This window comes from Trichomycterus rosablanca, chromosome 12 (genome assembly GCF_030014385.1).
Source record: "Trichomycterus rosablanca isolate fTriRos1 chromosome 12, fTriRos1.hap1, whole genome shotgun sequence".
In the NCBI taxonomy this organism is placed as follows: Eukaryota; Metazoa; Chordata; class Actinopteri; order Siluriformes; family Trichomycteridae; genus Trichomycterus; species Trichomycterus rosablanca.
The window spans coordinates 5,377,984-5,622,630 of record NC_085999.1 but is presented as its reverse complement, the minus strand read 5'-3'; the positions used below and the strand labels follow the sequence as shown (position 1 = coordinate 5,622,630).

Here is a 244,647-nt window from a genome sequence, read left to right as displayed (position 1 = left end):
CTTTGAGGTGACAATGCCGTGGTGGCACGGTGGCTAAGGTCTTGTGTGTGTGCTGATGTATTCTGATATAAACTATATTATGCCCCTGTCCCACCTTTTTACAACTCCTCCCCTGCATTTCCCCTCACACTGTAACTTGCGTTCTCATTGGCTGTTCGACATAGCACTCATTGCCAGTTGGGCAACTCGGATCCAGATATTTGACAAGCTAGAAATCTCGCTTTGGTTGCCACCCCTCAGATCAAGTTGTTGAGTAGTTCACACATAGCGATTGAGAGCCGAGTTTCGATTGCCGAGCAAATGCCAAGTGGCACTGTCGCCTCACAGCAAGAAGATCCTGGGTTCGATCCCCAGATGGGGCGGTCCGGGTCCTTTCTGTGTGGAGTTTGCATGTTCTCTCCGTGTCTGTGTGGGTTTCCTCCGACAGTCCAAAGACATGCAAGTGAGATGAATTGGAGACACTAAATTGTCCAAGACTGTGTTCAATATAACCTTGTGAACTGATGAACCTTGTGTAATGAGTAACTACCGTTTCCTGTCATGAATGTAACCAAAGTGTAAAACATTACATTAAAATCCTAATAAACAAACAAACAGGTGACAGTGCCAACCGTGACACCCTACAGGTTTATAGAGTTATATAAAGTAGATGTGAATTGCTGGGTGTTACCCTAAAAGACCACTGCTGTACAATTTTATGCCAATCATTTCCTTTTTAGTTTTCTTCATACAGTTTTCAGTTTTTGATCTTGTGTAGCTGCAGACACATAACAAATGTGACTAACCATATGTTGCTTGTGAAAAGTAGGCAAATAAATGTTTTTTTTTTTCAGTCCCTACTTATGCACTGTGATTGATGCAGTGTAGTTTATTTCATGGCTGCAACGGAAGGGTAGGAGATCGGGGGGGTGAAATTGAGGGGTAATTAGTGGGTACACCTGGGAAGCTTAATTAAGCTGTCTATTTAACTGCCACTAGGCTTACAGGCTGGTGAAGAAGCTGAGAATGCTGATTTGTTAAGAGGGGCTAAAAAGTTAGTCTAAAAACCGTTGTCTCCATTTGTTAATGAGATGCCAGAAAAGACAAATAGCATTCCTGAGTTCTCCTTGCTGGACCAAATAAATTTGCTACATGCTGCATAATTTATAAAAAGAAATTAATATATAAACACAAAATGTAAGTCTTTTTCAAAAGTTGGATGTAAAAAACTTAAACCTTTCATAAATAATACAATCTTTGAGCATAAAGAAAGTGGGGTTCCTTTACTCAAAGTTACCACAAGCTTATTGCCACCACTGCAGAATACACAAAATACTGTAGTACACTGTATGGGGTTGCACAGGATAAACATCATTTACTAATTTCTTATGTCTTACAGAATTCTGTCCTAGAGAAATGGTGAAAGTTCGCTAACTAACTAGACAGAAATATTACACGTAACTTACTGTTGTGTTTCAAAAACAGAAACAAGGTGTACATTACTCATTCTGATGGAGATTGGTATTTACTGTTTGCGCCTGTACAGAGACGTAACAGATTGTGAAAATGTTAGACGTGTCTGTAAAGGAAATGGGAAAGTGAAACATGAGGCACACAATAAAAGCCCTGGGTCATTTTCAGAGTTAATGTGGTGTTATGTGTTGATGAGATGTGGGGGTCAGTCACACTCCCAGAACTACAGATCTCGGCTCTTAGACAGGCTGCTCTCAATAAAACGACCCACACAGTGAGTTTTATATATTGCCGTTAAGCTGTCGTCTTGTTTGATGTTGGTTAACGGTCTGGAATGCTTTTAGTACTAGTCACAACTCAAAATAAAATGAGAACTGTATTACACATGCATGTTTAATCAACCTGTGCCAGACTGAGAATTTATTATTGGGTCATTTTCACAATACAGTGCCATTTTAACCCATGTATAAGTTCCTCTCTGTTTAAACATGATGGCATGTACCCCATGATCCATCTATCCATTTATTAACCCAACCATTGCCATAGTACATTACAACATTAATATTCTAAAAATAGCAAAACACTACTGCAAATCTAGATCTAGATAAACATACAAACATCACTTTGGTTAAAAGAGCCATGCTGAATGTCTTTTAGAAAATCTGGCATTGTGAGCTGAGTGGTGTTGTAGTCTCAAAGGCTCGAGGTGGAGTGCAGAAATTGTGTAGGCCACCTCATTTTTTAAAGAAAATGCTGCCAGCTACTCCACAGAGCCATGGGAGAACTTGGAAATGCTTGAGATAAATTGGACTGCTGCATTGTGGGTAGTAGAGAATTGAGGTCAGTTGTTAGCATTAGCCTCTATTTATTTCAATGGCACACTGAAACCATTGATAGTATATAAACGCTGGACCCATTTACCCAGTTAGTTTTATTTGGCAAGAGGTAAAACCAATGTATCTCTCTTGTGTTGGACTCCTTTATAAGCTTGTGGTTTTAATACATCTGCACATTGTTTATATCTGGCATACAATGAACATGAAATATACATGAAATGTATATTTGTATATTAAATCTAAGAAATAATTTTAAAGTCTGTCGGTTGAATGATAGCTAGTGTAAAAATGATGGATACCGTATTATCATGTATTATAACTCAAAGGAACTGCATCCTCATGAATGAAAATAAATTGAGAAGCTTGCTTCTGGTGGCACATGCTGGAGGGCAAATGTTCAGAGACTGGATGAAGCACATAAAGTATGAGGCTGTATTTCTTGATTCCTACCTTGAGGAAGGGTAGTAAAGTAAGGAAATAAGAACACAGGAATCAAAGCTACAAATATTTTGTGTATTAAGAGTAAAGCAGCCGTTTAAACTGATGTCATCTATTGATGAGGTGTTACTAGCTGGGTACCAGGTACCACAAAAAAGCAGACACTTCAGCAAGGGAGGCCTTTAACATTAAGAAAAAACACTTTAATTCCTCCAACAGACCCTAAAAATGCAATACACATCTATATAAATAGATGTGTATTGATCTATACTTTACTGATGCACGTGTGGAGCGAAGGCTGGCCCGTGTGGTCCGATCCAACAGACAAACTACTGTAGCTTAAATTGCTGAAGAAGTTAATGCTGGTTCTGATAAAAAAAGGTGTCAGAATACACAGTGCATCACAGTTGCAGGGCTGTTTTAGCAACAAAAGGGGGACAAACAAAATACAGTATTAGATAGGTGGACATAATGTTATGCCTGATCGGTGTATGTTGTTTAATCTTTGTATCTCTGTCAGTATTCAGGGACTAGCGATGTATGTTTGCATGTCTACAGGGTCTAATTATCATTTGTCAGTTATACATGCCTGTTTGATTCTAAGTCGTTGCATTTTTCATTAGCCTTCCACTGGAAATCTCACCGGGTTTCTACATACCTCTGCATGGTTATTCCTGTATATTTTAGACTTAATTATGTTTGGCACAACAATTCATCTACTTGTTCACGTCTCATTCTGGTCTGTGCTGAACTGTGAATCATTATAAGTTTTTCTTCGGCTACAGTATATACAGCAAGCGACTCTGCATAAACAGTCTCCATAATTAAGCTCAGAAAGCTTTGATCACAGAGGAACATTTCCCAAATCAGCAATGAGAGTTTGTGGGGAGAGGAACCTTTTCAGCTGACCTAAATCAGCTCTACATGTTACTGGTTACTGATTTTTATTTTTTCTATATTAATAATTAGCTGCCGTCTTTCCATATATAAAAATGAATAACTAAATCATAAATAAATATGTATATTATATGAACATAATACATTATTATATATTTCACATCTATTAATCCTTTGAAATCCTTTGTCTTTAGAGACATGTATTCGGGGTGGCTCAGTGGGGTAGCATTGTCGTCTCACAGCAAGAAGGTCCTGGGTTTGATTCCCAGGTGGAGCGGTCCAGGTGTGGAGTTTGCATGTTCTCCCCGTGTCTGTTTGGGTTTCCTTAGGGAGCTCTAGTTTCCTTCCACAGTCCAAAGACGTGCAAGTGAGGTGAATTGGAGATACAAAATTGTCCAGACTGTGTTTGACTTTAAAGACTTGAACTGATACATTTTGTGTAACGAATAACTACCTGTCTTGTCATGATAAAGTGTGTAAAAAATGAAATTAAATCCTAATAAATAAATTAATTATAATAATACATTAAATAAAACATTTATTCAGAATATTAAAGTATAAAAATACTTTGAAATTATGTGGAAAGCATTCCCAAAAAGAGTGAAGCTGTTATAGCCACAAAGGTTGTTCTAACTCCACATGAGTGTCCAGGGTTTTGGAACAAGATGTCAACCAGCTCATGCTCAGGTGTTAACATACATTTGGCCAGATAGTAAATTTAGAAACGATCACACTGCTGCTTTGCATTCATTACACGGGGTTTAAACCAGATTCTTTTTCAAAGAGAGTTTGACAGCTAATTGTACTGATGAGCCCCAGCAGAACAGAGCTCTCTCTCTCTCTCTCTCTCTCTCTCTCTCACGATGCTTTCTCTCATTTAACAAGCTTCAACTTCCCATGATATGAAAAAAGCCCATCTCTGAGCAATAAATGTAATAAATATCATATGTTTGTGAGTTATTTTGTACTAAAGATTTAATCAATGACCATTTTAAATGATCTGTAACAATGCTGGCTTATTTGCTATGCTTATTTTTCAGTATACACATACTTGCACAAAATCTATGAAGTAATATGTGTCTCACAGACAGATTTCTTTTGTTCTGCATCTCTTACAATAAGTTTATAGGTTCCCCACAATATTTAGATTTTTAGCTTTTACATCTGTGAACAGTGCTAAAGGTCCAGGTTGACAGAACCACCACCTTTTGGACATCCTTACCATAGTTTTTTTTAAATACAGATTTAAATAAGAATAAACACCTAATATTTTGGGTGTCTATATTTTTGAACATTAAATAACTAAAAATGTGTTGGCAACCATGTTTACCATTCATTCATTCATCCATCCATTCATTCTTTGTCTATTTTACCACCTCTTTATCCTGGTTAGGGTCACGATGGGTCTGATTCATTGGATGAATGACAGGGAACACCTCCTAAATATCCAGCCCTTGGTTGTTTGACAAACATGGCAAACTCTATTCCAATTTACAAAGGTTTGGACAGCCCTTGTTGTAAAGCATCTAATAGAAGATAACTGTTAGCTATTTGTTGAGGGATAAAGCTTTATTTTAGTAAAAGTTAGAACAATGCTAAGAATTTACTCCATGGGTCTATACCTACTATACTTTAAACTGATTGCATGCAATTACTGACTGCATTTACTCAAAATTTGCCCTCTTTCATCAACAGTTAATGAACACATCTTCATTAGCCAGCTCTAAATTTTTGCACTCCATTAGTACTGCACTTTAGCCTCAATGTTTTAAAATCTTTATCTTAAAATCTGTATTTTTATGTTTCACGAACTCTTATTGCACTTTTACTATATTTTCTTTTAGTTTTTCATGTTATAAATTTTTTAAAGCACTTTATCTCTCGTTTTAATGTCATTTAATTGTAAGTTAATGTTTGCAAAAAGCCTCTCTGAGGTTCTAGATCTCAGAAATGCTTAAATGCATTTATTTTTTTCCTTATGTAATCCTTATGTAAAGCACTTTGAATTGCCACTGTGTGTGAAAGGTGCTATACAAATAAACTTGCCTTGCCTTAAAATTTGAATTCTGTATTATGCATAATTTGCAAATTAAATCATACTACTGGATTAATAACTTCCTGTGTCTCTTGGTAAGAGTTTTTATCAGTAAAACTGGTTGCTGCATCAAACGTTTTGAAAAATTATTTACATTCCTTAAGCTATGTGATGTAACCAACATGCATCAACAGTTAATAAACACATTTCCCGTTAGCCATATTAAAAACTGAATGCTGTATAATGCATAATATGCAAATAATAGGGTTTCATGTTTAGTAGTATGATTTAACAAAAAAATCATCTTGTTTAAAGATGCAGTTTGTGATGCAGAATTTAAAGGCATTAATAAAATGTGATTTAAAATAAATGAAAGATGGTGACAATGTAAACAACACAGCCACCTTTACGAGTGCATTTGCAGTTATGCAGCCCTGATCGTAGGAAGGCTGCAACCTTCTCTGTATCCCATTGTGACAGTTCTTTTTATGAGGTGTCAAAACGTCATTTTATATAAGCCTTTCATGTGTAGTACTGTAGGAAGACAAATACTGTATCTGACATGTGACACTGGGACCTCGGTTCAGTGTTGGATCATAATTTATGAACATTCATTCATCTCAATTCTGACGGCCTTTAAGCAATAAATCAGAATCAAGCCGTAAATAAGCACAAGTGAGCACTCGACTTCCCATGACAATGCTGCCTATGTGCTGCGTACTGTCTACTTTAACCCAAGAACCCTTCCTTCCTTCTCTTCCCCTGAGCTAATACTGTGCCCTGTCCTTTAAGATCAGTCCACCCTCTGAACAGTCTATGGGTTTAACCCTTTTTATTCATTTTTTATGAGAATGGAGTTAGAAAATCTTCAAAGAACTCACAAATACAGTTCCAGAAGCTCAAACCCACCCTGCAGAGTTCAGCATCAGAAGCTTCAATCGAATAAAACTCACCATGAAAAATCCAACATGGGGAGGTGATGCACCAGTTCTTAAAAGAAAAAAGAATTAAAATGTACTAGAGTGTTTTACTAATAGATCCTAAAGCAGTACTTCTATAACCATTGTGTGTCTTTGCTCTGAAATGTTTACTTTCATTTACTAATGGAATGTCCTAATAAAAATGTAAAACCTTAAAACCCTCTCCAATCACTGAAGTGCGACAATCAATGCCAGAAATCAATCATTTTTAGTGAGTGTTGACTAAACAAGAAGTGAGTAGACATTGGGATTACTAACTGGAGAGGAGAACATAAGAAACAGGAACATTTCCGAAAAAACCCCTCACCTCTTCATCAGTACCTCTGGGAAACACTAGTCTGGAGGTATGAATTCACCCTGAACATTGCACCAATACATCACTGTCAAACGCAGACTCACCTATTCACACCTTGGTATGATTTTGATTAGCCAGTCCACTTTCAGTGGACTTCAATGGACCACCTGCAATTTTTGTGGAAGATCTGCCCAGTCACTGAGCAGCAGCTTATATTAAGCCTATCAGAATTATGTCTGCTGTAGTATAGGAGACTCAGACAGTGGGTGGGAGGTGGAACTGATTAAAAATTGGGAAGAAAATGGATAAAACAACAGCCCACTACTGCTGAGATTTGTGGATGCATGGTTCGAATCTTGGCTGTGATCTCGGTCATGGAGGTGCACTTGTCAGTGCACACTTAGTGACAACCCCAAGCCCAGATAGAAATAGAATGGTTGCGTGTAGAAGGGCATCTTGCAAGAAAACTGTACCAAGTCTGTTATTTACTGTGATGACTCCTAAATTATGAGAGAAGCTGAAAATATTCTGACATTTATAAAATGTTTATACATGGTTTAAAACATTGTTTATGATACATATTTATTATTTATTATAATACCAAGCTTGGCAAAATAATTGCAACTATTAGTATTTGTCATTTAGTCATATTGATTAAAGGCAATAATAGTCTCAGGCACATCAACCTAAGCTCCAGGAGCACTAAGAGGCTTAATTCATGACATGGTCTTACAGTTTAAATGAACAGTACACTAATAGTTTTATTTGCTTAAATGTGGCCAAATTGTACAGATCAGTGTACATGCAGTTGAACATCATCAAAGTTGACTTACTGTTTCTTAAGTGCAGTTATGCTCTGCTGAATCATAGGATAGTGTAGATATTTATCTATGTCTATTGTCACTGTTTTGCCCTTCCTGTCACAACCCTCCCTATTTATCCGGGCTTGGGACCGGCACTACAATGCACTGGTTTATGCATCCTGGCTAGATACCTATAGGACAATTCCCGGAGGAAACCCACGCAGACATGGGGAGAATATGCAAACTCCGCGCAGAAAGGACCCGGACCGCCCCACCTGGAGATCAAACCCGGGACCTTCTTGCTGTGAGGCGACAGTGCTACCCACTTCGTCACCATGCCGTACAGGATGTTGTAAATATACGACTGCTTTAATCAGATGTTTAATTAATGTACAGATTAAGCCTGTCAATTAATTTTGATTCTTTATAAACAGGAAACAGCAGAGCAGTCACAATCTTGTCCTCCAACTTGTCTTGATCTCGGGGGGTAGGGGCTTTGGTTTTAACATATATGATCTTAAATAAAACCTGCTGAACATAACACAAATCCAAAGATCTCACAGTAGGACGAAATGCTTTTGTTCTTCAGAATAACTATAATTAGATTACAATGATCGACCTGAAAGTCGTGCTCATGCTAATAGGACATGTGAATTATGGTTTCATTATGAATTTAATTACAGTCTAAATCATGGCTGTGCCCTCCAGTGGGTTCAATCCACAATATTCAAACCACAGAAAATATAATTACAACACCAGGCTTTATGAATACTCAATCACTTCTTGCATTGTTCAGTGTTATCTTAGCAGGAGGCGAACATGACCCGTTGATAGTCCTTCATTTTAGTCAGGCTAACCATTGATTGTCATAATATTTTTCATTACAGGAAGAAGAAATCTAATAACACAGATTATCTTCTTCCGATTTGTCTCTCAGATCAATGTTCCACAAACCATCTGATCGAAACCCTAAATATCTGTCTTCAACATCTGTCTTGCTCACTTTTCTTCTTCTGCCCTTTCCTGTCCTTACCTGAGAAATGCAGCAGAGCTCTCTCACTTTTTCTTTCCTGATGATCTGATCTTTAAATCTTTAAATAGTTCCATCCTGCATTTGATACAGTGCATATATACTACAAACCCTCTCTGGGTAATTTGACTATAGACATTGTCAAGATGAAAGAGTGTTTTGAGACTGCACTTCAGATCTGTTCATCTGCTGCAGAGAAAATGCATGTCATACAACCCCAAATCAGAAGAAGTTGGGACAGTATGGAAAATGCAAATAAAATAAAAATGCAGTGTTCCTTACATTTACTTTGACTTTTATTTGATGTCAGACAGGATGAACCTGAGATATTTCATATTTTATGTGCTCAACTTCATTTCATTTGTTAATAAACATCCATTCCTGCATTTCAGGTCTGCAACACATTCCAAAAAAAGTTGGGACAGGGCAATTTAGGGCTAGTAATGAGGTAATTGTAATCATGGTTTGGTACAAAAGTAGCATCCAGGAAAGGCTGAGTCTATAATTGGCAAAGATGGCCAGACATCCAGTTTGTCCACAAATGTGTGAGAAAATGATTAAAATGTTTAAAAACAATATTCTCCCTCTACAGTGTATAATATCATTAAACAATTCAAGGAATCGGGAGGAATTTCAGTGTGTAAAGGCCAAGAGCGCAAGCTTAAGCTAAACGCCCGTGATCTTCGATCCCTCAGACGGCGCCGCATCGAGAACCGCCACTCAACAATAGCTGATATTACCATCCTGTCTGCAATCAAATAAAAGTCAAAGTAAATGTAAGAAACTCTGTGTTTTTTTATTATTTGCATTTTCCATGCCATCTTTTTCTGATTTGGGATTGTACATAAAAGAGCTCCAATATTCATCAGCCATGGCAGTCTTATTTAAATACAGTAACCTTTTTTTCTGTTCACTTACCACTTCATCCTGATAAGATTTTTGAATAATTTGATTTAAATATACAGTATACAATAAGGGCGGCACGGTGGCTCAGTGGGTAGCACTGTCGCCTCACAGCAAGAAGGTCCTGGGTTCGATCCCCAGACGGGGCTGTCCAGGTCCTTTCTGTGTGGAGTTTGCATGTATCCTCCGTGTCTGCGTGGGTTTCCTCCAGGAGCTCCGGTTTCCTCCCACAGTCCAAAAACATGCAGTCAAGTTAATTGGAGACACTGAATTGTCCTATAGGTGAATGAGTGTGTGTGTGTCTGCCCTGTAATGGACTGGCACCCCGTCCAGGGTGTTACTGTGTGCCTTGCGCACATTAAAAAGCTGGGATAGGCTCCAGCACCCCCCCTTCTTTCGGTCATTACCCAAAGCTTGTGACCATAGTTGAGGATAGGCACATAGATCGACTGATAAATTGAGAGCTTTGCTTTGCGGCTCAGCTCTCTCTTCAACACAATGGTCCGGTAAAGTGAACGCATTACTGCAGGTGCCGCACAGTCGATCTCATGATTTCAAACATTGATGCTGAGTTTTTTTTAAAAGATATTTACATTTGTAATTGTCTTTGTTTAGTAATTTGGCAGATTATTTAACTTAAAGAAATACATTTCTGTTGCAGAACTAAAGCTGGGTAAAAGCTAAACTTATTAAGCTCCTTTATAAAAGACACAATTTAATGACAAATTCACTCACAAAAAAGCAATTGAAATAGTTCTTGTATTGTAACAGCTTCATATTTCTGCTTTTATGCTCCATTCTGCTGACATTCTCAGAAATTACTAGCTTTTGGATCAAAAATAAGTCAGACTTTTTTATGTATACAATGAAAGAAAAAGCTTTTCAAAGCTTTTCATAATCAGCAGTCATTCCATTCAAGGAGATTAACACTTGATACATGAAAAACGATTTTTTTTTTTTAAATTAAATTTAAGTGTAAGGACTCAATAAACATTGCAATATTGGCCTGGGATCCTTGTTATTATCTGGTTAGTCTGGTTTGAGTTGAAGCAGACACACCCACACATCCTTCTTGAAGGATTGAGAGCTTTTCATCATGTATTACTGTGGATTAAATGCTGTGCTTATACATAACCAATTTAAATACTGAGTGGAATGAATTGGCTGTTTTCCTTTTCTCAAAAACAGAACTGCAATTTCTGATTAGTAAAGAAAAACACTACTGTGTGACCAGTCATGTGTCTCCTCCTACAAGGTCAAAACTATTACGTTACTATAAATATGAGAACATCTAGTCCCCGTAAAGATAAATCCACCCCAGGAACACACAGATGCCAGGGTGGAGCAGGTATGAATGACATTTTCATTTTCAGCAGATCAATAATCTCTCTCACTTTTACCTTTACCTTTGACCTTTACAGACTCCAATACACTTCAAACAGAGATGAAGGTGACAGGGAGAAGCTTTCAACATACCGATGACCCAAACAGATTCAAAGAGCTTGGCTGTGACAGAATACAGGTATTCACACAACACATGATCAGAATACTAAATTAAAATGATGTTAAATTCAAGATGTATCGTAAAAAGCAATATTTCGAATACAGTTAATCATTTATTATTAGAATTATGTTTGTTTGTTTGTTTGTTTATTAGGATTTTAACGTCATGCTTTACACATTTTGGTTACATTCATGACAGGAACGGTAGTTACTCATTACAAGATTCATCAGTTCACAAGGTTATATCAAACACAGTCATGTACAATTCAGTGTCTCCAATTCACCTCACCTGCACGTCTTTGGACTGTGAGAGAAAACCAGAGCACCCGTAGTAAACCCACGCGGACACCGGGAGAACATGCAAACTCCACACAAAATAAACCCAGATTGCCCCAACTGGGAATCGAACTTAATCTTGCTGTGAGGCGACAGTGCTACCCACTTAGCCTCAGGCCCTATTATTAGAATTAAAATACTGGCTAAATATTACAAACAAGCAAACAACCAAACATAATATTGAATTTTAATAACAAAGCCACATGTGCAGTAGAGTGGGTGCTGTACAGTGCCAGGTTTCTGTGGGCCTGAGTTTGATCGTTGCCTTCGGGCACTGTCTGTGTAGAATTTTGCAGCTTATCCCAGTAACCTCATGGGTTATCTTTGGGCGCTCCAGTTTCCTCTCACCTTGCAAAACATGCTGAAAGTATTTCCGATGCCTTTCAATGTATTCTGGGGCGGCACGGTGGCTAAGTGGGTAGCACTGTTGCCTCACAGCAAGAAGGTCCTGGGTTCGATCCCAAGGTGGGACGGTTCTTGTCCTTTCTGTGTGGAGTTTGCATGTTCTCCCCGTGTCCGCGTGGGTTTCCTCCGGGTGCTTCGGTTTCTTCCCTCAGTCCAAAGACATGCAAGTGTCTAAATTGTCCAAGACTGTGTTCGATATAACCTTGTGAACTGATGAACCTTGTGTAATGAGTAACTACCGTTCCTGTCATGAATGTAACCAAAGCGTAAAACATGACGTTAAAATCCTAATAAACAAACAAACAAACAATGTATTTTGCCCAACCTTGTAAGGTCCAAGTCTAGGTCCAACTAGAAAAGATGGTTCAGTTCTAGAGAAGCACTTTCACCTCTAAATAGACTGGTTTGACTTATGAGGTTTGCAGGAATCAAACAGATTATAATATATTGTAAGATTGACACAAATGATCACCTGCAGAATGTGTTTACCTCCAGAGACAGGAACAGAGGTGGAACGAACCTCACACCCGGACCACCACATCAAATATTCTGCAGGTTTGGATGCACATTGATCTAACGCACCTGCCTGAGGAAAGGATTTTCACCACACTATCAGGCTGATAAATGTTTAATGTCCTCACACATGTTGTGCCTGTGTTACTGTCAGCAGTCTGTCAAGGTTGTTTTTTCTCTGCAACTGCACACGCTTTATTACATGAATTGCTCTCCATGATTATACCAACTTGCTAACCATCACGCACCATAATGTCCTGGAGTTTGGACCTCACCTCTCGTTAAAAACAACTGTAAAAAACTAACTTTGCTTTTTTTCACTTTCCAAAAACATGCCAATAGGTAGACTGTTTACTAGAACTTTCCAAAAACTTTCCAAAGTAAGAGAATGTGATTCAAGAGAAGGATTCAAACTGTTACTAAAGATAATTAATAATAAATAATAGCAGCCAATTACCAGCCAATTCCTAACATTTATTTCTTTTGCTCTCTTTTTGATGTCTATTACAGTAACGATTTTATCCAGTAATACTTGTAATATTGAATGTAATTGGCTCAAAATAAAAAAACACAGACATCTGTTTTACATACATAGTTTAACATACACCGATCAGCCATAACATTAAAACCACCTCCTTGTTTCTACACTCACTATTCATTTTATCAGCTCCACTGACCATGTAGAAGCACTTTGTAGTTCTACAATTACTAACTGTAGTCCAGCTGTTTCTCTGAATGCTTTGTTAGCCCCCTTTCATCCTGTTCTTTAATGGTCAGGACTCTCCCAGGACCACCACAGAGTAGGTATTATTTGGGTGGTGGATGATTCTCAGCACTGCAGTGACACTGACATGGTGGTGGTGTGTTGTGTGTTGTGCTGGTATGAGTGGATCAGACACAGCAGCGCTGCTGGAGTTTTTAAACACCTCACTGTCACTGCTGGACTGAGAATAGTCCACCAACCAAAAATATCCAGCCAAAAGCGCCCCATGGGCAGCATCCTGTGATCACTGATGAAGGTCTAGAAGATGACCAACTCAAACAGCAGCAATAGATGAGCGATCGTCTCTGACTTTACTTCTACAAGGTGGACCAACTGGTTGGAGTGTCTAATAGTAAGTAAGTAAGTAAGTAAATTTTATTTATAAAGCACTCTTAAAACAACTTACGTTGACCAAAGTGCTGTACATCGAATAAGCATACATAACACAACAATATATTAAAAAAGTAAGAACCAAATAAAAATACAGAGTAAGAGACAAAATAAAACAAATACAAATAGACTAAACAATTAAAATTAACACAGCTCCTCACTGTTCAAATGCCAGCTTATAAAGGTATGTTTTTAGGAGTGATTTAAAATAGAGTGGACAGTGAGTGGATGCGGTATTTAAAAACTCCAGCAGCGCTGCTGTGTCTGATCCTGATACTATAATGTTGTTCAAAAGCAAGCTGGCTGAGCTAAAGTAGTTTTACATTCACAGTCAAACCTCTACTGACTAATTCATAAATGTCAATCAAAGAAATATCAGTATTTTAGTTGCTAATGATAAGCAGTTTTCTTTCAGCTACAGCAGAGTGCTTAAAACTTACATGAACTTGAACCATTAGTGAAAAGTGCCTCTCAGAACTCTCTCCTGCCTTTTTATTGCTTAACAGACAGTTTGGAAATTCATCTTGAAAGAGTTAGTGAGAGTTATCTGCAAAATGACACGGCAGAAACTGAATGTGCAAGATGATGGAAAAAATTTTGACTGATTTGAGACATAGTTGGGAAATACAGTGATTAGCCATGACATTAAAACCACCTCCTTGTTTCTACACTCACTGTCCATTTTATCAGCTCCACTTATCATATAGAAGCACTTTGTAGTTCTACAATTACTGACTGTAGTCCATCTGTTTCTCTACATACTTTTTAGTCTGCTTTCACCCTGTTCTTCAATGGTCAGGACCCCCACAGGACCACCACAGAGCAGGTATTATTTAAGTGGTGAATCATTCTCAGCACTGCTGTGACACTGACATGGTGGTGGTGTGTTAGTGTGTGTTGTGCTGGTACGAGTGGATCAGACACAGCAGCGCTGCTGGAGTTTTTAAATACAGCGTCCACTCACTGTCCACTCTATTAGACACTCCTACCTAGTTGGTCCACCTTGTAGATGTAAAGTCAGAGACGATCACTCATCTATTGCTGCTGTTTGAGTTGGTCATCTTCTAGACCTTCATCAGTGGTCACAGGACACTGCCCATGGGGCGCTGTTGGCTGGATATTTATGGTTGGTGGACTATTCTCAGTCCAGCAGTGACAGTGAGGTGTTTAAAAACTAAGGCAGTATTGCTGTGTCTTGTCCACTCATACCAGCACAACACACACTAACACACCACCACCATGTCAGTGTCACTGCATACCAACCAAATAACCTTTTAAGGGGGCTAACAAAGCATGTAGAGAAACAGATGGACTACAGTCAGTAACTGTAGAACTACAAAGTGCTTCTATATGGTAAGTGGAGCTGATAAAATGGACAGTGAGTGCAAAAACAAGGAGGTGGTTTTAATGTTATGTCTGATCAGTGTATACTTGCAATCAAAAATATTCAACCCCCTCACCTTAAAAGGTATTTATTTCTCTGATCTGTTTAGAACTGAATGCAAAATATACAATTAGAAGACTTAGTAAACCGAGAGTAAACATTAGTAAACATTTATAGATACAAATACTCAGCTTTGATAAGTTGACGTCATTTTCAGGTTACATCAACAACATCTAGTTCTCTATATGTGCACTAATACTCATCTCACACTTCAGTACTTGCAGGAACTTCTTTTTGCCTTTATAACTTCTAATAAGCGATTTCATTAAGTGCTAACAAGCTTCTGAGACCTTTCTTTGCTGATTCATCTCTTGCAAGTTTCCAGCTCATTGAATTTTGAAAGCTTTCATGCTGCTGCTGCTTCCTTTAAATCCCACCAAAGGTTTTCTACAAGATTTAAAACTCCAGGATATTTCAGGACTAATTGCTTAACCAAGAAAGTGTGCGTTCTGGAAAGTCCAGCTATCTTCAAAGCTCAATTTCATCATAAAAATATTATATTCCTTCTCAAAATGCTTTGGTATCATCGCCCACCTACATACTTGACCATGGAAATTCTTCTGGTCATAAGCCCTGCCTTTCTTTTGGCAAAGAATTCTTAGATAGAACGCCTAGAACGCTTTTATTTGACATATATACATATACAGATGTACAGTACAAGGAAATTCTTTCTTTGCAACTTGTTTGGAAGCTGGGGTCAGAGCTTAGGGTCAGCCACTAAGGGCAGTGATAGCTCAGTGGTTAAGGTACTGTACTAGTAAACAGAAGGTTGCCGGTTCAAGCCCCGCCACCACCAAGTTGCCACTGTTGGGTCCCTGAGCAAGGCCCTTACCCTCAATTGCTCATTGTGTAAGTTGCTTTGGATAAAAGTGTCTGCTAAATGCTTAAAATGTAAATGTAAAGCCACTGTATGGCGCCCCTGGAGCAGAGAGGGTTAAGGGCTGCATGGCAGAGCTGGGATTCAAACTCTCAACCTTTCAGCTGATACCACTGTCCCTTAGTTGTCCTGATGAGATTTCTAATTGCATAACAGTTTATCAGTGTTTGGGATTTACTTTTATTTACTTGAAGAAAGAACTATAACCTTAGATGGCTGCCATTTAGGCCTGGATAAAACCCATGCAAATGCAGGGAGAACATGCAAACTCGACACTGAAAGGACCCTGGTCCTTCCTGCTGTTAGGCAACAGTGATACCCACTGCGCCACTGTGCTGCCCACGGCTTAATAAACAGAATAAATTGGCAATAAAACAAAAAAATAAATCAACCTTGTTTTATAGCCTGCATGTAGAGCAAAATCATTATGTTCTCAGTTTTTATTGATAGTAAATATATTTCTCTCTCTTCTCTTAGTATATAGCCAATCCTACATCATAATAAAGTTATACTACTACTCCTGAGATCCCTCTGGGAACATGTCATGACCCACTCGGTGTACATTCTGTGCAACAGACGAACACCCAATATAATGCTACAGAATTATGCGTGCTGTATAGGAGCTTCTGAATCCCCAGAGAAACGGAAGCTGAAGTGGTTTCTCATTTACAGTCCAAGCACTTCTGCTCTGTAATTTGTGCACACACATGCACACAAATATACACTGAGTATTTGAACAAGATCATTCCCGAAGCTGAAAGGAATGGTCTCTGAACCATGAAGAGTAGCCCTAAGCTTAGATTAATATTAATGCTTCACTCACTGTAGTAATGGCTTCTTTCTTTCTTCATTGCTGTCTTCTTTGTGTCTCTGAGACTAATAATGCTGCATACACATTAGCAGTCTTCAGCTCTGATACAAGTTGATTTATCAGTGTCAGTGTACATTGTTTGGTGGAATATGTTGTAAAGTCATATTATACTGCATGTACCACGCATGCACTTGTTTGTGAATGTCCGCACTGATGGTCCAGATTTGTATCTTGCTGCGGGTGCTTTTGTATTTTTTTCTAAAAGAAAAACATTTGTTAATTACTCGAATTTGGCTTGAAGTCTAGTTGAAGTCTAGTATTATCAAATTTTAGGTTGATAACACCACTGGGAATTAGAACCCTTGATGCCACCTGTACTGGGTTAGTTTAATTTACTGCTGCGCCACTCAAGAAAGTACGTGTTCATCATTTAATCACAAAAAACAGCAGCGGAAATGATTGTGACAAACTTAAGTTATTTGTTTAGAACGTTTCTGAATCGTTACACAGTATGGAGGTAGTGTAATTAAGTCTCTAGTTCAGTAACCTTTATTAATGTGTCTGGAATGTTGGGACTTAATTTATTCCTTATTTATTACTTCTCAGGAGCAGTAAAGGTTCTCAGCAACCTCATTTACTGAAATGGATTGTATAGTTCCCAGTTGAGTGCTCTGTGTATTTTTCAAGTTTTAAAAAATACCCCTGTCTGTGTTTTGGAATACCCCTCCCTTTAATCTGGTCTGTCCCTTCCTCTCCTTAATGAACCTTGACTTTTATTTCTTAAAAACCTAAATGAACCATCACTCCAAGTATATCCATGTCACTGTATTCTCTTACCATTCATTCAAGTATGCATATCAATGTCCTAGCAAGGGCATGGTAACAAGCAAACACACAGCCCTGTACCCACAATCCACAAAATATTTGGAAACTAGGCTAGGACATAAAAATGAGGTTAATAAGATGCTTGTAATGAGAATCTTTAAAATCAGGAAAAATGTAGCATGGCTTAGCATAAAGTGTAAAAACATGTAGGTCATTTTAAACATACACTTATCAGCCATAACATGAAAACCACCTCCTTGTCACTCACTGTCCATTCTATCAGCTTCACTTACCATATAGAACCACTTTGTAGTTCTACAATTACTGACTGTAGTCCATCTGTTTCTCTACATACTTTTTTAGCCTGCTTTCACCCTGTTCTTCAATGTTCAGGACCCCCACAGGACCACGACATATCTGGTATTATTTGGGTGGTGGATCATTCTCAGCACTGCAGTGACATTTACATTTACATGGTGGTGGTGTGTTAGTGTGTGTTGTGCTGGAATGAGTGGATCAGACACAGCAGCGCTGCTGGAGTTTTTAAATACCGTGGCCACTCACCTAGTTGGTCCACCTTGTAGATGTAAAGTCAGAGACGATCACTCATCTATTGCTGCTGTTTGAGTTGGTCATCTTCTAGACCTTCATCAGTGGTCACAAGACGCTGCCCATGGGGCGCTGTTGGCTGGATATTTTTGGTTGGTGGACTTATCTCAGTCCAGCAGTGACAGTGAGGTGTTTAAAAACTCCAGCAGCGTTGCTGTGTCTGATTCACTCATACCAGCACAACACACACTAACACACCACCACCATGTCAGTGTCACTGCAGTGCTGAGAATGATCCACCAGCCAAATAATACCTGCTCTGTAGTGGTCCTGTGGGTTCTGACCATTAAAGAACAGCATGAAAGGGGGCTAACAAAGCATGTAGAGAAACAGATGGACTACAGTCAGTAATTGTAGAACTACAAAGTGCTTCTGTATGGTAAGTGGAGCTGATAAAATGGACAGTGAGTGTAGAAACAAGGAGGTGGTTTTAATGTTATGGCTGATTGGTGTATACCACATATATTATCTAAATGTTATTAATAATAACTAATTAAGTTTAATGCAGAACTGTTATCATTTGTAAAAAATTAAAAGCTGCTGTAGAGTAATGTGTTCATTAAAGAGTCTGCATGATCTGCATGATCCTAGTGACACAACTAGAAAGTGTTTGACAGGTTTCTGCCACAAGCAACCATTCAAAAGCTTTTTTGAAAAGTGGTGGAGAAAGCACTCTGCATTTCAAAAAGAAGCTTGGATGTGTCCTCAGCAACCTCAGGATGAATTTCACCTATGCTGACACGTCTTTCAAGAAGATTACTCAGCCCTGGGCACCCATAGTTATTTAATGCACGCTGGAGAACAGAATGAGACTACATTGTTAATCAATATTGTTCAATACATTCTAATGAAATACAGACAGTGGATACCTGCATGGCCTCTTTTGTGATGTCAGTGAATGGACTAGCTATATTTCTTTTTGGAAAGGCAGTATTTTTAGTAATAGAGGTGTCTTAAAATAGCTTAAAATCTAACAATACTTTGCGGCCTCGTAAAATTACCTCGTACTTGAAGAGAAGTCACACAACAAATTAAAGCATGGTTAATGATTCTAAAGTGATCATATGGTCAGATAGGTATTTCAGAAAAGATAGGTATTTCAGACCCGGACTGCCCAAGGCGGGTCCTTTCTGTGCAGAGTTTTGAGGCTCCAGCAACCCCCCCCCCCCCCCCCCCCCCCCCTAATTGGATAAGCAGTTAAGAAAGTGAGTGAGTGAGTGTTCAAAAAAGAAGAACACAAACTCACCACTCGTCTCTACAGTGGTTGGGTATTAAAATGTGGGGTTTAATTGTGGGTGAAGCTTTGAGTCTGGTGCTTTATGCCAATTTATGAATTGGTGATAGTCCATGCGGATAAAAGTGACAGAGGAAAAATCCCACAAAACCCAACACAAATGACTGAGTATTGCTCTTGAAGTTAATATTAGATTCATGGTCCATGGCTTCCTTTAAACCTTGCTGCACATGTAGTAGAAATTGTAATGTGTAATATTTCAACCAAATATAAAAGTGTACTTTTCTTTATAAAAACAGTTGATAATTTGGTACAGACCTTTACTGCACACATGTTTTTTTTTTTAACATTCAGGAGTTAAGAGAGTAAGATTAAGACACTTGTATTTATGGTGTTGTAGGGTAAGTGTGAGTGTAGGTGTGTGTAGGAGGGTCAAGCCTGTCTACAAGGTTACCCACCAGTCCAAGATGCAGTCTTTACTAATGCTTTATATACATTTATATACATTTAATTTAATGGGACTAAAAAGAGGGGTGGTCAGGGTCCTTTCTGGTTGTAGTTTGCATGTTCTCCCTGTGTCTGTGTGGGTTTCCTTTGGGAGCTCCGATTTCCTCCTACAGTCCAAAGATTTGCATGTGAGGTGAATTGGAGATACAAAACGACTGTGTTTGATATTAAACTTGTGAACTGATGGATCTTGTTTGACGAGTAACTAGCATTTCTGTCAAGAATGTAACCAAAGAGTGTGAAACATGATGTTAAAATCATAATAAATAAATAATTTTAAGAAATTATAAACTGAACAATATGCCATGTCCTTAGTTAAGTTAAGTTTAGTTTATAAAGCACACTTAAAACAACTTACGTTGACCAGAGTGCTGTACATTCATTCAATATACACATAAAACAAAATCAATTACAAAGACCAATAGAACAAACAAAAAATAATAATAAAAGGATGAGGTACATGACATAAAAAGTGAAAAAATGGATAAAACAGATGCAATGCTGACTAAATGATGTAAGACAAAGGCATTTCGTACCCACAGTGCTCAAAACAACCTCTCGCTACTCAAATGCCAGTGTAGCCTAGTGGCTAAGGTACTGGACTAGTAAGCAGAAAGTTGCCGGTTCAAACCCCACTTCTGCCATGTTGTCAATTGAGCAAGGCCTTTAACCCTCAATTGCTTAAACTGTAAGTCTCTTTGGATAAAAGTGTCTGCTAAATGCCTAAAATGCAAATGCAAGTTTATATAAATATGTTTTTACCTTTATTACTTTTTCCCCACATTTTTGTCTTTATCAATATTTAAATATTGATATTTCCACTATATGACACTACTTACCTTTTACTATTTTAAACAGCATCCCTACTATAGTTAACAGAGATCTAGTAGACAGGTTATCTATAGTTATGAACCTTTTGGCTTTCCATATGTCAGTTCCAGTGGTCCGTAAGGAGTGGAGTGTGTAGGGTGAACTCCCACCGACTGTGTACCTGCACACTAAACACACTCTCACACACTCACTCTCACTCCAGATGTTCGGAGAAGCTGTCCGGTCCTGAAACATGAACCAAACAGCTGGAGCGACCAACCAATGCAGACAAACTTCATCAGAAACCAAGGTGCGTGTGTTCGTTTATTAATCACGCGTTTTAATCTCAACGCGCTCAGTGAACTGCGGCTGCGCTGTGGTTGCTGTATCGCGTTCAGCCTGTAATGTAACCTGCACACATCTCACCCAGTTCACACAGCTGGTGAGGAAAAGTTTAGAGAGCTGGCAGGATGGGAGGAGTGTGGGGTCGGATAAGATACAGTCATGTTGTTCATGTCGTTCATGTCGTTCATGTGTTCATGTTTGCGTTTAGAAACAACAAACCGCACTAGTTATTTCATTCATCTTTAATAACTGGTTTATCCAGATGCATCCTGGACAGGACATCAGTTCATCTCAGGGTATCACTCACTCACTCACTCATTCACTCATTCACTCATACATTCACTCACTCAATCACTCACACTTTCACTCACTCACTCACTCAAACATTCACTCACTCACTCACTCACTCACTCAAACATTCACTCACTCACTCACTCACACTTTCACTCACTCACTCACTCACTCACTCACTCACTCACTCACTCACTCACTCACTCACACTTTCCCTCACTCACTCACTCACACTTTCACTCACTCACTCACTCACTCACACTTTCACTCACTCACTCACTCACTCACACTTTCACTCACTCACACTTTCACTCACTCACTCACTCACTCACTCACACTTTCACTCACTCACACTTTCCCTCACTCACTAACTCACACTTTCACTCACTCACTCACTCACTCACTCACTCACTCACACTTTCACTCACTCACACTTTCACTCACTCACTCACTCACTCACACTATCCCTCACTCACTCACTCATACATTCACTCACTCAAACATTCACTCACTCACTCACTCACTTTCTCACTCACTCACTCACTCACTCACTCACTCATTCACTCACTCCTTTATTCACTTGCTCACTCACTCACTTTCTCACTCACTCATTCACTCACTCACTCATTCACTCACTCCTTTATTCACTTGCTCACTCACTCACTCACTTTCTCACTCACTCATTCACTCACTCACTTTCTCACTCACTCATTCACTCACTCACTCATTCACTCACTCCTTTATTCACTTGCTCACTCACTCACTCACTTTCTCACTCACTCATTCACTCACTCACTTTCTCACTCACTCATTCACTCAACTCAAACTCAAACTCAAAAGAAGCTTTATTGGCATGACAAATAAGGACATTCGTATTGCCAAAGCAATTTACAGAGAAATATTAACAATAAAAATAAGAAAGAACAAAAATATACAGAACAGTTACATGTGCAAAAAATATAGAATAGAATAAAATATTAATAAAAACAGTGCAAAATAATAACAATAAAAAGTATAATATTTACATTAATGAGGTAGAAAAACAATCAGTTTGTGTGTGTGTGTGTGTGTGTGTGTGTGTATGAGACATGGTCACCCACTGTCCCTCACCTGGTGACAGGTGTGTGTATAGAGTGCTGCTAGTGTGCAGCTCTCTCTGTGCTCCCCCAGTAGGTGGGGCAGTTTGTCGGGGTCTGGGAGGGAGGTAAAGTTGGGGATGATGTTATTAAATTTAGGGAAGAATTGGGAGCGGACGTGGTGGTACTTGGTACACCGGGTGAGGAAGTGCAGCTCCGTCTCTACTGTACTGAGAGTGCAGTGCTGACACAACCTCTCCTCCCGGGGCAGCCAGGACCGGGTGTGTCGCCCCGTCTCCACGGCCAGGTCGTGTGCGCTCAGTCTGTACCTCGTCAGGGTGTTTCTTAATTTAGGGTCGGATACTGTGCTCAGATAATCTGCTGCACTGTAGTGTCTGTTTAGGGCCAAATAACAAATAACAAATAACACTGCATTTTACTTTGAGTTTTGGTTTCAGTTTCCCAATAATTCAGATATTTAGTTCTGAGTTTTTGTGTAATTTGGTTTATTCTAATTGGGTTTGCAGATTTCTCCTGTTCCTGAGTCTTTATTGTGTTAGTGTGTGTGTTAGTGGTGTGTCGGCGTGTGTTAGTAATGTGTTTGTGTGTGTTATTAGGGTGTCTGTGTGTGTTAGTGGTGTATCTGTGTGTGTTAGAGTGTCTGTGTGTGTTATTAGTGTGTCGGTGTGTGTTAGTGGTGTATGGGTGCAGTGACTCAGGACCAGTTGGATGAGGGGACTGGTATGTTTGCTCAGCTCTTGGTGTTTCAGGGCTTTATAATGATAAGATTGGGGGTCGCTCTCATTTAGATAGTTCCAGAAGTTGATTGCTCTTCTCTGTAATTCACTCACTCACTCACTCATTCACTCACTCCTTTATTCGCTTGCTCACTCACTCACTCACTTTCTCACTCACTCATTCACTCACTCACTCATTCACTCACTCCTTTATTCACTTGCTCACTCACTCACTCACTTTCTCACTCACTCATTCACTCACTCACTTTCTCACTCACTCATTCACTCACTCACTCATTCACTCACTCCTTTATTCACTTGCTCACTCACTCACTCACTTTCTCACTCACTCATTCACTCACTCACTTTCTCACTCACTCATTCACTCAACTCAAACTCAAACTCAAAAGAAGCTTTATTGGCATGACAAATAAGGACATTCGTATTGCCAAAGCAATTTACAGAGAAATATTAACAATAAAAATAAGAAAGAACAAAAATATACAGAACAGTTACATGTGCAAAAAATATAGAATAGAATAAAATATTAATAAAAACAGTGCAAAATAATAACAATAAAAAGTATAATATTTACATTAATGAGGTAGAAAAACAATCAGTTTGTGTGTGTGTGTGTGTGTATGAGACATGGTCACCCACTGTCCCTCACCTGGTGACAGGTGTGTGTATAGAGTGCTGCTAGTGTGCAGCTCTCTCTGTGCTCCCCCAGTAGGTGGGGCAGTTTGTCGGGGTCTGGGAGGGAGGTAAAGTTGGGGATGATGTTATTAAATTTAGGGAAGAATTGGGAGCGGACGTGGTGGTACTTGGTACACCGGGTGAGGAAGTGCAGCTCCGTCTCTACTGTACTGAGAGTGCAGTGCTGACACAACCTCTCCTCCCGGGGCAGCCAGGACCGGGTCGTGTGCGCTCAGTCTGTACCTCGTCAGGGTGTTTCTTAATTTAGGGTCGGATACTGTGCTCAGATAATCTGCTGCACTGTAGTGTCTGTTTAGGGCCAAATAACAAATAACAAATAACACTGCATTTTACTTTGAGTTTTGGTTTCAGTTTCCCAATAATTCAGATATTTAGTTCTGAGTTTTTGTGTAATTTGGTTTATTCTAATTGGGTTTGCAGATTTCTCCTGTTCCTGAGTCTTTATTGTGTTAGTGTGTGTGTTAGTGGTGTGTCGGCGTGTGTTAGTAATGTGTTTGTGTGTGTTATTAGGGTGTCTGTGTGTGTTAGTGGTGTATCTGTGTGTGTTAGAGTGTCTGTGTGTGTTATTAGTGTGTCGGTGTGTGTTAGTGGTGTATGGGTGCAGTGACTCAGGACCAGTTGGATGAGGGGACTGGTATGTTTGCTCAGCTCTTGGTGTTTCAGGGCTTTATAATGATAAGATTGGGGGTCGCTCTCATTTAGATGGTTCCAGAAGTTGATTGCTCTTCTCTGTAATTCACTCACTCACTCACTCACTCACTCACTCATTCACTCACTCCTTTATTCGCTTGCTCACTCACTCACTCACTTTCTCACTCACTTTCTCACTCACTCACTCACTCACTCACACACACACACACTCACTCACTCACTCACTCACACACACACACACTCACTCACTCACTCACTCACACACACACACACACTCACTCACTCACTCACTCCTTTATTCACTTACTCACTAATCAGTTCACTCACTCACACATTCACTCACTCACACACTCACTCATTTACTCTCTCAGAGCAACTAATTCACATTTTGCAAGCTTTGCAAGGTGAAGATACAAGTTGCCCTCGGTTCGCTCAATAGGGGTTTTTGGTCTGTTGGTCCTGGATTCTGTGAAGTTGCTTTGAGACAATGTCCATTGTAAAAAGCGCCAAATAAATAAATTTGACTTGACTCATGAATCCATGTATAGACTTTCAAGCAAATCAGTAACAAATTGTTATCATTATTATTAGTAATATTATTATTTTGTTGAACAGTTCATAAAAATAAAGGTTTGTTAGGGGACCTTTATATTTAAAGTGTGTTGAGGCTTCAAGGGCAGATTTTGGTCTCCTCAAACTTCAAGCAGCACGTAGAACAAAACCAACACTTTTGTTTTTCATTGATTATTTTATGATGAAGTATTTCTTTATAAAGAAGATAAAATGACTTTGTGGTGCAGTGACAAGGTGGAATAGTCATTCCACAAATATATTAAACAAACTAACAGCAAGTATGTTGACACCCGATTAGACTGGTTTTATTTAAGTCAAGTGTCATCTTATGATATTGCAACAGTTTTAAAATATGTTTATGTGACTTTTTTTTTACAAATTGTATTTACATTGTTCTAGGCTATACAGAAATCTAAACAAATATATAATAAATATTAAATAAATGCTTATATTTTAAAAGCTATAAAGCAGCCTATTGATAAATTGTAAACATTTTAAGAATGCATTTAACATTTCTTAAATCTAAAATATGAATTTAAAAATCATAGTTTATCATAATTTTTACTTTGTACAAGTTTTACTTTTGATCCAGTACCACAGTATACTACAAACCCCTATAACACCATGTTTTTCCATATTGTTCCACTCTAATTCACAGCCTATCTCAACTCATTTTAATTACAGTTGTCTCACCTTTTAAGCTTAATGACTGAAATATGGTGTCAGGCCAGAAGTGGCTGATGTTTCTGAAGTAAGAACCATGTACCGAAACAAATTAAAGATTGAACCAGTTCCCAGCGGACACTGCTGGATGCCATCAGTAGAGTTTCATTCAGTGATTAATGAGCCATCTCACAAGCTCAAGCCCACTATATCCGTAAGGCATGAGGTTAGAAGATGATTTCATAATAAATGTCTAACCTGGTTTTAATTGCTGTTTGATGCCTTTAGAGGAAGCAGCTTACAGTGAGAATAAACTACTATTAAATTATTTAATTATGCATGTTTTTGTTATTTAATATACTGTACCAGTGCTTACATTCACCTCAGATTTACACTCCTTTTTACAGATGTCTAATGACTTTTACTTAAACACATGAACCAAAAAAGCATAAGTTTATAATCATAAAACAAAATATGTTTATAGAACCAAATAAAAGCGGGGGGGATTATTTAGACACCAAAAATGAATTACATTGGCACATTGCAGGGCACTCAGGTGGTGCAGCAGTCTGTTACACTAGCCCACAAACTCTGCGGTGCTATCAGCTGACTGGGCGTCTACACAGACATGTTTGTACCGAAAAATCGGTACATTGTAATTACAAAAAAAACGTTTACTGTAAGAATTTTGTTCCTCATTCCTCTTGGCAAACTCTCCTCAATTCCCAAATGCTACTAGGGTCCCTCTAACAGGCTTTTAATTTTACAAGCCTTCATACATTTCTATAGGATTTAAGTTTGATCAGGACATGCAAATCATTTCATTTGTAAAAACTAGTTTTAACATTAATTCTCCCAGTACCACACTCTGTTCTTGTTTTCTTTGAGGTGTACCGCTGTATTACGTTTTGCAGAGAAATGACCAGATATCACAATGCTCCCACTTCCTCTCTGTGTAACTGCTTTACCAGCTCTTAACCTGATTAAGGTCTTGCCACAGCATCTCAATTGGGTCAGGACTTAGACTCAGCCACCCCAAGACCTTCATTTTGTTTCACTGAGCCATTGCTTGTGTGGATCATTGTCCTGCTGTGTATGCCAACTGCACTGTGTTAGGTCACAAACAAGGTCATTCAGGTCCTTCACACTACCATTCCACAGACCATCACACTACCACCTCTATGTTTGACTGTTGGTAAGATGTTCTTTTGGTGGAATGCAGTGTTCTATCTATGATTCAAAAACAGAATATTATCCAAAAAAATCTTGGGGTCCTCTAGATGTTTTTTTTTAAATGTAAGATGTGTCTTTGTGGTTTTTTTGGTCACCATGAATGTCATTTTTGCTCAGTGTCTTACTTTTTCACACAGGGCCAGGTAGGGATAAACAGCATTTTATTTCTTCAATAAATAAAATAATCGTTTGTTTATTAGGATTTTAATGTCATGTTTTACACTTTGGTCACATTCATGACAGGAACGGTAATTACTCATTACATAAAATTCATCAGTTCACAAGGTAATATCAAACACAGTCATGGACAATTTTGTATCTCCAATTCACCTCACTTGCATGTCTTTGGACTGTGGGAGGAAACCGGATCACCCAGAGGAAACCCACATGGACACAGGGAGAACATGCAAACTCCACATAGAAAGGACCTGGACCGCCCCACCTGGGGATCGAACCAGGGACCTTCTTGCTGTGAGGCGACAGTGCTACCCACTTAGCCACCTAAAATAATTATTTTATAAAGCATTTTGTGTTTACTAAGATTATTTTTTATATTAAAAATACCTTTGATGATCTGAAATTGGGAAGGGAGCAAATCCTTTTTTTTGAATACATTTTATTGTCTGAGTATTTTTTTTTTTTTTTATAATTTGGTTTTAAACATGCACTTGGTCAGTGTTACGTGGCACAGCTGGTAAATGAGTTCGGCAGTGAGCCACATTGAAATCGTGTCCTTCTGCAATGTCATTTGTGGCCAGCAGAGGGGGCACGTAGGCACAGATGTTTGATGTGTCATTCCTTTTAATTGACAGTCATCTGCCCCTTGTTAGCATTAATTCGCTTCAGGTGGGAGTCCTATACATCATGACTTCTGTTTTACAAATGTGCCAGTTTCTTTGTCTGGTAAACCTACTTTTCTCTGAAACTGTAATTCCTGGCTCCAGTTGGTCCTGTTTTCTGCTGGTGTATGAGGCCAGCATAGAGGCTGCCCAGTTGGGGAATCGTACCCAGGCCCTTCTTGCTATAAGGTGACAGGGCTTCCCACTGCACCATTCCAAAATTCCTTTTTACAATTGAACTGGTTCTAGTAAAACAACATGAGCCGTGTCTAAGCGTGTTAGAGAGACAGTGACAGAGCAAGAGAAAGTGAGACAGAGTAAAACAGTGAATCTCATCCTCTTAAAACCAACGGGACATTAAAAAGCCTAAAATGGAATAAGAACGAGACGTCTCTATTATTGGAATAGAGGACAAACCCCAAAATTGGATATTCTGGTTATGTAAATTCATCTGCTGGAGGGAGGAAGGAATGATTTTGTGTGGACGTGAATATGCTGCAAGGGTTTAGAAATGTCATTGAGTGTCTCCAAACTGCCCTTACTTTAGGCCTTTACTTCCAAATATTAAATGTAACAGTCTTAAATGTCTGCATGGTATGATATCACAGATCCAACATGGGCCCTAATGTTTTATTCTAGCCCTTGGTCCTTGTCTGTGAGGGACGAACATGTTTCTGTTTTCTGTGGCAGCACCGAGTTCAGAATCTCGGTGCTGGTGTGCTAGCGGAATATCCCGCTGCGCCATCTGGGCGTCCTATCTATTGTTTCTGTGCAGCTGGTACCGGTCCGTGGCTCGGTGGTTGGGGACAACTGCACTAGGCCATCCAAGAAGTATGGATCCTGCTGAGTCTGGATTCTCTTAGGGTTTTTTTCCTAGCCATTGTTGTCCTCGGCTTGCTCATCAAATGTTTTGGTCCTGGATGCTGTAAAGTTGCTTTGAGACAATGTTGTATGTAAAAAGTGTTATACAAATAAGTTTGACTTGATGTTTTGACTTGCCTAACAGTCATTGAGGGCCATAGTCCTGCATAGTTTGGTGACGTCCCTGCTTACCTATTTTAAGTCATCAGTTACTTTGTGGTTTAATTAGATTAGTCTTTGTGTGGGTTTCATCTAAGTGCTTCATATTTACTCTTGCAGCCCAAAGCATGCAGTAGGATTTGTTCTTCTCACTGTACCCTGGAGTAAGAAAGTGCCTTAATGGGAGGATGAGTTCCTGCCTTACACACAGTCAAAATAAATTTAAAAAGCAATACAGCAATACAAATTGTGGATAAAGTGAATAAAACACCTCTGCTAGGTTTACAGGTTTAACAATGCTTAATCAGGTCACCTTTGAAAACCCTTTCATTCAAAGTGCAGGTTGTTGCCAGAAAATGTCATTTGCTGTAAGTTCAATAACACTTTAAATGTCAAAGGAAGTGAAAGTAAGAGCAATTGGCATTCTGCAGACAAGCAGGGCATGTGCCTGTTCAGAGGTTCATTGGCTCGGTGTAACCGAGGGGTCAAGCAGTATTGACTACGAGTGCACAGTTTGCTGACTCACTGCACAACAATTGGTCCTGAACGTCCTGATGTATTTGTGTTTCTGGCGTTCACTTGTTTCCTCCTTTTTAATTATTCTTGTGAGAAGTTAGTGATTGTGCACTACTGTAAATGTAAATGTACATGAAAATCTTCAGTGCTGCATTTACAGTGATGATAATATGAGAAAATACACCGATCAGCCATAACATTAAAACTACCTCCTGGTTTCTACACTCACTGTTCATTTTATCAGCTCCACTTACCATATAGAAGCACTTTATAGTTCTACAATTACTGACTGTAGTCCATCTATTTCTCTACATACCTTTTTAGCCTGCTTTCACTCTGTTCTTCAATGATCAGGACCACCACAGAGCAGGTATTATTTAGGTGGTGGATCATTCCAGTGCTGCTGGAGTTTTTAAATACCGTGTCCACTCACTGACCACTCTATTAGACGCTCCTACCTAGTTGGTCCACCTTGTAGATGTAAAGTCAGAGACGATCGCTCATCTATTGCTGCTGTTTGAGTCGGTCATCTTCTAGACCTTCATCAGTGGTCACAGGATGCTGCCTACGGGGCACTGTTGGCTGGATATTTTTGGTTGGTGGACTATTCTCAGTCCAGCAGTGACAGTGAGGTGTTTAAAAACTCCAGCAGCACTGCTGTGTCTGATCCACTCATACCAGCACAACACACACTAATACACCACCACCATGTCAGTGTCACTGCAGTGCTGAGAATGATCCACCACCCAAATAATACCTACTCTGTAGTGGTCCTGTGGGGGTCCTGACCATTGAAGAACAGCATGAAAGGGGGCTAACAAAGCATGCAGAGAAACAGAGGGACTACTGTCAGTAATTGTAGAGCAACAAAGTGCTTCTATATGGTAAGTGGAGCTGATAATGAACTGTGAGTGTAGAAACAAGGAGGTGGTTTCAATGTTATGGCTGATCAGTGTATGTTGTCTGTTTAATCAAATTCTGATGAACTCAATATATCCACTAGGCCAGCAGTCCCCAACCTTTTTTTGCACCATGGACCAGTTTCATATAAGATATAATTTCACGGACCAGCAGGGGTGAACTAAACTAGGCCACCCAAGAAGTATGGATCCTGCTGAGTCTGGTTCCTCTTAAGGTTTTTTCCTAGCCATTGTTGCCCTCGGCTTGCTCATCAAATGTTTTTGGTCCTGGATGCTTTGAGACAATGTCTATTGTAAAAAGCACTATACAAGTAAATTTGACTCGACTTTTGACTTGACTTCCAGTCGTTGAGGGCCATGGTCCAGCATAGTTTGGTGATTTCCCTGCTTAACTATTTTTACTTATCAGTTTTTTCCTGGTTTAATTTTTTTAGTGTTGTTAAGGTCAGGGTCCTGTGTAGGTCAGTTTTGTCCATTGACATTGCTAATAAAACCATTTGTCTGGACTTTGCTTTGTGTGTGGGATTAGGACAGTGGTGGATCAGCGTTTACATGCTGGACTAGTACTCAAAAGGTCGCTGGTTCAAGTCCTACCAATGTTAAGTTGCACTGTTGGTCCCTTGAGCAAGGCCCTAAACCTCTCACAGCTCACAACTGTAAGACGCTTTGGATAAAGTGTCTGTTAAATGCTGTAAATGGGTTATTATACTGAAACATTTCCATTCACACACAAAGTGAACAGCAGTCCCTGCAGCAGTGCGAATGAAAACTGCAAAACATGATGTAGCCTAGACAGATCATAAAAGCATACTACAAGTTTCTCTCAGATTGTCTCCATACACCCCCCATACACACACACACACACACACTCCATTACTCATGTAGAGGTACGTAAATATTTCATTTTAAGCACTCAGTTTACCCACTGCTCGTTTCACTGGAGAGATGCTGATGGGAGCATGAGTTAGGATGAAAAGAGATAGAATTGAGAATCTGCATGCAGTAAAAGAACTGGCACCATATCACAAAGTTTTAGCTTAGATCAAATAACCGCGGTCAAAGCAGCTCTGTGATCACCCACATCCTCTAAAAAATAGATAGGACAGGGAGATGAAGCTCGCTGGAAATGAGCCAAATAAGTCAGAGCTGAAAGTTTATTATGAATAAACTTATGTTTAAATGACAGGGCATCAGATCTGTGGGGGGCATCACTGTGTTTTCATATGTGCATTCATGCATAAATAGGTCAATTTGTGCGCAGCTGAAGTGGAATTAATTGTGCTAGCTGCTACATCCTGATCAGGGACAGGGTGGGTTAGGCGCCACCCTGAAATATCTGGATGCAAGGCAATACAAACCCTGGACAGGGAGGCATCACAGGGCGATAAAGAATAATATATACATATATACACACTGATCAGCCATAACATTAAAACCACCTCCTTGTTTCTACACTCACTGTCCATTTTATCAGCTCCACTTATCATATAGGAGCACTTTGTAGTTCTTCAATTACTGACTGTAGTCCATCTGTTTCTCTGCATGCTTTATTAGCCCCCTTTCATGCTGTTCTTCAATGGTCAGGACCATCACAGAGCAGGTATTATTTGGGTGGTGGATCATTCTCAGCACTGCAGTGACACTGACATGGTGGTGGTGTGTTAGTGTGTGTTGTGCTGGTATGATTGGATCAGACACAGCAGCGCTGCTGGAGTTTTTAAATACAGTGTCCACTCACTGTCCACTCTATTAGACACTCCTACCTAGTTGGTTCACCTTGTTGATGTAAAGTCAGAGACGATTGCTCATCTATCGCTGCAGTAAGAGTTGGTCATCTTCTAGACCTTCATCAGTGGTCACAGGACGCTGCCCACGGGGCGCTGTTGGCTGGATATTTTTGGTTGGTTGACTATTCTCAGTCCAGCGGTGACGGTGAGGTGTTTAAAAACTCCATCAGCGCTTCTGTGTCTTATCCACTCATACCAGCACAACACACTAACACACCACCACCATGTCATTGTCACTGCAGTGCTGAGAATGATCCACCACCTAAATAATACCTGCTCTGTGGTGGTCCTGTTCGGGTCCTGACCATTGAAGAACAGCATGAAAGGGGGCTAACAAAGCATGCAGAGAAACAGATGGACTACAGTCAGTAATTGTAGAACTACAAAATGCCTCTATATGGTAAGTGGAGCTGATAAAATGGACAGTGAGTGTAAAAACAAGGAGGTGGTTTTAATGTTATAGCTGATCGGTGTATAATTGATGTGTTTATGTATGACCAACTAAAAAAGCCAAACATCTGGAAGGCAGAACTTTTGTTTAAAACATTTTAACTTTATTAACTTATTGGAGACACTTTGCCATACTCTCCAGATAATCACCTTTGTACACAAGTTCATGCAGAAAAGTTGTTAAATACTTTATCCGAACTCTGTGTCATGAAACCATAAGATTTCATATAATGTTTATGTTTAAGACCGTAAACATCATGACAAAAAATATTATAAAACTGTTCTTTCTTTTTTTCTTTCCTATACCGATCCCTGCTCTGATCGAGGAGATCAAAGCTAACCCACGCCACTGCAGCAAGCAGTATGCATCTTATCACCCACACATTGACAAGTGTTGTGCCACCTAGCATTGTATACGGAAAGACACACCCTAAGAGCACTCTTTCCTCATCTCTGTGTAGGCTCTAATCAGCCTGCAGAGGTCGTAATTGCACCAGTCTGACAGAGAGAGACCCATATCCGGCTTAGTCCCGCCCATCTGAACAACAGGCCAATTGTTGTTCATGTGGCTGCTTAGCTTCAGCCGGCAAGGCAGAGCTGAGATTCGATACGATGTATTCGAGATCCCAGCTCTGGTTGCAGCGTATGTTTTTACCACTGCGCCACCTGAGCGGCCGGAAGATCTTTACTGTTAGTGCACATCCAGTATTCTTCAACATCGTCTGCAACATCCTGTTACATCCTGGTATAAAATGTAGGTTGAGCCTCTGTTAGATAAGTTAATTCAGCCAGTGACAGCTCACCATATACTATTGGGCAGTTTGGGTAGTTGGGTAGTTTATTATGAAAATTGAAATGAATAACGCCAACAGCTTTTGCGTTTGTGACCTGCACCAAGACGTGAGAAATTCCATGATTGCTCAAAAATGACAAAAATGTAATTATTCATCCCAGTAACCACTTATTAAGGTTATGGTCACATATCTTATGCTTAATTATAATATTTTGCCAAGCAACAGTCTGCTTTGAGGTACCTATAATTTTTTATACTTAGGTATATTGCCATCAAGGTCAGATTCTATTCTGGGGTATGAATGGGACTGACCTGACTAAACAGGTCTGAGCCGATCATTAAAACCTTTGGGCAATACAAATTGACACTGGTCACATAATTCAGATGAGCATCTGCAGTGAATAAGACCTTGAAAGCAATGAGAGTTTGATGTTACGTAAGAACAGATGCTGGGTAGTTTTAACACAGCTGCTCTCCTTGCTCAGTGACCATATTAATCCCGGATTTAGCACTCATCATCAGCATCATGCTTTCATTGCATGGTAAATCCACATGGACTTTAATAACACTGACATTTTTCTACAGTATTTAGTTGTCGGTATACTATTGTGTCTTATGTATATGTGTTTCAAACATAGCCTTGACTATGTGGTACCAGCATAGACTTTGTTTATAATGTGCAGGGTTTGGTTGCATGTTCAGAGTGAAGATAACACTGAAGTACAACAGTATTTAGACAGATATGGTACTACAGTCAGATTTTAAAGCTTACTACTCTTTTTCTGTGACTTGATTGAAACACACGTCATGGCGCTACTCCACCACTTTGTGATGGTTGGCTGCACAGATGGGTCAGCTTTCTCCAGTACCTCAATATCTTCTGTCTTGGGTCGCTTGTAACAGACTAGCTCCTCATAATGTAATCCATATTGTAATGTTGTCAGTACAGCTTATTCCTGATCTTTCTTGTCCTCTGAACCCTTCCATAAGTTCTGTCATTACACGGCCTTTAATGTTGTAAAGTTACGGAACTTGCAGGACTTAATGTTAAAACACATGTTTATGGTGGGTTTAATGTATACAGCATACATACAGAGGCCTAATTCTTTTATACTGTTTAACTTTGTGGCATGGCAATCTGATTACTTATATATTATTACTTTATATAATTTAAATTATATACTATATACCTGGTATAATTTACTAAGGTTTGTGAGTGTTCTGTTCCCATCTAAACAGGGGGAATTTAATTGTACCACTTAAAAAGTAGGTGGAAGGTCTCTTGTCAGGTTTGGGAGGAAAACCCAAACTGTGGGTTTATTATATATGATTGGTCTGGATGGTCAGGTATAATACAGGAACCCCCAAAAAAACAGATCTGGCTTGAATTGAAAGCTCACACAGTCAAACAAGCTTGGCATGGTCTTAGAAGCTGTTGTGCAGAAAAAAGCCCCACATTCAGGATGTGCATCTAAAAGCTTACATAAAGTTAGTTTAACTAAACACTCACTCACACTCACTTTCTTAACTGCTTATCCAATTAGAGTTGCGGGGGGTGGTAATGGAGCCTATCCCAGCACAAGACACACAGTAACACCCTGGATGGGGCGCTAGTCCATCGCAGGGCAGACACACACACACACATACCCACCCATTCACCTATAGGGCAATTCAGTGTCTCCAATTAACCTGACTGCATGTTTTTGGACTGTGGGAGGAAACCGGAGCCCCCGGAGGAAACCCACACAGACGGGGAGAACATGCAAACTCCACACATAAAGGACCTGGACAGCCCCACCTGGGGATCGAACCCAGGACCTTCTTGCTGTGAGGCGACAGTGCTACCCATCGAGCCACCGTGCTCGATGGGTTTTTGTTTACCTTTATCTAAAAAAGTAAACAAAAAAAAAACTAAAGCAGAGACTTCTTCATTGCATGGTAGACATGAAGCCCATGACGATATGGTAGTTTGACCCTCAGTTTAATTACTGCTTGTATAACTAGAGTAAAGCCTGTGATATTTTTGCTGGTGAAGCTTATTTCATGCAAAGCAGAATTACTGTAGCTATAAAGCTGTCCTGTACGGGGATTTAAATCTGCTTTAATATTTATTGTTTTGTTAAAAGTGCAAGATGTGGTAGAGGCCTGGAGGTGATTTAAAGAGAAACTCTAGATAGGAAGAATAAAGAAACCTCAAAGGCGTAAACTACACATAGGTGTAGGACACTGACACATTGCATATATGCAGCTCAATAATGGCTAAATGTCTTTTTAAGGTTGCTCTGAGTGAGCTGGCTTAAGTTACACACTGTGGATGTAACTGAATAAAATACACCCTCAGGAATTAAGTATTTAACCTTACTTAATTAAGTAGTAGTGAATAATTGTACTCTAAGGAAACAAAATGATTTTTTTTTTCTGACAGTCTGCATCATTCTCCCGATAAATCTATGCACAGAGATTCAACTTGTAATGAAACATGAGCAGCGGGGTGGTGCAGCCAGTACTGATCATTATAGAAATCCCATAAAAGAACCTTCCTAAATGCTTAAACGTCCTTTAGTGTTTTTGTTGGTGCTACAATTAAATCAGTCCACATTAAAATAACATTCTGTGGGTGATTAATGGAGCAGCAGTCTCATTAACCAGCCCACGACTTGGTGTCCTGGCTTTGAGTCTCAAAGTTGCTATTGGCCTGGTTAAACTGGCAACGTCTGAGGGGAGAAAGGCCAAATTAGGATTCACCTCCTTGCTGCGGCAAGGTTGCTGCTGGTTGGGGAGCCCATACAGTCGGCACAGAAATTCGGATAACATACAGTAGGACGTTCTATTGTGGGTGCTAACTTCTGTTCATGTGATGACCAGTGTGGAGTGTTGTACATGTATTTGGAATTAGATATGCCCATGTAAGGAAAAGATTTACTGTAAATTAACATTTGCAGTAAATCGTCATCAAAGTGCGAATATGAGACGAATCTGCATTTGTGTAGAATAACCGTCAGATTCACTCTGAAAGCTCCACATGTATCTGTGTTTATCTGGATTTTTCTCCTGTTTCACTTTAAAAAAAAAAGTATTTTCTTTATGCATTTTCTCCCCTTTTTCTCCCTTTTTTTTTTAGCACATCCAATTGCCCGATTGCATCATGCTTCCTCTCCACCAATGCAGATCCCTGCTCTGATTGAGGAGAATGAAGCTAAACCATGCCCCCTCCGACACGTGGGCAGCATGCCATATGCATTTTATCACCTGCAATTTGACTAGTGCAGTGCAGCTCAGCATTGTGTATGGAGAGACACACCCTGAGAGCACTCTTCTCATCTCTGTGCAGGCGCCTTCAATCAGCCAGCAGAGGTCGTAATTGCACCAGTCATGGGAGAGAGAGACCCCATCCGGCTTAGTCCCGCCCATATCTGAACAACAGGCCAATCGTTGTTCATGTGGCCGCTCAGCCTTAGCCGGCAGGCAGAGCCAAGATTTGATATGATGTATTCGAGATCCCAGCTCTGGTTCCAGCGTGTGTTTTTACCGCTGCGCCACCTGAGCGGCCCCTGTTTCACTTTTAAACTTGTGTTACAGTCGGGGTTCTGAAAAATTGTAATAATCAGCTTTTTCGAAAGAGTCTAAAATGCTTATCATTAAAAAAAAAATAGGTAACTTAATGTATTAAAAGAACAACATAGAAACACTAAAACTCTCTTAATTATTACTGCTTATTTGTTTTCTTTACTAATTAAGAAGCATAAGGAAACAATAAACAAATAATGGTAAAGTCCAGGTTTTATTGTATTTCTGATTGATTTTTAACTGTTTTTTAATTGTATTTAAGTGTTTTTATATTATATTTGAGTTATTTTCAGTGTAGACGTGTCAAAAACAACCCCATAACAACATTACTTTACATTAGCCTAAAATATATGCAGTTCCACGGGACCATGGAACACATTAACAGGCTTCCCAAACATCCTTACTGGAAAAAATACCTTAAAATTCAAAGCCTTTCAAACTCAGCGGCACTCCCACAACCAACTGATGTTGAGTTTCAGGGTACCACTGTACCTAATTTTTGGTATTTTCATCTTTCCAATATGTGTGCAGTACTGACTGCTTTTTTCACCCGCACAAGGTGGGTTCATATGGGGATTTTTTTATCACAAATGGAGAGTCTGGAGAGAATGGAGAGTACTTTCTAAATCAGCTGAACATAATGTATTTTTTGTATTTTTTATTTACAATACACCACTGGATGTAATTCGGTTGATTTGTAAGTCTAATTTCACACATAACTCAGATAATCTGTATGCAACACCCGTATATTGGAAACCCATGGTGAAGTTTTGGGCGTGTTTGTGTTTAAATCAGAAAATCAAAGCTGATTTCAGAAGTTACAGGGTGTTTTTTTGTGTCTTTTGCTTCAAACCTCCTGGGCAGAGCTGATAACAGAGAGCTTGAATGAACTGTAATAGAAATCAGGGGTGTATATCGTTCCAGCTCCCTGCTGCACTGAGAGGGAGAGAGAGCGAGGGAGAGATATATTAGCTCGACGGTCAGTATGGATGCTGGTGATTCGTCTCTCTAACGATGTTTTGAGACGCTTAGGGGGAAATGTATAAACTTCTTATGTAATGTGGGTGAGGTAAGAGAATATACTACCTGACCAAAAGTATGTGGACACTCTAAACATCACGTGTTACACTGATCAGTCATAACACTAAAACTACACTCACTGTCCATTTTATCAGCTCCACTTACCATATAGAAGCACTTTGTAGTTCTACAATTACTGACTGTAGTCCATCTGTTTCTCTGCATACCTTTTATACCTGCTTTCACCCTGTTCTTCAATGGTCAGGACCCCCACAGGACCACGACAGAGCAGGTATTATTTAGGTGGTGGATCATTCTCAGCACTGCAGTGACAATGACATGGTGGTGGTGTGTTAGTGTGTGTTGTGCTGATATGAGTGGATCAGACACAGCAGCACTGCTGGAGTTTTTAAATACTGTGTCCACTCACTGTCCACTCTATTAGACACTCCTACCTAGTTGGTCCACGTTGTAGAGTCAGAGGCGATCGCTCATCTATTGCTGCAGTTTGAGTTGGTCATCTTCTAGACCTTCAACACTGCCTACGGGGCGCTGTTGGCTGGATATTTTAGGTTAGTGGACTATTCTCAGTCCAGCAGTGACAGTGAGGTGTGTAAAAACTCCATCAGCATTGCTGTGTCTAATCCACTCATACCAGCACAACACACACTAACACACCACCACCATGTCAGTGTCACTGCAGTGCTGAGAATGATCCACCACCTAAATAATACCTATTCTGTAGTGGTCCTGTGGGGGTCCTGACCATTGAAGAACAGCATGAAAGGGGGCTAACAAAGCATGCAGAGAAACAGATGGACTACAGTCAGTAATTGTAGAACTACAAAGTGCTTCTAAGTGGAGCTGATAAAATGGGGAATGTGTGTAGAAACATAGAGGTGGTTTTAATGTTATGGCTGATGTAAGTGCTTGTTGATCGTCTTATTTTAAAATATGGACATTAATATTAATTATTTTAACATCGTGTTTTTTTTTGGTTACATTCATGACAGAAACGGTAGTTACTTGTTACAGAAGGTTCATCAGTACAATTTTGTATCTCCAATTCACCTTACTTGCACGTCTTTGTACTGTGGGAGGAAACCGGAGCTTCACTAGGAAACCCATGCAGACACGGGGAGAACAAGCAAACTCTACACAGAAAGGACCCGGACTGCTCCACCTGGGGATCGAACCCAGGACCATCTAGCTGTGAGGCGACAGTGCTACCCACTTTTGTTCATGGAATGTTGCTTGAACACGAAATACCAATCTATAAAGCTAATGAGAAAAAAATGTACTGACATTGCTTCTATATTGCACAGCATGATTTAAATGAATTTGCTCCAACAGAGTCTGCTTAGCCATGGAAACCCAATCCACAAGGCTTTTAAAAAACAGTTATTTTGCTATTTCTGCTTCCAGGGGCAGTTTGGATATAAGTGGTGGGTACAGCAACTGAGGACCAGTAATTTTTTTGTGTGCACAGCTTTATCATTCATGCAGTTATGTTCCCACTGTCTCCGTTAATTTCAGGCTACAAAAAAAAATGCCCTGCAAAATCAATTTCAGGTTTGCTGAACATTGTGTGTTTTTTTTTTTTTTAGTAAATTTGTTTAGATTGTTGGAGTTATCTAAACATTACTGTGTAAAACATGCACAATTTCTATTCATTTGCTTGAATTCAGTATATTAAAATTACTATAATTTTTACATACGCCACAATATTTCTTCTAATATATCAATTATGAAAAAAAAAAATAATAATAATAATAATAATAATAATAATTGCTTGGGTGGCGAAGCGGTCTATTATGCTAGCCCACTATTACTGCAATCCAGGTTAGAATCTCTTCAGTGTTTCCAACTGTCCGGGCTCTACACAGACATGATTGCCTTTGTCTTGGGAGGAATGGCCAAAGGCCTGTGTTGGACTGGTACCTTGTCCAGGGTATTCTTACCTTGTGGCAGTGGTAGCTCAAGGGTTAGGGTACTGGACTACTAATCATAACGTTGCCCGTTCAAGCCCCGCCATCACCAAGTTGCCACTGTTGGGCCCTTGAGTAAGGTCCCTAACCCTCAGTTGCTCAAATTGTATTCTGTGATAATTGTAAGTTGCTTTGGTTAAAAGTGTCTGCTAAATGGCACAAATGTAAATGGACCTGCTGCAACTTTGATCAGGATTAGACAGTTGATGAAAATTTAATGGGAATATACACCGATCAGCCATAACATTAAAACCACCTCTTTGTTTCTACACTCACTTCGTAGTTCTACAATTACTGACTGTAGTCCATCTGTTTCTCTGCATGCTTTGTTAGCCCCTTTTCATGCTGTTCTTCAATGGTCAGGACTCTCCCAGGACCACCACAGAGCAGGTATTATTTGGGTGGTGGATCATTCTCAGCACTGCAGTGACACTGACATGGTGGTGGTGTGTTAGTGTGTGTTGTGCTGGTATGAGTGGATCAGACACAGCAGCACTGCTGGAGTTTTTACACACCTCACTGTCACTGCTGGACTGAGAATAGTCCACCAACCATTAATATCCAGCCAACAGCGCCCCATGGGCAGCCTCCTGTGACCACTGATGAAGGTCTAGAAGCTGACCAACTCAAACAGCAGCAATAGATGAGCGATCGTCTCTGACTTTACATCTACAAGGTGGACCAACAAGGTAGGAGTGTTTAATAGAGTGGACAGTGAGTGGACACGGTATTTAAAAACTCCAGCAGCGCTGCTGTTTCTGATCCACTCATACCAGCACAACACACACTAACACACCACCACCATGTCAGTGTCACTGCAGTGCTGAGAATGATTCACCACCTAAATAATACCTGCTCTGTGGTGGTGCTGTGGGGGTCCTGAACAGGGTGAAAGCAGGCTAAAAAGATATGTAGAGATACAGATGGACTACAGTCAGTAATTGTAGAACTACAAAGTGCTCCTATATGGTAAGTGGAGCTGAGGTTTTAATGTTATGGCTGATTAGTGTATATGACAAATATCAAGGCATTCTATATTCTAAATGAAAGTGGAACTGGGCCTAACGCAGCTTTGATCAGGATTAAACAGTTGATCGTATCACAAAACATCAGAAAAATACTGTTATTAGGGTGTCCATATTTTTAGACTGCGTTTGAGACGTCTTTATTTACTAACGAGGGAGCACATTTAAATGTATTATAGTAAAGCACTGCCTTCTAGTGGTGTAATTCTTCCTGATTACACAGCCAGAAGAATAAGGACGTGAGCAGAGTTAGTACAGAAGGAGAAGCTCTAGGGGGCAGTCAAATACAACACAAAAATACACCAGTCTGATCTCAGCCCAGTGAACCACATATACACAAGTTTACATGCTGAGATTTTAATGCTTTCTGCAACTTTAATTGTCTTAAATTTTAATTGCTTGGTTTTGCATTTTTAGAAATGTGAATGTATTATTTATTTGGACGTTAGAGAAAATCCCTAAATAAGCAGGTTAAAGCATTAAACTAATCCCACCAGTTACATAATAAATAATCATATTGTATTTGTTTTTGAATGTATTTATGTAAAAAGAATTAAAAGTAAAAAAGTAAAAAGATAAGGGTACAAGAGTGTGTAGACTACTTATATAAAGGAACGAGGGCGGCACGGTGGCTCGGTAGGTAGCACTGTTGCCTCACAGCAAGAAGGTCCTGGGTTCCATCGCCAGGTGAAGCAGTCCGGGTCCTTTCTGTGTGGAGTTTGGATGTTCTCCCTGTGTCTCTCCAGGAGCTCCGGTTTCCTCCTACAGTCCAAAGACGTAAGATACTAAATTGTCCATGAGTGTGTTTTATATATATATGAAATTTATACAATTGCCTAATTGCGTCATGCTACCTCTCCACCAATGCCGATCCCCGCTCTGATTGAGGAGAATGAAGCTAACCCACGCCCCCTCCGTCACGTGTGCAGCATGCCGTATGCATCTTATCACCTACACTTTGACGAGTGCAGTACAGCTCAGCGTTGTGTACGGAGAGACACACCCTGAGAGCACTCTTTTCTCATCTCTGTGCAGGCGCCATTAATCAGCCAGCAGAGGTCGTAATTGCACCAGTCATGGGAGAGAGACCCCATCTGGCTTAGTCCCACCCATATCTGAACAACAGGCCAATCGTTGTTCATGTGGCCGCTCGGCCTTAGCCGGTAGGCAGAGCTGAGATTCGATACGATGTATTCGAGATCCCAGATCTGGTTCCAGCGTGTGTTTTTACTGCTGTGCCACCTGAGCAGCGTCTATGAGTGTGTTTGACATTAAACTTGTGAACTGATGAATCTTGTGCAATGAGTAACTACAGTTTCTGTCATGAATGTAGTGTGTAAAACATGACGTTAAAATCCTAATAAATAAAGAAAGAAAGAAAGAAATGACCTGAGAATCCCATAATGCATTGTAAATTATGTAATCAAATCATTTCTTTTAAACTAACGTGACTCTTTGGCGTGTTTTAGTTCATATAGTTTGTGATTACAGTATGTTCTCTGATATTAATTTAGCTTTGTCCTTAATTTTAATTGCTTCAGGACAGCTGCCTTTTAGCTCATAACATCCTTGTATTTTTTTATACTTTTAGCTGCTGCTTTTAATTAATTATATTACTGCATTTGCATGCACTGAGTCATAAAATAGTTGTGTGTGTGTGTGTGTGTGTGTGTTTGAAAGACTCCATTAATCAGAGCTTGAAGATTCTTAAGACCACGTTGTGTTAAATTTATTGAGGTCAGAAGTACTCACACCCACACGCTCACACATTTCTCCCTTGGGCTAAATTCAAAGTTGGTGCTTTAAGTCATCATCTGAAGTGGAAAATATACGTCTGTGTGGGCAGTTCATGCCTGCTAGGTTGTTGGTTGTTGGTTTGTTTTCCTCAGCTAAGTTCTCGAGCATGTTTCTGCATTTGTTTATAAGCCATCCCAAAGCTGCTACCTTTGATACAATGCTTAGTGCCTCTGTTCCTCTACTGTATCATGTCCTCTACACGCTGATATGCACATTTGACTCCAATTGTAGTCCAAGTGACAAAGTTCCTACAAAAAAGAAAGAAAAAATGAAAGAAAAAGACTGGCCACACTAACCTAAAGTAAGCAACATTACATCAAAATAGTAAAACACAAACCGCTCAGGTGGCGCAGCGGTAAAACATGCTAGCACACCAGAGCTGACATTTTGAACTCATTGGTTTGAAACTCAGCTCTGCCATCTGTCTGACCTGGGCGGCTATATGAACAACAATTGGCTTGTTGTTGGCTATGAACAACAATTGGCTTGTTGTTCATACAGGCGGGAAGCCAGAGAGGGACATCAAAACTTATGCAATTATGACCTCTGCCTGCACAGAGATGGGAAATCATGCGTTGATCAGGGTGTGTCTCTCCGTACACAAGGCTGATCCGCATATGAACTCGCCTCATGCAGGTGAAAAGATGCAGTACTGCTGTACTGCACACGTGTCGGAGGGGGTGTGTGACAGTCTCGTTCTCCTCAATCAAAAGTGGGGATCAGCATCAGTAGAGAGGAAGTGTAATGCAGGTCAGGTAATTGGATATGAATAGATATGGGAGGAAATTTGGGGAAAAAAATGATTTTTTTACATTCCTTTTTGTAGAGCATTTTTGCCTTATAAATAATTTAAAACAATGACTGTACTGATTGTACAACAGTGACTCAGAGTTCAGGATTTCCAAGATTTCGGTTTGAAACTCAGCTCTGCCATCCGGCAGACTGGGAACCTACACGAACAGCGATTGGCTTGTTGTTCACACAGGGTGGGAGCTGGATGGGACCTCATAAATAAGGCAATTATTACCTCTGCTGGCTGATTGATGGCGCCTGCACAGAGTTGATAATGCGTTGATCAGGGTGTGGCTCTCCATACCCAAAGCTGATCCACATATGAACTCGCCTCGTGCAGGTGAAAAGATGCAGTCGGCTCCTGCAGATATGTGTGTCAGTCTCGGCACTTCTCGGTCAGGAGTGGAGATCAGCATCAGTAGAGAGAAAGCATAATGCAATCGGGTAATTGGATACGACTAGATTGGGAGGAAAATTGGGGGAAAAAATGCAAAAAAAAGTATTTGGATACACCTTTTAGACATTGAAACAGTTTCATTCAGTCCCTTTGCCACAAGTGTACAGTATAACATCAAGCATGTAGCCATGCAGTCTGTCTGTACAAACATTTGTGAAAAAATGTGTTGTTTTAATGAGCTCACTAAATTTAAGTGTAGTAAAACACCATGAATTATACACCCGTTTATTATAGTGGTGTTTAATTCAGGGTGCTTTACTGTTACTGTAAGTAATTACAAGACTTAGATACGACTACAAACCTGCTTAATAATCTAAACCGAAACTGAATGGTGTATTTCTGTAAATGAAGCATTGACTTGGTGTAGGTGTATGTATACTTGTGTTTGTACTTGTGTGTGTGGTGTGTGTGTGTGTGTGTGTGTGTGTGTGTGTGAAATCAACATTTCAGTTGATTATAATCTAAGGTCACAATAATTGAATGCTTTGTCCTTGAGAGAAAGACAGAATCAGCCTAGACTGGAGATTATACAGACAGAAATGGAAATCTTGAACTCTGAGTCACTGTTGTACAATCAGTCATTGTTTTAAATTATTTATAAGGCAAAAATGCTCTACAAAAAGGAATGTACAAAATGTTCTTAATGGTTTCAAATGTTTAGATCTGACTACACACAGAGACAGAAGTACAGAGATCAAGATTGAAAGGAGCTTAAAAGGTAGACGTATAAAAGCGATCTGATCTTTTTGACAGGGTGAGATGTTCACACTCCTCTCATGCTCCTCTTTCCTTCAGTCAACCTCTTTCAAATCTTTGAAGAACATCTTTAAAGAAGCAAAAGTAGCATTTGCTGAACATGTTTTACTTATCTCTTATTCCTGCATAACATGGTGGCTGTGATACGGAAATAGCACTTGAGCGTGACAGTGGTGGAGCAGGATTTGACTTGCATTGCATTTATTAGCTCTACTTACCATATAGGAGCACTTTGTAGTTCTACAATTACTGACTGTAGTCCATCTGTTTCTCTGCATGCCTTGTTAGCTCCCTTTCATGCTGTTCTTCAATGGTCAGGACCCCCACAGGACCACCACAGAGCAGGAATTATTTGAGTGGTGGATCATTCTCAGCACTGCAGTGACACTGACATGGTGGTGGTGTGTTAGTGTGTGTTGTGCTGTATTAGGGGATAAGACACAGCAGCGCTGCTGGAGTTTTTTAACACCTCACTGTCACTACTGGACTGACAATAGTCCACCAACCAAAAATATCCAGCCAACAGCACCCCATGGGCAGCGTCCTGTGACCACTGATGAAGGTCTAGAAGACTCAAACAGCAGCAATAGATGAGCGATCGTCTCTGACTTTACATCTACAACGTGGACCAACCAGGTAGGAGTGTCTAATAGAGTGGACAGTGAGTGGACACGGTATTTAAAAAACTCCATCAGTGCTGCTGTGTCTGATCCACTCATACCAGCACAACACACTAACACACCCCCACCATGTCATTGTCACTGCAGGGCTGAGAATGATCCACCACCTAAATAATACCTGCTCTGTGGTGGTCCTGACCATTGAAGAACAGGGTGAAGGCAGGTTAAAAAAAGCATGCAGAGAAACAGATGGACTGCATTCAGCAATTGTAGAACTACAAAGTGCTTCTATATGGTAGGTGGAGCTGATAAAATGGACAGTGAGTGTAGAAACAAGGAAGTGGTTTTAATGTTATGGCTGATCAGTGTATGTAATAACTGGATAGGTATTAATTAGTATCAATATGCTGCTACAAATATTTCTCTTATAATGTAATATCAGATCAGATAAGCATATAGTCTCCTTAAGTCAGTCTGATTATGTAGTAAATAAATGTGGACATATTGAGCCCAAGAGGCAGCAAACATCATTTGCAATCTCATGACAGTTCATTAGATGATTAGTTTTAATTGATCATTAAACATGAATCATAAACATACAGTAAATCTGATTCATTTTTCCATTTATTCATTCACTATCTGTCTTACCACCAGTGGGTCCTATTCATTGAGCAAAAGGCAGTAAACACCCCGGACAGGTTGCCAGTCCATTACAGAGCAAACACACACACACACACACACACACACACACACTTCGAGCAACTTTTTGTAGTTCCAGTTTGCCAGACTGCATGTTTTTGGACTTGTGGGAGGAAATCAGAGCATCCACAAGTCCGAAAACCATGTGGATACAGGGAGAACATGCAAACTCCATACAGAAAGTACAGAACAGTCTGTAATTACTTTTCTAAAAGGCTGATATTTTATGCAAATGTCTAATTGGACCGTCTACTATTAGATACAATTAGAAACATGTGGTAGCCTAGTGGGTGGAGCTGAAAGGTTGTGGGTTTGAATCCCGACCTGAATCATAGACCTTACCAAAGCCTTTGACTCGGTGAACCGACAGGCCCTCTGGCTGGTTTTGGCAAAGATTGGCTGCCCAGAAAAATACATCCGGGTACTGAGATTGCTGCATGATAATATGTCAGCCACGGTACTCAGTGGCAGTGGAGATGAAACCGAACCCTTTAGGGTTGACACGGGAGTCAAACAGGGATGTGTCATCGCTCCAACACTATTCTCCATCTTTGTTGCTGCTATTCTCCATCTCACAAGCAAGAACCTGCCCCAGGGAGTTAAAATCATGTACAGAACTGACGGTCAACTCTTCAACATCAATCGATTCAGGGCTAAAGGTCAAACCACCACCGTGTCCATCGTGGAGCTGCAGTATGCGGATGATAATGCCCTTGTAGCCCTCTCAGAAGAGAACCTACAGGGTATTCTGTCTGCTTTTGCGAAAGCATACAAACAGCTTGGGCTGTCCATTAACATAAGAAAAACTCAAATCCTCCACCAACCACCACCAAATAGCAGTACGCCTGTTCTGCCCCCAAACATATCCATTGACAACATCAGACTGGAAAATGTGGACCACTTCCTATATCTCGGCAGCCTCCTATCATCAAAAGCTGTCATTGATGATGAAATAGACCACCGCCTCGGCTGTGCCAGTGGGGCTTTCTCAAGGCTAAGGAAAAGAGTATTTGAGAACCGAGACCTCCAAGCAAAGACCAAAATCTCGGTCTATAAATCAGTAGTGCTCCCCACTCTTCTGTATGGGTCAGAGGCCTGGACCACATACAGTAGGCACTTAAAAGCACTAGAGACATATCATCAACGATGCCTCCGTAAAATACTGAGGATTAGCTGGGAGGATCGAAGCACTAACACCAGCATCCTGGAGGAGGCGGATATTTCCACCATCACTGCCACCATTGCCCAAAACCAACTCAGGTGGACTGGCCACGTTATCCGCATGCCTGACTCTCGCCTCCCAAAACAAGTCCTCTATTCCCAACTAGTTGAAGGGAAACGGGCCCCAGGAGGCCAAAAGAAGAGATTTAAGGATAACATCAAAACAAACTTAAAGAAGTGCCACATAGAACTTAAAACCTGGGAAGACATGGCAAAAGACAGGGCGACCTGGAGAAACATTGTCCGTGAGGGCGCGGCACTGTATAACGAGGACCTCCGCCATGCTGCACAAATCAAGCGCAGACTCAGAAAGGAGAGAGCAATGTCCAAACAGGCCAAACCCAAATCCACCACCACTACATTCCCCTGTCCACACTGCGCAAGAATAATCGGGTCCAGAAGACCCACAAGGACCAAGAAGGAGGACAGTCATACTCGATTACGAGTGACCGCCGATGATGATGATGATATATGAATGTTGTACATTCGCTACACCATACTTACTACTTTATTTGTATTTGTATTATTTTCTCTTATTTTGCTTGTTAAACTACTGGAGACCAATAATTTCCCTCGGGATAAATAAAGTATCTATCTATCTATCTATCTATCTATCTATCTATCTATCTATCTATCTATCTATCTATATGACAAATAAAGCTATTCCATCTGTTCTTGATTATCCCTTCATTACATTTTTCAATACACTGTTAGTTTTCAGATCAGTAAAACCATTATTTTTATCCTTAATCATTGACATGCCCTATATGGTCGAAAGTATTTGGTCGGTTCGAAACTCAGCTCTGCCATCCGGCAGGCTGGGTGCCTACACAAACAATGATTGGCTTGTTGTTCACACAGGGTGGGAGCCAGACGGGACCTCATAAATGATGCAATTACGACCTTTGCTGGCTGGTTGATGGCACCTGCACAGAACTGAGGGATAGTGCGTTGATTAAGGTGTGGCACTCCATACCCAAAGCTGATCCACATGTGAACTCGCCTCGTGCAGATGAAAAGATGCAGTTGGCTACTGCAGACGTGTTGGAGGGGGCGTGTGTCAGTCTCGGCTCTCCTCGGTCCGGAGTGGAGATCAGCATCAGTAGAGAGGAAGCATAATGCATTCAGGTAATTGGATACAACTAGATTACGAGGGAAAAAATGCCAAAAAAACAAAAGTATTTGGACACACCTCTTAGACATTGAAACAGTGTCATTCAGTCCCTTTGTCACATGTGTACAGCATAACATCAAGCATGTAGCTATGCAGTCTGTCTGTACAAACATTTGTGAAAAAATGTGTTGTTCTAATAAGCTCACTAAATTTAAGTGTGGTACGATAATATGATGCCACCACTGCACCAAGTCTGTTTGTAAAATTTCTACCATCCTAGATATTCCACGATCAACTGTGAGTGGTATTATCAAAAAGTGGAAGCATTTAGGAACCACAGCAACTCAGCCAAGAAGTAGCAGACCAGGTAAAATTACTGTTGAGGAGCATGGTGCATAAAAGACGTTATTTAAAAACCTAAATAGGTAGATTATCCTCCACTGGATGGAGACAGTTAACCACCTAGACTAAATAAAACTAAAAAAGCACAGAAAATTACCTTTCACAAACACAAAATGTATTTATGCATACAGTCATTATGCTAATCAGATCGTTTCTTGACAGCAAGTCTGTAATTGCAATGCAGCTTAATTTGAAAACAACTTGGTCTGTTAAAAACACCTGCCTAAAAAAACATGCAAACTTAATTATGAATGCACCGGTGTTCTCAGGTTCAAGCAGTATTACCTAATATACAGAACCTATTCAGTACCATGGACAGCATAAGTTAGTTTTTAAGAGGGACCGTCATGTTTTGCTCTTTATGTGTGAAGCACATTTTATTTTATAAAAGTATTTTATCACACTGCATTAGCAATAACCATCTTATAGTGCCTGTGCATTGATTTTTGGATTTCTGCCTCTGAGTGATACAGACACACTGATGTCATTAGACCAGTTTTCTCTGGATACCTTCTTATAAATGTTTTTGTAAAAAATTAAGGCATGATGTTATACAGTCATTTTATTCACAGTTTATTCATATATACACCGATGAGGCATAACATTATGACCACAACATCCTAACATTGTGTTGGTCCCCCTTTTGCTGCCAAAACAGCCCTGCAACTGTGATGCACTGTGTATTCTGACACCTTTCTATCAGAACCAGCATTAACTTCTCCAGCAATTTGAGCTACAGTAGCTCGCCTGTTGGATCGGACCACATGGGCCAGCCTTCGCTATCCACGTGCATCACTGAGCCTTGGCTGCCCATGACCCTGATCCTTCCTTAGACCACTTGTGATAGATACTGACCACTACAGACCGGGAACACCCCACAAGAGCTGCAGTTTTGGAGATGCTCTGACCCAGTCGTTTACTCTAGCCATCACAATTTGGCCCTTGTCAAACTCGCCCAAATCCTCACGCTTGCCCATTTTTCTAACATCAACTTTGAGGATAAAATGTTCACTTGCTGCCTAATATATCCCACCCACTAACAGGTGCCGTGATGAAGAGATAATCAGTGTTATTTACTTCATCTGTCAGTGGTCATAATGTTATGCCTCGTCAGTGTACAAATTTGTTTTACATTTGTTAGCTTACTGCAAAGATATTTTTTTTCCCTCTAAAGCTTTTAAAAATCATCCCAATACCAGCACACTACCACCATTGTGTTGGACTGTTGGTATGATGTTTTTATGGTGGAATGTGAAGTTAGCTTTATGTCAGTTATAATGTGACCCATTTCTTCCAGAAAGTTCCACCTTTGATCTGTTGATTGATCATTTATTATTGTCATCATTTGGTAACACTAGAGGATGCGCCTCACTCACTGACTGACTTTGAGGGCCCAGCACTGGCAACTAGGTGATCATGCCCATCATACATTATTGATTCAAAGAGACGCTTATCTTACAGTGAACTTCCAAAAGATTGATCTCAAGCAAACATAACAAGTAATTACATACATATCAGTGCAATAAAATTCAGGCTTTGATTTACTGTGATCCTGATATTTTATTTATTTTTTATTATTAATTTTAAAACTATAGGAAATGTAGGCCTGTAATTGGTGTTCATAACTCTTAGTTCTGTAAGATTTTAAGATCACAGGTAGCATAAACAAACGCTCGACCGCTGGGCAGATATTAACACTTTGTACAAGGCCGCCAACAGCCAGAGGCAGAATAGACATTTGCCTCTGCATTGCTCGGGGCCCTCATATCATTACTCCTCATTAACAGAAAGAGCTAAATCAGTTTTAATATCTTTTGGCTGCCTAGAGATAATGAGCAGAATGACTTTACGCTGGTGGTACGCTTGTAGTCTTATGGAGAGAAAAGTTCAGCTTTACCTAAAGGCAGTCCAACCTTGGAGGTCAAAGTTTTAGACATTGCTGCTGCAGTGCAAGTTTTTTTTATTTTTTTTTTATTCAACTTTTGCCCTGTTTACTGCTTTACTACATTGTGCAACTAAATTAATATGCACATTAATATGCGGACTGCTGGTGAACAGATAGGCCAGTGAACTCTGAAGGCTTCCTATACCCGCTTAAAATCAGCCCATGTTTTGTAATTAGTAAAGTGAACAAGCGTTCTTGGGTTACACAGCAGTCTTATGTGGTAGTCCACTCATTCTCTTTCTGTGTCTGAAAGGGACGGCCGAAGTGATTTGCATTGACTAAATTTTTCTGAATATTTACGTAGCAAATATAACTAAATATAACATAACTCTAATTTCCTTCGGGATCAATAAAGTATCTATCTATCTATCTATCTATCTATCTATCTATCTATCTATCTATCTATCTATCTATCTATCTATCTATCTATCTATCTATCTATCTATCCATCCATCCATCCATCTAGCATGAGCTGGTGGTTTAGTGTAAGTTACTGGGATGGGAAATGGATTATGTGAACACTGAGGGTCATTCATGGCTAGTATTAATGTATTTGTCTAAAAACATACTGTGGCGCCGGCGAGTAGGAAGGAGAGCGTCGGGGCCGCGAGTGAGCTGCCCTTGGCAGTTCACTCAGTGATTTGGGACAGACACTCATTCATACACATAGACATTCATACAACAGACAAACATAAAAGCTGCCTATCCAGCCCTTACCGCAGCCACCCCATCCCCAACACTGGGCTACACGGCTACGGTAAGCCTGGATAGCATGGCCGCAAGGGCTTCTGGGTAAAGCCCGTGCCGGCCCCCTAGCGGCGATGCTACAATACATATGTGTGAATTGGTTATTCCTAATTTACCCCTTGATGTGACTAAGCATCCTTGCTTTGTCCCTCCTGTGTCCCTCATGACCCTGATCATAACATAATTAGTGAACAAGAATAAATGAAACTGAATTAAATGTAATGAAGCTGGATACAGAGAATAATGAGTTTAAGAGCAAGAGAATGATTTCTACAGCTTTTAACAATGATGGAGTTATAAGCAATATAAAGCAAAACCTCAAAGAAGTCAGCAGGGAGCTACAGCCTGCTGCATTCTCAAACAACTCACAGGATTAACCTGGATTTCTTCATTATTTACCATTTAAATGGGGTCAAATCCCACTCTGAGAGACCTGGATGTTTATCAATTCACATTCAATCAAAATATCTACAATTAAAGGAAATTCAATATTTGCTAAGTGTGTGTCTATATAAACTAGTATTAAAAGGATGGAGGACAGGGCGTCAGGCCATTGCAGGAGATTTAACTGTACACCAACACAGGAAAACTTAGTGGAATTGGGAAGTATGTTGGCAGTGGTACATTGGTCTGGAGCTGCTTTGTGTAGTCTGGAGCTTCTGTGTTGTCCAGTCCTAAACTGAACTGATATTGTGGCATGATGTAAAGGGGGCTACTCATGCAACAAACCCCAGAATGCTTATACATTTTTTATCTCACCATCGTGCATGTCTGATCAGCAGATCAACAGATTACTGTTGCTGAACACTGTTCAACCAGTTATTAAATATACACTGATCAGCCATAACATTAAAACCACCTCCTTGTTTCTACACTCCCTGTCCATTTTATCAGCTCCACTTACCATATAGAAGTACTTTGTAGTTCTACAATTACTGACTGTAGTCCATCTGTTTCTCTACATACCTTTTTAGCCTGCTTTCACCCTGTTCTTCAATGGTCAGGACCCCTACAGGACCACCACAGAGCAGGTATTATCTAGGTGGTGGATGATTCTCAGGACTGCAGTGACACTGAAATGGTGGTGGTGTGATAGTGTGTGTTGTGCTGGTATGAGTGGATAAGACATAGCAGTGCTGATGGAGTTTTTAAATACCGTGTCCACTGACTGTCCACTCTATTAGACACTCCTACCTAGTTGGTCCACCTTGTAGATGTAAAGTCAGAGACGATCTCTTATCTATTGATGCTGTTTGACCACCTTCATCAGTGGTCACAGGACGCTGCCCACGGGGTGCTGTTGGCTGGATATTTTTGGTTGGTGGACTATTCTCAGTCCAGCAGTGACAGTGAGGTGTTTAAAAACTCCATCAGCATTTATGTGTCTGATCCACTCATACCAGCACAACACACACTAACACACCACCACCATGTCAGTGTCACTGACCCACCACCTAAATAATACCTGCTCTGTAGTGGTCCTGGGAGAGTCCTGACCATTGAAGAACAGGGTGAAAGGGGGCTAACAAAGCATGCAGAGAAACAGATGTACTACAGTCAATAATTGTAGAACTACAAAGTGCTTCTATATGGTAAGTGGAGCTGAAAAAATGGACAGTGAGTGTAGAAACAAGGAGGTGGTTTTAATGTTATGGCTGATCGGTGTAAATGTTTAGCTTGAGCTGTAAATTTTGAATCATTATCAATAAATAAAAGTACAATCATTTATGTGTCATCATTAGGGCAGCATGAGAAATTAATGTGGAAAACTAGATAGCTTGGTGAATAGGGTTATCATTTATCATCATCATTAATTTTATTCTTTTTGTCTAGTAGATGAACTTATACACTGAAAGATAATCATCGAGTGTGGGCGCCTTTGTTGTACAAAATCTACTCTGAGGTTAAAAGATTTAGTTGAGTGGTGTGATTGATAGATAAATGAGACGATTTCTCTGGTTGGAAACCTTAAGCTGGGCTTAATACACGGCTGCTGAAGAGAGACGTGTGTCAAGTGAAAATTATAATCATACTGTAATTGATTTGTGCTGAGGTGCGGCACGGTGGTACAGTGGGTAGCACTGTTGCCTCCCAGCAAGAAGAGCCTGAGTTTAATTCCCCTTCCTGTGTGGCCTCCCACAAGTCCAAAGACATGCAGGCAGACTAATTGGAGCTGCTGAAAATTGTGTGTGTGTGTGTGTGTGTGTGTCTGCCCTGTGGTGGACTAGCGATCTGTCCTGGGTGTTTCCTGTCTAACGCCCAGTGAATCAGACCCATCATGACCCTGACCAGGATAATTTGGTAGTAAAACAGACAATGAAGGAATGTTTGTTTACTGTTTATTAGGATTATGTTTTACACACTTTGGTTACATTCATGACAGGAACGGTAGTTACTTATTACACAAGGTTCATCAGTTCACAAGGTTATATCAAACACAGTCATGGAAAATTTTGTATCTCCAATTCACCTCACAGGGAAACCGGAGCACCCGGAGGAAACCCACGCAGACACGGGGAGAACATGCAAACTCTACACAGAAAGGACCCGGACCGCCCCACCTGGGGATGGAACCCAGGACCTTCTTGCTGTGAGGCGACAGTGCTACCCACTTAGCCACCGTGCTGCCCCAATGAATGAATAAATGAATGAATTGTGCTGATCTTTAAAAAGAGAACTACACCAAGCTCTGCATTTCCTGTAGCTAGTTTTACAGTTCATAGAAATCCTCATGGGAAAGACTGCTTTAATCAGTAAAGAACAGCAAGAAAAGAGGAGCGTAGAGGAGAGCCGGGTAGATGAGAGGCAATGAAAATTAGGGTGGAACGAGGAGGTTACAGAGGCTCGAGGGAGAGGAGGAGTGGAATTCAAAGTGGAGGATAAAAAGAGGACAGAAGACGATAAAGGAAACGAACCAGCTTCTGGTGTCTGTCTTTTACACTCTTTCACACACACACACACACACTCGCTCTCTCAGACAAACACACATACTGATGAAGATCATTGGAGGTCAATTGTGAGAGATGAGACTGTGCTGCAGGTGTACAGTGTGTCATGCATTAGAGTGATGGCCCCTTTTAGAGAGGGCATAATAACACAGGTGCCCTGCAGAGACAGAGAGGGACAGAGAGTGGGTATGTGTGTATCAGGATACAGAGAGCCATTGCTCAATGTGACAAGCACTCCTGGCTAGAAGTAAATGCACTATTTTAACCTTTACCATGGTCAGAACACACTCACACACACATTTTGATGAAGGGCTGGAGGTTGAACAGGCACAGACAGCAAATGGATATTAATAAGGAGGGGGCATTTTAGAGTCTTGCTTTTATTGCTTACACTAGATTCTCTGGTTTTACAGCATTTAAGGACACAACATTACAACCCTGTACATTATAATACTTTTGATTGCAGATTATAGTGTAATTAATCAAGTAATTTCACAATTACTGCAAAATTACCCTAATTGTATTTTTTGTCTATTTTATTTATGCATTTTTGTCTCATTTTTTCTTAATTAAGTGTAGTTAATTTGTCTTCCGCTGCTGGGGGATCCCTGATTGCAGTCGAGAAGGGAATATTGCTGCTCACGCCTCCTCCGACCTGCGAGCAGCCCTTTGTGGAACCCTTTTTCACTCATCCACTCTCCACAGGCGCCTCTCTATCTGCCAATCAGGGTCCTTACACAGCGTTTGAAGACTGTTAGTGTCACTGCAGTGCTGAGAATCATCCACCACCTAAATAATACCTACTCTGTGGTGGTCCTGACCATTGAAGAACAGCATGAAAGGGGGCTAACAAAGCATGCAGAGAAACAGATGGACTACAGTCAGTAATTGTAGAACTACAAAGTGCTTCTATATGGTAAGTGGAGCTGATAAAATGACAGTGAGTGTAGAAACAAGGAGGTGGTTTTAATGTTATGGCTGATCCGTGTACATTCAATATCCCTGTGCACTCTGGCACTTCTCTTGGTTCCCTCTTTGGATTTCCCACCCTTAATATGGCCAGTTGTTTTTTGTGTGCCCACCAGGCCAGTGGCACCACCAGCACAAACTCTGGGTTTATCTGCTTGGTAAATCTGCTTATTAGACTTCTGCACCACCTGATTTAGCCCCTTTTGGGGTGTATGGTAAACAGAGCATAGGGCAAATATAAGTAATACTGGTTCGACAGGCAAGGTATAATACTAAGACAACTAAGACACTGACCAGTAAAAAAATAATCTTAGACCCATGGGATCATTTGAAACAGGTAAAAAGCTAAAAATGACACACAAACAAACTGAATTTTGTACCTTATTAGTAAAAGTTTGGATTAAAATTGAGACATACTGTACATCAAAGCACTGGTGGAAACCTTACCTGACCGGTTCGATGCTGTTGTTAAGGTGAGGTGTTGCATAACCAATAAATAAAGAAGAAAATACATTATATTTGCCAAAAGAGCTTGTTATGTTTTTATGCAAGTGGATAAATAAATTGCAGCATTTTACTGGCCATTATACATTTAGCGTTCATATGAAAAACAGCAAGGTGTGTGACTTTTGAATAGGATTAATAACTATAGGCTGTTTATTTATGAATCTTGTTTGCTAATTAAGACCTTTGCTGTTTAAATTTGTTCTGAGATCAGCAGATGGCTGTAGAGTCGCGCGTAGGGTTTTTGCTTTAGAGAACAGATTATTCATCATCCTTTGTCCATTCAGTGTCTCCAGTTAACCTGACTGCATGTCTTTGGACTGTGGGAGGAAACCGGAGCTCCCAGAGGAAACCCACGCAGACACGGGGAGAACATGCAAACTCCGCACAGAAAGGATCTCCCCACCTGGGGATCGAACCCAGGGCCTTTTTGCTGTAAGGCGGCAGTGCTACCCCCCGAGCCACCGTATTCATGAATTGTACTCATTAAAAAGTAGAATTTTTAAATAAAACCTACTGTGTGTCTCATCTTTTAGTACCTGTGATACCAACAGCATGGCTTGAGTTTAGCAAGCTGGGCTTGTTTTGTTAACAAACAGCCTAAGGTCGTTCTACATGAGGTAGTATGACAAATTTGAATATGAATTTTTAATATGCGCACCATCACGGTCCATTCTAAACATGAATAAATGTATAATAATGTTTGTTATACAAAACATAGGCATGTGTACACTATTGTTAACAACTGTGGTCTACGTCTGACAATGGTGTACCGTCAGGGCGTAGTGTAGTATTTGCTCTATACTGCTGTGCTTATTTATTATATTAATTCCACTCATGGTGTTTCTGGCGCTCAATGCAATTTCAATACTGTTAATATGTTAGTAAATGGAGTTCATTTTCATAATGCAGTACATCCAAATGTGAAATTCACTCACTTTCTTAACCGCTTATCAAGTTAGGATGGGGGGGGCTGCTGGTGTCGATCCCAGCTTCTCAATGGGCACACAGTACTCACTGGCCAGTCCATCGCAGGGCAGACACACACACATACACATTCACCTATAGGGCAATTCAGTATCTCCGATTAACCTGACTGCATGTTTTTGGGCTGTGGAAGGAAACCGGAGCTCCCGGAGGAAACCCACGCAGACACGGGGAGAACATGCAAACTCTGCACAGGGGATCGAACCCAGGACCTTCTTGCTGTGAGGCGACAGTGCTACCCGCTGAGCCACTGTGCCGCCCTTATTTAAAGAAACTGTCATTATATAATCTTTACTGATATTTTAGCAGCTGACTGTTTTTATTTAATATCTTACATTCAATAATAAATGATAAATATACAGGCTACATGAATACACCACTTTTATACTGTAATTATTTTCTGCTTAAAATGACAATTATTATTAAATTACTGGAAGGCTTTCAGTTGGTGATCGAAAGGAGGTCTTTAAACAAACTAATTTCCATACTGGACAATCCATCACACCCCCTCCATGACCTCCTAGTCAGACAGCGGAGCACCTTCAGTAACAGACTCATCCAGCTCCGCTGAACGATACAGGAAATCGTTTGTACCAACAGCAATCTCACTGTATAACTCATCCCCACTGTGCCGGGACATCATTGCTCACTAAGTTAATACCAGGACTATCAGGACAGACTCATAAAGCATGATCTGTCACTCTGTTTATGTCATTGCACATCTCTGGACATTTAATGCCCAAAACACTTTTGTAATTTTTCTACTATATGACATATTGCGTATTTATTACCTAACAATATTGTACTGCAATACTTACCTAATATTTCTTATGCACCTTGAGCCTGTTTAATCAGTCATTTTTAACTTTTTACATCTTTTATTTACTTTTTACTTTTTTCTGTTGTTTCTTGAGCTGTTGTAATACTTGACTTTCCCTCTGGGATTAATAAAGTGATCTATCTATCTATCTATCTATCTATCTATCTATCTATCTATCTATCTATCTATCTATCTATCTATCTATCTATCTATCTATCTATCTATCTATCTATCTATCTATCTATCTATCTAAATAATTTTATATTAAATTAAGTATTTGGTTAAAAGTGTATTATTAAAACAAATAAAAGTACTTAAATCAGAGAAGTTATTATTGTACCTGGAGATCTGTGCTCATTTAACTCAAGGCTTTTATTGTCTCTGTTCACATCACAGCCGGTCAGAATTTTTTATTCTGTTTTCATCACACACAATGAAAAACACGCATCGAGTGTCTTTCAGAGAGAGGCAGCACTTAATGGGAATGAAGGACGTGGTCACTTTTAGAAATAACACGTACGCACACACATAACAGAATTACACTTGGTGTCCTTCTTGATGAAAAAGATTTGTCCTCATAAAAATGGAAAGAAAGGAGACTGGAGATCTGATCATTTTTTATTTTAATTAAGAAGGAATTAAAAGAAAGACCTATAACAACATGACTGCTTGATTATACGTAGAAACCTCAGGTATTAGTTCTTTCACGCTTTTCCAATGCAAAGTCATTTTAAAATATGGAGTGTTGTTAAAGATAATAAACATAACTATATAAATCTACATAAACAACAGAAGAGCATTTATTAGTGATTGTACTTATACACTGATCAGCCATATCATTAAAACAACCTGCTTGTTTCTACACTTAACTGTCCATTTTATCAGCTCCACTTACCATGTAGAAGCACTTTGTAGTTCTACAATTACTGACTGTAGTCCATCTATTTCTCTAACCTGCTTTCATGCTGTTCTTTAATGGTCAGGACTCCCACAGGACCACCACAGAGCAGGTATTACTTAGGCAGTGGATCATTCTCAGCACTGCAGTGACACCGACATGGTGGTGGTGTGTTAGTGTTTGTTGTGCTGGTATGAGTGGATCAGACACTGTGACACGTGTCCACTCACTGTCCACTCTATTAGACACTCCTACCTAGTTGGTCCACCTTGTACATGTAAAGTCAAAGACGATCGCTCATCTATTGCTGCTGTTTGAGTTGGTCATCTGGACCTTCATTAGTGGTCACAGGACGCTGCCTACGGGGCGCTGTTGGCTGGATATATTTTTGGTTGGTGGACTAATCTCAGTCCAGCAGTGACAGTGAGGTGTTTAAAAACTCCATCAGCGCTGATGTCTGATCCACTCATACCAGCACAACACACACTAACACACCACCATCATGTCAGTGTCACTGCAGTGCTGAGAATGATCCACCACCTAAATAATACCTGCTCTGTGGTGGTCCTGACCATTGAAGGACAGGGCGAAAGGGGGCTAACAAAGCATGCAGAGAAATGGATGAACCACAGTCAGTAATTGTAGAACTACAAAGTGCTTCTGTATGGTAAGTGGAGCTGATAAAATGGACAGTGAGTGTAGAAACAAGGAGGTGGTTTTAATGTTATGGCTGATCGGTGTAACTCTTGTTGTTATTGGGTTTTCTCTTCCTCTTATTAAGAAAGATGTGCTTATATACAGCTTTTTAAATTGCATGTGTTGCTGCAGTTATAAATGCAATAAATGGACTGAGGTTTGTGCTTCCTTCAGTCACCATTTTTTTCTTCCTGTCAGTGTCTCTTCTTCTTTCTAAACATTTACTCAAATACTGTGGATTTAAACAAGACTGATAGACAAGTAAAATGCCCTCCTCTGCTTTTTGATTATTTATTACTTGCCACCTAGTCCGCCCCCCTACCAAACAGAATTTAGGGAAGTCATTTTGTCCGCTGCAGGAGTGTGGGTATGTAGAACGTGTAACTACTCTAGTGTTCATGTCACTTATTTGACACAACACATGTGCATGCATTTTACCACAAGTATTTAATCATCTACTGACAATGCACAACTCTCTCCTTGTACAGGATTTCGGAGATAGGGGTATAGACAGGAACTGGAAAGGGATTGGCATCTCTCTGCTGGTGATACTGGTGGTGCTGTCTCTAATTGGACTCTCCATCTTCTTTTTGTCTAACGGTACGTGATCCACACTCATCAACATGATGGTGATGGTTGTTTAAAGATGCAAGGCAGAATTTTGGCTGTAGTGATTACAAGATCTACAACTTGGCAACTGATTGTGTCCTCCTTCAACCATGGTATCTTACGTCTGCCATTTTTTTGTTTGTGAGTGGTAAATTTTGTGGTGCAATGTGTGTGTAATCTATACACTAGATTTATTTATCAAGAAAAAATTTTCACCATTCGGCTGTTCTGGTATTTAGAGGTTGCCACAGCGGAGCTGGTCCACATACCAAACTTGGCACTGTTTTAAGCCAGATGCCATTCCTGATGCCCTTCTTTTCTATCCATACTTGAAACTGGCATTGAGAGCACACTGACATGTGTGCCTCCCATTTGCTAGGCTGTTTTGACCATCTCCCCCCTCGGACATTATCCAATCATCCAACATTATCCAACAGACGCCTGACTGGTTGACTGCACCGCTGAATTTGAGCCCTGATTTCAGCAGATGCAAGGGGACAATACCTTACCACTGCGCCACCAGAGTACCCAAATTTATCAAGAACTGTATAGACAGAATAAACACAGAACATAATACATTACATGCACATGAGTGTTGATTTGTCTTGAAAGATCACACTCGCTAGGGGTACTTGGATACCCCTCCTAGCCCTGCTTATTTCTAACCAGTTCATAGTCAAGAATATAGTCATTCCAACATTAGCCCAAAATGCAGTGAATAAAAGTGTCCATGGATTGGATTTTCATTGCTGTGCAGTCACACACAGGCCTATGATCCCAATGTCCACGTTCATATGAAGTCCTGAGAAGTAACAAATCACGTTTTACAATTGGGCATTCTCACTTTGGTGGATTCCAGAGGAGCTCTACCTGTCTGAATGTATAGTACTAACTGTAAAGTTTGGTCAGTGAGGAACAGATACAAGGCTGTTTTTAAATTTTAAATCTTAATAATACAGAATATGATGACATTTTGAAGAATTGTTCACCAACTTGGCCATGCTGAAGCAAAAAAAGCCTAACCCAAACTTTACCCGGATACAAAGAACGATCTGAGCTTGTAGGTGACACAACCTGATGTGGTCTATACAAAGCTCTTATTTCAACCCCTATTAGTAATGAATTTGAACTTTGACTGGAGTCCAGGCATTATCACCCACCATCAAAGTGGTAGCCAGCTCTATGTTTAAGAGATACACCGATCAGCCATAACATTAAAACCACCACTTTGTAGTTCTACAATTACTGACTGTAGTCCATCTGTTTCTCTACATGCTTTCTTAGCCCTCTTTCATGCTGTTCTTCAATGGTCAGGACTCTCCCAGGACGACTACAGAGCAGGTATTATTTGGGTGGTGGATAATTCTCAGCACTGCAGTGACACTGACATGGTGGTGGTGTGTTAGTGTGTGTTGTGCTGGTATGAGTGGATAAGACACAGCAATGCTGATGGAGTTTTTAAACACCTGACTGTCACTGCTGGACTGAGAATAGTCCACCAACCAAAAACATCCAGCCAACAGTGCCCTGTGGGCAGCATCCTGTGACCACTGATGAAGGTCTAGAAGATGACCAACTCAAACAGCAGCAATAGATGAGCGATCGTCTCTGACTTTACATCTACAAGGTGGACCAACTAGGTAGGAGTGTCTAATAGAGTGGACAGTGAGTGGACACAGTATTTAAAAACTCCAGCAGCACTGCTGTGTCTGATCCACTCATACCAGCACAACACACACTAACACACCACCACCATGTCAGTGTCACTGCAGTGCTGAGAATGATCCACCACCCAAATAATATCTGCTCTGTGGTGGTCCTGACCATTGAAGAACAGGGTGAAAGCAGGTTAAAACAGTATGTAGAGAAACAGATGGACAACAGCCAGTAATTGTAGAACTACAAAGTGCTTCTATATGGTAAGTGGAGCTGATAAAATGAACAGTGAGTGTACAAACAAGGAGGTGGTTTTAATGTCTGATCGGTGTATATAACAAACAAAAATAGATGTTATGTTTGGGTGTCCACTTACTTTTGGCAATGTTAAGTATGTATGTATGTAGGTGAAGTAATATAAAAGGAGATCTCATGAGGTGTGGCTGGTATATGTGCTTTTCAAATGCGTGGAACATTAGCAGCTCATTCTGACCATCGACCACATTACAAAACCAAATTGCTTTTGGGAAATAATGTACTGTCAAATGTTTACCTGTATGTGTTTGTGTGTGTGTGTGTGTGTGTGTGTGACTGTTTGTTCGGCTTCAGATGATGGCTTTAGATCCCATCTGACTTTGGATGACCTTTTCCTCAGAGATTTTCAAGTTCATGCCAACGAGGCACAGTGGATCAGTGGTGAGTGACCTCTATTTCATGTTGCCTGGTGTGTTTATATACAAGTGTGTGTGTGTGTGTGTGTGTTTGTGTGTGTGTGTTTGTGAGCATGCAGAACAATCTAAATCAAACATTATAAACACCCTCCATCTGTTGGCATTATAAATCTGGGACCAATGTTCACACATGCACCTACAATTACACCGAGACACATATACACACACAATCATACACACTCACCCACACACACTTAGAAAAGCAGAGAGATGAGTCCAGATGTGTGGAGTAATTATCAGATCTCCAGATTGCTTGTGTCAGTGCTGAAGAATGGATGTCAGTCGCACAGAGGGGCAGGAGGAATAAAGGGAGAGAAGAAGGAACGGTAGTGAAGGCAGATTTTTGAAGACAGACGTTTGCAGGTTCCCCATGAGAAATAGTTTCCCGACTCACATTTGAAATGCTGGAAGCCAAAAATACATAATTACGCCGGTTCCTTTTTTCTCATTGATTCAGACAGTTTTCTGTGATCTCCGAAAAACGGTCATAATAAACAGTTCTATACATGGATTTCACAAGTTATGGCACAGCAAACATAACATTTCAGCTTTATAAGAGCAATTAGGAGTCATTTCTGATTAGCATGATCAATTATTAGAGTAAAAATACAGTGGTACCTTGAAACTCGACGTCAGTTGGTTCTGGGAGTGGCGTTGAGTTTCAAGGTATTTTTTTCCATAAGGACGTTTGGGAAACCTGTTAAAACGTTCCATGTCCATGTAGGTCCTGTGGAACTACATATATTTTAGGCTTATGTAAAATAATAGGGCTGTTTTTGATACTTATACGCTAACATACCTACACAATAACGCAAGTATAATATAAAAAACACTGAAATACAATTGAAAAACAGTTAAAAACAATAAAACCTGCACTGTACCTTTATTTCTTTATTGTTTCCTTATGCTTCTTAATCGTGGAGCTGCTTGATCTTGGAATACAGTATTTCTATACAGTTCAGTAAAGGCGCATTTACATGAGAAGCGGCAAAACCGCTTTTGCGCTGCTGTGTCGTTATTTCCTATGGAGTGTGACAGTGCACAAAGCTTAAAGTGACTTATGGAATTTCATTAGTGGAGAGAACTTAAGAGAAGTTTAGTGTTTCTGTGTCGTTTTTTTAATACATTAAGTCACATTAAGCTTTTTTTTTTTTACGATAAGTTGGAAAAGCTGATTCTCACAATTTCTCAGAACCCCGAGCTATAACACAAGTTTAAAATTGAAACATTAAGGAACATCCAGCTAAACATTGATACATGTGGAAGCTTTTAGAATGGATTTGACGGTTATTCCACACAAATGCAGATGTGTCTCATATTCGCACTTTGATGACGATTTACCACACACACATAACAAAACATTCTTACTGCACCTTTAACACCACTTTCAATAAAGCCTCGCTACTATATTATTCTTATCAAGATCAATGCTGCCTTTCTGTATCTCAGTCCTACTGTTTAGTTCACTTTTGGAGCAACATTTATCAATTTATAATGTACCAATACCTTATTTAAGAACAGTTAAGAATCTGGGTCCTTTCTGTGTGGAGTTTGCATGTTCTCCCCGTGTCTGTGTGGGTTTCCTCTGGGAGCTCAGTTTTTTTCCCACAGTCCAAAGACATGCAAGTGAGGTGAATTGGAGATACAAAATTGTCCATGACTGTGTTTGATATAACCTTGTGAACTGATGAATCTTGTGTAACAAGTAACTACAGTTCCTGTCATGAATGTAACCAAAGTGTACAACATGACGTTAAAACCCTAATAAACAAACAAACAAACAATTACCATTTTTAATGTCGAAGGACAATAATGTTTTGTGCTCTTTTACATTCAGTTTTACACATTTTAATGTGATTGAATCTTAAATTAGATTTTTCTGGACGTTTGTGTTGCACTTTAGGATGAAGAATAGATTGTACTGTTATAACTTTTCAATAAAACTTGGCCTTCACTTTGTCCCCGGTATTATTTGTGTTCGTGGGCGGCCTTTCAGTCTCACAGCCTCCGAACTCTGGAACTTCTTTTCACAATCCCTTTGTCCTCCAAAACTTTACTTTTTACTGATTTTCTGTGTTTTATTTTCTAGTATTTCTTTATGTAAAGAGTCCTTGGGTATGTAACTTATTCTTATTCTCCTTCTTTCTCTTATTATTATTATTATTATTTTATGCCATGTAAATAGCTTAGGTAGTGAAATGTTCATATGCAATATATGAATCCAATGAGATGTATACCAATAATGATATATGAGGTGGTTGACCATTTAACACAGTAGTAACACAAACATGATGATACAACCAAAACTACCCCACCAGCGACATTCTGTCATCTTACACCCACCAGTAATTAAATGCAACACAATATTTAAAAAGTGTGCAATGTAAAACAATAGCTACAGTATCCAGCAGGACACATACAAGCTGTACTAATTGGTCACTGGTGTCTGGTTAACTTGATATTGAGTGTCTGTACAATGGCACTGATGTCAGAGTTTAATCATGAGAATTTATTCAAGACTGTTTTGTGCTTGCATTGCAAAACATGTATTTTCCATGCAGAGTTCAGTTTTGTCATCGGCAAGCCAAACACGTCATTTAGATTTAATGACCAGCACTTACTGGTAGTGGTCAAAAGTTCTTCTGAGAAAAGTCATTTTTAGAAATGACACACACACACACACTGGGTGGTGCTCAGAGAGTACCCTGCAGAACTGTTAGAGCATTAACGCATAAAGTTCATAAACATATATATCTAAATAATACATGCTCTGTGGTGGTCCTGACCTTTGAGGAACAGGGTGAAAGCAGGTTAAAAAAGCATGTAGAGAAACAGACAGACTACAGTCAGTAATTGTGGAACTACAAAGTGCTTCTATATGGTAAGTGGAGCTGATAAAATGGACAGTGAGTGTAGAAACATGGAGGTGGTTTTAATGGTATGGCTGATAGTCCATCTATTTCTCTACATAGTTTTTTTTTTAACCTGCTTTCACCCTGTTCTTCAATGGTCAGGAACCACACAGGACCACCACAGAGCAGCTATTATTTAGATGGTGGATGATTCTCAGCACTACAGTGACACTGAAATGGTGGTGGTGTGTTAGTGTGTGTTGTGGTGTTATGAGTGGATCAGACACAGCAGCGCTGATGGAGTTTTAAAATGCCGTGTCCACTCACTGTCCACTCTATTAGACATCCCTACCTAGTTGGTCCACCTTGTAGATGTAAAGTCAGAGACGATCGCTCATCTATTGCTGCTGTTTGAGTTGGTCATCTTCTAGACCTTCATCAGTGGTCACAGGATGCTGCCCATGGGGTACTGTTGGCTGGATATATTTTTGGTTGGTGGACTATCCTCAGTCCAGCAGTGACATTGAGGTGTTTAAAAACTCCATCAGCATTGCTGTGTCTGATCCACTCATACCAGCACAACACACACTAACACATCACCACCATGTCAGTGTCACTGCAGTGCTAAGAATGATCCACCACCTAAATAATACCTGCTCTGTGGTGGTCCTGTGGGGGTCCTGACCATTGAAGAACAGCATGAAAGAGGGTTAACAAATCACAGATGCATTTATTACATTTAACAAAATGTCCCAACTTTTTTGGAAATGGGTTTTGTAATTTAATTTTCAGCTACTGTTACAAAGTTCAGAATCTAAAAGTAAACTTTAAAGTGTCAGTGGACAATATCCATGGTTCCACTGTCTTATAAAATGTAACTCCTGGCAGGACGTTTGTGTCTTTCAGATGCAGCTCTTCTGTTCTGTCTCGTGTGTGTTATGCATTTATCCTAATGCATTCTCTCCAGGCTTCCTTGCTCTCATAAATGCTATTATGTCTCCTTTTTTAGGATCTGTATTGGTGCAGTGTTTTGTCCCCTGTCCCCCTAATGCTTTTCTGTCTGTCTGCACTTGCTGGATTCAGTCAGTCGCTGACAGGATTGTCACTTTTAGTTCCTCTCAGTGCCCTGCATCCTGCCAGCTGCTTTCATGTGTCAGCCAGTCTTTGTACAGGCTCTGCAGAAATCTCATTAACTGCAGCTCGAGCACAGAATCGCTTCTCCGACCTGATTCTTCACGCTACTCACAATCCCGGTCCTCGCATTTTTTCACTTTCAATCACACACACACACACACACACACACACACATTTGTGGGATGAAGAAGCTTCAGTATTCTGCACTGAATGGTTCAATGAAAGATTAAGACCTTTTTTAGATTTGCGCTTATACTACAAGATTAAAATAGCAACCTAATAATGACAGTTTTGCTTGTGTTCTGGGGACTTTACTGTTTCGTTTATTGGGGGTCCCAGTCACTCCAGTGTTTTGTGGGTAAAAAAAAAAGTTGCAAATGTTTTTAATCATGTTTAATATACAGAATAGTATAAAGTAGGGGGTGTATTTACAGATTAAATGATATATTTCATTACATAAATTAAAACATACACCGATCAGCCATAACATTAAAACCACCTCCTTGTTTCTACACTCACTGTCCATTTTATCAGCTCCACTTACCATATAGAAGCACTTTGTAGTTCTACAATTACTGACTGTAGTCCATCTGTTTCTCTGCATGCTTTGTTACCCCCTTTCACAATGTTCTTTAATGGTCAGGACTCCCACAGGACCACCACAGAGCAGGTATTATTTAGACAGTGGATCATTCTCAGCACTGCAGTGACACTGACATGGTGGTGGTGTGTTAGTGTGTGTTGTGCTGGTATGAGTGGATCAGACACAGCAGCGCTGCTGGAGTTTTTAACACCACTCTGAGGTCAGGATGGTGGCGCAGCTGGTAGAGTGGTTGTTTCACTGCACCTTGGGTCCGAGGTTTGATCATTCCAAAGAGACTCTTGGATAAGCTAATCCAAATTTGAAATCCAAATGTAAATGAAAAAATTAAAAAATCATGGATCCCCAGCAGCGGAAGACAAATTGTCTACACTAAAATTGGGAGAAAATGGGAGAGCAAATGGGCATGCACATTATACAGTAATTTCTAATTTGATGCCAATAACAGAAAAAAAAACATTCAAAACATGTAAATGAATACTAGGAATGCTGCAGAATATTAAAGTGAGTATATGAGTATATAATGATTGGTTATAAATGGTGGGATTAACTAAATGCTCAGTTATTTATAGTCAAGGATAAAAAACTGTGTGAGCAAATAGTTCAACATTTCAGAATAAATGTTTCTCTATACACAGTTGCCAAATATGCAAAGAATCCAGAAATTGTGTGTTTAAAAGACGAGCAATACTAAATACTCTTAGTTTCACTCCCTCACACTGACTGCATAAAAACTGACATGCTTTGAAATATAACCACATGGACTCAGAAATATACATTATTACAGTTTGTCCTGGGTCATTCCAAGCAATAGAATATGAGCAGAAATGCACCTTCTTGTGGAACTGCATGTGCTAAATGACCGTTATGCTGAATTATGTAGCCAGATGATGTTGCCTGGTTCTACCATCGTGATATCATGATAATTTCTGTGATCTAGTGTGTCAGCAATTGCATTATTTAACAAAGAGAAGAGGTGCTCGGGTGGCACAGTGGTACTATGCTCTAGCCCACTACTGCTGGAATCTAGGAGTAGAATCCTCAGTGGTTCTATTGTTTGGTTGGGCATCTACAGACAGACATAACTGACTATGTCTGAGGGGGTGTGCCCGAGGCCCCATGATGTATTGGTGTCCTGTCTAGGGTGTGTTACTGTATTGTGCCCAATGATTACGAGGAACCATCGTGACCCTGACATACAGACAGGATTGACTATGTCTGAGGGGGTGTAGAGGGTAGAGAGGATGGCCAAGACCCCACAATGGATTGGCACCCTGTGCAGTTTGTGTTACTGCATTGTGCCCAGTGATTGCAAGGAAACCAGACCCATCGTGACCCTGACATACAGACATTATTGACTATGATTGGGGGTTGTAGAGGGAAAAGGGGATGGCCAAGACCCCACAATGGATTGACACCCTGTGCAGGGTGTGTCACTGCATTGTGTCCAGTGATTGCAAGGAAACCAGACCCATCCTGACCCTGACAAGGACACGAAGTGACGGCAAACCATAAAAATGGTTTATACTCGACCATTAGATCATCATTAGATCTACATAAGCCTTCAATTCTGTCTTAGCTTATCATACCCCTGGGTTAGTGCTGAACCATTCCTTTAGTGGAATAGGTGACAGGGAGTTGCATCGAGAGCCGCTGTGGTCTGATTGTTTAAATCATTGCTACCAGACAGAAAAGTGGAAGAACATTTCCTGGTTGGTAAGGAACAGAATCTAACAGTGACAAAATGACAGCTCTGTTTCTGTCTCGCTGTCTTCTCTGTCCTTTCAGCGGTGGAGATCATCTATAAGAGCCGAGATGGGAATGTAATAAAAGCAAACGTCCAGACCAATCAGACTGAGCTCCTGATGAACAACACTACATTTGTGAGTAACTTTAAGCATCATACTGAGGACTACTATTACATATTATAACATGTTTAATATTGACATAAAATAGTGCAATATTTTTCCTCTACTTAATCATGTACTGGTGGAATGATCACAGACAGATGCTTATGTAATTTCATTAGATCAGAATTGTGGCGCAGCTGGTAGAGTGGTTGCTTCACTGCACCATGGGTCCAGGGTTTGATCTTTCCAGAGAGATTCTTGGATAAGCTAATCCAAATTTGAAATCCAAAATGTAAATGAGTAGATTAATGTTTGAGTGTGTTGCCATGCAAAGGATTGGCACCATGTCAGAAACCAAACAAGACTGCATTAATAGCAACATTTAGACACCTGACCATAAGCTCATTGCCAATCGAGCATCTCATACCAGAGTTGAAATGATCAGAGAGTTGAAAACATTGCTGCTATAACAGTGTTCTGGTGTTTGATGGGGATAAGGTCAGGGCTTTATACAAGCTACTGAAGTTCCTTCACACCAAACCTGTCAATCCTTTATTGAGGTCACAGGGGCACAGTCATGCTGGAACATGAAACTATTTTCCAAATTGTTGCTGCAAAGCTGAGCTGTTAATTCTACACCGGTCAGCCATAACATTAAAACCACATTCTTGTTTCTACACTCACTGCCCATTTTATCAGCTCCACTTACCATATAGAAGCACTTTGTAGTTCTACAATTACTGACTGTAGTCCATCTGTTTCTCTACATACTTTTTTGGCCCCCTTTCATGCCGTTCTTCAATGGTCAGGACTCTCCCAGGACCACCACAGAGTAGGTATTATTTAGGTGGTGGGTCATTCTCAGCACAGCAGTGACACAGACATGGTGGTGGTGTGTTAGTGTGTGTTGTGCTGGTATGAATGGATCAGACACAGCAGTGCTGAGTTTTTAAACACCTCACTGTCACTGCTGGACTGAGAATTGTCCACCAACTTGCTTTTGTATTTGGGTCACCACAGCAGTTCTGGTCAGCATACCAGACCTGGCACAGTTTTTACACAGGATGTCCTTCCTGACTACAACCTCCTGTTTACATCTGGGCTTGAGACTGGCACTGAGAGTGCAGTCATTAGCCAATCATGTCCATGCAAATGCCAGACCAGCCAATAGCACAGCTAAGATTCGAACCCTGGATCCCCAAATCTCAGCATTAGTGAGCCAGTGTACTTTACTGCTCCACCACCAGAGCTCCCCTTTTTATAATGAATGTAATGTAATTAAAATAATAATTACATTCTATGTTTAAAGTTGTGTTTAATTGTATTTACATTAATTAATTGTATATATTTTTTTGTTTTTATACACTCGTTTATAATCCTAACCAGTAAATATAATGAAAAGTGTATAATTAACATACTGTGGTTAATTTTTTGTACAGGAAACATATAAAGCTTCCAAGTTTGCAGTGTCACCAGATCTCAACTATGTTCTCCTAACGTACGATATCCAAAAGGTTAGACTGTAGCAACATTATTCAAGCTATAAAAATACTTAATCATAGTATTTTTGTATTGTCATTATGTGTAAGTATACATCCACAGTGAGTTAAACTGTGAGTAATATGTTTGTAGTTGAGATTGGAGGAGTTTTGAGATTGGAGATCAATAATCTTTATGACTGGTTGTGGTGATGCACATACGCATTCAGATGCATTACAGAAACTGGGTTGTGGTCAGTATTTGCATGTTGCTAGTTAATATATTACAGTAGGTTATAAATCAACTGAGTGCACTGCCAAGAACTGCCAAGAACTGAGTTTTATTTCACCATCAATCAGAGTTGATACTTAATAAATCAGAATACATTATATAAAATGCGAAAATGTTTTAAAACATTGAAACTCACAAGATCTTTCAGTGGATCCAGGTTTACATTTCTTATTTTTGTACTTTGCTTTCTCATAATGGTGAATTTAGTTATTAAATATTACATAGTAGCAACTAAATAAGAATAAAAAATAATTCATCTATCATTCATCTTTAAATTAATCTGAAATTTCATATATATATATATAAATACACTACTTTGCCAAAAGTATTTGCTCGTCTGCCTTCACACACATATGAACTTGAGTGACATCCCATTATTAATCCATAGGGTTTAATATGATGTCGGCCTACCTTTGCAGCTATAACAGCTTCAACTCTTGACATCGACACTGATGTTGGACGAGAAGGCCTGGCTCACAGTCTTTGTGCACTGGTGCGCAGTCATGTTGGAACAGAAAGGGGCCATCCCCAAACTGTTCCCACAAAGTTGGGAGCATGAAATTGTCCAAAATCTCTTGGTATGCTGAAGCATTAAGAGTTCCTTTCACTGGAACTAAGGGGCCGAGCCCAACTCCTGAAAAACAACCCCACATCATAATCCCCCTTCCACCACACTTTACACTTGGCACAATGCAGTCAGACAAGTACCGTTCTCCTGGCAACCGCCAAACCCAGACTCGTCCATCGGACTGCCAGATGGAGAAGCATGATTCGTCACTCCAGAGAACACTGTACTGCATGAATACTACTTAATACTACTAAACTTTAAATCTGTACTGTGCTTTGGTGTACACAAGTGTAGAGAACAAGGGGAAGAATAGAAAAGCTCAAAAATATTATTTAAGAATTATGAATTATGAATTTAGAATGATGTAAAACTACAAAATAAGCTTAATAATAGACACTAACAATGTCTGGCTAAAATAGATTATTGTTTTTATATGACTAAGATAGGGTTGTTTTTTTTCAAGACAATGGGACACTTGGGTTAAAATAGGTTGAACATCACAAATCAACATTTTTTTGTTTACATCTTATTTACTTTATTATAAAGAATGAATAAATTCTTAAATGCACCATGTTTTAGGTGTATCGATACTCCTTCCTGGCGTCTTACATGATCTACAACTTGCATACCAGGTACAAGTCAAACTTCCAAACGAATCTAGTATAAATAGCATCTCAGCTTTATCCAATATTAGTTGCTTAAATCATTACAACTGAACCAACTCATGCATGTGTGTGTGTGTGTGTGTGTGTGTGTGTGTGTGTGTATTTATAGAGAAGTTCATGAGTTGAACCCTCCTGAGGTGACTAATTCCATTCTGCAGTTTGCCTCATGGGGGGTCTGTGGACAACAGCTGGTGAGTAATTATACATCGTGCATCCTCACCAGTCCGACAGAGGTGCGCAGCATAACACGATCAGCATTTATTGTTACACAGCACCATGCAGCACAAACGACAAAGGCTAACATGTCTCAGCACGCATCACGTGCACTTTTTTAATTCTCGTGATCCAGATATACACTGAGAAAGTAAATATATTCTGTGTAATTAGTAGTGTACTGAAGGATGTGTGTTGCTAGTCCATGTCTTAAATCTGAATAACTGACCATGCTAGTATAAGCCCTGTGGTGTTTGCCCCAAACAGACAAGCACACACACTACAAATACAGTGTTAAATAGATGATGTCTGTCATGCTGAAGACAAGCTGTCCTGCATTATAAAACATGCACACACAACAACAGTCGCATTATATTAGCACTATTACAATGTGCTTGTCGGGAAAATGACCATATGGTCAACAACAAATGTATTTGTGTGTTTTGGGTATTTATCTGTTTAAATATTCATGTATTACCCACAAGAGATTGAATATTTATGAATACACCGATCAACCATAACATTAAAACCACCTCCTTGTTTCTACACTCACTATCCATTTTATCAGCTCCACTTACCATATAGAAGCACTTTGTAGTTATACAATGACTGACTGTAGTCCATCTGTTTCTCTACATACCCTTTAAGCCTGCTTTTACCCTGTTCTTTAATGGTCAGGACTACTACAGAGTAGGTATTATTTAGGTGGTGGATCATTCTCAGTACTGCAGTGACACTGACATGGTGGCGGTGTGTTAGTGTGTGTTGTGCTGGTATGAGTGGATCAGACACAGCAGCGCTGCTGGAGTTTTTAAATACCGTGTCCACTCACTGTCCACTCTATGAGACACTCCATGCTAGTTGGTTCACCTTGTAGATGTAAAGTCAGAGACGATCGCTCATCTATTGCTGCTGTTTGAGTTGGTCATCTTCTAGATCTTCATTAGTGGTCACAGGACGCTGCCCACAGGGCGCTGTTGGCGGGATATTTTTGGTTGGTGGACTATTCTCAGTCCAGCAGTGACAGTCAGGTGTTTAAAAACTCCATCAGCATTGCTGTGTCTGATCCACTCATACCAGCACAACACACACTAACACACCACCACCATGGCAGTGTCACTACAGTGCTGAGAATTATCCACCACCCAAATAATACCTGCTCTGTGGTGGTCCTGTGGGGGTCCTGACCATTGAGGAACAGCATGAAAGGGGGCAACAAAGTATGCAGAGAAACAGATGGACTACAGTCAGTAATTGCAGAGCTACAAAGTGCTTCTATATGGTAAGTGGAGCTGATAAAATGGACAGTGAGTGTAGAAACAAGGAGGTGGTTTTAATGTTATGGCTGATCTGTATATGTGCAACACAAACAGAAAGGACTCTGGTCTAACTCTTGCCCTTCTTGCAGTGAGGAGACAGTACATAAGCTTACAGCATGCAGTATTCTCAATGCAGAGCTCAACCCTGCTTAGCTTCTAGGCTGGACTAGATCAGGCTTTTTTAGTGTTGTAGCTGTAAGCCTTAATTAAAATTGAAATATAAATGATATAATTGTGTGTATTAGTATTTTACAATGTATTTGCAGTTATTACAACTTGAATGAAGATCAGATTAATTCTGCACTCATTTAAACAGTTTCTTAATCCTTTAACACTTTTCTGTTGCTATGTCTGAGTGTCTGTTGTTGGGTGTCACCAGACCTACTGCATCCCTGACCTGGATAAAACAGCATCTGTTAATAAAACAAAAAAAGTGACTGTTTGCAGTTAAATATATGCACACTATTTGTGGCTCCCACTTTCTCTGCAAGTAACTGAGTGATTTCTGTTATGCTTCAGGCAAGCAGTGCTTCAGCATGACTTACACACAAGCAGTGTTTAAAACAGAATTAAAATTGCATACTTACAATCCATTATTACAATGTACTTGTATAAAAAGTAAAAACTTAAGCAATGGCAGAGGTATCTGCATAGTTCTGCTGTTTTTTTATTATAAATTTTTTTATTTATTTAATCTAGTCGTGTCCAATTACCCTGATTGCGTCCTCTATACTGATTCGACCCTTCACCGCTGACTGAGGACGCCTCTCAACTGACATACGCCCCCTCCGGCACAGTACAGTCAGTACAGACTGCATTTTTCACCTGCACGAGACGAGTTCATACACCGACGGGCACTGTGTACGGAGGGCCACACCCCCATCAGCGTTATTCTTCAGCCCTGTGCCGGCGCCATCAGCCAGCCAGCAGGGGCCGCAGTTGCACCAGTTATGAGGACCTATGATCCGACTTTTTACCCCTAACCCTGAAAAACAGCCAATCGTTGTTCATGCAACCGCCCAGCCCAGTCGGAAGGCAGGGCTGAGATTCGATACGATGTATTCGAAACCCCAACTCTGGTGCGCTAGCATACTTTACCGCTGCGCCACCTGAGCGGCAGTTCTGCCGTTTATGCATTTGTAGATTTCAGTGTTCATGTTTCTTTGGCTTGTTACAGCTTTATCTAGGAATCTACCAGTGGCTGGACAAAAGAGGAGACTGATGGCTTCATTTATAAGGAGACTCGGCCAGCATAGATGATGCCGTGCATGAGGCAGCAGTTGACAGTGCATGATGTAAGGGGCTTGTGGTGTTGGGGTAGCACATTAGACCAAATATATATGAGGTTAGGTTAGCGTACTAGCCAAAAGTAAGGTAAAGTATATGGGAGTTTTCAAACCTGAGCATTTTTTAATGACCATTGAGAAAGACCCTTTGAAGTGTTTTGAAGTCTGGAATGACCATGAAAGTGTGTGCCGAACAACCGCCATTCTTTGCAGTTCAAATAAAATAATTAAAGCTTACACAGGAGACTTCAAAGACTGGTTCCTTTGTGTCTTTACAAAGCCCTGCTTGTTACTGCAGAGAAACAAGTTATAAATACCTTCTGTGTTTAGCACTCTTTTGTTGGTATTGTTTCTAAGTTCTGGTTTAATCCCAGCCTGCTTGTTTGCTGAAATCATGAATATGAATGTATATGTGTGTGTTTCTTGACCTCAACTCACAGCTATGCTAATTCTAGGATTATTCATATTAACAAAACACAAGTAGAGGAAGAAAACTCTGGCATATACAGTATGTTTGTTATTGCATAAGATAAAGTTTTCCGTCCTGGTTCTCAAGTCAATACAGCATCACCAGTTTGTATATGTCTATGTGTATATGTTTGTATATGTTTATGTGTTTAAATGGTAGTTTATAGGTCAAAACCAGGTACTTTTGAAGCTCTGATACGTGAACAGTTGTACTACAAAAAGTCGTTTGCATGTCATTACGTTGACATGTAAAGCAGCGTCTCTTTGTCTGCCTGTCTCTGTTTTTCAGATTTATATTTTTGAGAATAATATTTACTACAAGACGGATGTAAAGAGCAGCTCTCTCAGACTGACGTCATCAGGGAGGGAAGGACAGCTGTTTAATGGGATTCCTGACTGGCTGTATGAAGGTACTTTACCAGGCAAAACATCATGAGCACTGACAGGTGAAGTGAATAACACTGATAATCTAGAGGTAGAGCTTTGGACTATCAACTTAAAGGTTGAGAGTTTAAATCCCAACTCTGCCATGCAGCCACTGTTGGGCCCTTGAGCAAGGCCCTTAACCCTCTCTGCCCCAGGGGCATCGTACAGTGGCATATATACAATATGTATACATGACAAATAAGGGTATTCATTCATTCAACACGGCACCTGTAGTGGGTGGGATATATTAGGCAGCAGGTGAACATTTTATCCTTAAAGTTGATGTTAGAAGCAGGAAAAGGTTTGACAAGGGCCAAATTGTGATGGCTAGATGACTGGGTCAGAGCATCTCCAAAACTGCAGCTCTTGTGGGGTGTTCCCAGTCTGCAGTGGTCAGTATCTATCAAAAGTGGTCCAAGGAAGGAACAGTGGTAAACCGGCGACAGGGTCATGGGCCGCCAAGGCTCATTGATACATGTGTGGAGCAGACGAGCTACTGTAGCTCAAACTGCTGAAGAAGTTAATGCTGGTTCTGATAGAAAGGTGTCAGAATACACAGTGCATCACAATTGCAGGACTGTTTTGACAGCAAAAGTGGGAACGACACAATATTAGGAAGGTGGACATAATTTTATGTATGATCGGTGTATCTATCAATCTCAAAGTGATAACTTTAGATAAAAAACATGTTAAAATAAATGTTATACAGTGTGTTTGGGTAATGCCGTGGCAAAACATGTTAGCCCAGACCAAGATGTAACATTTAGTGAAAATAAAGAAATGATTTAAATATAGAGAATACAACAACACAACTGTGGGGCAATAAATGATGTGCACATTTGAATTAAGTATGTGAAATAATTACCTATTCTGTTCTTAAATCATGCTGAAAAGCAGTATGCAGTAAGCAAACTACATTGATCATTGATCTACAATAACACACTGCATACTGTACTGTGTGCTACTATGGGTACATTGGGTAATTATGTAGTACATTTTGAACACAGAATTTTAATTATGTTTATGATATAAGACTCTCTTTCTAAAAGCATAATACAATGAAAGTGCTTTGTAGTCTGATGTGCTACGACATTAATTAGAATTTAGTTTTCCTAATTAATGAATTATTCTTTTTGTAACTGGCTCGTCTTTTTTCTTCTTTCTTTCTATCTTAATTAATTTAATATTATTTATTATCTACAAAGTACTTGAAATTTTTAAGGCATGTTTAAAAAATGTAGACTAATGTGTATATAGTGTATTTATTAAGTTATTTTTAAAAAAAACAGACTGCACTTGAAAACAAGAATGGACAGCATGCCATTGACCCATTAACATATCATCCTTACTACATGTCACTTATATTTTTTTTAATAGGATTTATTAGGACATTCCACTTATATGTCACATCGATACATTGTTGGTGAAATGCAGCAACAAATATGTAGAATTATTTGTGACGTTAAACATTTTCATAATTAAATGGTACAGCGCTTTTATTAATAATGGCAATTCTTTCAGTGTTACCATAGTAACACATCGCATCAGCACTGGTGAACTCGATTAGCCATAACATTAAAACCACCTCCTTGTTTCTACACTCACTGTTTGTTTTATCAGCTCTACTTATCATATAGAAGCACTTTGTAGTTCTACAATTATTAACAATTACTGAATGTCCATCTGTTTCCCCACAGGACCACCACAGAGCAGGTATAATTTGGGTGGTGGATCGTTCTCAGCACTGCAGTAACACTGACATGATGGTGGTGTGAGTAGATCAGACACAGCAGTGCTGCTGGAGCTTTTACATACCGTGTCCACTCACTGTCCACTCAATTAGACACTCCTACCTAGTTGGTCCACCTTGTAGATGTAAAGTCAGAGACGATTGCTCAGCTATTGCTGCTTGAGTTGATCATCTTCTAGACCTTCATTAGGACGCTGTCCACAGGGCACTGTTGGCTGGATATTTTTGGTTGGTGGACTATTCTCAGTTTAGCAGAGACAGTGAGGTGTTAAAAAACTCCATCAGCGCTGCTGTGTGTGATCCACTCATACCAGAACAACACACACTAACACACCACCACCATGTCATGTAAATAATACCTGTTCTTTAGTGCTCCTGGAACAGTCCTGACCATTGAAGAACAGCATGAAAGTAATTGTAGAACTACGAAGTGCTTCTATATAGTAAGTGGAGCTGATAAAATGGACAGTGAGTGCAGAAACAAGGAGGTGGTGTTAATGTTATGGCTGATCGGTGTATGTTAATTGTAACTGGTCGACTGCCTTCCTCCACTTCCCTCCACAGCAGGATATTAGAATAAAAAGAAATTCAGTCCCAACATGAAACATAATGATTTAGCATGGCCAGTTTTTACCCCTGTGAGAAGTGAATATGTCTAAAATGCACCACATGGACTGCACTGATGCAATGTGGTGCAGTTTGAAATCATGATCTATGGTTTTCATTAAGCCGAGCCGTTCTCTCTGGCTATTATCTCCTGAAGTGCCTGTGATTCCACTGATTCAGCTCTGAGCACAGTCTTCATACATGCACCGCCAATCAGGTTTATATAAGCAATATTTTCACTTGTGTGGGTTAAATACAGCAGCATGGTGATGTAACAACCCTGTCTTTGTTTTTTTATAACAAAGCAAATTAGTACCTTTTTACCTGTACCTGCATTTAGTCTATATATCAATTTTACTGTGTTCATTCCTTCTTACTATAAAATCCTGCTTTAGCTGTCGCTCCTCTTATCCCTACAGAGTTGGACAAAAATGCACTAAACTGGTGTTTTACATTACAAACACTTGAAAGTGAAGTAATACCTTTAGGGCTACATCTTTTATAACTTTAGTTAGAGAAACCTAATTGTAGAGGAACACAGTCTGAGGTAGAAAATTGGCCTTTAAGGACCTAAGGACCAATGTTCTACCTTGCAGGTTATATTTATAGCGTTTGCTCCTAGGGAACAAATATATAACAGAATAGAAGGTTATTATACTTTTCTACCCAATTTATTTCCACTCTGCCATACACTATAGTGCAATAGCTAACAATACAGTGTGCCTTTAGGGCACATAAAGTCAGTCATGGTCACTTTTTGTACTGCAGCTCATGCATTATGCAGACAGACTTTAAGGAGAATGCTAGCACCAACTTTTGGGATCTTCTGAGTATCGGATAAATGCTTTCTGTTATGCCATGTATAAGCTAAATATCAAAAATAACAAAAAGTAACAAACAATGAGCTTGTATTGTGTGTTTATGTGTACTGATATAGTTTTCTGTAAATCTGTACAATACTCTGTATGATTTACACTGGTAAAATTTTGAGGGATCTTCAAAAAGTTTCCGCACTTTTATATTTTGGTTGGAAACGGTGAGTATGGGATGAGTAGTAATTGGTCGTGTCTGAGAGACTGAGAGACGCTTATAGTCCGGATTTAACTCCATCTAATTTCCACCTTTTTAGACGATCAAAAAAGCTTTAGGGGAAAGAATATTTTTATGGGACGCATCAGTGGCTACAAGCTCAACCAAACTTTTTTTTGCTGATGGCATTAAAATGTTGGTACGACCCTGGGAAAAATGTATCAGAAGGTGACAATGTAGAAAAGTGATGTCATTTGCTTTTAAAATTCTTAAAAATGTCAAAAAGGTGTGGAAACTTTTTGAAGAACCCTCGTATATCAACATTAAAGATGTTTCAGATATCGCTGAGTCCTAACTGAGTTATTGTTGTATTATTGTGTTTTGGATGGGTTAACAGAGGAGGTGCTGCACTCCCCTGTAGCTCACTGGTGGTCTCCATCTGGATCCAGTCTGGCATTTCTTACCATCAATGACACACTCGTTCCGAACATGATGCTTCCACGCTTTACTGGGACACTCTACCCACATGGAACATACATCCCCTATCCAAAGGTACACATGCTAACAGTATACACACATACACACACACATACAAACATCTTTGATGAGGCTTCAGCACTGCTGTACACAACTGCTCCCCAACTAAAGTGCTAAACTTAAACCAGAATTGCTTAATCATGTTGTACCACAATGATGAAAATGCCGGCTGTATTAGTGACCATAGTTAACTTACTTAAGCAAAATACTAAACCAGAGGTCTGAATACTGTCAAAAGTTAAATAAAATAACATGTTTTATTTGTTTTTTATTAGATATAGTTGGATGCAGCTTTCTCAGTCTGTCAGGCCAAAGATAATGTAAATAAAGGGTTGGGGAGTTGAGGACACTGTGTACTCCTTAAAAATAATACACATCAAATACACCAAACTTCCTCTCTGTATTAAAGTGGTTATTAATGTGTGTTCTCTGTCTTCTAACTCAGCAAAACGTAGTCTTTTGTTTTATTCATAGAGCTGTGAAACAACTGAATTTGAAGAGACCGACAGAGAAATTTCAAGCAACAATTTAAAAATAACAGTGTGTTCCCATTTACGTTCAGATTGGGCAGCCAGATGGGATTCATTCAGAATAAATAGAGCTTTTAGTCCAAGGGCACAAAATTCAATTACAGAAATTATAATAATGTCAAACACCCACACACACACACACACATCTACACACACCTACACACCCACACACACCTACACACACACGCTCATTATCTCGTAACAAAAAACAATTTTACATGACTTTTCTCTTTATATACACCGATTAGCCATAACATTAAAACCACCTCCTTGTTTCTACACTCTGTCCATTTTATCAGCTCCACTTACCATATAGAAGCACTTTGGAGTTCTACAATTACTGACTGTAGTACATCTGTTTCTCTACATGCTTTGTTAGCCCCCTTTCATGCTGTTCTTCAATGATCAGGACCCCCACAGAGCAGGTATTATTTAGGCGGTGGATGATTCTCAGCACTGCAGTGACACTGACATGGTGGTGGTGTGTTAGTGTGTGTTGTTCTGGTATGAGTGGATAAGACACAGCAATGCTGATGGAGTTTTTCAACACCTCACTGTTACTGCTGGACTGAGAATAGTCCACCAACCAAAAATATCCAACCAACAGCGCCCCGTGGGCAGCGTCCTGTGACCACTGATGAAGGTCTAGAAGATGACCAACTCAAACAGCAGCAGTAGATGAGCGATCGTCTCTGACTTTACATCTACAAGGTGGAACAACTAGAAAGGATTGTCTAATAGGGTGGACAGTGAGTGGACACGGTATTTAAAAACTCCAGCAGCGCTGCTGTGTCTGATCCACTCATACCAGCACAACACACACTAACACACCACCACCATGTCAGTGTCACTGCAGTGCTGAGAATCATCCACCACCTAAATAATACCTGCTCTGTGGGGGTTCTGACCATTGAAGAACAGTGTGAAAGCAGGCTAAAAAAGCATGCAGAGAAACAGATGGACTACAGTCAGTAATTGAAGAACTACAAAGTGCTTCTATATGGTAAGTGGAGCTGATAAAATGGACAGTGAGTGTAGAAACAAGGAGGTGGTTTTAATGTTATGGCTGATCGGTGTAAAGAATAGTGATTATTAAATGGTTTTGATTCATGACGGTCGTGTGCAGCTGTGTGTTCCGGTGTATATGGAGTTGCTGTTTTTACACAGAGCAACATTCTACATAAACAACAACTCATCTTTTATGGAGACAGTAGCATGGAAAGCACTGACAGCACTGCAGTCGAACATAGAAACCTACAAAACATCATTACACGCACACACACACACACACACACACACACACACACACACACACAAACACACCTACAGAGAGAATAGCCTCAGGAGAAAGAAATACTGAAGGTGGCAGTCAGTAGACAGCAGTAATGAAGAGAGAGAGAGGCAGAGACAGTACATATATTACATTTTATGTGTTTAGCCATTACAACGATGCCTCTGTTTTTTGGATTTATGAAGCATATGATAATCAGAGCAGTTCAAGCCAGACTTAACAAGAGAGATTCCAGCAAGCACCCAATTCTTCATTTGGAGACAGACAGCTGAACTCCACATCCCACTGCCAAAGTGAATAAATTATGTACATGAATATGATTTAGCATTTATTCATTTGACTATGTAGTCAGCCCTTATACGTCCTTATACACTGAAAACCAATCAATTGCAGGGCATTACACAGTTGAGTAGTCTACGAGCAATTTTGAGTATCCACTTTCTCTATTGGCATGTTTTCTGGCGTGAGGCTTGTGGAAATCAGAGAACTCACACCGGCACAGGGAGACATACAGTCTCCACACAGACAGAAACCTGAGGTCAGGGCCAAACCCCACAGCACTCATACAGCCAGATGCATTCTGAAATACAGAAGAGTGAAGCGATTTAATATAATAATGTTTAACTTCACTTTTTATCCACTATTCACTAGACTATGAAACTGTAATGCAATAATTTAGTAACTTACAGGCAGCCTGTTTAAGTGGATTATACTGTACATCGATCAGCCATAACATTAAAACCACCTCCTTGTTTCTACACTCACTGTTCGTTTTATCAGCTTCACTTACCATATAGAAGCACTTTGTAGTTCTACAATTACTGACTGTAGTCCATCTGTTTCTCTACATACTTTTTTAGCCTGTGTTTACCCTGTTCTTCAATGGCCAGGACCCCCACAGGACCACTACAGAGTAGGTATTATTTAGGTGGTGGATCATTCTCAGCACTGCAGTGACACTGACATGGTGGTGGTGTGTTAGTGTATGTTGTGCTGGTATGAGTGGATAAGAAACAGCAATGCTGATGGAGTTTTTAAATACCTCACTGTCACTGCTGGACTGAGAATAGTCCACCAACCAGCATCCTGTGAACACTGATGAAGGTCTAGAAGATGACCAACTCAAACAGCAGCAATAGATGAGCGATCGTCTCTGACTTCACATCTACAAGGTGGACCAACTAGGTAGGAGTGTCTAATAGAGTGGACAGTGAGTGAACACGGCATTTTAAAACTCCAGCAGCGCTGCTGTGTCTGATCCACTCATACCAGCACAACACACACTAACACACCACCACCATGTCAGTGTCACTGCAGTGCTGAGAATGATTCACCACCTAAATAATACCTACTCTGTGGTGGTCCTGTGGGGGTCCTGATCATTAAAGAACAGGGTGAAAGCAGGCTAAAAAGGTATGTAGAGAAACAGATGGACTACAGTCAGTAATTGTAGAACTACAAAGTGCTTCTAAATGGTAAGAGGAGCTGATGAACTAGACAGTGAGTGTAAAAACCAGGAGGTGGTTTTAATGTTATGGCTGATCAGTGTAAAACTGTAATGCAATAATTTAGTAACTTACAGGCAGCCTGTTTAAGTGGATTATATTTATTCAGTATAATATCTTATTGGATCTTATCTGCCAGATGGAGAAATGTAAAAGAATAATTAAAGAATAAATAATCAGGAAAAAATCAAGGCAGAAACCCTTTGATTTTTTACTTAATTAGATTAAGTGGTTGTTATTTCAGGATAAAGTAGGAAAGACCAAGGAAACCAAACCAAACCAAAGTAGACATTATATATTGCACGTGCCAACATGCCTAAATTCTCAACTTTACAGCTGATCTATATAATAATGTATATAAAGGGCTGGTAAATCAATACAATACCTGTATTATAAATTCTGGTGGGCGACACGGTGGCTCAGTGGGTAGCACTGTCGCCTCACAGCAAGAAGGTCCTGGGTTCGATCTCCAGGTGGGTCCTTTCTGTGAGGATGTTTGCATGTTCTCCCCGTGTCTGCGTGGGTTTCTTCCAGGTGCTCCGGTTTCCTCCCACAGTCCAAAAACATGCAGTCAGGTTAATTGGGGACATTGAATTGCCCTATAGGTTAATGGGTGTGTGTATGTGTGTATGTGTGTCTGCCCTGCAATGTACTGGCACCACGTCCAGGGTGTTACTGTGTGCCTTGCGCCTATCGAAGAGCTGGGATAGGCTCCAGCAACCCCGGGGACCCTAATTAGATAAGCGGTTAAGAAAGTGAGTGAGTGAATGAACGCCAATTTACTGTGCAATGATGGTTCACTGTTCTGTAAATGATTTATTCATTGTCTGTTTTACCACCACTTTAAGAATAAATGGTACTTAGTAGCTACCATGTTTAAGGATAAGAAGATCAACACTACTCTACAATGCTAACATTTTGCATGTGTGTGTGTGACAGGTCGGTCAGGTAAACCCTACAGTAAAGCTTAGTGTGGTCAGTCTGAACGATTCATCTCACACTACAGAGCTCCTGCCTCCTAACAGCCTGGAAAAAAGGTACTGACTACAACACACACCTACCGAAATCTAACACACACAGTGGATTAAAAAAACAGACCTCTTGACTTTTTGCACATTTTGTGTCATAGATTTGATGTAGAAAACATATAATTGCCATATAATTATCCATCAATCTAAACTCAATCACCATATTAATGACATAAAAGTGCAATTGTAGTATAAAAAAACAAGAACTTAATTATTTATTTAGTACAATGCCTATAATGCCTATAATGCTTCAAGCTTTGGACACATGGATTCAGGTTCTTTTACCCCTTTTCCGACGTGGATCCGGCTCTGTTCCGGTTTGCGAACTTGATTTTGAACCGGTTCAGCGCGTTTCCACCGGAAAAAAGAGCTTCCTGACAGCGAACTAGCACTCTAACCTGGCACCACATAATACTCGGTTTTTCAGCGCAAACCGTGACGTCATTTGTGGGTGTGTCACAGTGTAGAGGTTTGGAATAGACACTTTCACATGAGACATTATAACGTTATATAGAATTTAAACCACTTTCATCTTTTGAAGTTCACCTGATTAAATTTTGAGCCAGTTTACCGCTGATATTCGCTGATATTTTCAAAGCGATGAACTGTGTGATATGACGTGGTAAAAGTTACCCGGACAGTACGGAAAACACCTAACGTGAATAAAGCGTTAAATAAAGCGTAACGTGGCTTGTTGTACTAAAACAATGACCAATGAATTTTGGCAGTACAGAGACACTTATAACCAGTGATAACAGAGAAATTGAGTGTTTGTGTTGTACTTTTAGTACATTCAGCCACGTAACACTTTATTTAGGTAAAGCTTTTTGCGGATTCAGAACCCCGAGCTGCATAAACACCACACGTGAAGTAAATCCAGCTAAACACAGATTCATGTGGAGCTTTTACAGTGGATTTGATGGTTATTTCACACAGATGTTTGTTAGAGTCATGGAACTTCAATGATGTTTTATCGCTCAAGTCGAGCGCTGAGCAAATCGACTATTTGCACTGAGGGTCGCGGTGAGAGCGAAGCGCAAAACGCTTCTCACGTCAGTGAACTAAAGAAAACAACAACTGCAACAAACACGTCTACATCTTCTTATCATTGATCGATGCTTTTTGCATAAAAAACGAATGCCTGTAACAACAGCACAAATCCCCACAGGTAATCTACACGCTCCACCATCATGTTACTACTCTTTACTTTCATTGCGTAACGCCCACAGTTGATGACGCAGGCTTGGTTCCCCAAAAACTGGTGGAAAAGCAGGTTGGTTCTCTACAAAACAGCAAGGTTCCAAGAAACCTGAACAGAACCGGTTCAAGAACCAGAGTTTTTTTGGTGGAAAAGCGCTATTTGTGAACTGACTCCTCAGCTCTTAGCACAAATGTGAGTCATGTTAAGAGTCTTGTCCTTCTGTGTTGCCAGAGAGGGCACAAAGGTGTGGATTGGCGGTTGTGTGAGTTTCTCTTGATTGACAATCACCTGCATCTTGTGGGCATTAATTCAGGTGGGAGGTTTTTTTTTTGCTTTTTTTTTTTTTGCATTTTTCCCCTGAATTTTCCTCCCAATCTAGTCGTATCCAATTACCTGATTGCATTACGCTTCCTCTCAACTGATGTTGAGCTCCACCTTAACTGAGGAGAGCCGTGACTAACACACACCCACTCTGACATGCGTGCAGTACCGAATGCATCATTTCATCTGCACGAGGCGAGTTCATATGCGGATCAGCTTTGTGTATGGAGAGCCACACCCTGATCAACACATTATCCCTCGACTCTTGTGTAGGCGCCATCAATCAGCCAGCAAAAGTCGTAATCGCATCAGTTATGAGGAACCCTTCGGCACCCCTTCTGAACAACAGCCAATCGTTGTTCGTGTAGGCACCCAGGCTGCCGGATGGTTTCGAACTGACGAGTTTGAAATGTCAGCTCTGGTGTGCTAGCGTGTGTAGTTTTTGGTGGTTTCTACATCTCAGATTTGCCAGTTCCTTTGTCTGGCAGACATTCTTTTCTCTGAAACTGTGATTCTGGGCAGCTGTTCCGCTGGCATGTGATGCCAGCATACTATAGTTTTCTGGGAACTCACCCCAGTGTCTCAGCAATTTGGGCCTCACGAGGGAATTGTCTCAGAGGTGGTGTGACCAGAGTGGAAATGTCAATTACATCCATTCAGGATAAAATCCACAACACAGGTTAGTATGCAAAGTCATGTGGTCTTAATAATTTCTGGATTTATTGTAAATACCCCTTACTGCTGCAGTACTAGCATATGTTACACAGAAAACTAAACTGCAATGCAGCCTATAAAATCAGCTCTTCATTTTACTGATTATTATTTGAGCCAATGATCTGTGTCAAGTCATAAAACCTACACTGATTAGCTAGAGATAAAGAACAATATTATATTTTGATACATTCCAGTTTTGCCTTATCAGAAAATGCTTCTTATTTTAAATGAAGGCTGATTTTTAAACCACTTGATTCCAAAACATTCCACTTGGTTGATTGGCTGCTTTAATTTTTCTCTAGCTGTGTATGAACAGCAGAGGTGGCACGATGGCTAAGTAGGTAGCACTGTCGCCTCACAGCAAGAAGGTCCTGGGTTCGATCCCCAGGTGGGGCGTTATGGGTCCTTTCTGTGTGGAGTTTGCATGTTCTCGTGTCTGCATGGGTTTCCTCCGGGTGCTCCGATTTCCTCCCACAGTCCAAAAACATGCAGTCAGATTAATTGGAGACACTGAATTGCCCTATAGGTGTGTGTGTGTGTATGTGTGTCTGCTCTGGGGTGGATCTGTGTAGGTTTCCTCCCACAGTCCAAAAACATGCAGCCAGGCTAATTGGAGACACTGAATTGTCCTATAGGTACCTAGCCGCTAAGATGCATAATAGGGAGGGTTGTGTCAGGAAGGGCATCCGGCGTAAAAACTGTGCCCAATCAATAATGCGGATCACGATCCGCCGGCGACCCCTAACGGGAGCAGCCGAGGAAATAGATAAATAGTATAAACAGCAGTGAAAAAAATCTGTAAACACTGGGCTATTCTGATGTGCAACATGTCATTCTACAATGTTTTTGACGCGTAAAGAAATACCTATTGCACACACCAAATGAAAAGTACAGGCATAAGTACTTTACCCTGTGGTGAGTGGGTTGATGGGGTTCAAAAGATTTGTTATGCTTTTACGGAGCATTGCGGTCGACTTGTCCACTTAAAGGAAAAAATGGGTCACTTCAAATAAATAGTTATTTTGACAAATAACATGAATGGTACGCTGCGATGGACTGGCACTGTGGTCAGGGTAAATTTTTCAAAACCTCTTAAGGTTATACAAAGACTAATCCAGTGAGTGTGAATAATGGCATTGAGGGGTTAGAGAATAGAATACTTTAACATCATTGTAATACCAGTACTGAAGTGTAATAACACTGTTGTTCTGTACATGTGCAATACCTCTACTGTATAAAATTCAAGACCCAATGCACATATACACCAATCAGACTACTGACTGTAGTCCATCTATTTCGCTGCATGCTTTGTTAGCCTCCTTTCATGCTGTTTTTCAATGGTCAGGACCCCCACAGGACCACCACAGAGCAGGTATTATTTGGGTGGTGGATCATTCTCAGTACTGCAGTGACACTGGCATGGTGGTGGTGTGTTAGTGTGTGTCCACCAAACAAATACATATCCAGCCAACAGCGCCCTGTGGGCAGCGTCTTGTGACCACTGATGAAAGTCTAGAAGATGACCAACTCAAACAACAGCAATAGATGAGCGATCATCTCTGACTTTACATCTACAAGGTGGACCAACTAAGTAGGAGTGTCTAATAGAGTGGATAGTGAGTGGACACTGTATTTAAAAACTCCAGCAGTGCTGCTGTGTCTGATCTACTCATACCAGCACAACACACACTAACACACCACCACCATGTCAGTGTCACTGCAGTGCTGAGAATGATCTACCACCTAAATAATACCTGCTCTGTGGTGGTTTTGTGGGGGTCCTGACCATTAAAGAACAGGGTTAAAAGAGGCTAAAAAGATATGTAGAGAAACAGATGGACTACAGACAGTAATTGTAGAACTACAAAGTGCTTCTATATGGTAAGTGGAGCTGATAAAATGGACAGTGAGTGTAGAAACAAGGAGGTGGTTTTAATGTTATGGCTGATCGGTGTATGTTCCTGTTTCCAATGAGTTTCACAGTAAAAGTTTGTTGAAATAATTGTTGTGTTGTTTGTGCTTAATTAATAGTGAGTACTACATCACAATGGTGCGGTGGGTGACTGAGGAGCTGGTAGCTGTGCGCTGGCTAAACCGAGCTCAAAACACATCCATCCTCACACTCTGCAACACACACACCAGAGAGTGTTCACGGGTGAGTGTGTGCACACAAAACTGTGTAGCACTTTTACTGCCCATCTTACTGTTAGTCTTTTATTTTGTATTTTCTCACCACAGAAACACGTGATGACATCAGACAAGTGGATCGACCACCAGGTAATGAACAGACCGAACCATAAGCACTAATGCTTCAGTCACCTTCTCTGGTATTGTGATGACATTCTTAATGTTTTTATTAGAGGGTAAAGTTAATGGTTGTCTTGCTATCTGTCTGGCACAGAATGAGGAGCCTGTATTTTCTAAAGATGGAGAAACGTTCTTTATGACATTACCCATTAAGCACGGCAGCAGTGGATCCTTTCGTCACCTGGCCATGATGACAGAGCCGGTATACACGTTTCACACGGCTATATTCATTTCAAGCCATTTCATTTTTCTTTAACATGATTTAACCACTTTTTTTTAATTTATTTTTAATGCTAAAATCAAAACAGCTTTTTATACATATAACTGAATTGAGCTGTTGTTTGTTTAGGGTTCAGGTGAAGAGCTCAACATACGCCATCTGACGTCTGGCAGTTGGGAGGTCACAAAAATACTGGCCTACAATGAAAATTTGAACACAGTGTAAGTCTTTCTACTCCTTATTTTTTCCAACATACACCCACTTAGACAGACCCTCAGGGTTCATACCAACTTTACGGTTCCCAGACCAGAAACCCCTATTGAGTAAGCTGGGGGCAAGAGAAGAACCAGACTCATAAGAGTTCTCCATCCTCATTCGGTGGCCTAGAGGAAAATGTAAATGAATTAGAATTAGATTAAATAAACCAGCCATATAAAATTATTTCTAACAATAATTATAATAAGCAAGAAGCATAAAGAACTGTATTTAACACAATACAAGAATAGTATAGTAGTTCAAAAGCTCACCTTCACAACTGGGTTCAAAGTGGGAACATACACCGATCAGCCATAACATTAAAACCACCTCCTTGTTTTTACACTCACTGTCCATTTTATCAGCTCTGCTTACCATATAGAAGCACTTTGTAGTTCTACAATTACTGACTGTAGTCCATCTGTTTCTCTGCATGCTTTGTTAACCTCATTTCATGCTGTTCTTTAATGGTCAGGAACCCCACAGCACTGCAGTGACACTGACATGGTGGTGGTGTATTAGTGTGTGTTGTGCTGGTATGTGAGGAGTTTTTTAAACACCTCACTGTCACTGCTGGACTGAGAATAGTCCACCAATCAAAAATATATCCAGCCAACAGCGCCCTGTGGGCAGCATCCTGTGACCACTGATGAATGTCTAGAAGATGACCAACTCAAACAGCAGCAATAGATGAGCGATCGTCTCTGACTTTACATCTACAAGGTGGACCAACTAGGTAGGAGTGTCTAAAAGAGTGGACAGTGAGTGGACACAGTATTTAAGCAGCGCTGCTGTGTCTGATCCACTCATACCAGCACAACACACACTAACACACCACCACCATGCCAGTGTCACTGCAGTGCTGAGAATGATCCACCACCTAAATAATACCTGCTCTGTGGTGGTTCAGACCATTGAAGAACAGGGTGAAAGCAGGTAAAAAAAAGCAAGCAGAGAAACAGGTGGACTACAGTCAGTAATTGTAGAACTACAAAGTGCTTCTATATGGTAAGTGGAGCTGATAAAATGGACAGGGAGTGTAAAAACAAGGAGATGGTTTTAATGTTATGGCTGATCAGTGTATAATGGATGGGGTGGCAATTCAATGCAGAGCACCAGATTACCTACCTACATGTTAACTTATCAGTCACAGTACCTGCTGTGCCACCCTGCCTATCTGTGTTAAAGACAGAAGTTTTAAAGAAATGAAAACGTAAAAGTAACAAAGATGTGTTTATAATATTTATATCATTATGTTTTGTGTTACAGCATTAGTGCAGAGCATCGTGGTTGCATCACCATTAACGTAGCACAGGAATAGTGTAAAGATTCACATTAAGCAAATGAGTATTACCCACACTGCATTTGGCTAATCTGAGGGCAACCGTTTTTTTAATAAAGGCATTAAATTTTCATAATTAAATTCATAGCAATCAGTGCATGTTATTATGTAGCTCTAACAGTGAGTATAATTTTTGAAAGGCATTTAAACATATGCTTAATTTTGTTCTCTATTTAGCAGTATGTGGCTGTTGGCTTGAATGTTATTCCTGTTTTTTTTTATGTAGTTATTACATTAGCACAGAGGAGGGAGCCTCACAAAGACACCTGTATAGGTATGTGCACAATTGATTATTGTTTTTCTTTATTTATATATATTATTTTTGGTCTTAATAGGATATGTAGAGATTGTACCAGGTAGAACATTCTAGTGGTGGTAGCATTGTGATATGTTAATACTTTTCACCAGCAGAACTTGGGGACAGTCTGGCAATAACAAATCTATTACAGGGACAGTCTATAACAAACAGGTCCTAGTTAAATTCAAAATGAAATGCATGTTGAAATATTTTTTGTGTGGAAAAAAAGGTTAAGTGAATCAATATTTCCTAAAGCTCTGTGTAATAACCCTAGTAGGAACATTCACCTCGCACAGCAGAAAAATATACTAGCCCATCAACCTTGAGTCTGTAGGCATGGTAACCCTGGCAGTGCCACCGGTCTGACCGGATGCTCCTCAGACACAGTTGGTCATGTCTGAGGGAAGGAAGGCCAGGTAGGGTGTAGCATCCCTGCCACTGCCACGCAAGTCTGGTTGAGAATGTCATGTATACTTTTACAGTGTGTCACATCGTGAACATTTATCTTTGTATTTACAGGGTGAAAACAGTGGATCCATTTCATCGAGAGTGTATGACGTGTTCTTTATTCAAACCTGACTGCTCTTACTATAACGCTGCACTAAGTCCTGAATTACAGTCTACACTGCTGCATTGTGCAGGTTCAGTCTGTTTAAAGTTTGTTTTATAATTTAAGAAAACAAGGATTAGCTATGTAAAATGTATTAAAAGTATTTATATTGCTCTAAATTATTATAATTATTTGCTATTTTTGTAAATGCTTTGTGTAAAGTAGCTTGACTGTGCTAATATAATTAAATAGAAATAAGATGCCATGAATATTAATGTCATAAAAAATGAATGTAGTTTTGTTTTTCTTTAGGGTCTGGTGTTCCCAAAACTACAGTTCACCTTCTCAGCAATATTACCTGTAAGCAAAACTCTCTCTCACACACACACACATTCACACACACCCCAGGTGGGGCGGTCTGGGTCCTTTCTGTGTGGAGTTTGCATGTTCTCCCTGTGTGTGCGTGGGTTTACTCTGGGAGCTCCGGTTTCCTCCCACAGTCCAAAGATGTTCAAGTGAGGTGAATTGAAGATACAAAATTGTCCAGGACTTCGTTCGATATAAGCTTGTAATATAACTACCGTTCCTGTCATGAATGTAACCAAAGTGTAAAACATGACGTTAAAATCCCAATAAACAAACACACACACACACACACACACACACACACACACACACAGGAGCTGGACACCTCTTGCTATTAAATCATGATGTAAATCCAAACACACCTGCGAGAATGGAAATAGAACCCATGCTGCAAATGTTTAACCAATGTAAAACAAAAAAGGGGACTTCTTTTTTTCGACTGTTACTGTTAGGACAAAAAGAGGACAATCTTAAATAAAAGGTGGCCAAATTAATAGAAACAAAGTAACAAATGAAAGACACAAAAATATCTGCAGCCGCAATGCCAAGCCAGCTCTCAGAAAAAAGAAAGATAGGGAAATGCATCTTTGCCACCCTTACCTCACTAACTGGTGCATTTATTTATTTATTTAGACATGGGGAGAACATGCAAACTCCACACAAAACTCTCGTCTCGTACCTCTTCACCTGGGAATCGAACCCAGGACCTTCCTGCTGTGAGGCAACAGTGCTACCCACCAAGCCACCATGGCACTCCATTAACTGGTGCATTTATTTATTTATTTAGACACTGGGAGAACATGCAAACCCCACACAAAACTGTCCCGTACCTCTTCACCTGGGAATTGAACCCAGGACCTTCTTGTTGTGAGGCAACAGCTCTACCCACCAAGCCACCATGCCACCATGCCACCATGCCACCCTGCCACACCATTAACTGGTGCATTTTGCGAATAACAAGGATTTACACATGGCGTCCACTCCGGATAAGGGGCATTATGTCGTCTACAGGGTATTCTCCTTTGCCAAGATGGTTCCATTGTGAGGCCCAAAACGCTGCAACACCAGGGTCACTTTACAGAAAAACAAAGAATGCTGGCATCGCACACCAGTGTAAGACTGGACTGGACTGGACCAAGCTGCCTAGTATCATGACTTCACAGAAAAGCAAGTGTCAAAGAGAGAAACCATAATATATTAAAAAGCTTTTCCTAAAGCGAATTAATGCTTACGAGTTGGCAAGTGATTATCAATCAAGAGAGACTGACACATCAATCATCTGCGCCTCCGTGCTCCCTCTGCAGGCCAGAGGAACACAGTTTATTTAACAGAACACACACAAACACACACACACATACAGAATAAATGAACCCATAATTACAGCAGTAATTAGAGAGCGCTTTTTGTCTTTTCATTGATTCCCCCTTTTTGAATGTCTTTTGGTTTAGTGATTCACTGGGTTTATTGCCAGTAACGTCTTCAGAAGGAAAGAAAATTATTGCATGCCCCTACAAACGATAAGATAATTACTAAATTAATTTGACTGGAGATAATTACAGCACTTGAATAGTAGTTAAAGCTCATAACCTTCTCCAAAGTGTAGAAATAGCTCTCGATGTGGAGAACAATAGTTACAGAAAAGCTTCTTTAATGCTATTTTAATTTATTTTTCTAGTGTGTGTAAACTATAATGAAAGGTTTGATGGTTCACAGTCGGGATGCTGGATGCATATTAAATGCCAGAGCAGTATTTCTGTAAAAACACTGAACAAGTAATTGGTCTACATGCATTTGTACAGTCAGTGGGCTCTAATTTTTGCTATTAGATTAAAACTTTAGGTAGAAACTACTGTGCAGTCACAGTAAATGTTCTACTGTTGTACTGTGCTGTATTTGTTCTGATATTTTACTTGTTGCACTATTTGCAGTGCAGGATGTTGCTCAGTGTTTTTCACATGCACTGATTACTAACATTAATCATTTCAGTAGGTAGGTACAGTGGTAGCCTAGTGGTTAGGGCTTTGGGCTATCTATTGAAAGGTTGAGAGTTCAAATCTCAGCTCTGCCATGCAGCCACTGTTGGGTCCTTGAGCAAGACCCTTAACCCTCTGTGTTCCAGGAGCGTCGTACAATGGCTAACCCTTCGCTATTCCCCCAGCTTCCAAAAAAAAAAAACTGGAATATGCGAAGAAAGAATTTAATTGTACTGTACACCTGTATATGTACACCAATCGGGCATAACATTATGACCACCTTACTAACTGACTGGTCTGCGGCTATGCAGCCTCATAGGCAACGAACTGTGATGCACTGTGTATTCTGACACCTTTCTATCAGAACCAGCATTAACTTCTTCAGCAGTTTGAGCTACAGTAGCTCGTCTGTTGAATTGGACCCCACATGCATCAGTGAGCCTTGGTTGCCTATGACCCTGTCACCGGTTTACCACTGTTCCTTCCTTGGACCTCTTTTGATAGATACTGACCACTGCAGACCATGGACACCTCACAAGAGCTGCAGTTTTGGAGATGCTCTGACCCAGTCGTGTAGCCATCACAATTTGGCCCTTGTCAAACTCGCTCAGATCCTTACGCTTGTTAATTTTTCCTGCTTCTAACATCAGCTTTGAGGATAAAATGTTCACTTGCTGCCTAATATATCCCACCTACTAACAGGTGCCGTGATGAAGAGATAATCAGTGTTATTCACTTCACCTGATTGTGGTCATAATGTTTTGCCTGGTTGGTGGACAAATAAAGACATTCAATTCAGGTTTTTATTAAAGTTTCTAAACCATTTAACCGTGCCAAATATGGCTGGCAAAGGGACACGGAGACACAGATGATTGTCGTGTCAGTACTTTTTAACTGACAGTCAGTGAGTTGCCAGCTCCTCTGTTGGGAAGCCTACATTTCTCTTGAAACTGTGATGCCCGGCTCAGTCCGGTCCAGTTTTCTGCTGCTGCTCGATGCCAGCACACTTTTTCTGGAATCTCAGCCAGCATTGCAGCACTTTTCAGTTATCACAAGACAACACTGGATATTCTGCCCCAGACGCAGCGTGATGGCCCTTTTCCAGAGCTGCCTCCACATTTGGACCCACGCTGGGCGCAGGCTTTGGCAGTTGCTCTTGTGCATTGTTGTCCCCGGCTTGTTCTGGGTTCCCTTTTCTTTCCCGTGTGTTGTCGCAGGCGCTCTGAGCAGCTTGCCATATTTTGACAGCCAGTTTTTATTTCTGCACTATTTCTTTTCAATTCCATTTCTTATTGACCAACTGTAGATGTTTATTTAGTTGTTTCTTCTCAGACACAAAAAGATGCGTTTTTTATTTGTTACTTTCTAATGACTAACTGTGTATTGAAATGTTCATGGTGTGGAAAAAAACATCATTGATAATTGCGTGATGATAATTTAACTTGTTTGCCACAAATAAAATATGTTTGGTAGATTTTTCCCTAACAAAATTTGTAGATAAGTTCAGGTATAAGGTCATGCTTTTGTAAAGAAATGTATATTTCTTTATTTTTGTAGATTATATGACTCTGGATTCTGGTGAGGAGCTGAAAGATTCGCTCAGACAGAGAAAAATCCCCCACAGAGTGTTCAAAAACATACTGTATAACAACCACGGTAACTAAATGTCAACATCAACACAGATAATGTGGCTAGTGTGGATATAATAATGGGCTTTTGTGTTAATAATAGTGTATTTTCAGGAAGTATCTTTTATAAAGCATTGACATGCATGTTTGTCCATCATGATTGCTGTTATAATGACTTGTATTTTTTCAGCGCTGCGGTTGGAGCTCAGCCTCCCTGTGGATTTTGATAAAAACAAGCAGCACGCACTGCTTCTGTTACTGTACGTCCATCTATTTTATTATTTTATTATTATTATTACCCACATACACAGACCCACATGTAAACAAATCCCTGTGGTCTGTTACATCCCTGTGTGTTTTTAACTAGCTGCTCTATGTGGGGTGTGTGTTTACACCATCTTTACAATGTACAGTGGACCCCTGACTTACGAATTTAATTGGTTCTGAAGAGCAGTTCTTAAGTCAAAATGTTCGTTAGTTAAACCTATTTTTTCCATAAGAAATAATGTAAATAGAATTAATCTGTGCCAGACCTCCCAAACCACCCCCTTACCTAACCTCTCTAATGTCTTAAATGCTCTTTTTTGTTATAAATACAAGTATATTTTCCCTTAAATCTTAAATTATAGAATAGACATTACTGTAATAAACAATAATTAACAACAATACACAGTAGTACTGTACTGTACATAAACACACATCACATTTCAGTACAGTACGTGTGTTGTACTATACACCATAATACATTTCCTTCTTTTTTTTAATGAAATGTATCTACCAGAAACAACAATAACTCTCATAGTTCTCTATTATGTCCTTTTTTATTTCAATAGTGTTGTATTTTGTAGGTGTAATTGCTGAAAGAAAGACTACTTTACTCAGCCGACTTCCTTCTTCTCTCTTACTCACTGTTCCTCTCTGTCTGATACACAGTGACAGCTACTGGCAGGAGTAATTATACAACAACAAATGTAATAGATTTTTTCATTTTCTCACCACTATGCTTTCTTTGCATCTCTATCTTTCTCTTCTTTGGGAACATTTTAATATAAAATTTTACAAAATATAAAGAAAACACCAAAAAAAAAAAACCCGTCCGCTGTCTGAATGTTCACTCACTGTATATATATATATATATATAGTATAGAGAGAGAGAGAGACGGTCGGAATCAACTTGTTCGTGACGTCACATGTTTCGTGAATTTCCGTTCATAATCCGAAATTTGTTCAGACGTTAAGTTGAAAAAGATCGTTCATAACCCAAAATGTTCATATGGTAAACGGTTCGTAACTCAAGGGTCTACTGTACTTCATTCATGGGTCCGAATCTTTGAGCAAAAGTTAAGACACACCACAGACTGGCTCTTACAAAGAAACTTGTTAATTAGCCTTCTGGCAAAATAATTTATTTTAGAAACTGTAGGATTTAAAAAAATAAATTAAAAAGACTAGAAAACTAAAGTAGAATGTAGAAATTTTACTCTTTAGGACTGAAAAGAAAATATTTCAATAAAACACTTTTGAATTTAATGCAATTTATTCAAGATAACAGTAATTATACAAAATTAAGTAGTGAAATTGTGCAATCCTTTATATAAAGCATTTAATTATGCAATCATAATTCTGCACCACAGTAAAAAAAATCTTTCATAGCAAATTAAGCCATCCGGGGAATTAAAAAGATTACACATTTTCATTTAAAAAATAATGAGCTTATCCAAAGGCTTTTAACATTCATTTTTAAACAGAGTGACAGCATAATCAGATCACTTGGACCTTTGATGGCATAGTGCAGCTGGAAGATTGGGTGCTGTGCAGTAACATGGTCTTGAGGATTTGAGGGTTTGATTTTCCTCTCTAGTGACACTGTCAGTGAGGCATTTTGCATGTCTTTGTGTGTCCATGGGGTTTTCTGGTCTCCTCCCACCTCCCGAAAGTGTTCAGACTGTGGATGGACTGCTTGGGGTTGCCCCTCGTGAGTGTGTAATGCCCTGCCTACACCGATCAGCCATAACATTAAAACCACCTCCTAGTTTCTACACTCACTGTCCATTTGATCAGCTCCACTTACCATATAGAAGCACTTTGTAGTTCTACATTTACTGACTGTAGTCCATCTGTTTCTCTGCATGCTTTGTTAGCCCCCTTTCATGCTGTTATTCAATGGTCAGGACTCTCCCAGGACCACCACAGAGTAGGTATTATTTAGGTGGTAGATCATTCTCAGCACTGCACAGACACTGACCATGGTTGTGGTGTGTTAGTGTGTGTTGTGCAGGTATGAGTGGATCAGATACAGCAATGCTGCTGGAGTTTTTAAACACCTCACTGTCACTGCTGGACTGAGAATAGTCCACCAACCAAAAACATCTAGTCAACAGCGCCCCATGGGCAGCATCCTGTGACCACTGATGAAGGTCTAGAAGATGACCAACTCAAACTGCAGCAACAGATGAGCGATCACTGTGCACCATATCACAATCAGACTGGTGCAGTACAATCTGTTCACTGATGCTGTAGAAGTCAATCACACTTTACCATCAGTAATAATATGATTTACAAATGCAGGCCACAGCTTTAACTATAGTGAATGAAGAGTGAATATGAGACTGTAAGGAAAGGGAGGAGAACTTTGAGAATTTTGGGCTAGCGCTCACGGCGGCTCCCTTTTTGTGCTGGGCAGCTGAACCCCCTTTTCTATTTATTTATTTAGTACAACAAAGATAAGTCCTCTGAGTCCATGGAAGTAAAGGCAGTTTGTAGAGGGATAGTCAGGTATGGGATGAACCTCATGTGTCAGTACTCTGCTGAGGGCAGAACTGAGTGCTAAGCATTCTGGGACTTGGATTTCATCACAAAGTACTGTTATGTATGTATAAGAAAAATATAAAGAACTACAAATGGTTTTCATAATTCAAGTTGAATTCCTTCCAGTGTGGAAATATTCATGCTACACCTTTCTGTGGCTTTCTAGAGAAGTGTGTGCTTTGAATTTAAGGAAGGTCCTTCCCTGTTTTAGCATTGCATTACACCAATGCACGAGGAGGAAAAGAGTGCGTCGATCAGGGTCTGTCAAAGTGTAGGTGACAAAATGCATAAGGCTGCTGCCCATGTGTCGGAGGGAGTGTGGGTTAGCTTCATTCTCCTCAATCAGAGCGGGGATTGGCATTGGTGGAGAGGAAGCATGATGCAATCGGGCAATTGGACGTCCTAAAAAAGGGGAGAAAATGCATAAACAAATACAGTATATATATATATATATACAGTGTATCACAAAAGTGAGTACACCCCTCACATTTCTGCAGATATTTAAGTATATCTTTTCATGGGACAACACTGACAAAATGACACTTTGACACAATGAAAAGTAGTCTGTGTGCAGCTTATATAACAGTGTAAATTTATTCTTCCCTCAAAATAACTCAATATACAGCCATTAATGTCTAAACCACCGGCAACAAAAGTGAGTACACCCCTAAGAGACTACACCCCTAAATGTCCAAATTGAGCACTGCTTGTCATTTTCCCTCCAAAATGTCATGTGATTTGTTAGTGTTACTAGGTCTCAGGTGTGCATAGGGAGCAGGTGTGTTCAATTTAGTAGTACAGCTCTCACACTCTCTCATACTGGTCACTGAAAGTTCCAACATGGCACCTCATGGCAAAGAACTCTCTGAGGATCTTAAAAGACGAATTGTTGCGCTACATGAAGATGGCCAAGGCTACAAGAAGATTGCCAACACCCTGAAACTGAGCTGCAGCACAGTGGCCAAGATCATCCAGCGTTTTAAAAGAGCAGGGTCCACTCAGAACAGACCTCGCGTTGGTCGTCCAAAGAAGCTGAGTGCACGTGCTCAGCGTCACATCCAACTGCTGTCTTTGAAAGATAGGCGCAGGAGTGCTGTCAGCATTGCTGCAGAGATTGAAAAGGTGGGGGGTCAGCCTGTCAGTGCTCAGACCATACGCCGCACACTACATCAAATTGGTCTGCATGGCTGTCACCCCAGAAGGAAGCCTCTTCTGAAGTCTCTACACAAGAAAGCCCGCAAACAGTTTGCTGAAGACATGTCAACAAAGGACATGGATTACTGGAACCATGTCCTATGGTCTGATGAGACCAAGATTAATTTGTTTGGTTCAGATGGTCTCAAGCATGTGTGGCGGCAATCAGGTGAGGAGTACAAAGATAAGTGTGTCATGCCTACAGTCAAGCATGGTGGTGGGAATGCCATGGTCTGGGGCTGCATGAGTGCAGCAGGTGTTGGGGAGTTACATTTCATTGAGGGACACATGAACTCCAATATGTACTGTGAAATACTGAGCAGAGCATGATCCCCTCCCTCCGGAAACTGGGTCGCAGGGCAGTGTTCCAGCATGATAATGACCCCAAACACACCTCTAAGACGACCACTGCTTTATTGAAGAGGCTGAGGGTAAAGGTGATGGACTGGCCAAGCATGTCTCCAGACCTAAACCCAATCGAACATCTTTGGGGCATCCTCAAGCGGAAGGTGGAGGAGTGCAAAGTCTCGAATATCCGCCAGCTCCGTGATGTCGTCATGGAGGAGTGGAAAAGCATTCCAGTGGCAACCTGTGAAGCTCTGGTAAACTCCATGCCCAGGAGAGTTAAGGCAGTTCTGGGAAATAATGGTGGCCACATAAAATATTGACACTTCAGGAACTTTCACTAAGGGGTGTACTCACTTTTGTTGCCGGTGGTTTAGACATTAATGGCTGTATATTGAGTTATTTTGAGCTAAGAATAAATTTACACTGTTATATAAGCTGCACACAGACTACTTTTCATTGTGTCAAAGTGTCATTTTGTCAGTGTTGTCCCATGAAAAGATATACTTAAATATCTGCAGAAATGTGAGGGGTGTACTCACTTTTGTGATACACTGTATATATATATATATATATGTATATATGTACTGTATGTATATATATATATATATATATATATATATACAGTATATATATATATATATATATATATATATATATATATATAATGAGCTATATATATATATATATATATATATATATATATATATATATATATATACATATATATACTGTATATAATATATTTGGACGTCCTAAAAAAGGGGAGAAAATGCGTAAACAAATATATAATATATATGTAATGATATACAGTATATATGTATATATATATATATATAAATATAATTATATATATATATATATATATATATATATATATACATAATATATATGTTTATGCATTTTCTCCCCTTTTTTAGGACGTCCAATTGCCCAATATGCTCTAAAGTTATTATATTTGAAAGTGTAGTACTCTGCAAAAGATTGGCACTCCAATAAGGGTGCATTCCTCCCTTGTGCATATTATTTCTGGATGGTACTGAACCCTGGCCCTGAGGTAATAATTAAAATGAATTAAACAAAGTAAATAAATGACTTGGTCATTTATTGGTCGCCGCTCACTTCACAATGTCTATTGAGCTAAAATAGCAGATTGTATGTGAAAGCCCTCAGACTTGTTAGTGTCTAATCAGAACACTGATACTCTTGTAGCTCTTTATTGATCTTGGCATATCACTGATTACCTATCACCTGCTATCGACTACCTGACACCTCTGTCCACTCCACTTACACTGTAGTTTATATTAATGTGCGCGCGCACACACACACACACGTACCTACATTTGTATCTTTTTTTCAGAGACAGTGCTCCTGGTGATCAACAGGTAAGCGACCAGTTTCGACTGCACTGGGACTCTGTACTGGTGAGCTCTGACAGCATCATTGTGGCTCGTCTGGATGGCAGGGGCAGCGTCTACCAGGGTCAAAAGAATCTACAGGAGGTGCACAAGCATCTGGGAGTGGTGGATATTGAGGACCAACTTACTGCGTTGAAGTAAAAGACAGTTTATTTTACTCTCTTATGTATAATTACCCAAATAATATTTCAAGTAACACTATATTATATAACACTTAATATAATATAAAAGAAAATACAGTAGATGGGTGCACAAACATACAAAACATGGCCAAAGATATTTGTAAACCTGAACTTAAGATGTATATGTTTTGTAAATAATTAATTAATATAACCCCCCTCCATATTTTGCTCTTATAACAACTTCCACTGTACTACCAATGTTAGCCACTAGAGCAGGGGTGAGGTTAAGCCAGTCCTTATGGATCTGATACTATGCGCAGTGGTATTGTCATGCTGAAACAGTAAATTTCGCTCCTGTGGTAGAAAAACCCTTTTAATAAATACCTTGAAGACTGGATTGTAAGTAGAAGAGAGGTTTATTCTTGTCTGCAGAGAAGGATCGCACTAGAATAAGTCTCACATAGAAACCTGAGCAGTGCGACCCAAAGAAAGGGAACGATCAACCTTATATACATGACGACAAATGACCTTGTGGGACAGTGGTAAATATCACACGTTGGCAGATGTTACTTAGGTGGGAAACAGGAACTGTTTGAAGACAGCTACTACAGGATCTGTAAGTTGTAAAACTGTGAGCAACAGGATCTGCAAGTCACTTAATTGCAAGCAATGCATTCTTTGTTATGTATGAATTGACATTTTCCTTTACATTCCCTCCTTTTTGTCATTTTATGACAATCAAATCAAATTAATAAAGTTGGCAAAACTTAGATAAAAGCATATAAAATAAAGTATTAACGTAACAAGTAAAAGAAAAATTACACTTAATTGCAAGCAATGCATTCTTTGTTATGTATGAATTAACACTCCCAAATTTAGAGTCAGTTTCTTTGAATTATAATGCCTACAATTCTTCTTCACTGAAACTTAGAGACCCATTCCTATTGTTCCTCCACCATAGTTTACAGTTGACTTTAAAATTCTGGCAGGTAATGTTTATTTCTGTATTCTAATAACCCAAGCACATCTGTCAGACTGGGAGATTGTAAATAATGATTCATCAATCTAGAAATTGTATAATACTACTATAATACTATAATACTACTCCAGCTGAAACTTGGTATTGTACATGGTGAACTTAGGTTTGTGTGCAGCTTCCATACAGTGATTTTGCATTTGCAGGCACTTGGCTGATCTTGTTTTGAGAAACTGACTTGTTAACAGGTAGTGATTCTATGACGCTACTTGAATTAATGAACCTATTAGCAATAGGTGTGATAGATAAAGCCCAACATATTACATTAAAGGGGCTTTTTACATTCGTCATAATACTTGTCATATATCATAATTAATCAGGACTCTTTTTCCAGATTTCTAATGAAGCAGTCATACATCGATAAGAGCAGAATTGGTGTGTTTGGCAAGGTGAGAACAAAAGTTACCTGTATCTATTAGTTAAAAAAACCTTTTTCTTCTTTAAAGTGCATAAGATGTCATCAGAAGTCATAAGATGACAGATTACAGCACGTGTGTAAAGGGAACATGAAAGGTTTTACATGCAGATTAATTTTAACTTGAGTTTGGTGAACATTTCATAATAAATATATTATTTTAAATCTATTTAGATTTGTAACATTATTACAGAATCACAGTTTTTCTGCCAAAAAGTTTCATAATGTAGAATATGTGTATTTTTATATGTGTAACAAAATTGAAATGCTTTCTCTGCAGAAAACAAAGCATTTACCAGTTGTGCTGAGCTGTACCCTGAGTTTAAAACATAGAACTTATTTTATAAGTTATTTAATGAAAATAAAGTTTAATGGGAACAAATACTACTATAAAACAACTATAAAATGTAATACTGATTTGTCAGTATCAGTAAACCTGTCTCAGCTAAGCAGAGTCCTTAGGATGGGCTATACTGCTTTATAACATCAGGAACATAAGATGAAGAAGAGCTGTCGTTCGCAGGACTTTGTAGTAAAACAATACTGTGGTAAAATGCACCGACTATCTTTTGTATGAGGCTGCTTTATTTTAAACTTGCCAGCGTTTGCTTAAAGAGACACCGCAGGGATTATTGATCTGTCTGGGTTGTAAAACTGAGGTTTTTTTTTTTCAGAATTCATGGAGCAGACTATAGGAGAAGCTGTCAGTGTGTTTTTGAGACTAGTCCTGAGTGAATGCTCTGTCGTCTGAAGAGCTGTGACTGGTCCCACATCTTAGATTTTATTCCTATAGCTCAGAATTAGCTTAATCATTATGGAAATTAAAGAAGCAAACGAGGTTAACACGAGCTAATGACAACTTCAGAAATGTGTGTGTGTGTGTGTTTATGTGCTCGTACAGGCATATGGCGGGTTCTTGAGCTCTATTCTTCTTCTCTCTAATGTCTCTCCGGTTCACTGCGGTGTTGCCATGGCACCTGTTTCTGACTGGAGACTCTATGGTACCACTGAACCCATTATAGTTTTAACAACAAACACCAACACTTACCACATTTCACCCACACTAATATACACACATACATACATACATATATAAACACTGTATATACTATACGAATATCCTACTGAATAAGCTGCTATCAATAACATATTGGGAAAATACTTTAACAATTATTATATTACATTTTATATTTAAGCAATAGAACACGAGAGGGAGTGTGTTATCGCGAATAACATCACGGCTGTGATTTGGTCGCAGGCACGAGCCGAAGATAACACACTCCCTCCCTCTTGCTTAAATATAAAATTTAATATAATAATTACAGATATCATTCTTATAAAGTCTTGCACATGTAAATGAAGCAGTACTGATATTTGCCACATGTTTCTCTGCTTGTTTTATATAAAGGATCAGCATTTACTGAGAGATATTTTGGATTCCCAGCTCTGGATATGCACAAATATCAGGTAAGACGAGAAGCTAATAGAAAAGCTTTATCTGCTGCATTATAAAGATTATACATTCATGCAGTGCTGAGTTTGATATCATGGCTAATAGTGGCTGAAAAACTGGATTGAAATTAGACCAGATTTAACAAGTTTATTAATGTAATATATTTCCTTCTACTGTATACACAGACTGGTGACACATAAAAGGAAAATCCTAAATAATGGCTTGCACAGTCCAACTTCCAATCTATGACAAAAGCTTAGTTAAACCACATAAAGCAAGAACCTTTTGGATGGTATAACTGATTCTGTTAAGATCTTGTCTGGTAAAGGTTACGTGAACACTGTACCCCATTTTTTACCCTAATTTGTTATTGCTTTTTCAATTTAGCAAACTACTTTGCAGTAGTCGTTGTCGCCACCATAGAGTTTAAGTGCTACTGGGTAACTTTTCTGTTTTAGATATCCAGTCTGTTGCCGAACATCAGGAGCTCTAAGCAGGTGAAGTTTCTGATCTTACATGGCATGGCTGATGGTGAGTACAAGACTCGGTTACTTCAGTCGTTCTGCACAGCTCACATTATACACACAGCTCTTATACTTTTAAGATAAAACAGGATACATTTCCTGCAGACACTCAGTTGGATAGGATTATACAGACCATGTAAACAGAGAGAAAGCAGCTCCTTGCAAAGTGCAGTACTAGAAGAAAAGTGGTTCTGAGAAATGACTGCTGGCTTTTGTCCATTCATCTTTTTTTCAGTTTGATGATGCAGCTTGTAATCTCTGTAATCCTGTCGCTCCTTAATGCCATTGTTGTTCTGTCGATGTTCAGTCACTTTCAACTTCTAATGGCGCTGACCCTCTTTACAATAAAGCAAAGAAATATGAGCAAAAAAGAAAGAACAGTACATTATTTTGTCCTCCTGGAAGTATTTATCTGATCTATCTCTTTCCCTTTTACTCTTTTTCTTTCAGCCTCGGTACATTTTCAGCACTCGGCTGAGTTTGTGAAGCAGTTATCCATGTATAATGTAAGCTACACAATGCAGGTATGTATAGCCACACAGGACTATAATACCACATACATTACATGGCTGGATGTACACCGATCAGCCATAACATTAAAACCACTCACTGTCCATTTTATCAGCTCCACTTACCATTTAGAAGTCCATCTGTTTCTCTGCATGCTTTGTTAGCCCCCTTTCATGCTGTTCTTCAATGGTCAGGACTCTCCCAAGACCACCACAGAGCAGGTATTATTTAGGTGGTGGATCATTCTCAGCACTGCAGTGACACTGACATGGTGGTGGTGTGTTAGTGTGTGTTGTGCTGGTATGAGTGGATCAGACACAGCAATGCTGCTGGAGTTTTTTTTTAATACCGTGTCCACTCACTGTCCACTCTATTAGACACTCCTACCTAGTTCCACCTTGTAGATGTAAAGTCAGAGACGATCGCTCATCTGTTGCTGCTGTTTGAGTTGGTCATCTTTTAGACCTTCATCAGTGGTCATAGGAGGCTGCCGACGGGGTGCTGTTGGCTGGATATTTTTGGTTGGTGGACTATTCTCAGTCCAGCAGTGACAGTGAGGTGTTTAAAAACTCCAGCAGCACTGCTGTGTCTGATCCACTCATACCAGCACAACACACACTAACACACCACCACCATGTCAGTGTCACTGCAGTGCTGAGAACGATCCACCACATAAATAATGCCTACTCTGTACTGGTCCTGGGAGAGTCCTGACCATTGAAGAACAGCATGAAAAGAGGGCTAATAAAGCATGCAGACAAACAGATGGACTACAGTCAGTAATTGTAGAACTACAAAATGCTTCTATATGGTAAGTGGAGTTGATAAAATTGGCAGAGAGTGTAGAAACAAGGTTATGGCTGATCAGTGTATATGAACACCATTTCTTATTTGTAGGTTTGACCTTTTATGCTATGCCCATTCTCAGGTAACTAAACTTAAGCACAGTCATGCAGTCTTCATAAACAAACAGTGAACATTTTTAATATGTCAGTTGAATGGATTTCATGATTAGTGAAAAATGGCACTGTAAAAGAATGCCACCATATATGACGTCAGAAGTCTTCTAAAAAAAGCCTGCCTGCCTTTGTTCATCTAAACCGGTGAATTATAAGAGCAGTAATTATGGCGAGCAGCTGCATACGAACCTAAGTCACCACAAATAATACAAGTGTTAATGATGTGGTGTAAAACAGCTTTTGGACGTGGTAAGAATGCCTTCCCTGTGGTAATGTCTTTTGACACTGCAATTTTCACATTCATTATGCTTCATTATTTGGTAGTCTTGTGCTATTTTCCCAAATTATTAATGCCAACTGAACTTCAGTGGAGAAATTTTTTTTAAAAATCTGCTCCTTAGGTTTAGTGAATGTAAATCTTAATGCCACATCTTTTTATGATATTATAAAGAATGTCTCACATTATAACAACAATTTGATAAAGACACATTTGCAGGGTCTATTAGGAAATTTTTTGCTAAGTTTGAAGTAGCTTAGCCTTGACAAAACCTTGACTTTCACCTTGGGCTAAATTAGAATAGAGACTGTGATCCAGTCATTACCTACCAATAGTGACCAACCTTTCAAACACACTTGTACCTGAATAGGGGGAAAAAATCCCAACGGTCATTTGCCAAAATATATTGTAAAGGCTGTTACAGTATCAATAGCAGGACCAAGTCCATATCATTGCCCTTGGATTTGGATTGCAATGTTTGACATGCTTGTATGAACAGACTGCTTGGGTGTCCACATACTTTGAGCCATGCAATGTATTAACCAGTATAATGTATACTTTACTCCATTCAGTGCATTCTGTCATTTTAAATAAAAACACTTTCCCTGTCTGCTCCAGATTTTTCCTGATGAAGGCCATGACATTAGCAGTAAACACTACATGCTGAGCTCGGTCATCACCTTCTTTCGCCAGTGCTTCTACGAAAGCGTTTTTACAGTGGAGACCCGGGAGGACAACTAGCACCTGAGGCTCAGGTGATCTCAGCTGGACTCGGGTGGGATTTAGGAACTGTCATAACAAGCATTCTTGATGCGGAGGACTTTATTTTAATCTCATCTGTCCCTCTCCTGCAGGCGAGCAGCTCTTATCGGACGTACCAGTGGAACAGCCACACCGAGCCACACAGTGGCCAGATTTTATGGACTGAGTCAAAGGAAGATAAAGGATTAGTGCCACACTGAGTCAGTGGAGAATACATTACCATGACTTACAACAGCTATAAAGCCTAAAATACCTACAGTTTAAATCAGCTATTCACTCTTAGTGAAACTCTTCACCTCATACACAATACACATACAGTGGTACATTGAAACTCAACATCAGTTGGTTCTGGGAGTGGCGTTGAGTTTAAAAGGCATTGAGTTTTAAGGTATTTTTTCCCATAAGGATGTTTGGAAAACCTGTTAATGCGTTCCATGATCCTGTGGAACTGCTTTTTTTTTGTCTAATGTAAAATACAGTGTAAATGCTGGCTTTTTTTTTTGTCTAATGTAAAATAATAAGGTTGTTTTTGACACTTATACACTGAAAATAACACAAGTATAATACAATAAAAAATACACAGTACTGTAAATCTGTACTTTACCTTTACTTCTTTATTGTTTTCTTATGCTTCCTAATTAGTGGAAAGAACTTATAAGCAATAATAATTAAGAGAGGTTTAGTGTTTCTATGTTGTTCTTTTCATACATTAATTCATGTTAAGCTTTTTTTTTTTAACTATAAGCATTTTAGTCTCTCGGGAAAGCTGATTCTCACAATTTTTCAGAACCTCGAGCTGTAACACAAGTTTAAAAGTGAAACAGTGAAAAAAATCCAGCTGGACACATACATGTGGAGCTTTCAGAGTGAATCTGATGCTTATTCCACACTAATGCAAATTCGTCTCATATTGGCACTTTGATGACGATTTACTGCGCAAATTTAAACAAAGCAGCAGTTGCACACACATTGAGTTTAAGGGAAACATTGAGTTTAAAGGTAGGAATTTCTTGACGAAGGCCGTTGAGTTTCAAAGATTTTGAGTTTAGGGGACGTTGAGTTACAAGGTACCACTGTACTATGAAAGTGCTCGATCATAAAAGGACAAACAGAATATTCTATATTCTGTAACTGAAGAATGATTTCAAATCAAACTAAAAGCTTTGGACAGAGTTTATTTATTTAAGTTTACACTTAAATCATTTTGTGATTTATACATTGCAAGCAACTGAGGCTTAAGAGCCTCGCTCAAGGGCCCAACAGTGGCGACCTGGCGAAGTTGGGGTTTAAAAACCTTCTGATTACTAGTCTAGTATCCTAACCACTACGCTACCACTTTTTATTATTATTTGTCAGTCATAAAAACCCTGAGTGAGAAATAAATCATTTATAGACACTGGACTAAATTGTTTTGATTTAAATGGTATTTCTTGGTTATCAAGATGTTGTACATATTACATTTTTGGCTTTTTGACACTGTCTGAACAGTTAAAACTGTATTAAAATTTACAGTGAATATTTACGTTTTTGTATATATATATATTCTTCTGTGCATATATCCACTTTTTTGTACTTCAAAATATAAAAAATAGAAACACACTCATCAACATGAATAAAGAGTTGGAGAATAAATATTTAGACACACATCAATAACATCAGTAGCTTTTTGCAGAACTGTTGTTGGTAGTAACAGCTTCAGTATATCTGAAATAATTCACTTTTAAAATTTTTACTCTTTCCTTAGGCAAACTGTCTTCAATTTTCTAATGTTATGAGGACTTAAAAATTGTTTATATATGTTTAGGGTTCAGTTTAGGAGATTGTCTTTGGCTTATCAAGATCATTACCTTCTTTTTCAGAAACCAGTCTTTGCTAATTGTGGCTTTATTTATTGACTCCCCCCATCTTACAAAAATTTGACCCTGCTGTTTTAATTCAGCAAACAACATAATAAATAAATATTTTCTCCTCTTCATGCTGTGCAATCGGTACTGCAGGCAGGCCAGTCAGTCACATACACTCTATGAGTGTGTTCGAAAACCTAGTGCGCTCTCTACATAGACAGCATTTTACGTCATCCTACGCGTGCTCCCCAGAAGTAGTCTGTTCGAAATCCTAGATGCCTTAATATCCTCACTACTAAGGTATCTTAAAATTTCAACAGTATATTGAGTGTAGAACGAGGGAGCATCCGATGCTGCCTTAGCGGCGAAGGCAATCCATACATTCAGTGCGGCACAACCTCTCTCACAAAAAAAAATAAACATGGCAGACGATGCAGGACAAAGAACAGAGTTATTTTCAAACATAAATAAATGATTATTGATGTTTAGTTTGTATAAACGTGTACAAGTGTTTTTATTTGCAAAAAAACAAGCTTGTCCATGACAATTTAACGGTTTTCGGTACTCGGTGGGAGACGGTATTTGACATGCTAGCGTGTTGTGCCACCTCATCCCATTGGTTTGAATGGCATGATGCTAACTGTGTTAGCTTAGTAAGCAAAACCCGATGTAATTGCTGTCTAAGTAGTGCGTTCGAATAACCTGCCTTATAAGGCAATGACTTATTAGAATCCTCTCTACTTAGATAGCTGCCTATGTTGGCAGTAATACAGCAAGGCAGCTCACTGGGTTTTCGAACACAGGTTTTGGGTCATGGTCATGCTGAAACCCTTGTTTGTGTGCACTCTGGAGGTGGTTTTCTTCAAAGATGTTCCTGTTTTTGACTACATTTATCCATCTTTTTTGTCCCTGTTACTAAAAGCATCCTCATAACATGATAGCTAATACTACACTAGTTATCAGAGTGACCATTGGGGGTTTTTTTACACCAAGAAAGAAAGTCCATCATTCTGATTCTGGGTCAGCTTGGATGAATTGTTTATTTATAGTCAATATTAGAGAACAAAAAGGCTTGGTCGAGAATGTTTACCCTCCCTCAATACTTATCACCCCACACTGGCCCTCAACCCACCTCACAAAACAAACCCCAGAAAACAGCAAATCAGCATTACAAAAGGCCCCAGGAGATAATCAACAAATCAACACAAACAAATATGTACTGGAGACTAGATTCACTCTGCTGGCTAAGCTATTCTGATACTCTCAAAAATAGACTGTATGTACCGGATACACTTTTCTGTACAAATCAAAAACTCGGCTCTGAAGTATACGATTTACACACAAAATGCACTCGCACGTTTGTCTGTCCACACCACGAACGCACTAGCAGATGTAAAGATGACAACATGGTACAGAACATTCAAAATCAGTTTACACATTCACATAGTAACACTTGTGTAGCGAATAAATGTTGAATAATTAATCATCGAGTTGTGTTGGAACAGATTTTTAAATATTCCAAAAGATTCCATTATTTTTTTATATAAACCATCATATTGGCATTTCATTCACCTTTTAAATTAACATTTAAACATTACAATAAACGTATTTCTATGCATGCTGTGCACACTTACAGTGTTACTACAGTATAAGCTGAACCATTAAAACCTTCTCACAGTTATACATTTCATTTTTGGTGTGAGATCTATTGGGGGGTTTGACACTATCAGTATTATCATATATTATTCATTACAACTTTCTTGTTTGTTTGTTTATTAGGATTTTAACGTCATGTTTGACACTTTTGGTTACATTCATGACAGAAACGGTAATTACTCATTACACACAAGGTTCATCAGTTCACTAGGTTATATTAAACACAGTCATGGACAATTTAGTGTCTCCAATTCAACTCACTTGCACGTCTTTGGACTGTGGGGTAAATCGGAGCACCCGGAGTAAACCCACGCAGACACGGGGAGAACATGCAAACTCCACACAGAAAGGTCCCGGACCGCCCCACCTGGGGATCGAACACGGGACCTTCTTGCTGTGAGGTGACAGTGCTACCCACTTAGCCACCGTGCCGTCCTACAACTTTCTTGTTGAATGTATTAAGTGCCGAATGCTGGTACTACCCTGTTGTTACTCAATATAAATATTAACTGATGGGACATAACAATGCAGTTTGTACTAATATTATTAGTAATTACTTACATTTTAATTGTTTAATAAATTACATTTTCATCTGGTCTTCCCATGAATCTTTTCACCACATCCGTTTACTTTAGTTGAAATCCTTACTCAGGAGGAATTATTTTCTGGTTATACTTTTTCCTATATTTGATGGTTGGAATTATTTTCAATTGTAATATTATTCCACACATTTCTTTTTAGATATTTTGTCATTTAAAGCAACAAAAAATGTAATTTATTCAACACAGGACGGGTTATTCTGGTAGACTCATTTGGATCATTTACATTAAAACTTTATTTTTTATTATACTGTATTTAATTATTTTTAAAAAAATCAAACCTTTTGCAAGCAAGTGACACAAATACAAAAATATGAGCTGATGATTGTGATGCTGTGGCATATTCGAACATATATAGTAAATATATCATATTGTAGTTCTACAATTACTGACCATCTGTTTCTCTGCATGCTTTGTTAGCCCCCTTTCACCCTGTTCTTCAATGTTCAGGACCCCCACAGAGCAGGTATTATTTGGGTGGTGGATCATTCTCAGCACTGCAGTGACACTGACATGGTGGTGGTGTGTTAGTGTGTGTTGTGCTGGTATGAGTGGATGGAGTTTTTATACACCTCACTGTCACTGCTGGACTCGTCCTGTGGGCAGCGTCCTGTGACCACTGATGAAAGTCTCGAAGATGACCAACTCAAACAGCAGCAATAGATGAGTGATCGACTCCGACTTTACATCTACAAGGTGGAACAACTAGGTAGGAGTGGACTCGGTATAAAAAAAAAAACTCCAGCAGCACTGCTGTGTCTGATCCACTTATACCAGCACAACACACACTAACACACCACCACCATGTCAGTGTCACTGCATGCTGAGAATGATTCACCACCTAAATAATACCTGCTCTGTGGTGGTCCTGACCATTGAAGAACAGGGTGAAAGTAAGTTAAAAAGGTACGAAGAGAAACAGATGGACTACAGTCAGTAATCGTAGAACTACAAAGCGCTTCTATATGGTAAGTGGAGCTGATAAAATGGACAGTTAGTGTAGAAACAAGGAGGTGGTTTTAATGTTATGGCTGATCAGTGTATATGTTGTTATATACCATTTGGCGTGCAGTTTGCTGTGTTGTACTTATAGTTGATTTATTCAGAAGATAATTTATGCATTAGATTTGGAATCCTGTGTGGCATAATTTGTTAGACCATGTGCATTATGTAGTAACATACTATGAGTAGTTTTGGTTATCAAAAAGCTTTTATAGATAAAAGCACTGCTGAACTGTAAACAGGGTCAGATTTTAATGTTTTAAAACTTTTTTGCTGAGCATATTAGCAAAAGCTCAGCAGTCCATGTAATTTGCAGAAGGGTTTTTAGATACAAAAAAAAGTCAGAAATTGAATTTAAATTGGGCTACAAAGTAAGATTACATAGGCAGGTACTGAAAACGATGTAGGAAACAAACAGATTTAAGGATTTACATTTAAATTATGCTGGTAAAGTTATTATTATAAAACTATTAAATACAATAAATAGAATCCAATTCATTAAGAATTAACAAAGATTTATAGTTAATAAAGGTACACAATTGTTCTTTTTGTTTATTGTAATGAGCTATTTTAACTTGCAGAATTTATATGTAGTATATACTGTATTTAAAACAGATTGTGTTGAATCTGTGATGTTTGTATTTATTTTTTATTGCTTATGGCTTCTACATAGGGCAAAATATAATATAATTAATATAATATAATATAATATAATACAGTAGTTGACTCAGACCGTCTCTCTCTCTCTCTATGTATATATAGAGTGAGCAAACATTTGGACAGCGGACGATGTTTTTCCGGTGTTTTCTTTATATTTTGTAAAATTCTATATTAAAATGGCCTCAAAGAATGTGCAGAGAAAGCATAGTGGTGAGAAAATAAAACAATCTATTACTATTTGTTGTTGTATAATTACTCCTGCTATTGTTATTGTTGTTTCTGGTAGATACATTTTATAAAAAGAAGGAAATGTATTATGGTGTATAGTACAGCACACGTACTGTACTGAAATGTAGCGTGTTTTTTATGTACAGTACAGTACTACTGTGTATTGTTTATTATTCTTTATTACAGTAATGTCTATTCTATAATTTAAGATTTAAGGGAAATTTATTAAAAAAAAAAAAGCATTTAAGACATTAGAGAGGTTAGGTAAGGGGGGGTTTGGGAAGTCTGGCACAGATTAATTCTATTTACATGATTTCTTATGGGAAAAATAGGTTTAACTAACGAACATTTTGACTTAAGAACTGCTCTTCAGAACAATTAAATTCGTAAGTCAAGGGTATACTGTATAATATAATATAATATATTTAATATAATATAATAAAGATTCAGGCCACAGAAATTGCCAGATTCAGCCTGATAATTAATACTGAGTGTAATTCTATAATAAGTAAAAGTACTTTTGTGTTTGTAGATACCCACAATAAAACCTACGCTTACATGTGCCATTTGTTTTAATGGTAACACTTTTGTAATTAGTATTTTACCTTAATTAGGGTCACGCTAGGTCCAGACTACGTGCAAGGCACAACATTCAAAAGTTAATGAAGTAAATAAAACAGGGTAAACACTGCATTAAAATTTTGATAGTTCAGATAAGAGTTGTGATTCTGGGTTTGAAACAGTTACAGTGCACTGTTGTTACAGCTGCATGCAGTAACTTTAAACCACATTGTTTAAGAAAACAGTGATTTTACTAGCAAAAGGGGAGAAAATAGTCATCTTTACTAGTGAGACATACTGTGAATCATACAAATACTTTTACATACTGTTATATAATATTGCTAACATATTGCACACCCCATTTTTTAATTTTAATCATTGATGTGGTCTTAATTTGGAAAATTGTGCCAGGTGATTAATGCAGTATTGTGTGTGTGGACAGGAGAGCATTTAGTAAGGGCCCATCTGTGCGTAGACCTGTGTGTGTGTGTGTGTGTGAGTGTGTGTGTGTGTAGCCACCAGTTTACTCCTCATGATGAGATTTTGGGCTCATTATTGGATACAGCATTTCTCTCGGTACATCTTGCTACCATGGAAACGATTATGTTTTTGTGCGGAAACAAAGTGCAACACTATTTCCCATGTCTAGTGCACACAGGTACATCAAAAAAAAGAATAATAAAATAACAAAAACAAACATGCAGCTGTGTGACTGGAGCGGCTTCACACCGACACACAGTCTACGCCGTGATTAGCCAAATCAGGAATCGATCAGAAAATTCTGCTCTACGATTGGTCCAATAATGAAACGTCCGGTTTAAAATTGCGATGACTTGTGATACGTCATCGTCCTGGCAACCAAGTCCATTTCCAGTGATGTCCATTATTCACAAATCGCACAAAAACATACGCACATACAGTATATACATATGTATACACCTCTCAGTCTCACAGCTTTACATCCATACTGTCCTAAACACTGACACCTATACCTACATGCATATATACAAACTGTACAGTCTTACGCAAAAGTCTGGACACCTCAAATTCTGTTATACTGAGATTTTTAAGTAAATATAAATTAACAAATCTACAGAGGACAAACTTAACACACAATCACTGTTTATTTGCTAAATGTAGCATTAAAAAAAGTCTCCAAAACGTGACATTTAGCAAATAATTGAAAGTTGTGCACCAAGATCACCAATAAAAATGACATAAATACGTTTGGTGCCTGTAAAGGTGTTCATACTTTTACATAACACTGTATCTAACCAGCCATCTAAGCACACACAGCACACATGCACACACCCTCCATCGTGTTCAAATTTATCCTCTTCGTAAGTTCAAGTGACAGGTCTCTCTGTAGGCTGAGATCCTGCAGGAGCAGGGATGTGTGTGTGTCCAAGCAGGTTGTGTAGGTGAAGTTTAGTGTAAAGGTCCTGCTGTTTATACACAATACAGCCTACTCTTCCTCCTCCTCCTCCTCCTGATCGCTCTGCTTGTAGATGTCTTCCTGCAGACAGGAACGGAAATAGCTGCTCAGCGATGCCGCGAGATGCTGCCTACTCCGCTCTGACAGGAAGTGACCCTCATCTGGGTAAATCTGCACATCAAACAGTAACAGCTGGGTAAGTACAAGACATCAGCTGGGATTTAGTGCCAGAGCTTAAAACTGCTTTATCAGACAAGTTTAGCACGGGTGTATGCAGTGCTGCTCATTCTAATGAAAGGGGATCTGAAGTATTAGTGGGTGTTTTTTATTTTATAGTCGAGTGAAATTGTTCTGTGAAGCTCTTTTTACAGGACAGCATTGTCCTAAATCTTTTAGAGATTCAGGTCATCTAATGAGCAAGTCTAAAGTAACGATGGAAACCAATAAACCCCATGTTTAAGGGCTTTCTTTCCTCAGTTTTGACAGAAAATTAAGTTCCTTTATAGCTGCCGGTATGGGATGATTTTCCTTGCTTCCAGATTATTTTCACATCTCTGTAATGTACTGTATGTCAGAGATGAGAACTCGAGTCTGCGACACACACAGCGACTTCAGACTCGACTCGGACTCGTTTCAAATGACTCAGACTCGACTCATGACTTCCAAACAAATTACTCGTTAACAAAAGTCCCTAGTGTCAGCATGTGTTAACATTAGTTACACATTAGTTATATATATAATTATTATTATTATAAATATTCTGCTATCCATTAACGCTCCGGCCGTCTTAAATCCGCAGCGCACTCAATGGGTAAATGTTACAGCCACCTTCTGGCGTAGTGAGCGTCACTCCCTACTCCCTATACAGTTTGAAGTTCACTTCATTTGAACATTTTTGTTACCTTTGGATTGGAATCTCACTTAAAATGGTGGAATACCCTAACTTGACTTGGACTCTAGCCTAAACACTCGTGACTTGACTCGGACTCGTATTTTGTGATTTGTGAAGATCTCTGCTGTATGCACATAGATACATACATACATACATAAAGAGTGTCAGAACACCTAATTTTCCAGTTATTTTTAGAATAAAGCTGTTCAGGTCTAGTGACCTAAAAATAAAAAAGGAAAGTGGTGGGATAAAAAAGGTTCAATTAACAAAACTGGAAAAAATATATATTTTACTTATAACAAGAAGACTTCATCGGGAACAAGGAACTGACAGCTGTTCTGCAGCAATATGGATACACTGATACTTTACTAGGGGGTTTAATTTACTGATACTGGAACAAGCCAGGAACAGCACTAAATGAGCGACACCCCACCAGCTGGTGCAGTCTGTGTCAGAAAGGACAGCTCACTCATTCAGGGCGGTTTTATTGTGATGTCTGAAAAGTGGCGAGTTTTGAGTGCTGAGTTAGTAGGAGAGGATAAAGAGTGATGCCATCTTCACAGTGGTGCAGCTGTAAGTGACAACAATCTTTAACTCCACTCATTGTCAATAAAGGAGTTTTGCATGTTTTACCTGGTTAATTAAGGTTCCTTTTTTCCTCTCAATAACATGGTAAACTTGTATTTGCTACTCTATAATAATAATACAGCAGTGTGTCTGGGTGCCACTAGACTCACTACCAACCTGACCAGCAGTTAGTGAAAATAAACAAATAATAAAAAAGAAATTATTTGAGAATTGGGCGGCACGATGGCTCGGTGGGTGGCACTGTCGCCTCACAGCAAGAATGCCCTGGGTTCGATCTCCAGACGGGGCGGTCCAGGTCCTTTCTGTTTGGAGTTTGCATGTTCTTCCCGTGTCTGCGTGGGTTTACTCCGGGTGCTCCGGTTTCCTCCCATAGTCCAAAAACATGCAGTCAAGTTAATTGGAGACTCTGAATTGCCCTGTAGGTGAATGGGTGTGTGTATGAGTGTGTGTATGTATGTGTGTGTGTGTGTGTGTGTGTGTGTGTGTGTGTATGTATGCGATGGACTGGTGCCCGGTCCAGGGTGTTGCTGTGTGCCTTGCACCCATTGAAAAGCTGGGATAGGCTCCAGCATCTTTATTATTATTATTATTATTATTATTTATAATAATAATAATAAAGATGCACCAGTGTTGTCCTGCTGCCAGTGTTTTTAGGTGCCACTAGACTCACTACCAACCTGACCAGGAATAAGCAGTAAAAATGAACAAATAATAAAATAAAGATATGATTTGAGAATTGATTGGTTCAATACTCTTTCTGGCCTGGAAAGGCTGACACAACAAGGCACAGATCTTCTCTACAGCTGCTAAAATCCCTTTTCAAAAAAAAAAAATTTTCATAAAATTTATCTAAGGCCAATTTTAGTATCTCCAGATAACTTGACTGCATGTATTTGGACTGTAAAGGAAAAGAAAAGAGCACCCGGAGGAAACCCACACAGACACTGGAAGAACATGCAAACTTCACACAGAAGGGACCCAAACTGCTCCACCTGGGAATCAACCCAGGACCTTCTTGCTGTGAGGTGACAGTGCTACCCACCAAGCCACTGTCCCACCCATGGCCTTTACTGTAGTTTTCATATTTATTAAAGTTTAAATGTACTATTTCTTTCAGTACCTGCATTGTGTAGTTGGCTCCAACCTTCACTAGATTCTTGATAAGCTCCGCTGAGTGTTGAAAGTGAATGTTTGCTTAAAAAAATAAACAAAGAGAAAAATATTAATATATGGCATAGTGTGTGGCATTTTGCTTCAGTCTTAGCAATTTAACCAGCCACATCATCCCTCTTACTCACCATCTGCGGTTCCATGTACAAGCATTAGCATCTGGTCCCTGAAGCCTTCCACATTCTGTAGTACACTGGAGGACTAAAAGCACAAATGTTTTCTTTTTATTAAGCAGCTTTAGGGTAAATAGATCATTCTTAAGGGTACAGCACTGACAGGTAATCAAAGATACGCTGTTGACTTGAGCGTCAAACCCACCTGGTACCTGCTGTCATCCTGTAAAGGAAATCCCAGGTAGCGTTCGGAAAATGCAGAGGCTGCCAATAAGAAAATGAGCAGGTGAGAAACTGAGAGAGGGAGAGATGCCTACTTAACCAGCAGATGTTATAGAAATATTAGTATATTTATTCTAGTCAGGGTCACAGCAGGTCTGATCTCACAGAGAAACACTGAGCACAAGGCCGGAATACCCTGGAATGGTCGCCAATTCCTCACAAGGCTTCAGCCATACCCACACCTAATGTCACACTACACAACTTTCCAAGTCGTCAGGTTCACAGGTTCGCTGTACAGTTCACACTACACAACTGGATCTTTTGTAATCGGGAATCTTTCAAGTCGGTGTGTATTTCACACTACACGACTGATCAGCGATAGGGGGTCTCACACTACACCATCTATCACCAACTGGAATCGCAGGCGAGCTTCTCTGGTCTCCCAAACTACGTTTTATCACGAAAACAAAAGCGAGAAGTGACGAGGGGTTTAATGATACCACGTCCAAAAATGCATGTCATCAAGGAGAAAAAATAAATGAATCTGAGTGGATTTGGCTACATGAACAGCATGGATTGTTCTATAGTGAGTTGGAGGTTAATAAATATTTTTGCAATGCAATGTGGGTGTTATGTTTTGTAGAGAATGATAAGGTCAGAAATACTGTAAAACCTGTGTGTGTGCCCATGTATTCTGATATAAACTATATTATGCCCCTGTCCAACCTTTTTACAACTCCTCCCCTGCGTTTCCCCTCACACCGTATCTTGTGTTCTCAGTGGCTGTTCGACATAGCACTCATTGCCAGTCGGGCAACTCCGATCCAGATATTTGACAAGCTAAAAATCTCTCTTCGGTCGCCGATCGTTCAGCGAATGCGTTTCGATCGCCGAGCAAATGCAGAGTTGCTCCCGAGCCGGGAAATCTAGTGCCGACCAGTCACAAGCGAAAATCAGGGCAAAAATCGTGTAGTGTGAACTAGGCATTAGACATAGCCAGTCTGTGTAGTGTGACTGGACATTTTACATTTTAATAGTTATTTACATTAAACTCATAGGTTTCTGCTTTCTTAGTACATTTAACAGGGATAAAAGTGACCTTTTGAAGGTTTCTTAACAAACTGACCATTCTTGTGGAACATTTAACGATAAACAACTTAATTGGGGGAAGGTGGCCTTGAGCTGGGTCGCTGAGCAAAGTTAGCCGGAGGGGGCAGTAAAGGGGGGTATAGATAAGGAGACAGGGAGGACGGTATCACCCTTCTCTCCTGTAAAGGCCTGTGTGTGTGTTTGCTTTATGAGATGGGTCCTCAGCTGAGTAATATATTGATTTTTTGCTTTTACTATTACTCCAAATGTCTGTGTCAATCTTTAAGGGTTATTTTGAATTCCCACAACAGTAGACACCCGGCTAGCGAACAGCGTGGCTAGATTGGAATCCAGATCTCAGCCATGATTGGGTAAAGTAATAAACAATTGCACTACCTGAGCACAAAAGGTTTACTGTCCAATCAGAATTTGGCAAAATCCCTTCTGCGATGCTTTAATCCAAAGTATTTAAATGTTAAGGGCCTTGCTCAAGGGTCCAAAAACAGAAATCTGACAGATGTAGGGTCTTCTGATTTACAGACCAGTATCTTTACCACTAAGCTACCACTGCCCTGTTCTGAAGGTCCTGGGTTCGATCCACAGGTGGGGCGGTCGGGGTTCTTTCAGTGTGGAGTTTGCATGTTCTACCCTTGTCCGTGTGGGTTTCCTCCCACAGTCCAAAGACATGCAAGTGAGGTGAATTGGAGATACTAAATTGTCCATGACTGTGTTCAATATCACCTTGTGAAGTGATGACTCTTGTGTAATGAGTAACTACCGTTCCTGTCATGAATGTAACCAAAGTGTAAAACATGATGTTAAAATCCTAATAAACAAACAAACAAACTGTGCCCATAAGACCCAAACCTACAGTAACACCAGAGACTTGTTGCTTGATGCTGTAAACAGAATTAGTGTCAGTGTGGCAGAGAGGATACTTTACCGTGTAATGCCCAGTCTGTCACTGGGGACATGGCCACAGCACATTTCAACAGACTCTCAGTGGATTTCAGTAGCTGAAGTGTCACGTATCCACCATAACCCTGTCAAAACACACATGCTATAAAACATACGTGCCAACAACAACAAATTTCTCTCATTACCGGAAGATATTGCTAACGGCATCTACTGGCATCTGTGCCTTTCATTGGCATCTATTTAAAATACAGTATTAACATAATAGATATCAAATACAACAATAGTACAACAACAATAAAACACTGCCCTTACCTTGCCGAACACGCCTATCCTATTCTGATCTATATATAGACGTTTCTTCAGATCCCTGCATTCAAAATTATTCTCGTATCAGCGCAGTAAACCACACATAATCAGCCTTCTGTTTTATATAAATGTAATTATTAATAAACAATCATCGATTTACAGTGACATTTTTTCTTACTCTAAAGCAGCCTGATGATCCTGAAGCTCAGCTGTTCCCAGTCGCTTGTACACTTCATGTAAAATCTTCTGTCCCTGAAAGCCGCTGCCCCTGGCGTCCAGACGAGCCACGATGACACTGTCTGAGCTTACCAGCACAGAGTCCCAATCCACTGAGTATCGGTCATTTACCTGCTGACCCCCGGGAATGGTGTCTCTACAATACAAGGAAAAAAGCGTTGATGAAAACAAGGTTTATGAGGTTCACTTTGCAGAAGAACTTAGAAAAACTGGAAAGAAAATGTATTAAATAAATAAATGGATATTCTTATATAATAATAATAATAACAACAATAATACTAATAACAACAACAACAATACTACTACTACTACTAATAATAACAATAATAATAATAATAATAATAACAATAATAATAATAACGTAGGCATGGCTGCGGAAGAAAACGGTACGAGTACTGGACTGGCCTGCCTGCAGTCCTGACCTGTCCCCAATAGAGAATGTGTGGAGAATTTTGAAATGAAAAATGTGACAGCGACGACCCCGTACTGTTGCACATCTTAAGACGTGTTTGCTAGAAGAACGAGACAAAATAAAAGCTGAAACACTAAATCACTTGGTCTCCTCGGTGCCAAAACGTCTTTTAAGTGTGGTGAAAAAGAATGGCAACATTACAAAGTGGTAAATTTTTACTGTCCCAACTTTGTTTGTGTTGCAGGCCTGAAATGCAGGAATAGATGTTTATTAATAAATTTGTGTGTCGACCACACAAAACATGAAATATCTCAGGTTCATCCTGTCTGCAATCAAATAAAAGTCAAACAAAATTCAACAAATACAGTCTGGGCTAAACTCAGACCAGTCCAGGATCCGTCCATTAGTCCAAATCAAACTGACAGAGCAGCCAGCAGAATTTTTCTGCTGTTCATGTATTTTCTGCCCAGCACTGACTGTACACTCTGCACATTGGCAGCACCAAGTGGTTTGGAGGTCCAGATTTCCAGACCAATTTGTAAAGCAAAACTCTAAAAATGTGAACAGACTTTTATGAACAGATGGGACCGTAAATACTTGAGGTCAACAATTACCACACAGCACTCCCAGCAGTTGTCAAGAGTGCTGGTAACATTTTAAAAAGCACCTCAAGGGAAGTGTTGGGTTTCTTTTATTAAAAAAAATAATAATAATAATTAAATCAACCCAAGACTTTAAAGAGCATATTTAGAGATTAACATAATATCAGTGTGATTGCAGCATTTAATACAATCAATGTAAGTGGATAAATACCATCAATCTTAGTGTATGCTAATGACAGCTAATTATTCATATACACACACACACACACCCATTCACATATAGGGCAATTCAGTGTCTCCAATTAACCTGACTGAATGTCTTTAGACTGTTGGGGGAAACCGGAGCTCCCGGAGGATACATGCAAACTCCGCACAGAAAGGACCCGGAACGCCCCGCCTGGGGATCGAACCCAGGACCTTCTTGCTGTGAGGCAACAGTGCTACCCACCGAGCCACCATGCCGCCCTCAATTCTTCATTAATGTAAGATATTCTCTCATCGCGGCCACGTCTCTCTTTTCTCATCTCAATCCTGATCCAGTAAAGCACCCCACACATTCAGACTACTATGACTGTTTGTATAATGTCCCTACTGTAAAATGCTGCATTTGCTTTTTGCCCACTTTAATAAGACCCTTGTTGTAATTTTTGATTTCTATACAGCATCATTCCAAAAACGTTGGGTGTCCAGTTATAAAAAGGCAACAATGATCCCTAATGTTTTAACATTAAAAAGAAAAACACATAACATATAAGTATACTAAACATGTTACTCTCTGTGTGTCCATTTTTCAAAATCCTGCATAAACATCTCAACATCTCTGAGTTGGATAAATAAGCATTTCACTGATGCCAGACAAATACTAACACTACCTGCCAGAGTTTAGTTTTTTCCACTTCCAAAAGTGTGGCATGTTTTTGGAAAACACTTTCCTGTATTGGCCTGGCAGTGGCCAGTAAACAAATTGAGTCCCATACAAAAATTTGGAAAGTTCTGTGTAGAAGAACTTGTCTGGCTTTCACAGAGCTCTGCTCGCTACCAGATCCAACGTCTGACTGTGAGCCAGGCCTTCTCATCCAACATCACTGAAAGATCTCACTAAAGCCATTGTAAATGCAAATACCAGTAGCAGTCTAGTAAAAAGTGGAAATATATAATATCATAGCATCAAAGGATGATGGTTAATATTCTATAATGTTGTGTAATGACTGGGTACTGAAAAAAAAATCAAACCATTTGAAAGAAAAGTAAAACAAATTTGGACCTATGATAGAACCGTGTCTATATTAAGAAGAAACAGCTAAAATTAATCATATTTCTTGATTACCTTTCAACTCACAAATCATGAACCTCCTAGTTTGCCCCACTACAATAATCCCTGGGAGTCAATTCAAAGACTGACTCACTCAGTGTGTTCCAGACACAGTGATGTCATTGGACCATTTCTATTTTACTTTTCATGCAAATGAATGAAGGAAAAATAATGAACTTTTAAATAATAGATTCTATGATTTACTATCATTAAATAACCAAATGTAACTGTTCCTCTTAAACAGCTATAGGTTTGAATGTTAAAGCACGTTATGTCTACAAACCTTTGTTCTGATAATGTATGTGAAAGAGGACTAAATAAAAAAAAATAGCGGCTATCAGTAAAGAGATTCTCATTTAGTATAGCAGTGCTTACATCATTAACAGTAGTCCATATTGCCGTGACTCAGAGAAGTCTGGAGGAAATGCAATCTTCAGTGGCAGATCTACAGACAAAACAAAAAACTAAGCATAACTAAGCACAGCTCTCAAAAACCTGTAACCAAGACAAATACAAATACTAAAAGCCAAAACGGAGAGGATGAGAAGAAGCTTTTTCCCACAAGCTATTCGAGTCCTCAATGAAAATAGCATTTAGGACCAATTTACACAATGTGCACAACCCAATTTATATGTACGTATATGTATGTGTATATATGTGGACATATGTATGTGTATATAAGTATATGCGTGTATACTGTTTTATATGTATATGTATGTATATGTATAGATTAGTACTTGTGTATTTATTATATTATCACATCTGTATAGCATTATGTAGCATTATGTTGCACAGTTTCTGCACTACTTGTCACTTTACACACTTGTTCACTTTAAATTGCCCTTTGTAATTACATTGTTATTTCTTCTGATGTTCACTTTACTTTAAATTGCTCTTTTTAATTATATTGTTATTTTTTTTCTAATGTTTCTATATTCTTACTTTTATATACATTCTATATTTTCTGTATAATATATTTTTTAACTATTTTGTAGTTTTTGTAATTACTGTGGCAGAGCAGTCACTAAAGCATTTCACTGCCAGTTGTACTGTGTATGACCATGTATGTGACAAATAAACTTTGATTTGATTTGATTTGACATGAACTATGGTAAACAGTGGTGCAAACAAGGAATTGTCAGTTCAATACACAAAACAATAAGAGAGCTTGAATAAAACACAACACGTGTTGTGAAGCATGAATAAAGTATGTTTGGCCACCAATTCAAGTTATTCAAGCCTAATTTGGCCGCTAAGATCTGTGTGTTAGTGTCAATCCCAAGCCCGGAAAAAAATAGTAAGGTTGCACCAGGGAGGGTATCCAGGGTATCCGTCTTGCCAATATGGTACCTGGACCAGATCCGTTGTAGTAAATGCCCTCTTAATGGTTGCAACTGAGCACTGTTAGTAACTTGATGTCGTACATGATGTAAAGACTTTTAATCCACTTTTCATTCAATCTTCACAGAACTGCTTTAAATTAAATTGCTGTATGTCCTGCTGCATACACCAAAAATGTTTGTGTAATGTCCCTACTGTAAAATGCTGCATTTGCTTTTTGCCCACTTTAATAAGACACTTGTTGTAATTTTTGATTTCTCTGTCTATACAGCATCATTCCAAAAAGTTAGGGTGTTTTTGTAACGTTGTGGCTGCTGACGTAGTTCAGCAGTGAGCCACATTAAGTGTCATGTCCTTCTGCATTGCCATTTTGGCTGGAAGAGGCAATTGACAATCATCTGTGCCTTGAAAGCGTTAATTCGCTTTTCTCTCTCTCACACTTGCCAGCTCATTTGTTGGCAAACCTGCTCCTCTCTATGGCCATGATACCCAGCTGCTCGGTCTGGCCCAGTTTTCTGCTGGTGTGTTATACCAGCATACTTATCTCCTTCTGGGAACTCACTCGGTATCACAGTGTTTTTGGGCCTCACAACAGAACCAGTGCCAGTTGGTAGGGTTGGGGTGGTTTTGAGGGTTCTCTATCTAGCGTGTTGTTTTGTGACAACCAGTTCTCAGTTCCCTGTTCAACTACTTTCATAATGTGGATGTTCTTTTGTCTTTCATTAGTTACTATGTTTCTGTTCTTTTGGCCACCTCATTTAGTGGCACCTTATTTAAAGCCCATTTTTGGTTTATTTTTAGCCACAAATTTGTTCTATCTTTGTTAAGTATATTCTACTTATATTCATGAGATAAATATATTGCCAAAAGTATTCACTCACCCATCCAAATCATTGAATTCAGGTGTTCCAATCACTTCCATGGCCACAGGTGTATAAAACCAAGCACCTAGGCATGCAGACCGCTTCTACAAACATTTGTGGGAGAATGGGTCGCTCTCAGGAGCTCAGTGAATTCCAGCGTGGTACCGTGATAGGATGCCACCTGTGCAACAAGTCCAGTCGTGAAATTTCCTCGCTACTAAATATTCCACAGTCGACTGTCAGTGGTATTAAAACAAAGTGGAAGCGATTGGAAACGACAGCAACTCAGCTACAAAATGGTAGGCCACGTAAAATGAGAGAGCGGGGTCAGCGGATGCTGAGGCACATAGTGCGCAGAGGTCACCAACTTTCTGCAGAGTCAATCGCTACACACCTCCAAAACCTCATGTGGCCTTCAGATTAGCCCGAGAACAGTGTGTAGAGCTTCATGGAATGGGTTTCCATGGCCGAGCAGCTGCATCCGAGCCTTACATCACCAAGCGCAATGCAAAGCGTAGTGCAATGCAAATGCAGTGGTGTAAAGCACGCCGCCACTGGACTCTAGAGCAGTGGAGACGTGTTCTCTGGAGTGACGAATCACGCTTCTCCGTCTGGCAATCCGATGGACGAGTCTGAGTTTGGCGGTTGCCAGGAGAACGGTACTTGTCTGACTGCATTGTGCCGAGTGTAAAGTTTGGTGGAGGGGGGATTATGATGTGGGGTTGTTTTTCAGGAGTTGGGCTCAGCCCCTTAGTTCCAGTGAAAGGAACTCTTAACTCTGCGAGCCAGACCTTCTTGTCCAACATTAGTGTCTGACCTCACAAATGCGCTTCTGGAAGAATGGTCAAAAATTCCCATAAACACACTCCTAAACCTTGTGGAAAGCCTTCATAGATGAGTTGAAGCTGTTATAGCTGCAAAGGGTGGGCCGACATCATATTAAACCCTATGGATTAAGAATGGGACGTCACTCAAGTTCATATGTGTGTGAAGGCAGATGAGTGAATACTTTTGGCAGTATAGTGTACATGGCAACCCTACAGGGGTGAACTGTACATGGATAATAGCAATAAGCAAAATCCTTGTTCTGCACTGATGTACATGCCAAATGTAAGAATTCAAATAAATAACCACCTAAATAAATAGATTTCTACTCACTGTTAAACACATTCAACACTCTTATGTTAAATGAATATTTACCGAAGCGGTCAGTCTTCAGGGTTGTATTCTCAGGCAGCTGGATCCTTTTATATCTCAGAGTTGCTCGGAGGAGAGTGTTATTCTCCAGGATAAAGTTACCTGCACACACAGTGTATAATAATGAGTAAACACATTACCAGTATTTAGCTGCGGAATGCACAGGCCCTGATGTTGTGTTACCCCTGACAAAATACCAGTCACCAAAGTCAGAAACGCTGGAGAAATGTAAGCACTTAACATGCTTCTAATGCACAGTCTGCTAATACAGCAGTAAATTATAGAAACTTGCAAATAGTAATAGTACACACACATTCAGAGAGAAAGAGAGAGAGAGAGAGTCCTGATCACCTAGAGATGACCGACTGTGTGGTCATTATGGGAGCAGGGAGGTGGAGACAGAGATGCATGTCCTTCTTCATTGCCAAAAATTCAAAATAATACAAGAAAATTTCACAGACAGCTGATCCCAAATTATGAAATACTAAGTTCAATTTCCATTGTTCATTTAGTTTCTTTGGACCTTGAATCTTGAAAGAGGAAGAAAGAGAGAGCATAAGCATTAAATTGCCCATGTAGTTCACAGTTATATGCCAGTGTTTGGGCACCACTATCTGCTGAATGGTAATGCATAGCTGCTGTATTTGATTAATAGAATATTTAATTAGTAGAATTTTAAAAACATTAAACAGTAAGCGTGTCATAAATGTGGACATCCTTAAGAATTAATTTACCCTAGGCCGCTCAGGTGGCGCAGCGGTAAAAGTACGCTAGCACACCAGAGTTGTTTATAGGGTTAGGGTCCTCAAACTAGTGCAACTGCGGCCCCTGCTAGCTGACTGATGATGCCTGCACAGGGCTGAGGAATGATGCTGATGGGGGTGTGGCCCTCCGTTCACAGTGCCAATTGGTGTGTGAACTTGACTCGTGCAGGTGGAAAATGCAGTCTGCACTGACTGTACATGCCGAAGGGGGCGTATGTCAGTTGAGAGGCGTCCTCAGTCAGCGATGAAGAGTCGAATCAGTAGAGTGGATGCAATCGGGGTGATTGGACACGACTAGATTAGGGGAGAAAAATTGGGGGAGAAAAATTGGAAAAAAAATAGAAAATTCAAAAAACAAAAAAGAATAAATTTACCTTAAGTAAAAATACCTTAAGTGACTCATCAAGATTTTGTATTTGGCATTAGATATTGTCAGCGGATGCGATTATTCCCTAGTATGTGAACTATCTGACCCTTCAATCTGTGGGCTGACAAAGCAGCTGACTAAGAATTTAAACACCAAGGGTCTAAATCAGGTTTACAAAGCAAAGAAAAGCTATAGAAACTTACCAGGCAGTTCCAGCTCACCACTGTTCACTCTTCTGCCGTGCAGCACTGATGGAACAAAAATGATAAAAGAACAAATATTACACTAATAAACTACTTTAATAAATGCAAGCAGCCACAGTATTCTGATTTAGACATGTTGTGCATGCAAGACAACCTAGTAAAGACTAGAAAGACTTTTAGCTAGCTACAGGAAGATTGTGCAAGCTGTGACCAAAAAGTGTTACTAATTACTTATCGAGTATGCACATACCTCGATTACTATTTTATTGTCTCTTTTTAAGTTTAAGTTTATGAAACAAAATGTAACAGTGGTAAAAATCACAAAATAATCTGTTGCCTGTTTGCTGCAGCACAGTGATAGGAGCCACGCTGCTGGAAACGGCAGTGCCGGGGTCCTGGGAGGTTCTAATCCTGAGCAGGGTTCACAAATACAGAAGGCGTGTGGTTTTATGTGAACCCAGACATTTCGTGACATAACAGTGCACCCTTAGTGCCAGTCCTAGACCCAAATGAATAGGAGGGTTGCGTCAGGCAGGGCATAAAAACTGTGCCAAATACAAACAAATAATCTGCCGTGGCAACTTCTAACAGGAGCAGCTGAATGGAATCATTACCATTATTAATTTATGAAAACATCTTTGTCAGTGTGAATGCTATCAGAGAAATGCATGAACAGGCCTTGAGACGAGTTCCTTCATTGACAAGGTCAAAGCTTCCTTGAATAAAGTGATTTCTTTTTATATGAGACATTCACATTAAACTTATCAAGCATCATTTCCTCATTTAAAAGAAACATTTGAAAAAAGTTGGAAAAGTTTGTACACTGAAAAGTTTACATGCAACGACAACAATTAAGAACAGAAAAGTGATTCTGAGCTCATTTATTAAAGAAACCTTGAACACACTGACTGTACAGTGAGTGATTTCTGTGTATGCAAGTGTGTGAGTGTGTGTGTGTGTGTGTGTGTGTGCACTACTGCGACTGCTGCACAATTGGTGAAACACACTGTGGGTTATTACTGATAAAACCCAAACAGCAACTGGTTGTCTGTGCAGGTAAAAACACAGTAATTCACTTCCTGTTTTACCACCACTTTACTGACTCACTGGGTGAAAGGTAGGAAACACCCCGGACAGATCGGCAGTCCATCTTGGGGCAGACACACGCACACACACTTTTTAGTAGCTCAAATTGGCATGACTGCCTGTCTTCCGACTTGTGAAAGGAAATTCACGCTGGGAGAACATGCAAACTCTATGTAGAAAGGACCCGGGCTGCCCAGACGGGGTGTTTAACCCAGCCATTGTTGCTGTGATGCAACAGAACTACTGTTCCATCCTGTTGCCCAATATAGACATACTGTATATTATTGTTTAATGAAGTAATTAGCTGGAATGATGTGAAATTGGAGCCTGCACTGAAGAACCGCTTTATAGTAAAGCATGTCTTTCACATGTTTAGAAACATATTATGTGTATGTATGTATCTGTATTAAAAAAGACAAACACTTACACTTGTTGAGTGTGTGAACAATCACTGTGGGGGCTCCAGGTCCTAAACAGAGCAGAAAACTGTGTTAGTGTGTTAGCCTCGTGTTAACACTAAAAATACATTACACAGATCATCCAGCACTGAGATGTGGTGTGTGTTAACAGAAGTGTTAGAGAGTGGATGTGAATGCTGTACCTTTACAGTTCAGTATAACGTGCTGGTTTGTTGGATTGAAGTCGGCGCTGAAGAAAGTACAGTTCTTAATCATGTCACAGGTCAAACATCGCCGTGGAAACAGACCAATCGTGGACACACTAAAGAACCATAAAGAATACATTTATTATTCACTACCAGCATATCCAAACCTAGCAGGGAAAATGTTTAAAGAGTAGATTAAATTATATACATGATAATGATGTGATAATAACATGAATAAGCTTAAATCTAGGAGTGAGATGATATCCAAGTCCCAGTGTCATACAAAAACAACAAACTGATATCACTAATAATTTGTTGCAAAGAAACTTCTTGCAAACGTAGCTTTGAGATGTCTGAATCTTTGTGTTTTAATTTTTTTTAAAGTAAAAGATCGAGAAATAAAAGTTTTGGCTAATAAAATTATTGTATTTTGTAAATGTAGACAAATTTTGAATGTGATGCTTGCAACACACTCCAAAAAAGTTGGTACAGGGCAAAATCAGAGTAAAACAGAATATTTGGGAGAATATCATGAACCAACAAAGGTTTAGTCTTTGCAAGCAAAGATGGGTCGTGGCTCAACACAATCTATTATTTTAAAAACTAGCATTAAAATGATTAAAGTACAGTGGTACCTTGAAACTTAAAATCAATTGGTTTTGGAGTTCTGGTTGTGAGCCGTTGAGTTTCAAGGTATTTTTTCCTATAAGGATGTATGGGAAACCTGTTAATACGTTCCATGGTCCCATGGAGCTGCATATATTTTAGGTTCATGTAAAATAATGGGGTTGTTTTTGACACTTATTCACTGAAAATAACACAAATGTATTATAAACAACACTGAAATAAAAAACTGATTCTTACAATTTCTCAGAACCCTGAGCTGGAACACAAGTTTAAAAGTGAAACAGTGAGGAAAATCCAGATAAACACAGATACATGTGGAGCTTTCAGGATGAATCTGATGGTTATTCCACACAAATGTAGATTCGTCTCATATTCGCACTTTGATGACATCTTACTGCACCGCTCAAGTCGAGCGCTGAACAAAGCGGCTGTTCATTGTTAATTAACAAACTGGCCGCTCAGATGGCGCAGTGGTCAAATACGCTAGAACACCAGAGCTGGGATTTCGAATACTTCGTATCGAATCTCAGCTCTGCCATCCGGCTGGGCTGGGCGGCTATAGGAACAACGTTCGGCTGGTTAGGGAGCCAGATAGGAACCTCATAACTGATGCAATTATGACCTCTGCTGGCAGGTTGATGGCGTCTGCACAGAGTAGAGGAATAATGCTGATCAGGGCTGATTCACATATGAACTTGGTTGGTGCAGGTGAAAAAATGCAGTCGGCTGCTGCACACGTATTGGATGGGAAGTGTGTCAGTTCGCTCTCCTCAATCAGGGGCGGTGGTCAGCACCAGTAGAGAGGAAGCATAACGCAATTGGGTAAAAATTGGACGGGCTAAAAATCGGGAGAAAAGGGGGTTAAGTGTAAGGGAAACGTTGAGTTTAAGTTTACAAATTTCGCAACAAAGGGCATTAAGTTTCAAAGATTTTGAGTTCAGGGGACGTTGAGTTACAAGGTACCACTGTAGTTCCTAAACAAAATATAATGAAAATTGTATTTATTGTATTAAAACTAAACACTATGTATTAAAAAAAATGCTTAATATGTGAACACATAATCAATCCTAATATCACAATAAAACCAAAGCGCAAAGGAAACAACACAAAGCTTTAGTTCCTAACCTGAAGAGGTGGCGTCTTCTCGGGGACCCTTCAGTGCTCAGGAAGTATCTGTGGGATAAAAAACAAGCTCAAAGTGACATCAGGCAGTAACAGTACATTTACAGACATTGCTCAAACCCAAGATAATTATTTGTCTCTTGTGTGTTCCACCATTGCCACAATGCTTTTGACTTACAGCAGCGTTTATTCAACCTAAAGCTTTTCAATAGCAGCAAGTAATAACACTAGAGCTTCTGGGATCAAAATACACTTTCTGCAATTCAGAAGAAAAATGGAAGTTCCAGACAATCAATAAGCTTTTTGTGTTTTATTATTAGTCCCAATTTTTCTTCCAGTTCAGTCATCACAAATTTCCACAGGAGGTGAGAAGTGCTGCCTCATAATGCAAATGTGTGCATGTTTATATTGATCCTATAATTGTGATTGTGAAAAAGTGGCTTCAGATTACTCACATGGTCTGGGAGCTCTCATCATAGGCCAAAATCTCTGTCACTTCCCAGTTTCCTGATGTAAGGTGACGCACCTCATTTTGGTCCGCCCTAACCTGAGAAATTTACACCAAAGAAATAGAAAATATGAGTGGTAGAGAGTGAGAGTTGTAACAGCCTCACCCACCTTTAGCTGGCATGTACCATGTATGATTATAAACCCAATAACAGAACACGCTGCAGTTCTAATCCAAAACTATTTCATTCATTTATTGTCTGTTTTACCACCACTTTATCCTATTCAGGGTCACAGTGGGTCTGATTCACTGAGCGAAAGGTAGGAAACATCCTGGACAGGTCACCATTCCATCACAGGGCAAACACACACACTCACATACACCGATCAGCCATAACATTAAAACCACCTCCTTGTTTCTACACTCACTGTCCATTTTATCAGCTCCACTTACCATATAGAAGCACTTTGTAGTTCTACAATTACTGACTGTTGTCCATCTGTTTCTCTGCATGCTTTGTTAGCCCCCTTTCATGCTGTTCTTCAATGGTTAGGACTCTCCCAGGACCACTACAGAGCAGGTATTATTTGGGTGGTGGATCATTCTCAGCAATGCAGTGACACTGACATGGTGGTGGTGTGTTAGTGTGTGTTGTGTTGGTATGAGTGGATCAGAAACAGCAGCACTGCTGGAGTTTTTAAATAACATGTCCACTCACTGTCCAGTCTATTGGCTATAACACAAGTTTAAAAGTGAAACAGTGAGGAGAATCCAGATGAACACAGATACATGTGGAAGCTTTCAGAGTGAATCTGATGGTTATTCCACACAAATGCAGATTCGCCTCATATGCACACTTTGATGACATTTACCGCACCGCTTAAGCCAAGCGCTGAACAAAGCGGCTGTTCATTGTTAATTTGAAATTAAATTATTTTTTAATTTCTTTTATGAGTTTAAGAGTACAAACTTCTCGACGAAGTACGTTGAGTTTCAAAGATTTTGAGTTTAGGGGACAACTGTAATAAGAAAGGATTTATAAGACAGGATTCTCTGATTCATCATCAATAACACTTCATTTAAATCAAAGCAGCACAGCAGAGTGAGATGTTTACCTGTGTGGTGAACATAGCAATGTGATGGAACTCTCCATGACCACCTTGCTTCACAGGAACAGACAGAAAGAAGCGGCTGCCATCCTGAGAGAAGAAAGGTTCCTGATTCTGCACCGAGAGAAAAACACACACTGAGTTACAAGACTGAGTACTAGAGCTCTATAGCACTCTTTAACTGAAGAGCTCTCCACAGGTAACACTTCTCAAAACAGACTGCAGGGTTCAGACACGGAGAGAAAGATCTCACCTGTTTAGAGAGCCAGAGCTCCGACATCTCCTCGTGTCTCTAAAAAAAACACCCGCAAAAGCATGATCACCCACAGAGTTCCGTTCTGATGTGAGAACATGTAGGTGTGTTAAAATGCGAGTGTCTGTGTTTAAACCTTGATGCAGGCACCAGTGGTGGAGTCACACACAGTCAGTATAGAAACATTTTGAGCTCGGTTTAACCACCTGACTGCCATCTTAGTCTTACTGATCCACTTCACCATCACTATGTAGTGCTCCCTATTAAAACAACACACACACACACACACATGCAGGCAGACCCTTGAGTTAATAAAACACAGCCATACACTGATCAACCACCTCCTTGTTTCTACACTCCACTTACCATATAGAAGCACTATAGTATAGTTCTACAATTACTGACTAGTCCATCTGTTTCTCTACATACCTTTTTAACCTGCTTTCACCCTGTTCTTCAATGGTCAGGACCCCCACAGGACCACCACAGAGTAGGTATTATTTAGGTGGTGGATCATTCTCAGCACTGCAGTGACACTGACATGGTGGTGGTGTGTTAGTGTGTGTTGTGGTATGAGTGGATTAGACACAGCAGCGCTGCTGGACTTTTTAAATACCGTGTCCACTCACTGTCCACTCTATAGGACACTCCTACCTAGTTGGTCCACCTTGTAGATGTAAAGTCAGAGACGATCGCTCATCTATTGCTGCTGTTTGAATTGGTCATCTTCTAGACCTTCACCAGCGGTCACAGGACGCTGCCCATAGGGTGCTGTTGGCTAGATATATTGTTGGTTGGTGGACTATTCTCAGTCCAGCAGTGCTGCTGTGTCTGATCCACTCATACCAGCACAACACACACTAACACACTACCACTATGTCAGTGTCACTGCAGTACTGAGAATCAAAGCAGGTTAAAACAGTATGTAGAGAAACAGATGGACTACAGTCAGTAATTGTAGAACTACAAAGTGCTTCTATATGGTAAGTGGAGCTGATAAAATGGACAGTGAGTGTAGAAACCAGGAGGTGGTTTTAATGTTATGGCTGATTGGTGTACACTACTGCAGAAGGAGATAACAGGAGGGAAAAAAAACATTGAGTTCGAGCCCCACCAAAAGTAATTACAGAAGATAGCGCGAGGGCTGAACATTTAATTGCATTTTAATAGTAAATAGAGTTTTTCTGCTCCTTTAATAAATTATACTTAACCAACTGTGATATTTGTGAGTTTAGCTAAATTTCAGAGATAGGAATAATTAGGCAGCTCATGATTTGATGTGATTGCATTTCAGAGGCCAAAATTAATTTCAAAACAACTCCTAATGCATTTTAATTACAATTTTATACCTAATAAAGGGCTTTTCACTGTTGGTTTATGTCCATATCAAGGGTCACATAACATGCACAAGTGGCTAAAAGACTGGAAGGCATACAGTACACTTTATTCTAAATGACTTAATACACAAGAGCCTAATTAGTACTTTAATTATAACTACTTTAAAGATTATTTAGCGTGTGGCATGCAGATCAGGACAAAAATCTTCAGAATATTACACTCTAAATGTTTGTTTGTTTGTTTATTAGGATTTTAAGAGATAAGATATTCTTTATTTGTCAGATATACATATACAGGTGTACAGTACAATTAAATTCTTTCTTCGTATATCCCAGCTTGTTTGGAAGCTGGGGTCAGCCATCGTACAGCGCCCCTGGAGCAGACAGGGTTAAAGGCCTTGCTCAAGGACCCAACAGTGGCTGCATAGAAGCGCCTGGATTTGAACCGCCAATCTTCCGGTCGACAGCCCAAAGCTCTACCCGCTAGGCTACCACTGTCCCAATCTTTATTACAGGAAGCAGTAGCAAGACACATGGATGTAACTTACATTCATCGGAGCTGGACTGAAACGTCACGTTTTACACTTTTGGTTACATTCATGACAGGAACGGTAGTTACTCATTACACAAGATTCATCAGTTCACAAGGTTATATCGAACACAGTCTTGGACAATTTAGTGTCTCCAATTCACCTCACTTGCACATCTTTGGACTGTGGGAGGAAACCGGAGCACCCGGAGGAAACCCACGCCGACACGGGGAGAACATGCAAACTCCACACAGAAAGGACCCGGACCGCCCCACCTGGGGATCGAACCCAGGACCTTCTTGCTGTGAGGCGACAGTGCTACCCACTTAGATTATACACTGGATAAAGTGGTTAAAGCTTTTTTATTCACAAGTTGATTGCTTACCAAGGGGCACGCAGAACTCAAATGTTTTTATTTAGTATTGACAATAACACACCTTGTATGTAACACACTTTGTATATTTTGCTGAACTATTACTTTAAGATGTATTGTAAGGATGTTGGTGCATTAAACTGCAGACATTCATATGAATTGACTGTCAATTTAGCTGCAAACTGTGGTGGCATTTTAACTATATTGTAATTATAATTTTAAATATATTATTTTGAGATTATTGATGTCTTGTGGTAACTAAGGAATAATTGTGTGTTGTTAATACACACAAATATTCCCAATAATACCACAGTTTTGTTCACACTTTTGAAGCTTTCTTGGCTTATTATTTGCTAGTAATCTCAGGTAAAGTAGAATTCAGGCTTTAAAGTGTTTGCTGGTTTATTATTCTTGTAAACCAGCACATTAGTGACTCTGACATGGTCTGTCAGGTACAGCATCATTACTGGGATTTAAAAACCCATTCACAAATTAAGAAGCATATCAGACACAATGTGAGCACAGACGACGATGGCAGAGTGTCCTGATTCACATGGTGGCTTATTATCTTTTTACATCTAGCTCTTATTTGTCACGCTTCCCAGTCCCTCCACAGACTTTTCCAATTTAATGAACTCCAACTCCCAAGATGCACCAGTCTGTCCTGTGACTCAGCCAGCCAATCAGCACTTGATTGCTAGATCAGCCTCATTTTTGTCTTTCAACTCTGATTTTTGGCTTGTCCTTTTTGTGCTTTATTTTCAATCCCGTTTTGTCTCCCGTTTTCCCCTTTGGACTGTCTTTGGACATTATTGCTGTTATTTTGGCAAAGATTGGTTGCACAAAGGAATACACAATGTATTTGTACAATAATAATACGTTTAAAATCTTTTTTTCTTGAAAGAAATGTACTAAACGTTAGATTTGTCTAACATTTTCAGTGTTTAAGCTAATTAACCACAAGTTCGAGCTAATTAACCACAAAACCAGACATTATTCTCAATGTTCTTCTCCACCTTTACTAAGAGTTTTATAATTCTGGAGCAGACTGTATAACCATCACTACCCTCTGTTCTCTCTGAGGAATTTTTGTAAGCAATGGTTATTACAATAATACCACAGTTACATCAGAAAAATCCATGATGGCTTACATCTATCTCACCAGAGCATTTTTGGGATTTGACCGTCTAGCCACTCCAATTTCCACTTAAAATTAAATTTTTTAGGTAACTCACCTTAGTTTAAGTTCGTCGGGGGGAGTGAGTTCCAAAGTGTGTGTCGGCCCATAAAGATTTACCACAAAGAGTTTTACCATGGGGTTGGGCTGACCTGCCTTCAAACACAGCAACACACACATATCACAAATTTTAAATATCAGAGCAACTACATGTAACAATAAAATAATGATACTAGTGCTAAGTCACATCTATGTTTCTTAAATAACATAATACATTACAGTACAGGACAAGTGTGTATGTGTGTGTGTGTTTACAGTGATTAGTTATGAGATTAATTATAATTATGTTTACAGTGATTAATTATAAGAACAATATTCCTAAAGGTTTGGAAATCGTTAAGATTTTCTGTAAATGCAGGATGAGAACTGCTGTTTCTCATCAATTGCAATCGTCGCCTTCATGCTACACTCTTATGAATTCTATTTTTGCTAGGTCTGTTTCATAGCATGGGGTCATGAGCAACAACCTTAGATAAGGCTAGATAAGTCGAGGTGGGTAAATTGCTGCTCACGCCTCCTCCGACCCACGCACAGCCCTTAGTGGAACCCTTTTTCACCCATGCACTCTGCACAGGTGCCTCTCTGTCTGCTAATTAGGGTCCTTACACAGAGTTTGAAGACCCCACCCACATAGTCCAGTCATCCCCCCCTAGCAGAGACGTTTCTGCTGCAGCACTGCCAATTATGCCCGCTAGAAGGTGCCCAGCCGACCAGTGGCAACACCGAGTTTCGAACCGAGGAGTCAGAATCTCGGCGCTGGTGTGCTAGCGGAATATCTCGCTGCGCCACCTGGGCGCCTAGGGACTTTTTTCTAAGCGTTTAATACTGTTATATATACTTATATAGGTCCTAAAATAAATAATGGACTAATGCTAAACATGACAGTGCAGGATAGTTGCATCAGATTAAGGTACATAGTGATGCATAATAATTATAAAAAGCTTTAAAAATGAACGGTGCAGGTCAAAATGGACTAGGTTTTTGACTTATTTGTTGTTTACTGTTTCAGTTTAATTAAAATCATTAATAAATGTTAGAAAGTGTGTGTGTGTGTGTGTGTGTGTGTGTGTGACATACCTTAGGGTATGGATACTGTTTGCCTTTAGGATATGTGGCTCCAGTAAATGTGGGCAACAGCATGTTGGGCACCAGACTGTCGTTCAATACCAAAAATGCCAATCGCTCACCATCAGGAGACCACCAGTGAGCCACATGTGTATGCAGAATCTCCTCTATATACACAAACAAACAAACACACACACACACACTTGATGTCCACTGCTTGTAAATGAATGATGCTGTCTGTATAATCAAGAGATCTGATGGAATGATGAAGCAAGTGGAATGTTGATTAGAGCCTTCATTAACACTTTGATCTAAGCCGTGTGTGTGTGTTTGTGTGTGTTTGTATGTGTGTGTGTATCAGTCAGCTAAAGCCAGATGAGTAATAATCAGAGCATTACATCTCTGAGTAAAGACTTGTCGACACAATTTAATTATCAAACGTGAACGCATAAAAAGGAGTAGCACATCTGCATCCACTAACTCAACCTCACCCCCTCCCCCTTCACCCCCACACACACACTCAGCACACAGCTCCAGATCCCTCACACTGTCAAATTCATTTTTAATCAGTGTCTGGGATAAACTAACAGTCTGTTCCATCTGAATTAGGATTATTGCAGCAGAATGAGAAGCAATTGCTTATTTGAGCAGAAAACACGTTATTTTCACCACTCTTTCCAAAATAAAAAAATAGAAAATTACAGAATGTAAATAATTAATAGAAGTTTGAAGGAAACTGTGTTGAGATTTGTACATATAATTGCACACATGATAAACACGTTTTATTAAAATTCTGAACAAACATACACCATTTTGACAACTTGCTTGAAATATTCATGCAGTTGAAAATTAAATCTTTGCTACCACAAGAAATTTTGTTCCTAAACATCTGGATTATTCACTAAAGCACTGTTTGGCAGTATGGCAGGCTTTGACCAATTCTTGCTTATAGTTTAACTTTTTTAATTTTTTTGCAATGTTTCTAGTCTTAAATTATTGGTGCCCCAACAATGTGTTTTAAACACAACCTGTTCCAACCTGAACCCCCTGAGAATCATTCCAAGAAGTCTTATCCTGTTTAATATTTTGCTTGAAACTGTATTGACGTACATTTTAAATCATTACCAGAATGCTTTCAGTGCTGTGATAAGGGTGAAAATGTATTTAAAACATCCATTTGATATTAAACATGTATATGTATTATAATATTATATATACACCGACCAGGCATAACATTATGACCAATTTTATTTGAAAGTCATTGTGAATATGCTGCTATTAATAAAATATTGGGAAAATACTTATATACTGTACTTAAATACTAAATATCACAAGGATGTACATATACATTATATATACAGTATTATACACCGACAAGGCATAACATTATGACCACTGACAGGTGAAGGTAATAACACTGATTATCTCTTCATCACGGCACCTGTTAGTGGGTGGGATATATTAAGCAGCAAGTGAACATTTTATCCTCAAAGCTGATGTTAGAAGCAGGAAAAATGGGCGAGCGTGAGGATTTGGGCGAGTTTGACAAGGGCCAAATTGTGATGGCTAGACGACTGGGTCAGAGCATCTCCAAAACTACAGCTCTTGTAGGGTGTTCCCGGTCTGCAGTGGTCAGTATCTATCAAAAGTGGTCCAAGGAAGGAACAGTGGTAAACCGGCGACACGGTCATGGGCGGCTAAGGCTGGCCCGTGTGGTCCAATCCAACAGACGAGCTACTGTAGCTCTAATTGCTGAAGAAGTTAATGCTGGTTCTGACAGAAAAGTTGTCAGAATACACAGTGCAGCACAGTTGCAGGGCTGTTTTGCAAAATTCTGCAATTTTCCTCTGGAATCAATAAAGTATTCTGATTCTGAAAAGGGGGACCAACACAATATTAGGAAGGTGGTCATAATGTTATGCCTCATGGGTGTATGTAAAAATACATGTATTATACATGTATTATATATGGATGTAAATAGCAGGTGTGAAATCAGTCCAAGGTTTGTTTAATTTTTTCAGGAGAGCGTCAATCATGTCTGTTTAGTGGTTTTTGGAGTATGATCAAAGTAATACAAGTTAAGAGCTATTTACTGTTTGAAAATGTACCATGCTTGAACAAAAAATAGTTGGACGTGTGTCAAATAATTTTAAATTATTTATCAGTTTTACGATATAAATGACCTTTTGCTTTACAATCTTTAATCTATTTTATTATAGGTAAAAGTCTAAAGCAAGATATATTTTATAATAAAAAAATCTATACACAAGTTTTTATGTGCAGAATATGAGGAGACCAATTTTATTAAAGGTAACATTTATTATTCATATTAAACCCTAAATTAATAAATTAAATATATTAGCTAATCTCTCTGGCTGCTGACAGCTGCTGATCGTTAAAGAAACAAGTTTAAACGACACAAACGGGTGTGGGTCCAAATAACTTAACAAGAAAACACATTCTTTTTGGTGCAGGGACAGACATTTTGGGGGCAGACTGAAAGGGCAGGCGCTTGAGCACCACCTGGGTTCTATCTCCGCACGTGCCTGTTTGGGTGCATTAAGGCCCTCAGACATGAGTGAAAATTGCATTAGAGAGTCGTGCAAGTCTCTAAGGTTTTACACTTACTCATAAGTGGCCGTCCTCTGTGAGTGGATTCCAGTCTCTGCTGTCAATCAGTGTGAAACTTTCCAATTAGGGATGTCTGTTAGCTAACACGCTCAGAATTGGGCTGTGAGTGCTATGACACGGTCGTGGCTGTCACTGGGATTGGGATGAAGTATACACTCGAATATACACTAGAATTATTGCCATTCAGGGTAAAGATGGGAAAAAAAGGTGGCTAAAAAGTCAATCTTTCCAACACTTCTAACTCAATTATATTTACTCACTTACTCGATATACGCTTATCCAGTTAGATAGGTGCTGGAGCCTATCCCAGGTCTCAATGGGCGCAAGGCACACAGTAACACCCTGGTCGGGGCGCCAGTCCATCGCAGGGCAGACACACATACACACACACCCATTCACCTATAGGGCAATTCAGTGTCTCCAATTACCCTGACTGCATGTTTTTGGACTGTGGGAGGAAACCCACACAGACACAGGGAGAACATGCAAACTCCACACAGTGTGACAGTTATTGACACTCAAGCCTTTAATATTTAATAAATTGAGCATTCTTGAAGCCCTAGCTAGAAATTTAAAAGCATTGGTGAACCAGTCCCTGTTTAAAATGTATTAATTATTTTTCTAACAGTAAATGTTGGCGTTGTCAGGAGGTGAAAGTATGTTTTTATAACCAGTTTAAGCAGATCTGTACATTTTTATGTCATCTTTATCAGTTGTTACTCCAATATTTACCACGTTGATGAATGACTAGGGAAACAAAATGTCATGGATGATGACTTGAGTGCCTGATACTTGGGTGATTTTAAAAACAGTGACTTATAATGTTGTCAAAAACACATGGTGACACATGGTTTTGTTAAAAAATGTTTTTAACACAAAGATATTTTTACTAATACAGTGGTACCTTGTAACTAAACGTCCCCTAAACTCAAAATCTTTAAACTCAACACCCTTTATCAAGAAATTTGTACCCTTAAACTCAATCAGATTCACTCTGAAAGCTCCACATGTATCTGTGTTCAGGTGTGTTTTTCCTGTTTCACTTTTAAACTTGTGTTACAGCTCGGGGTTCTGAGAAATTGTGAGAATCAGTTTTCCCGAGAGAGTATAAAATGCTTAACGTTAAAAAAAGCTTAATGTGACTTAATATATTAAAAGAACGACATAGGAACACTAAACTTCTATTAACTATTACTGCTACTACTACCGATTTAGCGCACTCAATTTTGTCTTCCACTGCTGAGAGATACCAGATTGCATCGTCGCTGTACCTGCCTAATCCGACACGTGCACAGCCCTCCTCTTATCGCCCCTGCATTCTGCACAGGCGTCTCTTACGCCAATCAGGGTCCTTACACAGCGTATGAACACCCATCCACCCACACATAGTCCGGCCCCCACCCTGCAGATATGGTGGCCAATTAGTATCTGCTGCAGGCACTGCAAATTATGCCCAACAGATGGCGCCCAGCCGACCGGTGGCAACACCGAGTTTCAAACCGAGTGCTAGTGGACTATCCTGCTGCGCCACCAAAGAGCAGGTTTTATTGTATTTTTTATTGATTTTTAACTGTTTTTTAAATTGTATTTCAGTGTATTTTATATTATATTTGTGTTATTTTCATTGTATAAGTGTCAAAAACAACCTCATTATCTTACATTATCCTAAAATAGGAACCCTGGAACGCATTAACAGGTTTCCCAAACATCCTTATGGGAAAAAATACCTTAAAACTCAACGCCTTTTAAACTCAACACCACTCCCAGAACCAACTGACAGAGTTTTAGAGTACCACTGTATTTTTAATATGAATACATTTAGATGAATTCATTTCACTACAATAAATAATATTATAAAATGAGCTCAAAATTTTAGTGTAGGTTGGAGCTAATGAACTAAAAACACATTTTTACCAAGGGTGCCAATACTTTTTTAACCAAACTTATCTAAAAGAGAAAGCTGACTATCATTTGGAAGAAAATTGGATAAAAAACTAAAAAATCTTTCTTACCCTCATAAAGCCAGTCAGTGATCCCGTTGTAAACAACGCCCTCCTTCCCTGATGAGGTCAACCTCAGTGAGTTACTCTTCACGTCTGACTGGTAATAAATGTTATTCTCAAAGATGTACACCTGCACACAAAGGTTCAGAAATAAGAATCAGTTCACATACTGAATTTAAGATAGACATGCTGATTAGCTCCTGATCTAGAGACTCTGCGTGATACCATGTCTTCCCTGATCTAACATTCCTGACTCGACTAATCGGCTAATTAGCGAGCCTGTCAGTAGAGAAATCAGGTGTGTTAGAACAGCGCATACACAAAATTATGCAAAGCAGTGGGTTGCCAGGGCTTGAATGAAAAACCCCTGCTGGTCAGTAATGCTAAACACCATCTGAAGGTCATGCTAACACACTGTAGCAGAGGACTGATAGAATCACCCACTCTGCAGCTCAGACCTCCTGCAGAGAGCACAAACGAGCTCAAATTTTAAAAGTAGTGTAGTGTCAAGGGGAAATAATGTCAAATTCCAGTCACTACAGATACTCAAAAAAAATGACTGTAGAAACACTAGTGTTACTTATAACTGAAACATTTACAATTTTTTGTGCATTAAAATAAATTAATTGGCCACATTCTTTGTTATTATAAGTTATTTTTAGCAGTAATGTTTTTGAGGTGTTTCAAAGTTTTTGAGGTGTTTTTCACATCTTTTCTCTAGGGTGAGTGGATATACTAATATGACTAAGTTCTATTAAGATCACATTTTCTCTGTCTCCTATAGAACGCACACACACACACACACACACACACACACACACACACACTCACACAATTTCAAAAACTAATGACATTACATTTCTACATAGTCGCCTTCTGATGCATTTTTCCAGCGTCGTAATGTTTTTGGTTGAGCGCATAGCCACTGATGCAGCGCTGCTTTCACATCATCACTTGAAAATCTTCTTCCCCTTAAAGCTTTTTGGAGCATCCAAAAAGGTGCAAATCAGATGGAGCTAAATCAGGACTATAAGCATCTCTCAGTCTCTCAGACACGACTGATTACTACTCCTCCCACCCTCACCGCTTATAACCAAAATATAAAAGTTTGGACATTTTTTGAAGATTCCTCGTATATATGTATGTATTTAAGGAAATGATAAAGAATAGATTAATATAAGGAAAATTGTGCCTCTGCCTTTTGTGCATATGCAATTGATGAAAGGAGGATGACACTAAAAGTGGAAGTCACAAACAAAGATGTACATGTTTCATATTTGGTTTGATTTACTTCAGTAAAGTGCATTTAACACGTCATATATTTTACATTCCAAAACCACATGCCAGATAAGTTCATTATAAAACACCAACAAGCTTTAACAAAGTTGTAAACTAATAAAGGCTTTTAAAAATGATTGTATTGTTCATGCATTTTTATCTAATTGTGCATTGTGACAAAACAAGGCACGCCCAGGCAGCTACTTTTAAACTGAATAAATACACACGCCTGTGAAAATAATGCATGCAAATAGCATTTTGTAATCCAAACCAAAGAATATGTTTTTATTATTCCTTACCAGCTGCTGTCCCTGCATGCCCCATGCTGCATGCTGTAATCTTGAGTTAGGCACTTCTGGGGGATCCAACACCTTCACTTCTCTGTAACACACACACACACACACACACACACACACCAGAGATGTTCACAAGTCACAAAATACGAGTCCGAGTCAAGACACGAGTCTTTAGGCTAGAGTCCGAGTCAAGTCATGAGTCAATATAATATACACAAAACTTATATTGGAAATGTAGCTTAGAAATAAACAAAAAATATGTAAGTTCAGAAAAAAAACAACAGATTAGCGAGTGTATTTAGTCGTTTTACTTCGTGCCTTTACTTTCCTAGTTACCAGTTAAAAGCTTAAATGACGTTTTATTTTCATTGCAAATTACAGCACAGCGGCCAATATCCCAAACACATCAAAAATCCATAATACTGCTTACCTTAGCTTATGTTCTTCCAGATGCTATTAAATTTATAACCGAGTGTCCCATTAGGAATATAATTCGTTATTTTGTAAATGTGCTTATAATTAAAAACCTCCAAACTTTTCCCGGTTGTGAAGTAAAACACGAACTCGTTAGAAAGCCGATCAAGCGTTTCATTGACAATCATCTGTGTGACGCTGCAAACTAAATACATGCAAATAACAGCATTTCTTACTAACAATTACAATCAGAAGGTCTGATTGGTTCAGAAAGCGGTTCGTACAATCATTAGCGCCAATTCTGTAGGAGCGTTCCATTCACATAATCTGTTACTGTGAAGTGCACAACGTAGGGTATTACAACATTTTAAGTACGGAGCGACGCTTCATCACTATGCCGGAAGCTGGCTGGAACATTTACCCATTGAGTGCGTTGTGGGTTAAAACGGCCGGAGCGTTAGTAGAGAGCAGAAAATGACACGATCAGAATGTCAGATCATATATATATATATATATATATATATATATATATATATATATAATTGTCACACGTAACTAATGTTGCTGACTTTTGTTGTCCACAAGTCATTTTTTGCGAGTCACAAGTCGACGAGTCATTTGAAACGAGTCCGAGTCATTTGAAACGAGTCCGTGTGCGACTTACGTGAACAGATTTGAATGCCACATACACACAATCACATTCGCATTCAAAATTACTAGTTACTCACTCTGGTGGTCTTATTTCACATCACAAAAGCATGAATTTACCTGGTGTTGATGCTGTAGATGATGTATGAGGCTGTAAATGAGTGCCGGTAAACCTGAAATTATAAGAAAAAAAAATAATAATAATAAATGCTCACGAATATAAAAACATATGCAGCTGGAGCAGTTTTCGTCCAATTCCTCTACTGAGACATTGATGGATTTTGAACATGATTCTACCCACCGCATCTGAAGTGTGTGTCATTATCACAAACAATCGTTTTAATGTACCTTTGTTTACATCCAATTTACATATAATGGAACCATACACTGATCAGCCATAACAAAAGCACTTTGAAGTTCTACAATTACTGATTGTAGTCCATCCGTTTCTCTGCATACCTTTTTAGCCTGTTTTCACCCTGTTCATCAATGGTCAGGACCCCCACGGAGCAGATATTATTTAGGTGGTGGATCATTCTCAGCACTGCAGTGACACTGACATGGTGGTGGTGTGTTAGTGTGTGTTGTGCTGGTATGAGTGGATCAGACACAGCAGTGCTACTGGAGTTTTTAAATACCATGTTCGAGTGAATGTTCGACTGTCCACTCTATTAGACACTCCAACCAGTTGGTCCACCTTGTAGATGTAAAGTAAGAGACGATCGCTCATCTATTGCTGCTGTTTGAGTTGGTCATGGTAAGTGAAGCCGATAAACTGGACAATGTGTGTAGAAACAAGGAGGTGGTTTTAATGTTATGGATCATCAGTATAATACAAAATACAAAATACAAAATACAACCTTCACACAAGATAGCAAACATGTGTAGCTGTTTTTTTCACTTATCAAAAATGCAAGCATTAAAGTAAAAAGTTAATCTACTCATGAATGTGGAATGATTCACATAAACACACTGATAATGCAGGAACACAAATACTTTCCTTTGAAGTTCCTTCCTTTGAAGTTCCATTTCTGTACTTACAAAAATGGAGACATGTTCTTTTAGTAAGCACTTTATTTCAGGCTATAGACGGTATGAATGAAGCTAAATCACTGAAGCTGGGTGCCACCGTATGCTCTGATGTCTAAATTTCCAAGTTTCCATAGCAACAGTTTTATACTGGTCAGGGCTGCAGTGGTTTAAAGCTTACACTGTTAACACTGAGAACACTAACTCACGCTCTTAACCACTTATCCAGTTAGGGTCGCGGGGGGGTGGGGGCTGGATGCTGGAACCTATCCCAGCTTTTCAATGGGCGCAAGGCACACAGTAACACCCTGGATGTGGGCGGCAGTCCATCGCAGAGCAGACACACATACACACATACACACACACACACATTCACTTATAGGGCAATTCAGTGTCTTCAATTAACTTGACTGCATGGCTTTGGACTGTGGGTGGAAACCGGAGCTCCTGGAGGAAACCCACTCAGACATGAGGAGAACATGCAAACTCCACACAGAATGGACCTGGACTGCCCCACCTCAGGATCGAACCCAGGACCTTCTTGCTGTGAGGTGACAGTGCTACCCACCAAGCCACCATTACTGACTTATTCACACCAAGGGGTAAAATAGAATAGAATAGAATAGTGCTTTATTGTGCTTTATGATATTATGAATGTAAACTTCAGCTGGATTCAGTAGGCAAATGGTTTACAATTATATTCACTAACCAGTATAAAAGGTGCAAATACAATTATTAATTTAGTCTGAGAGTTTAAAAATCATTCCTCTGGTATGTAGACGTCTTTTCAAAAGCTGCAGTTGTTAAAACCTTGTGTAACATTGATATGATGATTCATGGCAGTGTTGTGAATGAAAATTAATTGAGCTTAATGTATTAGGTTGACACATATGAAGTTGTACAAGTAATACATAAGAATAATAATCCTTATTTAACAACAGTGATTTTCATTTCATTTCATGTTTTATCACTGCTTTACCCTTGTGTCCGTGAATCACTGGGCACAATAATACACCCTAGACAGGATGCCAATCCATTGCGGGGCCTCGACCAGCCCCACCCCTTCACAAACATAGCCAACCATGTCTGTATGTAGAAACCTGACTGGCTGATAGCACCACTGGGGATTTAAACACTGGATCCCAGCAGTAGCAGGCTTGTATAATTTACCACTTTGCTACTAGAGTGATGACAATAATTTTGTGATCTTCATAGTCTGTTAAATTGTGAGACTGAAGCCCTTGATCTAAAATTATAAGCTTTAACATAAAGTCCTTACATAAATAAATAATTAAGTAAATATATACACCGATCAGCCATAATATTAAAACCACCTCCTTGTTTCTACACACATTGTCCATTTTATCAGCTCCACTTACCGTATAGAAGCACTTTGTAGTTCTACAATTACTGACTGGAGTCCATCTATTTCTCTGCATGCTTTGTTACCACTCTTTCATGCTGTTCTTCAATGGTCAGGACCCCCACATGACCACCACAGAGCAGGTATTATTTGGGTGGTGGGTCATTCTCAGCACTGCAGTGACACTGACACGGTGGTGGTGTGTTAGTGAGTGTTGTGCTGGTATGAGTGGATCAGACACAGCAGCGCTGCTGGAGTTTTTAAACACCTCAATGTCCCTGCTTGACTGAAAATAGTACACCAACCAAAAAAATATCCAGCCAACAGCGCCCCATGGGCAGCGTCCTGTGACCACTGATGAAGGTCTAAAAGATGACCAACTCAAACAGCAGCAACAGATGAGCGATCGTCTCTGACTTTACATCTACTAGGTGGACCAACTAGGTAGTACTGTCTAATAAAGTGGACAGTGAGTGGACACGGTAATTAAAAACTTCAGCAGTGCTGCTGTGTCTGATCCACTCACACCAGCACAACACACACTAACACACCATCACCATGTCAGTGTCACTGCAGTGCTGAGAATGATCTACCACCTAAATAATACCTGCTCTGTGGGGGTCCTGACCATTGAAGAACAGCATGAGAGCAGGTTGAAAAGATATGTAGAGAAACAGATGGACTACAGTCAGTAATTGTAGAACTACAAAGTGCTTATATATGGTAAGTGAAGCTGATTAAATGGACAGTGAGTGTAGAAACAAGGAGGTGGTTTTAATGTCATAAAACATATAGACAAAGTTAGAAATACTCAATGTAGGCACCCCCTGAAATAAAAGGTTCATATTTTAGGTAATTACTTATTACAGATGATCTCACTCAAGAACAAACCAATTCAGAGCTGCATTTCAGTTTGTATCCCCGCTATGAACGTTTTTTAAATCTGGTTTCTTGCATTTTGTTAAACATTAAACTGCTCTAATTTGCAAGGCGTTTCATGCTAATCAGTGTCTGTTTTCTCAGCTTTAACATCAATGATTCACCAACTGAAATGTTTGTTTTAGTAAATAATTAGTAGATGAACTGAATCAGATGTGTTGCAGATGTGTTGGCACAGGGAGCGATTCTACACTGAGCAGCTTTCGCCGGGCGCAGATTGAAAAAGCTCTGTGATAAAGGATCAAAGTGAACAGCTTAAATGGCATCAACTGGCTTCACACTGGTGAAAAGATAGATTACAGGCAGCAACTGCCAGCAGCAGTCTTAAACACACACGCACACACACACACACACACACACACACACACATACGCACACACACACACACACACACACAGACATACTTGTTCACTCAGAGAGAAATCCATTATCAATTATTTAATTCTACAGCAGACTGACTCTTACTCAGAGTCTGAGCGTGGAGAGCTGATTGGCTGAGAGCTCTTGCTTGGACGTTCCCAGATGTAATATGAACACCTGTATGAACTTAGAGCTGATTAGTACTGGCTTTTGTATAACCTCAGTTAAGTGAAGTGATTTGTTATTAGTTCTTATATGATCTCAGATTAAAGTTGGTTGAATTGATTGAATTTGGGCAGTGCTAGCTCAGTGGTTAAGGTACTGCAGTATTGATCGGAAGGTTGCTGATTCAAGCCGCATCGCCACCGAGTTGCAACCGTTGGGCCCTGAGTGAGGCCCTTAACTCTCAATTGCAAGAATTGTGTTCAGTCACGGTTGTAAGTCTCTTTAGATACAAGTGTCTGCTAAATGCCATTAATACATGAATGTGAGCACCTATATGAGTTTAGACTAGACAACCAATTGGATATTGGTTTGGTGTAAACTAATATCAGAAAGGTCATTAAAATGGGCTTCTGTTTGTGCCCAGGTGAGTACATTGACACTGACTCATGTTAAAGCTGTATGATTATGTGCTACCATATGAAATAAGTTCAGCTTCAGAAAAGCTGATTGGACAAACATTTTAATATGAGTTTTGATATTACTTTTTATCAAAGTACAGGTCAAGGACCAAGCCTATTATTAGACATGCCTGTAGTGTATAAGCTTCGATCAGAATAGATTTGATTAACTGAATATGGGCCCCTGTAAGAGTTTAAGTAAGCTGATTAGACATGGGTTACCCTATAAGCTTAGATCAGTAAGCATACTGGATACGGGCTCATGCATAAGCATAGATCAGACAGGTGATTGGAAATGGGCTCCTGCATGAGCTCAGATCAGACACATGATTAAATATTCTCACTTGTATTTGGGTTCAGATCTGCAGAGTTATTGGATATGAGCTCATATATAGGCTCACTTCAGGTAGGTGATTGGATATGGGCTCCTATACAGGTTCAGTTTTGCAAGGTAATTGGATATGGGCTCCTGTAAAGACATAACTCAAAGTCACCCATAAAGCTGTCCTTATGCGACGACTCCTTTCCTACACAAAACATACATCAGGACATTCACAGAAAAAATAATACTTTGCGATATAATGGGCAAGCTTTGGTTTAAACCCAGTAGCTTGTTTATGAGGTCAGCTCACAGCTGTTAGGAGGATATTGAGACTCATTTGTACACAAATACATTATCAAATTAATTAATTAGACACATCAGTTCAGAGATTATTACGCTACCCAAAACTCAATACAGTGTCCATTCTTACTGGCGCTCAGTCCTACCCTGTGTGTATTGTTTTCAACACGGGAGCCAAACAGAGACATCAGCTTACTCATGTATGCTGCTTCTTTCTGCCCACTGCTGTCTCACAGCGGGAGGTTGGCTTGGATGCAGCTGCTTGTTTGGTTTCACTCAAGCGGTTTAGCTTGTTTTCAGCTCGTGGGTCCCAAGGACTCACAGGCGGAATGAGAAAAAGATCAGCTGCAGTATCACCTGAAAACACTACTTTAAACCTGCATTACTATGCTGGTCCAACTGTGATTACAGGGTATGTGGGCTCCCACTGGATGGCAATACCTGTACCAACCACATGACTTTTAAACCTCAGTCTATATTAATAATATTAAATAACAGCAAAATAATGTATAATTGGACAATGTAAACTGAGTAACAACTATTATAGAAACAAAAAGATGAAGGTACGGACATGAAGGTAACAAAATCCGACAGAGAAACAGAAAACTGCAGTGGAACACTTACTGGTAGTGACTGAGTTAGACACGGTTGTGTAGGTGGTTAGAAAAAGCGGATATGTTTACTGTAGTAGATAAACAGCATGCATGAGGAAAGTGGATGAGGAATGGGAGGTAAAGAGGGGGAGATGGATGGAGGTAAAGGAGGAGAGGGAGAAGTGGAAATAAGAAAAGTAATGGCTGGTACATTTACAGCCAGGATTGGAGTAGGAGTAAGTAATATTATTGACTTTGCTGCAGGCTTTGACTAGCAATTCTGCTGATCAGGAAAATCATGCAGCAGAGCAGAAATATGATCAAGGGTGATGGATACTTTTCACTGCTTTTGTTTAAAAAAATAAAAGTGACATATTGAAAAAGCATCAATAATTACCCCCCCCCCCCCCCCCCACTAATTACAAATAACTTCTGCATAAAGAACTACTACTACTATTACTACTATTACTACTATTACTACTATTACTACTACTACTGTTACTACTACTTTTACTATTACTACTACTACTGTTACTACTACTTTTACTATTACTACTACTACTGTTACTACTACTTTTACTATTACTACTACTACTGTTACTACTACTTTTACTACTACTATTACTACTACGACTACTACCTTTACTATTACTACCATGGCTACTACTTTTACTATTACTACTACTACTTTTACTAATACTAATACTACTACTACTACTTTTAATATTACTACTACTATTACTATGACTTTTACTACTAATACTACTACTTCTACTACTACTGCTATTACTAGCAATAGTACTAGCAGTACTACTACTATAACTACTACTACTACTACTAATAATAATAATAATACTGCCATTGCTACTACTATTGCTACTCCTAATATTACTACTCCTACTATTACTACTACTACTATTACTACAGCAATGTTAAAAACAATTGAATCACTGACTGTGACAAAACCTTTGTGATAACACTAAAGAACATTAATTAACTCACACTAAACATTCTGTCGAGGTAATGCCAAACTTCTTAATTTGATTAACACCGGTTTTAATTTGGAATCTCTGTTTGTTCCTGAGTTGTTTTACTGTTAGATATTTATTTGCAGGTTTTTATGATGGGTGTGAGAACAATGCATTGTAGCAGGGGTCGTAGGTTCAAACTTCGCCTCTGGTCACTGTCTGTGAAGCGTTTGCCATGCGTTTGTGTTCATGTTTTGTTTGACCTGGATGTGAGGGAGTGTGTGAACTGGTGAGTGTGTAGTGCCCTGTAATGATCTGAGCAAGACCCAACACAGCACTTGAGTTATTAACATGAATTAAATGAATAAATAAAATTAATAAATAAAAAGAATGAAATTAAATTTAGATATGAAGATGGCCTGTCAGATGTGAATAAAGATAACCACTTTGGTGTACATTTAAATGTAAACATATAAAAACAAATCTACCACATATAATAAAAAAGTAAAACCCTGGAGCCTGGAACTGTAAAACCTGCCGGGCATCATCTGCACCCACCCACCTGATCATAAACTGCCATACCTTTGTCCCAAATCTTTTTTCCAACCTCTCATTATTAGCTGTTAAACAATATCACTGTTATCAACCTTGTTTAAGCTTTCAAGCTTAAATAAATAGAGTGATTAATAATTTAGCAAGCATTAGTGGTCTCCAGAGAGGTAAATAACAGTAAATAATGAGCCCTATATTCAAGAGGTTACTGGTTTGAGCCCTGTTATTGTGTTTGTTTGTAAGTTGCTTTTTCCACTTTTTGGAGTTCTTCCACTTTGTAATACAGACACACTGATGTCACAGGTGGGTGGCACGGTGGCTAGCACTGTCACCTCACAGCAAGAAGGTCTGGGTCCTTTCTGTGCAGAGTTTGCATGTTCTCCCCGTGTCTGCGTGGGTTTACTCCGAGAGCTCCGGTTTCCTCCCACAGTCCAAAAACATGCAGTTAGGTTAATTGGAGACACTGAATTGTCCTATAGGTGAATGTGTGTGTGTGTGTGTGTGTGTATGTATGTATGTATGTGTGTCTGCCCTGCGATGGACTGGCGGCCCATCCAGGGTGTTACTGTGTGCCTTGCGTCCATTGAAAAGCTGGGATAGGCTCCAGCACCCCCCGCGACCCTGATGGGATAAGCGGTTAAAAGTGATGTCACAGGTCCATTTTTTATTTAGTTTTTTTCCATTAACCAGTCATGACTTTCCCTCTGAAACAGATTGCTTACAGAACTTATCCTTTTTGTGTACCACGTTTTAATACGTTTTGGCTTTGTGATCAGTTCCTTTCTTCTCTCTAAGCCTCTCTGAGCCCTTACTGCTTTTTTTATCTGTACTGTTAGTGTTAACTAATGAATCATGTCCATGGTTTCACAACACTTCACTTACATTACATTATTAGCTAAAGAAGAAAACACTTTGCCTGGTTCAAACTGGGGTGAGTTGTACATTGGTCAGGTAAAAAAGAGGTTTATATTAGCTTTTTTTAAAATCAGTTACAAACACGACACTGTCAAAAATTCCATAAGAAAGGTTAAAATAAGTGTAATAAATAAGTGTAATAAATAAGTGGAATAAATAAGTGTAATAAAATATAGATAAATACACACATAAATATACACATACTTATATACATACATTATATACAGTATATATACATACATACACCGATCAGGCATAACATTCCGACCACCTTCCTAATATTGTGTTGGTCCCCCTTTTGCTGCCAAAACAACCCTGACCAGTCGAGGCATGGACTTCACTAGACCCCTGAAGGTGTGCTGTGGTATCAGGCACCAATATGTTAGCAGCAGATCCTTTAACTCCTGTGAGTTGTGAGGTGGGGCCTCCATGAATCTGACTTGTTTGTCCAGCACATCCCAGAGATGCTTGATTGAATTAAAATCTGGGGAATTTGAAGGTCAAGTCAACACCTCAAACTCTCGTTGTTGTGCTCCTCAAACCGTTCCTGAAGAATTTTTGCTTTGTGGCAGGGCGCATCATCCTGCTGAAAGAGGCCACAGCCATCAGGGAATACCGTTTCCATGAAAGGGTAAACATGGTCTGCAACAATGGTTAGGTAGGTGGTACGTGTCAAAGTAACATCCACTCGGATGGCAGGACCCAAGGTTTCCCAGCAGAACATTGCCCAAAACATCACACTGCCTCCGCCGACTTGCCTTCTGTCCATAGTGCAACCTGGTGCCATGTGTTTCCCAGGTAAGCAACGCACACGCACCCGGCCATCCAGGTGATGTAAAAGAAAATGTGATTCATCAGACCAGGCCACCTTCTTCAATTGCTCCATGGTCAGTTCTGATGCTCACGTGCAGTCGTCTAGCCATCACAATTTGGCACTTGTTAAACCTGCTCGCTCATTTTTCCTGCTTCTAACATCAACTTTGAGGATAAAATGTTCACTTGCTGCTTAATATATCCCCCCCACTAACAGGTGCCATAATGAAGAGATAATCAGTGTTATTCACTTCACCTGTCAGTGGTCTTAATGTTATGCCTGGTCAGTGTACAAGCAAACAACCTGCTTCAACCTGCTTCATTATTCTTTTAAATTTGACCAAAAATATACATACCTGTTTAACATCATATGCAAAGAGCACATACTGCATATCTGGACTTAGGAAGTACTTTGTGGCTTTAAAAGCAACCTGTAAAAAGATTATATTAAATTATTCAGAATTATTTGTCCTGAAGACATATATTAAAGGCTTTTATATCGTAAATCAATTTGGCTATCAGCACAATATGGAACAAGTTATAGATCCATTGTAAAAAAAAAAAAAAAAAAAAAGGAAAGCAAGACAAAAAGGTTGCTATGCTCCTAAACTTAAAATACTGAGAAGATAAGATGGGTGATGATGGAAGTGCATGTCCTGATCTAATCTATAGATGAAAACAGCTTCACTCACAAATGTGTTGTTCGTCAGGATGATGGTCGTTTCATTGGTGATAACGTTTAGCTTAAGCACATGGCCCTGCCGGTTCCGGTAAATGACTTCAGATTCTAAGAGAAAGAGAGAATGAGAGAGAATTAAAGTAAAAAAAATATGATACCAAACACCTTTTTCAAAACTTAACAATGTGTAAAGCACACTGCTGAAACATGAAAACAAGTCAAGTGTAAGTTACAGAGGAAACCTGTTTTTTATTATTATAGCATGTTGTTTACAGCAGGGATTCTTAACCACTGGGCTGTAAACTGGTACTGGGGTCATGGGTTGGACGGATAGATGGATGGATGGACAGACAGACAGACAGACAGACAGATAGATAAACAGGAGCAGTGAATTACATAAAACTGCAACAAAGAAGAAAAGACAATAAAACACAAAATATTTAGATATTTTATGTCCTGTATTCTTCTTGGACATTCCTCTTTATTGACCCAGTCATGACACAAAACCACTATATAAGATCAACCGATCACACACAGTGTTGCCAACTCCTCAGTTAGGAAAGTACGTAGCTATTGGCTGTCCTAATAGTCGCTAAATGACGTCATCACCTAATTTGCATAAGCATTAGCACATGTCAATAGGTCTTTCTATTATTATAAACCATAGGTAGCACATCTCAATAGATCCATTGATCTGTATCTCTTTATCATATCAGACCCTGTTGGATAAGATCCCAGTGAGAAAACTATAGATCACACCGATCTTATCTACAGCTACAAAAACATGGAATAAGGACACACTTTACTGTACCTGTTGAACTGCTAAGAAAGCACAAAACAAAAAAATAACCGAACACTTTTGTGTTGTCGTAATGTTAAGGTCGCAGATGGTTATTTATAAATGATTGGCTTCCCTAGATGTATAAAAAACGCTCTAAAATCACTGAACGCATGTATAAACGTGGTTAAATAAAACGTTAACAAATAGCATTAGATAAACAACTGTGGCATAGTTCTGAAATAGAATAAAAAATAAGTCACATAATAATGGCATTACATACACTTAAACTTTAAACTTTTAAAGGAATTAAAACTAAAACCACACATTACTAACCGCTAGCAGAAATAAATAAGCAAAGGTAGCACAGAATTATAGGCGTTCCACTCAATGAATCAAAAACAGATGTGCGCATGCTCGTTAGGACAAATCGATGCGTACTTTGGGTAGGATAAATAAACAGAACGGCAGCACCCGCTGCTCATTGAGGACAGTAACTGCAGAACGATATGTGCTTTCACGTCCGAGTCGCTAATAACACCAGAAAAAGTTGCTAGATTTGTCACTAGTCGCTAGAGGGGTCTGAAAACTCGCTAAATATAAGTTGGCAACACTGATCACACATACCAACACATAAAAAACTAAAATATTATTTCTATAAAAGTATAATTTTAAAATAATCAATGACAACCTTCCTTCCCATCATGAAAGATCAGGACACTCAAGGATAAGCGTTTTGTATATTCAAAACCAGTGCTGTGCCTTGCTAAATGACAATTCACCCTCAAAGATGAAACCTTTTGGCAAAAGCAGGAAGGATATTCCTCAAGCTCTTTTTGTACTGTGCATCAATCTTGTTTTCATCAGTCCTGACCAGAATAACACTTCTACTGAAGCGTTTCACATCACAGGATGCTATCACAAACATATTTTATCTGGTTTTAACACCCCGCAAGATGACGGACTATTTCTCACCGAGAAGCTCTTGAAACCATCAGATCCTTTTTTTTTCACGTTAGTGCTGACTGTTTACAAATGGTAATGTAACCATCGCCAGTTACAAGAAACGATAATAATTCTAAACCTCAATGATTTGGCCTTTTTCTTTTGGTTTGAGGAAATGTGTTTATTCATCAAATTCTTTAATAATTTAAAATGTAAGAAAATTAGACATTTTAGACAATAAATACAAACAACAACAACAATTTTTTAAAAGCTATGTATGGGCAAGCACCACTGACCTGTGCCCGCTTAAAAACTAAACCATGCCGCTCAGGTGGCGCGGCGGTAAAACGCGCTAGCACACCAGAGCTGGAATATGGAATACATCGTATCGAATCTCAGCTCTGCCATCTGTCTGGGCAGGGAGGCTATATGAACAACGATTGGCTGTTATTCAAAGGGTAGGGTCAAAACCAGTTAGGGTCTCCTCATAACTGAGCGGGCTACGACCTCTGCTGGCTGATTGATGGCGTCTGGACAGGCATTGAGGAATGGTGCTGATCAGGGTGTGGCTCTCCGTGCACAGAGCTGATTGGCATGTGAACTCGTCTTGTGCAGGAGAAAAGATGTGCGATTACTGTGCACGTGTTGGAGGGGATGTGCGGCAGTCTTGCTCTCCTCAATCGGGGCGGGGTGTCGGCTTCAGTAGAGAGGAAGCATAACGCAATTGAATTTTGTCGCGCTAAAAATTGGGAGAAACTAAACCATAAACCATGTACCAGGTGGGTACTGATGAACACTCTATTCCTCGTGTGTTTTCTTTTTCTCGTTGTAAAGTTTTTTTAAATCTATACACAATAAAAATACTTTGTATCCTAGTTGTTTGTTTGTTTGTTTATTAGGATTTTAACGTCATGTTTTACACTTTGGTTACATTCATGACAGACACAGTAGTTAATCGTTACACAAGATTCATTAGTTCACAAGTTTAATATTAAACACAATCATGGACAATTTAGTATCTCTCATTCACCTGACTTGCATGTCTTTGGACTGTGGGAGGAAACCGAAGCACCCTGAGGAAACCCACGCAGACATGGGGAGAACATGCAAACTCCACACAGAAAGGACCCAGACCGCCTCACCTCAGGATCGAACCCAGGACCTTCTAGTATTGTAGTTGTGTTTTCCTGGTTCATGTTCCTTGTCTTTTTTCCTGATCTTGATTTACCTTGCTTACTTGTTTTACCCCATGTCAATGACCATGATTATGATATACAAAATCTCCCCAATAAACTTATAAGTGCTGAGATTTTGCACATGCACCGTGCTTTAATCATTCACGGCACCTTATAAACCATGATAGCAGTTTTTTATGGGTGTAAATGCTAATACAAGGGAATTCTGCATTGATGTGGTCAGATATAATCAGACGCAATCTATAACAATAGGAATATCAAGTATCTTGTACTGCATCTGTAAGCAATGAGCATTATCGTTTGATGAACATGAGGGACATGCTGGTGCAGCAGGTAGTATGGTGGCACAAAGCTCCAAGGTTCTAGAGTCTTGAGTTTGACCTCACCTCCAGTTGGTGACTTCAAGGAATTCTGTTGGGTGTTTTTACTATGTCCAGGTAGGCCTTTTTCTGCAAACTTCAGTTTCTTTTACCCTTTAAACTATGCCAGCATGTGTACTGGTTACAGTTAAATCCTACTAGGTGTGAGTTAGTCCATAAATGGGTAAATAAATGCTACTATGGAATTGGATTGGTGTGTTCCTGCCTAATGCCTAGTTTTTCTGTTTGGGTGAGGTGTCCACAGCAGCCCTGATCTGGATGAAGCATGAACTAAATAAGAAGTCACGTTTGTTGAGCATCCATTTAATAACATTTACATTTTCAGCATTTAGCAGACACTTTTATTCAAAGCGATTAATAGTTGTGACTGAACACGATTTTGATCAGTTGAGGGTTAAGGGTCTTGCTCAGAGGCCCAACAGTGGCAACTTGGCAGAGGTGGGGCTTGAACTGGCAACCTTCTGAGTACTAGTTCAGTACCTTAACCACTGAGCTATCACTGCCCTCATTTTGCCTCCTACCGCTATCTGATGCTGATGATAGATTTTTAGTACTCTCCATCAGAGATGGGGACTCGAGTCCGAGTCGCATGTAAGTCGCACACACAGCGACTTCAGACTCGACTCAGACTCGTTTCAAATGACTCGACTTGTGACTCGCAAAAAATGACTTGTGGACAACAAAAGTCAGCAACATTTGTTAACATTAGTTACCTGTGACAATTAATTATATATTATATTCTGATCGTGTCATTTTCTGCTCTCTAACAAAGCTCCAGGCGTTTTAACCCGCAATGCACGCAATGGGTAAATGTTCCAGCCAGCTTCCGGTGTAGTGATTAAGCGTCACTCCCTACCTTTGGAATCTCACTTACAATGGTGGAATACCGTACGTAGTGCACTTCACTGGAACATCTGGTGTGAATGAAACGCTCATACAGAATTGTCTTTAATGGTTGGAAGAACCGCTTTCTAAACCAATCAGACCTTCTGATTAAAATTTTTAGTAAGAAATGCTGTTATTTGTATTTATTTAGTTTGCAGCGTCACACAGATGACTTGACACACGTGACTTGACTCGGACTCTAGCCTAAAGACTCGTGACTTGACTCGGACTCGTATTTTGTGGCTCTCCATTAAGTTTGGAACTAAAATGAAGACTGGAAGTTCCTCTGCAATGCAGGTCAGATTAAGTGTGTGTGTGTGTATACAGACAGACTTGTATAGCTCTCTAACTTTAGACACAATCTTTAGTTGGAGTGACTATAAAGAACGCAGAGCTGCGCTCGATAAATTGCAGCTTGACACGAGAGTGCAGCTTGTTCCAGTGTTCAAGGACAGTGAGCAGCAAAGTAAAGCGGCACTCGTCTGCAGATGGTCCACGATATAAAAAATGATCTAAATCTGAAAGTCTTATCTGCATAATGAATTAAAAAGTCTCATCCCCCGGATTTACGCCTGGAATTTGCATGCATCTGAGCAAGTCTGTAGAAAATCAGCTTTTCCTTAAAAACAGCACAGCCCTGTAATGTCTTGTTTGTAAATACATTTTATGTGTCATATTAATAACACATAAACATTAGATTTAAACTGCAATACTATTGGCTGACTTCTTATATATATATATATATATATATATATATATATATATATATATATATATATATATACAGTGTATCACAAAAGTGAGTACACCCCTCACATTTTTGCAAATATTTCATTATATCTTTTCATGGGACAACACTATAGACATGAAACTTGGATATAACTTAGAGTAGTCAGTGTACAGCTTGTATAGCAGTGTAGATTTACTGTCTTCTGAAAATAACTCAACACACAGCCATTAATGTCTAAATAGCTGGCAACATAAGTGAGTACACCCCACAGTGAACATGTCCAAATTGTGCCCAAATGTGTCGTTGTCCCTCCCTGGTGTCATGTGTCAAGGTCCCAGGTGTAAATGGGGAGCAGGGCTGTTAAATTTGGTGTTTTGGGTACAATTCTCTCATACTGGCCACTGGATATTCAACATGGCACCTCATGGCAAAGAACTCTCTGAGGATGTGAGAAATAGAATTGTTGCTCTCCACAAAGATGGCCTGGGCTATAAGAAGATTGCTAACACCCTGAAACTGAGCTACAGCATGGTGGCCAAGGTCATACAGCGGTTTTCCAGGACAGGTTCCACTCGGAACAGGCTTCGCCAGGGTCGACCAAAGAAGTTGAGTCCACGTGTTCGGCGTCATATCCAGAGGTTGGCTTTAAAAAATAGACACATGAGTGCTGCCAGCATTGCTGCAGAGGTTGAAGACGTGGGAGGTCAGCCTGTCAGTGCTCAGACCATACGCCGCACACTGCATCAACTCGGTCTGCATGGTCGTCATCCCAGAAGGAAGCTGACGCACAAGAAAGCCCGCAAACAGTTTGCTGAAAACAAGCAGTCCAAGAACATGGATTACTGGAATGCCCTGTGGTCTGACGAGACCAAGATAAACTTGTTTGGCTCAGATGGTGTCCAGCATGTGTGGCGGCGCCCTGGTGAGAAGTACCAAGACAACTGTATCTTGCCTACAGTCAAGCATGGTGGTGGTAGCATCATGGTCTTGGGCTGCATGAGTGTTGCTGGCACTGGGGAGCTGCAGTTCATTGAGGGAAACATGAATTTCAACATGTACTGTGACATTCTGAAACAGAGCATGATCCCCTCCCTTCGAAAACTGGGCCTCATGGCAGTTTTCCAACAAGATAACGACCCCAAACACAACCTCCAAGATGACAACTGCCTTGCTGAGGAAGCTGAAGGTAAAGGTGATGGACTAAACCCAATTGAGCACCTGTGGCGCATCCTCAAGTGGAAGGTGGAGGAGTTCAAGGTGTCTAACATCCACCAGCTCCGTGATGTCATCATGGAGGAGTGGAAGAGGATTCCAGTAGCAACCTGTGCAGCTCTGGTGAATTCCATGCCCAGGAGGGTTAAGGCAGTGCTGGATAATAATGGTGGTCACACAAAATATTGACACTTTGGGCACAATTTGGACATGTTCACTGTGGGGTGTACTCACTTATGTTGCCAGCCATTTAGACATTAATGGCTGTGTGTTGAGTTATTTTCAGAAGACAGTAAATCTACACTGCTATACAAGTTGTACACTGACTACTCTAAGTTATATCCAAGTTTCATGTCTATAGTGTTGTCCCATGAAAAGATATAATAAAATATTTGCAGAAATGTGAGGGGTGTACTCACTTTTGTGATACACTGTATATATATATATATATATATATATATATATATATATATATATATATATATATATATATACACGTCCAATTGCCAGATTGCGTCATGCTTCCTCTCCACCAATGCCGATCCCTGCTCTGATCGAGGAGAATGAAGCTAACCCACGCCCCCTCTGACACGTGGGCAGCAGCTGTATGCATTTTATCACCTATACTTTTACGAGTGCAGTGCAGCTCAGCGTTGTGTACGAAGAGGACACACCCTGACAGCACACTTTTCTCATCTCTGTGCAGGTGCCATCAATTAGCCAGCAGAGGTCGTAATTGTACCAGTCATGGGAAAGAGACCCCATCTGGCTTATTCCCGCCCATATCTGAACAACAGGCCAATCGTTGTTCATGTGGCCACTCAGCCTTTGCCGGTAGGCAGAGCTGAGATTCGATACGATGTATTCGAGATCCCAGCTCTGATTCCAGCGTGTGTTTTTAGCGCTGCGCCACCTGAGCGGCCAGCTGACTTTTTTTGACTGCCCCCGTTAGAGCTTGCCAAAGCAGATCATTTCATTTGGCACAGTTTTTTACACTAGATGCCCTTCCTGATGCAACCCTCCTATTTATCCAGGCTTGGGACCAGCACTAAGGGTGCACTGATATGTGTGTGTCCAACAGCTAGATTCATGTACCACCATGCACACTCTGTATTTGTGAGCCCAGCCCGGGATTCGAACCCCCAGAATTCAGGCATTGTTGTTAACTGCTGTTATTATTATGCAACACAGAGGAAAAGATAAGGAGGAGAATTAGTGCCTCCGGTATAGATGACATGCTTATGTGTGGAAGTTCATAAAATTACGCTAGCACACCAACGCCGAGATTCTGAACTCCTCGGTTCGAAACTTGGCGTTGCCACCGGTCGGCTGGGTGCCATCTGGCGGGCATAATTGGCAGTGTCTGCAGCAGATACTAATTGACCACCGTAGGTGGGGACCGGACTATGTGTGGGTGGGATCGTCATACGCTGTGTAAAGACCCTGATTAGCGGAAGAGACGTGCAGAGTGCATGGGCGAGAAGAGGAGGGCTGTACACATGTCAGAAGAGGCATGTACAGCAACTGGGTATCCCTCAGCAGCGGAAGACAAATTGAGTGCGCTAAATCGGGAGGAAAATTGATGCAAAAAATGAATAAATAAATAAAATTATCTGCAATTTGAACCACAGCAGCCCTTCTGTTGGTCTGTACCAGATGCCATAGCCTTCATGTCCTCAGGCATCGTTGAATCTTTGCTGCCCACAACCTCTCTGCAGTTTGTAGCTTGTCCCTTCCTGGACTACAATCAATAACTGTCCTGTGAGCGCCTCTTGCTGTTGGAGATAATTCATCCAGTCATTCAGCAACAATAATTTGATCCTTATCAAAGATCCTTGTCACTAAGTGTCACTAAGAATTTGGTGTGTGCTAGAGGTCAGTACAGGGCTGATTTTTAAGTAGCAAATCTGTTCACTACTGCTGAAACAGGATGCAACCTGATCAAGTGCAGGAGTGCAAAGCCTAAAGGAAGCCAGTAGTTATTTAAGTAGAAAGCATTAAAGGCAAAGCTGTAAACACAATATAAATGGGAGGGGAGCACATTTAGATTTGCTGAAAAAGTGAACAAGTCCCCCTCAGTATGCTAATTTAAAAACATGTTACACATGTTATAAATAAACATGTGTAGTCAACCTAGCAAATGGTGCTATTTCAAATGCACATTTACACATGGTACTGTTTTATTTGCACAGGGCTTACCCCTTTATTTTTTTGTTCTTTGTTATATGTCCTTTTTATATCTTATTTTTGCATTACATTTCAGTTTAATATTTTTATTTTATTCCCTTGCACTACATTGACATGTTTTTGTGTAATGCTTGTGATGGTAATTTGCTGCTGTAACGGTACAATTTCTTTACGGGGATCAATAAAGTAATAAATCAGTCAATCAGTCAATAAATTAATTAAGCAATAATAGTAGGATTTGTCAGTGTTCCCAGTTGTTGATATGACAGGGATGTTTTACAATGGCAGATTCCCCCTCCCCAATAAATTTGGTCCACCTCAATGTTTAATTCATGGCTACAATCTTGAGTAAAGTTAATACTTTTAGAAACAAGGTTTTATATTTTGTTTAGTTATTATAAACGTTAATTTGCAGAATTTCTGGACAGTATTTATCATCCTGTTTTCGTCCAGACTGGCTGATTGACCGCACGTGTCTAATAAGCTGCTTTGTAACGTCCTACAGGAGTCCCACAGGAGTCCACTGGTAATGCTAACCTCTAATCTATACAATCAATGTACTGTTTTATATGAAGTACTTGGACGGCACAGTGGATCAGTGGGTAGCACTGTTGCCTCACAGCAAGAAGGTCCTGGGTCCGATTCCCAGGTGGGGCGGTCCGGGTCCTTTCTGTGCAGAGTTTGCATGTTTCTGCGTGTCTGCGTAGGTTTCCTCTGGGAGCTCCGGTTACCTTCACAGTCCAAATACATGCAAGTGAGGTGAACTGGAGATTGTCCATGACTGTGTTTGATATAACCTTGTGAATTGAAGAACTTTGTGTAATGAGTAACCACCGTTTCTGTCATGAATGTATCCAAAGTGTAAAACATGACGTTAAAATCCTAATAAACAAACAAACAATATGAAGTACTGTTATATCTGGGCACGTTACCTGTACAGCATCAACGATTCTTACGTCAAAACGTTTCACCAACTACTGAAAATCTTTTCTTCCTAATTATGATTTTTTTCCCCCCCAGACATAACAGTAATTGATAGAAAAGTATATGAATTTATAATACAAATTGTTCAGGATATTCAGGATTTACTGTGTTTGGAAACCCAGTTACTGATGCTGAACCTGTTCTGGCCATGAAACACTTCACAAGTCAATAAAGTTTAAATGTCAAATCTATAACCTTGACTGTTCTGGATTCTTTCAGCGAAGTAAACAAACCTTGAAAAATAGAAACTTTTGTAAGAAAAAGCTGCAGAAAATCACTGAGGTAAAATCTTTCATGAATGATCTTTTTGAAATCATCAGAAATTATGATTTCACCCTTCAGCACCTGAAGTATTTCATTTTTTCTTTGGCATTGTAGAACACCAGCTCGTTTAGTCCAGTTCCCCCATCAACTTTAAAATGTCTTTGTAAATCGCTCTATTTCTACAGCAGCTGTCCAATTTCACCCAGACAGCCTGTTTTCATTTCATCTCTTCTTTGCCACAGGGACAAGAGTCATCTTTTTTTTTCAGCAGAGATAAAAGCACTTGTATTCCTTGTACGGCCGGTGGTCAGGTATTTTTCCTCCTAATGCACACATTCTGTATAGATTCAATTATTTTAATGCTGTGTCTACATATATATAATGTTTGATTTTATACATACATATATATATACACCGATCAGCCATAACATTAAAACCACCTCCTTGTTTCTACACTCACTGTCCATTTTATCAGCTCCACTTACCATATAGAAGCACTTTGAAGTCTGTTTCTCTGCATGCTTTGTTAGCCCCCTTTCATGCTGTTCTTCAATGGTCAGGACACCAACAGGACCACCACAGAGCAGGTATTATTTAGGTGGTGGATCATTCTCACTGCAGTGACACTGACATGGTGGTGGTGTATTAGTGTGTGTTGTGCTGGTATGAGTGGATCAGACACAGCAGTGCTGCTGGAGTTTTTAAACACCTCACTGTCACTGCTGGACTGAGAATAGTCCACCAACCAAAAATATATCCAGCCAACAGCGCCCCGTGGGTAGCGTCCTGTGACCACTGATGAAGGTGTAGAAAATGACCAACTCAAACAGCAGCAATAGATGAGCGATCTACAAGGTGGACCAACTAGGTAGGAGTGTCTAATAGAGTGGACAGTGAGTGGACACTGTATTTAAAAACTCCAGCAGCGCTGCTGTGTCTGATGCACTCATACCAGCACAACACACACTAACACACCACCACCATGTCAGTGTCACTGCAGTGCTGAGAATGATCCACCACCCAAATAATACCTGCTCTGTGGTGGTCCTGTGGGGGTCCTGACCACTGAAGAACAGCATGAAAGGGGGTTAACAAAGCATGCAGAGAAACAGATGGACTACTGTCAGTAATTGTAGAACTACAAAGTGCTTCTATATGGTAAGTGGAGCTGATAAAATGGACAGTGAGTGTAGAAACAAGGAGGTTGTTTTTATGTTATGGCTGATCTGTGTATATGTACCAGTCCACCTTACAATCAATTCTTACTCACTGGTCATACTAATAGAAAGCCTCACACATACTAATGACATGTATGATGCTTCTTTGCTTTCAGAACAGTGGCATGTTGTGAGCATTTCTTTGTGACTTGTTAGGTGCACGTACCTGGTATGAATCTAATGTTCTATCACTTTACACGAGTATTAGATTTAGATCTAGTGACTGCAATTACAGTATATTAAACCTGCTTATATTAAAAAGGAAGCAGTTTTGATGACTTGTGTTTAGTGGTATGCTGCAGTATTACACTCTAAGTAACTATTACAAAGACTGGAAAATTAAGGTCCTAGCAGGATGCACATAGTCAGCAAGAATATTTGGATATGCTTGTTTTTTTCTGAATTAGGATGGCAAAAATAATATTCTACAAAACATTACACCACTATCAGCCTGAACAATTGACACAAGTAGTTCAAGTCTTTGGAGTTAAGCTCTTTACACCAAAATCTGACCTCTCCAGTTGGCACTGCTCTTTAGATTTCTTCTTCCTGGCAGACAGACATGGAACCCACTGTGGTCTTCTGCTGTGTAGCCAACATGCCTCAAGGTTTAACATATTTGTGCTTTTTTTGCAAATACATTTTCCTCTGACCTCCTTTATCAACAATATATTTCCAGTTACATTTATGGCATTTATCTAAATCAGCAGATTAGAAGTTTTTGGACATCCTCAAACAAACTGGTCTGGCGCCAACGACAATGCCATGATCAAAGTCATTTAGGTTACATTTAATCAACTGGCTGATGTATAATAACATAAATGAGCAAGTGTACAAATGTTTCTATTTAGATGGCCAGTAAGGTCAGATGGCCAGAGGTCCTCTCGAACCTGTAGAGGAGGTGGGAGAAAGGAGGATGATAGCCAAGCTGTCATCCATCCTGGACAACACCACACATCCACTACACAAGTCTGTGGGGGCCCTAACAAGCTCCTTCAGCACCAGACTCCTCCACCCCCTGTGTAAGAAGGAGCGCTACCTTAGGTCCTTCATTCCAGCAGCCATCAAAGCTTACAATAATAATATGTGATATGTCACCCATATCTACACTTACAAAGCAGTCCAAAGTCAAAAACCAGAAATCCAACCAACCAAGCAAACAAATCCAAAGGTACAAGAAAACTCACAGTCCAAAATCAGAATATACAGGGTCATACACAGGAATTCAGAATACACAAGAAAAACGCTCAGAATTGCAGTACAAACAAACAAGACCTCGCAACATGTGGTTCTCAGTGTGGGGTATTTATACCCTAACAAAATGGCCACCAAACAGGAAATGATGGCCAATCAGAATTCTGGCGACAGGGACTTCTGGTGGTGCGGAGGAGCAGTCGCAGCCGGTGTGACAATATGTAATATATTCTTTATATTTCTATTGTATGTATATACTATATTTTTACAATAATATATGTACATCACTTATTCTTAAAGGGGTGATTTTCCCAAGGGGATCAATAAAGTCTTATCTTATCTTATCTTTATAATTGCTGTGACCCTGCTGTGACCCTAATGTCCATGTTTTGAAATAGTTGTTCTATAAAACATGTGGAAAGGGAAGGAATTTTATTAAGAAGTGTGCAAAAGTGCTGAATAAAAATTACAACATGATTCCTTGCACCTCTTAACTAAGTTATATTTGTATTTTTATATTCTATATTATCTTTTTCAGTTTGCCACTTTCAGTTTTTGAAGCAAAATATAAAGTATTAATCATCATGATGATCATCATATACTAAGATTAATGCATTTTCATTATCTCTTATTAACACAGTAACAGATGGAAGTGTGGCGATTGCTAAATGTCAGGCTCTTCATCATCATATATCTGAGCACTGAAAAGACAGGAAAAAGTAAAAACAAATTAACTTCATTGTGCCCTAAATCGTTAACCTTGGAAAATCTGAAATGCCCCCATATTGCTGCTTTTCAGTTTAAGGTTGCAGGTTCAAGTTATGTATAATATATTATTTGAATTGTAATGTCTAGCTTGTATAATTGTTGCAAATTATTTGTGGATCCTTTGTGATTTTTTACTCAAACTTTTAGAACCAAAAGTTTTGCAGAATCTCTTGTTTGTTTATTTGGATTTTAACATCATGTTTCACACCCTTCGGTTACATCCACGACAGGAACGGTTGTTACTCATTACACAAGATTCATCAGTTCACAAGGTTATATCAAACACAGCAATGTCCAATTCACCTTACCTGCATGTATTTGGACTGTGGGAGGAACACAGAGACATCAAACTCAGGACATTTTTGCTGTGAGGTGACAGTCAACCCACTTAGCCACCGCGCCGCCCAGCAGAATTGCTTGTAAAACAAAAATAAAATATAAAGAAACACGACTTTCATTCATTTAGTGACTGTTTTACCATTGCTTTATCCTGGTCAGGGTCGTGGTGGGTCTGATTAATTGGGTGAAAGGCAAGAAACACCCCGGACAGGTTGCCACTACATCACAGGTCAGACATTCACACACAATGTTTAGTCAGTCTAACTAACCTGACTCTAAGTTGTTGGACTTATGGGAGAAAACCGGAGCACCCAGAAGAACCCCATGCAGACACGGAGAACATGCACATGTTCTCCACACAAAAAGGACCCTTATTGCTGTGAGGCGACAGCGCTACCCACTGCACCATTGTGCTGCCACAAACATTGCAGTTATCAACCAGACACCACATGCTGTGCTAACAGTTTGCACAAAAAGTTGATAAAACACTATAAACTTTGTAAGGAACACACTCTCAAAGACAGTTGGTCCTCCTAAACTACAGAAGACAATTTTAATATGTTTAATATTTACAATTTTGTGTTAAGCTGCTCCAGTTTAACTTTAGATAGATTAAAAGGGTTAGATTCATATCATACAGATCTCACAACACAATATTATGTAAGAAGAATATTACAGCATCTCTTTCTATTTTCTTAAGTGGCAAATCAGCCTCAAAATGGACCCTTATAGTGTCTCCAATCTCCAATTTCTTAATTTTAGTTTCCATTTATTTGCTGTTTTCTGGCTTTGATATTATGAACCTATGCAATCTGACACCTCCTCTGGTCTCAGATTTGTAGAACAGCCTGAATAAAGCAATTCTATAATTACAAACTGTACAAAGATAGAATTAATGTTCACAAATCCCCCAAAATGCTCATTTTGAAATAACTGTCTGATTCACTGGCTGTAACAGGAAACAGTCGGGCTGTATCTATCCAAGCATAGTCCTTTAATACCACAGGCAAACATGGTCATGAGTCCAAAAAAAGAACACCTGCTCTCTGTGGGTGGGATAGCCTAGTTCCTTTCTCAAAGCTGTTACGAATACCGAATACCTTTCAGATTGTTTCCTAATTAATTTGATACTATATATACACGTGTAAAAAAACAACCCACAGAGGGACCACAGAGATACAGTGTGACCTGTTGTTCTCCTAATGACAGTCAAATGCAGTGATGGATAAAGTACCTAAAAGCCACACTTGAGTAAAAGTACAAACTTCTTACCAGAAATTTACTTTGATTGAACTTAGATTTAATGTACTTAAGGATCAAAAGTATTTTTCTGGTAATAAATGTACTTAAGTATTGAAAGTAGAAGTTCAAGTAAATGCTGTTATTGAAGACGCAAGCGGTCAGAATTTTGAAAAATATGTAGACACACACTAACACACCACCACCATGTCAGTGTCACTGCAGTGTTGAAAATGACCCACCACCTAAATAATACCTGCTCTGTAGTGGTCCTGTGGGGGTCCTGACCATTGAAGAACAGGGTGAATGGGGTCTAACAAAGCATGCAGAGAAACAGATGGACTACAGTCAGTAATTGTAGAACTACTTGCTTCTGTATGGTAAGTGGAGCTGATAAAATGGACAGTGGACAAAATTACACATGATGTTTATGTTGTATTGCTTTGCAATATGCAGTTTAAAAGGTTACAACTGTAGGTGCAAAATACAGGTTGATGTCAACTGTAATAGATCCCTTTAACCACAGTGAGATTAGTCATGCATAAAAGTAATTTCCCAAAACATAATTGCCTGTTTAAATTATTAGCACCAATATACTTTAGCTGCACTTAATAAAGTGAGGAAAAACATGCAGATGTGCAGAACAGATTTTTCTAAACCATGTAAGGGTCATTCCTACAATTCGGTGCCTTTTGTGTCCCCAGCACTGATAACTGTATTTATTAAGTACAATTTTAATCAATAAAATTTCTAAACATCTTACTGAAATAATGAACACTTTCAAATACTAAACACAATGTCTCATGTCCCCAGTGCTGTACATTCTGATTTAGTGATGGATATATGAGGTTTAATCATAAAAATATCTTGGATTTATTTTCTTTATGAGTTTGATTTTATTGCTGATTATAAATAAGACTTTTTCACACGTTCCTCAAGTTGCTGTCCACCCTGTTATCTCTTACTACTGTCTCTTAAAATGAAGAGCTGTTTTACATACTGACATCATTTCCTGGAGTTCACATGATCTTTTTGGAGGGAAAACAACTGTGGAAGATGAGCGGCTTATTAAACTCCTCATTTTAATGTTGTTTTTTCCACATTTTATCCTAAAAGTCTTATATGGTCAACCATAACATGTCCACCCTGTTACGGGATACATGAGAAAAAGCAATACAATTTAATCATTTTAAAAATGATCACACTAAAAAGCAGAGCATTCTTTGTCTGAATTCACTTTTATGCTAGCATGGTTTTGCTCACTTGCTAGCTTATGGCTAATTTTATGTCAGAATGTCCACCCTGTTATGGTCCACCCTGTTACAACCTCATACGTACTGTAACAGGGTTGACGTCACAGTGTGTATGAGTGTACATGTGTAATTTAGCTTGACCAATATTAGTTTGGAAAAGTATAAAATGTCCTTTTTATAATAAAACATGAAAAACAAATTACAACAGTGTTTCATTTTCAAAAAGTTTTAAGGTCCAAAAGGCACCCAATCCCAGCAATGACCCGTAAACCTTAAAGAAATGTCTAAAATAAAATAAAATAAAATAAACACACAGTTTTAATCTTTAGGTCTCTGTAGGACACAGTTCTGTGTTATTTATTTACATTTTGCCATTTTTTCTACATGTAAACAGTAAGGGGCCTGACTAACCTAGTGTAACAAAGCATTTTAAACTTGCTCATTAGATTTTTTTAGTTCTCCTTTTGGGCCTCAGTGCTTGAAGAAGAAAATTGTTTTAAAGCAGCATGAAATCTGAATTGTAAATAGAGGAAAATCAATCTCAAAATCAAACTAATTTAGTAGTCCTATGTGTATTTTTGTTTAATAATTTAGTATCAACAAAATTACTGAGTCAATTGAAGCCAGGGGGAATTCTTGAGTGGGTCTTTTCATGCTTGCTTGATCCAGGGAGGATTTTATATTATGTTGACAGATCTGAGCAGTTGAATTTCTTTAACAGACTCACTTCACAAAGAGAAGGTAACAGCTTCAAAAAAATCACACTGAACGGTTTTAAGTTTTATTAGTTAGATACTGGCAGTGACTAACACTGGTAAAACAGATTTTAAGGGCAAATACACTGATCAGCCATAACATTAAAACCACCTCCTTGTTTCTACACTCACTGTCTATTTTATCTGCTCCACTTACCATATACAGTGTATCACAAAAGTGAGTACACCCCTCACATTTCTGCAGATATTTAAGTATATCTTTTCATGGGACAACACTGACAAAATGACACTTTGACACAATGAAAAGTAGTCTGTGTGCAGCTTATATAACAGTGTAAATTTATTCTTCCCTCAAAATAACTCAATATACAGCCATTAATGTCTAAACCACCGGCAACAAAAGTGAGTACACCCCTAAGAGACTACACCCCTAAATGTCCAAATTGAGCACTGCTTGTCATTTTCCCTCCAAAATGTCATGTGATTTGTTAGTGTTACTAGGTCTCAGGTGTGCATAGGGAGCAGGTGTGTTCAATTTAGTAGTACAGCTCTCACACTCTCTCATACTGGTCACTGAAAGTTCCAACATGGCACCTCATGGCAAAGAACTCTCTGAGGATCTTAAAAGACGAATTGTTGCGCTACATGAAGATGGCCAAGGCTACAAGAAGATTGCCAACACCCTGAAACTGAGCTGCAGCACAGTGGCCAAGATCATCCAGCGTTTTAAAAGAGCAGGGTCCACTCAGAATAGACCTCGCGTTGGTCGTCCAAAGAAGCTGAGTGCACGTGCTCAGCGTCACATCCAACTGCTGTCTTTGAAAGATAGGCGCAGGAGTGCTGTCAGCATTGCTGCAGAGATTGAAAAGGTGGGGGGTCAGCCTGTCAGTGCTCAGACCATACGCCGCACACTACATCAAATTGGTCTGCATGGCTGTCACCCCAGAAGGAAGCCTCTTCTGAAGTCTCTACACAAGAAAGCCCGCAAACAGTTTGCTGAAGACATGTCAACAAAGGACATGGATTACTGGAACCATGTCCTATGGTCTGATGAGACCAAGATTAATTTGTTTGGTTCAGATGGTCTCAAGCATGTGTGGCGGCAATCAGGTGAGGAGTACAAAGATAAGTGTGTCATGCCTACAGTCAAGCATGGTGGTGGGAATGCCATGGTCTGGGGCTGCATGAGTGCAGCAGGTGTTGGGGAGTTACATTTCATTGAGGGACACATGAACTCCAATATGTACTGTGAAATACTGAAGCAGAGCATGATCCCCTCCCTCCGGAAACTGGGTCGCAGGGCAGTGTTCCAGCATGATAATGACCCCAAACACACCTCTAAGACGACCACTGCTTTATTGAAGAGGCTGAGGGTAAAGGTGATGGACTGGCCAAGCATGTCTCCAGACCTAAACCCAATAGAACATCTTTGGGGCATCCTCAAGCGGAAGGTGGAGGAGCGCAAAGTCTCGAATATCCGCCAGCTCCGTGATGTCATCATGGAGGAGTGGAAAAGCATTCCAGTGGCAACCTGTGAAGCTCTGGTAAACTCCATGCCCAGGAGAGTTAAGGCAGTTCTGGGAAATAATGGTGGCCACACAAAATATTGACACTTCAGGAACTTTCACTAAGGGGTGTACTCACTTTTGTTGCCGGTGGTTTAGACATTAATGGCTGTATATTGAGTTATTTTGAGGGAAGAAAAAATTTACACTGTTATATAAGCTGCACACAGACTACTTTTCATTGTGTCAAAGTGTCATTTTGTCAGTGTTGTCCCATGAAAAGATATACTTAAATATCTGCAGAAATGTGAGGGGTGTACTCACTTTTGTGATACACTGTAGAAGCACTTTGTAGTTATACAATTACTGACTGTAGTCCATCTGTTTTCCCCTTTCATGCTGTTCGTCAATGGTCAGGACTCTCCCAGGACCACCACAGAGCAGGTACAGTAGTGTTCAAAAAAATAGCAGTGACTTTAAAAAAGTGAATAAAGCACAAAATCATTATAATAAATTTTATTTCCATAAATGCAAACGCACTGAAAATACTCCACTTTCAATTCTAAATCAAAACATTAACTAAATTTAGCCAGTTTGTGTTAATCCTTTACAGAAAGTTAAGAAAAATGAATATTAGGCTGTTAAAAATAATTGCAGTGCCAGCATTTTTCTTTAAAAACTAAAAAAAATGTATCTATAACATGAAAAATTTTTTGAGGTTTCACTTTACTTTAAATTACTGAACTAATATTCAGTGGCATAACAATTGTTTCCGAGATCTGTGTTGCATGGAGTCGACCAACTTCTGGCACCTCTGAACAGGTATTCCAGTCCAGCATGATTACATTCCATGACGACATTCCACAGTTCTTCTGCAATTTTGGGTTTTGCCTCAAAAAAACGTGTTTCAGATATCAGAACACAAGTTCTCTATGGGATTGAAGTCAGGGGATTGTGCTGGCCACTCTATTACCTCGATCTTGTTTGTCTGTAATCAAGATGTTTTGGGTCATTGTCATGTTGAAACACCCATTTTAAGGGCATTTCTTCTTCGACATAGGGCAACATGATCTCCTCAAGTATTCTGATATATTTAAATTGATCCATGATCCTTCGTATGTGATAAATAGGCGTAACACCATGGTATGAAAAACATCCCCATATCATCATTTTGTACCACCATGCTTTACTGTCTTCACAGTGTACTGTGGCTTGAATTCAGTGCTCGAGGGTCGTCTGACATACTGTCTACGGCCACTAGACCCAAAAAGAACAATTTTGCTTTCATCAGTCCACAAAATGTTGAGCCATTTCTCTTTGGACCAGTCAATGTGTTCCTTGGCAAATTTGAACCCATTCAGGACATGTCTTTATCTTAACAACGGGACTTTGCAGGAGTTCTTGCTGGTAAATTGGCTTCACTTAATCATCTTCTGTACTTACTGGTAACTTCAGATGTTCCTTGATCTTTCTGGTGGTGATCATTGGCTGAGCCTTTGCCATTCTGGCTATTCTCTGATCCATTCGAACAGTAGTTCCACGCTTCCTTCTGCGTCTTTCAGGTTTTGGTTGTCACTTTAAGGCATTTTAGCTGAGCAGCCAATAATTTGCTGCACTTCTCTGTATGTTTTTTCCCTCTACAATCAACTTTTTAATCAAAGTACGCTGTTCATCAGAACAATGTCTGGAACAACCCATTTTACCCAATATTTCAAAAGGAAATGAGCTACGACCAACCTGTGCAACATTTGCCCCCTCCTACATTAAATAAGGGCCAAAATTGACACCCGTTCTTCTGCATAATTAATGACTTCACCAATTGAACTCCTCACTGCTATTATTTTGAACAACCCCCTTTCAATTAATGCTTCAATTACTCAGGATGAGTGGGATGCATGTCCTAATTGTTGGGTTTGTTTTGTTTTCATTACTCTACTACACTTTCAAGTGAATTTTTTGCTATGTAGAAATATCACTTCTACTAAAAACAGTGATTTATCAAGTTAATGGTGTTGGACTGCTATTTTTTTTAACACTACTGTATTATTTGGGTGGTGGATCATTCTCAACACTGCAGTGACACTGACATGGTGGTGGTGTGTTAGTGTGTGTTGTGCTGGTATGAGTGGATCACACACAGCAGCACTGATGGAGTTTTTAAACACCTCACCGTCACTGCTGAACTGAGAATAGTCCACCAACCAAAAATATCCAGCCAACAGCGCCCTGTAGGCAGCGTCCTGTGACCACTGATGAAGGTCTATAAGATGACAACTCAAACAGCAGCAATAGATGAGCGATCGTCTCTGACTTTACATCTACAAGGTGGACCGACTAGGTAGGAGTGGACAGTGAGTGGACACGGTATTTAAAAACTCCAGCAACGCTGCTGTGTATGATCCACTCATACCAGCACAACACACACTAACACACCACCACCATGGCATTGTCACTGCAGTGCTGAGAATGATCCACCACCTAAATAATACCTGCTCTGTGGTGGTCCTGACCATTGAGGAACAGGGTGAAAGCAGGTTAAAAAAGTATGTAGATAAATAGATGGATTCTGATGGAATCAGTAATTGTAGAACTACAAAGTGCTTCTATTCATGCTTTAAATCCGTCATTTGTAACTGGGTCAGTAATAAATGGAGATTTGTGTCCTCCCCTGCTCTGTGACCTACTTGGCCGGCAGAGGGACCACGTAGATACAGTGTGACCTGTTATTCTCCTAATGACTGTCACCTGTGACTCGTGAGTGCTGATGTGCTCCAGGTATAACCGTTTTTATAAATATCACGACTTCCTCCTGTCCTCTTCGTCAGCGCATTAGCTGGGACACCTCATTCACACAGAACGTCAGAATTCTGTTGTTTTCTGGGAACTCGGCCTGGTGTCTCAGTCTTTAGGGGCTCACAAGAGAAATGCACTGGGAGAGCGGAATGCCCCAGTTGTGCCGTGACATACTTGTTTTCTAAAGGGGGAATTGGTAGGCGGTTCACTGTAATGGCCAGAAACCAGATGGCGCAGTGGGTACTCATTCTGTCCTGCTTTCTGAGAGCCTGGCTCTCTGTGGATGAAAGGAGTGTGAGTCTGTGACATATCATGACGACCCTATTGACATAGCATTTTGTTCCATAATTCCCTAATTCTTTTGTAACTTTGTATTTAGTAATTGTGTGCTTTATTATTTGAAAATTCTCCTTATTTAGCTCATGGCTTATTAGCCACAGTATTATTTTACCTTGGGTTGAGAATCTGCTTTGCTTTCTCCTGTTACATCATTGATATGCAGTTTGTACAATTACAGGTAAGTCAGAGATTTACTGACTCGTGGGAGAGCATGTTAATTGTCTTGTAATCAGACGGATGTGAGAGCTTGTGCATGTCATATATACTGTAGATCTGATATCAGATAGATACACCGATCAGTCATAACATTAAAACCACCTCCTTGTTTCTACACTCATTGTCCATTTTATCAGCTCCACTTACCATATAGAAGCACTTTGTAGTTCTACAATTACTGGCTGTAGTCCATCTATTTCTCTACATACTTTTTAACCTGCTTTCACCCTGTTCTTCAATGGTCAGGACCACCACAGAGTAGGTATTATTTAGGTGGTGGATCATTCTCAGCACTGCAGTGACACTGACATGGTGGTGGTGTGTTAGTGTGTGTTGTGCTGGTATGAGTAAATCAGAGTCGGCAGCGCTGATGGAGTTTTTAAATACTGTGTCCACTCACTGTCCACTCTATTAGACACTCCTACCTAGTTTGTCCACCTTGTAGATGTAAAGTCAGAGACGATCGCTCATCTATTGCTGCTGTTTGAGTTGGTCATCTTCTAGACCTTCATCAGTGGTCACAGGATGCTGCCCACGGAGGGTGAAAGCAGGTTAAAATAGTATGTAGAGAAACAGATGGACTACAGTCAGTAATTGTGAACCATCTAGGTAGGAGTGTCTAATAGAGACACGGTATTTAAAAACTCCAGCAGCGCTGCTGTGTCTGATTTACTCATACCAGCACAACACACACTAACACACCACCACCATGTCAGTGTCACTGCAGTGCTGAGAATGATCCACCACCTAAATAATACCTACTCTGTAGTGGCCCTGGGAGAGTCCTGACCATTGAAGAACAGCATGAAAGGGGGCTAACAAAGCACGCAAGGAAACAGATGGACTACAGTCAGTAATTGTAGAACTACAAAGTGCTTCTTTATGGTAAGTGGAGCTGATAAAATGGACAGTGTGTGTAGAAACCAGGAGGTGGTTTTAATGTTATGGCTGATCAGTGTATGTAAACATGGGTAAATTACCTGAGAAAAGATTGGAGGTGTGGGTGGTAGAGCTGTCTAGCCCAGTCTGCTCCTTTCACAGGAATCATGACCATATCAAACATTAAATTTCCTAACACACCATCACAGGGATCTAAGTTTAAATCTCAGCTGTACCATCAACCTGGCTGTGGCACAATTGGCTGTGTACGTGGGTGGGAAGGTGGGGCAGGAGGTTTTCCTATCTGCCACTGCAAACTGTCGTCTCCGTCACTGCGGAGGTACCAGCTGAGCGCTGGGAAGAATCACATTGTGATTAGGGTGACCCTCCGTGTGAGATAGAGCTCTGTGTGAGACCTGGCTGGCTGGTGAATAAGAAGCAGAGTAGGGGGTGCACGATAGTCTTTAGCCATCCAGAGCGTGGTAAAGGAGTGCAATATGCACGAGGAATTGAAAACAACTATATAGGGAGATAAAAAGAGACCAAAAAGACCCTGTCTAGTTTCAAAGAGCTTTAGTAAAAAGACCTACAGAGCTGCGGAGAGCTGGGAAAAGCAAAACACGTCCTACAAAAGCATTTTACAGTAAGATAAACTCATCTAATAAATAAACTAATTCTTTAAAGAATGGGAATTCAACAAAGATCACAAGAAGTGATTCTTTCATGTCTTTTTTCTTTTTTAAGTCACATCCTTTGCTAAAGTGGAGTCTACGTTACTTATTTAATAAACACTGTCAGAATGTTCAAGTTTTAAACTAACACAGACCAGAAACCAAACTGTACCTGCACTGCTTCTTATCACACACACACACACAGACACTCAATCTCAATGCTGAGGCACATAGTGCGCAGAGTTCACCAACTTTCTGCAGAGTCAATCGCTACAGACCTCCAAACTTCATGTGGCCTTCAGATTAGCTCAGGAACAGTGTGTAGAGAGCTTCATGGAATGGGTTTCCATGGCCGAGCAGCTGCATCCAAGCCTTACATCACCGAGCGCAATGCAAAACGGCGGATGCAGTGGTGTAAAGCACGCCACCACTGGACTCTAGAGCAGTGGAGACGTGTTCTCTGGAGTGACACCCCCCCCCCCCCCCCCCCCCCCCCCAACACACACACACTCATCCTTTAGGACATACAAACTCCTTCTGACGTGTTTCACTTTTCACTAGGTTAACATAAGGTCCCTGAAATGGATTAGCAGCCTGTCAGGGAGTTCTGTTACCTTGCCGCCATTGTTCATGGATGGTTCTGCACTGATGCATAAAGCAGTTACTGAAGATGAATAAATGACCAATTTCAAACAACAAGCATGGTATTGTTCCCAGTGGGAAACCCCAACTCATCTCAGAAACTCCATCTCACTTTGAAGTATCTATCTATCCACCCATCTTTTTTAAATTACTGTACTGAGAGTGCAGTGCTGGCACAGCCTCTCCTCACGGGGCAGCCAGGACCGGGTGTGTCGCCCCGTCTCCACGGCCAGGTCGTGGGCGCTCAGTCTGTACCTCGTCAGGATGTTTCTTAATTTAGGGTCGGATACTGTGCTCAGATAATCTGCTGGTCTGTAGTGTCTGTTTAGGACCAAATAACAAATAACACTGCATTTTACTTTGAGTTTTAGTTTCAGTTTCCCAATAATTCAGATATTTCATTCTGAGTGTTTGTGTAATTTGGTTTATTCTAATTGGGTTTGCAGACCCCCCACCCCCCAACCACACACACACACCCTTCAGGACATACAAACTCTTTCTGACGCTTTTCACTTTTTCAGTAGGTTAACATAAGGTCCCTGAAATGGATTAGCAGCCTGTCAGGGAGTTCTGTTACCTTGCCGTCATTGTTCATGGATAGCTCTGCACTGATGCATAAAGCAGTTACTGAAGATGAATAAATGACCAACTTCAAACCATGTTTTCAAACAACAAGCCTGGTATTGTTCCCAGTGGGAAACCCCAACTCATCTTAGAATCTCCATCTGACTTTGAAGTATCTACCACCTATCCATCTATCTTTTTTAAACAAAGCATCCACTAGCACCAAAGCTTTAGGTACTACAGTATATAGATAAGTGACTTGATTTATTAAAAAATTTAAAAAGCATGTTTAGCATGGCATTTTATTGTAGACTTGGAGAATTGGTTAGGTAAAACTGCTTTATCTATCTTACTTTTGAGAATATTTTGCCTTTCTATGATTTTTCTATGATTATTTCCCAGCTGGTTGTTTTAAAAGTGCTAATTATTACTTTCAGCATATCAGCACTTTCTGTGTGCAGCTATTTTAGTGGCATATGAAGGTCAACACATTTTATCTCATTTCATTTGCCTTTTATCTAATATTCATACCATATGTTTATTTCAGCCACTCAGTTGGTGGAATGGTAAAATATGCTAGCACAACAGAGCTGGGATTTGAATACATCGAATCGAATGTCAGCTTTAATATTCGGCTGGGCTGGGCGGCTATATGAACAACAATTGTTGTTCACAGGGTGGGACAAGACAGACCAGGGTTCCTCATAACTGGTGCAATTACAACCTTACAACCAGGTCAGTGTCACTGTAGTGCTGAGAATGATCCACCACCTAAATAATATCTGCTCTGTAGCGGTCCTGACCATTGAAGAACAGCATGAAAGGGGGCTAACAAAGCATGCAAAGAAACAGATGGACTACAGTCAGTAATTCTATATGGTAAGTGGAGCTGTGAGTGTAGAAACAAGGAGGTGATTTCAATGTTATGGCTGATCGGTGTATATGTTTCTTCTTTCTTTCATTTCACTGTAAGATTAAGCTAATGAGCCAAACGACATTCTTTAGTATATCGTCTGCTATACAAACCCTGGACTGTTGCTTTAAATTACAACAACTCACTTGTCTTTTGGTCCCGTCCCCTTTCTTTTTTAGATCTGACAATGTGCCTTGTATTTATTGTAGGTCTTTGTCTTTATTACACAGTTTTTTATCTGCACGGTTTATATTGTATTGTTTCACATGCTGGTCCTGGAGGAACAGGTTTCATAGATTTTAACAGATCAAATATGTTCAAATATGTACTTGTGCACAGCAGAAATGTTAATAAAGCCTCTTGAATCTTAAATCTCTTTTTTTCTTCATCCATGTGACTAATTCTGGAGCTGACCATTATACTGCTGTATAATATATTCCAGGCTAATATCTCAGAGCAGCACTTCATTAAGACACGTGAAGTGTGTGTGCGCGGAGCTCCGGTATAATAAAGGCTAATTAATCTTTCATCCATTTCTACACCCTCACATCAGCACATTCTTCCACACACAACAAGATGTGTTAACACCAAGCACAAAATCTCTCTTTCCAATACACACTCGCTTGCAAGGGAAATGACCCACTGAAATATTCATACCACTGCCAAAAAAAGACCCTGAGTGCCACACATGCCTCATCCTTCTATCCAGTTACCATAACAACCAATGACTGCAAATTTCTCACCCAGCTAACCCCCCCCCCCAACCTCCCGTACACACTCACACAATCACCAGCCAGTTCCATACACAACGACCATCCGATCCAATCCATGCCCACTCAGAGATCCACACTACACACACGGTGCTGCACGGTTATACAGCTTTTATTTATTTCCACACAGCTTCAGGTTACAGCCAACACAGCACAGATAAACTTTATTGTCAGTGTATGTTTTGGCCTCTGTAAAGCCCCTTACAAAACACACAAACACACACACACACACACACACCATCTATTTCCTTATTGGTTATTGATTCTATTCCCACTGGCAAGCACTTATTGGAAATGAGATAAATGAGAAACATTTGGCTAAATCATGAGAATGATTTACACTGCTGTCCGGGCCAAAATGTAAAATGTTAGAATACCAACACACATTAACCTGAACCTTGTCCCAGGTTGTCGATTCAAAAGCTAAAACGCAGTAGTGCTCACAAGCCAGTAGAGACACAACATAATCTAGTATCTATTTTGGATTAGGTCTGGGACTGTACACAATTACATCTTTTACCATACAATACTTTGCCAAACACTTACAATACAACATACACTGATCAGCCATAACATTCAAACCACCTCCTTGTTTCTACACTCACTGTCATTTTATCAGCTCCACTTACCATATAGAAGCACTGTAGTTCTACAATTACTGACTGTAGTCCATCTATTTCTCTACATACTTTTATAGCCTGCTTTCACCCTGTTCTTCAATGGTCAGGACCACCACAGAGCAGGTATTATTTGGGTGTTGGATCATTCTCAGTACTGCAGTGACAATGACATGGTGGTGGTGTGTTAGTGTGTGTTGTGCTGGTATGAGTGGATTAGATACAGCAATTCTGCTGGAGTTTTTAAATACCGTGTCCACTCACTGTCCACTCAGTTAGACACTCCTACCTAATTGGTCCACCTTGTAGATGTAAAGTCAAAGACGATCGCTCATCTACTGCTGCTGTTTGAGTCGGTCATCTTCTAGACCTTCATCAGTGGTCACAGGGCGCTGCCCATGGGGCGCTGTTGGCTGGATATTTTTGGTTAATGGACTATTCTCAGTCCAGCAGGGACAGTGAGATGTTTAAACACTCCAGCAGCGCTGCTATGTCTGATCCACTCATACCAGCACAACACACACTAGCACACCACCACCATGTCAGTGTCACTGCAGTGCTGAGAGTGATCCACCACCCAAATAATACCTGCTCTGTAGTGGCCCTAGGGGGTCCTGACCATTGAAGAACAGCATGAAAGGGGGTTAACAAAGCATGTAGAGAAATGGATGGACTACAGTCAGTAATTGTAGAACTACAAAGTGCTTCTATATGGTAAGTGGAACTGATCAAATGGACAGTGAGTGTAGAAACAAGGAGGTGGTTTTAATGTTATGGCTGATCGGTGTATAATCCCAGCTCTGTTGTTACTGTCACAGCTCCTTAAAAACATCTTAATGAGACTAAATCCCTCTTTCACACTCAACACATTTCTGAAATTATCTGGGAATTGTAAAAGGTTTAGAGTAAACTGTCATGTCACTTGTGCACTGTGGCACATTCACATTTATTTCCTGCCTGGTGAATTTAGAATGTATTATTGTTAGAGTTATAGCTCCCGACGGTGCACCTACAAACTGCAAAATGTCAGTGTGCTCAGAAATAATGATCACTAAAAGTGTTCAGTGTTTAAGTACCTAAAAATTCTTCCTCCATGTCAGTGTCACTGCTATGCTGAGAATGGTCCCTCATAGTATCAGTGTCAGTAATAGTGACTCCTCACTAATTGATTGATTTGATTGATTGATTGATTACATTATTGATCCCCGAAAGGAAATTGCAGTGTTACAGCAGCAATTTACAATTATCACAGACATCACACAACCACACGTCAATGTAGTACAGGAAAGAAAAATTTAAATTAAAAGTAATGTAATGCAAAAATAAATAAATAAATAAATAAGATATAAAAATCAAAAAAATATAATAGTATAAAAAAATAAGAATATAAGAACATCTAACACAGAACAAAAGACTAAAGTGGGCGAGCCTAAAAGGTGCAGTTTATAGACATTATGTGTGCAATTATAAGCTGTGCAAATACAACAGTACCATGAGCAAATTTGCAAATCAAATAGTACCATTTGCAAGGTCGATTGTCTTTCGTGGGTACTATAGGCTCTGCGTTCTCCTCTTGCACCAATGAGAGTCATTATAGATTGATGAATTGATAATGATTGCTAATAATGAATTGGTAAAGATAACAGCAGCTGGCCTACAGTCAGTACCTGATAAAATGTCTAGTCATTGATGAACTGCTACTTAGCATTTGTTATTTAGTTATCACACATAGGCTCTGTGAATGTGATAACACAGGATAAAATAAACATCCTTATATACTCTTGTTGGTGACCTTGTAGGACAGTGGAAGATTCCACAGGTAACATAGATTTCTCAGCTAGAACATAGGACCTGGTCAAAATCAGCTAAGTCTGGGCGTCATACAATGCACGTACACCATGAACACATCCAGTAACATGCTATAATAGCAGTATTCTTGGCATATTTGAATATGACTACTGGCACTAGTGCCCTAAGCATATCTATATTTTCTAAGTAGTACATCTAGTGTAACTTAACATTTTTCTCTTAAAGGTTTAAATCAATGACCTTCTGACAACTAGCTCTGTCCCAAGTTTTCCTGTAAAGAATGTGCTAAATCCCTGACCTTTTTTGCACCACAGACTGGTTTCATATAAGATATAATTTCACGGACCGACGGGGGCGGGAGGATTTAAAATAGAATAACTATAGAATGGAAAATCAGAGTGAATCCTGAGCTTTTTACGCTGCAATGAGACGCTGCTCCCGTTAAGTGGTTAAGCGACAATAACACCTTAAGAGTATTGGAAATTTATTTACTCTCTAATTATTTATTCTTTCTGTGCGGCGTGGTAATAAATGACCCACTGACAAGTACCGGTCCGCAGGCCCAGTGGTTGGGGACCACTGTGCTAAGTGATTCTTCCTTGGAAAATCAACAAACCATGGAATTTGACCAGGATTGTCCAAACCCACAAAGTCTGTGGTTACTTTAACCCAAAACCAGAACAATGCCAGACATCAATAAGCATGCGCTACAACAGAATGGCTTTGTAGACAAAGAGTGAATGTGCATGACTGGCCTGTCTGCAGGGGCATAAGATTTTAAGACAAGAGAAGAATCAGACAACAATGACTACTAACTGTTGAGCAGCTGGAGTCCTGTATCAAGCAAACATGGGCAAGAATTTCACTTTCAAAACCGTAACAATGGCCGTTCAGGTGGCACAGCGATAAATAAAAAAAACCCAGCTGAAACCAGAGCTGGGATCTCAAATACATCGTATTGAGTCTCAGCTCTTACTACCGGCTGGGCTGAGCAGCCACATGAACAACAATTGGCCAGTTGTTCAGATAGGGGTGAGATATTAAAGCCGGATAGGGTCTCTCTCACAGCTAATACAGTTACGACCTCTGCTGGCTGATTGATGTTGCCTGCACAGAGATGAGAAGAGAGTGCTGTCAGGGTGTGTCTCTACGTACACAGCGCTGATCCGCATTGGACTTGTCAAAGTGTAGGTGATAAGATGCATACGGCTGCTGCCCACATGTCGGGGGGGGGGTCGCGTGGGTTAGCTTTGTTCTCCTCAATCAGAGCGGGGATCAGCATTGGTGGAGAGGAAGCATGATGCAATCGGGCAATTGGACGAGCTAAAAGGGAGAAATAGGGGAGGAAATTCATAAACAAAATATTTTTTAAAAAAACGTAACAATTAGAATCCTCAATTTACAAATTAAAAAAGTGTTTTTACCAGGAAAAGTGAGGTAAACATGAATATGTCCCAACATCTGAGTGTGTTGTAGTTCTTAAAATGTTTATATTTACAAAACACAATGAAATTAGACAGTAAAAACAATAAAAAAAATTCTCTTTGGGATTTGAAATGCAGTTTGTACTATTTAAAATGATAAAAGATAAGATTTAGTGCAACTTAATTAACAGACTAACTGTAAAAAATTGTCATGATTTCAATATTAAACAAAATAATGATGTCAGACATTTCCGCTGTTATCACGCTAACCACCCATACAATCTGGACATGCTTCAGTGAAGCGAGACAGTGGATTAACACTGTTATACAGAATATCTTCCATTAGCCGTGTCCAGCATCTGGGCTCCCCTGCCGTATTGATCAGTTAATGACTATGACTAAATTGTGGGTTACGCTGTCCATTAACGTATTGATTATTCATTTTGAAAGCCTTCCAAATGAAATACTCTGCAGATATTTGGTGCTGCATCTAACCTCTCTTTAGCTTTTACCACTCAGGGCAGAGCATTTTATTCTGTCTTCAGTGGGTGGGTTTTGAACTAGAAGTCTGAGTTCTGATTACATGTGCAGCGCTGTGCTGGTCTTTGTGTGTAAAGGCCATTAAAGTGGAATATATTTACAGACAGGCATCTGTGGTGTATACAGGTAAATGAGGTTCACACACACGCACACACACAGGCAGCTTTGAGGTTAAAGAGTACACATTTTAAATGTGCAGGACAGAGGCCTGGAGGTAACAAACCACTGCTTTTTATTAAACAAGACATACATGCATGCAAATTCATAAATACCAATGTACACACGCATTAACATTTACAAACACACACACACACACAAACACACACACACACACACACACACAGTGCCAATATCACTCTTCACTGCAGGCACCCAAAAGCAATATGCAGTTGAATGCATAAAAGTAAACAGTTCAGGCTTACATTTACACACACTTCAAAGAGGCATGTAAAAATGTTTTCCATGTTTCTGCAATTTTTACAAATGTAAGTACTTTAAAAGTTTAATTGTGAGTTAAATTGGGTAAAAATGTGCACCATCACTATATTGATGATGCAGACTTAGAGGCTGATGTACTGAGGCTGAAGAAATGAGCCCCTACTTGACAACCAGTACTTTGATTGTTGCTGATGACATGGTCAAGGTAAAAGCATTTCAGAAACAGTGTTCTGTGGTCAGATAGCATGAATATTCTTGAAGAAAATGTGATTTATTTAAAGTCAACAACACTGTACTTACTGTCAAGCATATTGGAGATTTATATGTTGCTTAAACTAAGTCACAAAACAGTTGCAGAAATCAGTGAAATCTCAAGAATCACCTCAAGAATCACCTCATAGCAAGAAGCAACAGCACTACTTGATTCTCCAGCCGGGTGACCAAGGTCTTTTCTGTGTGGAGTTTGCATGTTTGCCTTGTGTCTGGGTGGGTTTGCTCCAGGTGCTCCAGTTTCCTCCCACAAGTCCAAAGACATGCAGTCAGGCCAACCGGAGCTAATAGAAGGTTTTGTGTGTTTGTGTGTGTGTGTTTACCCTGTGATGGACTGTGACATGTCCATCTTTGACCTTGCCTTAAAGCAAGTGAATGTAACCCTGACCAAAATAAAGCAGTGGTTAAAAAAAAGGCCTTTTTGTTTGTTTGGATTTTTCACAAGGTTATATCAAACACAGTCATGGACACAATTCACCTCACTTGCACGTCTTTGGACTGTGGGAGGAAACCGGAGCACCCGGAGTAAATCTGGGGAGAACATGCAAACTCTACACAAAAAGGACCCGGACCGCCCCACCTAGGGATCGAACCCAGGACCCTCTTGCTGTGAGGTGACAGTGCTACCCACTTAGCCACCATGCTGCCCAATAGGCCTGGTGCTGATGTGCAAGAGATTGAGGATTTCTTTATTTGTGAAACAGATTTGAAAGTATAACTTTACCAAATCATGAACATCCCTAATTTTAACACAATGAGGTCGCTATAGAATATTTCCACTTTATTCTCATAATCATTTCGACTTTAATTCTCGAAACTGAAACTTAAAAATATTTTTTTGACAGTGGCCCCAATACGCCGTCGCACTATCCTCTTTATCCATCATATTATAGAAAACATCTTCAACTGCTTCACGATGGATCCACTGCAAACAGTAAGTGACACACTTCTACAACAACATCTGTCCAAAACCACTAAAAGCTGTGGAGATAAAGTTCCTTTTAAATAGGAATCTGGATTCCTCCATGCTAACCAATTAAGAGCCAATTTTAAACCTGCCTTCCACAGACAGGACTATCGAAAAAGTAATTTTAACCTCCTCAACACCTCCTTAAACTAAAATGATTGTCAAATGTGGTTTGCTGCCACATTACAGAACAAAGAAAAGAGTTTTTCAGTGCAGGATGACGTTCTTATTCATTGATTTGTGGATGTATTGAGCAGAGAACAAAACAGTATTGTTCTTTTACTTTCTTGTTAAGGCTAGTTGTTAACCTGCACTGGTTAGAAGGGGCTGCAATGCAGTTTTAAAGATTACCACATCAGGCCAGATGTAATCGCTAATTGCAGCACCACAATCACTGAAGAATCTGTAACTGTAGCACAGCATTCACCTTATTTACTACAGTGGTACCTTGAAACTCAATGTCAGTTGGTTCTGGGAGTGGCGTTGAGTTTAAAAGGTGTTAAGTTTACAAGTGGTAGCCTAGTTCCTATAAGGATGTAGGGAAACCTGTTAATGTGTTCCATGGTCCTGTGGAACTGCATATATTTTAGGCTAATGTAAGATAATGGGAGTGTTTTTAACACCTATACACTGAAAATAAAATAAATATTTTGCTTATGCTTCTTAATCGTGGAGACGCTTGAGATACACAAATGCAGATTCGTCTCATATTCACTCTTTGGGCGAAGTCTTACTGCACCACTCAAGCCGAGCGCTGAACAAAGCAGCTGTTCATGTTTGTTTGTTTGTTTTTTAGGATTTTAACGTCATTTTTTACACTTTGGTTACATTCATGACAGGAACGGTAGTTACTCATTACACAAGATTCATCAGTTCACAAGTTTAAATCAAACACAGACACTTGCATGCCTTTGGACTGTGAAAGGACCTGGACCACCCCACCTGGGGATCGAACCCAGCTACCCACTTCGCCACCGTGCCGCACCAGCTGTTAATTTTTAATTTGAAATTACATTTTTAAAAATGTAAAAAGTTTAAGGTAAACGTCGAGTTTAAGGGTACAAATTTCTCGACGAAGGGCGTCAACTTTCAAAGATTTTGAGTTTAGGGGACGTTGAGTTACAAGGTACCACCATGCGTATTCACGTATTATTTTCAGGGTTATAAATGTTTACTATGGAAGCACATCTGTAAGTCGCTCTGTATAAGAGCGTCTGCTAAATGCCGAAAATGTAAATGTAAAAATGATGGGTCTGGAGACACGCAGAAGTAAAAGCACAAGGCAGGAGCTCCTCTGGAAGGTGCAAATCCATCTCAGGGCAACACATTCACAAGAGCACTTACGCACTCACACTTATAGAATCAATCATGAGCAGTCAGTTTACTCTGCTTTTGGAAGTTTTGGAAGAAACCAAAATACCCGAAGGAAACTTCCAAGGACATGAAGAAACACAGCAAAATCAATCAAACCCAAACTCCCAAGGACTCTCATGTTGTGTGTGTGTACTGTACATTCAGCTGTGCTGCTGTTTATGTGTGAAGGCCATTTAAGTGAAATATGTTTACAGAAATGCATCTGTGGTGTATACAGTTAAATTAGGTACACACACACACACACACACACACACACTTAACCTTCAATTGCGCAAACTGTTTTCACTGATAACCGTAAGTCGCTTTGGATAAAAGCGTCCGCTAAATGCCACAAATGTCAATGATAAACAGAAGTTCATATTCATATTCTGCACCGTCCTGCTTTTAAATACTGGTTAAATGCCCACATTCACCTTTCTTTTCATTTGATTAATGATTTGAGTGTTTGGATCTCAGGTCCAATAAAACAACCACTGTTGGGCTATTGAACAAGGCTTTTAATCCTCTAGGGTCCAAGGATGCTGTATAATGGCTGGTCCAGCACCCTTACACAAGCTTTCAAAAAGCTTTCTAAAAACTATTTAATTGCACTGTACACAAGTATGCTGTAAATATGTAAACTACTGGTGGAAGGCATTAGGAGATTAATGTCTTGATGCATCCAGAAATAAAGGCATAGAAGAAATACACCGATCAGCCATAACATTAAAACTGCCTCCTTGTTTCTACACTCACTGTCCATTTTATCAGCTCCACTTACCATATAGAAGCACTTTGTAGTTCTACAATTACTGACTGTAGTCCATCTGTTTCTCTGCATGCTTTGTTAGCCCCCTTTCATGCTGTTCTTCAATAGTCAGGACCCCTACAGGACCACTACAGAGCAGGTATTATTTGGGTGGTGGATCATTCTCAGCACTGCAGTGACACTGACATGGTGGTGGTGTGTTAGTGTGTGTTGTGCTGGTATGAGTGGATCAGACACAGCAGTACTGCTGGAGTTTTTAAACACCTCACTGTCACTGCTGGACTGAGAATAGTCCACCAACCAAAAATATCCAGCCAACAGCGCCCCGTGGGCAGCGCCCTGTGACCACTGATGAAGGTCTAGAAGATGACCAACTCAAACAGCAGCAATAGATGAGTGATCGTCTCTGACTTTACATCTACAAGGTGGACCATCTAGGTAGGAGTGTCTAATAGAGTGGACAGTGAGTGGACACGGCAGCAGCGCTGCTGTATCTGATCCACTCATACCAGCACAACACACACTAACACACCACCACCATGTCAGTGTCACTGCAGTGCTGAGAATCATCCACCACCTAAATAATACCTGCTTCGTGGTGGTCCTGTGGGGGTCCTGACCATTGAAGAACAAAGTAAAAGCAGGTTAGAGAGGTATGTAGAGAAACAGATGGACTACAGTCAGTAATTGTAGAACTACAAAGGGCTTCTAAGTGGATCTGATGAAATGGACAGTCAGCATAAAAACAAGGAGGTTTATGTTATGGCTTCTTTTGTCAACTGCCCCTTTCTTGCCATTACAATAGCCATAAACTATATCCTGCTGTACAACATAAGTGAAAGTACTGACCTAAAAAGTGCAGTTACTCAGTCCATCTACTTAAATTGCTGCCAGACACCTGTAGTAGTAAATCAATGACTGATTAATCATTTTTGTTATAATGCTGAAATTGACATTATTTTTCATTTTTATTGTAACAAGGTGGTTTGAACCAGAGAGGAGGACTCACAACTCAGGTAAGCCATTTTTCCTTTGTTTCAATTTTTATTGCTTTCCAGCAAAAACAATCCCCACTTTGGGATGAAAAGAGAATAAACAAAACAAAGCAATAGCTTCTCTGGACAGCTCTGGTGCACAGTCCTGTACACAAAACACACACAAAAGGAAGCACAAGAAGGGGCAACAAAACCGGGTTCAAATGCACAGGGTAATTAACTCCCCACAGGTGTGACTATTAATCTAGCCTCCGGTCCATCCCCAAATCTCCTTCCTCTCACCAGATCCTTGAGCTACACCACAACCCACCAGTCATATATCCTAACATCAGGCTGGGGAGCCATTCAGCCATGATTGACCCCCCCGACAGGAGAGAAAATCTGCCACTACCATCTGAGCCCCTGGTCTGTCGAATACGTTGAATTTAAAGGGCTGTAAAACCAGATACAGGTATCAGTGTGTGATCTGCACGTCTTCCCAGCTTTCCTTTAAAATGTCCAACACCCTGATGACTTTCCCTTTCTGTGCCATCTGTCCCTGGTTCCTGCCTTGGATACCCAGTGCCCCCGGAGGTGTTTCTTTATAACGGCTATTCAGACTAATTTCCTCTCAACATGAGACAGTCTGACTTTTCTTTAGAACTGTTGTATACAAATGGCACCGGTAGGACAGTGGTAGCCTAGTGAGTAGAGCTTTGGGCTATCAGTTGAAAGGTTGAGAGTTCAAATCCCATCTCTGTCATGCAGCCACTGTTGGGCCCTTGAGCAAGGCCCTTCTCAGCTCCAAGAGGCGCCGTATAATGAACCTGCACTCTGACCAGAAAAAGAATTGTACTGCACACGTGTATACACTGACCAGCCATAACATTAAAACCACCTCCTTGTTTCTACACTCACTGTCCATTTTATCAGCTCCACTTACCATATAGAAGCACTTTGTAGTTCTACAATTACTGATTGTAGTCCATCTGTTTCTCTACATACTTTTTAACCTGCTTTTACCCTGTTCTTCTCTTCCACCACAGAGCAGGTATTATTTAGGTGGTGGGTAATTCTCAGCCCTGCAGTGACACTGACATGGTGGTGGTGTGTTAGTGTGTGTTGTGCTGGTATGAGTGGATCAGACACAGCAGCGCTGATGAAGTTTTTAAATACTGTGCCCACTCACTGTCCACTCTATTAGACACTCCTACCTAGTTGGACCACCTTGTTCATGTAAAGTCAGAGATGATCGCTCATCTATTGCTGCTGTTTGAGTTGGTCATCTTCTAGACCTTCATTAGTGGTCACAGGACACTGCCCACAGGGCGCTGTTGGCTGGATATTTTTGGTTGGTGGACTATTCTCAGTCCAGCAGTGACAGTGAGATGTTTAAAAACTCCATCAGTGCTGCTGTGTCTACAGCATGAAAGAGGGCTAACAAAGCATGCAGAGAAACAGATAGACTACAGTCAGTAATTGTAGAACTACAAAGTGCTTCTATATGGTAAGTGGAGCTGATAACATGCTCCACTGATAACATGGACAGTGTGTGTAGAAACTAGGAGGTGGTTTTAATGTTATTAGTGGTCACAGGACACTGCCCACAGGGTGCTGTTGGCTGGATATTTTTGGTTGGTGGACTATTCTCAGTCCAGCAGTGACAGTGAGGTGTTTAAAAACTCCATCAGTGCTGCTGTGTCTACAGCATGAAAGAGGGCTAACAAAGCATGCAGAGAAACAGATAGACTACAGTCAGTAATTGTAGAACTACAAAGTGCTTATATATGGTAAGTGGAGCTGATAACATGGACAGTGTGTGTAGAAACTAGGAGGTGGTTTTAATGTTATGGCTGATCTGTGTATGTATATATGATAAATAAAGGTATTCTAGATTGCTATTGGGCAGTTGTAGCTTAGTGGATAAGGTACTGGACTAGTAATCAAAAGATCACTGGTTCAAGCCCCACTACTGCCAGGTTGCCACTGTTGGGCCCTTGAGCAAGACCCTTAACCCTCAATTGCTTAGACAATATACTGTCCCAGTACTGTAAGTCGTGTACAGTACTTCTAAATCCTTCTTGCACATCTGGGAGTCCTTTTTTAATGTATGACTCTAGTCAGCGTTTCATAATCATAAGCATCATTTAGACAAGCATGTCAGCATCAGCATTGGAGCATCAGTAATAAACCTCCTATAAAACGCATGGCCACAAAGAAAATCAGAAAACCCACGCCAGCTACTCGATCCACTGGTCAGTAGCAACCCAATCCATTTAAAAATACAGAAGGCAGAGAACTCTATAAAAGCCTCTAAAAAGTGAAAAGGAGGTGGTCCTCCACTCAGTCTCTAATGCTTCCTGCCTCCAGGATTGATAGTGTTTCAGCCTACTGCAGAAATGCTAGCATAAGAGCTGCGGGGAAAAGAGCTGGACACAGTCCAGCCCAGTGTATAGCTGACCGAAACATACACAGAACAACTCAATATGCCAGCAGCGAGGTGGCCAAAAAAGCCAGTAAGGTGTAAGATGATGGAACCGTACCAATTTTTATATACTGTGATATAATTAGAAAATGAATGGATGAATGAGGGCGGCACGGTGGCTCGATGGGTAGCACTGTTGCCTCACAGCAAGAAGGTCCTTGGTTCGATCCCCAGGCGGGGCGGTCTGGGTCCTTTCTGTGCACGTTCTCCTCGTGTCTGCGTGGGTTTCCTCCGGTAGCTCCGGTTTCCTCCCACAGTCCAAAAACTTAGTTAAAAAAGTTAAAAATATGTAACAAAAACCTTGTTCCTTAAAGGCTGTTTAACATTCTGTGTTTCCTCTCCAGGTTTCATGAGTGCTTTATTTTTTGTGTGTGTTCCCATGCCCTCTTACCTCCACCCCTTGATTGTGATTGATTTTATAGTTCAGTGTCTGCACCTGTTCCCCATCACATCCCAATTTGTCTAAGTAATTATACCTCATTTGTCTGTTACTCCTGTTCATGTATTTCCTTCTGTCTGCACATAGAGGAACGCTGTTTCGTTTCAGTATGTACTTACACCGACCAGGCATAACATTATGACCACTGACAGGTGAAGTGAATAACACTGATTATCTCTTCATCACGAAGGCTGGCCCGAGTGGTCCGATCCAACAGAGAATGCTGGTTCTGATAGAAAGGTGTCAGAATACACAGTGCATCACAGTTGCAGGGTTGTTTTGACAGCAAAAGGGGGACCAACACAATATTAGGAAGGTGGTCATAATGTTATGCCTGATTGGTGTATATACAGTATAGCTGACATGACAGCAAAGCCTCCTGAACTTAAACCGTGTTTATCTGTGTTTCTTATTTGTTGTTCCGGTTCCTTAATCCAGTGCTTGTTTAACTGTTTTCTTTGTGTTTTCTTTCTCCAGTATTCAGCCTTTGCCTGTGTGTGGGTGTATGATTATAATTATATTGCTGGTTACACTGTATTCCTGTTTTGTGACCACTGCTTTGGGCTCTCGGATTCTCATTTTTGTCCCAATGAATTATGAAATTATGATTTTATGATCATGTGTCCTGCCTCTTCTGTATGCAGGGATTTTTTTAGCAACCACAGGGCCTGTTGTGATGCAAGCACATATGCACACAATGTACATACAGATTCTGATTGTAAATATGCTGTATACGGATTGAGTCAGCTAATCATTATAAATTATTAACAGATTATTAGACTGCATGTGAACATAGTTACAGAGAGAGCAAGAGTAATAAACAGGGCTGCTTTGCTAGAATGTTGTCCTACCGTTAATCCAGAGAGCCTCAGGATCGTGTACGTAGAAATCAGGACCAAACAGATCCTCCACTGTCAGCTTGGTATCACTGCCAGCTTGAGTGTCAGCTGGTAACACACAAACAAACGTTACACATTACACAGAGCGTAATTACTGGCAGTGCAGTTTCTTGTCCCCGAAATTCAGTACCTATGCAAATGTACATAAATGAAATCTGGCTGTTAAAATAATATACACCGATTAGGCATAACATTATGACCACCTCCTTGTTTCTACACTCACTGTCCATTTTATTAGCTTTGTAGAACTACAAAGTGCTTCTATATGGTAAGTGGAGCTGATTACATGGACAGTGATTGTAGAAACCAGAAGGTGGTTTTAATGTTATGGCTGATCAGTGTACAGTAACAATGCTTTTTACCAGTTTTTAACATGTTTTAGATGTATCATTACATTGTCAGTAAAAATGCAAAAGGTAACAATGCATTCTGTTATGGGATGTTCTCTAGTGTTGCTGCCTTTAAAGGATTAAAAAGATATAAAATATAAGAAAGATATAAAAAAGGAACCAACTGTATTTTCATTTAGTAACCAGAAATGAGGTACACTGACCTTTTTCAAGTACTAATGAGATGATCTGTCTGTAATGCACAGTGTAGGAACATGATTTCAATTTGAACTGGAGATACGTTTACAAGCGTAAGTGCGTGTAGTTAAAATTTTATCAGAATACAGAAGATGTACAAGAAACTGAACATATACACCGATTAGGCATAACATTATGACCACCTTCATTGTTGGTCTGCCTTTTGCTGCCAAAACAGCCCTGCAACTGTGATGCACTGTGAATTCTGACACCTTTCTATCAGAACCAGCATTAACTTCTTCAGCAATTTGAGCTACAGTAGCTCGTCTGTTGGATCGGACCACACGGGCCAGCCGTCGCTCCCCACATGCATCAATAAGCCTTGGCCGTCCATGACCCTGTCCCCGGTTTACCACTGTTCCTTTCTTAGACAACTTTTGATAGATACTAGATACTGACCACTGCAGACTGGGAACACCCCACAAGAGCTGTAGTTTTGGAGATGCTCTGACCCAGTCGTCTAGCCATCACAATTTGGCCCTCATCAAACCTGCTCAAATCCTCACACTCGCCCATTTTTCCTGCTTCTAACATCAACTTTATGGATAAAATGTTCACTTGCTGCCTAATATATCCCACCTACTAACAGGTGCCGTGATGAAGAGATAATCAGTGTTATTCACTTCACCTGTCAGTTGTCATAATGTTCTGCCTGGTCGGTGTACAATATATGTGTAAACAATGTCTTAGTTTCTAATTTCAAGATACATTGAATGACTGAAGCATGAAAAAGGAACTTCCAAAACATCCAAAAATCTAATAACTGTACTTTAGTTACTCAGTTACAATTTTATTGTCCAGTAAAGCCTTTAATAATTACAAATATACTGTTTTTCATTGTGGCATGCCAGTTTTGATTTAAAGAGGAACTGAATCACTAACATGATAAATAATACCTGAATTATATAATACCTGAATAAGCCTAATAAATTACTGCGCCAAAACCTGATTTATTAACACTCTTGAGTCCTTTTAGTAAAGTGATCATTCAGCGAGATTCTTCAGCTGTCAGGATTCTGCCTGGTTTCTTATGATAAGCTTTTCAGGACTGGCTAAGCTCATCCATACACCCTTAATGCTGGACCTAAGAGAAGTAATTAGAGCTGGTGATTTTATGTCATGTAATATATGTCTATAAAGATGTTGTTTTTAAGATTTGGACCCTGTGTGGGCTGCTGTGTGGGCTGCTGTAATAAAGACCTATTGTTAGTTCACAAGAACAGCTGATTAATGTTCGTATGCAGCCACTTTTGCAGTCCAGTTAATATAAAATGTGCTGCGTTTGGTGGCACTACTGGGACCTGGACTCGAGACTGGGGTCTCAGCAGTGGTGTGTACTGTTGCACATTTGTAATAATTGTGGTCATTATTAATAATTCATTTATATTTGGTATCTACTTCATCCTAATAAAGGTCGAGCAAGGTTAAGGGTCTACACTGGATATACTGCACAAAGAGAAAAATACCCTAGAGAGGCTGCTGGTCCTTCACAGAACATCACTCACTTATTTACTTTCTTACTTACTCACTTACACTTACTGAAATTATAACAGACAGTACACTTTCTGTATATTATTGTATATTATTATTTGTATTTGGTAATTATTAATTTTATTTCCTTCATAATTTTCATCAACCACTATATTCTGGTCAAGGTTGTTTGTTTGTTTATTAGGATTTTACACTTTTGGTTACACTCATGACAGAAACGGTAGTTACTCATTACACAAGGTTCATCAGTTCACAAGGTTATATCAAACACAGTCATGGACGATTTCGTATTTCCAATTCACCTCACTTGCACGTCTTTGGACCGTGGGAAGAAACCGGAGCACCCGGAGGAAATCCATGCAGACATGGGGAGAACATGCAAACTCCACACAGAAAGGACCCGGACCGCCCCACCTTGGGATCAAACCCAGGACCTTCTTGCTGTGAGGCGACAGTGCTACCCACTTAGCCACCATGCTGCCCTCTGGTCAAGGTTGCAGCAGGTCCAATTCCATTTGTAAACACTGGGTGCAAGGTAGGAATACCCTGGACAGGGAGCCAATTCATTTAAGTAGTGGTAGTGGGCTAGGGATAAAAGACTACTGTTCCACCTGAGCGCTGTAATTATTTATGCAGCTACATTGTTACATTTATATAGTACAAAGAATTTACTGAATTTATTCTACAATCAACATCCCCTGCTACCAATCATGGCTTTCACAGAAACAGCTCCATTTGTACTTTTATTTTGATGTTCATTAAGTCCTGTCTTGACACTGTTCTGTCCGTATTTTGTGCTTTCAAAACAAAACAAAAACAATTTTAAAAGTTATGCATTAATTATTTTTGTTTAATTTAGCTATGTGATGCTGGTACAGGTCTAGTAGAGAAATAAACAACATGGGGCAAAGTCCATCTCTATCATGCCTACTAAACTCTACTAAAACCTCTGTTAAATAAAAAAAAAAAACATTTAAATGATGCTGGATTCACAATTCCAGTAATTATAAAACTATTAAACTGCAACACGGTTCTGTTCCCTGAGGCAAATTAATTCAAAATGAATTATTCAATTCTTTTTGGCACAGGTACTTCCCTCTATAAGGAATGAGGCAAGAGGATTATAAAAATCATTTACTGTGTCCTGTAAGCATAATATAAAGCATACGTTTTTAAATGCCAATTATAAGGGTCTAGATCTTACAAATTATAATCCTTTCTGTAACTAAGAACAAGCTGTGACAACAAAGTATCCAACCAGTTAGATTAACTCCCATTGACTAAAAAAGAAGTGATCCAAACATGGAATCAAATATGGATTTGAAGACCACTGATATATGTTTGTGTAATGTGTGTGTGTGTGTGAGTGTGTGTGTGTGTGTGTGTGTGTGTGTGTGTAATGTGTATGTGTGGGCTTTATACCTGGAGTAAGGAGGATGACCGACATGGTTATGAGTGAACAGACCAGTAGGATAACCAGCAGAGCAATGGCAATTCCCTTCCAGTTCCTCTGAGGAGGACTCACCCCACCTAGATCCTACAGAAAGAGAAAAACCATCTGATCAGATCAATCCAATCTGATTATTTAAACACTTAAATAACACTTTTCCAGTTTTATTTATCCTACATCTCATTTACACTATGTGCATTTTGATGGCCCTAAGCTTAACAAGGTTTAAAGAAGGCCAGAATTAATAGATATTTTTTATAAACAATAAATATTTCTATTGGTATTAGAAGGTTTTTTAAATTATTGGTAGACTTTTCAGCCAGACGTTCCACTCCCACACGCACTACTCTCATGGATCAGTTTTACGTGGCTGACCGTTGTGTCCGGTCTTGCTGGAGTTTCACGGAGCTGTACATGACTTCAGTGAGTGAGACGGACTGCAGGACTGTGGTTCACGCTGTTTGAGTGTTCATGTGTGTTTTTTTCTATGCTTTATGTGACCTGGGTCATTGCTAATCACCAACTGGGCATTATTGATTAGCCTGCCTTTGTTTGTTTAATAGAGACATTACGAGTGATTTATAATTTGGCTGTATGCATACAAATTAGGATAGTAATAAAAAAAAACATGCCTTAACATGCAAGATCCATCAGTGCTAGGCTTTTGCACTAATTACTTTTGTTTTTTGTCTTAAAAACAATTGTGTTTAAATATTAATTGCCAAAGAGAGTGGGTGAGGTTATCTAGCATGTATCTAGCAGGCAACATGTACTGTTTTCTGAAGTGTTTTTTTTTAAATCCCATTATGTAAAGATAAAATACTTCATATACTTTTAGTATTTGTGAGTAACATGCAATCGTGTACAGCTTAATTACTGTGCTGCATGGCTTCTGCTGCCAGATCTACAGTTAAAACATATTCATGTGTATGTTAACTATGGACTGCATGATTGCACCCTAATGCAAAAATATTGCATTTTTAGCTTCTTTATCAATGAACAATATGTGCTAATCACCTAATTAGCAAATACTAAGTCAAAAGTTTACATACTGTCATAGCCATGTTTTGGATTTCATAATACAAATTACAAATAACGTCGCTCAAGGCATTTTCAAATAGCTTTAAGTTCAAAAGCTTATTGTGGGTTTTGTAAAAGCTCAGAAAATTAACATAAAGCAACTTAGATATTTAAACTGCTGGTGTACAAAATTAATTCAACCTTATGGCATGGCCTCTTGTTCGTCATTAGCTTACATAAGCTTCTGTTCCCATATGAATATGACTAGTTTCACTTTGCCCATTAAAAATATGAAACAGTAATATTGTGCCAATTTGGCAAGGAAACCCAAACTGTTACTTCATACTGTAAGGACATTTGCCCAGATGGTCAGATGCAACCCAAGAACTACCAGATACAAGCCTACCATTAAATTAAAGATAGGGTCACAATGCCTACATTAAAGCGGTCAACTCAACTCAAAGGAAACTTTATTGAATAGAATGCCTTTATTTGGCATATATACATATACAGACATACAGTATAATGAAATTCTTTTTCCAAGTACTCCAGCTCGTTTAGAAGCTGGGGTCTGAGCGCAGGGTCAGCCATCGTACAGCGACCATGAAGCAGACAGGGGTAAGGCCTTGCTTAAGGACCCCACTGTGGCAGCATGGCAGAGCCGGAATTTGAACTCTCAACCTTTTGATTAATGACCCAAAGCTCTACCGACTAGGCTACCCAAAATGGTATGACAAATATTGGCATGACAAATAAGGACATCATAGTGCCAAAGCTTAATTACAGTTTTAGAAACAAGAAGAAAAAGAAGAAAACAAATAACAATAAAATAGTACAATATATATTAAACACTTACAGATATGTAAAAATAAAATAATAATAAAAAACAGTGCAAATAGTAACAACAATAAGAATGGAGACAGTGCACGCCCAGGTGGCGCAGCGGGATATTCCGCTAGCACACCAGCGCCGAGACTCTGAACTCCTCGACTCAAAACTCGCCGTTGCCACCGATCGGCTGGGCATAACTGGCAGTGCCTGCAGCAGACTCTAATTGGCTACCGTGTCTGCTAGGGTGGAATGACCGGACTATGTGGGTGGGGTCTTCAAACGCTGTGCAAGGACCCGAATTAGCAGATAGAGGCGCCTGTGCAGAAGCATGGGTGAAAAAGGAAGGGTCCGCTAAGGACTGCGCACGGGTCAGAGGAGGCGTGAGCAGGAAATATACCTTCCTGTAATGCAACGAAGGATCCCCAGCAGTGGAAGACAAATCGACTACGCTAAACAGTGACAGTAATTTTTGATGTAGGTAGTAATGAGAGTAAAACTTTGTATTGTGTGTGTGACATGATCACCTACTGTCCTTCACCTGGTGGCAGGTGTGTGTGTAGGTCTTCATACTGCCATTGGCTTTGTGGTTGCTGGGCACAAATTAAGCTCTTGCTTCAAATCTGACAGCTCAATCAAAGTTAGTTGCTAATACACTGTAATTTATTACATTGCAGAGAATTTGCAGGAATAACTGGACTAAAAGGACTGCTGTGACACGTCTCTTATAAGTGTATGTACGCTTTTCACTTCAACTGGAAGTGCACTCAGTGTGAAGCTGGGTATTACTGTATCAGACCAGCTGAGGTTCCACTGCTTTTACAATCCTGTACTTCCCCACCCCAGCCAGGTCAACCTCATTCTGCATACTGACTGTGTGTGTGTGTGTGTGTGTGTGTGTGTGTGTGTGTGCGTGTGTGTGTGTGTGTGTGTGTGTGTGTGTGTGTTAGGAAAAGGAGAGTATGTCCTTGTAGAATGACACTGATTGTAAATGGCACAATGCTGTCATGCGTGATGCTCTCTCCTCTGCTCCCTCCACTTCCCGCTCAGCTGAAAAAGCTCATGCAGGTTCATTTATAATGTGAATTACAAGTGAGCTGAGAAAGAAGGGTGCAGAAGACTGGCACAGATGGATACAGAAGACTAGCACGGAATTTCACACACACATATGCACACACACACACATATGCACACACACACACACACACACACACCTAACACCTCATTCACACCAAAGTCTGGAATCCATTACGATTTACACTCCAAACAAACACAGCAAAGCTATAAACACAAGGTCACTCCCACCAGAACCCACATCAATTCTTTCTCTCTCTCTTTTTCTTTCTCTCTCTCACGCTCTCTCTTTCTTTATGCCTCTCTCATTTGATTTTCTGTCAGTGCTGCACTACATCTTCCAAATGTGTTTCTTTCTGTCTCTGGCCATCACTGTGTTATTTTGCAGAAAGGAAGGAGCTATAAATACACACAGCAGAGAGGAAGTGAGACACACACCTTGTCAGTGGTTGTGTGTAAGTCTGGCTACTCTCCACTTGTCTCTTTACAATCCTTTTAGCTTTTCACATACTATAACGGGTAACTTTTTCTAAAGCTAAGGGCTAAAAAACATTCGGTGCAACAACAATGGGTGCAACACACTCATGCATATTTAAGCAAGCCTTTAGAAAAGTGAGTCCTAAACTGCAACCTGTGACATACAAATATGACCAACATGTCTGTGTGGCCTGTGAGCTTTTGTTCAGTTATGCCCCTGAAGTCTATACCAAATCAAGATATCTAATAACTAATTCATCTAATAACTAATTCCCTTGGTTATAGCACCACAACATGGCATTAATGATTTGCAAAACTATATTACTATTATAAGTAGAAGTAGTAGTAGTAGTAGTAGTAGTAGTATTATTCTGACATTAGTCTTGCATAGACAATTCCTAATATTCCTTGACAACACATTAATGAACCTGTCTGAAATTAGTATAGTATGGTCAGTTTTTTTTTTATCATACTGTAATTTTACTTCCAAATTTAAACCTTTTCATTTTAATGCTAATGGTATCCATTGACTGATTCTCCTTTTCATGATGCCCACATGGCTATATTTACTACCACAGCTGACCGTTTCTTATGCAATACCAAATAAGGGACCAAAGGTCACGCACATTTAACAGTGGTTTCTGGCCTTGTCTTACATGGAGATTTTTCAGTCCATGTATTCGCTGAATCTTTTCACCATATTATGCATGGTAAAAGAACTAATCAGAATCAGAATCAGAAATATTTTATTGATCCCAGAGGGAAATTGCAGTTCTAACAGTAGCACCCATTTATGTAGAAGAATAAACACTCTACTAGTTTAAAACAAAGAAAAAAGAAGAAAAATGTGCAAATAGAGAGTTAAAAAGTTATTTCACACATAGTTAAAATACTTACATTATTATTATTATTATTACACATATGAATAACGAATATTGCACAGATGAACCATAGTGTCACACATTAAGGGAGGAATTATAGAGTTTGATGGCCACAGGTAGAAAAGACTTCCTGTGGCGCTTTGTAGTGCATTTTGGTAGAATGAGTCTTGCACTGAATGTGCTCCTTTGTCTCATCACTGTGTCATAGAGTGGGTGGGAGCCATTGTTCATAATGTCCTGCAGCTTAGACAGCTTCCTTCAATGTTGTACTAAGAAATAACTGAGACTGAAAAATCCTCCTTTAATACCCAATCATGTAACCAATTTACAGTGGAATGTTTCTTAATGGTGTAACTACTAATCTATATTTTTTACTCTTATTTTGCCTCTTCCTCAACTTTTTTGAAAGTGTTTAGGCATCAAATTTGTTTATATTTACAAAATACAATCAACTTGATTAGTTAAGACATTAAAAGTCTTTTCTTTGTACTTTTGGCAGATAAATAACGTATAATGGGTATAGTGGGTAGCAGTGGCGGCTGCTGGTCTTTCAAAGAGGGGAAGCTCATTGTCGGCTTACATCATAAAATTTGTCAATTTATTTATACATAAATTCTGCCCTCCGTTCCTTTTCAAGAAAATGGCCTGAAATGGGTTGCAGTTTGTCTTTCGAAAATCCGCGATGGGACTGAAGCTCCCAGTGATGAAGTGATGGTGTAGAGATCAAAATAGCTGTCAATCAAAACAGGATTCAGCCTTTCGACTGATCCGCCAATCATCTTGCAGAAGCTCCGCGTCCAGACCCGCCCACAGCTCCATTCACCCCAGAGACGCTCAGCGTCCAGGGGCGGGACAAAATCGTGGCATTTATCCAATGACCGGCGAGTTTCGAAGCAATGAAAAAAAACCTTCCATACAGTCCCATTGAAGTGAACAGACGCTCAGCTTCTGCGGGCAAATGCATTGACGCTACGGGAATGTATGAGAAGTTAACAAAATCGAGTCGATTTGTGATAAGTAGCTGATTCTGAACGAACTCGTCTTCGAGATGAACGTGTTCTAACTCATTTGTAGTCAATGAAATGTTAACACAACTGTACATATTTGACCATTTAATTTTTGACATTTTAGGGGAAGCTGAGCTTCCCTTGCAGTCTTAGAGAAATCGCCACTGGTGGGTAGCTTCGGTTTCCTCACACAGTCCAAAGACAACTGAAAATTGTCCATGACTGTGTTTGACATTAAACTTGTGAACTGATTAATCTTGTGTAATGAGTAACTACCGCTTCTGTCATGAATGTAACCAAAGTGTGTAAAACATCAACTTGGTCAGCTAAAAGTCATTTCTTTGTACTTTTGGCAGATAAATAACATATAATGTATAACAGAATTTACATTAACAGAACCAAACACACAAACCAATACTTCTATTTATATTCACATTTAGTTTTGTTAAGCACACTTTTTCCAGATAAAAGAGTCCTGAAGTATTTATGCCCTAAAAGACTAAATATTAAATCTAGTTAGTGCAGTGCACATATGCTTATCAGCATGCACACAAAGCTCCGTTTCCAGAACCCTGAGGCCATATGATTGTGTTTTGGTTTGTTATCCCGAAAATCCTTACAGTAACTTATTACTGAGTGGTTTTCAGTCACAAAAAGCTGCTTAATGCTTCAAATAAGAGTCTTAAAAATTGTGATGACAAAACACAGACAAAGAGCATGTGAAGTGGTTAAATCTCAAGGTTCATGGGCCGCTCAGGTGGTGCAGCAGTAAAAACACACGCTGGAACCAGAGCTGGGATCGAATACAAAGGGAAGAAAATGCATAAATAATAAAATAAATTATATATATTGCAGAAAGACACTTAACCTGAATCTGAGGACAGTCATCCAAAATACAAAGGGCACTTTTACTTGCACTCAAATCTTAAACTTACACCCTTATACCCAAAAATAGTACAATTATACATGCAGTTATATATCTGTTATGTATAACTGTATATACTGTATAATCTGATTTAAAGCAGTTTTGTAAAGAAGTGTAGGATAAGATTATTCAACTGCAATGTTATATTATGTTTTTTCTCACTCACTCACTTTCTTAACCACTTATCCAGTTAGGGTTGCGGGGGGAGGGGGGGGGGTGCTGGAGCCTATCCCAGCTTTTCAATGGGCGCAAGGCACACAGTAACATCCTGGACAGGGCGCCAGTCCATCGCAGGCCAGACATATACACACACACCCATTCACCTATAGGGCAATTTAGTATCTCCAATTATCCTGACTGTGGAAGAAAACCAGAGCTCCCAGAGGAAACCCACGCAGACATGGGGAGAACATGCAAACTCTGCACAGAAAGGACCCGGAACGCCCCGCCTGGCAGGGGCGAACCCAGGACCTTCTTGCTGTGAGGCAACAGTGCTACCCACTCAGCCGCCCTTATTTTTTTTCTAATGACCTAAAATTATTTAAGAAATTATTTCAATTCAATGTGCAACCACAGGGAATCAAACATCAGCTATATACAGTAAATATTCAGGCACATTTCTAGTAAAATATGTGAATTTAAGTCCTCTTAATGTAAGTTAATTACATTTTATAATCAATGTCATTGTTTTCTTTTTTAAAGTGTTCTTTAAAGCACAGAGCCAAAACAACAAGAACTAAAGTCATTTTATATTTTACTGTCAAACGAATGTGCTGCACTTGTTTTTGGCCTTGTGTTTTGACATTTTGAAACAGAACTATATAAGCTGTGTTAATAGAATGTGAACAGCACTATTAGTACGAGAGCCTCTTCACAAAATGACCATATCAATGCATTAAAGTTCATGTTCCAATGATTTAATGAAGAGTTATTGCATCTAACATCACACATATGAGCATGTGAAAATTTTTTTACTATCTTCATTTAATTTCCTTTAACTGCTCTGTAGTAATGTTTAGTACCAAGAAAAAACAGATTATAGTATTATTATAGAATACACTGATCAGCCATAGCATTAAAACCACCTCCTGGTTTCTACACTCACCGTTCTTCAATGGTCAGGACCCCCACAGGACCACCACAGAGCAGGTATTATTTGGGTGGTGAATCATTCTCAGCACTGCAGTGACACTGACATGGTGGTGGTGTGTTAGTGTGTGTTGTGCTGGTATGAGTGGATCAGACACAGCAATGCTGATGGAGTTTTTAAACACCTCACTGTCCCTGCTGGACTGAAAAAGTCCACCAACCAAAAATATCCATCCAACAGCGCCCCGTGGGCAGCGTCCTGTGACCACTGATGAAGGTCTAGAAGATGACCAACTCAAACAGCAGCAATAGATGAGCGATCGTCTCTGACTTTACATCTACAAGGTAGACCAACTTGGTAGGAGTGTCTAATAGAGTGGACAGTGAGTGGACACGGTATTTAAAAACTCCAGCAGCGCTGCTGTGTCTTATCTAGTCATACCAGCACAACACACTCTAACACACCACCACCATGTCAGTGTCACTGCAGTGCTGAGAATGATCCACCTCCCAAGTAATACCTGCTCTGTAGTGGTCCTGGGAGTCCTGACCATTAAAGAACAGCATGAAAGGAAGCTAACAAAGCATGCAGAGAAACAGATGGACTACAGTCAGTAATTGTAGCTACAAAGTGCTTCTATATGGTAAGTGGAGCTGATAAAATGGACAGTGAAACAAGGAGGTGGTTTTAATGTTATGGCTGATCGGAGTATATAGTTTTCATAAAGAAAACATAATACTTTAAGATTTTTGTGTACATGTGTAGATAGATCTAGAACCACATGCAAGTAAAAAGAAACGAGACATATAATATTAGACACCAAGTTTGTTGGACGTCACATTTTAAAAGCATGGACGTTAATTTTAACCCCCAACCTTTACTCACTCTGCTGTGGCACACAGACGAGTTTGTCTGTGTGCCTTCTACAAACTGTTGCCACAAAGCTGGAAGCATTTTTTCATTCACTGCCTGTTATATCACCGCTTTATGCTGGTCACAGTGTCACAGAGTCACAGTGGGTCTGAATCAAGGGGCAAAAGGCAGGTAACACTCAGACAGGATTCCAGTTCGTCACAGGTGCACACACAAACACACACACACACACACATACACACACAGAGACACACACATTCAGGGCAATTTTCCATAGCTCTGATCGGCCTGACTGCATGTCTTTGGACTTGTCGGAGGAAACCCACATGGACACAGAGAGAACATGCAAACTCCACACAGAAAGGACCTTGGTCACTCAGCCGAGGAATCAAATCCAGCCTTTTCTTACTGTGCTACCCACAGCGCCACCGTGTCGTCCCGGCATCTAATTTATTTTACATCATGGATTTTACACTGATTAGCAATGGGTGTGGCTAAAACACTTCAATTCAAGAATTGGGGGGTAACATATTATTTATTAATTTATTAATGCTGAATGGTTAATGACTAAGGGCTGTAAAAATACCAGTGCTCGCTGTGTATTAATAAGTGTGTGTGTGTGTGTGTGTGTGTGTGTGTGTGGTTCGAAATGTAGACTATTTTTAGCTGGTGAACATTCTCTCAGCCTACTTGTTCGACCTTGCTGAGCGTCGGCCAGGCGGGCGGACGAACACATTACTGCCAAACTGGATTAATCTCCTCTCATGCTTCCCTCATTAGTGCTCTTCCAACATTCAATTATTACTATCTGCTCAGATCTTCAACCTGATTCTGCCTTCATAAACACAAATAATGGTAATTACAGCAGAACAGGGTCGTGGTGGGTGTGGAGCCTCCCAGGAATGGGGTGCATCAAAGGTCATCACATGGTAGCCTATTCACTTAGTCATTCACATTCAGGGGTGTGTTATTGTGAGATGGGAGTAAACCCATGTGTACTCAAGGAAAACATACCAAACCCCTCATATAGAGTACCCAGAGGTGAATTCTGAACCATGCAACTCAGCATTTATTATGTTTTAAGAGCTTTTGTGGTCGAGCTTATTCTGCACTTAGCAGGTTATGATACTGTGTGTTAGGTGATTGAGTTATACTAAATGTACTGTGATAGTCTAGGGACAGAGTTGCAATCATTCTGTCAATATTACAGCAACTGGGAACTAAAATCAGTAACTTAATTAACACTTTTAAGATTGGAATAATGAGCACTTACAGTAGGCTGGAGCTGCTAAGTGAGCACAAACAACGTCCAGCTTTTACACAACACACTGACCAAGTGGAAAGTTACCATACATACATTAAAATGTACTTCCAATTTTTACTCAATTGCATTATGCAGACACGGGGCCTTCTTGCTGATTGCCCTGATTGAGGAGAGCGAACTGACACACCACCTCTGACAAGTGTGCAGTATCCGACTGCATATTTTCACCTGCATGAGGCATATGTGGATCAGCTTTGTGTACTGAGAGCCACACCCTGATCACATTATCCTTTAACTCTGTGCAGGCACCATCAATCAGCCAGCAGAGGTCATAATTATATCAGTTATTAAGATCCCAGCTCTGGCTTATCCCACCCTGTATAAACAACAAGCCAGTCGTTGTTCATAGAGCCGCCCAGCCCAGCCGGATGGCAGAGCTGAAATTCAATATGATTTTACTGCTGCACCACCTGAGCGGCTTTATACTGATTATTTTTAATATTTAACATTACTATAACTTTCTTTGTTGTTATTATTTGATAACATTCATTTTCATTTTGATTTAATAACTGCATATTAAAAAGTGAGCCTCATCCACAAAACTTAAAATACGATTATTTTGGGGTGCGCCAAAAAAGGCTGTTTTGAGAGGGAGACAGTCTGTCATAAGAGCTGTGAGACAGAGGGAAAGAGCTGAAGGACCCTCTAATCTACAAATAATATGCACTGTAGGCTATAAATATTCATGCCAGTATGAATATTTATAAATCTAAAATTAAATTTAACTAGCATTGTGAGAAAATGATTAAATACATAATAAAGGCTACATAGTCCATTACAGAGTGTGGGATCCATTTGCATTGAAGTGGGCAGTGAAAAAAAGTCCATTTTACTTAACTGTAGCCTCAATCAAACTAAAGTTGTTTAAATAATATAATGGTACATCATGGATTAGATACCTGTACATGCCGAACATGTCATTTCTATTGTTGTGCATTAAAAGAATTAGACCTAAAGGTGAGTTTGAGTGCCTGTTTGGTCCCAAGTCTCTGTGGTATCACACATTTCTCTCAGTAGAGATCTACAGCACTAACAGAAAATTACTATTATGGCTCAAAATGACTAAATGACTGTGATAAATTATCTTAATTCTTTAAAGAACAAAGCAATAATGATTATTATTTTGGCAATTATCATGCAGCACTGGGTTAATTGAGTTTTTAATATTAATAAAATCACACCTCTTGTCTGCCACAAATATTTTAACTATCAAGCTGTAAGCAAGTAAAGATCCTTGTAATGAAGGGCTCATGACAGGACATGAGGGCAGACACACAATCAGAGATGTTACATACACTGATCATCCATAACATTAAAACCACCTCCTTGTTTCTACACACACTGTCCATTTGATCAGCTCCACCTACCATATAGAAGCACTTTGTAGTTCTACCTATTGACTTTAGTCCATCTGTTTCTCTACATACTTTTTTGCCTGCTTTCATGCCGTTCTTCAATGGTCAGGACCCCCACAGGACCACCACAGAGCAGGTATTATTTAGGTGGTGGATCTGAGCAACGCTGCTTGAGTTTTTAAATACCGTGACCACTCACTGTCCACTCTATTAGACACTCCTACCTTGGTCCACCTTGTAGATGTGAAGTCTGAGATGATCACTCATCTATTGCTGCCGTTTGAGTTGGTCACAGGACGCTGCCTATGGGGCGCTGTTGGCTGGATATATTTTGGATGGTGGACTATTCTCAGTCCAGCAGTGACAGTGAGATGTTTAAAAACTCCATCAGCGCTGCTGTGTCTGATCCACTCATACCAGCACAACACACACTAACACATCACCACCATGTCAGTGTCACTGCAGTGCTGAGAATGATCGACCACCCAAATAATACCTGCTCTGCGGTAGTCATGTGGGGGTCCTGACCATTAAAGAACAGGGTGAAAGCAGGTTAAAAAAAAGTATGTAGAGAAACAGATGGACTACAGTCAGTAATTGTAGAACTACAAAGTGCTTCTATATGGTAAGTGGAGCTGATAAAATGGACAGTGAGTGAAGAAACAAGGAGGTGGTTTTAATGTAATAGCTGATCAGTGTAGATATAGGACAAATGACTGCTTCAAAACTCTTAAAATGTGTTTTAAATGCCAATAATTGGAAAACAGAAAAAAAAACTATTATAAAAACTACAGAAAGTGATTTGAATGTTATAAGACTATTCTTCTTTAAGACGATTATTCTTTATATCCCATGCTGCAACAGGTGATCACACACACAGAGACATGGGTGCAGGTAGGGGGCTGACGGGGCTTAAAAATGAGAAGAGGAATGTGAAGTTAATTAAATGGATAGGGAACATTAATTGCACATAATATATCAGCATGAATCTCAATTTATTAGACTGCACAAGGAGCACAGAAGAGCGGCTGTGTTCCAAACACCATCTTATATAGTGTGCTAAATTAGATTTCACCTAAAAGTGACGCTACTATTTTTAACACACTGTGCTAGGATTTTGTGTGCTAATTGAGTGTGCGTGCTGCCTAAGCCTTGATCTTTTTTACTCCGTTTATAGCAACATTCATATATTATACCCAAAATATTTCATGTTATTATTCGTTCTTAATTTTTGCACTACATTAAACTAACCTTTATAACTAACTAACCTTTATATTTGACTCCCAATATCTCTAAAACGTAACGCATTTATTTAATTGGCATTATTTTTACTCTTTATCACTGGCAGGTTTTTCTATTATGTATTGATTAAATATACACCGACCAGGCAGAACATTATGACCACTGACAGGTGAAGTGAATAACTCTGATTATCTCTTCATCACGGCACCTGTTAGTGGGTAGGATATATTAGGCAGCAAGTGAACATTTTATCCTCAAAGTTGATGTTATAAGCAGGAAAAATGGGCAAGTGTGAGGATTTGAGCGAGTGTGACAAGGGCCAAATTGTGATGGCTAGAAGACTGGGTCAGAGCATCTCTGGGATGTTCCCAGTCTGCAGTGGTCAGTATCTACCAAAAGTGGTCCAAGGAAGGAACAGTGGTAAACTGGCGACAGGGTCATGTGCGGCCAAGGCTCACTGATGCACAAGGGGAACGAAGGCTGGCCCGTGTGGTCGGATCCAACAGACGAGCTACTGTAGCTCAAATTGCTGAAGAAGTTAATGCTGGTTCTAATAGAAAGGTGTCAGAATACACAGTGCATCACACCTCACAACTTACAGGAGTTAAAGGATCTGCTGCTGACACCTTGGTGCCAGATACCACAGCACACCTTTAGGGGTCTAGTGGAGTCCATGCCTCTACAGGTCAGGGTTGTTTTGGCAGCAAAAGGGGGACCAACACAATATTAGGAGGTGGTCATAATGTTATGCCTAATCGGTGTATGTTGAGAAAATCAAATCCTTGTTATAATACACTATAAGTAGTAGAACTAAATGTGCACACCTGACCAACCAGACTTTGCCCCCTTAACAAAGATGTTCAAATTATAAATATTAAAAATTTAAAATCCTCCACGCTACATGCATACACACACACACACACACACACACACACACACACACACTTCTCTCCTGGAAAATAACAAAGCTGTCTGACCTTTACCTGCATATTAAATACTTGATTTATATGATTTATTTTTAGCTCCGGGCGACACGGTGGCTAAGTGGGCAGCACTGTCACCTCACAGCAAGAAGGTCCTGGGTTTGATCCCCAGGTGGGGCGGTCCGGGTCCTGTGTCCGTGTGGGTTTCCTCTGGGAGCTCCGGTTTCCCACAGTCCAAAAACATGCAGTCAGATTAACTGGAGACACTGAATTGCCCTATAAGTGAATCGGTGTGTGTATGTGTGTGTGTATGTGTGTCTGCCCTGTGATGGGCTGGCGTGTTACTGTGTGCCTTGCGCCCATTGAAAAGCTGGGATAGGCTCCAGCACTCTAAGCCCCCCGCCACCGCAAGCCTAATTGGATAAGAAAATGAATGAACTTTAGCTCAAAGTCTATGCAAAAACTCCTATGCTGATAGTTTTTGCTGTTTGATCAGTCTGTGAACTCAAAAACAAATTTTAGTCAAAGAATTGAATTATTAAAACGTATAGAGTGACTTTCTGAAAATCCTTCTTGACAGTGATTAGACTTATTGTGCCCTTGAACACACAAATAGGTTTTAAATATGCCCTGAATCTTATTAAAGACTGAAGGTATTATTAGTCTTTATTATTTATTATTAAAGACAAACTTAATTTATCAGACCTGACAAACTGTAATGGAAACTGTGACCTCGGCACCACAGCGGGAAAATAGCACTGACCGATCTCCAAACATGACTGCCAGTGAGCCTTTCTGCTCCACTACATTGACATTCACTACAGCAAATGTCACTTCAGAGACTCCTCGGCTTCTTACAACTCAGTAAAATACATTCTCTACAGGTTCCATGTTTAAAATGTCATCGTCTGCCCTTCTTAACTTTAATATGACTCAGAAGATGCACGAAGACTTCTGATTCAGCTCATTTTGGAAAGACCATGGCCAGAATAGATAAACATTATAATATGTTATGCTGTATTTGTGCTCTTCCTCAGCCATAACATTAAAACCACCTCCTTGTTTCTACACTCACTGTCCATTTTATCAGCTCCACCTACCATATAGAAGCACTTTGTAGTTCTACAATTACTGACTGTAGTCCATCTGTTTCTCTGCATGCTTTGTTAGCCCCCTTTCATTCTGTTCTTCAAGAATGTTCAGGACCCCCAAAGGACCACTACAGTGCAGGTATTATTTGGGTGGTGGATCATTCTCAGTACTGCACTGACACTGACATGGTGGTGGTGTGTTAGTGTGTGTTGTGCTGGTATGAGTGGATCAGACACAGTAGCGCTGATGGAGTTTTTAAACACCTCAATGTCCCTGCTGGACTGAGAATAGTCCACCAACCAAAAATATCCAGCCAACAGCGCCCCATGGGCAGTGTCCTGTGACCACTGATGAAGGTCTAGAAGATGACCAACTCAAAAAGCAGCAATAGATGAGCGATCGTCTCTGACTTTACATCTACAAGGTGGACCAACTAGGTAGGAGTGTCTAATAGAGTGGACAGTGAGTGGACACGGTATTTAAAAACTCCAGCAACATTGCTGTGTCTGATCCACTCATACCAGCACAACACACACTAACACACCACCACCATGTCAGTGTCACTGCAGTGCTGAGAAGCATCCACCAGCTAAATAATATTGAAGAACAGGGTGAAAGCAGGCTAAAAAGGTATGTAGAGAAACAGATGGACTACAGTCAGTAATTGTAGAACTACAAAGTGCTTCTATATGGTAAGTGGAGCTGATAACATGGACAGTGAGTGTAGAAACAAATACTCTAGACAAGGCGCCAATCCACACATAGCCAATTATGTATGTGTAGATGCTTGGCTGGCCAATAACAGAGGGTGCTCAGGTGGTGCAGTGGTCAATTACAATAGCCCAACACTGCTAAGATCAGCAGTTTAAACCTAAGCGGTGGTGAGCTATCAGAATAGACCATTGCACCACCTGAGCACCTTCTACAAAGTACTGAATGAGGATCTGAATCCTGCCGTACGAGATTTTTTTAGGTAGTTTTGTTATTATTATAGATTATGAGCTTTACGGGTAAACATGGCGATTACATCCATCCAAAATCAAATGTGTACTATGTTTAATGCTGAAGTTAATTTAATACAGATTCTGCTAAGTTTTCCACTAGTACAACCCCCACATTTTATTAAATTGCTGTATATGTTTGTTGTTATTTATGCTGTGCTGTTAATCTGCAGGTGTGGAAGGTTTAGGTCTCAGGGTGAGTCTATGGTGTGGTCAAATATGCTAGCAGCACAGAAAGTAATTGTATGTTGGAGTGCTTTGCTGGGAGGATGTTTAGAAAGTTTGTGAGTGTGCGTATGCCTTTGTGTATGCCTGTGATGTGCAGTATAGAGTTACTCCTGAGGAACAGTGGTAGATTACAGAAGACTATGGAGAGAGAGGAAATGAGAGGGTCAGAACTTGAGCTTAAAGGCTCGAAAGCTCTGTATCCTTGGGGAGGTGATGCAATCACTGTCTGTACAATCTTTCTTTATACTGACATTTTACAATGCAGCTGATCATGAGTACAAACTCTACTCTCGTTTCCTACACCCATACTTACGCTGCTTTTTTTTTTACAATCACTATACTGAGGTCTAAATTAGTTACATTAATGTGATTAATGTGATTGTATTGCCATAGCTGTTTAATTAACAAGTGTTTTCAATACACAACATGGCCAGACGTTCATGGACATGTCTTCTACATTTGTTGTTAACGGACGTACTGTATAATTTATATAAACACACTGGCAGTACAATGAGTCATAGTGAGCGTCTTCAAAAATGGAACTGTTATACAGTAGGATGAAACCATTTAAGTAAGCCAGTTTACTGCTTGTGTGCCCAGCTAGATCTGCCCCAGTCTGTGTACATGATGTTATCTTGAGGTTTTAAACTTCAAGCTCACAAAGAGGAACAAGCTTGAGTGCTTGAGTACCATAGAGCAAACTGTAATGTAGGTGAAAAAGGAAAGGAAATATAAATGCTACAACATACAATAAAATTCTAGAAAACTGCATGCTTACAGTTGTTTTGAACAAAGCAGAGCTAATTTTATTTATATATACTGTATATATATATATATATATATATATATACACAGTATATTTTTTATGCATTTTCTACCCTTTTTCTCCTGACTTTTACCGTGTCCAATTGCCCTATTGCGTCATGCTTCCTCTCCACTAATGCTGGCCCGGCTCTGATTGAGGAGAATGAAGCTAACCGCCGACACGTGGGCAGCAGCCGTATGCATTCGTATGCATTTTGTCACCCACACCAGACGAGATCAGCTGCGGACCAGCTCTGTGTATGGAGAGACACACCCTAAACCACACTATTTCCCTGTCTCTGTGCAGGTTCCATAAATCACCCAGTCCCTATCCGACTAAACCCACCCACAACAGGCCAATCGTTGTTCATGTGCCCGCTCAGTCCAGCCAGTAGGCAGAGCTGAGACTTGATACGATGTATTCAAGATCCCGGTTCTGGTGTGCTAGCATGTGTTTTTACCGCTGCGCCACCTGAGCAGCCCTAAGCCCAAAGCAGAGTTTATACTGTATTTAGGGGTTAACTGGACTTCACAAAGCTTTGACTTCAACTTCAGCTCTGTACGACTGAGCAAAGACTGCAAGCCAGGCTTTATTAATAAGCATCAGTGACCCAACTGATTAATGTTCTTGTAGCAAAATAGAAGTGAATTTCTGAAGTGAAAAAATTGAAAGACTGAGAGGTCCAGCCAGCAGCGCCCTGTGGGCAGCATCCTGTGACCACTGATGAAGGTCTAGTAGATGACCAACTCAAACAGCAGAAATAGATGAGCGATCGTCTCTGACTTTACATCTACAAGGTGGACCAACTAGGTAGGAGTGTCTAATAGAGTGGACAGTGAGTGGACACGATATTTAAAACTCCAGCAGCGCTGCTGTATCTGATCCACTCACACTAGCACAACACACACTAACACACCACCACCATGTCAGTGTCACTGCAGTGCTGAGAATGATCCACTACCTAAATAATACCTGCTCTGTGTTGGTCCTGTGGGGGTCCTGACCATTAAAGAACAGGGTGAAAGCAGGCTAAAAGTATGTAGAGAAATAGATGGACTACAGTCAGTAATTGTAGAACTACAAAGTGCTTATACTGTATATGGTAAGTGGAGCTGATAAAATGGACAGTGAGTGTAGAAACAAGGAGGTGGTTTGAATGTTATGGCTGATCAGTGTATATCAAAATGATATGAAAAAAAAAACAGAATCTAAATAGAAACTAAAATTAAAAAAGACGCTCATTTTAAAACACGGCGGTAGGTCACACAAGCAAATATTAAAAGAATGGAACCAATAATGTATTAATATATTGTTTGACTACAACAGTGCTTGTATACTTTAAACTGTATTGTGGGTGTTAAAACAGCAGCCTAGGCTGGTTTGTCATGGTTGGTTTAGTGTCCCTTAGTTCCAGAAAATGCCATTTCACACAACACAAGTCTTCTAATGTATTGAGTTTGTTGGCTGGACTGCACAGAGCCCTCACCTTAATCCCACACCACAGCTATGGAATACACTGAGCCCCGACAGTAAGCCAGACCTTATTATCCAGCATCCGTACTTTTAGTATTATTTTGACAGAATGGAAGTGAATCCTTGCAGTCATATTGCAAGATATAGTGAAGAAAAAACTTAAGCTGTTATAGCACAAATCAGTGACCAACATCTTCATGATGCCCACGGCTCTGGATATAATGTCAACATGTCTGGCTTGTACATTGCACAATAAAGGCTGAATGATTTTTAAATTGACTATGTCTGTAACTTAGCATAAAAGATTTGCATCATTAAACACAAATATTATATGTGTGAACAATTAAATTAAATGTGCTTCCTCTGTGTATAAATACCATCATTACTATTAATAGTCTAACATGCTAGAGCTGTCACGTCCTTAAAACGTCATGTACATTTTAAATCCCTGAATGGTTTAGTATTCACACAGATTATAATATTATTTAGACTAGTATTTTAGCACTTTACCAGTACAACACACATTACCAGTATCACCGCACCAAATGTTTGTATTAAATATTATTTAAAATAAAATTAGCTCTGACAGCCGTAATGGAAATACATTAGACTCAGTGTCTTTTATGGTGGGTAAAATGTTCTAAAAACAGCAAAAGCATCATTTACCAAATGCCTTATACTCCGATCAGCCATAGCATTAAAATCACCTCCTGGTTTTACACACACTGTCCATTTTATCAGCTCCACTTACCATATAAAAGCACTTTGTAGTTCTACAATTACTGACTGTAGTCCATCTATTTCTCTACATATCTTTTTAATCTGCTTTCATGCTGTTCTTCAATAGTCAGGACCACCACAGAGCAGGTATTATTTGGATGGTGGATCATTCTCAGCACTGCAGTGACACTGACATGGTGGTGGTGTGTTAGTGTGTGTTGTGCTGGTTTGAGTGGATCAGACACAGCAGCGCTGCTGGAGTTTTTAAATACAGAGTCCACTCACAGTCCACTCTATTAGACACTCCTACCTAGTTGGTACACCTTGTAAATGTAAAGTCAGAGACGATTGCTCATCTATTGCTGCTGTTTGAGTTGGTCATCTTCTAGACCTTCATCAAGGACGCTGCCCACAGGGCGCTGTTGGCTGGATATATTTTTGGTTGGTGGACTATTCTCAGTCCAGCAGGGACAGTGAGGTGTTTAAAAACTCCATCAGTGCTGCTGTGTCTGATCCACTCATACCAGCACAACACACACTAACACACAACCACCATGTCAGTGTCACTGCAGTGCTGAGAATGATCCACCCCCTAAATAATACCTGCTCTGTGGTGGTCCTGGGGAAGTTCTGACCACTGAAGAACAGCATGAAAGGGGGCTAACAAAGCATGCGGAGAAACAGATGGACTACAATCAGTAATTGTAGTAATTGTAGTAATTGTAGAACTACAAAGTGCTCCTATATGGTAAGTGGAGCTTATAAAATGGACAGTGAGTATAGAAACAAGGAGGTGGTTTTAATGTTATGCCTAAGCTGTGTAACTTTATACACTGTTGCCATGATTATAAACTATTGAAGTGTAATAATTTAGCATAACCCCTTGGGTCTACAGCAGCCCCCACTGTGGTATGCAGAGATGCAATTAATATAAGGATCTGGTCATCAGTTCTGATCTACTGCCCACACTTACTTATAACCTTACACTGTTCTCATTTGGTAATTGCAAATGTAGCTGTATATGTAGCTGTAGTGGTGTTTCATTAGCTATAGGTGTAAAACTTCTAATTATTCCTTTGCAGGGATTTATGTTTTACATTTACATTTTCATTTACACTTTTGATGCCCTGAAACGTCAGTGTGATTTACAGTACATATGGAAGGCAAGAAAAGTAGCTCTGAAAGTAAAATATTCAGCAGGGAAAATATTCATAGAAATATTTATGCTGTATAATTTAGAGAAGCAGATCATGATGTACCCTCACTGACTTGTTTTGGCATCAATTCACTAGCAGATTAGGTGGGGTCTCTGAAAGAACTCTGCAGAAATACTGCAATTACAAAACAATTGTTTGTGACATTACTGAAGAATACTGACTGTATAGCTGTTTAACAGGCACCAAATCATAGCTAATGGCTCAGTTGGGCGCAGTGGGCACCCAAGACTGGTTTACCATATATAAAAAAACATAGAAAAAAAAATGCTATACAAATAAGTACCTAGAAATTCAAATTCCTAACAGAGGCATTGAATAAAAATGCATTCCAGTACTGTGTGGTCTATATACGGTTGATCTCGCTGATGCAGAGTTTGTTGTTTGTTTTCAGAATCAATAAAGAGTAACACAGTGGGATGGCAGAGAGAGCAAAGGTTTATGATTACAGTACCAACATTACACTATTCAGCATCACTCTATCACTCCAGACCAGAGCCAAAGCTAAAAACCTCTGGGCGGACCCACACACACACACACACACACACACACACACACACACACATACCTACATAATTACATAAGCACTGATTCAGCTACTTATCCACACAGCCTATTTTTAATTATTAGCTCTAGAACTGACTGGACACATTTTTGTCTCGTTGCAAAGGCACAAACTTAAATAAATTAACACACTTGACTTAAAGTTCAGAAATATTTTCCTTTGCGCCAAATGCACTTACATCCTAATTAGCTAAACCATAAATCTACAAGCCTTTTACTGTTTACATGTGACAGACATTTATCCAAAACGACTATTTAAAAACCAGAGCACAATTAAATTTTCAGCATTTAGCAGACGCTTTATATCCAAAGCGACTTACAGTACTGTGACAGTATATTGTCTAAGCAATTGAGGGTTAAGGGCCTTGCTCAAGGGCCCAACGGTAACAGCCTGGTAGTAATAAGGCTTGAACCGGCGACCTTCTGATTACTGGACTTCACCACTAGGCTACTGCTGCCCTTTAGAGTAATCACTGCCCTTTAGTTTTCTGTGGCATTAATTCAGTGTCTCCACATTATTACTCTGGTACAGACTGTGTGCTTATTAGAGCATAACATGTACATTGGCACATACTGTATGATTTGAGACACAGCCTACGGTTTTTGCAGATGCAGTAAAACACACAACGTTAAACAAAGTTTATCTACTTTGGTGTTAGTGTGTGTTGTGCTGGTATGAGTGGATCAGACATACCGTGTCCACTCACTGTCCACTCTATTAGACACTCCTACCTAGTTGGTCCACCTTGTAGATGTAAAGTCAGAGACGATCGCTCATCTATTGCTGCTGTTTGAGTTGGTCATCTTCTAGACCTTCATCAGTGGTCACAGGACGCTGGATATTTTTGGTTGGTGGACTATTCTCAGTGACAGTGAGGTGTTTAAAAACTCCATCAGCACTGCTGTCTTATCCACTCATACCAGCACAACACACACTAAAACACCACCACCATGTCAGTGTCACTGCAGTGCTGAGAATGATCCAACACCCAAATAATACCTACTCTGTGGTGGTCCTGTGGGTGTCCTGACCACTGAAGAACAGGGTAAACACAGGCTAAAAAGGTATTTAGAGAAACAGATGGACTACAGTCAGTAATTGTAGAACTACAAAGTGCTTCTATATGGTAAGTGGAGCTGATAAAATGGACAATGTGTGTAGAAACAAGGAGGTGGTTTTAATGTTATGGCTGATCGGTGTATAACGAACATCAGAGGTCTTCAGAAGTTCATTTCTTGTGATTCTTACAGGCAAGTATGTTGTGGCATGAACCAGATTTGTTAAACAGCCATTTGCAGATCTTGCTTGGCCATGTGTCCTTTTTTACTTCAGTAACGTGGGCAGCAGCACTGACTAAAAGACAGGAAAGGAATCTGGAGGTGGCAGAGACGAAGATGCTGCAATTATTGTTGAAAGTGACAAGAATGGACAAGATAAGGAACACATTTTCACTAGAAGGACAGCACAGGTAGGATATTTTGGAAACAAAGTTAAGGACAGTGAGACTGAGATGGTTTAAACATGTGCACAGGAAGGATGTGAGTTCTACTAGAGGAAGGGAGCTGAGGATGGAGCTGCCAGTCAGGAGGAGGAGAGAAAGACCAAAGAGAAGGTTAATGAATTACGAGGGAGGACAAGCAGGTGGTTGGGGTGACAGAGGAGGATGTTAAGGACAGGGCAAGATGGAGACGAATGATCCGCTGTGGCGACCCCTAACGAGAGCAGTCGAAAGAGGAAGAATGGTTTTAGTACATGAGATGCAACCCAATATGGTTTCGCTTCAGTGACTGACTGAGCCTCGGGAGGATTTATTTTTTTACCTCTGAAAATGTTGTTGCTTTTGGAGTAAATTTTAAATCATTTGTCCTGCTAAAGGGGTAAAGCACCTCACGTTTTATAGTTATGAGAAATGTGGTTGAATCATAGCAGTAAAGTCAAACCTTAATGTCATTGTCAGATATCATCAATAAAGATATAAAGGAAACAAGCTTCACTCGCAGAGGTCGTAGTTGCATCAGTCATGAGAGAGAGACCCTATCCAACTTAATATCCCACCACTATCTGAACAACAGGTTAATTGTTGTTCATGTGGCTGCTCAGCCCAGCCGGCAAGCAGAGCTGAGACTCTATACAATGTATTCGAGATCCCAGCTCTAGTGTTCTAACGTGTGTTTTACTGCTGCGCCAACTGAGCGGCCCGTGAGTGGGATATATTAGGCAGCAAGTGAACATTCTATCCTCAAAGTTGATATTAGAAGCAGGACAATTGAACAAGCGTGAGGATTTGAGCGAGTTTGACAAGGACCAAATTGTGATGGCTAGACTGCAGCTCTTGTGGGGTGTTCCCGGTCTGCAGTGGTCATTATCTATCAAAAGGAACACATGGTTCTGATAGAAAGGTGTCAGAATACACAGTGCATCACAGTTGCAGGGCTGTTTTGGCAGCAAAAGGGGGACCAACACAATATTAGGAAGGTGGTCATAATGTTATGCCTCATCGGTGTAAAGGTCTACTATTTAACTCAATTTGTAAATCAGCAGTGCTTAATTAACTACTCAAATATTTTCTTTGGGGGGGGGGTTAGTTTATTAAATTGAATCAATTCACGAGTGAGTTCTAGAAGTCTGTAGTCAGTGACCAGTGCACAGTCTTATTTAAGATCTAATCTTAATCCTTCACTAAGCAAGAATGCAATGCAATTTTGCGCAACAGCAAATTCTGAATCGGACGTTTTTGCAGTTTCAGTCAATAAGCAGCTGGAGTATTATCTGGAAATGTCACCAGCTTGCAAATGGAACAGTCTCTCTTCACGTCTGAATGGGATTACGTAAAGACTGAACTGAACATTCAGATTAGAGGATCTGGGCTTGTCCTATTTGTATATATTATATTATTTAAATAAGATATTTTTTTCCATTTACTGTTACAAAAACTAATGGCCCAAAAATGAGCAGGGGGGCGCAACACCTTAATTAAAAGTGCTCGTCTGTATAGGACAATAAGGAGTTTACAATTGTTATAATGGCTACCAATTTATGATGGGATTTATTTAAAAAATATATTCCTTGTTCATAAATATTAAAATATTTAAACTCCAGTTTATTTACAAAAACTTCTAAACCTTTAAGTCACTCACTCACTTTCGTAACCACTTATCCAATTAGGGTGGGCAGAACTGTCATCTCACAGCAAGAAGGTCTTGGGTTCGATCCCCAGGTGGGGCCGTCTGGGTCCTTTCTGTGTGGAGTTTGCATGATTCCCCGTGTCCGCGTGGGTTTCCTACGGGTGCTCCGGTTTCCTCCCACAGTCCAAAGATGTGCAAGTGAGGTGAATTGGAGATACAAAATTGTCCATGACTGTGTTCGATATGAACTTGTGAACTGATGAACCTTGAGTAATGAGTAACTATCGTTCCTGTCATGGATGTGACCAAAGTGTAAAACATGATGTTAAAGTCCTAATAAACCCACGCAGACACAGGGAGAACATGCAAACTCCACATAGAAAGGACCCGGACCGCCCCGCCTGGGGATCAAACCCGGGACCTTCTCCCTGTGAGGTGACAGTGCTACTCACTTAGCCACCGTGTCGCCCACCTTTAAGTCATTAGTTAAAAACTATAGGATACTGTTTGTTTAGTTCATTATAGAGTTGTCAGAGTTTGTAAGAGCTGTCCAATCTAAACTCACCAGCCACTTTATTAGGAATACCATACTGATAATAGGAAGTAACACCCTTCACTCTCTGGACAGCTTAGTCTTTGTCATGGACGTGATTACACCACATATTGCTGCAAATGTGTCAGCTGTACATATTACTTGTAAATTCCATTGTTTTCCCCATTCTAAATGTACTCTATTATAATCAGATCTGATAGTGAGGCAATCTCAAATTAAACTAAACCACTTTAAATGTAAATAGAATTATTTTCTGGAATGATGGGTACAGGTATTTTGTGACCATAAAGAGTAACAAATGGTGAGCAAAAATACTAGGATAGTCTGAGGCATTCAAATGTTGCCCGATTAATATAAAAAGACCCAAGGGGTGCCAGGAAATAATTTCTCACACCATTACCTCCCACCATCAGCCTGAACTGTTGACACAAAGCAGGATATATTCATTCATGTATGCTGTTTATGCCAAATTCTATTCCAATATCATACCATTCAGCATGTTGTGATTACTAAAGAACCTATAATCAGCAATTAGTGCCCTATATCAAACTTCATTAGGATTCGGGTAACATGCAATCCTTCTTAAACACAACACAACAGAATGGGTAGCACTGTCACCTCACAGCAAGAAGGTGGGGCGGTCCGGGTCCTTTCTGTGTGAAGTTTGCATGTTCTCTCCGTGTCTGCTTGGGTTTCCCCCAGGTGGACGCTGCCCACAGGGCACTGTTTTTGTTTGGTGGACTATTCTCAGTCCAGCAGTGACAGTGAGGTGTTTAAAAACTTCATCAGTGCTGATGTGTCTCATCCACTCATGCCAGCACAACACACACTAACACACCACCACCATGTCAGTGTCACTGCAGTGCTGAGAATGATCCACCACCCAAATAATACCTGCTCTGTAGTGGTCCTGGGAGAGTCCTGACTATTGAAGAACAGCATGAAAGGGGGCTAACAAAGCATGCAGAGAAACAGATGGACTACAGTCAGTAATTGTAGAACTACAAAGTGCTTCTATATGGTAAGTGGAGCTGATAAAATGGACAGTGAGTGTAGAAACAAGAGGTGGTTTTAATGTTATGGATGATCAGTGTATGAGATCAACTTTATTTTCTTTTAAATTTATTTTCTCTTTTATGAGTTGATTTATTAAACTGAATCAATTTTTAGGCATCAAGAAGTCAGTAGTCCTTGTCCAGTAAGCAATCGTATTTAAGATCCAATATTAACCCTTCACTGAGCACCAGAGCATTTGTGTAAACTAAATGATCAGATTACTGTTCCCTACATTACAGTTCTTAATACAGAGTTTTCTCTTGCTTTGTAAAGAAAACACACTGACCCTGCTGCCTACCACTCCCCAAAGACGGTCAGCCAAGTGCCCATTGGGGCAAAGCCTCTGCCTTTTCAACTCCCACGAGGAGTCTATGCTGACTTAAAAACTAAAACCAGGGCAGGATTTTTCTCACGGCCCTCCTGAGCCTTACCTGGCACTGTGGGTGGCTATTTTGGTCCTCCAGATATGCCGCAAATCGTCCTGATGTACCACCATATATATGACAGTGTGTCTCTGTGCTCACTGAAACATGACGTCAGAAAGCGTTTCCAGCATGCCCCTTTGCCATGGTCAGTGGCGTCTGTGTTTAGGGTGAATGTTCATCCAGCTTTGGGAGCACCAGCCTTCCTTTTTTAGTAGTCATGTAGCAGGTGAGCAATTTTAGCAAAGCTGTTAATGAATCTGTGGTAGTAGATGTACCAAGATGCTTTAGACCTGGTAGGAGAATTACTGTTCTCTAATGGCCTGGATTTTTGCTCGGTCTGTGGTCACTTCCTTGAGACTAACGCTGTGCTTTAAAAAGGTCTTGCTCTATGAGTACACACTTTTAGGATTCAGAAAAAGCTTGGCCCTATTGAATCCATAAACTGACCACCGTCCTAATATTGTGTTGGTCCCCCCTTTTGCTGCCAAAACAGCCCTGCAACTGCAATGCACTGTGTATTCTGACACCTTTCTTTCAGAACCAGCATTAACTTCTTCAGCAATTTGAGCTACAGTAGCTCGTCTGTTGGATCAGACCACACGGGCCAGCCTTCACTCCCCACATGCATCAATGAGCCTTGGTCGCCCATTTACCACTGTTCCTTCCTTGGACCACTTTTGATAGATATTGACCACTGCAGACCGGGAACACCCCACAAGAGCTGTAGTTTTGGAGATGCTCTCACCCAGTCGTCTAGCCATCAAAATTTGGCCCTTGTCAAACTCGCTTAAATCCTTACACTTGCCATATGTCCTGCTTCTAACATCAACTTTGAGGATAAAATGGTCACTTGCTGCCTAATATATCCCACCTACTAACAGGTGTCGTGATGAAGAGATAATCAGTGTTATTCACTTCACCTGTCAGTGGTCATAATGTTATGTCTAGTGGGTGTATCACAATATAAGGTATTTGGAACCCAGGATTGTGTCAGGGAAATCTGACTCCAGTCTGTCAGACTCGCAGTACTAAAGAGTTCAGCATTCACACTTATTTAAGACACCTGATTCAACTTATTAACTAATTAGCAAGGCACTAATGGGCTAGATTATATAAGGCTGTGATCCTCCAGGAACTAAGTCTAACACCACTGCTATACACCAACAATAAATTTCATATGTGTAGCAATCACTGCAAGACTTTAATTCATCCTGTCTATGAAACTACATCCTGTGAAACCAGACACCTTTTAAGCAAAACACTAAATGCCCTCTAATACCTAACTGAGAGATAACTGAATCTCTTTTTAGCAACAAGTTAGTACTTTATCTTGGTGCAGAACTGACAGACTTGACACCCAAGTCAAACCCTCAGCAAAGCCAAAAGCAAGCCTAAGCGGTAATATACAAAGAGGTTCACACGTCTTTATCTGCTTCTACTGCTGTCCTCTGTTTCCCTACATACTTTTTTTTTAGCCTGCTTTTACCCTGTTCTTCAATGGTCAGGACCCCCACAGGACCACCACAGAGCAGGTATTATTTGTGTGTTGGATCATTCTCAGCACTGCAGTGACACTGACATGGTGGTGGTGTGTTAGTGTGTGTTGTGCTGGTATGAGTGGATCAGAAACAGCAGCCCTGCTGGAGTTGTTAAATACCGTGTCCACTCACTGTCCACTCTATTAGACAGTCCTACCTTGTAGATGTAAAGTCAGAGATGATCGCTCATCTATTGCTGCTGTTTGAGTTGGTCATCTTTGAGATCTTTATCAGTGGTCACAGGATGCTGCCCACAGGGCGCTGTTGGCTGGATATTTTTGGTTGGTGGACTATTCTCAGTCCAGCAGCGCTGCTGTGTCTGATCCACTCATACCAGCACAACACACACTGACACACCACCACCATGTCAGTGTCACTGCAGTGCTGAGAATGATCCACCACCCAAATAATACCTGCTCTGTGGTGGTCCTGGGAGAGTCCTGACCATTGAAGAACAGCATGAAAGGGGGCTAACAAAGCATGCAGAGAAACAGATGGACTACAGTCAGTAATTGTAGAACTACAAAGTGCTTCTATATGGTAAGTGGAGCTGATAAAATGGACAGTGAGTGTAGAAACAAGGAGGTGGTTTTAATGTTATGGTTGATCGTGTATTAGTAATTTATGATACTGCACAATTTATTATGCACACCCTATCCTGTGTGCACATTCAATAGACATTTTATGATCCACTTCTACTATGTAGCTGCACTTTGTTGGTATACATTAACTAATTGTAGCCCATCTGTCGCCCTGAACACTTTGACCCCAATTACCAATGGAAAGGAATCCCAAAAGAGCAATACTGATCTGATATTATTTGAGTGGTGAATGGTTTTAGCACTGCAATGAAAATAGAGTAGTGACATGGTGGTGTGTGTATGTTGTACTTTCACACCTGTAGTAAAATTGTGCTCCAACCAAAATTATAAAGCCAACAGTGTCCTGTGATCCTGTGAAAAAGCTCTAGGTTCTAACTGTACACCTACAAGATGTGTTAACAGGGTCCTCTGTGTGCGCCTAATAAAGAGATCAGTACGTTTACACAGTGTTAAAACCTCCAGGTCTGCTTCTGCTGCACACGATACACTAAGATTAGAACAACTCACACGACTACGTCAATAACGTTAGTTATACCTCACTTGTGGTGTTGACTTGCTACAGCTCTCTATCTACTGCATGCTTAGAATGGTCCACCAACCTAGAAATGCATCGATCAGGCATAACAATATGACCACCTCCTTGTTTCTACACACACTGTCCATGTTATCAGCTCCACTTACCATATAGAAGCACTTTGTAGTTCTACAGTTACTCACTGTAGTCCGTCTGTTTCTCTGCATGCTTTTTTAACCTGCTTTCACCCTGTTCTTCAATGGTCAGGACCACCACAGAGCAGGTATTATTTGGGTGGTGGATCATTCTCAGCACTGCAGTGACACTGACATGGTGGTGGTGTGTTAGTGTGTGTTTTGCTGGTATGAGTGGATCAGACACAGCAGTGCTGCTGGAGTTTTTAAATACCGTGTCCACTCACTGTCCACTCTATTAGACACTCCTACCTAGTTGGTCTACCTTGTAGATGTAAAGTCAGAGACAATCGCTCATCTATTGCTGCTGTTTGAGTTGGTCATCTTCTAGACCTTCATCAGTGGTCACATGATGCTGCCCAAGGGGTGCTGTTGGAGGGATATTTTCAGTTGGTGGACTATTCTCAGTCCAGCAGTGACAGTGAGGTGTTTAAAAACTTCATCAGCATTGCTGTGTCTTATCAACTCATACCAGCACAACACACACTAACACACCACCACCATGTCAGTGTCACTGCAGTGCTGAGATCATACACCACCTAAAAAAATACCTGCTCTGTGGTGGTCCTGTGAGGGTCCTGACCATTGAAGAACAAGGTGAAAGCAGGTTAAAAAAGTATGTAGAGAAACAGATGGACTACAGTCAGTAATTGTAGAATTACAAAGTGCTTCTATATGGTAAGTGGAGCTGATAAAATGGACAGTTAGTGTAGAAACAAGGAGGTGGTTTTAATGTAATGGCTGATTAGTGTATATTGTCAGTAGGAGTCCTATGGGGGTCTCTTTTCACTTTTGGTTGAAGTAGAGAGAGGTGATAAAGTCACCAATACAACAAATGAGCTACATTCAGTAACTGAATATCTGTATATGTACAAACAAGGTCTTAAAAACTATTTGTGTTGAATTAGTTAGGAGTTTGTGTATAAAATAATTTCTTATAAAACTGATTTGACATAAATAGCACTCTTTGTGACAGTTTACGGAATAATGGTCAATTATATCCATATTACTGTACAGCTGGAAAAGCAATTTTTTTTCTTTGCTAGCGTCACACACTGTCATACCAGTCCCAATCAATCTACAGACAGACTACACCAACAGTACATCTTTCTCTATAATAATAACATAAGGAACTTAATACTTTCTGTCAAATGAGGATCAAACCCACGGCAGAGCTTATATATCTTCAAACACATTTCTAAAATCCAGCATACATGCATATCCGAGCATCAAAAATGAAAAGCAAAGCCTTGAAGTAGCTTAATTGTACAAAACTGGTTTTACATTGGGATTGCACATCAGTGAAGCAGGTCATGTGAATGCAACACAGCACCAGGGCACCTGGGTTCAATCCAGTCACTAGTCCAGTATAAGCGGCTGAGCTACCACCATTCATTCTGTATAATCTTCACCTCCTGAAAGGCGAAATTAGTCATAGTCTCACAGTATGTGATGTGTTCAGTACCAATTATTTATTTATTAGGATTTTAACATCATGTTTTACACACTTTGGTTACATTCATGACAGAACAGGTAATTACTCGTTACACAGGATTCAGTTCACAAGGTTACATCGAACACAGTCATGGACAATTTAGTATCTCCAATTTACCTCACTTGCATGTTTTTGGACTGTGTGAGGAAACCAGAGCACCAGGAGGAATTCCACACAGACACGGGGAGAACATGCAAACTTCACACAGAAAGGACCCGGACGGCCCCACCTGGGGATCGAACCCAGGACCTTGTTGCTGTGAGGCGACAGTGCTACCCACTGAGCCACCGTGCCGCCCTTTCACCTTGTGAAAGCTGAATTACAGTATGTGATGTGTTCAGTACCAAAAATGAAGTAGACAATGTCAAAAATGTTAATGTTTAATGTTTAAACCAGGCTTTATACTGGTCGGAGTCACAGTGGATCCAGGTTCCCTGAAATCACTGGTCACAATGCAGTAACACACCCTGGACAGAACGCTGATCCAGCCCTTTTCCCTAGACATAGACAATTATGACTGTATACAGATGCCCAACCAGATGATAGCACTGCTGTGGATTCAAACCCTGGATCCCAGCAGAAGTGGGTAAGTGTAACTTACCACTGTCCTACTGGTGCGCCCAGCGTCAAAACAATTTGGGACAGTGGTGCTCGTCTAATCAGCCACCAATATAAAGATGGTATGGAGCATACACGTCGTTGTATTGTAAAAGTGCAACTTACAATAAGCAGATGATGATGAAGCTAAAACATTATGTATTTTGTTTACGTTTGCTTTTCACTCAGTGTACCAACCTTTATTGCAGATTTGTATCTAAAGCTACTAAATTATTAAAATGTATAAAGCAGCATTACTGTAAACCCATTATGATTTCTTAAAAGCTTATTATTTAAATATGATGTCACTGTAATATTACTGTAACTGCTAAAATCAGCTCAAAAGTGATACTGCTGTAAACTCCATCTAAGAGCAGTGTAAATAAAACAGTAAACAATGATATTAAAGAATATAATAAATAAAAAACTTTGTAAGAATAAATTCATTGTATAGTGTAAAAGCAAGTTTAAATGGTATAATAATTTATGCAACAGTCATGTTCTGAATATTCCAACACAAGCTGGTACATTCTAATAAGCACAGTGTACTCTGCTGGGTTGTTTTGCTTTCTCTTAATTACATGCAACTGATGTAATTAGATGTAGCCAGTTATTCTGCTGGACATTAGCTTGCTAATATCAGCGATTTGTAAAACAAATGGAAGCATTATACACAATTTCTACACCACACACAAAGAAACAGGGTAAGAGAGAGGATGGGTATGCATATTTGTGTCTTAGGAAACAAGATTAAAAGGAGGATATAACCATCGTTTGGTTAAATATAGTTCTAATAATACCAACAGCAAAAACAGCACAAAAAGCAAGTCAAATTGTTCTCTTACTATTACTGTACAATCAGGCCTCGTTACATAGCCTGCGACACAGTAACAAAAGCAGGTTTCAAATAGCAAGAACTTTAATTCCATAATAAATGCTTGCAGTGACTTTATGACATAATAAGTCTGTCCTAATAATTATGACCTTCTAAAGAGGCTTTTTACTGCGGCCCTACAGCATCTCACCATCACTTTGTACTGACACCGTAAACTAAACAATTCTTTAAAAGTTCATAGAAACATAAATCAGAGAAATGTGCATCTACACAAGATGCACATTTGTCACCAAAAGTATGTGGACACCTGATCTTTAATAAAAACTATAACAGCCTTTACTTTTTGGAAAGGTTTTCCACCAAAGGTTGGAGTTCATTTGTGGGAATTTGTGTTCATTCATTTAAAAAAGCATTCATAGGGTCAACCACTGATGCTGGACAAAAATGTACAATGAGGTACAATGGGTGCATGCTTCTACATGTTCTGATGGGACTTGCTTTGTGCATAGGGGAGCAGTCATGTTGGACCAGGAAAACTTGTGCCACAAAGGTAGAGGCATATAATTCATTTTGTATAATTGATCGTACACACCTGCTAGCAACCTGACCTTAATAGATAGGAGGGGTGTCCACAAACCTGTGGCCATAAAGTATATAAGCCAGCTTGTAAAAAACTTTCTTAGGCGATCTGACTTCTACAGTTTTGGTTTCAATTTGCTTTTCAATGTGCCTTAAAAACCTGAATTAATAAATTGCCAACTATTACAAATATGCCAATATGTTTTGCCATTGGCATAAGATACAACAGAAAAAGAAACATTAAAAGGGTTTGTCCAGGCGCCCAGGTGGTGCAGTGGGATATTCCACTAGCACACCAGCGCCGAGATTCTGAACTCCTCAGTTCGAAACTCGGCATTGCCACCGGTCGGCTGGGAGCCATCTAGTGGGCCCTGCAGCAGACATGTTTCTGCTAGGAAGGGATGACCGGACTAAGTGGGTGGGGTCTTGAAACGCTGTGTAAGGACCCTGATTAGCAGTTAGAGAGGCGCCTGTGCAGAATGCATGGGTGAAAAAGAGTTCCGCTAAGGGCTGCGCGTGGGTCGGAGGAGGCGTGAGCAGCAGTATACCCACCTCGACTGCAATCAGGGATCCTCCAGCAGCGGGAGACATTGACTACGCTAAATTGGGAGAAAATGCATAAATAAAATAGAAATGTCCAATAATAATGACGTATGACTAATCATGCGTGTAGTCCTGGTCTGTGCAGGACATATAAGTTTAATACCTCTCTACTCCAATAAAAACATAGTATTACAATACAATTTTAAATATTACATTCTACATACATGCCAGTGCACTGGACACTTTCTATTTTTTATAAATTTTTTTGGATGTGGGATTTCTCCAGTCGTTTTATTTCACTTTGATGGTAATGGACTGTTTTACTTTGTTTTACCTCTCTGCTTGCTGAAAGCTACTCTGATATATCTCAGGAAAATGCAAGCGTTTAGTGTACACCTTGTATCATAAATTTAGCTTTATGTCTCAGCACTTCACATATATTAACAACAGTTTACTGCTCTAAATTTGCCAAACGTTGTATTTACTACGCAACACTCAGCGCAAGCGGCCAGCACGTGTAAAGTAAATGTGATTTACAGTGACGGGAATTTTGCATAAAGTACTTCATTTGCATTTCATGTTGCCAATTTTTTTTATTTGCTTTAGAAATTTAGACTCATCCTTGACACTAATGTACTAAAGGTTTTAACTATCCACATTTCTGCAGCAATTTTCAAAACGCTCAATTTTTAACACATGCTTATTAAAGATTTTAGTGATCAACACTTCCACTTCTTGGCTACACTGTAATGTCCCAGGTGTAAATGAGTGAGATTTATTAACAGAGAACAGGCCAGACTTCACATTATATGTACTACTGCTTCATTCATTTATCTTTAGTAACAGCTTTATTCTAATCAGGGTCACTGTGGGTCCGTCAAGGGCAGTAAAGCAGGAATAAACTCAGGACATGATGCCAATTTGGAGCAAATCAACACCGTTCAAAAAAGATGCTTAGTACTTCTTTAAATTACGCCATTAAGTAATTAAATGCTACAAAATCATGAAGGTGAATGTGTGCCTGTGTGTTGCCCTGCATTGGATTGGTGGGTCTTTTGACTCCAGGGTCCAGGGTGTTTCTGGGAGGTACATGATGAAACTAAATTTGACATTAAAAAATATAAACATTTGAATCATTCTCAGCAATCAGTAAAGGAATGCCAATATGTTTTACCATGACTGTATATAGTAATATTTACATTTTTGGCATTTAGCAGACGCTTTTATCCAAAGTGACTTACAATTGTGACCGTATACATTACAAGCAATTGAGGGGTAAGGGTTTTTGCTCTAGGGCCCAACAGTGGGAACCTGGCAGATGTGAGGCTTGAACCTGCAACCTTCTTATTACTAGCCCTTTACCTTAACCGCTTAGCTACCACTACCACTGTAAAATACAGACCACACTGCCTTGTGTCACAGGTTGCAAATGACCCATGTTCCACAGGTTCAAAACCCTTGGTCTATAGTATTATTCCTATTATTCATCTTCATTAACTGCTTCATCCTTATAAGCCTCTGAAAGGAACCTGGCACCACACAGGTGGACACAAGGATGTAGGCATGAATTAAACATTGGGGCCAGACCAAATTTACTGAGAAAGGGGGGGCATTCTAAAACATTCCTGCCACATTAACTAGTGATGGAAACAATGACGGATCCTAATATTATACGACGCCAGTGAGTGGAATATGTTTATTTATTTATTTATTTGTTATTTTTACATCAGTATATACCCATCCCCCAATATATAATGAGATTACAGTCTTGATGGACACAATAGGCACAAGGCAGAAATACTGGGTGCAAACGTTTAGATTTTTTCATGTTATCGCAGCTGTTACACATAAATAAATGTATAAATAAATGAATAACACCAGGTGCAGGGCCCATGTTTTTTTTCTGGGGAGAGTGTTTTTTGCTTTTTTAGTCCTTGTGGTCCTTAAAATTATTATGAGGAATAAAAGACTGGCATCCGACAGCTGGGACACACAAATGAAATATGAACAATAAATGTATTTTTATTAATTACTTTTATATTCATAAGCCTTCGAACACAAATGCACATCTTGGAGTGCAGCCTGGGAGCCTTTTTACCAAACAGTCCCATCCATATTAACCATGTCCACAGTAATAATAAGGATTGTTTTAGGCCAGCTCTCTCACATTGCATTAACACTACAGGGGATCCAGTGCATTACTGAATTCTCACTATGTTGGAAAAAGTCCCAGTGTCCCGGTATGGCACGATTCCTCTTTGGGATGCCATCAAACATTTATGAGAGGCTTGGTGTAGGTCCTGCGGCATGGAGAGGCCGGATGCGCAGGTGCGAAAGTGCGATCTTTATCATCCCGTGCAAGGGGGACATTTACAAGCGCACCATCTATTATTCACCAGCACATAGTGAGCATCTTAAAAAGCACATCGTCCACTGTTTTACTTTCTATTTGAGTTCCGGTCAATCACCCTCCTGCGAGTTCCCAGCTGGTTCTATCGCCCTCCGTAGATTAAGTGGGATGACAGAGTGGGCTGTAAACATTGATCAGGTCTGAATGTGCTTGCGGATCATATACACTTCATTGTCGCCTGTTTTAATTATGATATCGAGTCAACCAGGTTGGACTTCATGAGCAGATGCTTCAGATGCACACGATTAAATCTGCAACCCGAACGCATGCGAAAACATGCGCGTTGATTAATTTTAAAGACGCGCTTTATGCGCTAATACAAGAGCCTCGTGTATCACACGTGCTTTACTGAATCCGCACTTTTGGCGGCTTCAAATAAGTGCGACAATGCAGAGGCAGGGTCAGTGGTCTCAGTCACTAGGGTAGGGTCTTTGCCACATGTTAAACCATTGTTTGTTTTACATTAAATAAGAGCCAGTGTCCGGCGTCTGGGTTGGTGGGTGAAAGCGTGTAATAATCCACACACCCTAACATTTGTGACAGAAAAAAGTTAATTTACACAAGAAGTATTAATACATGATTGATTACTACTTATAGTAAAATGTAGACATGCTTAGGGCATTTGCCAGTAGTCATATTCCAAGAATACTGCTACAATAGAATGTTACTGGATGTACATGATACGAAGTGCGTCAATTGCTTTGTATGACGTCCAAAACCCAGTTCCAGCTGATTTAGACCAGTTAACATAGTAACTGGTTAAAACTCTCCTTCCCTGATGTTGTTTTACTGCTTCCTTAGGTTTTACTCACTTGAAAATGTGGTTAAGAGGTACAAATCAGAAACACGTTTGGCGACATGTTTGGCGAGATTATACAGTATTGGACATAAAGTTCATGGATAAACGACAGTTTGAAAGACTTGTACGCATGGGAATTTATGCAAATTTACTTCAAATGTAGCGTTCTCTAGTTTGTACTTAGGATGCCAGGCTCCTTACACCCACCACACACGGTACAGTGCCCCTCTCTTCAAGCAAAAACATGCGCTATTATTATTCCTAAAGCGCACAGGAAACGTTGCGCTTTAAGGGCCGGTAATTGTTTTGATAGTGTCAGCGCCCGCACAGCGCACAAACCAAAAGCTAACACTAGAACATAACAATACCACATCTCTGATTTACCCTCTGTGCTCAACTCAACCACACACAAGCATTTCTAGACATAACAACCTTTCTGTTCTCTAAAACGCATCGCCTTTTACAATGATTTCAAATTTGTGCGCTCCAGTTTATAGCGCTTTTGAGGAACAGATCCAGGAACGAGCTCGCATCCTGAAAAGCATCCGAGCGCGCATAGCATCCACAAAGATACACACACCACCGAATCAGGAATCAGATACCAGCTTAATGTTAACACTAGGTAGGTCATGGTGAGCTTTTTTTCGCACTCGTTACCTCGTCCTGCTGTGGGTTGCTTCTCTGCTGCTCCTTGGTGGCAGTCATGATTTAATCCGGTCGCTTTAAGCAGGCAGAGCAGAAACAGAGGAGCGTGCAGGTGTAGAGAGGAAGAAGCGGATGGTTGGTGTAAAAGTCGATGAGAAGTGTCCTGGAGTGGAGAAATCGCACTACTCACAGCTAAACCTGAACTCTTCACTGTTCATCTCTCTCTCGTTCCAGCACAACCATGAGGAATGGGATGTGAGAACGTGAGCACGAGAGCAGGAGCGCGTGATGGTGATGCTGCTGCTTATAGGGGGCGCGAGCTCGACCTCTCTCTCACACACTCAGGCACACACACATACATACACACATACATACACACACACACACACACACACACACACACATACTCACACACACACACACAGACACTCACCCAGACTGTCACACAGACACACACACAAATTCACACAGACACAAACATACTTACACCGACATACACACATACACACACACACATACTCACACACACACACAGATACACACACAGACACTCACACAGGCACACACACACAGGCGCACACACACACAGGCACACAGACGCTCATGCACACACACATACTCACACCAACATACACTCAGACACTTACACAGGTACACACACACATACACAACTACATACACAGACACTCACACAAGCACACACACACATACACACACCGACTTGCACAGACACATACTCACACAGGCACACTGGCATACACACACATACTCACACAGGCACACACACACATAATCACACACACACACCGATATACACACACACTTACACAGACACACACACACACACACACATCGACATACACACAGACACTAACACAGGCACACACACACATACACACCGACTTGCACATACACATACTCACACAGGCACACTGGCATACACACTCATACTCACACAGGCACACACACACATACTTACACACACACCGACATACACACACGCTTACACAGACACACACACACATACACACACCGACATACACACAGACACATACTCACACCAACATACACACAGATGCACACACACAGACACTTCCATAAGCACACAAACACATACACACACCGACATACACACAAACACTCACATAGGCACACATACACACACCGACATACACACAGACACTCACACAGACACACATACACACACCGACATACACACACTCACACAGGCACACACAGATACACTACAGGGCACCACTCACTCACACCCTCAAACACCAACACCAACATACCTATAAAAACTCAAATCCATAAAAGAAGAACATGCCAAGCACCTCACTGGCAGTGCCTGAAGACAATTATTCAACCCATATCCTTAGGTCTTAAGTTGCTTTGAAAAGGATGATCACATTATTTTGACCATCTTTTAATTGAATTACTCATCTTTATATAATAATTCTGACAGGCCTCTTTGATTTACCCGTGGAAAGCAGTTGTGATCACATGGGGTCAGTGACGCTGACCAGGGTGCTAGTTCTGTGCTCACACAGGTTTCATTAAGGCCAAATATTTTTTACAGTTTTTCACAGGTTGTCATTCCACGACATCCTGATGAGCTCAGCCGAGTGTGTCAGTCATTCTGAACTCCCACCAGTAGTGATGTGGATTATGACAGAAGCTGCTGTAACAGATCACGCTTATCATCCTTCACAAAGCTCAGTCTGAATCCACTCAGAGCTCAATCACTTACTATTCATCTCACTTCACAAAAAAAGTGATCTGCCATTGATTTGTGCATTACTGCAGCTAAGAAACACAATGGTTAAGATTAAGTTCTCACTTTTAGTGTTGTTTTTAAATGATAGTGAATGGTTAGAATTAGAAGTATTAACTTTGAAACTAGCTGGATTCATTCTGTTCTCCTACCACTATATCCTGGTCATGGTCACGTGGGTATGATTCATTGGGCGATAGGTAGAAAAAAAAACCCAGACAGGTTGCCAGTCCATCACAGGGTAGACACACACACACACACACACACACACACACATACACTCACACTTAGGGCAATTCTGGTAGCTCTAATTGGCCTGACTGATTGTCCTGTCTTAACTTGTGAGAGGAAACCGGAGCACCCAAAGGAAACCCACATAGACACAGGGAGAACATGAAAATTCCTTGGAACGCCCATAAAACAAAGTTAAAATTTATTAGAGACTATATACAATTTGAAATACACTTTCAAAATGTTTAAGATCTATTGTTTTACTTGCATGGCTATCCCAGCTTTTCAATGGGCGCAAGGCACACAGTAACACCCTGGACGGGGCGCCAGTCCATCGCAGGGCAGACACACACACATGCACCTACAGGGCAATTCAGTGTCTCCAATTAACTTGACTGCATGTTTTTGGACTGTGGAAGGAAACCAGAACTCCCGGAAGAAACCCACGCAGACACTGGGAGAACATGCAAACTCCACACAGAAGGGCTCCAGACTGCCCCATCTGGGGATCGAACCCAGGACCTTCTTGCAGTGAGGGGAAAGTGCTACCCACTTTGCCACCGGTGGATTCACCACAACCCTGATCTGGATAAAGCAGTTACTAATAAATAAACCAACCAACCAACAAAGATGAACCAGTAAATAAAAGTGGGGACGTCTGACACACGAACCTACACACACTGACCATGGCAGTATTTTAAACCTACAAACACAAAGTTTCTTCCAAGACGGCGTTCTTTTAAAGAAGACAGATCGACTCTGGCTGACTCACAAAGAACGCTGATCTCAACTCCATTCAACAAATTTGGGATAAATTGGAGAGCCATTTGAGAGCCAGACAAAATCATCCAACATCAGTAAACCTACCTCACTAATACCCTTATAGCTGAGTGGATAAAAATCCCTGCAGCAGCGCTACTATGTGCCCACCAAGCGAAATGAACTCCCAGATGAGTAGATGCTGTTAATGCAGCAAAGACAGAACAAGCAGATAATTTTGAGAGAAATAATGAATAAGCAGTTATTATTCCTATAGGCTCTAGTTTACTCATTTTCTTGTGTTCTTTGGAGTTCTGACATGTTGTTTACTGTGGCTTTTCTAAACAAAAGTATAAAACATCAATGTAAAATTATTAACTGCAGAAATGCAGAAATTCTGTGGTGCAGAAAATTCTGTAATATTATTAAACTTTGTCTCATGATCTCTTAATTTCTCGGTAATGATTATGATTGACTACAGCTGGTGACTTTTCTGTGCCCATTATGCCAAGTTCACACTACACGACTTTCCAAGTTGTCAGGTCGCTGTACAGTTCACACTACACAACTGGATCTCTTGTAATCGGGAGTCTTTCAAGTCGGTGTGTATTTCACACTACACGACTGATCGGCGATAGGGGGTTTCACACTACACCATCTATCACCAACTGGAATCGCAGGCGAGCTTCTCTGGTCTCCCAAACTACGTTTTGTTGCGAAAACAAACGCAAGAAGTGACGAGGGGTTTAATGATACCACGTCCAAAAATGCACGTCAAAGTGCAACTCAGATCCAGATATTTAACATGCTGGATATCTCTCTTCGCTCAGATCGAGTCGTTGAACAGTTCACACATGACGATTGAGAGCCGAGTTTCGATCTCTGAGTGAACGCCGGCAAAATCCCCCAAACCAGCAAATCTAGCGCCGACCAATCGGCAAGCGAAAATCTGGGCAAAAATTGTGTAGTGTGAACTAGGCATTACAGGCAGCCTTTAAACCTTAAAGCTTACTTGACTGTGAACAGCATCACCCATGCATGTTGTAGACCTGTGGCAGACCTCTTTATTTGTTGATTATTATGTTTTATTTATGTACAGTACTTTGTAATAGCTGAAGTTAAACTAGCCCTATTTACTGGGCACAGAGAATAACCAGATATCATCAATTATAATCACTCATGAGAAATGCCTCAAAGCAAAGTGACATTATAAAATGTTCCGATCTACTGATCTGATCTACTATGTAACTGTATGTATAGTTTTAATCAAGCAGCTACAATAAATACAATACACTTCTAAAGGAACACGTTTTAGTTATTTTGACAAAAAAAGTATGTGTACTGTATTTGTGTACTATTCTTAAAATCATTCACTATGTGCCCACTATGTGCACATCAGCGCACAACTTTGATCGCTCGCTACTTGTTGACGTGCATTTTTGGACGTGGTATCATTAAACCCCTCGTCACTTCTTGCGTTTGTTTTCGTGACAAAACGTAGTTTGGGAGACCAGAGAAGCTCGCCTGTGATTCCAGTTGGTGATAGATGGTGTAGTGTGAAACTCCCTATCGCCGATCAGTCGTGTAGTGTGAAAGCCACACCGACTTGAAAGACTCCCGATTACAAGAGATCCAGTCGTGTAGTGTGAACTGTACAGCGACCTGACGACTTGGAAAGTCGTGTAGTGTGAACCTGGCATAAGTCACTTTGGATAAAAGTGTCTGCTAAATGCTGCAAATGTAAATGTAGCCATTTGCAATCTATTAGACTATTTAGGCAAAGTACGAGTGTATAATTGGAAACCAAGTAAATCAGAGTCACAATACAGAGATCTTTAGTCATAAATATCTTTAAATCAAAATGGATCAAAGGCACCGTGATCTAATCCTGATTATGGCAGCAACCATACAGTTATAATAGGTAGGATTCTGTATAATTTTGGATCCTTAAAAAGCTACAGGGGTTTGTAAGTGTGTGTGCTGTAAGACTGGATAGAGGACCTGAGTGCTTCTTTAGTGTTCGTCAGGGTCTCTTAGGTTCACTGGCATTTCTGTTCCAGGAAAATAAAAAACTCTAAGTACCCTTAAAGGAAAAAGTTTAAACAGTTTTTAAGTCACAAAATAAACTCACAAAATTTAAACTCTATACACAGAGAGTGTTTGTTCAAAGCTTCTAGCATTTACATTCAATCCCACGCGATGCGGCCACAATGCTGTCACGATGCAGCCAGTCTTAAAAAGCACCAGCCGTCTCTTTGATCACAGGAGAATGCTTTCAAAAGTTAGAAGAAAAAAAATTTCAACATTTCAGAAGCTGAGTTACATCAGGTCACTTTTTATTTCCCAGCAAGCCCAGTTGCAGTTCAGAGGGGCACTGAAAACAGCCGTAATGGAGGGTTGAGTTTTTCAGTTTTGGTGCTATAATACCTTTGTAGTGAGTAAATATGAGAGGGTCTAGAATGTGAAATCACAGGTATTGATTTTCTGCTTCCAAAGACCAATCTAAGGTAAACAGCTCTGGCGAAACAAATCTAATCTTTATTATTGATAATATGTAACACAGTGGCACAGCGGGTAGTGTTGGTGCCTCACAGCTTCAGGTTTCAAGTTTCAAGAGTTTCACTTTATGTCTAGGTGGAATTTGGCATATTCTTCCCAAACTGTAAGACTTGCACGTGGGTAAATGGGCTGATGTAAAGTGCCCGAGTGTGTCTATGATGCCCTTTTATGAACCCCTGTGTAGTCCCCATCTCTGACAAGGATAACTAGCGAAGATGAATGAATTAAATTTATTTAAGTTAACCAAACAATTAAATGTATGGCTACATTATAATAAAGGGGCTATATATAATACAATTATGCTCTGGCAAAAGCAAAAGTATGATTGCAAATTTTACCCAGGTGAAAGTATATACACCGACAAGGCATAACATTATGACCACTGACAGGTGAAGTGAATACCACTGATTATCTCTTTATCACGGCACCTGTTAGTGGGTGGGATATATTAGGCAGCAAGTGAACATTTTATCCTAAAAAAAAAATGGTCGAGCGTGAGGTTCTGAGCGAGTTTGACAAGGACCAAATTGTGATGGCTAGACGACTGGGTCAGAGCATCTCCAAAACTGCAGCTCTTGTGGGGTGTTCCCGGTCTGCAGTGGTCAATATCTATCAATAGAGGTTCAATTAAAAAACAGTGGTAAACCGGCGACAGGGTCATGGGCGACCAAGGCTCAGTGATGCACGTGGGGAGCGAAGGCTGGCTAGAATACTAAAATCTCGGATTAGATAAAATATTCAGACCCCCTAATGGATATTTTGTAAAAGCCCCTTTGTTACAGCTATGAATCCTACTGGATTCTTTTCTACAAGCTTTGCACACATGGATTTAGTCAGTTTATCCCATTCTTCATGGCAAATACGCATAATCTCCTTGGATTATTCTGTGTGGAGTATCTGTGGACTGCCACCTTCTGGTTAAACCAGGACATTGAAAAGCCCCCCCCCCCCCCCCCCCCCCCAATGTTTGGCTGTATTCATCTATCCTTATTTCCAATTAGTCTACCTGTACCTGGCACGGTGGGTAGCATTGTCGCCTCACAGCAAGAAGGTCCTGGGTTTGATCCCCAGGCGGGACGGTCCGGGTCCTTTCTGTGCAGAGTTTGCATGTTCTCCCCGTGTCTGCGTGGGTTTCCTCCGGGAGCTCCGGTTCCCTCTCACAGTCCAAAAACATGCAGCCAGGTTAATTGGAGACACTGAATTGCCCCATGGGTGTGTGTGTGTGTGTGTCTGCCCTGCGATGGACTGGCGCCCCGTCCAGGGTGTTACTGTGTGCCTTGCACTCATTGAAAAGCTGGGATACGCTCCAGCACCACCCCACCACCCCCCGAGACCCAGATTGGATACGTGAGTTAAGACAGTGAGTGAGTAGGTAAGTGTACCTGGCACTAATAGGCGCCCACACAGAATGATGCCGCCACCACCGTGTTTCACCATAGATTTGGTATTAGCCATGTGATACGCAGTGCTGTTTTTTGCCAGCCATAGTGCTTGCTGTTCTGCTCAGAGTTAAATTCCCATCTCATCAGATCAGACAATCTTTTTTTCTCATGTTGTCAGAACCATTTACAGTCTGTCATGTGCCTTTTATATAACAGTTTCTTTCATTTTGCCGCTCAGCAAAAAATGTGTAATTTATAGAGCGCTGCACAGATGGTTGTCTATCCAACAGGTTCTCCCATCTCTACAGAAGACTTTTGGAGCTCTTTTACAGTGATTGTCGGGTTATTTCTCACCTCAGTGACCAAGTTTTTTGCCAGGACGCCAGACAGCTATAGAGAGGTTCAAAGTTGTGCCCAGATTCTTCCATTTCAAAATTGTTGAAGCCACTTTAAAACTGTGGAACACTTAAAGTCTTGGGTATTGTGTATATCCCTGCGCTGATCTATGTCCTGCCACCATTTGATCGATGGCATCTTTTTTTGTTTGTTTTGCCAATGCAGGGTAAATTGAGGGCTCTTATAGACCCTGGTGTGCACCTTTCCAAACTATCTCCAATCAATTTAAATTGAACTTCAATAGACTTCTAGATACATCTCTGGAATAATTAAAGCAAACAGAATGAAACCACAATTTAAAAGGCCACAAGCGAAGTGTCTTAATGGTGTATATACACTTTACTTACACTTTATGTCCAAAATTATGTAAACATCTGACCACCTGCTATTGCTAGACATACCAAGGTCAGTAATATGGAGTCCATCCTACCATTTGCAGCTATAACAGCCTCGACTCTATTTGGAAAGGTTGTGGCTATTTTAACCCATTACTTCAAAGCTCATATGTAAGGTCAATCACTAATGTTTGACAAGAAGACCTGGCTCACAGGTTCTGTTCCATTTCATTCCAGTTCATGGTGTATAATAAGCTTGAGATCGGGGCTTTTTGTAATCCACTGTAGTACCTTTACAATAAACTTGACAATCTGTTTCCACAAAGTTAAAACATACGTTCACTAGGGTCAGTGGTAGTCTAGTGAGTAGAGCTTTGGGCTATCAGTCGGATTTTCAAATCCATTGGTTCAAATCCAGGCTCTGCTATGCAGCCACTGTTGGGCCCTTGAGCAAGGCCCTTAACCCTGTCTGCTCCAGGTGCGCCGTACAATAACTGACCCTGTGCTCTGACCCCAGCTTCCAAACAAGCTGTGATATGCAGAAAAATAATTTAATTGTACTGTACATGTGTAATGGGTGGCACGGTGGCTCGGTGGGTAGCACTGTCACCTCACAGCGAGAAGGTCCTGGGTTCGATCCCCAGGCAGGGCGGTCCGGGTCCTTTCTGTGTGGAGTTTGCATGTTCTCCCCATGTCTGTGTGGGTTTCCTCCGGGTGCTCCGGTTTCCTCCCACAGTCCAAAAACATGCAGCCAGGTTAATTGGAGACACTGAATTGCGCTATAGGTGAATGTGTGTGTATGTGTGTCTGCCCTGCGATGGACTGGTGCCCTATCCAGGGTGTTACTGTGTGCCTTGCGCCCATTGAAAAGCTGGGATAGGCTCCACCCACCCACCCCCACCCTAATTGGATAAGCAGTTAAAAAGTGAAGGAGTGAGTGAGTGAGTAAATGAGTGTACACGTGTATATGTATATATGATAAATAGGATTGAATTTTATACACCTGTTAGCAATGGGTGTAGCTGAACTACTTCCTAGGAGGGTTGTCTAAGGGGTTACCTTTCTGTCAACTCCTTTTTGTTCAGGTTCAATAACAATGTTGTATTATTAACCTTGTTTTTATTTAATGCTTACAGTTTACATTGTTCTCTAACATTTCTCTAACAGAACAGAAGTGATGAAGACGGAGGCGCCACTCGTAAAAATAACACTTAAGCATAAACCTTACATAGATACAATAACAAATTATATATACGCTGTTACTTTCTCCATCTCCACATAAGTCAGCTGTCATATGCATCAACGACCGAGGAAAAATACTGATGTGAATGCATCGTAACTATCCATTAACTTTCACTGCACCTTGCCCTATCAGATCATTGCACAAAGAAATGACGTACAATAAATCTTGAGATCGCTCTGAACAACCATTAACCATTCTTTAACCTGACTTGTGCCTGCGGATATCTCCTCTGCAATTTCAGCAGTTTCACTCTATGGAGGCCAGCCTGATCCTTGCAGTCTTTTGTCACCTTAAGACTGGACTATTGCAACTGTTTTCTTTGCATTCCTTCAATACACTGAAACTGATTTAAAATGCAGTGGCTGGTTTTCAGGAATTCCAAAGTAGTCTCACATCACCACATGGCTGTATTTCCTACACTGGCTTCCTAAAGCTGCCCACATTGGGTTAAAAACATAAATGGGCGAGCTTCATCTCCCTGAAGGTGATAGCTAAACCCTGCTATGTACCTTAGACATTTCAATCTACAAACATGGCTTGACATAATCCATCCTTTTAGGACTCAAGAAAAACAGGCATCACAGCTCCTTGCACTCACCTATCAATATCTACTAGACATGCCTAGTGTGTAGAGCTTTAGGCTATCAATTAAAAGGTTAAGAGTTTGAATCCCAGCTCTGCTATGCAGCCACTGTTGGGCCCTTGAGCAAGGACCTTAACCCTCTCAGCTCCAGGGGCGCCATACAATGGCTGACCCTGCGCTCTGACCACAGCTTCCAAACAAGCTGGAATATGCGAAGAAAGATCTTTGTTATACTGTACACCTGAATACATCAATCAGGCATAACATTATGACCACCTTCCTAATATTGTGTTTGTCCCTTTTTTGCTGCCCGTCAAGGCATGGGCACCCTGACTGGTCTGTGGCTGTGCAGCTCCATAAGCAACAAACTGTGATGCACTGTGTATTCTGACACCTTTCTATCAGAACCAGCATTAACTTCTTCAGCAATCTGAGCTACAGTAGCTCATCTGTTGGATCACGAGTAGCCCCACGTGTAGCCCCACGTGCATCAATGAGCCTTGGCCGCCCATGACCTTGTCGCATGTTTAACACTGTTGCTTCCTTGGACCACTTTTGATAGATACTGACCACTGTAGACTGGGAACACCCCACAAGAGCTGCAGTTTTGGAGATGCTCTGACCCAGTCGTCTAGCCATCACAATTTGGCCCTTGTCAAACTCGCTCAAAAGTGTGTAAAATATTATCTTAAAATCCTAATAAATTTATAAATAAACAAGCATCACAACTCTTTTCACTCACCTATGAAAATCTACTCGACATGTATTTATTTTTTCTTTATCCATATTAACCTCTGACAGATTATTAACTGAACGGTGTTTTTAGACTGTTGCCTATTTGTACTAGTGTGATGATGGTTTACCAAGAAGAATATACAACTCTTAATAAAGTTGATGTGAATAAAGGAATCTGTTACTTTGGTGTAACATGTAGTGTAATTGTACAGTATCACTGTCCAATGCATTTCAAACATCCTCCTATACCTGTTACGTAAAGGCCAGTACTTTTCCTAGCAGTCTTAGTTTGGTGAGCGTTGGGTTGACCCCTCAGTGTATATCTAACCAAGTAAGAAAGTGAAAATGCTTTTCAGTAATGAGCTGTGGGGCAGAACCATATTGGTCCCATGCTGAGAGCAGCAGATAATAAATGATAAAAACAAATTACCTAGGTTTACATAAATAAGTTTAGTAAACATTGTTTATTGTATCAGTGTTGCTACGCAACTATCCATAGTCCTCGCAGTTCTGTTAGCCACTACTAATAGGATGCAGTATGATGATATAAAAGTTAGTTTATTTAAGCTATCAGTTGAAAATAATTTAATTCATTGATTGGTGGATGTAGACAAAAAAAAGCTATCAACAGTTTTGCCTATATTAAAGATCGTTGTGTTTATTCTCTTTTCAATCAGTAAACATCACTGCTGAATGTTTTGCATTATTACAAGATGTTATTTTGTCTGTAGGTTAAGAGGTTAAGGCATGAAGGGCATTAGGTTTCCCTTGCTCTTAAATGTTGCTTTTGACGTGTTATTACAGTTACCCACAATGCTAGTTCACTGCTTGACAACTTTAAATCTGTAATGTAATGCTGTGTATGCTGATAACTGTTTGTCCATGATTTTTACACAAGCAATTAGGGTTAAAATTTTAATTGCGATTAAAAAAATTAATCGAGATTAATATTATTAATCGAACTATTTTTACTGAGGAGGGGCCCATGGCAGGCGGGGGGGGGGGGGGGGGGGGGGGGGAGTGTCCTCCATGACATGAACTCAAGTACTCACCTCACTGCCCCCCCCATTACCATATTTTCGTTGAGTAAAATTAAAATAACTAAAACTCTGCATTAAAAATACCAGAGGCAGGAATTTGGACTTGAAGTCTAACTTCTGAGTGAGAACTTTTAATTCATTCTGATCAGCTATCAGTATATGCAATTTGTTGAGGGGGCCCATTTTTTTATTTTTTTTTGCACTGGGACCCATGAGCTCCTAGTTACACCACTGGTGTTGCATCTAGAAATGTTTTCAGTGGCAGGATTATGAACTTTTGTCAGATAATGTAAACAGACTTGTTATTTTAAATAACTGGCTGAAAGATGGGTAACAACTCTATATAGGCATTGGCTGGCTTTAAAAAAAAATAATTTCATCATAATTTTATTAATTTTTTATTGGTAAACACGTTCTTGCAATAAAAATGTGCATATCTGTTCAAATTGTGCTCTTGTGTTTGCACGCGATTAATTTGGTTGTTTAATTGCGATTAATCTCGATTTCAAAATGTAATCGCGAGACAGCCCTACACGCAATGCATCTTACATACTCTGTGCAATCTAATCGTACTGTGATTTACAAGATGTAACATAAAGCATCCACAAGGGGGTATTTATTTTATTATATGTTTGTGTTTGGATTCATTGAGCAAGTGGGTTTGTGTGTAGCTTCACTGATGAGTTGGATACTGTCCAATGGGACAGAGTTTATCGTGCCCCACCAGGCCTTCTGTGCCAGAGACACCACTGCTGTTTAATGCTGTTAAATTAAATGCTCATTTGAACAACGACTTCTGTAATAAACCCACCTCTGTAGGCTTACCAAATGCTTGATTACTAATTACTTACACCTGTATTTCATGATTATTGGCAAACAAGAACTATTTGAACAGCCCAAACCAACAGATCCCGGTAACAAATGCCACACCTGCTATGTTCTTTGATTGCATTTAAGCTGCACTTCTTCTAAAAATATATTGATCCTGTTATGCTTTATCTGTTCTCTGGCAGCTCAGTGGTTAATGCTCTTAATGCTTTGTTAGTCCTGCAGGGCCGGCTGCGATCTCTAATGAGATTACGTCTGAGGAAAGTTATTTCAAAAGCCATAAAAAAAGCTCTGCCATAAAACGCTGAAAATTAAATCCGCTACGCCCAGTCTTTTTACCACCCGAGGATTTAATTCATAACACAGCCTCGGTAAACAGTCTAAATCTCCAAAACAAATGGTTTAGAATTAGGCTTAACTTTTGATGCAGTTTTTAGAAGCTGTTTTAAAGCTCAATTAAAGTGTGCATCCTGATTCCTTAACTGAGCTCTGGTTGACTTGGAAATGTCTTGCTGGAAAATCTAGTTAGCACCAAGATTCAATTTCACCACAGAGGGCTAACGCTCCTACTCACATTGAGTTTTCATTTCAGTGAATCAAGAATGCCAATCACATGACCAACATTGCCAGGTCCTGCAGCAAAAAAAAAACATGACCGTGGGGAAAGCATTTTTCTGGTAAGAGCCTCATATAAACCTCACTTTTCCTGCAGCAGACAAATCGCTGATCCATATGACCAAACATTTCCAGATTTAACTTGTCACTCCATAGAACTGTGTTCCAGAACTCTGCAGGCCTATCCAAAGTCCCTGTGGCATGTTCCAGTCAGCCTCATGTGCCTCTTGCTCAAGTGTGAAGTCCAACC

The 244,647-nt window shown here is 40.0% G+C and overlaps 2 protein-coding genes across 2 annotated transcripts; one reads left to right on the top strand and one right to left on the bottom strand.

Moving 5' to 3' along the window:
* Positions 1 to 20,927: 20,927 nt before the first annotated feature.
* Positions 20,928 to 107,222, top strand: LOC134323970 (inactive dipeptidyl peptidase 10-like). The gene is made up of 27 exons (XM_063005599.1): positions 20,928 to 21,006; positions 59,768 to 59,879; positions 62,154 to 62,240; positions 68,651 to 68,745; positions 70,152 to 70,226; positions 71,630 to 71,682; positions 71,825 to 71,906; positions 75,291 to 75,411; positions 79,210 to 79,364; positions 83,615 to 83,712; positions 87,971 to 88,094; positions 88,178 to 88,216; positions 88,341 to 88,448; positions 88,596 to 88,687; positions 90,290 to 90,337; positions 90,881 to 91,002; positions 91,224 to 91,271; positions 94,808 to 94,906; positions 95,069 to 95,138; positions 100,586 to 100,780; positions 102,136 to 102,190; positions 103,118 to 103,217; positions 103,625 to 103,683; positions 104,128 to 104,200; positions 104,644 to 104,717; positions 106,558 to 106,694; positions 106,794 to 107,222. Exons 1-26 carry the CDS (start codon positions 20,950 to 20,952, stop codon positions 106,678 to 106,680), a joined length of 2,364 nt encoding a protein of 787 aa, XP_062861669.1. The 5' UTR covers positions 20,928 to 20,949; the 3' UTR covers positions 106,681 to 106,694; positions 106,794 to 107,222.
* A 7,270-nt stretch (positions 107,223 to 114,492) lies between these two features.
* On the bottom strand, positions 114,493 to 232,068 carry LOC134324744 (inactive dipeptidyl peptidase 10-like). Its single transcript, XM_063006681.1, has 27 exons — positions 231,930 to 232,068; positions 195,863 to 195,977; positions 192,315 to 192,410; positions 153,813 to 153,907; positions 153,477 to 153,551; positions 144,464 to 144,516; positions 143,285 to 143,366; positions 141,717 to 141,837; positions 137,086 to 137,240; positions 136,007 to 136,104; positions 132,668 to 132,791; positions 132,532 to 132,570; positions 132,285 to 132,392; positions 131,177 to 131,268; positions 130,725 to 130,772; positions 128,970 to 129,088; positions 128,796 to 128,837; positions 127,283 to 127,327; positions 125,952 to 126,050; positions 122,923 to 122,992; positions 120,163 to 120,357; positions 119,991 to 120,045; positions 119,704 to 119,803; positions 117,655 to 117,713; positions 117,465 to 117,537; positions 117,287 to 117,360; positions 114,493 to 114,857 (listed from the first exon to the last, which is right to left on the bottom strand). The coding sequence occupies exons 1-27, from the start codon at positions 231,975 to 231,977 to the stop codon at positions 114,717 to 114,719; spliced, it is 2,421 nt and encodes an 806-aa protein (XP_062862751.1). The 5' UTR covers positions 231,978 to 232,068; the 3' UTR covers positions 114,493 to 114,716.
* Between the last annotated feature and the right edge of the window lie 12,579 nt (positions 232,069 to 244,647).

Coding starts and splice junctions, on each gene's coding strand:
- LOC134323970 (XM_063005599.1), top strand. CDS start 20,950: ATGAACCAAACAGCTGGAGCGACCAACCAATGCAGACAAACTTCATCA. Junction 88,449..88,595: donor TGGCCATGATGACAGAGCCG/GTATACACGTTT, acceptor TTGTTTGTTTAG/GGTTCAGGTGAAGAGCTCAA. Junction 90,338..90,880: donor TCACAAAGACACCTGTATAG/GTATGTGCACAA, acceptor TTGTATTTACAG/GGTGAAAACAGTGGATCCAT.
- LOC134324744 (XM_063006681.1), bottom strand. CDS start 231,977: ATGACTGCCACCAAGGAGCAGCAGAGAAGCAACCCACAGCAGGACGAG. Junction 195,978..231,929: donor GCAACCCACAGCAGGACGAG/GTAACGAGTGCG, acceptor CTCTTTCTGTAG/GATCTAGGTGGGGTGAGTCC. Junction 119,804..119,990: donor GGATAGGCGTGTTCGGCAAG/GTAAGGGCAGTG, acceptor GTGTTTTGACAG/GGTTATGGTGGATACGTGAC.